The sequence below is a fragment of the Onychomys torridus genome, chromosome 15 (genome assembly GCF_903995425.1).
Source record: "Onychomys torridus chromosome 15, mOncTor1.1, whole genome shotgun sequence".
Lineage (NCBI taxonomy): Eukaryota > Metazoa > Chordata > Mammalia > Rodentia > Cricetidae > Onychomys > Onychomys torridus.
This window is the reverse complement of record NC_050457.1, coordinates 57,754,461-58,042,818: the sequence shown is the minus strand read 5'-3', so window position 1 is coordinate 58,042,818 and position 288,358 is coordinate 57,754,461. Positions and strand designations below refer to the sequence as shown.

General features: G+C 36.2%; 1 protein-coding gene, 1 non-coding gene and 1 pseudogene across 3 annotated transcripts; 1 reads left to right on the top strand and 2 right to left on the bottom strand.

The window, feature by feature from the left end:
- Positions 1–74,663: 74,663 nt before the first annotated feature.
- LOC118596234 (cadherin-10) lies at positions 74,664–265,891 on the bottom strand. Of its 2 annotated transcripts, none has more exons than XM_036207007.1 (12): positions 265,495–265,891; positions 191,746–192,100; positions 125,069–125,363; positions 123,246–123,365; positions 122,375–122,542; positions 105,194–105,381; positions 103,525–103,778; positions 97,988–98,124; positions 89,256–89,377; positions 82,963–83,071; positions 79,409–79,660; positions 74,664–77,683 (listed from the first exon to the last, which is right to left on the bottom strand). In XM_036207007.1, exons 2-12 carry the CDS (start codon positions 191,974–191,976, stop codon positions 77,193–77,195), a joined length of 2,367 nt encoding a protein of 788 aa, XP_036062900.1. In that variant the 5' UTR covers positions 191,977–192,100; positions 265,495–265,891; the 3' UTR covers positions 74,664–77,192. The 2 variants fall into 2 exon arrangements, with proteins under 2 accessions (XP_036062900.1, XP_036062901.1); XM_036207008.1 differs by having other exon boundaries at positions 74,664–77,677.
- On the top strand, positions 140,719–141,173 carry LOC118596236 (annotated as a pseudogene).
- Positions 250,654–250,726, bottom strand: Trnav-aac. Its single transcript has one exon. It is a non-coding gene; the product is annotated as a tRNA-Val (tRNA).
- Positions 265,892–288,358: the final 22,467 nt, after the last annotated feature.

The following is a 288,358-nucleotide window of genomic DNA, read 5'->3' as shown; positions in this document are numbered from 1 at the left end:
CTGGAATGGCAGAATCCTAACAATAGTGTTTTATCTTAACCATACTTTCCCTATCCTTTCTAACTCTGTAACATGTGGTGGACTCAGCAGGACAGTAATGGAGAAAGAGGACATGAACTACAATAAGAAACAGGAAGAGACACCAAAGGAGTTGGAGAGGGAAAAGAAGGAAGGATATGAGAAACTTTACATTAGAAAGTGAATCAAATACTTACCAAACAGAAGAAAAATGACCAGAGCATATGCCAAATCTTATATTTGAACCCAGTACCTAATGCAAGTCTCCTTTATCTTACAAATCCAATAAAACACATTTTATATTATTTTATCAACTTATATCTTCCCACTAGCCATCAAGATGAGGAATGTTAAGTCAAATCTACACAGAAAATGACATGGTATGAATGTTTTGTATTTCAAATTACATGCTTAAACTGGGCAGTGGTAGTATACACCTTTAATCCCTGCAGTAGGGAGTCAAAGGAAGGCAGATCTCTGTGAATTCAAGGTCATTCTGCTCTACAGAGTGAGTTTCAGGACAGAGAGAAACTCTGTCTCAAAAAAAGTTACACTCTAAATAGTTTTATTAGTAGTATCAGAGTACATAGAGTAAATTTTAAAAATACTGTTAAATTTTGATGCTTTCCTTTGTCAATGGCATTTCAGGGCGAGCAAGCACAAATCTATTTTACATCTAGATAGACAAAACAAAACTTTTGCTTAAATCAATAACTCATAGTGGAGAGACACATGATGGTAGAAATGTTTGGAGGTCCGTTTCTGTGTCACTATTGCCTGTGGTCATGCTATATTAATCAAACATAGTGTGCTCAACCCTAAGCAGGATGTAAAATTACTGAGCATATATATAATGCAGGTAAGTGAAGGCACCTATTTAATGAGTACTTATTTTTCTGATATGTATCTTTTTAATACTTGTACAGAAATTATCTTTATACATCTGAAAACTGTGCAGATCATTTGATAGAGATATATAGGTTGGGTGTGGGGCTGGGGCAAAGTAGCTTGACCACACAGCTGCCATGACAGGCCCAGACACAGCTTTTGTGACAGGCTTACTGGCAGGCAACACCCAGATCCAGAAAAAGCCATAAGCTGACACAACCCAGGGATCCACCCAGGGAAGGAGAAGTTCCTGAAATTCCAAACATTCCCTACATCCCTAGACAAATGTCAGCCAACCAGGGTCCTGAACCCTGGAAATACCCTCACCCCAACCTCTGCTCTGATAAAAACCCCACCCCACATGAACTTAGGGATCTCTGCTCTCACTGTTGCTTGGGACAGATAGAGGAACCAAGCTCAGAGCTTGAAATAAAGGCTCTTTGTTTTTACATACAGGATTTGGTCTCCATGGTGGTCTTTTGGGGTTCCTGTGATCTGAGCATAACAATCCAGATCACCACAAGGAATTTTTCCAGTATGCACTCTGTGGAGCCGTGAACCATTTTCTTTTCATATCATGTACCTGAGCTTAAAGAGCTTTCCAAGGGCCTATGTGTGTGCTTCAACTGATTGTGTTTATACTCTGTTCAGACTGTTTTGATTTTGTGATAGCCACATGGAACATTAAAATATTAAGGCTGGTGTGGTTCTCCAAAGGAAATGTATCTCTGTGGCATCCATTCAAATGCATTGTTTCACTTGGGATGTATTTTAAGAAAGGGCAGATGGTAACATTTCCCAGAACATCTGTTACCCATCATTCTTTCACAGAGCAACCCAGATGCTGTTGACAACTCCTATGTAAATCATGCTGACAATTTGTTCAATGTCTTTCCTGCTGAGACTGAGGTTGTCCTGGTCAGGCTGTTTATCAGATATAGAAGACACTGGGTCCCACAAGAACAGCTCTGACTGTGTTTTGACCAGGGAACAATAGCAGATATTAAATCAAAGGAACAATTTATCTACCTTGAAATTACCTCCATTTTACCTCAAGGATTTCCTTCCTTTTGTTTCTTATTCTTATCCTAAGGAATCCATTAGATAATAAATGGTCCCAGAAAAAAAAAAAAGATAGAAAAAAATGCAAAATTGCTTCCTGATACCTGTCTTTAGCTTCTTTTAGTATTATTTGTTAGGGGATAATCATTTTTTTTTGACCTTGCATTTTAAAATTACTTTCATCTCAGTGAAATGACATTTAAGAGGGAAATTATGCATGCATTGCTGTATAAATGTCAAATTTTTAAGTTAGAAAATGCCTGCTATAAAATATTCACAATACTGAAAGAAAGTTGATTTACAATGCATTTCAGCCTGTTATATATCTCATTCTAATTTGTACCTTGTATCAAAGTACATTTTATACAATTGTAATAACACAACAAAAAGAATAATATAATCATTTCTTTAATTAACCTACCTATGAGAGTGATAAGCCTAAACCATTGGCATTTATTAGATGATTATAGCTTTTCCAAACAAATTTAATTAGACTATAATACCAGTTATGACAAAGCAAAAGTGTATAATTAAACTTGAAAATATCTAAGCTTATGAAGGCACTATAGACATTAATCTTCCTGTTAAAAATAATGAAAATTAAAACTAAAAGATGTATTATGTAAAATAAATGTGTATTTTGCATATCAAATAACCATTTAATTTGCAAAGTAAATAAACTTCTCTTTGGGATATTAATTAATTTGCATTTGAAAGTAATTTATCTGACAAGTACAATGTTATGCAATTACAGATTAATTGAATCTTCCAGAAAAGTTTAAGAGATTTTCTGTTTATGTTGTTTTTATATAACTTTGTGGATTATAACATTTACATAAAATATGATACATATATAAATGTAAAGTTGCAAATTAAGTACAAAATGCATTCTAGTCCCTCAATTTAGTGTAGTGAGTTCTGAATATGAATAACATGTTTTATAATAAAAACAGTTTAATATAAGATTACTGTAAATTTTATAATATGTGATAGTTTGTTTTTCTTGTGGTTATTTTACTGGTTATAAAACTTAAGACCATATGCAAAATTAGGAAAACATTTAGACGCCTCATTTGAAAGAACATTTTAGCCTTTTTATAAACTGAAGTTTTAAAAAATAAAACCACTGCAATTTTAAAACACTGTTTTGAAAACTTGAAAATGCAGGAGTATATTGTTTCCTTTGTCTACAAAACGGTGGGATTCCAATTTCAAACTGGTAAGGTCAACACAGACTGAATCAAGCATATGTGCACATAACTGCTCTAGTGGTTATAACATGTCATAGAAACTTGCACTTATAACATGAGAGGAAATAGGTACCATCACAGTAGGGGCTCAGTTTTAATCTCAATGTGTGGAGATTTTGAAAGGTAATTTAAACAAGGAGAGTTCAGAACAAACTCAACCAGAAAGGGATGATTCACAAAACCATAAGAATTCAGATTTCCAGCATTTCGCAGAAGTGTGTGACCTTAGTTGGCTCTGACTTTGTTATTTCTGTTTTTATTGAACAACACACAGTTTCAAAATTTAAACAATAGTTTTTGAACAGGATGCAATTGACATATGAAGCCTTAACTTAAATTATGGGTAAAGAAAAAAAATTCACAATGTACTGCAACTCGATTTTATTGTGGAAGAGCTGAAATCCTAGTTCTCTTAAAAAGAAGTTGATTTTAGAAGTTATAAAACCAATAAATAATCAGAGGCTAAACTGCTGTATTAAAACAGATTCTCTAGCAAATTAAAAGCTTAGAGTTTAAAGATCCACTTGCATCCACTTCAGATACAAGAGGACACTCAGTCTTTACATTGGCTCTACCTTAGACATATGTGGTTTTTTGACTGTTTTAGAATTCTTCTTAACAATCTACCTTTTTCTTTTTAAAACAGTTTCCGGGTGCCACATGCTAACAACAAAAATCTCCTGCTTAGAATACTCCATATTGGTGGCATGCCTGCTGCCTACTGTGAGTTCTTTTTTAAAGGATACAAGTCTATTAATAACAAGTCTTTTGACTCATAGTGTTAAATCTCAATTGTATCTAAGACTAAACTTCCTGGTCCAAAATTCAGGAACATTTTCCCATATGAAATGTCTCAGTTCAGACAAAATCTTATTTGGAAGATACTTTTTAAAAGATTTTGGTGATATATCACAGTTGTACAGCATGAATTCATCTTTAATTTATATCTAGCATTCTTTTATGTCCACATGTGCAGCATCTGGAAAGAATATCCATCACACATTATCTGCCCCTGAAGCATAATTACAGTTATGATCAGTCAAATTAAGTTTAACAAGTATATATATATACACACACACATATACATATATATATATATATATATATATATATACATACATATGTATATATATACATTCCTACCTTTGTTATATAATTAATTTATAGCAGTTTTTATCTTTTTTGACAAAACTCTCAAATAAGCTGTAAAAAAGTATGTATTGGGCAACTTTTGCTATGTATTTACCTTGTAAGTCTGTTCACTAAACTAATGGATTTTAAAGACAGGCAGCCTAGTCTGTTGCTTTATATTATTAAAGTGGATTTCAAACAGTAAAATCAGTGTAAACCATCCCATGCATATAAACATATGCATTCCTACTATTCATATGTTTTAAGTTTCACAACATTGAAGGAAATGGAATGCACAGAATTAAAATTTAAGACAGCATTCAGCACGCATGATTTTGCAGTCCAGGTTTGGTCAAATCAGTCTGTTTTATATAGTTCACACAAATGTGTGTGCAGAAGTACAGACTTCATAAGATAACTGACTTGAACCTTTTTCCCTCAAGAGTACTTAAAAATTTTTTTTGACTCAATTTGTTAAAAAAAAAATCGTGATAGCCCCTTACTTTTGGTAGAATTTATTATGTTGCTTCTTGGGAAAAATCACTCTATCTAGGCCAACACATTTATCATTGACTATTTTCCTGCACAATTAACATGCATCCATATCACAATTCTAAGCTATGAAGCTTTGTATGATAAATTATATGGCCAAATTGAGTAACCACCCTCGTGCTGAAACACATCTGAGCATCAACTCCTATCTGGATTCCTTTGAAGCATCTCAACTTTTCTTCTATGAATTATAGATCTCAAATGCTTGGGTCTATTTCCCAATACAGATTTTAGTGGCTTCTTTGTAAACGTCTTTGAAAGGGGATTGCACAGTTCAGTTCAGTTACTATTATTAACGTTCATACAGTGATGCTAACAGGAAACCGTAGGTGCCTCCCCACACGAGGCATGCTATGTTAGGATCATGGAAAGTGGTGTACAGAGGAGGTCTGCCTGCAGTTGTGCCTGACAGCTTTACTAGGCTCACACACTGGGAATGATATTGATGGGGAGACGTATTTAAATTTTAGCTCCTCCTTGTTTCCCAATTCACCAGCAGCTTTCACTAGTAAAAATTAGAAGATTCCAGGGGGTTGAAGGGAAAAGTTTTGGACCAAATTTAATCTAAATACGTGTTCTGATATGACGGCCCTATCATGCCCTGAGAATTTGTTCAGCTGCAAATCATTTGCTTTGGGTGTGTGTCATGTTTCTCTAAATACCAGAGTGGTTTGGTTTTGTTGATTCAAAATTTTTGAAGACATTTATTTCTCATAGTTCATAGAAAGTTAAGATCATTTGCAAAAGCATGCATATCAGTAATTAAGTTAGCTATAAAGCATGCAAGCAACCAATCCCCCACCCACACAAACACACCACAAAAAAAAAAAAAAAAAAAATCTCAATCATTAACTTTTCTTTTTGGTCCCCAGGTTGAATGCATGGGAATTATATTCTATGTGAAATTCAAATATATCACTTTGTATTTCAAACATAACTTCTTTACAATACATAAAAATAAAACACATGTAGTTTAAGTCTGGGTAAATCTAAAGTAATATTTTCCTGTCTAGTATTTTTTGTAGGTTGAGTTTTAATACTTCAGTCTTTAATCTATTTTTGATTTGATTTTTGGATATAATGACATTTTGTTATTAAGTCAATTCTTAATTGAACTATTTTTCTCATGTTTTAAGGTTAGCAAGAAAGTAAAAGCAAAATGGGCATGTTTTTAACGTTTTGCTTAGAAGCTTTCTCAGGTAAAAAGTAGCTTACTGGTTTTATTTTTCTATCAGTGGCAGAAGATATCTCAGCTATTATCTTTGCTCCATTTAGACAAATAACCTTTCCTACAGTTTCCAATAATATACTTTTCATTCCACTTGAAACTTCAATCAAAGTACCTTTTACATATTTTTACAATATCCTGATCAGGAATAATATTGATATTAGTATAAGCAAAAAAACAAACAAATAGGATTGATTCTATGTTATATGATTGGATTTTTGTCATAAGCTGTGATTTTAATAATGTGTTTGCTCAGATTTTATGTGTAGGCCTTATCTATGCCAAAATAATCCTGGAAAATTGTGCAGCCTTTCTCAAAAGGTATGAGTATTCCTCAAATGATAGCAAGTATAGATTTTCTTTCTAAACTTCAAAATACAATATTTAATCTACTCCTCAAGTTACTCAGAGGCTTCTATCACATAAACCTGAAGTGACTTTATTCAACATACAGAAGTAAAATTCCTCTACATGGTAAGGAAAACTGGAATGTTTGTTGATCACAAAAAATAACCTGCTCAAGATCCAAATGCCTAAATTCTTGCACTAGTAAGATATGGAAAACACTTCTTGGGTTTCAGCACAATAAAAATGGAAACATCACACTCTGTCATGTCTAGTCTAATTCATTAATGATATTTAATTCAAAAGATACTTAAAATACTCAAAAGTTGTTTAAGCAGAGGTACTAACTAAAAGAGATACTACTACAGTACTCCCTCTACCAATGCACATCAGATACAAGTGTCTATACTTTGGAGGCTGTCATTTCTATAACTTGGTAAGAAATGGATCTATAAGGTGGATTTCCAGGATAGATCAATCTACTTAACATTATTCTGAATAAGATACATTGATGGTACTAGAAATTCCTTTTGAAATAGTCTGTATTTATATTAGTCTTAGTTAATTTTCTTTTGCTGTGGAGAAGCACCACAGCCAAGGAAGCTTATAGGAGAGTTTATTGGGGGCTTGCTTACAGTTTGGGAAGGATTGAATCCATGACCATCATGGTGGGGAGCGTGACAGCAGGCAGGCCATGATGTTACTGGACCAGTAGCTGAGAGCTATCTAACCCCCAGGAAGCAGGCAGAAAGATTTAAAACTGGAAATTGTGTAGGCTTTTGAAATCTCAAAGCTCACCATCAGTGACACACACACCTCTTCCAACAAGACCACACCATATAATCTTTCCCAAAGAGTTTCTCCTCCCAGGAACCATGCAGCATTCAAACATATCACCCTATGGGACCATTCTCATTCAAGCTGCAATAATACTGAATGATTTTAATTTGTTTTTATAATACGTTAAAACAGAAATGTTAAGACACATATGCAATAACAAAACCATATGACTATTATTCTCTCAGACTTTTCCAATATAATGATATTAAAGATGCAGCTCCAAATATCCTTTAATATATGCTATGACATTTCCATTGAATTTATTTTATGTATGGAAATTAAAAGGACACATTCTCACATCCTTGATGAAGTAGCTTAATGCAAGTTTCCAAAGCATTTTTTGTTTACTACTGCAGTTGGAGTATAAAATGTCACCTATAGGCTCATATTTTAAAATGTTGGTCCCCACCAGTGGTAATTTTCTGAGAATTTGTCTCTTAGTTGAAGGAAATAGTTCACAGAGTATGTGAACTATAAAGTTGTCTCATGTCTTATTTCTCACCTTCTCTTCTCTTTCCTTCTCCTTTTCTCTTCCTTTCCTCTCCCCTCCCCCACCTTCCTCTCCCTTTTCCCTCACCTCCTCTTCTTCCTTCTGTCCCCTTCCTTGTCTTCCCTCCTCAGCTCTCCTCTTTTTTTCTTTCTTCTATTATCTTTCTGTCTCCCTCCTCCCTTAATGGCTGCAGTGAACTAACGTAAGGAAGCTAACCTTCCCACCCACACAATCTGCCATGATGATTTCTGCCTCATCACAGCCTAGAACAACCTACCTTGATACTCATGGAATGAAACCAAACAATAATCTTTTCTCTCTTGTTTCCCTTAGGTATCCATCAAAATACTTTTTTAAAAAGGGGAAACAAATATATTCTAAATACACCAAATACATTAAAGAAAAGATGCAGAGTAAGAATCCTTAATTAAATTTAGAAAATCTCTATTCTCTTTCCTGAATTTATCTTAATTTGAGCAAGAATTAAAAAAACAGTCATTATTTATTTCACAACAAATTTAATGGGTTTCTTTGATATAAAATCAAATGTTTTTCTTACATATAAAAGCATTTATTTAATTTATATAATATATATCAACTTATAACATCTTTAGTGATATATTACACTTATTATCTTTGAGTGTTTCTATCAAGAATCTATGAAACTATTTTGTTATGATTGTTGAAGGAAAAGATATAATGGATCAGTTAGCATCTAAATTCTTATTTACAAGGCAGAAAAAAATTAATCTATTTTTAAAATTTGAATACAAATTACTGTCAGGCTGAAGTGTTTGTATTCTATTCTAGTGCAATTTGGAGCAATTATAAATTTTTAAATTGTTCAGAGAAGAGTTAGTTCTGAAAATTTAGAGATGATTATTCTCTGTAACTATTTTTTTGCAACATCTAAGAAATAAAAGAGAGTAGTGCAAATATTTGCAGAGAAAGTATTCAATAATCTTAGTGGAAATGTGTTTCTTCATTTATTCCCATCATTGTTTGTGAGTCAGCACTTCTCATCTCTGAGGAAAGACATGCCTCCAGAAATGGATTTAAAGGTAATACAGAATGTTTTTACTATAGAAATTTTAAAATGTTTTCTGAAATATGTTGACATGTCTGAAATCTTATGGCTACTATAAATTCATTGCTCCAAAGATTACATGGCATTATTTTTTATGATTTATATTACTGGGGAAACCCTAAATAAAACCATGAGCTTTGTTGTGGATTATATATCCAACAAACTGCTCAATAGGTTAAGGGCTGATGTCCACACATCATGGTTTTGGAGAAAGTGGCATTTCTCTATCTTGCTTTGTTATTTGGGGTTAAAAATGCATCATGATAATTTACTGAAGAATTCTCTATTTTCTTGAGAAAAACAAACTAACAAAAAGTCATGAAACGCATCAATAACTGTCTTCATTTTATAGAACCCAGAGCATCCTAGAGCACACAGCTAACATCAGCATATGTATCAGAAAGCAGTTACACAGAATCTTTAGAGGCAGGAGCAGTCTCATGCACCTCCTTAAGAAGTCCTTGTATGCATTTCTATGCCACCAACAATCTAGAAGATGGACTAAGACAACAGCTTCCATTCTATTTATAAATTTTCTGCCTTTCCAGAAAAATCATTTTCTTACTCCAAGAATTTGTTCTTGAGTCATTGATGTATTCAACTCCTGAGCAATGAATATAGGTTCAGATTCAAACATATATATAATTTAAGTTGTCTCTCTCTGAAAAAAACAAAAAACAAAAAACAAAAACAAAAACAACAACAACAAATTTAAAGACCATGACAGGAAAATATTTTGTTTTCAAGTGATAATTTTATGTAGTTCAGCATGTTGTGTAAATGCGTTAAGATCATTCCTGCCTGTTCACACAAAGGAGTCCTCCCTGGGAACTCCAATGTCACAAAATGCTCTGACTGACATCTCAGAAAAAATCCCCTTTGTGTCTCTGCCACCTGCCTTTGTGTCTTGTTAGCCACTTTACCCTTCTGCCATCTGGCTCACTACCTAAGTGACCTGCAAATAAGAACGTCAGAGAAAATACACTCTCAGCTATGATTGGACTTCTTGGCATTCAAAATAAACATTCTGCCCCTTCTTGTTATTAGTCAATAATTCCCCTTGCACAGAAATGTGAAGAAAATTGTTATGTGTACAGAAGAGCTTTACCTACCTAGAGTCAGCTAATTTCCAATTTATTTTTCAGAAGTCACAGATGGATGACAGCCATACAGCTGCTTCACTATGAAAGAAGAAAGCAGGTTCTATCAAGTGATTAATCGGGATACGATACTTTGCTTATTAAATTTGCCTGCTGGGAATGTGATATAATTTTGAGTTTACTCTACGTGATTCCCTGTGCTTTCAAACCACTTTTAATTTTCAGAAAAAAAAATGTACAACAATCTCTTCTTAGTATACTTTTAATACATTGTGAATGCTCAGGTCATAAAATTGTATTTTTAAAGAAAACTAAGGCTGGTTAATTTGAAAAACTTGCTCAAAAGATCAATTATACATTGTGAACAATATTGTAAAATTACATGAACTTTATTTTAATATTATATTCCAAGTGCCAGATGTTCCATGAAGATAAATCCTGTGAGAGGAAGGACTTTTCTCACTTTATTTTTAATGATTTCAAAATTTATTCAACTCACAGATTTGTTAAAAACACTGCAGATATCTCCCTGCATTTCTATATTTTCTGCTTCTTGAGACAACACGTTGCCATTTGGAACGTATTTAAGGCAAATTATGCTATATCATTTGGAAGTATAAAGTCAAAGCTCACTAAAAAGGAAGTTGGGGAAAAATCTCTAAATTATTCAAATATTTTTAATGAACTTTTGCTTTCATAAAGCATTATTGAATGCTAGATATCTGGTTAGATATCATCAGACTGGCAGAACATTGGGATTGGATTCCTCCCTTATAATCAACAACTTATAAACCAAAGTTCTGAATTGTTAGGACTCTAATCACTAATCAGATAAAAAGACTTGAATCATTTCTCTGTCCCATAGAAAAGACAATTGACATCCTAAATACCTATAAAGGCCAGGAGTAGATAACTACTTCAACCTAGCTCCAGTAGTCTTAAACTTATAACATTGTTACCTAGCAGGAGATTTTATGATAAAGAACAAAGCCATAAAATTTGTCTTCTCCTAGAAGAGTCATTTTAAGTGGTCCTGTCAATCACCTGAACAAGGTCCTTGAGAAAGCAGATTCCTCTAGAGACTTTAGAAATAATATAAAGCCAAACTATTCTCTGAATTCTTTTGATGAAGATCATAAGAACCAGAGAGCAGAGGGGAGTCCAGAGTTAGCCTCACGACACAAAGATGCCATTTTCTAAAGCAGAGGGTGTACTATTTTTACTAGACTACCATCTGAAGGATGGCAAATACTTCCACCTACATAAATGTTGCTTAGAGCCTCCTTACTTCCCCAATCCTGTCCTTGAGTACTTGCATTGAGAGGAAATTGCCTACTTCTCAAGTGTCCTAATCCACTCTTGGATAGTTATCTTTGTGAGAATAATCTTACCGGGCAGTGAGTCAAAATTCTTTGTAGCTTCTATTACAAGGCAAAGGATTTAAGAACTTTGTAGCAAGACCACTCAAAGTCAGCCTTCTTCTCTATCAGTTTCCAACCTAATGTGAAGAACAATGCTACTGTCCATGATAGCCTTTTCTAACTCTTCCCACAATTCCTGAAATGACAAGCTTTTAATCAATCCATCTAATATCCTGGTGTTACTCTCGGGCATTTCTTATAACACATTGATTATTAATGAAATGAATAGATATTTACTAGTATAAACCATTATTGCTGATTATTTAAGTGAAGGTAAAAAAATTCTCTGGTGAATAAGACATTTGTTTTCGATAGATTGTAAGAGCAGTTGTGTGTAATTTTTTAGAGCATATATATATATATATATATATATATATATATTATAATTAACTTAATTTCACATATTAGCTACAGATTCCCCCATCCTCCCACCCCCAGTCCTTCTCCCCAGTCTACCCCCCATTTCCACCTCCTCCAAGGAAAGGTCTTCCCTGGAAAGTCAACCCAGCCTGGTAGACTCAGCCTAGACAGGTCCAGTTCCCTCCTCCCTACACTAAGGATGAGTATAGTGTCCAAGCATAGACCATGACTGGAAAAAGCACAGGAACAAATAGCCAAACTAGTGGAAATGCATGGACTTTGAACCAATGGCTGAGGAGCCCCCATGGAACTGGACCAGGACCTCTGGATAAGTGGGACAGGTGATTAGCTTGAACTGTTTGGGAGGCCCCTGAGCAGTGGAGCCAGGACCTGTCCTTAGTGCATGGGCTGGCTTTTTGAAGCTTCTGTTTTTCTTAATGCTTTACTAGGGTGATAATCATATTGACCAGCAGATCTCACTTGTCCATATGGATAATGTACATAATGTTGATATATGTTCAAGAGGAACAATACATTATGTACTTCATTCATTCAATTGTGAATTAAATTTCCAAGAAAAAGTTTTACCTTATCTGGAAGCTTCTGCAATGCTGATTAACTGATGAGACTTTCAGTGACTATGGCAAGGTTGGAATATTGCAGATCTAGAGCCTAATTCTTTAGCCCCTAATGATAGCCATTGCTTTCCCACCTACATGGTTGACATAGTATCCTTGTGACTAAGAATTAAAACAATTTGGAATTTATTAACCCAAGAGACCTCTAGGTTCCACCAAGAAAAAGGCTAAGGACATCATCTGAGGCCTGCAATAGAGAACTCCCACTTAGCTTTAACACTTTGGTGTCAACACTAGCTACTTGTAAACTGTAGCTTCTTATAATATGTGTGTATAACTATACATTAATGCTTATGATTCTATACATTATATTATATTATATTATATTATATTATATTATATTATATTATATTATATATATGATATACACAAAGAGAGATACATAAAGTGTACCATGCACAAATAAATTCTGCTTTGTAAGAAAGTGTCTGAGGTCTGCACACGACAAAGACATAGTAACACATAAACTTATCCTGGGATGGCAAAAATGAATAGTGTAAGGACAATTTATAAAGACACCTCTTTTCCTTATTAATTTCTTTCTTTCTCACGCATGTTGAATAATTCACTGATCAGAAAGGAAGAGGGCAAGTGAGACTTTTAAAGGCCACCTGGTGCTGCTGCCATGGACTTGAAGCTAATGGCCAATCTTCAAGGACAGCCCAAATTTTGCTTATCCAAAATCATGGAATGTTCTTTGAATGTCCAAATCTCTTATGTCAGAGAAATGTAAAATAAATAAGAAGAGTGTATGATAGAAAGAAAATGTCATTTTTCCTGTCAGTTTTGAATGATATTTAGCTGTTATTTCATGCTATTATCTTAAAAGAATGGACAAATAATCAAGCATGGTATATGTTTGACTAGATATTTTTATTCAGGTACCATAAGTAATGAAATTGAATATATTATATCATCACTGTAAAACGTTATAGATACATTATAGGTTACTGGTAAATCCAGGCATTGTGACATTTTGCTTTTTATTATCCGCTATTGTTCATCAACTGCCCAAATTCTGCAAAGCAAAGCTTCATCATAGGACAGTGAAATAACACATTTTGCCAATTTTAAACATATATTCAATTTTAATTATAATGGTAGACATTAGTTTCTAATTCTTCTGACTTTTAGAAGCATACATTTATAAGTGTTCAAATGAAGCAAACAAATTGAACCTTTTAGTGACAATTTAATGAAAGAAATTGCTCAAATTGATGGCATTTGGAACTAAAAAGCATCCAATCTAGTGAATTATGTAAGACTGTTGCACAGTCCACTTGCTATTTTGCTTTTCTTGAGGACTGATATGAGTTGCCAAACAGATGGGTAAGCCTGGGTTACATCTCATTACCAGTGTCTGTATGAGTGTACATAGTAAGTATTGTATATCCATGTTCATATCTACATATTTAAGTATATTTCAATGTTGATCCCAGTACATGTATGCATTTCTATATATTTTTTTAGATTTAAGAAGACTGGAGATGGAAGATATAATGCATATGCAATTTCTATATATTCAGAATGTATAAATTGACCATACCAAAATTCTATGGTCATTTTTATCATCTCAACATATCCCATAAAAATCTTAAGAACTCTCATTCCTCATATGTAATATATTATGAATTAAATAAATAAAAATAAATCTGAATAATTTTTCCCTTTCGAAATGATTTAGAACTTAGTAAAATAGGTTAAACAAATATAAATAGTAGATGTCACAAAATTTAAAGTCAAAGTATGTGTTTTAGGAGAAGAAATTATATATAGTTCAAATTCCCTATGTAAAAATGCTTGGGGGAAAAAGTGGTTCAGAGCTGGAATATTTTCACAAGTGAACAATGAAAGCCTTTGTTGAGCTATAAACTCGGACAAAGTTGTGATCTTCTCCCAGGAGATCACCCTTCCCCTGAAATGCACAAACTTTCTCTTGTTTCAGTTTCATATTGTGGCTCAAAAGTTCCAGATCTTGAAGAATTTTGTATTTTGTAGTATTTGGCATGCTCAACCTGTAATTATGGTGCCAAAGATGATGTATCAGCACAGTCAGTCCATAAAACATATACAATTATAATTGAAAAGGGAGTAAAGATATACTCCTTTCACTGGTTTTAATTTGTTAGCTTTAAAGAGTGTAAAAGTAATTCAAGAACATACTCAGAAACTTTAGGAGATCCCCTTCTTCTGCTCTTCCAACTCTGCCTCCACTGTCAACCTTTTCACTTTTTTTCTGGGATGCATCAGCCTTGGTCTATCCAGGTTAAGCCACTCATAGCTGCTCTTGGTCTCCTACCCTCTCTTATCTTTAAGCTCAGAGTCAGACCATTGCATTGGCTACTGTCTGATTTATGACATCATTCTCCCTCCAAACCTATCAGCACCTGGTGGAACCTTGGAGTTTCCATGGAGCTGCCTTCAAACAAATCTGAATCATCAGCAGTCCCTTGTGACCAGTGACTAATGACTAGAGAGTGTTGTCTGATACTGAACATACCCTGGTTAGGTCAGAAGATCAGACCATGACTGTTACTCCTCCCCTGACCATGTCCGGTAAGGAAAGGAACTTTAAAAAGTTTGTTTACCAAATAAATATTTGTGGATTACACATCACCAGCCACACTTGGGAACCTGGGCATGCTTGTCGTTTACCAGATAGGAAACTCTGGGCTTGAATAGGACTCTTTTCAAATTTGTAGGAAGGCTATATTGTAAACTCATTCAAGGCATAGTCTACTTAGTACACTATAACTAAAAAGTGTTGCTTAATAACAAATACTATTTAGTGAAAAGACAAGTCAAATGTACTTGTTCTGTCAGAACAGCACAGGCACGTTAATGTGTACATTAAATATAGTTCATGGATGATACAGCCTTGTCATTCAGTCACTATAGGAAGGTGGAACAGGTCATTGCCCATGTCTAGGATAGTATGAATACATAATTTCTTTCATGTTGCAATATTGTTTTGTTTGATCTTTTTTATATGTTCTTTCTGATATATATTTTCTTCATTTTGGCATTTGAATTTTGGAAACCCTCAGGTTTCAAATGTAATCAGTTTTCTCTATGTAGGGTATTTGTGGGTGAGGCTAACACTCCTTTCAACACAGAGAGTGGCTGCCCCTCCTGAAGTAGTGTGCTGGTAAAGGCCAGAGATGATGAGGCAACCTTTCCCTAGGTTGTTAGCAGGAGCCTCTCCTGCCAGAAAGCTGTCCAGCTGTGGCTCTATGTGGACCAAGACTTTAGCAAAATACACATGACCAATAGCAACCAAATCAACATTTTGAGTATCTAATATAATATAATTATATTATATATATTATATATATATATATATATATATATATATATATATATATATATATATAAAATTATCAGCACAAACTATAAACAATGCCCCTTAGCAGGGATAAACAAGAAAATTGAAGCAAGTAAAACTTTTCAAAATTCGATGTCAACCTTGAAAGTAAATTTTTTGAAGATGAAGCCACCTGCTACTGTGCCTTCTGGGAAAAGCACAACATTATAGCTTCCAGAACAGCCAATATAAGAACCATTCTCAATCTTGGCCAATCCACATCCTTCTCAGCAAGCACAGCCACTTGTGGCTCCACTGAGGGTCCACCTGAGCCTGCCTTCTACACAGAAATTTTGGAGCTCAAAAGCCCAACACCTACCATCAGATGCTGAGCCAGTATTGGCAGACTGGACTAAGTGGTCACTTTGGATGCTGGATAAAATTGCTCCAGTATTTCTGAACATGGGTACATTAGCAATGTTAGTAAGACTTAGCTGATTAGAGGAACACTGTGTCCTGAACAGACTTGCTTGGATATCCTCATCCTCCTTTAATTCCATCAGCTCCCCTGTCCAAGTTGGTTTCTTTCTGTTGCTGGGATATGTAATGGCCATTCTGACTCTAGGTAGATACAGAAGCCTATGTTGAGAACTATGAACACAGAACAACTAAAGTGAAGGAACAACTTTTCAATTGAAACTTTGGACAGGAACAAGGGATTAGAAAGTTAAGAATATTTAGCCAAAAAAAAAAAAAAAATTAAGTAGAGTGGGAAGAAACAGACCACTTGGGTGCAGTTTCCAAGGAAACAGAAGAAGCAGAAAACAGAAATGCAAATGTCTGCCTCCCCATCATTTTTATCCTTGGGGAGATAAATCCTCAGGTTCTTGATGTGGATAGAAAGGTGAGAGGAGACATGGGTATCCATATCTCATTCTCATACCACTCTTCACACCTCAGTCAAACATCCTGGCCAGTAGGAAATGGGGAACAGACATCAATATATATACTGCACTAAAAACACACAGCTGGCTTTATTTCTCTCCATATATATATCAACATATATAATTATTGAACTATTTTATTTTATATAACATAAATGAATTTAGTGTCAAACTTCCACTGCCAAAAAGAATGAGAAAAATTACTAAGGTAGAGGTTGGTATACTGAACTAAGTATAATCCTTATCTCAAAGCAAGAACACAATTCACAAAAGATATTACATTAACTCAAATGAGATATGAGTTCTATTAATACACATAACAACTTAGAACATCAATATGTAAGCGTTGCATATAAAGTTGTTATTTATGGAAATAACTAACAATGTAAAAACTCATCATATACTATCCCCAACAAAAAATGTTATGCAATAGCTATTGAAAATTACATTTTCATGAAGTGGCACCTACGTTCTAAAACTTATCACTTTAGAAAAATTGAAAAATGTTGAATGTTTAGTAATTAAAGAGAAAGTAACTAAAGCAATTTAAAAAAAAAAAATCTGACAGGAATCCAAAGGCTGTTTCTTAGTGCAAAGACGACATAATGAAACAGCCTGAAGAGAAACTGGATATTAACACTCATAGCATCCATCCTCACAGTTATTGTTCATTTGTGTACATTCTAATTTAGAAATGCTGTTCTATATCTTTGTTCAAAACATTTCATCAATGTTAAATAAAATAAATTAACATTTAATTTCCACTTGTTTACTTTGTCCTTAATGCCCACTGGTATGCCCTACTACAGCCACAGCTGGATCATTTGGAAGTTCCATTTTACTTAATTTCAAAATCTCCCTAGTGATTTCCATAGTGACTTTACTGGTTTGCACTAGCAGAGAAAATATTTTCTTCTTTCTAATACTTTGGCCTTTTGTCTTCTTTTTATTTTAACTCAATTGATTTTTTTTTTTTAATGGGCAGATTCTTGTTTTGATACTGGCCAATTGGTGTTTTGTGTGTTTCATGCATCTTGATAGGTGTCTCTTTCTTTAGATTAGGTAAATTTTTCTTCTATGATTTTGCTTAAAAAATATTTTCTGTGATTTTGACTGTGTTTCTTCTCCTTTATCTGTATCTAGTAATTGTAGGTTTGGTCTTTTCATTATGTCCCAGATGTTTCCAGGATTATTTGTTTGTTATTTTTGTTTGATTGATTAATGTTTTATATTTAACATTTTCTTTGACTGAGCTACCAATTTTTCCCCCATTTTATCTTCAAAACCTGAAATTCTCTCTTCCATGTCTGTAGTCAGAAAGTTTCTCTGGTCCCACTTGGCCCTACAATCCTGCAGTTGCTTATAAAATAATCACTCAGAAGCTTAATATTATTTACAAACTGTATGGCTTATGGCAGGCTTCTTGCTAGCTAGCTCTTATAATTTAACCCATTTCTATTTATCTGTAAATTGACACAGGGCCATGGCTCACCGGTACTTTCACATCTTGCTTCTCCTGGCATCTCCCTAGACTCTGTCTTTCTCCTTTCTTTCTCTCTTCTTAGATTTCACATCTGCCTCTAAATTGCCTTGCCATAGGCCAAAGCAGCTTATTTATTAACCAGTGGGAACAACTTACAGCCACAGTGTACAGAAAGACATCCCCAGCAATGTCTTTTTCTCTATTGGTTGAAGCATACCTCTGATGTTTATGTTTCTATTTCCGAGTTTTTTTTTTATTTTGAGTTTTATTTTATTTGGTTTTTCTTTACTGACTAAATTTCTTTGTTAAACACTGCTTTCACATCTTGAGTCATTTCATGTATATCAGCCAACTGTTCATTTTATTCCCCACAATCTTCATTGAGGTATTTTTTCCTATCATCTTTAAGGTCTTTGGATATATGCATAATTATTATCTAGTTGTCATTGTCTTGAGCTTCAGTAAATTATTTTTTATTCATAATAGTTATTTATTATTCCTTGTATTGTGCTTCAGGGAAGTGGCTGAATTACAATAGGGTAGCTGGCTTCCAGAAGAGGCACCATGTCTTGGTTGTTCGTGTTTGCGATTTTGCACTGGAATCTACACATCTTGGTATCGGGAGTTGTAAAATATTTGTAGTTTCAATACTTGCCTTTGTTGGATGGAAGTTTTGTTCTTTCTTGATATAGCCCCAGTCTCATTGATTATGGATCAGAAATCCTTCTAATACTTGCCTTTTATTCTTTACATTACTCTGGTTTTAGGACTCGGACTCTGATGAGTCCCAGGTCTAAAGTTCTGTTTGGAGGTCTGGGTTCATATTCCAAGTAGTCTCATATTTTTGTAGTAGGTAGAGTAGATGTTGAGGTAAAAGCACTGACTCTGAAGTTCTCTTAAGTGGGACTAGCAAGCTGCTGTTTAAAGAGTGGCAGATGCAGTAATCTGGCTCCCCAGGATGGTGGGGGTCTGAAAAGGATGGGGGAGGTCTACAAGGAGGCCTGAGAGGGTCAGGCAGTAGCAGGTCTAAGATTACTATGGAGAAAGTAGAGTGGAAAGGAGGGAAGATGTGGCCTATGGAGGTCCCAGCCAACCGTGGTAGCTATACACTCCCTGATAGAGAGAGGTGGTGTATGTCTCCTGAGATGCACAAAAGGTAGAGTTCAATGGAAAGATTGACTTACAGGAGCAATGAACAAGAAATTGACTTTTTGATGATGATAAGTTTGACTCAGGTAACATGGAGTCTCCAATTCTTATTCACATTTTTCCAATGGCTAGTAATATTGAAAACCTAAAAATATTTAAAAAATTAAATTATCACTTGTGATGTTTCTGTTTTGAGTAGCTTGTTTACTTTATTAGTCATTTATTATTGGGAGAGTTTTGGTGTTTAATAGTTGAAGTTCTTTATATAGTCTAGATACCAACCTGCAAATGAAATGTAGCTGGAAAGATTAACTCTCATTTTCCAGACTGTCTGTTTACATTACTGATAAGTTTCCTTTGTAGGCTGAAGCCTCTTAAGTTCAGATAATCTTTTGACAATTTTCAGAACAGTTTTCCATTTTATTATAACATTGTTCACAACATCTTTGCCTTTGCTGCTATTCAAAAGTGTATTAAAACTGCTATTTTAGTTTTTTGGGATTTAAATTAAGATTTTGAATCCATTTTGAATTTATTATTATTACAGATTTTTCAAAATATGAACTTAATTTCCCTTATCTACAGCTTATATCCCATTTTCTCAGGATGATTTATTTCAAATAACCCATATTTATTACAGTTTATGTCTTTTAGGCAATTGTCAAATATAACTATTTAGGCTTACTTTAGTGTCCACTATCCTATTCAATTGGTCTACATTTCTTTTTTGAGGGCCACTATCATGCTGTGTTATTATTAAATCTCTATAGCATTAGTTTAGGTCACTAATCCTGCAGTATTATTCTTCCTGGAAAATCTTTCCTGGGAAATTTTTTCCTGTATTTCTTTAAAAAATATATTTGTTTAATATCTATGATATCTATATCTATCTATCTATCTATCTATCTATCTATCTATCTATCTATCTATCTATCTATCTATATATAGATAGATATTAGTTGATTCACCAACTATTACTGCTGTGGAATATCTTTCTTTAGACTGTGAATATGTGTTTCACTGATTGGTGGATAAATAAAGCTATATTGGCCTATGGCAAGGCAGCTTAGAGGCAGGCAGGAAATACAAGCAGATAGACAGGACAAGAAAGGAGAAGGGAAGAGATACCATCCCACCATTCAGGAAGAAGCATGTAATGGCACACAGGTAAAGCCATGGAACACGTGGAAACTTACAGATTAAAAATTAGTTTAGTTATGTGAGCTAGCTAGCAAAAAACTTGAGCCATAGGCCATGGCCATACAGTTCATAACTAATATAACCCTCTGTCCATTTATTTGTGTCTTAGTGGCTGCAGGACCAGGTGGAACACAGGAAAACTTTCAGCTACATATTACCTTCCCCCACCTTCTTCTATGTTGCTTTTAATCACTTTCCCTCTCAACTTCATTGATTCTCTCTTCTTAAAAATATCTACTGAGTTGACTTACATGTATGCATGTAGATCCGCCTGCCATTTCTGCAGAAGATTGACCCTCCTTTTCCAGAGCCATTAACTTCCATTGGCTCTTTAGATAGCTTGGTATTATGAAAGCCTTATGCACGCAGCCCTAGAAGTTATAGATTCATGTGTGCAACTGTGATGTCTTCCTAGCAAATATTCTTATGCCTCAGAATTCTACATCTGGCCCTTGACATATTTCTGTCCCTTCTTTTGTGATGACTCTTGATCCTTATGTGGACACTGTGAGCTCGGGATGTCCCATGTAGAGCTAAGCACCCCAAAGCTTCTTTTTCTACATATGCTGAGCTGTGGTGGGTTTTTGTAGTAATCATTGCCAGCTGCAAAAGAGGAAGTGCTTTAATGAGGATGAAGACATGTACTACTCTATGGATACAAATATAAGGTCTTTGAATGGATCAGTTTATTATCATGACCATTTATCCAAGTAATAGGAGTAGGTTCTCCCCTAGGGCCTATGATCAAGGCAGTCACACATTTTTGGCCCAGTTAATGCTGCCAGGCATGGGTTCCATCTTATGGATCTGGCTTTAAATAAAGTTAAAAAGGGGTTACTTATTCCCATAATATCAATACCAGTTTTGCCTGGTAGTAAGTACATGTAGAACTTTCTAGCATTATGAAAGCTAGGCAGTGAGGGTGCTTCTGTAAGTTAACCAAGTTCATTAACAATATCCTATAATGTCTGTGGAATCTGTAGTTCTCCAACCACCATAAACGAAAAATAGGTAACCTATTCTTGGATGTTGGCTTTTTATTTGATAGTGTATGATATTTGGGGAGGTATCGCCCCCCCCCATGAGTAATGCCAGTTAAACTCCATATATATATATATATATATATATATATATATATATATATATATATATATATATATATATATATATATATATATATATAATCAGTAAACTTCTTTAGTGGTAGGTATTGACATGGCATTTTGAAAGGCTTTTATACGAGTTACTGTTCTCATATTCCCAGCTCCAGCACACACCCTGCTTCCTCATCACCCACAACATTTAACTTTTCCTGTTCCATTTTCCCTTCTTTTCCCTTCATATTGCCAGTGTCAAGGCTTCCTTTCCTTGAAATCCCTCCATGTCCCCTTTATTAGTTTCCTGAAATTGGGGATGGTAATCAAATTTCAACATAAATACCTAAAGGTCTAATGTGAGCATCCACATCTGAGAAAAAAAAAATTCAGCATTTATCTTTCATTTTCCTGATCTGTTACAACATTCAAATGACTGTTTTTAGGTCCAGTCAATTACCTTCCAGTTTAGTAACTTTGAATTCCTTCATAGCTGACTAATATTTCATTTGATGATTAACCATATTTTCTTTTTTATTATTATTATATTTGTGTTTTAATTTTACATATCAGCCAGGGGTTTCCCTGTCCTCCCCCCTCCCGCCCCCACCCCCACCTTCCCCCCAGCCCCTCCCCTCCACTCCTGTCTCCTGCAGGGCCAAGACTCCCCTGGGGATTCATTTAAACCTGGTGGATTCAGTACAGGCAGGTCCAGTCCCCTCCTTCCAGGCTGAGCAAAGTGTCCCTGTGTAAGCCTAAGGTTCCAAACCCCACTCCTTCCAGGCTGAGCAAAGTGTCCCTGTGTAAGCCCAAGGTTCCAAACCCCGCTCCTTCCAGGCTGAGCAAAGTGTCCCTTTGTAAGCCCAGGGTTCCAAACTGCCAGCTCATGCACTAAGAACAGGTCCTGGTCCCACAGCCTGGATGCCTCCCAAACAGTTCAAGCTATTCAATTGTCTCACTTATCCAGAGGGCCTGATCCAGCTGGGGGCTCCACAGCCATTGGTTCATAATTCATGTGCTTCCATTCATTTGGCTATTTGTCCCTGTGCTTTTTGCAATCTTGGTCTCAACAATTCACACTCTTACAGTCCCTCCTCTTTCTTGACAATTGGACACCTGGAGCTCCACCTGGGGCCTGGCTGAGGATCTCTGCATCCACTTCCATCAGTTATTGGATGAGAGTTCCAGCACAACTGGATTATCAATATTTTCATTACCCATTCTTCTGTTTATAGAAAACCTACATTCCTTCCTTTTTCAGTATATTGTGGATAAAGTAGTGATAAACACAGATGAGCAAGTATTTCTTCAGTAGGATATAGGATCCTAGGTACAATGATCAGGATTGCTATATGGACCATATGGTACATATATTTCTAGCTTTTTGAAGAAATCTTGAATTGATTTTCATAGTCATGCAATAGCTTGTTTACAAATTCACCAATAGTGAATTAGCCTTACACTTACCCCACATTCATTACCCACATGCAAGCAAACATTTTCTTTTTCCTTTTCCTTTTCTTTTTCTTTTTTAATCCTACTTCACGTTCTTCCCATGGTAAGATTAAATATCAAAGTAGTACAAATTTGCATTTTCCTGATTGTTAAGGACATTGAATGTGAAAATAAAAATTGTGGCCATTTGTATTTTTTCTTTTGAGAACTTTATCTAATTTTCATATTCTGATTTTTAACTGGGCTGTTTTCTTGGTATTCAGTTTTCTGCATTTTTCATATAATCTAGACACAACCCTCCATCAGCAGTATAATTGTTAATGAATTCTTCCCATTATGTAGAATTCTACTTCACTTAAATGACAGCATCATTGCTGTAGAGAAGCTTTTAAGTTTCATGAGTTCCTATTTGCCAAGCATTGATCTTAATGCCTATAATACTGGGATATGGTTAAGAATGCCCTTCCCTGAGTTTATAATTTGAAGTGTATTCCCTACTTTCCCCTATGTTTTCCATCTAGTTTACTAGGCTAAAGAATGAGTTTGAGTTTGAGAAAATGAAGGAACAGGACTGGCAAACCACAACTTCTTTGAGCCATCCCCTGCTGGTAACTCATGATTTATTTGTGTGCTTTCCTATTGTGAAAGATACTGGGATACTAGACACTGCTTAGGAAATTTCACTAAACAATGATGAGATAGTAATAAGACTCTTTGATACTGAGATACAGGCCACTCAACTGCAGGCTTTGTAAGGATGCAGGTTAAAGTCAGGCTAAAAGAGGTTTCCAGATTTATCAGGATCCTGATGTTGGTCCCAACTGGTACCTTGATATTGAGCCTGATTTAATGGACTCTTCATGATTATTGGAAGTGCTCTCTCTTCCAATTACCCTCCTTTGTTTACTTACTGTTGACATCAGCCATGAACAGGATCTGTGACAAAGCACAAAGTATTTAAGTACAAGAGACCGTGGAACTAATCTCATGAGCTGGTTTGAAACTGGACCAGTAATGTTCTGTAAGTTATTATGTTAGGCACCTAGTTATTAGGTAGGCTGGTACCATGATCATACTCAGCTCTGCATTACTTTTCTCACATGGCCCACCCCTAAGTTACCTGGCTCTCCAGCAGAGTCATATCAGGCTGGTGGGAAGAATATTCCAATGCAGTTCAGAGAAGGTATAAGCAGCCCCCTTCATTAGTCATCAGTCCAGAGCTACTCATGTATTTGGGCTTAATTCACCTGTTCTTAAAAGTTACAAAGCACAGCCTCATTTATCCACCCAAAACCTGTAACTTCACAGGAAATCACAAGGATTTTGCATGCTCCTGTTATCCGAGACTGACTTGTAGAGTGTGACCTCTGCTACAAATAAATGGGCAATTAACTAGAGGAGACTTCTTTGGTTGAGCTATACCATCAACTGAACTGAAACTCAGCAAGCCATAATGCATCTTCCATTACATTTTTTATTGTTAAAAATAATGGCCATCATTGTTCTATTCTATACATTTTCAAGATTTCAGCTAGTTATTTTAGCTATAAAAGTTTGTTTTTAAATATGATTCTAACCATAGATTCATATTAAAATCTTATCAACCCTCATATCAAAATGATAGGCCTGATGTAAAACTGCGGCTGTACAAGGATGCTAAACCAGATGGTGGTAGAGAAATCTCGAACAACTCTAATATGGTATACTGATATAAAACAATGAACTTAAGTCTACTATTGCTCAATGTCCCCCCACCCCCAGCCAGAAAAAAAAATAAATTCAGGAGAGGGAAAGAGAGAGAAAACAGAATAGGGAGGAGGAGAAGTAGAAAGGGAGGGAGGAGGGAGGATCAAAGAGAATGAAAACAAACCAGAGAGAAAATTCAAGACAGATATTTAGAATTATCACCCTCCCTTAATTTTAGGAAAACCTGCGATCACATTAAGTTTCATTTGACTTTCTGCTGCCTATTTTCATAGACACTCTAATAGTGCCAACTGATTTCCCTTAATTTGTAACAAAAACTCCTCTCAAGCCTTTCTACATGTCTTCCTTACAAGGAAAGTAAAAAGTCAAAGAATTATCCTTAATCTTAATATGGTTGTTCTCAGAGTATATTAACATCATAATGGACACAGTCTGCCAACTTTAAAAGATAACCAATAACTTCTATATTAAAAAAAAACCCAAAAAACAAAACAAAAACTATTGTGTTCCTATATACCAGCAATGTTCATTTGAAATGTATACTAAAAATATCTTTAAAATAATACATATTCATCTATACCACACATTTGTTGATGAGATAACAAAGGAAGAAGGGTGTTTACAAGTAGCTAAAGGCTTCTAAAAGGATAAGTTATTTAAATACGCAGAAGAAACAAGATGAACCCAAAGCTAATTCACAGTGACTTAATCCAAAATTGTCACACTGTAGGGACAGAAAATAAAAATTCAATTTGGAGTGAGATGGTAAATGACTTACAAAGCATCTTACAAAAATAGAATTCATTCTCTCCTGTCCATACTGAATTAACAAAATAAAACATTCAAATTTAAATTTGATGAAGAAACAATCCCTAGTTAATGGCAAAGACTAGGTCTTCAGCAAGATCATAGTAGAAAATTTCCCCAAACTACAGAAAGACATACCCAGACAGACAGAAGACCAAAGATCACCAAGTAGACAAGACCAGGAAAAAAAGACATCCTAAGTCATATAGTAGTAAAAAAAAAAAAAAAAAAAAAAAAAAAAACCACTAGATTCATAGAACAAAGATTATTGAAAGCTGAAAGAGAAAAAAAAAACAACAACACAAGTTGCATATAAAGGAAACCTCAACAGAATAATAGGTGATTTCTCAATGAAAACTTTGAAAACAAGAAGAGCCTGGAGCTGTGCCCTCTAAGTTCTAAATTTGAAAGCAAAGAGAGCCTGGAGCAATGCCCTCCAAGTTCTAAAAGATCAAGCCAACCTAGCCTAGTGTACATAGAAGAAAAACTATCTTACATAGTTGAATGAGAAAGAAATATTGCTATTATTTTAACACTCTTAAAAGAATATATATATACATACATATATATACATATATAATACATATATATCTAATAGACCAAACCCAAAGGAAATATAGGAAGTATGTTTGTTGAAGAGAGAAATGAGCACAGCCAAAACACTATAAAAATTAAAAAGAAGCTATAATTATTAAAATACAAAGTACTACAGAGAACATAACAGCAACATTCAACAACACAATTACTGCAATAAAGATATGTCTTTCAATAATAACTTTAAATACTAATGGCCTCAGATATCCAATGAAAAGACAGAGGCTAGCTGAATGGATCAGGAAACAAAACCTGTCTTTTGTCTACAAGAAACACATCTTAGTTTTAAACATAGGCTCCACCTTAGAGTAAAAGGTTAACAATTAAACTAGTACCAGGAGTGTTTTCCTCCCACTGGTTGAAAATAAGTCCACTACCACAATTTAAAGTCAAAAATGAAGTGAGTTTTAATTAAATCCTGGCTAGATGGATGGGCTCTGGCCAGGTCCACACCTGTGTTCCTAGGAAATGGCCTCAACTCATGGTTTGCAGGGGCTTAAAGTATTTCCCATCATGTCAAAACAGAGGTAAGCACACATCCTGACATATTTCCTGCCTGTGAACCTCCCTCCTCCATGTGAGTAAGACAGTATAGATGGGTCAACCAAACTTTAGGAGAGTGAAAACGTGGCTTGTTATCTTCCATAAACAATAGCCTCCAACATTTCAGGAACTCACTCTTCTTGGACAAGGAGCTTGCAGATCAGAAGCATTTTTGTTCCATGGATCTCTTAGGCACAGTAATTAAGACTAAGAATGTTACTTTGAGCTTCACAGAAGCAAGCTGACATTGCTATTATAATACCTGGCAAAATAAGCACCAAACTAAAATTATCAGAAGACAAAAGTGAACAGATCAACTGATCAAGAAAACATTATAATTCTAAACATATATGAATAATACTCAAGTGAAACCAATTTCATTAAAAATGAACTTTTGAAATTAAAAGCATAGATTAATATCAACCTTGTAATAGTAGGTGATTAAAGACCTCACTTCTAATAGACACAATTATCCTGACCAAAACCTGGAAAACTTAAAAAAAAAAAAAAAAAAAAAAACCAACCTCTCCTTCTAGCAAGTGCTTCTCTCAGGGCTCCTTTTAAAAGGTAGACTAAAATTAGCAGAATCTCTCTGGGTATATAAGCCACACTTATGGGCAAGTCCCAAGCCCAGAAGTAGATGGTCAAAACAAAATGAAATCACTAGCATTTTCTCAAGTTGTATGTTCCACGATGCTTTGTCTTTCCTTTCTCTCCTTCTTTCCTTCCTTCCTTCTTTCTTCCTTCCTTTCTTTTTTTCTTTCCTTCTTTTTTCTTTTAATTTTACAGAATCTCAGAATCTTTTGTTTCTGTATTATGATTTCTAACTATTTTTATTAATTGCCTGTATGTGCAAATATGTGAGTCTCAGCATCTTGGATGTTGTGTTTCTAGTATTTTTTCTTTGACTCCCCACCCCTCATTTGTTTTGTCCTAGTCTGATTTGTTTGCTTTTATTTTAACTTAGTTTTTTATTCAGATGCTTATTTGCATTCTAATGAGAGAGAAAGAGTGTGGATTTATGTGCATAGGAATGTGGGGAGGTCATTGGTGAAGTTTGAGGGAGAAAAAATTGTAATCAGGATATATTGTATGATAAAAATATTTTCTTTTCAATAAAAAAAGCCATGCTAAAACAAACAGCATGCTCAGTTATTCACTAAGAACAAGGGCAGGAAATGTGTTCCCTGAGGTGGTGTCCAGCTGCCTTTAAGTGACTTGGAGTCCCCACCCAAGGGAGTATCTATCTAGGTATTAAACCACATGAATAAAGATTGAGAGGAGACAGGCCAGGAAATCTGGGTACAATTCTTACCAGCCCAGGGGAATCTCAGATTGATATGAGTTTCTGGGGTTTTGCTTGGTTTTTTTTTTTTTTTTTTTTTGTTGGTGGGCATATCGCCCCATGCTCTTAAGACAGCTGTAATAATTATTTGGTAGACCTGCAAAAAACAGTTTAATTGGCTGACTGCCTCCTCTTAGTCCAAAGGATCATTTCCAGGATTCAATTTTACAGAGCCTGCCCTTTCTGGAGGGTCTAAGGAATCATGGCACAATTGGCATATGTATGAGCCCCTTGATCATGAAGTAATTCTTCAATCCTTAAGCAGCTACACTTATTTCCCTTCTTCTGGAAACCAAGGATATATCTATCTCCTGATCATAATCTAAGAACCAGTGTAGCTGTTAGTATTCAGGCATCTGTACTGGCCTGTCCTTAAGGTACTTCCCCTTATAAAAGGTAAGCCTTGCCCTCCTCCTGTCTCTTTCTCTTTAGCTAGTCTTGTCCCCAGGGTCCCCAGTGACCAGTCTGTGCTCCTTTCTCTGCCCCTTCTCTTCTACCTGTTCTTCTCTCCTCAGCTCTCATCTCCATGTAGCTTTCTGGGGCCTCTTAGCTCTAACCCACTAAGGTCACCTTCTACCAGTTTTAAATAAATTATAACAGTAGCTGTTCACTTCATTGGTTCTTCAAAATCTCCTTCAAAGTGTAAAGCACTGGCATATAACTACCTATCCTAGACTCTACTTGTCATGGTTTGCATGAGACATTTCTCATAAGTGTTAGGCATTTGAGCACTTGCCCCCTATGTTAGGTTGCAGCTCCAGCTTGCTCTGCTAGGTCCTAGGAACCACATTCTCTCCCTCTCAAAACTCTGACCACTCAGAAAGTCTCCAAACAATGGAAAATGGACAAAAAGCTCAATTCTGCATTCTTGGCAACTACTGCAACTTCTTTCTCTGATGCTGCCAGCCACCCAAGTCCCTAGTCCCACACCCACTTCCCAAAAGCTCAGCTTTTGACCACACTTGGGCACAAACTCAGCTTGTGGCAGACACACCATCATCCCCTTGCCTAAAATCTATAAAATTTTCCTGCTCTGGACTGGGTGCCCAGCTTCTTTGACCTCGATTTCTGGGACTGATGAACTGGCCCAGGAGTTGCTTTGCTCAATAAACCTACAGTTATATGTTTCCAATTTTGCTTGATTGGCTTACTTAGTAGGTAGAGAAACAGAGCACAGAAAATGTATTGCCCCAGATGGCAGCTATTTGGGGGATTAAGAGGTGTGGGTTTACTGGAGGATTTATGTCACTGGGGGGCAGTGCTTTGAGATTTCAAAAAGACTCATACCATTTCATGTTACTTCTGCCTACTGCTTGTAGTTAAAGAATCAAGCTGTTCCTGTCATCATGCCTTTGCTTTACCATCATGGACTCTAACCTTTCAAATCTGTAATCCCAATTAAACACTTTTTTTGTTTTTGCCTTGGTCATCGTATTTTGTCATAGTAATAAAAAAGTAAGTAAGACATTGCTTGCCCCATAGGTTACACCTGACACTTAGAATCGTACCCCCCACATTTCTTTCTTTTATCTTTCTATTTACCTTTAACAAGAGTACTTTAAGGGGCCAATCTCTGTTCAGATGGTGTCTGTTATTTATTGAGAGGTGCAATGTTATTCATTAAGCAGCACTGTTTACTATGCAGAAAAGCCATGCAGTGTGACAAGCCCACTATAGGAGTTTATTAGGGGAAGGGAACAGAAGGGGGTGCTTAGGCCTATGGAAAGATTGTGCAGGAAAAGAGGGGAGGAATAGATGGAACCCACTTTTTATAGGTTCTCCCTGCCATGTGCATGTGGGCTTACATAGCTACCTCACACATGTGCATAGATTGCGTGATTACGCTGCATGCAAATTACCCAATCATGCAGCACATGGATCAAGTAGGATGTAAGGCCCTGGGATAACTAAGCCTCTTGCTTGGCTACTGGACAGCATGTGTTCAGTCATGTAGCTGGGGCAGTGGCTCAGAATTCTGACAGTGTCACTAAAAGATAAGGAACTTGAGAAGCACCAACACCTCCTGAGGCTGTTAGAGCAGGCCTGAGTCTCTGGGACACTGGATAAGTCTTAATGGAGGCCCAACTAACTGGAAACCCTCTAGTTTGGTGCCAAAGCCCATAGCATTGACAGCTTCCTGCCCTTTATCTACAGAGACATTGCCTAGACATACCATTCCCTCCTGTACACCTCACATACCTCGCATTGTGTGCCATTTGGACTCATTGGACAGTAACTTCATATGACCTTAGCTGACTGGGTAATGTTTGCACATATGCCATTGAATATTCACCATTAAACCAGATCTGCACCTTGATGCTGGTATCCAGAGTCTGCTTCCAGGGAAACACGTCTAATTCTGTCTCCCTCACCCCTCTTCCACTGAGCCCCGATGAGCATGATAAAACACCACAGTTCTTCTCTCTGGAAGTTTCCATTGTCTGACAAATGTGAGTTCCTCATAGTCCAGGTGCTAGTACATTCGGCACCACTCACTACAATCTGCACAGCTTGTCCTGGAGACCTGACTGGGGCAGTGAGGGAAAGGAAATGGAAAAATAGCAAACAAAGAGACACATGTACAGAAAAGCAAAGAATAGTTGGGGCTGTGCTGAGTCTAACGGAGCAGTACTATCTCAACTAACAACTAGGAACCTCAGTGCATTTATTATGTACAGCCCAATAAGACTTAGCTAGTCTCTGTAGGAGGTCTCTGTAGGCTATCAGTCAAAGGTTACAGTCATCTGGAAAGAGGAAACTAAAGTTGCTATTTGCTTGCTAAGACTGGTCAATCATTCATATATATATTACACCAGAGGAAGACTTTTATATCCCTCAGAACCTCTCTGGAATAAGGCTTTGCCGTTCTTATGGGTTTGAGGAATTGAGTTATTGATGCAACCATGTCCATGTAAACAAAACACATTTACTCAAGAACCAATTAAAAGAAAGTGTTTTAGGTGTATAAGCTGAGTTCTCAGTGGAAGAAATATAAAAGGGCTAAAAAATACCTCAAAAGTTGTTCATCATTAGAAGTAGAATACAAGTTAAAACAAAACAGTTTTCATCCTGCCCCCCTCTGAATTTCTTGAATCAACAATCAATTGGCAACAAATAATAGAGAGGATGTGGAAAAAAGAGAACCAGCATTCACTATTAGTAGCACCGCAAACTGGTCCAGCCACTCTGCAAATCAGTGTGGAGAACCCTCAAAAAGCTAAAAATAAAACTGCCATATGACCCAGCTATTCCACTCATTAGATTATATCCTAATGACATGACATCCTACTCCATGGATACTTACTCAATTGTATTCATTACCACTCTATGTATAATAGTTAGGAAATAAAAAGAACTCAGATTTCCTTTATCTGAGAAATACTGTCCTGTGGTACATATATACTATGAAATATTATTCTGCATTAAAGATGACCCAGACTAAAAATCAAACATTGTGTGTTCCCTCATTTCTGTAGTTCCTAGCTCAAAGTCTTCAAATGTGAGTAGCCAAGTAGGAGCAACTTCAGCAACAAGAAAATTAAAGGGGATGCCAGTGAAGGGACAATTGAGAGGACATTAGTGTAAGTGATTTGCAGGGGTTTGGGGTGGGGATGTGGAAAACAACATGACCTTAATGAAACACGGTAAGGAAGATAAATACAGAAGAAGGAGGGAGGGGGGGTAAAATAAGAGAAAGGTGGTTGAAAAAGTCATAAACAATTGTATATTATATGTAAATCTCTGTATACATTGACATGTGTTGTTGATGAAACTTTCGCATCTGCTGGGCTCTGTCTGACCTGTCAAACAGTCCTGAATACGGAAGTGAGGAATGAGAGATAAGAATTGAGAAATAATAGATAAGAAAAAGAGATGTAGAAGTGAAAGAAAAAGAGACACAGGATAGTTTTGGGAGGGCTCTGAGTCGATACCATAGCAGCTCTGAGTATATTTCTCACTGTCTTTTTATAGCCAAAGGAAAAGACCTCCCCATCTCAAGGACACCATGGTTCAAGGCAGAAACAAATGTAAGCACCTCCTTAATTCTCAAGACACCTGGTAACCATGAATTTGGCTAAACATCCCGTTATATACAGTCTTGTAGAACAAAACAAACTAGGACTCTCTGATCTTCAGACAAGCTGGAAACAAGCCAAAAGCTGGAGTCATTGTGGGCTCCCATACCCATCTGAGCTGAGGATGCTTCCTCCCAGGAAGCTAGGAAAAAAAAAAAAAAAAAAAACCAACAGAAGGCATGAGAAACCCAGTTTTGACTTGTTGGTCAGGATTGTTGAAAAGACTCTAAACACATAATAGGCTCTTGCCATTGTCTTTATTTGCTTACCAGGCATGAGAAGTAAGACCCTATTGGTGAAAACAGCATTCATTTTGGACACAGGAACCAGAGGACCTGAACTGATCTGACCTGAAAGCCTCCTCCCTGAAGATTGCCTTTCCCAGAACCAGAAGGTGCCATGCAAGTTCCCAAGGGACAAAAGCAACTAATAGTTCTACCCAGATAAGACACCAATGAATCACAACAATAGCCAGTACAATACGATAACCCTAATGATGCAGTTGTAGCATACATACCTTGTCAGAAACCAACAGCTCTCTAATAATACATAAGCCTCTCTCAACAAGAGAGTAATTGTCTCTGGTACTGGAAACCTAGCCAAATACCAAGAGCTAGAGAAATCATGAACCTTGAAGAGGAATATACAGCTGCCACTCTACTAAGCCAGCATAACCCCTAACTGCATTGTAATTATTAATCCTTACACCCTGTACTGGTTGTTTTGTGTGTCAACTTGACACAAGCTAGAGTCATTAGAGAAGTAGCGTCAGTTGAAGAAATGGCTCCATGGGATCCAGCTGAAAGGGATTTTCTCAATTAGTGGTCAGTGAGGGAGGGGCCAGCCCATTTGCAGGTGGTGCCATCTCTGGGCTCCTGGTCTTGGGTTGTATAAGAAAGCAGGCTGAATAAGCCAGGGGAATCAAGACAGTAAGCAGCACCCCTCCATGGCCTCTACCTCAACTTGAGATCCTGCCCTGTTTGAGTTCCTATCCTGACTTCCTTCAGTGATAACAATAATATTGAAGTGCAAGTCAAATGAACCATTTCTTCCCAACTTGCATTTTGTTTATGATGTGTTGTTGCAGCATTAGGAATCACAGCTAAGAAATACCCATAGATAAGCATAGCTCTCACCCCTCATCAAAGAAATGGCACTTCACAGGAAAAGGAGAACATTATAGGAAATCATACTTAATCAACCAGCAGAGAACAAGAGATTGTGTGGTGCCCAGTCTCAGTTGATAGATCTACAACACTTAAGGCTCAGAGATACTTGTAGAAGAGCTGGTGGAAAGATTGTAAGAGTTAGAAGAACAAGAAGTTAGCTGTGATATTGTGTCTCCTGAAAATTTCAGAGCAGTTACACCATGAAGTCTCATCAACATAGTAGTCTAAACCAGTCCTGGATAATGACAGTGATATAAATGCTAATGTAGAAGAGAGAAGTCTGAGGAGATCTCAACCCTAGACATAGAAATATAGGTAACCAAAAAATCCTGAGTAGAAGAATTAAATAGTCTAACCCAGGGAAACGCCTCTGCAGTACTCTGCATGGCTTCAGGGATTGGCCTAAATGGACTTAGAGAGGGATGGAGAAAGGACACACACACAGGAAAGCTGGGTGTGTGGTCCATGTGCACTTTTATGGAGATGGACCAGTTATGTCAGCAATAACTCAGGAAATTGAGAAGATGGGATTATTGTATATTAAATTAGACTGAGAAGATGGGCTTATTGTATACTAAAAAATGAGGCTGGGAGTTCCTGGTATACAGCCAAACAAGGAGGCGAGTTTAGAATATCTAGGCAGGAGGTCTCTGTAAGGGAGCAGTCTCAGGTTGCAGTCATCCTGGACAAAGAAGCTGTGGTTGATAGTTTCTTCATACATAGTCATTCATAAACACTTATACTAGGAGCCAGAGGAAGGCTTTGCCATGGCTCAGAGCTCCACTAAGGGCAGTTTTTGCCACTTCTTTTGGTCTGAGATACCGAGGTCCTTGACATGCCTGTACTCATATCTACAATATATCTTCACATTGGACTTCACTCACTCTTTACACATTAACTTAAGGCTTCTTCTGCTCCCCATAAACCTCCAAATTGGTTATTCAGTCTTGAAATCATAAATATGTATGGAGTGTTATGTGGTGGAATGAGCAGATTTTGCATGTATGTGTGCTTGTGTGTGTGTGTGTGTGTGTGTGTGTGTGTGTGTGTGTGTGTGTGTGTGTGTGTGTGTGATAGCAATTAAAATGAAACCATGAAATTCAGAGAGCTCAAGGTGGGAATACATAGAAGAGGTTAGGAGGAGGAAAGAAATGGAGAGGATAATGTAATTATATCATAATTTAAAAAGAATATTTTAAATAAATTTCTGAAGAAGCATATTCTCATGAACAGACTCAGCCAGGGTGAGCCCAGAAAGAGAAAGATCATCCAAGCACTTCTTCACTCTATCCTTTTAACTTCAAATTAATAAGCATTAAAACTTTTTCTAAAATTACTTTGTAGTCCATAACCATTTAAGCAATGTTGCTCTTAGAATATGCATCATGACAGTATTTTGCTTTAGCATATTTATTATTATTGTAGGCTATAAACTTCCACATACATCTTCTTAACATGGCAATCACCACTACAGAAATCCTCTGCATATCTTATTAATATTGCAATAACCATTAAGGAAATGCAGCATATATCTGAGTAATATGGCAATAACCATTAGCTTCTTTTAATGCTAATAAAAATATATAAACATGTCAGGATAATATATATGGCTAAGTTCATGTGCATTCATTGGTTGATGACTTTAATACTGTAATGGAGAAGGAGATAAGTTGTAGAGCAAAAAGCTATGGCCTTTGAAGTCAAATGGGCCTGAGCTTAATTCCTCACTCTTGAGTTTTCTAACTGGAAAACTTAATGATTTTTTTTTTTTTTGCTTTATTTGTTTTGGATTAAGTTTTCATCTGTTTGCAAATATTGATAGCAGGGCCAAGCAACACAATGTGTTTGGGTGGTTGAAATGGGTGGTTTCTAGAAGAGTCTTAGCTCATTCCTAACATGCCCACTGATCCTAAATTGTGCATCTCCCATTTCATTCCTCCTACTGCCAGAAAACGGAGTGAAAGGGAGAAAATGTATGTCAAAATTCACTTTCTTCTGTGTATGGGCTGAAGGGTAAGTTGCAGTCTGAGTAATGAAAAATATTAAAATGTGAACTGAAAAAATTAATTATTTATGCCCAATATATTCAAATAATTGAAAGAGCATCAATGATGTACTACAGATTTTAGCAGTTATTATAAATCACCAGTAATATCATGTGAAATCGCTAAACATGAAGCCCAAATGAAATCTCTAAAAATATAATAAAATAAAATGGTATATTGAGATATTAAAATATTGTGTGCAAATATTATGTGATAATATGTAATTCACAAAGTATAATTTCATATAATATTTTTATGGCAAATGCAATATTTGTACTTGGGATTGTAATTATTTACATCTCACAGATGTTGTACAGGCATATGAGTCTGTAACATTCAAAAGTATGTATTTTGAGTCAGAAAGTTAATAAATTTCTTTCCATGATGCATAAAAAGATTGTCCAAGGTGTGTGTGTGTGTGTGTGTGTGTGTGTGTGTGTACATATGTGTATTACATTTCAGAAAGTGAAGAGAATGAAGAATGTAGTTGGAAGCTAAAACTACTGCAACTGTTTTGTGGGATCATCTTTTTGTATTGTAAAGAGGTATCTCTGCCTCAGGCACCTTCTAATTGGTATAATAAAGCACTGAATAGCCAATAGCTAGGCAGAAGAGAATCAGGATTTCTGGAGAAAGAGTAGAACTCTAGAAAGAAGCAAGGCAGAGAGATGCCAGAGAGATGCAGAACAAGTCACACACACAGAATGGAAGACAGGAAAAAGCTAAGTGGCAGAACATGAACTAATAGAAACAAGTTAATTTGAGTTACAAGAGCCAGGCGGGAAAAAGACTAAGCTAAAGACCAAAGTTTAATAATAAGTCTCCATGTCATTATTGTGGGCTGGCAGTCCCACACAGAAAAGCCTGACTACACAATTGACAAGTTATGACAGTAGCATAGAGCAGACACAGTGACAATAATGGCAACCAATTTAAAGTGATTGTGATCTAGCAAAGGACTGTTCGGCAGAGACCCACAGACAGCTGAAATCCAGCGCCCTGTATTCACCAAGCTAATGCCAGATTACAACATCTGTGGCTTCACAGAACAGTGTCATTTTCCTTCAGACAGATGCTTGCCTGCTGCATCATGCTAGGCATAGTTGTAAGAGACTCCACAGTTTCACAAGATGGATGCCAGTCAGGATGTATTAGCATTCCTGAGGAGAAGCCCACAAAGGGATGTTACATGATAATTATTTTGGGGTAGACAGATAAATCAACAACAAAGACATCAGAGAAGGTGTAGCATTTCTGTCGTTTGTTATATTGGTCTGTTGTTTTCCGCCCTTAGATGCCTACTTCCAGCCATGACAGAATCCTCATGGCCTAACCACTGAAGTCTCTCTCTTGCTTTGCCATAGAGCATTTGCCTCAGAAAATGCAATAAGTAATTGTCATTTCTTCCTCTGTCCCTTTGAAATCCAAACCTTCTAATTAGATTTTTAACAACGATGCAATCATAGGCCTTCTGAAGGGATCTGACCCTATCCCCTTAAAATGTAATTATGAAAGTAGACAGCATCCCTACCCACTTGTCTCTATGGCACAGTAGGAAGTCTGGGGGTCAAGATAGTCCAAATGGTGATGACTATATTCTGCCATAGGCATATGAGGAATTTTACTTTTCTATTACTTCATACCGATTTCTAAACATAGATAGCCTAAGTTCCTCTGCAAGAGGTGTTTATAGGACAAATTCTCTTAAGGGGCACACCTTAGCACTCTTGCATTTCTCAGTCACAGGCAGGATAGAGGCATGTGGCCATGACTTAAACAGCTGTGCAGTGGGCAGTGGTAATCAGGAATTCTGGATTGCAACATTTAAGCAGAAGACGTTCTCGGTTTCCTGAGACCATCCTACTTATTTCTCTATGCAGGTTCCCAGAGCCACTGCTTTCTGATGCTTGTGACTTTTATTTTTGGGAGAGGAAATCTGTATTCAGGCCCTGCTATAGAACCTTTGTTCTCTCCCAGCCTCTGGTCTCACCTTTAGCCATCCCTACTCATTTGAGTTATCCCAACCTGCTGCCTTTGTCTCCTGCTCTTGGAAATTTACCTGAATGGTTTACTTCTGAGTGATCTGATCCTGAGCTTTCACACACCCCTGAGATCAGTCTAGATGAACACATCTGTTAACTATTACAAGGGGACGCAGAAGTTCTTATTAAATGGGACAAGAAACCATTATGTGCTCCTGGTACTTACATATCTCATGATAATTCATTTCTCATTATCCTCTGATATCTCATCTTTCACTTCTCACTGGTAACTCCCTTCTTCCCAAAGAGTCCCTGTTCTACTTTCATGGCATCTCTATAAGAGTAGAAAACATGATATTTGCTTCCATATGTTGGACTTTTCTTTAACCAGACAATCTATTCTATCAATTTATCTACAAATGATATAATCTTCTTATGAATGAATGAAATTAACAAATATATATGTATATGCACACACATACACACACACACACACCATCCCCATATATATGTGTGTATATTTCTTAGAATTATCTACTCTTACCATAATGGTGACTAGATTTATCACCTGTGTTGCTCATAATCAATAGCCCACTTTCAGTGTATTAGTTTTACTTTGTCATAGTTTTAGAGGCTTCAGTTTATATTTGGCTAGCTCCACTGCTTCTGGGCTTTGATAGGGCAGAGAGCATTATGGTAGAAGCATGTATGTGAGGTTGGTCACATCATGGAAGCCAGGAATTTAAAAAAAGAGAGAGAAAGCATTAAAGAAGGTTACCAATGAGAAATATCCTGGGAAGATTTTCCCTTTGTGATCTATGTCTTCTAATGATGCCACACTGCATGATTCCAATTGTCTCCCCAGGATGCTATCAGTTGATTAACCCACTGATCAACGCAGAGGCTTTAGATCATCTTGTGTATAGTCATCTTTCTCAAAAGGGGGAAAACTTGAATGGCAGGCCTCGAACACAGTCCTTTTGGGAAACAACATATAACCAAACTATATAAAGCTATATCCCCTGTTTACAGAGCACCGGAGCTCTTTCTCTGTCCTTTGCTAAGATTAGGTTACCTCAAGAGAATTTCTAGTCTTGAAGATGCCACAACTGCATATGTATAAAATTCAAAAAGAATAATTCAGATTAATGACAAAGACCTACATGATGTTCTCTATGGATTTACCCTCTTCTTTCATCAGACTCCATACATTAAAATCTTTGATTCGATGACTTTACTAATCCATGAGGATGATGCTGTGTCTTCCCATTGTGTGGCACTTCAAATGAGCTTTAGACGGTGATTTAACCAGCTATGAGACAGGCTTCTCTTAGTGCAATGACGACTGAACCTAGCCAAAGCAAGCGCATGGCTCAACAAAGTCCGAAGTAGGATAATGTAATCAACTTTTTAGCTTGTGACTCAGGGGCTAAACAGTCCTACAACAAGGGGTCCCTGTGAGTTTTGTTTGCTTTACATAGAGATCATAGTTTTATTTGTAGAATTCATTCATTTTTTACTGCTGACAGGACAATATGTCCTAAAATGACCATTTCACTGGCTTAATATATTTGTACGTTAATTTCAAAACTGCTACAAAACATAGTAAAATGTTGAGGCAGGCCCTCAAATCAACAGTGCCAGATGAGTAAAATCCACAAAGTAAAAATGTTGCCTCCTTAACAGTTTCTGTAGTTATCTTTTCCTCTTTCCCACTCAGTTTGGTCTCATGCAAACCACCTACTACACCCATTTAATTCCAAAGAGACTTCCTAAAGTCTGTCTAATGAAGAACTGTACTCTATACATGGAGTCATGGCTGTATTTCTGCAATTATATTGGTTAAATATCCTGCATTATTTTATTCTAAAGCCAACTTATGTAATTCAATAATACAGGCATATTTAGACATTGTAACATTATGAATTTCAACAGCCCATTAATGTTATATGATTCACAGTGGGATACATGCAGAAACGTGATTAAGTGAAGAAAACCATAGTGCATGTGACAACATGTTTCCTAGCTAATGAACATATTAATAAAATATTTACAGAATAATGTTCTTGTCATATTATTATAGTTTTTGAAATAAAATAGGCCACTTTAACCAGCATTCAGACCTGACTACAATGTCATGAGTCTTTCAACAGTAACATGAGTTTTTCTTACAGTCACATTTTTACCATGAAAAGATCAAAGGTTACCACTATTCTGCTTCTTGTAAGATAAATTAGTTCTGAGTGATATATGTACTTCAGAAAACAGTATATTTTTGTGGGTGTGGCTTATTTGCTCAAAATTCACCCAAAACATTGATATAAGTTCTTTTTATACTTGTGTGTTATTCATTTTCCAAAATATTTTCAATGACATAAATGTGGAATTGATTTATTCTATAGTCAATGGGCAATTATTAATCATTGGAGTAGTGTGATTAAGAACCTGCTGAGAAGATTTTCATCAAAGCTTACAGGTGAAAATATGTTTGGGAAGACATACATGAATTTATAAGTGAAATTGTTGAATTGTCATGTTCATCAATAAAATACATTTAACAAATCTATATTTTGGATATTTCCAGCTTAGAAATGTTTTCAAAATAATATTTTTTGGTTTTGATGTCTATATTATATATCTGTTTTTTATTATTAGGTAATAATATTTAACCTTTAATTAAGTATTCTTATAGCTTTGAGGTTATATTTTATTTTCATATTTTTGTGGAAAATATTAATTCACTGATTTTAAGTATTTTTCTTTGTAAAATATATTCATTAATAGTTTTTAATCTTGTAGCTAGAGGGATAAATCAGGACTTAAGAGCCATTATTGTTCTTGTAGAGGATCAGGATTCCATTCCTAGACCTATACAGTGGTTCACAACATCCTGTAACTCTAGTAGGAAATTTCATGCCAGACCACCTTGGGCACCAGGTACACACTCATAAACATAAAGCAAAATTTAAAAATGTAAAAAAAAAACATAAAAAAATAACTCATAATTTTGCAGATAAACAATATTTTGTCTGTTTCCTCTTATACTGTCATGCATATATTTATAATGATGCAATCAGATTTAATTTCCAGTTTCTTGATATTTAATTTTAGCTAACAATAGTTTAGAATTGGATCTATTTATTTTCCAACTCAAGTAATCATTAAACAAAATGATTAGAAATCTAAGTGGTTTATTTTGTGGTCTAAGAATTAATCCTTTATTGAAATATTTTTTGGTCAAATACAATTTTTCTTTGTTTTTCTTTTGCCCCCTTTTATTAAACAAAGATTCTCTTCTCATACAATATAACCTGAACACAGTTTCTCCTCTTTTTATTCCTCCCAGTTCCTTCCTACCACCTCTCCCATTTAGTTCTACTCTATGTCTCTCATTACAGAATAGGCTTTTAGGAGGTAATGAAACATAACCAAATAAAATGCAATAAGTCAAATTGAATCTGTTACGCCTGCATCATGAGTGCCACCCTCACCACCCCATCACCCACCCTGGTCCCAAAACCACCAGTTCATATGCAAAAGCAAAGAGCCTTTATTGCAAATTCAAGCTTGGGCTTCCTGTCTGTTCTGACCCAGTGGTTGGACCAGGAAGTGCACTGAGCTCAGTCATGGCAGGGTTTTTAGGGAGTAAAGGATGGGGGTGTAGGGGAATTACAGATTCAGAGGGAGTTGAACTACTGATTGGGCAGCAGTGAGGAAACAGAAGTCTTGTCAATCAGTGATTGGTATCAGTGTTGCTGCAAGGAAACTGGCAACTTATATACAGATTATGTAAACTATCCTTTATGCTCTAGAGCATTTAGTACTTGTCTCTATTCTGAATGGTTCCCTGCAGGGTACAGTTTGTGTCTTTTCCAGGTTATTGTAATGGTGAACAAGACAAGCCAACAGAAAAATAGAAGAACCTCAAGAGCAGGCAGAAGAATCAGAGATTCACTTCATTACACATTCAGGCATCCCATAAAAGTACTAAACTGAAAGCTATAGATACAACAGAGGATTCGGTGCAGATTCGTGAAGGCCCTGGGCATGCTGTTCAGTCTTTGTGAATTCATATGAGCTTTGTTTTAGAGGTCTTTATTCTGCTGGTGTCCTCTGTTCCTTTGGGGAGGGGGCTCTTCTTCTGCCCCCTTTTCTGTGGGGTTCCCTGAGCTCTAATGGGATAGAATTGATGGAGACATCTCATTCAGATCTGCATGTTCCAAGGTCTCTGTCTCTCTGTCTCTCTCCCTACTGTCTTGCTGTGGGTTTCTGTATTTGTTCCTATCTGCTGCAGGAAGAAGCTTCTTGAATTGATTTTCTGGCAGGGTTGGCCTTTGAGAAATTTTTGTGTTACCACTCTACAGCAGATAGTAATGTAACAAATGATCAATTCTAGATAATCTTTCATCTTCATAAGAAGTTAATGCATAATATGTCGGTTTTTCATACAGAATTGTAGATGTAATGATAGATGAGGACATCATGGGAATAGGAAGACACAGGGTGCTGAGGAGGCTCTCAGGAATCCACAAGGTTGACCTCACCTTTGTCTGCTGGCAGTGGTCTAGAGGGTGCCTGGACTGGTCTACTCTGGTGACAAGCCTAGCAAAATAACCTAGCTGTCATCATAGAGCCTTTCTCCAGTGACATATGGAGGCAGATACAGAGATCCACAGCCAGGCACCAAGCTGAGCTTCAGGAATCCAATTGATGAGAGAGAGGAGAGATACTGCAGGCAAGGGACATAGAGTTCATGATGGGAGGACGTGCAGAGATGTCCGTCATACTAGTGGAAGCCCATGAACTGTGGACTGGTGGCTGTGGAGCCCCCATGGGACTGGACTAGGCCTTCTGGATAGGGAAGACAGTTGTTTGGCTCAGACTGTTTGGGGGTGCCCAGACAGGGGGGTCGTAATCTGTCCCTGGTCTATGGGCAGGTTTCTGGAATCCAGTGCCTGTGATGTGACACCTTGCACAGCCTTAGTGCAGTGGGAAGGGGCTTGGACCTGCCTAGGCTCAGTGTGCTGGGCTCTGCTGAGTCCCCATGGGAGACCTTGATTTGGAGGATGTGGGGATGCCGGGTGGCTTAGGAAAGAGGGCTGGGGGTGGGAGGAGGGGGTGTCTGTGGATAGCATTGGAGTGAGTAGAAAATTTCTTAATAAAGAAAAATTTTAAAAATGACCAGTACTTTAAAAAAATTGTACATGTGAAATGTAGCTCAAATTTGCTAAGTTTTATTGTAGGAATAACGCATATGGAATTTATTTTCTCTGTTTATGATATTGATGATCAATATCTTTCCTTGTCACTGTAGAATAAGTTCTTACTGTTAAGTTATGCATGCAATAATTTATATACTTCAAAGTTCTGTTAGCATGTGACATCAAATTTAGATGTAATATGTAATTTTGTTTGACCTACTTAGCATTGTTCTGAAATAATGAGGCCTTATTGTCATCAGACATAAGGAAAATGTTAATAATAAATGTAAAATGTTAATAATACATTCTCTTTTCTTTTTTTGTTTTTGATGTCTGTTTAGCTTTGTGTAGCCATGGATGTCCTGGAACTTACTCTATAGACCAGGCTGGCCTTGAACTCAGAGATACACCTGCCTTGGCCTCTTGAGTGCTGGGTAGGATTAAAGGCATGTGCCATAAATGCTCAGCTGTGATTTTTTCTCAAATAAGATGATAGTTCTTTATTTTTTTAACTCTTTAAAAGTTATATATGTAATGAAGTCTGATTCAGTATATTACTAAGGATTTTTACATCATGGAAATCTCTGGGAATAATTTGTCAAAATGTATGAAGTACTCCTGGAATCACATAGAGGAAAGAGAGAGAGAAAGAGACAGAGAGAGACAGAAAGAGACAGAGAGAGACAGAGACAGAGACAGAGAGAGAAGAGAGGAAGAAGAAGAAGAAGAAGAAGAAGAAGAAGAAGAAGAAGAAGAAGAAGAAGAAGAAGAAGAAAGAAAAAAAATCACTCAATATAACATATTTAAGGTTTTTAAATGAAAATAAATTAGTAAAACAAATATACTGGGATGATATTATCAGTAAACAGCTAAACAAAACAATAATTGCCATTCCCTTGAGATACTGATATGTATTCCAAGTATAATTGGTAATTTATTTTAATAACTATTTACTTGGGTTTATATAAATTCTTACAGAGTTCTAGGTACATGTCTATTGAATTGTTGTATATCATACAAGTTTAATTATGTCTTACAACAATTAAAATATTACTTAAAATATTGGTGTATTTAAGCAATACATAATTGCAGCATATAGCCTGGAAATAGTTGGTAATTACTCATGTTTTACAACAGTTCAGCATGTAACACTGCAGCAAATGACACTGCTTTGGATAGATTTACAGAAAGATACAGTGTTGTGTATTTGTAGTGAATTCAATGCTGGGAAATTAATTTAAGGAAGGGATTTATGAGAGTAAACTTGGTAAAGGTAAAATGCATTAATATTTGGCAACATTAATACATGAGATGATAGTAACATTTTATAGGCATAAGTACATTTTGTGTAATTTTTGAGCTAGCATTTCATGCACAGAACTTAATTTTAAGATGAACAGGCAAGTAAATTTAAACATTATCTCTTCCTTTTATTGCTATTATGAATAGGGACTCTAGTTCTTTTGCACACAAATTAAAGTTTCTGATTTAATGTTCCTATAGAGAGAGAACTTTAAAGTTTATTTAGGTAAGATTATCTTAATCAAAAACACTTCTAGAAGGCTGGGAAATATTAATTCCTAGAATAGTTAAGGTGAACTTTCTTATATTCATAGCAATACTTCACATATTAAAATGTTAGTTTATGATAATTTTGATTACTGTGCACTTGTTTTGCTATATCTTATGTCATAATATGAAAATTTAAATACAGAGACAGTATTAGGTCTTCTGTGAAGAATAGTAAAGATAAGGAATAGATAAAAGAAAATATTTTAACACTAACTAAAGGAAACTCTTCTAATAACTTCTCTTCTTGAGTGAGCATCAGTTTTTATTCAAATAACACAAACCCATTATCTCCTTATTCCAGCTCAAGTCTTAAATTTTTGACCATGGGCTATAATTTTCCCATCCAGTCTTGAATGGCAAAGACTGCAAGGTTAGGTTAATAAATTGATCAAGACTAATGCCAAGTACATGTCTTGCGAGACTCATATTTTACATTGAGTACATTTAAAGCATGCAGAATGGTGATATACACAACTCTGGCACTGAGGACCTGCAGATGAATGTAGATATATTGAGCTAGGCACTTAAAGCTATTGCCTCCAGTCATCTCTGAGGCAAGAGATAGATATGTGCACTTTAGATGAAAGAACTTTCTGTAAATTTAAATCAAATCCAACATGTGACATTTAACTCATTCTGGTAGGAAAAAAAGGATATATTAGGGTTGAGAAACAAATTTAAATATTCATGATGAGCATTCAAAGATTTAGAAATTCTGAAGCTTTGAAGACAATGTAGTGGTGATTATAAGAGAAGTTAGAGGGGTGAGATTCAGGGTGGGTATATTCAAAATATGTTATTTGTATGCATAAAATTCACATAAGTAATTTCTGGGAGATTTAGAAATTATGTAACAGAATCCCACTTTAGTTCACTGTAGAAAAATGAGTCAATAATTTTACATATTAGTCTTTATCTATTTACTTAGTTCAGCCTAGCCTTGAACTCATGATCTCCCTGGCACCACTTCTGCATATCCTACTAGCATGAGACACCACAACCAGTAGTACTTAAAATAATAGAAAGAATCTTTAGCATAAATTATACTACAGATAAATTAAAGGTCAATCAGTTGGTTCTTTAATTATAAAATGAGTTGAAAGTTGCCCATGAACACAAAGAATGCACTTTTCATATCCATTATTTATCATAATACAGAGCAAATACACAGGACAGACAGAAAAGAGGACCATCCTTCGGTCCCAGTAAGCAAAGTGTACAAGCTGCAAACTGCTGCTCTCTCCCTCATTGAACTTTGAAACCAGACTTTGCCAGGAGATCTATTGTCTTTAAGTTGCTAACTGCACTCAATATCTTGGACAGGGAAATCAGAATGGAGATGGGAAATGAGACTGAGAGAATAGAAATCATGCTGAGATATTGTTGTACATGCTGAGTATTTTTGTACATGAAGATTTCTTTAATACTGAAAATATATCATTGGAAAAGATATTTCAGTTACACATCCTGAAAAACTACAGGGAAGCAGGATTTTTACTGTGTGCCGTACCTGCAACAGGAATTACAATTACTATCCAGAAAATGGACCCCCTTTCCTGAAGAAAGACCCAAGTCTGCCCTTTCACCATGACTGTAGCAGGCACAGAGAAGGCACCATTGTGACCAATATTCAAGAGCAGTCTGTGAATTGACACTTGATAATTCTGTCAACAGTGTGTCATTTTCAGTGTTGGTTGATAGAAATCAGTCCTGGAATATAATTTTAAGTAGTACTTTGGAAGCAAAAGTGATTCACACCATTCTGTTAAATTTGACCATAGTTAAATCTTTTTTAAAAAGGTTTGTCTTTTAGTGCTGGACATGCATCATCTCAGCAAAGATAAAATAGGAACTTATCCAGTTGTAGTCATTATAAATTGCTGACTGCTATGTGATGACAGAAAAATGGAATGCCAGCATCCAGGGAGATGATGCAAGATTCTGAGTTCAAAGCCATTGTGAGCTACTGAGTGAGACACTTTCCAAAACGGAGCATGAGGAATGATGCTCAATGTCAGAATTTGTAGCTTGCATGTAAGCTAGTAGGGGCTTACTTCTGATGATGTATATCAGAAGTATATATGTGACAAAATTTCTTATTCCAAAGGGACATTTTGAAACTGAGATAATTTATTTTTTCAAGGGCAATTATTTCTGCTATCAGTGAATTTGAATGTTATAAATATAATCCCTATATACTTTCCTCTCGGGACGAGTAATCAGAAAGGTCACCATTACAAAGGGGAAGCCTATAAAGCTAGTCTTCCATAGTTTCAGAAACTTTGCCAGATATCAGAGTTTATAGGGTAGAGATTAAAGAGTTTATTGTGCACAGAGCAACAGGCAGCCTGTTTTCAGAATTATGCCGGGTACCGCTTACTTTTGTTGTCCTTGGGTGCAATGCATAAATCATCTTTGAACTTATACATGGGGTATCTCTACATATGAGGAGCCCCAAACCTTGGAAAAACACCATCAGGAGGGCTGCATGAAACTTGTCTATGCTTTGGGCCAGACTTTAAGACACTACTATCTTCTAAAGTTCTTTACTTTACAAAGATATCACAATAAAATAAAAAAATATATCTTGCAGTTAAAAACTGAAATATAGTGCCATTAGCAAGTCAAACTCAGAGAGAAAAATGTTACCTCTTTCTGACTTGTACAATAAATATAGGTGTGTGTGTGTGTGTGTGTGTGTGTGTGTGTGTGTGTGTGTGTGTGATGAAAGCAGAAAGAGATATATTTAGGAAGGGGATGAGGAAAGAAGAGGGACATGAAAAACAGAATGTAATAGATAGGTATATATGGTGAAAACATATAACACATGTATGAAACACATAATTTTGTATAATAAATATGTACTAATAAAGGGGAAAATAAGGTAGAATCATGCAGAAGCACTTTCTGATGACAAACCTAATAGAATATGTTTGAAAATCAACACAAAGGATGCTGAAGTAAAGGACATATCCTGAGTGCACAAGTGACATCAAATAGAGTAGGAAAGGAGTCCCAATTTTCACTAATGATTCAATGAACACTGTGGTGATTAACACCTTCTGCATAGCATGGCTCTTCCTCATGTGCCCTTTCCTCAAATGTGGTCTTGCCCTCTGCTTTGGTAGGGCATCTTCAGAGATTTACTTGCACTGTGAACTTTTATTCAACTCATTAATCACAGTTTCTACAAACAGCTGTTATCGTCACTGAAATATTTTGTCACTGCTGCATGCAGATTAGTGGCACTCATGTGATCTTAGGAAATTGTATCATTTGCTCCCCTAAGGGGTTTTCTTTTCTTTAAAGAAGCAGAAGGCAGTTTACAGGTAGATAAACACAAACAGTGAAGACTAGGCACAGAATAAAATGGGTGACAGGTACACTAAACGCTGCAGAATGGAAGTTCTCATTCATCCCTGGTTTCATCACTGTGCAAAATCACTTTACCCTTGCCAGCTCCAAACAAGCTTTTGTTTGTTTTACAATAGCAGACATTACCTACTTTTACCAGTTGCAGCTACTATAGATTTGTAGCTTTGCCCAAAATATATATGTTATTTAACCTTCATCAGTCTTATTGTAACTTTCCCCCATGGTGTCTCAAAATAGATTTCCTGCAATTTACAGCTGCTGTGCTCTTGGTATATTGGAAGCAGCACAGTGTACAATATCTCAAGCAGTAATTCCTATCGCCTAACAGTACAGACCTAAAGTAAAGAAAATCCATTGTCCTAATCAGGCAAGAGGTCTCAGGCAGCTCATGAAAAACTGAATGTTCCTTTTGTTTAATGCTTCCACCATCCATTGATAACATTTTATAAAGAAAAAAAATAGTTTGTTTACTTTTTAAACTGATGGTAAAATAAGGAAAAAATAAAATATCTCTTTGTATGAGTTATTTGATTTTAATGGAAGAGAGGTGGCATTTCATTTGTTTTAACGTTTAGCCCAAATATTTTTTGACCTTTGATAAAAAATTCATCATGTTAATAAATTCTACTGCCTTTTTGTGCTTGTTTGTTTATTTCTATGACTGCTAAATTGATCCTTACTTTGCCTTATTATTATGCTCTGTTGACGCATCAGGAGAGTTGAAGACAAATACTTTGTTTTCCAGTTTCTCAAAATAAATAATGACATAATTAGTTTTAGGTTGCTTGACTTATTTATTAGTAAAATAACTAATTATGGCATCTACATGGTATGTGTTTATGTGATATAGTTGTTCAAGGTTATTCTGCATCAAGTTGATTTTAAGTCTGTTTATTAAACATATTGGAGAGGCTTTGAGATGCCTCTACATACCCATGGCTATATAGAGATTATAACCAAAGAACTTTAATAATGCAAAGGCAAAACAAAAAATGTAATAGCCCTACTCATTAATTTAGAAATCATGTTAAAAATAATGTCACAAATATTGATTTTTTTCTTTTTCTTTCCCCTCTGACATCTTTTACTTCCTCAATAAATAATTAAATAAAAATATCCCTTGACTACTTCAAAATGTCAGACATTGTGCAACATAATGAGTATATGTTCTTCGCTACAGACACAAGATTCTTATAAGTAACCCAGAGTTAGTCCATACAGTACATTGAAAACTGCTTTTGTATTTCTACAGAGCATGCAGTTGGAAAGCTCATGGAGAAAACATTCTGAAGGCTGAAGCATTACACTCTGGTCTCATCATGTCATTCTCCTTAATCATCATGCACAACTCTTACTTTACTGATGATTATATTTTTATTTTAATGAAGACTTACTGTCAACAGAATATGTGCACATGAATGGTTGTGCTTCAACCAAAACTTTATCATGACATTTGATTGTAGCTGAACATATATATAGGTATATTTTCAACTTGAATAATGCAGCCTTGAAACACTCAACAGAAGATTTTGATTGGTTTAAAAATAATAGTAGAAGTAATTTAAGTTTTTAATCTAAGGGTATTTTATTTTTGAAATCAAGTGAATGACATATAGGTTTGTTTCATATATTCTGACTACACACAGTTACATCTGAAAGTAAGGTATGATTGTCCCACATACACCCACACAGACATGCACATAATTAAAACCAAGCCACATTTTGAAAACTGTAAAATTTTACATGTTAATATTCCAACATTTTACACGTTGATATTGCCAAGGATTTTATGCCTTATTTTATGACTACTATGACACTATTTTTTCACAAATCAGAATTTCATATGTTTAGATATAATTGAGTCATAGTAATTAGTTGGTTATTTATTTTTCTCTGGAGTTAGAAAATTTGGTTTTTCTTTATCTTTATGCCTCTTGGTCAAAGATTAAAGCAAAGTAGAAGTTTGTATAATTATGCACTGAATTTCAAAGTTTCTAAATTATCCATTGAATTTATTAAATGAAATAGGCTTATTCTTTCTTAAGAAAATGTAAAGCCCTTTGTGGCTATAATTAATATAATACACTATAATTAATATAATACAGATATTATGTTAAATGTCATTTTTCTTAACCTGGTTCTTATTATATACTCTTAACTTATACCATAAAATTAATAAATTAAAATTCTATTTTAATCACAAATTTGCCATTCATAAGAACACCATTTTTACCCTTTGCTACCTATTATTTATTCATGTGTTCACTAAAAAAAACCCCTCACTTTATGTGTAATACATCCAGTTAAGTACTTGAATAAAAGACAAATAGGATGTGTCCTTGCTTTCATTTTGCTTCATTTTGACTCTAAAGTAATGGACAAAAGTAGCCAGCACAGAATATGATTCATATTGTAGTGTATATAGGCGTGTGCAATGTCAGTAGCACAGAGATGAAACACTCTTCAGATGGACTAGCTGCTGAGGAAATCTTACCATTCAAGTTTGCTTTTCAGCAGAATGTTTCAATGTTTAAAACATTTCACATATAGTTCAGACAGAAATGTGAATGCAAATGAGAAAACCCAGAGGTATGAAATGGTGTGGATTATTCAAGTAACTACTGAGCTACCATTAATTTAATAGTGGTAAAAGGGAAGAATGTGTTGAAAAATGAACAGACCAAAACTAAATATCAAAATTTATTAAAGTATAGGGGAAGGAAATGAGGTAAATTTTGTTTAATGTTATTTTTTCTGTAATAACTATATATGGAATAATTATTTGACAGATACTGGCTTTATTATTTCATATAGTCAGATGCATAGAACTTTAAAACTCCATATATCCATCTGTAGTTTATATGAATATTACATATTTGTTTATTTTTTTAATTATGTGCTGAAGGACTGCTCCAATTTACTTAAATTTCTTAATTTTTGCTTTATTCATAGTATTATTTGAGCTTTCTACAAGGATCATTCTTGCAGGTGCATAGAGAATCAATCTAGGAAGAAGGCACCTTATAATGGAACATTACATCATGAAGTCCACACAACAAACATAGAATTATATTAGTGAAAACAGAAACTTTAGCTCATCCAATATATTTAGTGTCTTGCACCACAGTAAGAGCTCTGTGTGATTTTCTTTTCATAAATCAACTGTTCTGTATAATAGTTCTGCTTCTGCCTCTCCTGTTCATCTTTATTTTTTCCTTCCAAGAAAGACATCCAGACAACAGCTTTAAGGCTCTAAGGTTGAACCAAACAATTTAAGCATGGTAAAGCTTTCAAGCTGACATATAAAGTTAACTGTCACAGTAGGGTAATTGGGAGCAAGATATTTTATGATTAGGTCAAAATATGTGCAGTGGTCCTGACTCAGGAGAAAGATCAGTAACTATTCAAACATGTGAGTACATACTAAGGATTGGGTACCACCTCTGCTTCTATCATCTTGTAGAAGATAAGGAGAAGAGAGACCTTCAGATAGAGACATGCATGCATAAAAAAAGGCTGAAAACAGAAGGAAATACATATTTTTGTGCTACAGTTAATTTTAAAACAAATTATCTGATTGAAGCATTCTGAAGAGTGGTGGTGGAGAATAAAAAAAGTATATTTTTGAATCAATGTAGCTTTAATCCTACAGGACTTTAGACAAAGATCAACATGCTCATTCTTTAAGTAAAAGGCTTTGATGGAAAAGAAATCGATTTCTAGCTTCCTTCCTTTTCAAGTGTCATCTCTGTTGCTTAAAATATCTTTCCACATTTATCTATTCATAACATCCAACTTCTCTTTCAAGTTTTAGATAGACTCTATGTTCTTTGTGAAGCCAGTTCTGTGGTTTCCACAGAATATTACCGTGATTGTAGAGAATGCACTGTGTTAATGTTGTCACACTTGACAGTGAGCCACACCTGTCTCAGGGTTGTCTACTAAATTCCAGGTTCCTAATATTAAGCAGAAATTTATTGTTGTAAATGAAGCACAGTAATTTTATTAGTGTATATACTATGCATACAGTTGGTCAGCACTGTAAAATATTATCACAAGTGCATTGATCTCTTTAAATATTATACTAATGATGAAACAAAACAATAGATTTTTTTTTCAGGGATTACCACATTTAATATTGTCATTAGACTCATTCATTTCTCTTTCTGTTCAATGTGTCTCAATATCAACTTTAAAATGTCTATAACTCTTGTGTCATTAAGTGATTAGATAGGTATTTTGAAAGTTATCAATACATGTCAATATTGATTATGGGGTAATTGAAAGCAAGTCTAAAATAAATAGCTGAAGAAAAAGAATAGAACATTTATTTGTTACAGTAATAAAAATAATATTTTATTTTAAAACCTTATTTGCTCATTTTACAAAAGATAAACATTATAATTTTCTTTTTCTTGGCATCTCATCCATGTGTTTCTTCCATCTGTTCCTTTTATACAAGAAAACTAAGCGGCTATCTAATTTTATTTTGATATGGTGATCTGACATTTTGAGAAATTTAAACATTATAACTGTCAAGTTGATACAAATTCTAATCATTAAAATTTAATGATGGCAAATTTGGAAGCTTATACTTTCATCAAACTATAAAGAACAAGAATTTGTGTTTTAGTGTGAAGGGAGATCAATTCCCAATAAAATCTGATTTGTATGTTTGTTTCTGAAACACTAGATTTTCACGTGACTGTATGACATAGAATCACATATCAGGAAGTTCATCATTTTTCAAAAGCACACAAGTATCCAGCATACACTCCCCTCACTGTTAGAGCCCTCTTATTAACTGTATTTGCATCCATGCATGTTTTCAGGCCTATGAAGAATGGATACCCAGAGAATAGAAGAATAAAACACCTGAACAATAAAGATATACCTAGTTATATTTATTGAAACATCTTCTACTGAATACTGTTATTTGAATAATGTTGATACTGAAAATTTAAAAAAAAAAAAAAAAAAACACTTGATAACTTTCTTTTAAAATTTGGCCTGTGCTTGTCCCCAAAAGGGACATCATAAACACATACCACAAAAGTTAGGTGAACATGGTTAGGAAGAAGGAAAAAGATTAAGGGTCAGAGGTTCATGGAGAGCACTGCAATACTGCATTCATGAATGTCACTTGGCTGCTTCACCCATGTACTAACGCCACTTTGTTGCTTGCATAAGGCATTCACAAGAATCAGCCACACATACAGGGTGGGAGGATGGATGGAAGGGCTCAGGAGTCCCCATTCAAAGGTGTGGAGTTTCTGGCCGTCGGTGCCTGCTGGGGGAAAGAGAATCAGTTTTCTTCAGTGGTATCGCCTGATGGCTTGCCCATGCTCCAGTCAAAGACTTTGTACTCCTACATATACAGGCAACACTAATTGGACTCGATGGGTAAATAAAGAAAGAGAGAGAGAGAAAGAGAGAAGGGGGGACAGAGGAGAGAGGACAGAGGCAGAGAGAATGCATAGATAGGAGGGAAGACATGGTGGGGGAGTTCAGAGACAATCGGAGGAGGAGTAAAGGTAGACATGTTGATAATACAATATGTACATGTATAGAATTCTCAAAGACAAAAATAAACAATATTGCATTAAAAACAGGACACTATACAAAACCCTGAGAAGGAGAGGACTGGCCCAGTGATATTCTTGGACTTAATGTTAAATTTCATAATCAGACCCCAATTCTTGTGAGATCATTACTTGTAAGTTTCCTCCAGCTTGACAGCAGAGACTGTTTGGAAAAAAACGAGGGGGGATGGGCCGTGTTTTGTGAAAAACAAAAACAGTTAAATTCATTTACAAAGGTAGCATTTTAATAGGTTTCAAATGGAAATGCACTTCAATTATAATTGTAAAAGTGATTTTCATTTAAAGTAATGTTCAGCATATTCTAACAATAAAATTTGTATTGATCTTGTTACACGTACTCTAAACTATTACAGGTGAATCATAATTATTTACATAATTATCCTTAGAAACTATCTATGCATGGTGAATTCTCTTTGGTTTTGTACCTTAATAAAGTAAGAATTGTTTATAATATTTTAGATATAAAAATATTTTCCATTCACATAAAAACCTTCCATTTCTGATTAATACCATCACTATGTTATATGCACTTATTAAGGTTATAATTTTGTCATTTATTAAATCATAACTACAGGTATCATTTATGAAACAACCTTTTTCTTAAAATATCTGTGCATGTTTGTAATAAATGTTTCTGTCTGAACCCTCTTCTGTATTAGCCTCTACAGACATATTTTCTGTGTTTTCCCTGGAAATGACTGTTATCAGCCTCTTCCTCCTACCCGAGAGACAATTTAAGCTTCAGTAAATACTTATGGAGGCTGCTCTCTTCTTCCTATTCCCTATCATTTTATAACTTAGCAAGCATTTGGTGAGTGCCCACTAGATGTCAGGCAATCTCTTAATAATTTTAGAAGAGCAATCTCCCGAAATCTCTGCATACGTTGAGAAGAATCTGACAAGAATGACTACAGGATGTGAAGGACATAATTCTCTACTCTGCAATTTAAACACATTGAACTCGCCAACTTCCATATACTCGCTAGTTGGAAATAGTTTATGATTGCTTTGACTGTAACTGTTCAGGTTTTCTTAATGTTTCCACACAGTAGATTAGTTTGGGGAGGTGATTTTTGTTTCATTATGCATTGCTGAATCCACAGCTTCCTGAGGGCTAGATAAGTACTCTTCCACTGAGTTACCTTCCAGGCTCTAGTACTTGTGGTTTTAAAGTTCCATTTCTAAAAGATATTGCATTATTCAAATAAAACAGCATATTTTAAACAAGTAAGCCATCTTGTAAGCAGTCATTCTTACATTCATTCTGAAACAACTGAATGTCTGTCAAATCCCCAGTCCTGTCTCCTATTTTGTGGCTACAATGGTGCCCATTGCAAGGATGTTACACTTGGCAGGGGAGACTTTAGTATCTGAGGTGAGTACTGAAATTTAAAGGCTACAGTTACAACCAGAATAGGGAAAAGTTAAGCTTCAATATGAAAGTTAAAGTTGCCTTGTGCATTTACAGAGTTTCATATAAAAAAATGAAATCAAAGATTTTGCTTTAAAAAAACTGTATACTAACAAAGAGAAGTAGTTTAAGTAATTTTGGAGAGTGTCCTGATAAGACATTTTTAAAAGGTATTTCTTACATTGTTAACACTGTTTGGAAAATAGGTAGGTGCATTTTTTTAACTTAAATAAATGCTAACTTAGAAGCCATTGGGGGCTCTACAGTTTTCTCAGTTGTTTAAAACATTCACTGCTCTTCCAGAGGACACAAGTTGAGATCCCAGCACCTATAGCTCACAGCCCTGTAAACACAACTTCAGGGGATCCAGAAAGATATCCAAAAGATGCAGCCAGTGGAAGCATGAAGAGTGTGTGCATAGATGGGGTGCTTAGATCTTAAGGAAAGAAGAGATGATGAAAAAAAGATGATGACCAAGAGGGAAGGAGAGAGAGAAGGAAGAGCACAAGGAGGATGAAGAAGAGATTAAAGACAGTCACTAAATGAAGGGACTACCAAGTTTTCTACCCAAAAGAGACAAGTGTTTTAAAGCTATAGAATATAAAAATGTAATACAATCTATATTTTTTGAAAATAATTTATTTGTGAAAATACAACTCTAGTCTCTAAGTTCACTACTGAATATTTTATTATTTATTTATTTGTTTGTTTTTTATTTTTGGTTTTTCAAGACAGAGTTTCTCTGTGTAGCTTTGTGCCTTTCCTGGAACTCACTTAATAGCCCAGGATGGCCTCGAACTCACAGAGATCTGCCTGCCTCTGCCTCCCGAGTACTGGGATTAAATGCATGCACCATCACCGCCCGGCTGAATATTGTATTTTCAATACCAGAAGATTATTTTGGACAATTTTATTACATTTATTGAAATCCCAGTCTATACTGCCTACATTCTGTTTAATTTTGTTTCTTTTGTTAGCATTGATTTCATTTAGAAAGTTTCATTTTATTTTTTATTCAATAGTCATATCCCAGTCAATATCCACATTGGTGTAATAGCTCCTTGACCATGTATGAAAAAGACAATCTGTGTTCCTGGGATTTATGTGCCGGGGCCTTCTGTCTGGGTGTGAGATGTTCCTACCTCCTGAAAATAATTACTTCCCAAGAACCATCTCTGTGTCTTTGTTTCCAGCTCTGACACTCACTTCTTCAGCTAAGATCAAGTGCCACTATTTGTGGTACTGAGAAGAAAGAGGGAAGCGCTAATGGCCTTGCTGTTCCAATTTATTTCCCCCATTAGTCACCTTGACAACAAATATTTCCAAGCTTATTGCTGTGTCTTGCATCCCTTGATTCTCTCAGCATGGTATGCTTGGAGAGCTTCGTGTTTTCTAATAAAGATCATTTCCACATGCTCTCTGAAGTTTCCTTGACTAGTTTTTTGAGCACCTCTGTTTCTGAACTCCGAGGATGCCCTTGGTATTTCTGAATATGTCAGTCCAGGCATCAGCTTTTATTCACTCATCAAGATATCCATACATTTTTTCTCATCTTTCCAATATGCTTGCTACAGTCACAGACTGCTGTGAGAAGTAGAGTGTATGTACTCAATTTATTATGTTATTCTAACAGTTTCATTATCACTACCATCCAAAGGCTTAATATATACTCGCACTAATATGAACACTCTGTATATTGCATTTTTATTTTATTTAGCTTAACTTAATAATGATATCTTTTCCTAGTTTAGATGTGTGTTTCTTTTCTTGAAACCAATTCCCTTCCTCAAATAGTACTATCAACATTCCCTTGGTGTCTCTATGCAAAACCTTAATGCTCTTTTTCTCTTTCCCTTTATTGTCTTACATTTTAACTGCTATTTTAAAAATCCTGCTTAACAATTTGGGGTGTTTTGTCTACACATTTTACTAATATCTCTGCAATAAGTATTTCATACCCATCATGTTGCGACTTTTCTTTGAATTCCATTTCAGTGACCATTTCCTCCTTTAAAATGTCCACCTAATAAGAATATTACACAGGAGACAAAATTACTTGTAAAGTATATATTAGGCCTCATTTTCTATGAACATTTAATGACTATTGAAAATAGCATTTCTCTAGACAATGTCCAAGTCTTTTTATATTTTCAGCTCTTCTGTTTCTGATTCTTGGAATTTACCAAACTCACAATTCTTTTATCTCATTTCCCATGCTCTTTTTTACTATTCCAGGCCATGTGTGCACAGGTTTCAGCTGGCACATCCAATCCCCTCAATGTAAGAATTAATATTGCTCTGAAAGAGCATTATTCCAATACTTCTTGAATGTATACACAAAGACAGAACCCATTCTGAGAATGAGAACTCCCAGTTCCATATTTTAATCTCTACTTTCTTTTTGTTTTCCAAGTGTTACTTCTGGGTATTAGTTGATTTTTTTTTATTTCTTCATAATAAACTATCCACTCGTTTCATCCTCATTTGAATCATTTTATTAACCAACACTCAGTGGAAATTGCATTTATTCTGAGTGATGGGAGGAAAAGTCTCTCTCTCTCTCTCTCTCTCTCTCTCTCTCTCTCTCTCTCTCTCTCTCTCTCTCTCCTCTCTCTCTCTCTCTCTCTGTGCATATCCAGGTTCCCCCAAATTGTTTCCATAGTCCCTCCTGTCTGAGGCATAAGAAGTGGACACATCCTCTCAATTTGATCTTGTCTTTGAGAACCAAGACTCCTGAAAAAAGTGTCTACAGCAATGAAGACTTGTAACAAATTAGTTGACTTACACAGAATCTTTAAGGGTCAAGGCCTGTTACAAATTTCCAAGCCTGGGAATCAGGAGAAGACAAAACATCCCAGAGGACCAGAATGCATGAGTCATTGAAAAGAAGCAAGAAAGTCTGTGACAGAATTTGTCAGTCATAAAAATCTACCTTAGTTAATTCACCTATATGTTTTTCTGTTGCTATGAATATGGTGTTGTGCATGCTAGGAAAATACCACTGAAGTTAAAATCCATATCCAATCTTGAAGATCAGTCAAAATATGTCATTGAATTTTGAAATATTGTATTTAAAAAATAATGTTTTATCACTGAAATCAATGTAATCTAACTATATTTTAAAAATCCATGTGACTACATTTTATTTCAGTTTATTTACTGGGCTAAGTAACAATCATACAGCAAAAAGCTTTATTGATAATTTTTATTTAGTATGCAAATTTAAATATGATTACTCCGTTCAATTTAATTTTTCTGTAATAATATTCTGTTATTTTTGCCATTGTTACCATAAGAGAAAATTCGTGTTCATAGATTTCTGTTGACCACTGGCCTAAAGAAAGGAAGAATTCAATAAAAATTAAGAACAACACTGGGCTGTTAATTTTTCTAATTTTGCACTTTAGAAAAAAATACCACCAATCTTAAAAATAGTCATATGTTTAAACTTTTGACAAATCGACAGTAAGATTTTAAACATTATGGTGTTTTTCTTCTAATACATTAATGAAATTGGCAGAAAAGAGATTGTGTGCCAAGAGGAAGCATCTTGTATCTTTTCTTCCTGTTTTAGATGATGATGGAATAATCACACGCTGGGAATGAAAGTCAAAGGAGAGTTTGACAGTTTGCCTTTATTGTTTTATTTTATAGCTTTAATGTTTTAATTTTCTTTTTTTCCTTGAGACAAGGTTTCTCTGTGTAACTGGGGTGGCTGTCCTGGAACTAGCTCTGCAGACAAGGATGGTCTTGACTGAAGTCACAGAGAGACACTTGACTCTGCTTCCTAAGTGCTGGGATTAAAGGTGTGCACCACTACCACCCGATTTGAAATATTTTTTTTTTACTAATTATTTTTTTAACCAGCCTGATCATAGTTTTCCTCCCTCTCCTCTACTTCCAGTCCCTTTCCCCCAAATTCTCCTTTTCCTGCTTCCCCATACCCTCAATCCACTCCTTTTTCTTCAGAGAAGGACAGGCCTTCCGTGTATAACTGCCAGCCAGAGCATATCAAGTTTCAGTAAGACTAGGCACTTCTTCTCCTATTAAGGCTGAACAAGGCAACCTAGAAGGAGAAAAGGGTCCCCAAAAGAGGCAACAGAGTCAGAGAGAGCCGCTGCTTCCACTGTTAGGAGACCCTTAAGAAGACTAAGCTACACAACTGTGACTTATTTGCAGAGGGCCTAGGTGAGCCCCTTGCAAGTTCTCTGGTTGGCGGTTCAGTCTCTGTGAGACTCTATGAGCCCAGGTTAGGTGTTTCTGTGGGTTTTGTAAGTGGTGTCCTTGACCCCTCTGTCTCTCATAATTCTTCTCCCTCTTCCTCTAGTTTGATTTCCTCTGGTCGGATTCCCTAAGTTCAGCCCAATGTTTGGCTGTTGGCCTCTGTATCTGTTTTCATCAGTTTCTGGGTGAAGCCTCTCTAATGATAATTGGGCTATGCAATGATCTACGGGTACAGCAGAATATCATTAGGAATAATTTCATTGACTTTTTTTTTCCTTTTTTGTCTGGTGGGCATGTGTTGTAGAATATTATTTTAAGGTGTGTTACTTTTGTTTATACTGCATTGGTTTAACTTTGTGAAGCTGTGTTGCTGTGCCTGTGTAAAACACCCAATGGTCCAATACAGAACTGAATGGCCAATAGCAAGGCAGGGGAAAGGATAAGTGGGGCTGGCAGTCAGAGAGAATATATAGAAGGAGAAATCTGGGAGGAGAGAAGATCTAGGAGTCCGAGAATGAGGAGGACATTAGGGGCAGCCACCCGGCTACACAGCAAGCCACAGAGAAAGAGTAAGATTGACAGAAGTAAGAGAATGGGAAAAGTCCAGAGGCAAAAGGTAGGTGGGATAATTTAAGTTAAGGAAAGACCAGCCATTCATAATTAAGAATAAGCCTCCATGTGGGATTTATTTGGGAGCTGGATGGCTGGTCCCTCAAAGAGCAAAAAGAGCCAAATAACAAATTACAACAGGCCTGGGAACAGGAGGGTTCAGGTCGGGGGAGAATGGAGGGAGAGAGTACAGGGGACGACAACTGGAATCAGGGAATCTCTAGGATGAGCTAGAAACCTATTACAATGGAAACTCCCAGGAATGAATGAGGGTGACTCTAGCTAATACTCATAGCAATGGGGATACAGATCCTGAACTGGTCATCTCCTGTAACCAGACAAGACTTCCAGTGGAGGGATTGGGACTCCAACCATAACCTCTGACTACAATTTGTCCTGCCTACAAGATGTGCTGAGACAAAGTCAGCATAGAAACTATGGGAGTGGCCAACCAATGACTGGTCCAGCTTTAGAACCATACTATGAGAGGGTGCCCATCCCTGACACAGCCTGGAGGCCAGAGACCTAGAGAATGAACAGGCCAGAGACCTAGGAGTTTCAAAATCTTTATATAACTTTATGTATAAGATAGGTTATTTTGTATTTATTTTCCCTCATTTTGATAATTATATCTATGTTACTATTATCCAAAAACTATTATTAAATATAGTATCTATACTTTGCCACATGGCTCGTGGCTTACCAGTGTCTTTACATGTTGCTTCTCATGGCGGTGGCTGGCGGTGTCTCTCTCCAACCTTCTACTTCCCAGAATTCTCTTTCTCTTGTCCCGCCTATACTTCCTGCCTGGCCACTGGCCAATCAGAACTTTATTTACACAGAGTGATATCCACAGCACTTCCCCTTTTCTTTTTTTTAAAGGAAGGTTTTAACTTTTACATAGTACAATTACATATAACAAAACAATTATCTAGCAAGAATTACAGTTACAATATTAAAGAAGATATCCTATCTATCTTATATTTGTGAGTCTAAGGTTTTATATCTAACTTATCTTGTATCATAACTGAGAAAATTATAACTATCTAGTCTTCAACCACATCAAAGACCTCAGAAGGATATAATATTACCTGAGAACCAGGAGAAGGATGCAAGCAACTTTCGGGAGTTTTGCAGGGTAGACAGAGACAGCTGGCAGTCTGGACAGTCACCTAATGTTCCTTTGTAAAGTTGGGGCATTTGTCTTCAGCCCACAGAGTCTCTCAGTCACTTCTCTCAGTGTCCTGTAGAGTGTCTGGCAGTTTTCTCTGCAAAGCAGGAACCTGAAGGACCATTTTGTCAAGCAAAGTTCAGTGGTCACCTTTCTATGGGTCCTGCATGTCCAGTCGATCAAGCAGTCCAGACAAGAACAGTTTCTTGTCCAAATGGCTATTTTTGCCAAGGTGAAGATAAACTCCATATGAAGTATCTTTAATGCCCATCCTCCTCTCTGAAGTAAATCAGTGCTGCCAGGAGCAGACATGTCTCACTGTCCAGAAAGTCTAAATTTTAAAAATATTTTAAATGCCATATTCTGAAGGTCTTTGAAGTATTTGAAGATTACCTATCTATCTGAAATATCTCTATATATATGTAGAAGACTTAACTAACATGGCTACAAGTATGATTATCATAGATGACTAATTATTAATCTATTTTTAATTATCCATTACAATTTTAAATGAGCTGTACAAACATAATACTTTAAACAAGAGTAGAAATATACACACAGTATAACAAAATTAACTAAGTTTGTATCAATAGACTAAAATCTAAACCAATGTAAAACATTTTAAACAAGTTGTTGCTCTTTAGAAGTAAGTTCCCTAATCTACCCTTTCATCCTATTATATCTATATCATATCCCCCTTTCTTCTTTAGAAAGAGATCTCATTTATAATCAACCTGCTTTAAAGAAAAATAGTGTTTTTTCTCTGTCCCACACCAGAGGGCTCTTCTGATTTGGGACACAAGAATCTCTTAACCTTTTCTTTTAGCAATATGTCTGGGTTTAGAGAAGGAGTGAGCCAATTCCATCTCCAAAGCCAGCTTGATAATTTTGGGAATGTGGGCGTAGTTTCTCTTACTACTTCCTGCTGGAGGGGGGCGCTGTATCTTATGGGGATACAAAGAAAATTTTAGGATTATAGAGTAGTCCATTAGGGTGAACCTCTGAGCCAGTTGCCTTGAAACCGTTCTGGATGTCAGATCATCTGGGCCATGGTGTCATCGGAGACCTTTCAGGTGGTCTTGGCTGATCAAACCTGATATATCTTAATCTGGAACAAATCCACAGCCTCTGGCTTTCTGTGGAAACAAAAGCAGAGACTCTTTTCCAAAGCAACATATCCTTATATCCAAATTTTGAAGTCAAGGTACCTTTAAAATTTACATATTTGTTTAACTCAACAGTTTTTACGATGAAATCTTTTTCTGTAGTTAAAAATCCCAAAGACAAGACAAACCAGATTCTTTGTGTAATATCCATCTTTATAAGACTGAAGCGTGGCTGTGGCTGCTGGCTCCGCCCACCTCAGCTTCCCAACATGGCGGTGGTACAGTTTACCGCCAGCTCTGGGTCTGGAGCCGTGTGTACCATCAACTATCAGAAGCAGTTCTATCAAAGCAGCGCATAGCCTAGAAATCTTTTTTTTTTTAAACTGGCAAAGGCTAAATCCACCATGCAGCAGAGTAAAGTGCTGCTTGTAGATTCCTCATTCCCACCACACTGCAGGTCAGACGCACACGCCAGGAACCCGCCATAGTAGCTCAAACCGGCAGGCTGCTGCTAACTTGAGAGAAACAATTAGGAAGCTGTTTTTAGCTCTGTTTTAGAATCTTTTTTCTCAGGTTTTAGGTGGAAACTCTTGCAAACACGTTGGGCGCCATTTGTAGTTAGAGTTTTCCTGCCTGGCCCAGTCAGGACAAATCTCTCTCACCCACCAGTCCCACAGTCTCTCAGACCCAACCAAGAAAGCACACAGAAACTTACATTGTTTACAAACTGTATGGCCGTGGCAGGCTGCTTGTTATCTACTTCTTCTATCTTAAATTAACCCATTTCTGTTAGTCTATACTTTGCCACATGGCTCGTGGCTTACCAGTGTCTTTACATGTTGCTTCTCATGGCGGTGGCTGGCGGTGTCTCTCTCCAACCTTCTACTTCCCAGAATTCTCTGCAGACACATAGATTTAAGTGTCAATTTTTATTTTGACAAATTAATACCTACATGACTTTTGGTAAATTCATTCCATCTCTTTCTTTGAAATGATATGAGAATTTAGTGAGTTCACATCAGTAAATTACTTAGAATAGACCAACTTTCAAAAGTCAATCAGTATAAATCACTACTTTACCTTCATATACTACTAAAATCTGATTTAGTTCATATGATAATGTTAATGAATATGGATATAACATTCTTATTTAATTCAAAACCCCAGTTAGATATTAGGTACAGAAAGTAATATTACCAATATTATGAAGGGTATTCATAAAAAATCTATATTTAATATTGGGGTTAGTAGATTATGCATCATCCTTAGGAGATAATTATTGTCAAATATACTACATTTTATTCTTAGAAAGCAGCATGTCTCTGTATATGAGAAAAGCAAATAAATAAGCAGATGGAATTCAGTTTGCAAATCAGCTGATTTTAGCATAAAGATACAATGCTGGTGTATTCAGGGAAATAATTAGGGTGGGGTGGAAGTGGGTGGGTGGGGAGGAACAAGTGCTAGACCAGGTTAATCAAACTAAAAGGCATGGGGAAGGTGGGGGCGGGGGCAGGGGGGGGAAGACAGGGGAACCCATGGCTGATGTGTAAAATTAAAACACAAATATAATAAATAAAAAGGAGAAAAATTTTAAAAATCTTATTATATTGTCAAATAAATAAAAAATAAATGTTAAAGGGATAACTCCTAGAAGTTATGGGTTATTAAATTATAATGATAGAGCTAGTTGCAGAATGACACCATATAATTTTGTGGTCAGGGTGACCTTAAAGGCACCCAAAACAATACAGGCTATTTACCACCATCCTTGGCTTTCCAGTAGATTCAGACAGTAAGACCTTATTGCTGAGGATATCATGCTTTTATTGCAGGAAATGGAAAAATCAAGCTAAAAGCTAAGTGGAAACTTCTCTGCCTGCTAACTTTCATAGTTGCAGAAAGTGCTACACCAGCAGATTGGGCAGAAAAGTTGCCCATGGTCTAACCCAGGTATTGCTGTTGCGAGTGGTGGGTATTGAGTTCCTTGAAATATTGTGTGTTCCCCGAAATAAACATATCTGGGGTCAGAGAACAGACAGCCACTAGAACAAAGCCAAAAATGGTGGCTAGAAAATGGGAAGAGTAAGCCATAACAGAAGTTGGGTGGTCGTGGTGCACGCCTTTAATCCCAGCACTTGGGAGGCAGAGCTAGGAGGATCTCTGAGTTCAAGGCCACTTTAGAAACAGCTCAGCATGGTGACCCATGCCTTTAATCCCAGAAACCCAACCTTTAATGTTAGGGAGTGGGGGCAGAAAGAGAAAGGTACATAAGGTGTGAGGACCAGGAACAGGAGGAGAAAAGCATGTAGTTAGTTTGGTTGGAGAAGCATTCAGGCTTCGGAGCAACACAGTTCAGCTGAGATTCATATGGAGGAGGACACAGAAGCTTGCAATCTGAGGAAACAAGACCAGCTGAGGAACTGGCAAAGTGAGGAAGCCGTCGCTTGTTCTGCTTCTCTGATGTTCCAGCGTTCACCACAATAACTGGTCCCCGGTTTGGTTTATTAATAAGACCTTTTAAGATTCCTACTACAGTTGCGAGCTACAAACACCAACCTGCCAAGCAAAAAGTACTCACTACTGTGCTAATGGCATGAGAATTTTGGGTAACCAGCTGCTCTAAGACTACCTTTGAGGACTTCTTCACAGCGGGAAGTTCATAGACTATATTGTAAACTTGATCAAGGGTCCATACCCTGGGAGGTCAAAAGCCCTAGGAAGCGACCTGCTACTCTTCTTTTGCTAAATACTTGTGTTTTCAAAATGGCTTCTTAACATTTATGTTTATGCCAATACATAATTGCTGCTTACCATATACAGTAATTAATGCAGTATCTTATAACTGATCCAAGTGCTAAGAATAACTTTAGCAAGCACAAGACCCTGGGTTCGATCCTCAGCTCAAAAAAAAAAAAAAAAAAAAAAAAACTTAATGTGGAATGCTCAGCTCTAAACAGGACATCTATATCGCTTCCCTCCAAGGTTCAGAGTACATTGTATAGGAGGAGGCAGAGTACATACTGAGGAGTGCATTGAGTTTCTGCTCCTGAATATGACATGGCTATTACATCCATAAAGGGATGGTGGTTATCTCCATAGGACCTACATAAGACAGCTTACCAACTCTGAATCATGGATTGGTAGATAAGGCCTTCCATAAGTAGTTTGAAATTGCCAGAGGAGAAGTACAGTCAGTACTTCAAGATCAAAAGTTCCATAATTTTCAAGTATATTGTATACTTTTTCAAATAAAAATTCAATATTTACAGACAAATTTCATTTTGTTATCATATATATATATATATATATATGTGTGTGTGTGTGTGTATGTGTGTGTGTGTGTATTTTAAAATATTTGATGCAGTAGGATGTCATCAAAACCTATATTTAAGAATGGGAAGCAAATTTGCAATTAATTTAAAAACTATACTACTGAGAAAAAATTTTAATTTTTGTAGATATGATAATATATATGTAACTAATTTTAAATAATTTTGTACATTTTCTCGAATCCAGGCATATTTGCTGAAAAAATCTTTGGATGCCTTTATATTCATTTTTCAATTTGTTGTTCTTAGGTTCAGTAAGCTAGCAGGCAATACTCTTCCCTCATCTTAAAGAAGCTATCTGCCTCAATGTTTTGCATCTACAAAACCCAAAGAATAGGAAGTTACAAGTGTGCAGTTAATATACCTTCATAAAATTATTCTATTTCCTATATGTATCTAAATTTCTTGAAAAAAATTTCAATTACAAATTCATTTCACTGTATAAAATAAAAGTTCAAAAACCAAAAAGCAACTGTATTTCTTCTAACCAATCCATCAGGAGTATAGAATTAAGAAGAAATGAAACCTATATACTGATAAAGTCCACATAAAGTATATTTTTAAGTGGCAAAATTAACCATGCTTCTATCTAAGTCTAATTGGAATGACTCCTCAAGCCTCTCATAGTCACTCTTTCAATAAATGGTTCTCTTGAGGCCTTGGAAACCATCATCCCATTGATACCATTTTTTTGATTCATTTTTTTTTTAAATTTAGGAGTGAATGAGGCTGAGACTGAGGTATGAGGCTGTCATATTTCCACTTCTGAACAGATTTCATATTTAAATAAGTTTCATACTTTCAGCAATCTCTTTACTTCTTGGTCATGATCCTTCAAACTGGCATTGAAGCATGGTCTCCTCATCAATAATCATCTCCCCTAAGGAATTAATTTAATTTTAGATTTAATTTTCACAGATAAGATAGGATTAAAAGCCTAGTGTGTAGAGACAGATGGCAGCCTAATGCTTAAATCCAACTCACTTTTATGATAATTGTGATGTGGAGAAAAACTATTTTAAACTTTTAATATTTCCATTTCCTCATATAAATACCAAATAATTATTTCCTCATTGTCTTATTGTCCTTTATTTCTCATACCTGACACTGGTATTCCATGATATGAGAAAGAGATCATGTGTGTGTGTGTGTGTGTGTGTGTGTGTGTGTGTGTGTGTGTGCGCAGAGAGAGAGAGAGAGAGAAAAGGAGAGGAGAGAGAGAAAAGGAGAGGAGAGGAGAGAGAGGAGGGCAGGGGACTGCAGGGGAGGGGAAGAGGGGAAGGGAGGGGAGGGGAGAGATAGGAGAGAGAAATTCTGGCCTAGAGGAATCAGCTACATTTCATTTAAATTTTTGGGCATGTATAAACTCAAAAAGTGAACTTTTTGTTTATATTTTTTAGAAAGCCTTAATGAGCAGTGTCCTCACCTAGCAATGGAAGAGAACAAATCCAAGACATAATTAGTATTGGGAGTCATTGATTTACATAAAATTGCATCTTTTAAAGTGAACTCAAGAGCAGACAAGTTGTGTTTGGGAAAACAGTATGAGAGCACACTAACATGAATTTATGTGTATGTATTATTCCCACTGGGCAACTGAAAAGTTTCAAATCCTTGAGTAAGTTCTGAAGGCTTATTTTAATTGACAATGTTAATTGACATTTCCCTTTTTTTTGTTGGTTTGTTTTTGTTTTTGTTTTTTCGAGACAAGGTTACTCTGTGTAGCTTTGCTCCTTTCCTAGAACTCTCTTTGTAGACCAGGCTAGCCTTGAACTCATAGAGATCCTCCTGCCTCTGCCTGCCAAGTGGTGGGATTAAAGGCATGCATCACCACCACCCAATGACATTTCCCATTTTTAATGTGCATGGGAAAATGCATGTTAAAGACCATGTTATTCCTTCCTACAGTTTTCAAATGCAATAACCAAATGCACATGGAAAAAACCCATATATTTATATAGCTGTAATTTCTGTTCATAAGAAAGATTCTGCTCCGTGAAGGTGATTTATATGTAGCATCATGATAGAAAACAACTAAAACCCCTTTAGGCTGGACATACTGTAAGAGATAGCAAGAACAACTCAGTATAGAGATAAAAATCACTGACAGAGAAAAACATAATCTTAGAATAGTTAGACTATTGCTTAAGTAATCAAAACAAATGAGAAAACTGTTCATCACTTGCTATAATCTAAAATTAAATTTAGTATATTGACCTAATGATATTATTTTTGTAATGATATGTTAAAAACTAATTTTATAATATTATGTTTATAACTTATTCTTCTTTCTTGAACCTGATCTTCTGTTCCATATCTTCATCATAGAACTGTACCATATTTCTTCTGATTTTCATACAAAATAATAAGTTAGGAGTTGTGAAAGAGGATTCATCTTTATATGTGCCTTTAATTCCTTGCTCCCCATAACCACAAACACACATGAGTGCTATTTTGAGTTGTTGACTATATAAGGTGCACACTAGCAAATTATATTTAGTTGAGTTTGGCGTTAATTGTTTAAATGACATAAATAAAATAAAAATCATTCTTATTTAGTGTGTATTTTTGGTTTATTTGTATGGATACAAATATATGGGAAGAGCTGCACACATGTTGGTGAGCAAGTAAAATCAGGAGGACAAAAGGTGAATGTATTCCTAAATCTCACTTCACCACTTTTTTTTCTTGAGATAAAACCCATCTCTGTCATCTAGGGTGTTCATGTAGATCTCATCCATTTCTCTGTCATTGGGTGATCTCTGTGTCTTTCTTAGGGTCCTGTTTTTTAGATAGCCTTCCAGGAGTTGTGTAGCAGTCTAGTCATCTTTGTTTTACATCTAGTATCCTACTACGAGTGAGTACGTACCATGTTTGTCTTTCTGAGTCTGGGTCATCTCACTCAGGATGAACTGTTTGGGAGGCACCTAGGCAGTGGGATCCGGACCTGTCCTTAGTGCATGAGCTGGCTGTTTGGAACCTTGGGCTTTCACAGGGACACTTTGCTCTGCCTGGAAGGAGGGTACTGGACCTGCCTGTACTGAATCCACCAGGTTTAAATGAATCCCCAGGGGAGTCTTGGCCCTGGAGGAGATGGGAGGGGTGGGGGGAAGGTGGGAATAGGGGTGGGAGGGGGGAGGACAGGGGAACCAATGGCTGATATGTAAAATTAAAACACAAATATAATAATAATAAAAAAAGATCCATCACTGAAGCTAGAACTCACCAACTCAATATACTGTTTGGCTAGTAAGGACCCAGAATCCTTTTGCCTTTGCCATTAAAAACATTTTGTATTGTCCATAATTTTCCTCATTAATGCAATACTTCTAAATCATTAGCTAAATCAAAGATTTGTATGAATGTATCCAGTATGATGTTTTACAATTCCAAATGTGAGATAAGCTAAATTATAATAGAAAAAGACCCTACTATTCTAAATGTATTCATAAATGTATATTTATTAATAGCAATTCTGATGAAAATTGACCTGTGATAACCAAAATTCTTACAAATTCACATATCATTAATAAACTTGACAGTGGCAATGTACAAGGGTAATATGCTACCATTTTAAATAAAAAATCATTCAAATTAGCACTGTAGAGAATAATCTATTCATTATTATTAATATCTTTTTTCTCCTTTTTTAAATTTATTATATTTGTGTTTTAATTTTACACATCAGCTATGGGTTCCCATGTCCTCCCAGCTCCTGCCTCCGCCCTCACCTCCCCCCAGCCCCTCCCCTCCATTCCCATCTCCTCCAGGGCCAAGACTCAGATGAAGTTTGACATTTAAAAATTCTCCCCAGAATTAATTATTTGTGTAAGAGTTCTAGTTCTAGAACTAAGTTCGGTTGACTTTCAACTCATTTAGCAGTAGTTGGACATTAAGCAATTCCAATTATCTTTCTGTCATTAAATTTTCCTCATCTAAAAAGTGATGATAATAATATTATTTACCATATTGAGTCCTCGTGACAATTGCTTATGTATTTTATAAAAGACAATGCAAATTCTGGAACAGAGAATGCAAACCAGTTCCAGCTATCATAAACATCACCACCACCACCACCACTAGTAGGCCTATACATCCTCAATTAACTCCAGTATAATAAATGAGTCAAAATTCAATGTGCAAGTTTTTTTAAGCACACGTGTGAGTGATACTATTATTGAAGTTTATCCTAGCACTAAGATGATAAATTATTTGGAGGGTACACTTTTCTTTTGTGTTTGTCTTCATCTTTTTATTCCAATTGAATATGACGAGATATAAAATTGGAACCAATATTATATATTATAATTATAAAAACTTTCAAGTAGAAAAGTTATTTTAAAAATTTTACCTTTAAATATTTGAGGCCATTCAGTTTTCTATTTTAAACAACTTAAAATTGAATTCCACTTTCTCTACTTCTATATTAAAAATAAAATTTTAAAGAGTACATTAATTTTTTGCTTCCTTCCAACCAATCCTTACATGCTGCCTTCTCAAGCTATCACTTTTGGTAAAATGATGTAAGAAAATTTCGATATATAGCTGGCATAATTGTGCATAGTTGCTGTCAAGAATTCCTAGGCAGAGACTGTCATCTTTAAAGGTTGCTGTGACATTTCTAGAATATGCTTTTTCTGATATGAATGAAACATGTTGCCTTTTTGGTTGAGGGTGGGGAAGGTATGGAACCTGACATTTTCCATGCTGCCAAAATTAGAAAACAAAGTATTGGAATGCCAAGAATAATCAGTCACTCACCGAGTATTTATGTAATAGCTGTTTAGATGCCCAGTGTGCAATGGGGACTAATGTTTTATCAGGTTTAAGTGTTTTAAGCAAATGGAAGGATAAATTCAGAGTTTCTTTTATCTAAATTATATAGACATGTCAGTATATTGTAATGATCATGTGCAGGAATCACAAATGCACCTACTTTTGGGGCTGCTCACACAATCACAAATGCAGCCAACTTTCAATATTTTAACCCCTTTAAAGGAAAGAAATTTGAAATTTAATCATGTATTCAGATGAAAATTTCACACAAGGATTTCATAAAGCTAAAGCCTATTCTGCAAAAGAAAGAAAAGAAAGAAAAAAAAAACTTTAAAACACCAGCAGAAATAATCACTGGATTTGTCTAGATTTTTATATAACACAGATCTAGTCATGTTGACACAGTGTTTTAGAAGAGATCACTTTTGGGAAAATAATGTAAGAAAATTTCAGTATATTAGTAGTTAAAGCAAAGAAAATAAAATGAAGCTGTAACAGTTAGGCTTGGTACATGCTGAGTAGAAAACTCAGCTTCAATCTTTTTGATTGTAAAAAGAGGCAAAAAACATACTAAGAATCTCAGGCCTGCTTCTAAATATTTCACAGTGTGTAGGAGGTTTGTTCGGATAAATTTGGGGCTGAAGTTGCTGTGTTTCCTTCCTGTGGAGTTGTAAATGTCACGTTCCCAACTCAGGATAATTCCACAACTGGAAAGAAAATTCACACATAGTCTACCAGGTTTCCATTATGTGCTTCCTAATCTTTTTAATCCTTTCCTATTAAAATAATAAGAATGTCCATTTTGCTAGTTTGCATATGTTCTGAATCAAAACTCAAATCTGGAAAAAAAATTATTTTTGCTTCTTTACTTTGTAATTTCAGTAATCATTTTCTCCTCTTCTTTTCTATTAATAGCTGACTCAGCATGGAGGTAAGCATTATATACATACTTGTAAGTAATTAACGAGATTTGCAACAGAATCTCATGCAAATTAAAATCATACAATGAATGAATTCAGTGAAACAAATACAAAGTTGTTGATACTTAAATTTTTCAATATGGTTTTAATGACTTAAAAAGGACAGATGTTTAAAATATATTATTGATTCTCTAAATTCATTTGATTTTTTAAAAATTCAACAGTGTCTCTATGGCTCCAAGCACATGTACTCATCAATAGCTATTTTTTCATTTCTGTGTCAGTTTTGTTTTAGATTTATAAATCAAGCTAGTTTCTAAAGTCCATGCTTATGTAGCTTCGAAGGTTCTCCTCGAACATCAAATGGATCTTGGTGATATTGCAAGTGAAACTTGTACAGAGTAGTCCTTACGGTCCAAATGTATGCAGCTATTATGGTTTGAATGAAATAAATGAAAATGTGTATGTGGAGTTTACTTCAAAACTATTGAAGGGGAGGGTTCATTGACGTCTGTGGCGCTTGGGTTCATTTCAATATTCTCTTTCTTCGTGATCTTCCCTCATACTTTCATGAACTACTTATCTCACTATGTAGTCTTTCCATGGTTTTAGACTAAGCTCCCCAATTACGACACAGACTCCAAGCCACCAGAACTCTATGTGAAGTGATAACCATTCTACGATGCTAGCATTTATTTTAGTGGAGTTCTCATTAATATGATCTTTGGATGTTAAAAACTTCTGCAATATTATTTCATAGAAAACAATTAGACATGTGTGCCCTCTGAAATAATTGTACGTTGTTTTATTTCACACAAAACTGTTCAGAGGTTTGTATGCCTGTTAAAATTACTGTAGGTGGTTCTTTTTCCTTTTTTCACTTTTGAAAACTGAACCTACGGCTTTGTACATGTTAGGCAAGGACACTACCACTGTGCTACATTTTTAGTTATTATGTGTTTTTAATTTTATTCTTTTTCCCCTTTTTGAGACAAGGTTGCCAGACTGACTTTGAACTCACACTGAACACCAAGACAGCTTGATCTTGTGATCTTCTTGTCTCAGTAGCTAGGATTGCAGGCATGCAGAACTGTATAATATTAAAATAATATCCAAAATGGTTGCCAGAAAGTGAAGAGATCATTAAGGCACATCCTATCAGTCTGAGAAGGTCACTGTGGAAACAGAAAGGAGTCCTATGAACCTTTAATATGTTATGAGCATTCTAAAGAATTAGCGCTTAAGTAAAATAATAAAATACTTTTTAAAAATTCTTCCAACAAATGTTTATTGAGCATCTGCAAACTAAACAGTTCTATATATTGAGAAAAGCTGACAAAATTCATATTCTTGTAAAAATATTGTGATTGAATGAGAGAGAAATTAGCCATAGGGGAAAAAGTCATTAAAATGTAAAAGATTATGTAGATATATAAAAACGCAAGCAAAGACATTCAACTTCAGTACTGCTGGCCACAGCATTAGAAATCCCATAATCTAAAAATAATAGAGCAGACCTTGATTTAACTAATTGATCAAAATGTAATAGAGAAAGAAAGAATGGGTGGCCAGTGTGAACGCAAGATGTAGGAAAGGCATGAAAAAGTGAGTGGCAAGGAGGGACTGTAAATGAAGAGTAGATGAAGGGCTCAAGATGAAGGGAGAGACCCATAAATTTCTGGAGAATCTTCTCATCTCTTTGAGCAAAGCCAGAAATCATTACTGAGTTTAGGAGAAGGAAACAATCACATAGGAAACATTCTCCTGACCTTGATAATTGGAGAATTAGATAAAAGGAAAGGGCAAAGTTAGGAAGATAATTAACTACTTCCATCAATTGTGGAAAGAGTTCTCTTGTACAAAAGAATGGAAATATTGAGATGTACAATTTTGTTTATTAGACAAGGTCAAAGGATCAAAGCTGCTATTCTCAGTAACATGAAAGATCACACTAGACAGGATACATTTTTGAATGTGTTTTTTTTTTCTTCAATTTTTGGTTGCTTTGAAAGAGATAAAGAGGAAAAACCCAAAATTGTGTGGACAAGGAGTTGGGAAGGATATGGAAAGAATTGGGTGAGAAAAAGAAAACATAAATCAAAATACATTATATGAAAATTTTTCATTAAAAAATAAAATAAATACAAGACCATAAAGGATTCCAAGGACTTGGAGTGAACATCTCATTAGAGGACAATGCTGCCCCAGCAGTAGGGTAGATATAAAATGTAATAGGCTCTTATGTTTGGTCCAGAAATGCATGGCTATTTTATTGACATGTCATATGTAAGTTATTCCTAATAAAGAGTAGCCATTGGTAAGATTCCTAGAGAACCTCAGGCATAAATTTTGGAATAGCAGGCATTCAAGTAACAATAAAAATTCTCATAGTAATGAGGGGAAGAAACATAAGCTCAACTAATAGTATTTAATTTCTGCTGGTTGGGGAATTTATTAATTCTTAGTAGTAATTTAGAATTAATCTTAAGAGAAGGAGGTTCTAGGGAAGATTTTAAAAACAGAGCAGCATAACATTTTAAATTCACTTCTAACTTTAGAAAGATCAATGATGTATTAGAATAGATGAGTGGGTAGTGAATAGCATATTTGAAGAGGCAGAGAGCTTTTGAGACAATTATCTTAGTAGCTGTCATACAGGAAATTATGAGGTCAGCTACAAGGAGGGTACATCCACATGAGGAAGAATATAGTTATTCGGCTCATAATGCATTAGGTGGGGATATTAAAGTGCTGGACAATTTAATGCGATTAAAGATAAAATGATTTGCATGTGTGACAAAACAGTGATCAAGTGGTGCTTCATACTAGTGAGTAGGCCAGTTGGAAGGATGGTGGCAGACACTGGTAAGAATGATGACAAAATTAAACAAGTCCCCATTCTGTTTTGGACAAATGTACTTTACAGTAAGGTAATTTTGTAACAATGAAAGTTAAATATGTGAATGGCTACCACAAACTAGGTCAGTACTATGTACTGAAGACTATTAGACAGAAAGCCAGCACCAGTCTTTCCATATTTTTGTTAGTGGTATTCCTCTGTATTAATCTGATATACTGTTGTATCATACTTATCACACACATGTAACATTTGTTGTACATGATTTTCCAGGAGAAAGGCCTATACTTATTCCACCTTTTCAGGATCCTTTGAAAATTTATGAACTTTAATTCATTTGATACTTAAAACAAACAAGAGGTAACTATTGATTCACAACTAGTGAATGAGTTGTACGTCATTGTGGAGATTCCCTATTGTTGCTTTTGTTATGAAGATATTAGGACTCATAGTGTAAAAAGGACTAGAGGAAGTGACTCAGCTCCCTGTGTGTGTTTAGATGACATTACTTAATGGATAAATTGTACATAAAAACATACATACACATAAGTTTTTGTATCTACTCATAAACTCTAAAACATACGATATCCTTGAATGTTTTATGCAATCAGTTCATCATAGTCATAGTTACATGTACACATATTATAGAAATAAATTATACCTAGAAAATTATGTAGATATATTGATATATTAAGACATATGAATTATAATATTAGCCTCTTCTATTTTGAAATGCCCTAGATATTGAATCAGTTGTAGTCTATGTCGATTAACCTACTAGTATATGCCCAGTATTTTTGAAGTTATGTAACACTGTATATGTATGTTTGTGCCTCAATGTGTGTGTGTGTGTGTGTGTGTGTGTGTGTGTGTGTGTGAGAGTGAGAGAGAGAGAGAGAGAGAGAGAGAGAGAGAGAGAGAGAAATTTCCATTTAAGACCATGAATTTGTAATTTCATAACCTTTGATACTTTGCTACAAGTAGAAACAACACTTGGTTAGCATTTTTAATGGTCTAAAGTTCAAAAGTCATTTTCAAATTTCTAAATATATAAGTCATGGAAAAGAGAGAACATAATGATTCTGTTCCTAGAAAAGCTAATAATAAGAGCTAGATAGTTTCTTATAAACTCAGTGGTTTTCATTACAATATAGTTTTCCCCATCTTTTAACTTTACAAGTGAAATAAATACACAGTTATAAATAGAAGAATAATATATAATTTATTACATCTCTGGGTGTTAGAACATTCCTTGGTTTTTATAATAGATGCTCAATAAACAATTTATATTGAAGATATATATGGATGAAGAAATGAGAAACCTACATTGTTTTAATTACATCAATAATACTTTGAGAGACAGTAGCCCCATTGACACTGAAAACTAATGTTGGAATAAACTACATTCTGGCCATTCCATTGTGCAAGCACAATACCAGTAGGTGAGAGACTAGATATAGATTTTTATAACATATGTTCTGAATTTCCTGGCTACCAAGAAATAACATTTACACACCATCTTCATTAATAACAATACTGGTGGTCTGCTACTGACCAATTTCCCCACAACTGGCAAATAAGCCTGCCCATTGATCCTACTAAAGACCATATCTGAAGTTAATTTTGGATATGCTAGAGATTACTGTCACAATTCTTGGTTTTTAAAATAATGGATGACTAAGTAAATGCCAGAACAATTTAGCATCACTTGACATTTCTGAATGAAGATAATTAAAAGTCTTCACATAAGAATTGCATTATAGACATAAGAATTACATTATTGATATCTAAGATTGACACAAGGGACTGTTTGTGTGGAAAAGGTAGAAATAATCCCAACAAAATTTTATTTTTAATTATGACCAATTTGAGACATTCGGAGGCCTTTGTTTTTCTTTTCTTTTGTCAACTTATTCTTCTTTAAATGACTGATCTCTCCAGGAAACAGCAGTTTATTCCTTTCAAATCAGCACAAAAAAGGGAAAAGTTCTCTTTCTTAAACCTAGTCTCTTTTGGAAGCCAATGTATGATATACATTAGTGTGTTCTGTCAAATGAAATGTTAATATCCAGCCTGATGTGTCCTTAGCACTACTTGGCTGTGCTTTTAATTGAGCCTCATGGGTTGTCTCTCTTTTATAATCAGACTATTAGACAAACTGCAGCATCAGTGGGTAGAGTGGTGTGGGTCCTTTCAGCCTGGAAGCTAGAAAAAAGTCACCATCCAAAAAGATTGAAATAATTAGATCTGCATTAAGGATATATCAACCTGTCATACAGACCTACTCAACTCATATAGCATTTTCACTAATTAGCACATGAATCTTTGGTATTGTGTACAATATACTCAGCAGGGATTGTGAATTCCATATCTACTAATAAAATATTCCATTTACAAATAAATTGTGGCGTAGGACTTGAACAACAAGTAATAATATTGCTCTCACCTCCAGAATTCTCAGTAACATTTGATGATCTACCACCAGCACTTTAAAGTTTGTTTTCCAACTTGTTCTTTTGCTCTCTATTAAGTCATTCTTACACAAAAAGGCTTTGTTACAATAATGTGTGATGCATCTCGGAAAGCTGACATAATTGTGAAACTGCATCTTAATGGAATATTCAGTGTTATTACTGTCATTACTAGGCATTTTCAAAGTCACCATGGGAGGTAAATATAATTCCATTCGATGATTATTCCAGCCTGAGAACTGTCTGAACTCCTATTGTCTATAAACCTCAATAGCACAAATGTCATTCAAAAATGAGAAAATGTTTTATTCTTCCAGATACTATTTTAGCAAATATGGGTGAGAGGAAAATGCTGGACCACCAGTGTATTTAGCACAAGAGCCAAGACTGGCAATGATTTAAATCTAAGTGTGATTGACTCTGTGACTCAGGGGTTAGAGCACCTTGTAAATTTTTCAAATGATAAATTATAAGTGGTTTATAATTGATGGATGCTTTTAGTACGAAAGTTTTGCACATATCACAGTGTAATGATTTATTGCAGAAGAGCAGTGCTTACCTGTGATATCTGTTTGGTCAAGGCTTTCAACATTGCTTATAAAGCGTTTTTCTTGATTTGGTAACAAGATATTTAATTTGTGGAGAAAGAAAAGAAATTTATGGAAAAGAAAAGCTAGAGACAAAGTAGTTGTAAAAACTGGTTTATTTTTTAAAAATAAATACAAAAATATAAATATAAAACATTAGCAGATAGAATTTGATGAAATGAAATTGCACAAAGGCTTATATACCAGGCTGCATATCACACCTACAACACCACATGTACATTATTTTTTTTTTTTACTTAATGTACAGAACAGGATATATCTTAAATGTTTTCTTTGCCTTTTCAAAGCTTCATTTGCAAGGGCAAGACGTGTATCTAACAGAAGCGGCTTGTTCATGAGGTTGCTTAAGGGAGAACTATCCTGATCAGGTTTTTTTTTTTTTTTTTTTTTAATTTTTTTTTATTTACTATGATGGACAACATTGAATTTCCATAGCTTTGGCTCTTGGAAGTGATTAAATAAAATGTCGTATATATTGCATGAGACATCCTACAGGAAAGAATTAATATAATTAATGAACAAATTAAGAAATAAGTGGAAAACTTGTGCTGAGTGGCAGGAAAAAATTCTCCTGAATATCAAATATTGTGAAGTGGAGACAAGATCCGCAAAGTTACTTTTTCTCCTGGAGCAGAACTCTGGTGCCAGGCTAAGTGTCTTTGTCGCTCTCGCCACCGCCATACATTTCTGCTAGTTTATTAAACCGAGGTCCCCATTCTTGGAGGTAATCGTAGTTTTGGTCTCCTTCAGTGGTACCCGATTCTAATGAGCTCAGAGATTCGGCGATGGAGTCGTTTCCTTCATAGGCATAGGTAGCCAGTGAGTCGTAGGGAGGTGCGGTGGGGTCCAGGTCGTGCTCTTTGAGACGCTCGTTAATGAAATCCCGGACATCAGTGTTATCTGGGGCTGTAGGAGTCCTCCGTGGTATAAATAACGTTTCCGGCATTATATCTCGCCGGAGCTTTTTCTCCTCAATAGCTGCAGGATTCCTCAGGGTACCGATATCAAAGGCCTGGGTGTCCTCCTCTCCGCCACCTTCATCATTATAGCTCACGATGTTGTCTCTGATATCTTCCTTGGATAAGATCAGAGGCTCGGTCTTGCGTTGCCTTTTCAGAGCCGCAAAGAGGACTACTATAACTTGAACAAAGACAAAAAGATGCGTTAGAACTTCATCCCAAACTGCCAGTCCAGAACTCAAGCACTACACGAGTGGGAAGGTGTTCATATCTTGCATGGGAAGCCAGAATTTGGGGTGATGTTTGGACGTTTTTGTTCAGAGGCAGAGAAGGGTTTAGCTGGGATGGTTAGTATGGTGTTTCTGATTCATTTTTCAAACAATGGAGATTATTCCTTAACTACAGTGACTACTTGTTATTTATTTTTCAGAGAACTAAAGTATGTTCCTGATAGTATAGAAAATATTAATATTTTGCATTAAATACTAAACTTATATAAATAATTATCTTTCAGTTAGGTCAGTGGTAGAGACTGCTCAAGGCTCTAGGGTCAAAACCCCTGCCCCAAAGAACTGACATAAAAATTAGTCAAATTGAATTCCACTTTACTAAAAGGATGTGATAGGCCCACACATTCTATCACTTCCTTACACAATTAGAGGAAGTGATGTTTATCACAAAATTGGAACTAATAATTTCAGTTCCAACGCTTTGCTGATGGATTCACACAGCGTTTTGCTAACTTTACCAAAAGGCCTTCATGACTGGGGAACAGGTGACTCAATTGTTTAGAAAACAAATATGATATTTTCCTTGGAAATTTATCCATGCCCTGTAAGAAACCTCCCTACAAAGTTGTTAAATCAGATGAATTCAGATCAAAGAGTAAACTCATGTCTGAATTAACTCCAAAACACAATTGTGATCATCACAGAAACTCATATCAAACAAGCAAATATGTACAAAAAAAAGACACATCACAAAAATGCTAGTCACATACCTGGAGGAGAAAATTAATGCAAATGTCATTGGTGGAGTTGAGGTTTTATATTTACCCTCCTTAGACATTTTGTTATTGATCATTTAAGATATTTGGAGAAAAATGTGAACTCATTCAAGTGGCAAATATAAGGAAAAACTTAGTTCCTTAAATATCTCTATTTAGAAAATGTGTTTAAAGCAAGTAGGAATAATTATTACTCAAACTGTACTTTGTTTTCTATTATTTATATTTATTAACTTTAAATGCTCTGGTTGTTTTTCTTATGTTTATAATTTGGGCTTTTGAGAAGAACTCATTTTACTTTTCCTTAGTTTACAAAGACACACAAATTTGCGCACATAGGGATCCCATCAAAAATCAGTAACTATAATATAATAAGTAAAAGTCCTGTAAGGGAAAAAGAAAAGAGCACTCTGACTAAACACTGAGACAAAGAAATCCCCACAAACTTTTAATATCCCACTGAGTTCTTTTTGTATTGGCCATCTATTCATAGGCTGGGGCCCTGTTCTTACGTGTGATGGTTTGTATCCCCAGGGAGACTCTGTTGGAGAAAATAATTTTTTTCCTATGTCAGCAATTATCAATCAGAGAGCGCCACCAGGTTAGGGATGGGGGCTTGTGTTACCATTATTGCTTTTTATTTCCTTTAGTATGCTGTCACGAAAGACATTTTTTGATGTGTATTTTTATGAATATTTGAATCTAATTCCCACAGATAGAGTCCTGCTACTCCGATTACGGTAAAGACTCCTTTAGACATGACGAATTCTGATTAGCTACACTGTTTCTTGGCTAGCGGATTTTCCCAGTTAATTTGCAGGGATCTTTAAACGTGAGGGGTGGTATGTTTTGATGCTAACCTTGCCCATTCAATAACGCTGTTCTCCTAACACTTCTTACCCAGCAGGATGATGATGCAGAGGAGAATGGCTATCAAAGCACCAGTGCTGAGGCCGGCAGGGAGGAGCAGGGCTTCGGCGCTGCAGGACTGCATGTTGCCCTGGCTGTCGCAGGCACACACCCGGATGGTCAGGGTGCCTGTGCTGCTCTGAATTGGGTAGTCATTATCAGATATCACCACAGGCAACAGATAGGTGCTTATTTCATGTCGGTTGAAGCCGTTCTTTCTGGTTAAAATTCTGGCAGTGTTATCTAAAATAAATGACAAAACATTACATACAAGTTGGAGCAGTCGACGGGTTTTGATGTGAACTGTGCTTTTAAATAAAAATCATCAGTTTATTTAAATTGTGAAGTTTTTGTATTCAATATGCACAACGCAATTCAAACTAGGCAAGGTATATTAGATAATACAGAGAATATAGTGCTATCTATTAATTTTTATTTTTTCAATTATTTTGAGAACGGATCTTCCTTTGTAGCCCTGGCTGGACTTGACTAAGATATAGCTCACACTCTTAAGTATTGAGATTACAGATTACAGCTCAATGCCCAGACTGCATTGATGATTTGGTTTCAAATGATTGTCCTGTAATGATAAACATATGAATTCATTTTTGAAGTCTGTACAGATGATAAATATTCTTGAGCCTAAAAAAAATAAGTTTTTATCGAGGAAAATGATCCTTTTAATTGTTTAAATTGACACATGTACTTTCACATGACAAAAATATGCTTCAATAATTACAAAGAAAATATGATATAACTCAGTGTAAGCACATAAAATTGTCAAGATGCTTTAAATTCAGATTTATGTTCATGTGTAGAAATACCATGTAAAGCAGTGTCTAGGCTAAAATGTATGGAGAGCTCTGTATAGAATATTCCTGCTTTACATAGTACAGTGGCACTTGGACTATATTTGGTGACTTAGATTTGTGCTTGATGTGGAGCAGATGGCTGGCTATACTTACTAAAACTTCATTGGATAATGATTTTATTTTTTAAATAATATTTCAAATAAAAAAGATTCAGATTTGTAATCAAAGGTTAGCAAATATTTAATATTTCTGAACACTGCTTCCACCCATTAAAACAAAACTATAAGAAATTATATTATATACATGTGAATCTATATATACACAAATATATCACATATATGATTAATGAGCAACTTGCCGTCACTGTTGTGGAGTGCCAAATACCATTTCAAAAAAATGTAGAATTTTAACGAAGTTCACCACGCATTGACCTCCTACTCTGCTAGTGAAGCTTTCCCCAACCTGATAAGTAACCCAGTTCTCCTCAATGTGAGTTGTGGGGTAAGGTACATGTCATTTCTTCTGGTCTCAAATAACCAGCTTTTAAAAAACACTGAGAATGTTACTTTTTTCTTTCTTTCTTCTTCTTTTTTTTTTTCCTGTCAGATGGATGTAGTCTTGATTCTCAAAGGGCTATCTGCAAGGCCCTCAGTTGTAAGCGAAACAAACCACAGAAAGAAAGTGGTGCTTGCTTCCTGGTTCAGGGGCTGATTCTAAAACAAGTGCTTTCTGCATTATCGGGGAAATGTTAACTACGTCAGGAAAGCAGAAGTTTAAAATAATAGGAACATAGGAGCCAATCCGAAAAGGTACCTCTCAAGCTTTAATATCTAAGGTAAAAATGCGCATACAAGTGGTCATTTTGAGAATCTTCTCGTCTAGGTGTCTTTTTGTGCACTTTAAAGGTTATTTTTGTAATACTTTTGCCACATTTAAGAACTAAGTTGAATTTTTATTTTAACATACCTCTTACACTTTAAATTTTATGGAAGAATTAGATTTTTTTTTTTAAAAAATCATGATATATTTAACTTACCACAGCAATAAATTAACATTAAAAGGATTGGTATCGTTAAATATATTTAAGATGAACATATGAATAAACATGAGGAAACATTCACAAAAATGTATCCTTTGGTTAATTTCTGTATAACTACAGTTCCTTTAAACCTTTACCAATAACAGAAAACAACGGCATATATAAACGAGACCAAATATTCCACCAAATTAAATGGAATGCAACTCGGTGAGCTCTTCAGGTTGGTATTCGTATACATTTGTTCCTTGCTTTGAGTAATTTATATGGGTTCAAGAATTATTTCTAGTAAAACAAAATTATAACCTATGTCAAACATTAACTAAGGTGAGTCTTAAGTGGCTTCTCCGGGACCTTTGAAAGCAGTGCTGTGATAGTAACAATCCTAATCTACTTCACTTTAACATCTAGTGCTCAGCTTCACAGGAAAATAATCAAAATTAAAACCTGGAACAGGTATTGTCAATTTAGTACTGAGGATTCAATTCAGACAGCTGCAATCTGAAGTCTATGTTCAGGTTGCAAGGTTCAGCATATTGAAATTATACTGGATGTTGTTCATCTGAAATTCAGACTCAGTTCAACATTCTGTATATCGACTGCCAAGTCAACATTACTCTTTTCTAATCCAATTACTCTATGTGTCTAGAGTGACAGAAAACAAGGACAATTCAAATCTTAAGATTTAATGAATGCACATCTCAAATGGATAACTTTTCTTTGTCTCATTTATGTGAACATTCTCCTGGATGCAATCTCTTGGTGAGTAGCTAATGTGATGTGAAATGATCCCATGTCTTAAGCTTTTTTATGATGCATGAAAACCACCTTGAGGAAATACAACCACTTGGCCTTGCTAACACTCCTAAGACACTATGTAGAAAGTAGTGTATATTTGCCAGTGTGGTTATGAGATTTATTGAAATACATCTGCAGACACAGCAAGGCAAATATATTTTCTACCAACATGAGCTAAGGTCATATTGGTTATGAAATATATAAAATATAGACGAGTTCTAATAACACACATACACACACCCTCATGTGTCTGTGTGGGCATGTGTGTACTCTACAGTAGTACAGTTCTCATGATACATGTTTATCAACATTTTAAAAATGATAGTCATTTTCACAAGGTTTATGTAAAATACTTTCTGCCTTTTATGGGAACAAAAATGATTTCAGAGAGATCATATTTGTATTTTACAAAGGATAGTAGCATACTTGTCACTACAACAAGGAATATGCAAATGCTTTTGGAAGATTCTGTGGCTTTCTCTCCTTCCTCACTATTTTCCTTTATGCCTAACTGGCTCTAGTACATCTGCGACCATTATGTCCCAACAAAGTTTGAGTAATAAATCCACAGAATCTTTCTTTCCTACAGCCATTCATGTTCTATCATGTTTATAATATTAACTAATTGTTTGTAGCCCTTCTAATCACTTCAATGCTTAATCTTTCTCAGAACACCCATTGTTTTATAATTTTTACAATTTTAAATTTAAGAGAGTATATAATCTCAAACAAGCTATTATAGTAATACATTACTACAAATGGAGATGAACAGGTTTTTATGCTTACATCATTAAGTTGATATGAAACATAAATAAATGAATTGTTATATTGCTATAATTACTTTGGGGGTAAATACCCATTTATGTCATATTAGATGTTAAAAAGAGTTCAAAAATGACCTTCGTTATCCTGTACTGTGAAGTTAGAATTAACAGCAGCCAAACTGAAGAAAAACTTCTGTCCACCTAAGGGATCATCTTTGTCAACTGCACTTATGGTCTGTATCAGCTGCAGGAAAGAGAACATTACAGCCATCACATGTCTGCTGGTAGAACAGGGATTACATATGTCATTTTGAAGCATACTATAAATAGCATTACACAGACTGAGTAGGTTATACCTAAGCGCGCGTGCGCACGCACACACACACACAGACAGAGAGAGAGAGAGAGAGAGAGAGAGAGAGAGAGAGAGAGAGAGAGAGAGAGAGAGAGAGAGAGAGAGAGAGAGAGAGAGAGAGAGAGAGAGAGAGAGAGAGAGAGAGATTCAAGTAGTGACAATTAATGTAAAAAGATTCCATGAACATTTTGTTTTTGTTTTTTTCTAGACAAGGTTTCTCTTTGTAGTTTTGGTGCCTGTCCTGGATCTTGCTCTGTAGACCAGGCTGGCCTTGAACTCATAAACATCCAATGCCTCTGCCTCCCGAGTGCTGGGATTAAAGGTGTGTGCCACCACCGCTTGCTTCCATGAACTTTTGAAAGAACAGGTAGCGGTATGTGTAAGAGTTCAGAAGGAAGAAAGGGATGGGGAAAAGACATGATTAGAATTATAATCTCAAAAACAAAAGGGACAACAAACTTTTAGAAGTAAATTGATTTTGATCCTCATGCACATATATTTCAGTAAACTCAATTTTTAATGATTACTTTGTTTTTGTGAACTCTTCACTAATGTCTTTCAAAATGCCATGTGACATTATTAGAGGTTTTCAAACAAATGTAGGGAAGTACTTGCTTTCACTGGGTTATTTAATGTAAGTTAAAGCAATGATCTAGAAGAGTTCAACCAATTCAAATCCTTATTCTGTGGTAGGTTTTACCATGCCAAAAGAACTGTGAAAATACTAAAATGAAATAGAAAATTTACAGCTGTATGTGGTCGTGCACACCTTTAATCCCAGCACTCAGGAGGCAGAGGCAGGTGGATCTCCATGTGTTCAAGGCCATCCTGGTCAATAAAGAGAGTTTCAGAGCAACTAAGAGTGTAAAAAACAAACAAACAAACAAACAAAAAACAAAAACAAAAATAAAAATGAAAAAATGAGAGAAAGAAGTAGAAACTTAGGTGGTAATACATGATTTTTCCAAAGAAAGTATTTTAATTAAAAAGAAAAAGATTATTCACTCTATTTACAAATATACTTTAAGACTGAATATATCCATACCATAGAGGAATGGCTATTTTAAGGATCAACTTTGATTTTAAAAGAACAGACATTTTAAGCAACTCTTTAGGGGGCTAGAGAGATGGGTCAGTGATTAAGAGCGCTTGCTGCTCATCCAGAATTCCTGCAGGTCACAAACATCTGTAATTTCAGCTCAAGGGATATGACACACTTAATTCTGTGGGCACCAAAACACGTATGGCATGCAGACACACACATACACTTAAAATAAACAAAATACATTAAATGAAAAAAAAAAAAACTTTCTGCTTTTGAAGTTGAAAACATAGTACCATATCTTGCTTTAGACATATGTCACTTTCATTATATGTTTTAAATACACATGGATAGTGCATCAGGGACAAATATGTATGTATTCTAGATGGATGTTCACTTGATTATTTTCCATTTATATGCATAATGTTTTCAGAAATTAACTTAGGAAAATATCAAAAGCTTACATTCATTAATGCTTGTATAAACCTTTAAACTTATGCCTAGTTAGAAGAATATACTTTTAAAACATTAGTTTATCATTGTATATATATCTGGTAAAAAAAATTCTTGAGTTTCTATTGATTTAGCAAGGGTTTTTAAGCTTAAAACATTATGTAAAATGATTAGCAACATGAGCAAATTATTATCACATTATATTAAATTACTTTCCTTTCAAAGTATGTTATAACAATAACAGTAAAAGTAGCCCACTTATTATAATTCTAATTATTTATTTCAAAACAATTCAAGAAATTTAATTAAACCACACAAAGTAATATATTATTTCCTAGAAATAATGAGCAAGAATAATCATTTAAGTGTTGAAATTATTTTAAAACTGTATTAAATCATGGATGACTAAATATTTGTTATAATAAGAATAAAGAGAAACAAATTATAATAGAATAAGATATAGAACAGATACTTGAATACATTCAAGACAAAAATGTACAAATAATGGTAAAAGGTAAATTTCATCTGTTTCTTATTGCCTAACTTTCATTTTTCAATCATGTTTTGAAATTTCTCATTTTAAAATTTTGATTCATTAGTGAATTGAAGAAGAAATAAATGCCATATATGAAATAATAGAAGAAGAAAGACAAATGGAACTCCTTAGTCACTAAGATTAAAGTTGATACAAAGAGATGCATATATATATATGTGTGTGTGTGTGTGTGTGTATGTGTGTGTGTGTGTGTATTATATTAGCAATATAAAAGTAGAACTAATGGTCCTTTAAAGAAAAATTATAAGATCTCAAAATAATGTTTGTAACTGTGATTTCAAATGAAAGTTTCATTCCATTTTTATAGAACAAAATAATATATTTTTGAGGACCAATATCTACTTTTTTATGTGTACATAAGGCATTATGAAATTTACATGACATCTTCAAATGAAATGTGTATATTGATTAAAGATTGTAGCACAAATAAATTAATGGTTAGTGGTTAACTGAATCATTGTGTTATAGAAAGCAATATGCTAGTATTAAAGCGACAATAAATGAGATTTGCACAGTTGAATCTCTATCAGTCTAGAATACAAGTTCATGGCCAAAATAAAAATTAGATTTCCTCTGTCTCACCAATGACTCACTATTTTATTTCATCTTAATGCTACAAAAAGAAAACTGGATTCTTAGATGCACAAAGAAAAGCAGTGATTACATTAGAAAATATTTAACTTTTTCTGTGAGAAGACAAGTACTTTTTGGTGAAAAATGTTCCTTGGTTCTGTTCAAACACACCATTCCTGGTTGTGAGAGATGTATCTGAACACTGCTCTTTGGGTAACATATGTTGCATACTTTGGGTCTGACAAAGCCTCTTGACTTGACATATGATGTCAGTTTGAATAATTTTGTTTGATAACATCCATGGATTTACTGAAGAGTAAATATAAACATCACTTTCCCTGGGTGGGAGACTCCTTCATATAGATTCATTGAGATGCAAATGCCCATTTGCTTCCTTGGACATGAAAATATACTCCCCAGCTGAAGGAGAGCACATGAAATGGGAAATGGATAGAAAAAAGCCAACACTCCTCCCTTCGAAAGACTTTTTTTTTTTTAAGGGTGTGTGAGTTTAGTAGCCTAATTAAATGCACAAGAAGGCTATTAGCTTCATATCAGTGGCTAGCTGCATCTTTCCTAAAGGAAATGCCACTTTCTTAAAGCAAGGAACTGACAGGACCAAGGAAAGGCATGTAAAGGAAAATGTGGTGGCTTGCAGTTTTATTTCTGACTCACTCGTTTGTCCACAAGCCAAATGACTGGGATTTTACCCCATTCTGTAGATCTAAGTATTACTTAAAGAACACTTAAATTATAGGGCTACTGTTGAGATTAAAGTACTCAATAAATAGCTCAAGTATATCCAGAAGACCTAGCACTCTATTTTTCTAGGAGCTGGGAACACCTAGTTTGCAAGCTGATTTCACCCAGGGATTGGTGAGGAGGTTTAGTGACTAACAAATTTGTCTTACTTGAATGCCATGACTTTTGATTCTGAATCTAATACCCTCCCACAAATCCTACATGATTTTGGTTTTTGAGAAACAATATGTAGCCCAGGCTGTCCTTGAACACACTATCTATGTTCAAGTAGGTGGGGGAGCTTTGAACACCCTGATGCCACTGTCTCAGTCTCCCAAGTGCTGGGAATACTGACACATACTAGCAGATTCTGCTAATGATTTCACATATAAAAGCTTCGTTTAAGCAAAAACATTTCTCATGCAGTCAGACTAAAACAAGCTAGTCTGAATAAAAAGAGTTAACTTGGACATATGTACACAAGTGGCCAGTTAGAGAGGAATTAGTCCTAGCCTTTATATTAAGGTTGTCAAGACATGGTTAATGCTTTTTAAAGCAATTATTTTATTATTTTCCTACATTAACTATTTTTTAAATATCCAGAAAGTATTGAGACATTTGTGGGTTAGCTACAGTGAACAAGAGAAGAAGCAGAAGAAAATATGCATCATTATTTTGAATATTTTGAATACATCAGTATATCAGTATTGATGCCTCAACTGGTCTGAAAGATATCTCTTTAAAAATCAAATTGAATATCATGGAAGGGGCAATGCATACAGTAGTGGCAAAGTGGATAATTTACTATGTGCAAAAAAGATTTCAACAAATCATTCTGAGCCTATAGGCCAAGGACTGGATGGAATGGTATTTTTAGGATAGGTGTTGCTTCATTAGAAAAGTTAGAAGCACTGAAGTTATTTAAATATTCAGAAATAAACATTTCCATAACATTTCAAGTAAAAAAAAAAATTCAATTGCAGTAATTTTATCCTCTCAAACAATAGACAAGCTATTGAATTCTCATTAGAATATTCACAAGAAGAACTTGAGTTATTGGACAATGCAATTTGCATAAAAATATAGCCATGGCATTGATGTTTATAAAAGCATTAAATGATGTCAAAACACAACACGCTTTCTCAATGGCTTCTCTATCTCTAATAAAATAGTTTTGATTCCCAATTATTATTTATATTATGCAGCTTCCTTCTGTGAAGATAGCACTCAAGCCAATTAAGAGCATTTCTCTCAGCCATGTATGCTGGAGCTTTTCAAACAACAAAATGAGTCCACTGAGGAAATGATTTAAAAAATTCCAAACAAAGCTGATGTAGGAAGAATGCTTCAAAGGACAAAAATGAAGTCATTAAGTGTGTTATGTGTTGCTACACCAAGGAAAAACACAGGGAATCCAAAACAACGGATGAGGCTGCCTTACTTCAAAACATGTTCATGTACAACCCAACACTCACTGAGTGTTTCAGTGAGCCTGTACACTTGTCTCTGCATTTCCACAATCTCACAGTCACCACCCTGCAGCAATGGAGATATTCTAAGGAGATATCTGGGTCGTACACTTACGCTATTAGACTACTGAACAAGAAATTGGAAATTTCCCAGGCATCTCATGCTGGAGAAGAAAAGGCTGAAACCAGGTGCTAGCCACAGGAGAAACATGTCTCCCCAAATGAGTTCACAAAATTTGGACAACCACACAGACCAAATCACAGGAGAAACTGGAACTGAGACAAGCTAATGTCAATGATGGGGAGGGCCACACTTGACTGGTACTTCTTTGCTATACATATTCAGTGAAATTTGTTTAACCAAAACTTCATGTTAGGACCTCAAAGATGGACCAGTTGGGCATCACTGGCCCTTTTGTATTTGCTTTTCCTTCTAACCTGGCCTGAATAAACCCTGTATTGTTGTTGGTTGGTTGGTTGGTTTTTTCTGCTTTTTGCCTTGTGCTCTTATATGCCTATTTAATTGCTTTTTTGAGAATGGGTAGCAGAGACCATCTGACTAGAACTGTCAGGGAGCAAGCTCTGACCATAAAAACTGTATTATGCTGGGCATGGTGGTTCATGCATCAAAGCTCTCAGAAGGCAGAGGCAGACGGATGTCTGTGAGTTTGAGGCCAGCCTCATCTACAAAGTGAGTTCCAAGAGAGCCAGGCCTGTTGAAAAACCAAAATAACTAACTAACTAGATAGATAGATAGATAGATAGATAGATAGAAAGATAGATAGATAGATAAAGTAAAAATAAATAAATAAACAAATAAAGAGATTAAAAACTGTACTAATACCACCCTCTATTTCTCTAAAGGGTTGCTAATATAGAGCCAATGTCATGGAGCAGATTCTGCTTTTTTTTTTTTTTTCTCTTGATTCATAGTTTTAAAATTTAAAGCTATTTCCCACATCTCAATTTTATGGGCAGACTATATCTTATTATTTTAATTATATTATTGTAGAGTAAGATGTCATTATTTTCTTGCATTACAACGTTGGAAAGGAATTGAGAAATCTGACCTATTAAAATACTTTCCACTTTATAAACAACAACCACTTTCTAATATTTTAATGAGAATATAAAGAAGTGTTCCAAACTCTGGTTGTCTCATCTTTTCCAAGATTTTGACAAAAACACATTTTGCACAAATGCAAAAGCATCCTGAACTGGGGTTGCACAGCTGCTCACCTGTCCGGGTCTAGCATTTTCGCATACAAATGTGTCATAAAACACAGCAAATTGTGGAGCATTGTCATTAACGTCCAAAATCCTCACAAAAACAGATACTCGAGTGGTCTCTTTAGGATTGTCTGGAAAGAGGAAAGGAAAACAATGTTTAGGAAAACAGAGTTGTGTGCAGTATTCAATTTAGATAGGCATCTTGTGGACATTAAGTGCTCACATACAAATAAACATCATATCCACTTTCCTGATATAATGAACAAAGGCAATAAAGAAAATTACAGCAGAGCCTAGTTGGCAAGTCATGAATTCTGTTATTATTGGGCACAAGAGTACTACTATTATTTTGAGAATTCCTTTTAAAAGTACAATGCAGTGTAATTGAGTTCATATTCTATGCGTGTCCCTAATGTCCAAAGATGAGATTGTATTATATAATTATTTATTACATCCTTGCTATATATGGCCATGTTACTTAATTTTTAACTACCTTTTTTATTTTTTATTTTTTATTCTTCTCATTAAATACATCCCAACCACAGTTTTTCTTCCCTCTAATGAAGGAGAAACACTTTGAAATAGATTAAATACTTGGCCAAGATCACCAACTCCTAAAACCCATCACTTTGACACTTCTATAATGACAACATTTTCTAATATCTATTTTAAAATCCTCATTTGGAAACTGGACTATATAACTACTGATTTAACACATTTATTAGAAAAAAATATGGTGAAATATCATCCTTCAAATATTTCATTGACATTTTCTCTTGTGAAACTGTTAAACATGACTATTATTTTAATTAATTTTATTCATTTACTTTATGTACATTTGTATCTATATTTATGTTCATAAGAATACAACAAGGTATGTAGTAAACAGAAGATAATGGTGGTATCCAGTTCTTCCTTTCCACTCTGTGGGACCCAGAGATTGAACTATGGTCATCAGGCACTGTATCAAGTGTCTTTTTCTACTGAGGCATCACACTGGCTCCAAGATGACTTTGGTTATCAATTTATTCCATCTAAACCAGTTCTTAAAAAAACAAACAAACAAAAAAAACAAAACAAAACAAAAAACCCAGCGTATTCATCATGTCTGTTTTGTTAAACACGGTGAAATTAAGAGTATCATATTTGTTAGAAAGAAAGGTAAATTTTATTTATTAGTTTTATTGAGATATGAAATGTTAAAACATGTCTATTTAACTTGGCTCTAGTACAATCCTTGTATTTTTCATAATGCCATGATGTCTGCCACGTGTATTCTAGGCAGTCCTGATAGCTGAATGGTTTATATTATGGATTCAAGTTAAAGTCATTCAGAATTCTTAATGCTGATTATATGAACACAGTTAAACTTGCATGCAAATGTGGCCAGCCACAAGCTGAAAAGCCATGTTCAAAGATGTCTGTACTTCATGTTCAAGGCAGTATTATTCACAAGAATCAAGAAATGTAATATGCCCATCAAATTATGCATGGGGGAGAGAAATGAAGTATAAAAACACAACAGAATAATAGAATTATAAGCAGAATGAAATTAGTCACTAAGAGAATATGGATGAAACTGGAAATTGTTGAAAAGCAAGTATACACAGGTACTACATGATTGAAGTCATATGTTGAGTCAAAACACTAAAGAATCATGGTGGTTTTCAGAGATATTGGAGAGTAGGGTTTGGAGGAAGGATAAGCAAGATTAATTAATACATCTTAAGAGAGTGGTATATTCTAGTGTGCTATTCCACAGTAGTGATATTACAGAAATAAGAAAAGTGTACTTTAAAAATCAAGAATGTTAAAAGTTCATAATACTGAATCCACCAGGTTTAAATGAATCCCCAGGGGAGTCTTGGCCCTGGAGGAGATGGGAATGGAGGGGAGGGCCTGGGGGGGAAGGTGGGGGTGGGATGGGAGGGGGGAGGACAGGGGAACCCATGGCTGATGTGTAAAATTATAACACAAATATAATAATAATAATAGTAATAATAAGAATAAGAAGAAGAAGTAAAAAGTTTAAAAAAAGTTCATAATAAAGATAATTATCAAATATACTACATACACATATAAAAGAGTGCACAGTGATATTAATATGTGAAATTCATGTTTTTGTGTATTAATAAAATAATGAAATTTTAAGAGATTAGACAGTCTAAAAATGAATGAAGAAGTAAGGTTTAACACTATTGTTAAATACCTGGTTAAAATGATTATGAATACCATTACCTATTCTAGAGCTACTTATCATTTTTCTGAATATTTTTCTTTGTGTTTTACAAATACTAAAATAAAAAAAAACATTATTCAATGCAAATGTAATATATATATATATATATATATATATATATATATATATATATATAACAATTTGAAAGAGTTTACCACCCTTTCTATATAACTGTATTTTTAATAAATTAATGAACCTACACAACTAAGAGCTGGTTTCTGATCAGGTGGATTCACAAGGCTAATAGACTATAAAGGAAAGGCTATAGGGTTCTATATAATTTGAAGTAGAATTACCTTTTCTTCTTTCCACAAAAAGAAAAGATCAACTGAAATTCAACATCGTTTTAGTCTTGCCCACATCTTCTTAACTCATATGCATGCCATTGGCAAAATTTATTTTAGGAGTTTTCAAACTCTTAATGCATACAATACACCTGTAAGTACATTGTACAGTCGAACATTTTAGCCTCGGAGTCACCTGAGCTCTGTATTGACTCTCAAGTTCAACGCTCACATATTTCGACCTTGGTCAGTATATGCACTCCAGCTCTCTTCCTCAGTTTATGAAAAAAATATCAAATAGAACTTCCCATCTCACAGAAGTTCTTTTAAAAATTAGATAAGAAACTTTTAAACAAAGCATCAATTTTGAGATTAGGCCTCAAGATATGTTAAATATCTCCATGAAGTCATCGTTATGATCATTGACATACCTTCATTTCCATTTGTTACTTTGGAGCTTGTGCTAATTTTCCTCTTGATAAAATATACATAATAAAAAGGTATGAATAGTGCTAACCATTTCCCTCCATTTACATGGATTGATGAGTACATAGGCAAGAAGCAGATAAAAGAAATGAAACAGAACAGAACAAACAAACAAAAAATAGGGAAAAAATGCTATTTCTCACTGTTTCTAATAGTTGGCTAATACTTAGAGGTAGGTATACCCAGCTATGAATGGACCCTTACCTCCCTAGTTACTGGTTCATAGGGAGAAGAATGAAAGCAACGTTTCTAGATAATGCTCTTCTACCTACCGTAGAGTGAGACATATGCAAAATATTTTTTTCCATTATTCTTGAAACGGACTAAACTCATATTGGAAGTTCCATTTCCTAATTATGAAAATGGAGTCAAAAGAGCCAAAAAAAGTTTCATAGGTAAGAAATTGCTTCGTGAGAACCTTCTCCAGCACAAAAGGAAGACTCTTCAGCCTCTTTCCAAATAACTCAAGGTTCTTTGAATCAAAAGCTAAATCCAAAGGGATGAATGTGCTTTATAAAGCATGAGGCCTGGAGTCATCTATTCAGAAAACAGTGCTTACACTAATCTTTTTTGCTGGCAGATGCTACAGCTTATGTATAAATAAAAGTATAAAGCATTCCAAGGAAGAATTATACTGAATAACAGCTGGCTTATATTTACCTCCTGAATCTCCCTCAGAATCCTTCAGGGAAACTGGAGTATTACAAGGAGGCATGAGCAATAAAGGCTTTCAGGATGTATGTCCTCAAGTAGGGCCATTCCCATGCATGCATAAGCTTTTCCAATCATCCAAAATGAGGCGAGCTTGAATTATTCTTTTGAAACTTGGGGCTTTCAAAAGATGTAACTTCCCTGCACGCATTGAACAATGTTTTCTCAATATGTATGACATATGACATATGCATATATATATAATGCATATATATATATGCAATATGATCAATTTTTAGATGTAATTATAGGAATTCTTTGGCTTCCTGTGTATTCTAAGATCTAAAGTTTATTATGAAGTCATTGATTGTGACATTAATTTTAGAATTTTGCATTTTCCACCTGGCATTTTAAAAAGGGGAAAGAATTATGCCATGCTATAATGCACTGAATAATTACCTGAGGCAGACTGCACTTGTCACATGATGTGACTTTTGCTGTGCAATGTGGAATTAAACTGTTAGGGGCGGGCCTGGAAACACATTGGGAAGAGGTTCATTTACACATGCCTCCGTCCTGCTCAGGGAGGGCTTCGTGAGGTACACACTTACCATCAAACCAGTGTTTAAAGTCTAGTGAAATAATTCCCTATATGTACTTTTCTCCCACTCTCCTTTCACTGAATGCCCAGAACAGCATAATGGGACCTTGGTTACATGTGGTTGGCAGGTGGGCATTTCTAGCACTTATTCCGCAGATTGGTTTCACTTAAGGGCAAGAATAGGCTTAACTCTTAAGAAGTAATTGGCTAAGCTTTTTACAGAATCATAATTACTTCAACTAGCTTTAGAAGTTAAATTTCTCAAAGTCTCTGAAATAGAAAATGCAATTCGGAGCTCAGTGAGCTCAAATAAGAATCTTGAGCTGAGCAGACAGCACAAACAATCAGATTCCAGAAGCTCCAAATTGGATCTCATTAGATACAGGGGAAGACAGAGAAATGGAAGTTTTCCTTATAGGAGAAAATATGTTTTTAAATTGATAGCCTCAAGAGACACCACCATTTATAACTCCCTAAACAAAGCATGATCTTTGGGGAAGGCAGAAGTGAATCTCTATTTAGACCCCAGCTAGAATGATGAAGCTTCATCCATTATTTTAGTTGGAAGCTTTGAATGGGAATCTGACTAGATGACTCTGGGTGACTGGGATCTGGTTTTCATCTGCAATAGTTGCTTCCCATAGCTCTGTCATGATGGCTGTGTGTAGACTCAGTATTACATGTATGGAATTTGTAGGCAGATTCTGACCATGGCTCAGTTGAAATTTAAAGCTTCTTGTTAAAAGTTTACATGGCTGTTCTGCCTTATAATCAGTTCAGCAAGGGGTTGGGCATTGTGAGGTTTTCATGAGCTTGGGTATGTGACTGTTCCAGTTTCTTTATGAGGTAACGACTGCACATTTTGATGTAATTTTGATGTAAGGCTCTGTTGCCACCATCTCAAATTTCTCAAGGGATTTTGTATTTTTTCCCTTATTTTTTTTTTTCTGTAGGATTTGCTCGTGATCTTATTCTTTGAGGCAGGATTTCTCTGATATCACTCTGATTCATCCTTCTTGCCTTCTGAGTGCTGGGATTATAGGCATGTGTTGTCACATCTGGACCCATAATGATTTTCAACACTCCACTAAAGAATGACAGTGGCATCCACAATGATGCAGTCCTCTCTGGGAGCAATCTCTGCTGCAGTTTTACAAATATATTGTTCGCAGACTTTAAATTCTCATTTTCTAATTGGATGAACTATTGATTTTTTTTTTAAAGCATGCATAGAATGAAGTGTTAGATCTAGAAATCAAATAATGAATTTGATGCCTAGTTTACTGCTTCTGGCATTGTGATTTTTTTTTTGAATTACAAAAATCTCCAAGGACCAGGATCTTTAATAAGATAAGGTTAATAAAAAATTAGCAAGAGAAATTCTTATTTAATGTCCTTAAGAACAATTCATGTCCCCACACTGCCTTGCTGTGGGCATGTGAGCCTGCAGCTTTCTTCTTACTAATTTTAACTCTGCTATATCAGGTTGCATGAGGGAAATAAACATATTGTAAGATTATGCTTGGACTTTATAACATGAATGAGAAACGTCCAGCACTAGATTTTGCTGGCCAGGGAAATGCAGTGCTCAACTTCTTCATATCACCAAGCTGCTTTTTCCTCTACCTAGACATATCTTCCCACAGAGCTGTGAATCCAACCCAGTATTGATTCCACCAAAGACAAATTATTAGAGGAAGTTAGAAGGCCATCACTGCTGAGTAGTACTCCATTGTTTATATATACCACATTTTCTTAATCCATTTTTCAGTTGAGGGGCATCTAGTTTGTTTCCAGGTTCTGGCTATTATGAATAATGCTGCTATGAACACAACTGAGCAGGTGTCCTTGTGGTATGATTGAGTATTCCTTGGGTATATGCCCAATAGTGATATAGCTGGGTCTTGAGGTAGATTGATTTCCAATTTTCTGAGAAACCGCCATACTGATTTCCAAAGTGGCTGTACCAGTTTGCATTCCTACCAGCAGTGGAGGAGTGTTCCTCTTACTCCACAGCAATTCTGACATCATGAAATTTGCAGGCAAATGGATGGAACTAGAAAAAATCATCCTAAGTGAGGTAACCCAGACTCAGAAGGACAAACATGGTATGTACTCACTAATAAATCGATACTAGATACAAAGCAAAGGGTAATCAGGCAACAACCCACAACTCCAGAGAAGCTAACTAACAGGGAAGACCCAAAGAGGGATGCATGGACCACCCTGGGAAGGCAAAAATGATGAGATCTCCATGAGTAAACTGGGGGTGAGGGGTGGGCAATGGAAGGTAGGGGATGAGAGCATAAGGGAATGGGATGGTTGAACTGGAACAGGGAGGGAGGGGAAATGCAATGAAAGAGATACCATGATAGAGAGAGACATCATGGGGTAGAGAGAAACCTGGTGCTAGGGAAGTTGCTAGGAATCCCCAAGGATGGTCCCAGCTTGGACTACTAGAAATGGTGGAGAGGATGCCTGAACTGAACTGGCTTGCCCCAAAGATCAGACCAGTGAATACTTTGTCATTACAGAACTTTTCTCCAATGACCGATGGAAGCAGATGTAGAGATCCAGAGCCAATCATTAGACAGAGCTCCAGGAGTCCAGCCAAAGAAAGGGAAGAGAGGGATTCTATGAGCATCAGGATCAAGATGGGGAAAGATGTAGGGACAAGCAAACCAAACTAGAGAGAATTCATGAAAGTTGGATCAATGGCTGTGCAGCCTACATGGTACTGGACTAGGCCCTTTGCTTGGTAAGACAGTTATGTAGCTTGACCTGCTTGGGAGGCCCTCTGGCAGTAGGATCAGAATCCATCTCTGGTGCATGAACAGGCTTTGTGGAGCCCACTACCTATGAGGGGACACATCATGCAGCCTTGAAGCAGAGGAAGGGCTTGGTCTTGCCTCTATTGAATGTGCCTCCACATGGGAGGCCTTGCCTTCTTGTGGGAGGGGGTGGGAGATGGGTTGGGAGGGGAGGCTGGGGGACCAGGAGGAGGGAAGAGAGAGATCTTTGAATGGTGTGTAAAATAAATGAAAAAAAATTTCTTAATTAAAAAAAGAAGGCCATAACATAGCAGGAAAAAAATGATGACCACCTCAATAGAGGAAAAATTCTCAACAGAAATACAAGAAAAATGAATAAAAACCCACATTAAGTAAATTAATGAACACAACATATTTGAAAGCTTGCTGGACAGAAATCACAGAGGAAATAAGTAATTCTAAAGCTCAGGAAGAAAGTCAATTGGCACTCTCAAAAGGAGATTAGATTAAGCAGAAGAAAAAGATAACAGAGCTTGAAGACACATCATTTGAACTGTCAACATCAGAAACAAAAGAAAAGTAAAAAGCATTAAGATAAGACAAAAGAGCTGTGGAGTTCCCTTAAATAAACAAATATTCTACTTCCTGACATACCTGAGGTGAAGGACCACAAAGTGTGGGGGCACAGAAAACCTTTTAAGTGAAACCAAAGAAAAAATTTCCAAAGCTTGGGAAAGACATGGCCATCCAAGTACAAGAAGCATTTAGACCCTCTAGCATATATGACAATAAATGCACTTCATTACAACATATTAGTTAAATTATTAAAAGTACAAAGCAAAGAAATAATATTACAGTCTTAAATAGAGAACAATGTCAAATAAATTCAAAGGCAAATGCTCTAAAGAAACTCTAAATGCCAGGAGGACATGGAAATGGTGTGTTTCTTATCCTGATAGAAAATAACTGACAACCAAGATTATTATACCCAGCAAGGTGTCCTTCACCATCAAAGAAGAAGTAAAGACCTTCCATAAAAAGAGAAAATTAAGAGAATTCCAGACAACTATACCAGAATTACAAGATGCTTACAGTAATACTATACTTGAAAGAGAAAGAAATTGGTAAATACCATTATTAAGAACATGAATGGATCTCAATAGAAAAAGAGACATGCCAATACAAAATTAGAAACAAATATTACCAATACAACAAACACTGAAATTTACAAGAGGAAAAAATAACTTAAATACATTCAAAGTTATTTGAAATAAATCAGAATAATATAATAAAGGTATATGCCCTAAAAGTTGCAGAGCACATAATTTTGTAAATACACACACACACACACACACACACACACACACACACACACACACACATATATATACACACATGTAAACCAAATCTCTACTAGACATAAAAAGGAGATAGGAGATTTAGGCAATTCAACACTCAAACTATGACAATATTCTTGAGAGGGCAGAGCAAACATTTTACTATAGCTGCAATATGTATAGCTATTCCTCACTTTACAAATAAAAGAATTAATGAAAAAATTGACACTTGAAAAATTATTTGAAAAAGCATAATAAAATTTAGTTTGAATAGACATAATTATTTTAATATAAAACAAACACACAAATATGTTGAAATTCAGGAAGCAAGAATTCACAAAATAAAAATGTTCATTAAATATAACTCCTTACTGATCTCAGCAGCTATAACAGTAAGATTATGCCATTGAGATAGTTCACGATCCAGTGGCTTTGACGTATAAAGTGATCCATTTCCAGAATGAATGTTAAAGATCCTGTCAAGGTCAGTATGGCGATCCAAAGTGAATCTAGAAATAGATGATAAAGAAAGTATAGGGCAATAATGATCATTTTCATGAGCAAATCCTAGATATATACTTTACTCTGAATTATTGGAAACCACAGAGCTGATGTAGAATATAAACTGTTTCACTAGCTATAAATGATAAACATTGATCACTCAAGGCATGAACTGGTACTTTATTTTGCATAGACATGTAAGTTCTACAAATGTCCAGGATTTAAACTATTAGTGGTTGCCATAAAAATTAAATAATTTGCATGTATTTGGGGACACAGAATAGTGTGTATCACATGTAGTTTCATGATCAACTGACTGTATTCAGTAACCAAGTCTTCTGATGATGAATCAGTACAATTGTACATCATAAAAGTCAATGTCAGAAACTTAGGTTTTTTTTTTTTTTTTAATGAGAAAATTGAAGAAAAGATTACTTTCATCAAAGCAGCACATTATCAATTTGTGATGATTTTTAACTTTATATGTCATATCCACCCTTGTTCAGGTTCTTTAATCACATGTATCATTATAAAATAAATGTCTTAAGGTCTTCTAAAATTGCTACCATTCAGTATAAGAAATGCTTATGCATCTATAAAGAATAAAGTTTTATAAATAAATGAAAACAGCTCTTTTAGAAACTGATAGCAGTTTACATGACATTTGAAAGAATAATACCAGCATTTGTCACTCAGGGTGACATAATCAAGGCAAATATCAATATATTTATCAAATCAGATGCCTTGCCATTATATCTCTGTAACTGGGATAATTTACTAGTAAAAAAAGAAAAATTAACTCACTAGCCAGGTGGTGATGGTAAACACCTTTAATCCCAGCCAGCACTTGGGAGGCAGAGGCAGGTGCATCTCTGTGAGTTTGAGGACATTTGAGGATAACCAAGGCTACACAAGGAAACCCTATCTCAAAAAGAAAAGTGCAGAAATGCACACATACAAAAAATTAACTAATTTTCAAAAAATCCTAAAGTAAATTTTATCCCATTCTAACAGTCTTCCATGATTATCCATGGTAGAAGCAGTTTGCAACCTTCTAATTTAAATCTCCCTATATTAACTCTCTCCACTTATGACACTGCATTTTAAGTTGTTTCATCACAAATCAAAAATAAGAAATAAGACATGAATTTATGAAGCCTACTGCTCATCTTTCTCCACCCAGCACCAGGATGTAGTTGACACTCACTGAATATTACTTGACTCTCAGAAGCAAGCTTTTCTGAGTGGAGAATACATTCAAACATGAGAACAATCTGCAAATAGTCATCAAATTAAAGAAAAAATACTGAAATACTTGGCACATTAGAAAACTGTGAAGTCCCTTACTTGAGAAGAAAAAAGACATGAAGTGGAATTGTCTTGATTACTACACAAAAACTCACTAAGAATGGTGCATCACTGACTAATCTCAGTCCTTTTTATGTGTTTTCTCTCTTGTGTACTGGATTTAGTTTGTAAAGTAAATATTTTCTGAATATTATCGATTTTTGCCAAGAGAAAGATGAACCCCTGGATATAGAAAGCATAATCTATAATCTACACAAATATATTTGTATTCATATAAGATATACATCTCTAGGTTCTATCTAAACCATAACATCTAAAAAATCTGCATTTTCTACATCTCAGGTAGAAGACAGTCAAAATACACAACAATCAGCATCAATAAACTCATTGTCACATAGACTATCATTCCTGGTGTGATTGAAAGAAAATGGCCCCTAAAGGGTGTGTCACTATTAGGAGGTATGGACTTGTAGGAGTAGGTGTAGCTTTGTTGGAGAAATTGTGTTACTGTGGAGGTGGGCTGTGAATTTTATATATATGCTCAAGCCATGCCCAGTGAGACAGTAAACTTTCTGTTGCTTAAATATCCAGATGTAGAACTCTCAGCTACCTCTAAAGCACCATGTCTGCCTGCATACTGCCATGTCCCCCACCATGATGAACTATATGATAAATGAACTATAAGCAAGCTACCACAATTAAATGTTTTCCTTTATAAACATTTTCATGTTCATAGTGTCTATTCACAGCAATAGAAACTCTAACTAAGAGAAGTTGGTACCAGGAGTGAGGTATTGCTGTGATAGGCCTGACCATGCTTTTTGTTGTTGTTCTTCAAAGGAATATGGACCTTGGGACTGTGGATTAGAAAACTAGTTGAACACTTTAAGTGCTGCTTAATGGGCCATCCTAGTAGAAACATGGAAAACAATGGTGTTGTTTGTGATTTGAACTGTGAGTGCCTGGATCAAGAGGTTTCATTGGAGACCTATATTAGTATGTGGCCAAGAGACTGTTCTTGTGATATTTTGGTGAAGAATGTGGCTGCTTTTTACCCATGTCTGAAGAGTCAGACTGAGTCTAAAGTGAAGAGTTTCAAATTCATTCCATTGGTAGAGGAAATCTCAAAGCAGCCCAGTATAGACTATTAAATGATTATTAGTGTTAACTTTGATGAAGATTTTTAATGGAAAGGATAGTGCTGAGCAAATAAAAATACAAAATATACAGGAAAGCTAGGAAGTGGAATAGACCTAAAGTCTGTGTTCAAGGAGATAAATGATTAAACATTGAAATAAAAGGAGCAGTGACCTCAGGGCAAGCTCCTAACAGCTGAATTTCCAACTTAGCTAAAAGTTTAGAGCTGGGTGGAGGGGAGCATGCCTTTAATCTCAGAATTCAGAAGGTGGAGGCAAGTAGATCTCTGAGTTTGGGGCAATCATGGTCTACAAAGCATGTTTCAGAACAGCCAAGCTTAGGCAGTGAAGGAAACCATTGACAACAGAAAGTTAGTAAAAATATATTTAAATGAGGGGGCCAAGTAGTAGCCCCAGTAAGCAGCAAACCTTGGCAGCTTTGGCTACATGGTTCTAAAGTTAAAGCTAGAAGAAAGGGACTATGGTAATTGCTTCCATGATTAAGGAAAGTTGCTGAGGCCAGGCAAGTTTGGGATGCCTTGGGACCCCAAAATGTTGGAGATGACAGAGTTCTGGGATATCTGTTGAGGAGACTGCTCAAAGGGAGTGGAACTAGCCCAAGAGAAAGAAGTAGGTTGCAGTCAACAAAGCTGAAAGGAGTTGGAGATCTGAGAAGCATTTTGACATCAGACATGGAGATGCAGAGTCTGGAGTTTGCCCAGCTGGTTTTTGGTCTAGCTGTGGTCCAGTATTTCCTCGCTATGCTCCCTTCCCTATATTTTGGTGTGGTAATGTATAATGTGTGCTATTTTATGTTGGAGGTATGTGATTTGGCTTTTGATTTTGATTTTGCAGGGGATTGCACTTAAGAGTTTGCATGAATCTCAGAGAAGATTTTGAACTTTAGACTTCTAAATAATTTTGAGACTGTTAAGACTATGGGGATGTTTACAGTTGGACTGAATGCCTTATTGCATTATGATATGGCTACAAGCTTTTGGGGGCCAGGGAGTGGAATGTGGTGGTTTGAAAGAAAATGGCCACAAAGGGAGTGGCACTATTAAGAGGTATGGTATGGCCTTGTTGGAGTAGGTGTGACCTTGTTGGAGAAAGTATGTCACTGTGGCAGGGAAAGGGGGGCTTTGAGTTTCATGTATGCTTAAGCCATGCCCAGTGAGACAGTTCACTTTTGGTTGTCTGCATATGAAGATGTAGAACCCTAAGTTACCTCTCCAGTACCATGTCTCCTTGTTCCATGCCATGTCCTAATGTGACAATGATGGACTAAATCTCTGAGCTGTAAGTGACACCACAATGAAATGTTCTCCTTTATAATAGTTGTGCAGTCATGGTGTCTCTTCACAGCAATGGAAACCCTAGCTAAAACAGTTGGCATATGAAAATATACTTTACCTCTCGTTACTTAGAAAATCATCATCATTAAACATTTTTGTTTATTTGTAAATGTCAAGAGATAGCTTTGATATGATAATGACCAGTCTATATAAAGACACCAATCAATTTTACATTCTTGAGAAATATTTTCTTATTACAATAATACTACTGATTGAAATTTATCCCCCATAAACAGTATATAAGTTTTGGGCTTGTAGCATATTTGGCAAGGTTCTTGCATTGCATACATGAAGCTCTGGGCTTGACTCCAGAACTGCATAGCCTGAGCTTAGTGGCATAGGCCTGAGATCCTAGAACTTGGGAAATAAAGGCAGGAAGATAAGAACTTCAAGTTCATCTTTGGCTACATTGTGTACTTGTGATAAATATGAGTTACAAGATCCTATTTTAAAACAGAAAAAAAGTAGCACATTGTATTTTAAAATCTGCTTTGAGAACTGGAACCAAGGACATAGCCTACTTCAGTTGATTCTCTGGCAAGAAAGTGTTAGGTATTTAATGGGGAAAATTAAAAATACCTATATTAGTTACTTTAATAAAATTCAAAGGAAGAGAACACCCATAAAATGTAGCAATTTTGATAAAGCATCTAGAAAAGAGGCATTTATAACAAAGTTCATCTGGCATATGGGAGCACTGTCTGATTATCATGTACATTATCTTGTTCTTCTGCCAGTATATAACTTGTGGAGGAATGCATGACTATAAGACAATGTATTTGCATAAAATACATGAATAATTGATATAGAAAGATATATTATTTTTGAGTATTACGATTTTGTTTTGGGACTGGCAGAATCAGCAGAATTGTTCACTTGAATCCACTCAGAGTTCCATGGAACATGCAACTGATGGTTCTATACTCAAAAGAGTTCACTCAGAAACAAACATTGCAACTCATATATGATGCAAATTGAGCTTCCTGAATTTTGGTAAAGGAATGAAATCCACAACCCACAATAGACTAACAAATTAAATGAAATGTTCATTTGGATACTGAACAATGAACACAGATATGTATAGTTCTTTAACACACCAGTTCAAATGCTAACAAAAACTTTGAATATTGCTCATTTTAATGTATCTATCACATCTCATATGCCTTTATTACATAGGAAGAAAAGAAAAAAATGAAAATGAAAAGACAGAAATTATTCTCATGTTTCTGGAATACTCAAATGTTTTTTGAAACAGCTGTATAAAAGAAAACAAAACACACACAATCATGACATGAAACTGAAACAAAAATCTTCTCATCCATCATAGATGAATAATGCCTAGCATAGTATACATCCAACTATGTATTTTTGTCTTACATCAGTGGTCAGAATAGTCAATATTTTAATGAATCAAACTCATTATAAAGGGAATTATCCTAATGGAAAAGACAAGAAATAGAAAACCATAAAGCTGGTGTGTGCTTTGCCCATGACATTCAGCAAATTTATGTAAAATTTACAGAGGAACTCTTATAATCAAGCAGAATTTCATGGTCCCCATATGCCTTTCAATTCTGTTCTTTTTATTCTTTAACACTAACATAAATACCTGATGGGACTAGAAGTAGAATCTGGGTCTCTTGCCATTACAGTGCCAATGATTGTGCCCACTTCAATATCCTCATGAACCTCAAACAGGTAGGAGGATCTGCTGAAAACAGGGGGCTCATCCACGTCTTCTATGGAAATTTTCACAATTGTAGTATCTTTGAATGGCCCTAGGTAATAGAAACGTGGATCCACATGGGTGTTTTCAGCCTCAACCTTCAGAGTATAAAGCCTTCGACTCTCATAGTCAAGTGGCTGCATAAAGACACAAATTATAAAATTAGACTCTGGGTAATTGGATGTCTGCTCTCTCTAAGTACAGTAGTACTTTGAAATCCTGAAAGTTGTTTATTAGTAAAAAGAAATCACAATTAAACACTATTTCCCAAATTTTCTATTTACTACACTAGTATTTATAATTGTAGGTGTCCATGCATAATGCTTTTGGACATAAGAAAATATTTTAATTATTGTACAAATTTCGATGAATATTTAATTTTATCTCATAAGTGTAGTAATACCATATAAAACATGGGTTGATGAGTTATGCACTCCTGTGTGTACATATACTTGATGATAAAAAGTTATGACTCAACAATTTAAACCAAAAATTCTGATTTTAAACATTTGGGGGCATTTACACATCTGTATCAATGTATTTTCATCAGTGTAATGAGCTCATGGAACTATAATGTCTTTATAGAATTTCAAACATCAGCAGTTATAAGAAATATTCAAGATAAACAATATATTAGGTCATGTGAAAACAAAAATTTATAGCAATTTCATGAGTAGATATCACAGTTTTTAAATATAATCCTTCAACCCATAGTATTGAATAAAAATCATTGCTTGTTCAAGTTTTGTTCATTTTTTTCATTCAGAAAAGCAAAAGATTTGTTTCCTTTATTGCTATTTTCTGGTTAGTAATTCCTACTTCCTGATTTTGAGAAGTGGCTTTTTAGCATTGCTAGTCACTGGAAGTAACAGTTGTTTGAGTCTCCTGTGCCTTCAATAGCATCTCAAGAAAATTGTATTAGTTACCAGTATCTCAATGGTTACATTTTTTTTTTTTTTTTTGCAGCATTTCAATTTGACCTAAATAGAAATGTGCCTTACGTTTCTTCTAATGATGAAGCCAACTACAGTAAAACCTGGCTACCTTTAAATTCTATCACTGAGCATATGTTAGCAGAAAAATTTAATTTATGTAGCAGAAGGGAAAATGTGAACAATTAAATTATATTCCAATCCATTCTGTCTCTTTTTATTAGCAACTCTAATTATTGGCTCATACATCTGGATAGCATGCTATTTTCATGCCTCCAACTGTGATGATATATTGCCATTATTAGTTATTAACTGCTCTTTAAGAAAACATTGCATTTACAGTGGTCTTTTAATAACATGGCTAAGAAATATAATTACACATATATTAACTTGCCTGTTTAAACTTTTGTTCAAATCTCAGGTTTCATGTTACTGATAAGAAGAGCATATTGTCAGAATGTCTAAGGGCTCTCTTGCATCAGAACCGCCTTATTTACATGTAATACAAACAAACACAGCAGCACTGTTTCTATTGGTAGCTAATGCAAGAGCAAAACAGTATACAATGAAATCTCTACTCTCTAAACACAGAGATGCTTGTTTATGCTGAAGCTGAACACCTTTTTCACAGTAATGATGCCTTCCTGCGTGTCCTTCTCAGTTATAATGTCAAACATATCAGTCCCATCCCCATCAATAATGCGGTAATCTACTTCAGCGTTTTTCCCCATGTCAGCATCGGTTGCTTTTACACTTCCAACAGCTGTGCCAACTGGAGAGGATTCAAGAACTCGAAGATGGATGGTATCTGGACATAAAAAAGAAATATCTCAATGTTATTATGCATATACACACACACACACACACACATATATATATATAATTTCTTTCTCATATATATGTACATGCATATATATATGTATATATATGTGTGTTTATATATATATATATATATATATATATATATATATATATATGAGAAAGAAGTGAACAAGGAAATTTATGTAAAGAATATTCAAAAGTAAAGTCTCTGGAAAAGAATATGGTAATCTTTTCATTTAAGAATTTTTTTATCCATTTTACATATCAACCACAGATCCCCCTCTCGTCCCTCCTCCGGCTCACCCCAAGCCTTCCCCACCTCCACACTACCCCCATCACCTCCTTGGAAAGGGTAAGGCCTCCCATGGGGCGTCAACAAGCCTGGTACATTCAGTCAAGGCAGGACCAAGCCCCCCACACATGCATCAAGGCTGAGCATGGCATCCCACCATAGGTAATGGGCTTCAAAAAGCTCAGGCACCAGGGATAGATCCCACTGCCAGGGGCCCAAAGCTACACAACTGTCTTCCATATGTAGAGGGCCTAGTCTGGTCTCATGCAGGCTCTGGTAATCAGAATAGTGAATACCCTAATTGTCATCATAGAACCTTCATCCAGTAACTGATGGAAGCAGATGCAGAGATCCACAGCCAAGCACACAGCTGAGCTCCGGAAGTCCAGTTGAACAGAGGGAAGAGTGATTATATGAGCAAGGTGGGGTGTGGGGGGTGGAGGGGTGGGAGTGAGGTGGGGGGGTGAGGGTGGGTCACCATCATGATGGAAAAATCTACAGAGACAACTGAACCAAGCTTATGGGAATTCACAAACTATAGACCTATAACTGCAAAAGAATATGGTACAACTTACACTCTGTATTAGGTGTTGATGAATTAATATTTTAAGAATATGGCCCTGGACTGAATCTACCAGGTTGAGCTAAATCCCCAGGAGAATCTTTGCCCTGGAGGAGATGGGAATGGGGGGTGGGCTGGGGGGAAGGCAGTGGGGAGAGCAGACAGGGGAATCCATGGCTGATATGTAAAATTAAATTAAATTATAAAATAAAAAAGCATATTTATTAAAGGTTACCAGAAAAGGTGGGATGCCAAGGGTCTAGTACTGTGGATAGCAGTCTGAATAGTGTCAACTGGCAATTCTGATTTATAAAATAAGCTTATTTTATTTGAATAGATGGTATCTGAGTACAGAAAGGCACCTGAATGTGTTTACATAATCACAACAAATCACCTGATACACAGTGAATATTTGGACTCAATATTTTCCAGGCTCTGTGTAGTTATTTACATCTCTTACTTTAGTTACAGATCAAAACAGCTCAGAAAACCACAGAATCAGTCACAAAGTATAAGAATCTCATTTCTATTTGTGAAAACAAAAACAAAGAACAGTCTGTGTTAGAAATAGAAAGATGTCCTTCACAGTGTCAGCGTATGAACAGTCAATTCTGACAAAGCCTCCTTCATTCAGGAGCAAAGCAGGAATACATGGAAGCCCTTGGTGTACCTGCATGTGATTCCAGCATGAACCTCCCCTACTGCTAACGAGATTTAAATTTTAACACCTGGTCATAAACTACAATTTCTGATGGGTTAATTGACTACAAGCACACTTCTGATTATAGTCTCATGTGTCATAAAGCTTAATTCTCTTTAGTATACATCAGAAGATCCCGACCTGCTATTACATTCATGTTTCTTTCTTAATATCTTTTACAACTAGTCACATCTATGAAAGATTTGCATTAAATCAGACCTTTGGTATTTTCCTGGCTAAAGAATTTTCTATTTCATTCTCTGTACTTTTGTCACATGAACTCTTATATCATAAATCATTTCCTCATTATCCCCATATATTTTCATAGAGTTCTCCAAATACAAGATGTCCTTGATATGTGTTCATTCTAGGGCCATGCAATGGCAAAAGAGGACTTCTCAGTACTAGTGTCTTTCTTACAACATGATGTTGGAATTCAGAACGGTCTCATCCTATGGTTTTCTACATATCCTTATCTGTACTTGAGGTATTACAATGTTGACAGCAAGACTCCACTCCTGACATAGCTACTATCCTACTGATGTTCTTTGCTCCCAGTCTTTCTTTTCCCTAAAACCTCTGAACCCTGAGTAGCCCAATGGCTCAGCTGATCACATCCTTCAGGTGCCTGTTCAAATGTGAGCATGTTAAAAAGTCACTATAAACTAGAGGAAAACAACATGACCAAAAACAGAGCTCTCTGGCACTCTTCCTAATTCCATTCCACTGCTAAGTTTTTATTTTGTTTGTGTTAGCACAAAAGTATAAAATGAAATAGGGTTTTGGTCTGTTTTCAATATTGTTTTCCCAGTGGGTTCTTTTCTTCTACTGTTATATATATATATATATAAATATATATATGTATACACATTTCATTGTAGAAGGGGCTATATAGTAGTTGCATATGTGATAGAAGCTTCATAATTAGTTTGCCAAGTCCTATGCCTTCCTAAATCCAATGAATGTTTAAAAAAATCTCTGTCCACAACGCAGTACACATTAAACAACTTGATGACAGTTTTGAAAAGACTCACTGGTTAAAGCACGTATAGTATAGCATATAGATCAAGGTAGGAAGAGACAGGATCCTAATATTGAGGACATACTCCCATGTGCTAGTGTCTCCTCTTTGTAAGTACATGTACATGCACATCACACACATAAACAAGAAGAAAAGATAACTGCCAACACATTCTTGAGAGTTTAAAACAAAAGGAAATTAAGTTCTTTATTGCTTAAATAAGGCAACAAATTCGAGGACCGAAACCCCAAAGCAAAGAACCAAAACAACCATCAGCAGAAAGCTCCAAAAGGTTTCCAAAGGATGCAATAAAGGAAGCTAAGCATACTGTGTAGAGAGAAAATAGGACTACAGAGGAGGGAAATGTATTACTTTATGCATTTAGGAACAGGGAAAGAATGAAATGAGTGACTTGAGTATTAAATGCAAAATGATGCAATAACAAAATAACTCAGTACCCAAAGAGATGACTTAAAACAAAAACAAGGAATAGTGAAGATCTAAATAAATACACAAGAAAAACCACAATTCCAAACTCATTTTTAAAGACTTCTCCAAATAAACAGCCATTGTGATTTGATCTGCCTTTGCTTTCCTTTTCTGTTACATTAAAAGTAGCATTTTATACCTCTCTCTTTTCATGAAAATATGCTTGTTAAATATAAATAACTTCAGTGTTTTCCCTCTACATAGTATTTAGCTGTATTGCATGATATCAGGTTGTCTTGTGACTGAGAAGTGAATGCTGATTACTTGGTTATTGTGTCCGGCCATTTTTCACTAAAGATAACTGAGTATGTGTTTATTTATAATTGATATAAGTGATGGCTCTTTTGTGGAAAATGCCTTGAGTTTGTATCATGACTCATCAAAAATATTCACCCTAATTTTTACATCAATCAGTAATATAGCCAGCATACTGCATGCTGGGAATTAATGATAGTGATCCTCTTGATTTTCTGTAGGGTCATAATTATTGTTTAAAATTCTGTAAAGGAGAGCTTTCTTTTACCTCATTCAATTTTGTTCATTTTATTATTACAAAGATGATTAGTGACCAGTGCAGCTTCAAAAACATTTTTTTTTAAACTCTGTTTCCCTCAATAGGATAATTTGATTTTCCCCAGCAATTCTTTGAGATTTGATACTGGTCATCTGCCCATTGGCTTCAGTGCCTATGAGTTTTCCTTCCTCATATTTTCCCCATAATTACTGAAATCTTAGGAACAAGATATTGTAGATTCTTCTTATAAGTTTTCAGCCCAAACAATAAAACATCAGCTAGGTGTTCATATAGTTTTAGTTACCAAAATATATATCTGAATATTTTGATGAAGTGTGGTGCTCTAGAATCACAGAATCATAATATACAAATATGTTAAAGACACAAAGAAGATAACTATACTTGAAATAAGTATCTTATACATTTAAATAAGAATCTAATCCATCTTTAACAGGATAATGTCAATAGAAGTAAGTTAATATGTTTCAGCACATGATCTGATATTTCAAATTTATATTACCCAAATATATGGGTAATATTATTCTGTATGCTGTGAATATGTGTTGCTCCAATTGGTTGACAAATAAAACTTTTTGGCCAATGGTGAGGCAGAATATAGTTAGATGGGGCATTCTAACCAGAGAGAGAGGAAACAGAAAGACAGAGCAGAGGAGATACTGCAAGCTGTCTCCATGAGAAATAAGTTGTAAAAGTACTGGTAAACTACAAGCCACGTGGCAAAGTATAGATTTATAGAAAAGAGTTAATTTAAGATATAAGAGTTAGGTAGCAAGAACCCTGCCATGGTCATTGTTTAAAATAATATTAGCCTGTGTGTGTTTATTTGGGTCCGAGCTGCTGTGGACCAGGTAGGACACAGAAAAACTTTCAGCTACAATATATCCTCGAGAAAGGATTTTCAGTGTTATGGTTAACAATGTAATATTTAAGAATGTAAATCTAAAAGGTCATACCATACAATGACAGACTAGACAGACTACAAGGAAACACTTCAGTCAGTGCATTGCTACACTAACACTGATGTCATGCCTTGACTTTTAAGCCTCTGTGTAACTATATAATAATTTTATTTGGTTTGATATTTATCATCTATATTTCACTGTGGTCTATACTAGATATAGACCCAAAAGACAGCCAAATTTCTAAGCGCTCTTATTAAATAAAGAACACAGAGCCAGATATAGGAGTGAAACCCTTAGAGATCAGGGAAATAGTGAGAGCCACCAACCATCTTACATCACCAGCTCTGTAGTTTCCAAAATGCCATGACTTCCTGTCTACTGAGGCTTTTATCACCTTGTTGTTCTGCCCTCTCATTGGCTCTTAGCCCAACTACCTCACTTCCTTGTTACTGCCTGTCTGTACAGACCTCCAGGTCTCTGTGGCTGGTACTGGGATTAAAGATGTGTGTCACCATGCTTTGATTTGTTCCCTAGAGTGACCTTGAATATACAGAGCCCCTGCCTGCCAAATGATTGGATTAAGGGTGTATGCTATCACTGCCTGACTTTTATGTTTACTTAAAACGGCTTGCTATTTCTTCTGATCTCTTGTCAAACTTCATTTATCAACATACAAATAAAATATCACCACATTTCAGCACAAATAAAGTATTACCACACCAAATGTTATCTTAGAAACAATGATCACACCAAAGAAGACCAGGAAGCCTTAGCTCTACATGAAGAACTATAGGCAACTGAGGAAATTTTGGAGCAGAAGAAATGGCTATCTCTGAGAAAAGTACAGCATTGGGGTCCAGTGCCAAATAGTCAACTCTGAATATATACATCCAGGTAGAATTATTTGGACCAAAGCATTCATAGTTAGGAATAATATGCCTATACAAACACATATATGCATGCAATAACAATTAGTGGTGGGAAAAGGAGGCCATGGAGTTGAAGGAGAGGCAGACGGGGTATATGGGACAGTTTGGAGGGAGGAAATGGGAGGGAGAAATGTAATCAAATTATAATCTCAAAAAAATTCACTGAAGCTGAAAATAGCAGATGGATCAACATAATATTAATAGCAGCCGGCAAGAGAGTAAGTGAGCTAGAGGATAAATAAAATTAATATACTACTTAGAGGTTCACAAAAGGGAATGGATTCGATTGTCAGTGGGAATTTTTAAAAGCAAGTCAGAAAATTAGCAATGTCATGAAAATTTGATGATAAAATTATTTTGGCCCTTGAATGTTTACTCTAACCAACATATTAATTAAATTCATATTCCCAAGAACGATAGCTTCATATTCAGCCAATTACTTTTGGTTGTTTATAAGTAACCCAGCGAAGAATGTTTTGCATGAAAACAAAGGACTAAATCAAGATCCTTGGGTCCAAGGAATGCATAAACACCCTATCTCCAAAGAAAGGAGAAACTGCCTGAGATGGGAGGTTTCACCAACTATAGACATTCACAGAAATTATCCAGCCTATGTTAGAAAAGCCATACCAAGGTCCTATGACTGTTACTGTGGACTTGACCTGCTAAGTGAAGAAAATAGCAGTACTCAAGTTGGAGCAGAGGTACCCATGAGGTGAAAATACCAGAACGTAACAAGAACACATGCATTAGAGACCTGTAGCTTGACTACACGTTCTTAAATGAGGGACAGATTAAAAATATTATCTATAAGGATCCAAACTATGGAAGATGAAACCTGGAGAGGGCATGAATTCATTTAACTAAGATGAATTTAAGGGTTTTTTTTTTGGTTTGTTTGTTTTGGTTTGGTTTTTTTTTTTTTTTGGTTTTGTTTTGTTTTGTTTTGTTTTGTTTTGTTTTCCCCTCCAGGAGTTTGGAAAGATGGCTCCAAGGGTAAGACCATTTAATGAGAAAGCCTGAGAACTTGGATATGAGAGTTAGAGGCATAAGGTTCACTGGGACATTTTGGCTGCCATGCTAGCTACAAGCTCAGAGAGAATCCCTGTCATAAAATAAAAATAAATAAATAAATAACAGCAGGGCACCTCCAACCGATGTTGACCTCCTTGCTAGCAGAGTTCCATCTGTACACAGAAATGTACATGTACCCTTAACTCTTACAGGCATTCTCGAGCACACACACACACAAACCTTTCTTATAATATTAGGTTGTAGGAACCCAAATGGGATGAGGAAAGAATGCAAGAGAGAGAAAGACAGAGAAGAGGGAAGAGGAGAAATGAGGCTGTATGTTCCTTGTTTCAGTAATTTTAATTTCATGTAGGTTTCACTGGGGGTATGTCTCTGAGACTTTGTCCTACATTTTTATTTTCAGCTTGAATTTCTTTGATTGCTTAACGGCATATGCTTAGACCCAAAAGTCTGTTCATGTTTAACTTGCTGTTATATGTCTGTTCAAGCACTGAAAATTACCAATACATTTCTTTGTTAGTATAGAGACAATTTTCATTACACGGTTTGATATTGTTGGGGTAGTGTTCATCATGCTAATTTTTTTCCTTTGTTTTTTTTTATTTTATAATTTAATTTAATTTTACATATCAGCCATGGATTCCCCTGTCCTTCCCCTTTTAGTAGCTTTGACAACTTAAGCAGGAAATGGCATATGTTTAATTGGTTTACAATGAGCTGGGTTATTCTGAATTTGTAGATATATTGATTATCCGTTCTCTGAGTGATTTCTTAGAAATTATTTATGTAAATAAATATGCAGATACATTAATTTTCTTGCAACACTTAAATGAAATTGTTTTCAAAGTGTTCCAGAGTTTTCTGAAAAACCATGACCAAGTTCATTCATCAAAATAGTATAGATTTAGTTCTGACAAATAAACCAAAGAGTTTCATAAGAAGATACATATGTTTTCAAACAATCCACATCCTTGCCTTTTGGAACGTCATTAGTCGTTTACTCATTGGGAGCATTTTTATTCAGTGATCTCCATACATAATTTTAGAACGCTTTCTTAGGAATTACACTTTGCTCAGACCCAATTTTAAGTCAAACTTTATTGGCCTGTTTCAAATTTTCAAGTTCATCTTTATGTTCTAAACATATGAAAGGGTGATTCATTAACACTCTACTATTTATTGCCTAGTTGTTTATGCTGAACACAAATATCCCACTTTGTCATGCAAACTGATACTGCTTTAATCGAGAGCTAGTCTGTTCTCCTTTCTGGGGTAATTTCCACTTAAGTCATGAGGCAGAGAACTGGAGAGAAGCACAGATTCTTATGTACACACTGACAAAGGCAAAGGCATACAGCCCTGGCACCCATCTCTTTTCATTTATTTTTAAAGTCATCTATTTGCATGCTACTTATTTTTTATCTTACAGTTGATGGAGCTTTAATTATGCGGTGAGCTTTCCTATCAATTCCAATTTATAGTTGTTTGAAATTCATTCCCAGGTGTCAGATTGAATCATCTGCTTCTCTTTTAATGATTAGAGCACGTAAATATTTCTTCCTGGTAAATATGTTCCTCCCTTGGTTGTCTGCTTAAGCACCTGGGCCTGGATGTGAGAAGGCTTGTGCAAGTCAAAGTCTAGAGTTTATGTTGCAAAGAGGCATTCCAAAGAATGGAGCAACCCATGTGATAGTTTACATAAGAGGACTTCCAAAGTGATACTGAAAACCCCACATGACACGTGATTTGTCGTTATCAAAGATTTTAGTCAGCTTTGATGCATTTCTTGGTCTTTCATCTTTGGGATTCATGTCTCTACATGGAGCACATGTCCAGTTCATGTGCTCTACCCTGCAGTCAAGTAACAAGGTTTCTACGTTGCAGCATTGAAAATTTTGCTACTAAATTTGTTACTAGATTTTTGTAGTAAAATTAGAAATAATTGGCAGTTCAATTTAAGTAAGGGACTTTGGGGATAGCATAGTCAAACTAAGAGATGTGACAGGTGACATCCTTTAGAACAACAAAAGAAATGCCAGAAATCAACCTGAAGAGGAACAAGGGCAAATTGCTTTTCTCCAGGTTTTGAGCTTAAGGACAAATAGCTGCTATTTTGTTTTGTTGCTAACAAAAAAATGAGGTTGAAACAGATAATTTTTCTTTATCCTTTGTTCTCTGTCCTTGTTGCTATCACATTTACATAAGAACTTTCTGCTTTCCAAGGTGGAGATTTTCAAAATGCTCCACATATACAAATCAACAAAATAATTTAACATTAGTTTAATTTTTTATTTGCTTTGTATGTAATCTTATTGCAACATCTCAGTGCTGTATAATAATCTCAAACAATACTTGCTTTAAGAAAAATGACACAATTATGCACGTTTATAAAGCATTCTATTGTATAATGCTCAAAAGATGTTTTTTAATGAGCTTAACAGGAAGAAATTAAAAACAAGATAAAGCTCCTTGGAGGCAATGCGGAGTAGTTAAGGAAATTATGCAGTGCTAAATGGGCGTTTAGGAGAAAGCAGAGGAGACTTCAAAGTCACACTGGAGACTGACAAACTGCTAAGGCTTCTGAATTGAATACTTTCACCAGAGGAGACAGAAAACTAAATCTGTGAGCAGCAGAGACAAGATCACCGCCTTAGTTTGGGGGCATTTAAGTAAAATTAGAGTAAAAAACTTCAGGTTTTTTTTGTGGTTTTTTTTTTTTTTTTTGTGTGTGTGTGTGTGTGTGTGTGTGTGTGTGTGTGTGTGTGTGTGTGTGTGTGTGTTTCCCCCATTACGTCCTTGGGGAAGGCATCGTGACAAAGCAAATGATGTCTGAGTCTATAGAATCTATCTTGGCATTTGTTTGAAATTGTCTGCCAGCATATTGTATCAATACACAGAACTGCAACACACGGAAACACAAAAGTATGTAAGATTGCGGTAGGTAGGATAAACCTTGAGTTAATTAGCCATAAATGGAGGACTGCATTGTACTTACTGTGCAGTCCCTTTATGTTTCACCTGAAATTTAACTGTATTAAAAACTCCCTAAGAATGGTCTAAACATATTTGTACAGCAAATACTTATCCATATTCTAGTACTGGGGGTATTGTCAAAGTTAATTCTGTAAGACAGCTGAAAAGAGGGATGCTGATTCCGATTATGACATATGATAAACGCTAAATAGGTTACTATGAGGCAAATTCCACAGGAATAACTAGGGTAGTCCAGAGACACATGGCTTTCCACTCGATCCCCCTTAAAGGACTGCATTATTTCATCACACATGAAAATGGAATCATTCCCCAGGTTCTGCCAACCTAAACATGCGATTTCACTGACATTTTACATGGTCATCCAATCAAATGACACATCTTCGACTCATGTATTTCTCCAGCCTTTATATATCCACAGTTGGCAATTTCTGCAACACAAAAATTCTAAGTGAAATCCATATCTGTCCCTCCCTCCATCTGTCCCTGCTTGGATCCCTCCCTCCTTTTCCCCTCTCTCCCCAAACAAGCTTTTTTCTAGAAAGCTTCAAAAGCTTCAAAGTACCTTTTTTATCGGTACCTTTGCCTTTTATCCCTCAAATCTTTTCTTGACCTGGTTACTCACTCCTGTGAATCACACACTCAGAGACGCTGTGATCTCACTTCCCTCCTCCCTACAGCATTACTTCAGACACAACTCCAGTCCTGTGGAACCCTGGGGGCCAGCCAAGTCAAACTGCACACCTTACATTGAATGCCACCTTTGTTTAGTTGGTCTTCCCTGATAATGACAACAACAATGACAATCCTTAATGTCTTTTGCTTTTCTGCTTGGAAATTTTTTGGTATATGGTAGAAGTTCATCTCTTGCCTGAATGTCCCATACTTAAAGTATCATCTTGTGCTTTTAGCATTGTTCAAAATATAGCACTCACATTTTATTAATCTCCATTTGTGTACACTCCATGTATGCACTTATATGTGTGGACATTCATACCATAAATGTATTTTAAATTTATGTGCATGTGTCTGAACCTTCTTGTAGGAGCCTGTGGAGGCCCTTCCTCTTGAGCTGGATTACAACCCTTTGAACTAGAGTCACAGGAGTTTTTGAGATACCACGCGGATACTAGGAAGTGAAACCTGGGTCCTCTGAAAGGAGAGCAAGCCACCTTAATCCCTGTGCTGTCTCTCTAGCAAGGAAAATTCTAAGAGGAATCATGCTAAGAAAACTGCACTATAGTAAAGTAAGGAGACATGAGAGATGAGAGAGATATTGTACTGTAAACTGGCCAAAATGCAAATAATTTAAAGATCCATGCTGTGTCACATTTCAGAATTTAAGATTATTATAATTATTAACACTGTATTTATCTTGGTAGACCACCAGGGGCTACACATAGTAGGACCTTAAGTCACTTTTACTAAATAAAAGGCTTTCCCAGAATTATTTCTTTCTAATTCTTGAACAATTAGTGCTTAGACAACGAGGCAGGGGGAAGCAAACAAATATTTGAAATTATTTTAGTGTGTATAGTTAAAAATCACATTCAATGTAAGGAATACAACTATAGTACTTTTATTATAGGTATATTTCACAGATAATGAGAGAGAGAAAAGAGATCTTTTAAGCTTCATTTTCTTCTTTCTTAAGTTGAACATCTTCCTGAGGACACACCTGACAGTTGCTCTTGTTGAAAACTACTTGATAACTTTAAATATGCAGATCCGCCTGGGGCTGACATTACCTTGGGATCCCTACTAGAGGAGAGGTTGACTCTATTTACAAAGTGAAAATCAGCAGCGCTTATTAAATCAAATCTCTCTTGTACCAGGCAGGGATTGTGTCAGTCCCACAGCTCAGTGATGTACGTGCCTTAAATCCTTATGTACATTATAGAAAAGTTCCTTGAAAGACCTTGTCTCGTACATATTTGTTGTTCTATCAGCCCAAGGAATATGGCAAGCCCAGGAATGGTTTCATCATTTTGTGTCTATTGCATCACAGAATCACCACCAACAAAAGCATCAATTTCCTTTTTCTGTCCAAAGGAGTTCACACAATTCTCAGTGCCATGCATGAAACTGACTACATAATCCATATATAAAACATGGAGTCAGGGATTTAATTAAAGGTAAAATGAGCAAAAGAAGTTAAAGAATGTTTCTATTATACCAATGGTGAAATGTCATTAGAAGTATCAAATTTAATTACAAATTAAGTGCCTTTTAAATATTTTTTTTATATCCCAAAAGTAGTAACATTGGTCAAGTAACATTAGTTTAACAATCGAGTAACATTAGCTTACAAATTTCATTTTTTCAAATCATAAAATGGGTACATAATTACAATATTCACCTCATGTAGATGTTGTAAAGATTTAATGACTTTGCATTTATAAGATTCAGTATAAGCTATAATTATGCGCTTTACAATTATTTTATACTGCCACTCTTTTAGTTTGAACAAAACATTTAACATACATTTAAATTACTAGGCTAACATCATTAGTCAATAAAGAGAGTTCATATAAAACACATAAGCATAAGCATGCTTTCTATGAAACCGTTTTTAGGCTCTGAGTGGCTCTGTTACCAATTGTTATTGCTTTTCAACTTTCTATTGTTATATATAGTCTTTAGAAATAGCTAGAGCAGAATTATAAATAATGGTATTGAAATCCTAACAATTATTAGCTGTGTTAAATTCTGTTGCACTTTGGAAAATATCTTCTATTAATAGCTTATCTAAATAAAAAACATCCCTCTGATATACTCTGCATTATATTTCTGAACTAACATTAATCAAATAAGGGAGAAAAGGTGCTTTGCTACCTATTCCCAGTAACTTGTAGTGAAAAGTGGGGCAGAGTATAATTAATTTAATCATGTGAGTGTATTTATCATAGACCTGGAAATTCATGTAATAAAAACATCACTTCTCATTAACCTGAGGTTGTTTATCTGTATCTATAGGCATCTATTCCACAAACAAAGGGGTCTTACAATTATGTCTTCAGTGATCTTTGGAGTTCACGGTTTTCCATTCTTAAAAGCCTTAGCTAAACTTATATGACATAAATTTATATGGTAGTAGTCCTTGATTTATCAGTGTAAAATGTGTGCTTAAATACCCATGGTTCAGTTCTATGTGAATGTTAAAGACAGCATGGTTTTGCGAAGTCTGGGTTCCTAAGGATACTTGAGTATCTTTGTATTTCAGTTGCAATGCTATAAGGAATAAGTAATGCACATGGTCCAAATGGGGTCTCAAGAAACCAAATAGTTAAATTTGTGCATTTTCACTTTCTGAAGTTATGTGGTGATCAATAAAAAAATACTTTTAGATAAAAGAATTTGTGAACTTGTTTAAAAAAATTGTGATACATGTGTTAAATATTGATTTTGTTTCATAAAACTTGAAAGAGGATTTAAGTGTGATATGACTTCTATTTTTAATGCTAGCAAAGTATCACTTACACAAACATTAGTGAACACAGGGGTATACCAACTATTAATGAATCAATACTGCATAGACACTGAATTACTTAGTCTTACTTCATCACTCTATGAAGAATACACTATGACCCAGCATTACTGACAGTAATGAAAAAATATAGAGCTCATTTTAATTCACCACAGTGGAGAGCTACTAAGTGAATTATACCACTGAGACTTATGCAGGGTGTGTTTTTGAACTGTCCAGGAAGCAAGCCACCGCACAAGTGAGGAACCCTCACAAAGTCATGGACTCCTAATGTAGCTAACCTAAATTGATTAAATGTAAGTGGATCATGGTTCATATAAGACTTAGAGGGAAACAATTTTACATCTCTGAGTAAATGTTATATTGGTTCCATTCTTTAAAGATAATATTAAAGAAAATAATGTAGTTAAAACAAATTTCTCATCACTTTAAACATGACAAATAGAATTTTCTGAAGAGGAAATGGAGGGTTAGTGGATCTCTGGGAAGGAGAAGGCAGGGCTGAGCTAGGAGAGGAAGGAGGGGAAACAGTTTGGGATGAATTATATGAAGGAATAATCTGTTTTTGATTAAAAAGAAAACTAACGTGGTAAATATATTGGTTTGTATTTTAGTTTCTACTATGCAATATGTTTGTGTTTTTTTTTCTTGTTTTATACATTGGGTAAATAATAAGGCAGTAAAATGTATATATAACATATTTCAGTCTTGAGGCTTCAGTGATGTGTTTCCTGTGGACGTGTTCATAGACAGTACAGTATTGCAAAATGATGTATATCTAATCAAATGGTATTAGACATAAAAATCAGTTTTCACATCCTAGATGTCCTATACTCCTATGCTTCCAAATAATATCCTTTTTGCTGTAAGTGTCCTTAATAAATACATTGTAAGGATTCACAACATAAAATAATCAATTAATTATATGTTCCCGTATAATTTAAAATAACAATGTAGGTTACAGGTGTATTGAAAAATTTCAAAATCTTTTATGCAATACATCTGAAGTTGGACATTGAGATCAACACATATTTGCTGCAATTACCAGTATGGTATTAATATGTATTTAATTTTGAATAAATTGCTGAATGATATTGTACTACTGTGTTATCATGATTCAGTAAAGTACACCAATAAATAATATGGTGTCTAGTAAAATTTTTCTTTAGAATATTAAGTGTATGCTACCTTTTTCTTGCTTCTATTAACTAATATTATAGCAATTATTGTTGCCATATTACTGTGTTATATTTTCTGTAATAAGCCTAAATTATGGCAATCATGAATTTTTATTGGATAAGGCAAATAAATGCTTATTAAATGAAGGACTTAAAAGGGAAAACACACTGAAATAAAGGTTCACTGATCATTTTCAGCTTTAAAATGTTTTATTTTCCATTCAAATGGAATCTATCAATTACTTTATTGAATGTTCCACTCAGAAACAAATTTAATTTACAATTCCTGAGAACTTTAAATATGATACTACTCCAGATTGACATATATTCTTGGAAAATATCTTTTCAGTATTCATTTTGTTCTTTTCAGGTTATAGAATTAATTAGACATGGTTCATTTCCCTCAATTTACATGATCATTCTCTTAGATTTACTTATTTTATTTAGTGTGTGAGGTTTACTCTGCATGTATGTAAGTACAACACATACCTGCCTGGTGCTTTCGGAGGCTGGAAGAAGGCAACAGATCCCCTGAGGCTGAAATCATGGATTATTGTGAGCAACCATGGAGGTGCTGGCACCCAAGCCCAGATGCTCTGTAAGAACAATAAGTGCTCTTACGGGCTGAGCCATCTCTCCAGTTCTACCTATTTGTCCTCTTGATAAGAGACTCAAGATGAAAGGTCAAGAATATATGTAAAATTAAAATTTTACATTGTATTAAATTGTGTGCCTATTATTAAAATGTTTATAGAGATATTAAGGATTACATTAGGTTTCTTCTTCCTTGATAAACAATACATATAACATTGAGTTGAAATATAACTTTTTGAAAAGTGTGTGCATGGATGTCTTTCTTCTCCAGACGTTTAGGGATTAAAAACAGAAACAAAACCATCACTCCAAAAAACTCACACTGTTTGGCATGTAAATTAAGTGCCTAAAAGTAATCCATATATATGATACAAACATCCAAGTGTGCATGCATGTGTGCATGCACACACACACACACACACTACATACAGACATATGGCAAGCAAATTCAAATAATTCTGATTTCATAATTCTTCCACACACACAAAATTTTTAAAAAATTAATCCTCTTATATTCCAAGATTGCAAAAAGTACAGGGACAAATAGCCAAACGAATGGAAGCACATGAATTATGAACCAAAGGCTGTGGAGCCCCCAGCTGGATCAGGCCCTCTGGATAAGTGAGACAATGGAATAGCTTGATCTGTTTGGGAGGCATCCAGGCTGTGGGACTGGGACCTGACCTTAGTGCATGAGCTGGATGTTTGAAACCTTGGATTTACACAGGGACACTCAGTCTGGAAGGAGGTGACAGGACCTGCCTGTACTGAATCAACCAGGTTTAAATGAATCCCCAGGGGTGCCTTGATCCTGGAGGAGATGGGAATGGAGGGGACAGGATGGGGGAAGGTGGGGGTGGGGGCGGGAGGGGGGAGTACAGGGAAACCCATGGCTGATGTATAAAATTTAAAACACATAATAATAAAGAAAAAAATTAATCCTAATCATGAAATTCTGACAAGAAAATATAAGTTAACAGTACAGAAAGAATTAGAATCCTTCTTATAAAGAGTAAAATTACAGTACAATATAATAATTTTTTCCATGTCATAATTTTGTATAAAGTTACAAATAACATAAAAACATTTTATATTTCAAAATTTATTTTATCACAAAGAGACTAAAGCTGAAGTAAAAAGTAAAATGTAATCAACCTTGAAGCTGATGTCCAGAAACTGATGAAAATTAAGAAAAGAGATCATGATTAGCCCTAAAAACATATACATGCAAGCTACAGTTGAATACATTATATATATTTGAGTGTGTGTGTGTGTGTGTGTGTGTGTGTGTGTGTGTGAAAACAACGGTTACAGAAGTAGATACATTGAATTGTTGGACAGGACAGAGTAGGACAAAGGTGTGGAAGAGGGAGAAATGATGTGATTAAGTTTGCAAATTTTTTAAAATTAAAAATGATAGAATAGAGGTTACACTATGGTGCGCTTTTTACGGTTGAGTCATTACAACTCTAAATTCTATTGGAAATGGAGAACTTACTGAAGGAACAGAGGGAAACCAGCAGAATGCTGAGTGTCTAGCAGTGTCAATGTCATCAGATCTATGTTGCATACATATAATCTATCACGTTTTTATAAGAAGAGAGAATAAATAGGTGCATTATGCATGCACTATATTGTCAGAAGTTTATGTTTCTTAACTGATTCTTAATTGATTCAGGAAATTTGGAGAAATAGTTAACATTGGATTTATCTATATGTGGATGAGGAAAACCCTCCCCACACATAGTGATAGCAAATGTAGTTCAACTTCTGGCTTCAGTGGCATTTATAGAGGAGCCTTTATAACTAACTATTTTATTAAAATTTTATCTTCAAGCTAGGACCTTACTTATTGCTACTTAAGAATAGAAAAAATATTCATTGTAAATTATTAGCTTTTTAAAATGAGCATATTCCTTTTTCTGTATTAAGCAATTATTAGGTAATTGTTACACACTCTCTCGGTGTGTGTATGTATATGTGTATGTTTGTTCATGTGTGTGAGAAAGAGATAGAGATAGAGACAGAGAGAGAGAGAGAGAGAGAGAGAGAGAGAGAGAGAGAGAGAGAGAGAGAGAGAGAGGTAGTGGAGATTCAGAGTCTCTATTTCTGTAAGAGATACTGCTAAAATAATAATTTGCCTTTTGCTGGAAATTTTGTAGTAAATCACCACTATCTGTTTAGTAGCTAATTGGTAACTTCTTAAACCATCCTTTGCACTCCAGATCTTGTGCTCTACAGAATGATCATGAAAGGGTACTTACTCTGAGGGAAGCGAGGTGGGTTGTCATTGACATCTGTCAGTGTGATGTTCACTGTGGTGGTTCCGGATAAACCCCCCATCTGGCCACCCATGTCCTTGGCCTGGATGACTACCTGGTACTGTTCCCTGTTCTCTCTGTTCATGTTTGGTAGAGCCGTCCGGATGATACCTTTGAGAAAATACAAATGCTGTGTTACTCTATTATGTGGCAGCTGCCAATTTAATCAAGTATCACACTTATTATATATATATATATATATATATATATATATATATATATATAGTTAATTCCATACAAATCTTTAAAGTTCATTTCATTTACTATCTTCTAGTAATATCATATGCACTATAGTGATCTAAACTTACAAATAAAGCGAGTTACATTTCTATTAGTTTGATCAATTATTTTTTTGAGTTTCACAAGAATCAGACTGAGGATATGTCAAAGTGAAGGGTTTTGTATGCAAACCCAAAGGCCTGGTTTTAATGTGCAAACTCCAAATAATGACAGCAGCAAGGTCCCACCAATTCAACCCTTGCAGGGTAAAACATCAGGGGTTCTGGGATTTACTGGCCAGGCTGTCTAGACAAATTGTTGGGGTTCAGATGTAGTGGAAGACCTTGTCTTACAAATCAACATGTATATCTATTGAAAAGTACACTTGATGGCCCAGCTGGCCTCCAAATACATCTGCACAAATGTGCATGCATGTCCTTACACACATGAACAACAGAGGGGAAAAAAAATCCAGCATGGCACTGTTACTGTTCTCCATGTGCTAATGCTTAGATTTTATCTTTGTTCTCCCATTTATACTTGCAAAGATCACAAACATGATAACATCAACGAACACCAATACATTGTTTCTGACCTGTTTCTGGCTCCACAGAGAAATAAGGCTGCCCTTGAAGTATGCTGTAAATGACTCTGGCACTGTTCCCGTATGAAGGGTCGTCAGCATCTGTAGCTGTGACTTGCACCACAGAAGTACCTGAAGTATCCAAACTCAGCTTAGTTCTGCACATACCAGAAGGAGGAGCAAAAGTGCTGGTTTTCATTGAAGACTTGAGTGATTTTTGGCTTTAAAAATGATCGCTTTAAGAAACTAAACAGTTGGGTGATAGATACAGAAAAGGGAAATAGTGTTGCAAATGTACCTTGAGTTAAAATTAACAATATGTATTTAGCCAAAAGGTGTGTGTTTATGCACAAAATTGATAATGCTTCAGTATTTCAGAATATAACAAGCATGGTCCCTTTACAAATGTTGAGGTCTGATATTAAAATGAAGTTTTGTATAATAGGCTTGTTTTGTGTAAAGGGCACATCTAAATCTCAAAGGAGTAAGTATATTCTTTCTCCCTCTGTACTAATTAACTCCAAAAATAATCAGCATCTGCTCTAGAATACAATTTTATGAATAGATTGAATTCCAAATTTAGAAACAATCCAAGATGACCCCATGTTCCCAGAACTCCTAAGATCCTAATAGAGTTCATGTTATCTACAAGGGCTTTATGCTTGGTGATTGCCCAGGGTCCTTGGGGTTTAGCGAAGTGTAATAACACTCCCAGAACAAATGTTTTGAGAAATGTATGAGTTTGATAGTTACTATTAAAATACCAATAGTTGCTATTTTAAAAAATGCTTTTTTTAATTTACACAAGTTCATACACATTCGGAAAGTTTGGTTTTCTATGAAACCAAATGTATCTCATAGTAAAAATATTATCATGCAGTCTTGTGATTTGAATATATTAACTATTTAGTAAAAAATAAAGAATTTTCAATTTTCTCATCAATATATCACATTTGATAACATTAACATTAAAATACATTCTATTATCTTACCCATTATAGTTTTTCCTTTTATTTTATAAATTTCACAATTCAATGTTGTTTTTCTGTACAAAATTATTATATGACATTTCAGTATGTATATTTAAATATGAGACTATGACAGTATAATTTTAATATGTAAGTGTTAAAATACAAAGGAATTTCAGTATTTAAGAAAACAGAAGATAATCAAGGCTTTTATTTGAATATGTAAGTAATCTAAACAAAGGCTTTTGATAAACTGTGATGAGTATTTATAAGTGAAACCATATCTTACCACTGGTACTCTTGCTGGACCAGTTTATAGTCTATAGTTCTAAGTCTCTGATGGTCTATAGTTGCAGGTTTGCTTCTTATAAACAATACAGTACGCAACTATTGAGATAATGGTAGGTTTCATGAGAAGATGCAGGAGGGCATGCATCAGCATACACCCATATTATGTCATTCAAGGGACTGAATATTCAGTATCTGGAAGGGGTCCAGAATTTGGACCCTTGTGGACTGCAAGAAACAATTTTAATACTAAAACATTTGTCTTCATGATATGCCTGGCTTGCCATGAAAATTCATATTACAATGTCATTTTAGTTTGTTTTTTTTTACTAAAATTTAGTGGTATTTTCTTAATTTTTGAGGAGGTCTACCAGAAAGTGGTGAAGATTTACAAATTTACATGACATGTAAAATTATTAATAACTCTACTCTGACTCATTGCTTCTGTATTCAAATGTATATGTATTTTAGCTAGGAAGTAAAAAATTGATTTAAATAAATTAAATACAATATTACAAGAATTATTTGAAATTACTTCCATACTTTCCATACCATTATAAATATTGTAACTGCACTTACCTACAACGGACATTTCAGGAACACTAGCTGTATAAATTTCTTCTGGAAATGTTGGCTCATTATCATTGATATCATGGATTTTGATCACAAATTCAGACTCTGGTTCTACTGGCCTCAGAGTTCTTCTGTTAATAGCTTGTGCACGTAGAGTATAAAAGGCCTTTTCCTCCCTATCAATTCGTCTTGTGGCATGAATATCACCTGTTTTTTCATCAATAATAAAAAGAGTACCAGCTCCATCTCCAGATAAAATATATTTGAGTGATCCATCTCCTTTATCTTGGTCTGAATGAAGCTGGAGGAAATAAAAAGGAGCATATCCATGATGATGTTTAAAGGTGTACAGGGTAAAAGAATTCAAAGATGGTCCTTTAAATCCCATCACAAATAATGGCCTCAGTAATCTCTGTTCTATGAATCAGAATTGAGTAACTATCAATTCTATCACATTCAAGCACCAAAAAGATCTGTTCATTTAGCATGGTGATTTTTTATTCTAAACAGAAAAAAAAATCTTCCAAGTTAAAATAAGCTCCCTCTTCCCACCTGGTATATAACCTCTTTTATGAGCAAATAACACCTGATAAAGACATCAGCCATGAGGTTATAAACAATGTACTTTCAACTCTTTCTAGAAATGGAAGGTTATTTTACTCTCACCTTGTACAGGCAATTCAGCTTTTACCAACTTATTATCTGCTGTATTTCTGCTTGGTAAGTATTAATGTCTTAGGATTTCTAACTCTTTCAAGCATACAAGAGACAGACTCCAAATGTGGGAATAATAAACATAATAATTGGTTTCATATAAAAGGTACCAATTACCATGCAAATATTTGTATATATAACGTTGTATATATTTATATATATATATTTGTATATATATTTGTATATATTTATATATATATATATGTATATATAACGTTGACACATGCACTAAAGAATAAATAAATAGATAAATAAATAAATAAATGAATGAATGAATAAATAAATAAATAAATAAACCATAACATAAAATATGCCCTAACCTTGTACCTTGTCAAAATACCTTCTTGAAATCTGCAAAGGACAAAAGAATTCAAGACAAGACTGTGACTGCTTTTCCTGTGTCTATAGCAAAACCACATCCAAACTTTGAGAATTACTTCATCTTATGAAGAGTTATAGTTTGGTTCATGTGCAATATCCTAGTGTGCACATTGCTGAAGCTAAACTGTGGGCCCAGCAACTTACGTGTATTGGGAAAATTCTACCTGTACTGTTTTTCAAAGATATCCTTAAAGGAAGCTAGCCAGGCTTGCAGATGCATGGATTAGTAACTTCAGACTGTGGGAGAATGAACTGAAATTCATTCCAGGACTAATAAGTAAACTCTAGGCTTTTGAGTAGTGGGGATTAATGTATCCTAAGCATCTTCCAGATAATGTGGCAGTGTATCAAGATAACATTGTCCTGGGATTCTTAGCTTGTGGAAGAAGCTTGTCCAAAGAGAAATCAGAAATTATTGTGAAATATATGGTTATAACTATGACTTTAGTTGTACCATTAGAAACCACAGATATTGAATATGCCATGATTATAGCTTTAATATTTGTAATAAAATGCACCTTTTTACTTAATAATGCATCTGCTTTTGATTCTTTCTTCATTTCTATAGAGAATGACCTTCAAATTTCATGAGAAGGGTAAAAGTGAATAATGAGAAAGGGAAGGAACTTTAGCTGGGGAAAAAGATGTGAATGTAGGGTAGAGAAGGGATTGGGGAAGAACAGCTAACTCTAAGGATGTTTCAAAAGCTTTATACATGTGGAGATTCATATAAAAGCATTTAATTGAAGTTACACTACACAGGGGATTATATTCATTTTAGAAGTCACAGGCTGCCAAATAAAAAGCCCAGTGTTAGGTGTGGATATCTCTCTTCGAGATCTTTGTCAAGGTGTCCTAAAGACTCCCGAAGCAAGAAAGGATATTCATGTTGCTCTTCGTTTCCCATAAGAACTTGATATTAAGATCTCCTGCTGAAGACACCACACACATTGATCATAGGACATCGAGAAATCAAGCTGATACTGACTGGAAAGTTTCCTCCCTGCTGGCTAGCTCCCATACTACTGGAAGGTGCTGTGCAGGCGTCTGAAGAGGAGGAGAGCCAACTTTCTTATCTGTAGTGGGTAGCCATTCCAGCATTGGCCTGGAAGTTCCAACCCTCATTGAGGCTTCGGTAATGGTCACACCTACAAGGCGGGGCCGAGAGAGGATGCTGAAGACCCAGGATCCAAATGAGAAGGATCTCTTGGTGCCCGGACCCTGGACGCTGGAGGTAGACCAAGCAGAGTACTCCAGAGAACACTGCAGGACTGCGCCATACCTTTGCCAGACCCTACTATCTACCTGTCCCTTCATTTGTAAGTTATGCCACAAAATAAACCTCCCTTTTAACTACGTGGAGTCGCCTTAATAATTTCACCAATACTTATCAAGCTGTGAACTTTGTCAAGTGATATAATGACGAGTATGCAAGATCATGCCCATGGATGCAGTAGTGGCATGAATCATCTAAGGGTAAACAACCATTTTTATGATTGTACTTAAGACATTTAAGACATGTTAGACATGCCCAGTCAAGCAAATGTAGTGAAGAACCTGTGGTTGGTGTGCTCATAGGGCCAGGACTGAACCTACCACTGTTAATTTGCTAAATGGGCGCAGTATTAAACTGCCCTCAAAATTCGCATCTCTCTATTCACAAATTGGTGCAGGTCTCAGGCTTCATCTGAAAGACTATCTGCAGTGGATGGTAGTTAATGTAGAAACTCCTAACTCATCAAACAGCAGAGAATAAGTGATGGTTCAAGGCTGAGCTACCCATGAGACATTGTATCACAACATCTCCCCAAAGATGAGGTGTCATCAAGGAAGAAGGGCCAGGTTTTAAGTGGTTAGTGAGGAGCAGAGGGAAATAGTCTCTTCTGGACAGATCAGAATGACTGTAATAATGCATTCACAGCAGCTGTGGTTGTCTCTGCAAAACCTGCACAAATTAAGCCAGTCAATATTTTGAAGTGGAGTTGAAAGTGGTTTATGAGCCCCCACCATTAACTAAGGAGCTATGAACAGTTAAGGTCCATAGGAGAGGGAGTTTAAGTTTACTTTTAGGGTGGTGATCCTGTTAGATCAACCATGGCCCAGTTGATAGCCCCAGTGCAGAAGGGCATAAATGGCACAAATTGGCTACTAGTACAAATTAAAATTAAAAGAAGAAAGGACATAAAGATGCGGGGAGTTGAGGATGAATCTGGAAGGAGATAAAGGGAGCCGCTAGGGAGAATATGATCAAAATACATTGTATCAATTCTTAAAATTTTTAAATATTTATTAAAAATAATATATAATTACAAATGTTATGCTTTTAGTAATTATGCAAAATATAGGCCTAAATCAAAAGAGCTCTGCCAATCTCTACTGTGGAAAATTAAAATATAGATACAATATTTTCTAGTTATAGAGATATTGAATAGGAGTTATACATTTATTTAAATAAATTAGATTTGTTCTTCAAGTAATTTATAATCAAAACTCAAAGATAGGAGCTTTAAAATGGATATTTCCCATTTAATGCAAAAATTTGTTCTTCACATGAGATTTTTTTCCTTAATGAGAATTTGTTTGTTTAATCTGATCTTAATGAATATGAATGTTAAAATGTTTGTGAGTGTTTATAATTATGGATATTTGAGTGAGTGAGCCTATGTGAAGGACAGAGGACAACATTGTGTGTTTATCCTTCCTGCTCTCTATTTCAGTTTTTGAAACCTAGAGCTGATTGCTCCAGATAAATGCCTAATCTGGCCAGTTCTCAAGATCTCAGAATTAGAAGCTATTCTCCATGCTAGTATGTTTGTAGCATGAATCTTAAAATGGCTTATTAATAAAATCAAACCTGAAAACAGGTATTGGGGTGAATGCTGGAAGATCAGAGAAGCAGAACAAGCCACAGCCACTTCACCTCTCCAATTCCTCAGCTGATCCTGTTTCCACAAATCCTCAGACTGAGTCCTCATCCTAATGGATCTCGGCTGAAATGCTGCTCAAAAGCCTGAAAGCTTAACCAGGTCCAGTTCCTGGTTTTCACACCTTATAGACCTTTCTGCTTTCTGCCATCACTTCCTGAGATTAAAGACATGAGTCACCATGCCTGGCTGTTTCCAGTGTAGCTTTGAACTCACCAGATGGATCTCTGCCTACAGAATGTTAGGATTAAAGGTGTGAGTGTCAACATTTTCTGGCCTCTGTATCTAGTGGCTGTTCAGTTCTATGACTAAATTTACAAAGGTGGTTTACTTTGTTGAAATGCTTATGTTCATTAGATTTAGCAATCTACTCTGTAAACAACTCCATTTTTCTTTTCACTTAACAAACAATTCATCATTAGTGACATAATGGATATACATATCTGAAGTGTGTAGGTATTTTAGAGATAAAGAAGTTGCAGAACAAAGAGAATTTTACTGCGTATGTAGCTATTTGGAAACAACAATATGAGTAAACTCATGAAGTATCTGTTATTAATCAAGAAACTCTCAGAAGTCACATGCGAGTGTGTAGTCCAGGAATCACTCTCAAGAAGTCAAGAGATTGATGGTTATTAGTATCCAAAAATGTACTTGGCTGCTTGGAAACTCTCCAATTACATGCATTTGCAACACCGTGGGTACCTTCCCAGTGTCATTCTAAGCATTACAGATTCCTTATTCAGTCTGAGAAACAACACCCAGGCGCTATTGGCATTATCAATCACTTGGCTAGACAGCACTGTGGCTCAGAGAAGACACTTCTCTATTTCATTGGCTATTCATTCAATTTCTTTAATTTGAATTTTCCATATAATCAGGTACTTTTAAAAGCAAATGAAATATTCCATCTATGTTCTATGGAAGGCCCAAACGTGACATGCAAATCAGATACTCAGAGAAAACCCTGAAGAGCATGCAGGAGTGAATGCGAATCTATTAAGCATGTAATATCTAAGCTACCAGATACAGACTGAATATAGTTTTAAAGCTAAAGAAATTCTAACCTTCACAAATTTTGTATCTCAGAACAACAGGTGAATACAGAGCATAGGCCTGAGGTATAGAAATATATAAAGGAAAGAAGGTAACAATTCAAAGCATTCTGCCAGATTATCCATACAGGGGGATTTGAATTTCTATGAAGCTGTGTTTAGGATAAATACCACAGCTGGATTTTTGCCTTCACTTGGACTATAGAGAGTGAAAATCAACTCTTGTAAGTGGACCACATGCCGTGGGAGGTTCTGTTGGATTAGACAATTGAGCACGGTGGCAGAGATGCTGAAGGAGGAGGGCTGGAAGTTAGACTGTGGTTCTAAGAATCTGAGAATGAAAAGAGGTCTACTTTGTCCAACAGGAATATAATTAAGAGAGGCAAATGACAGCTACAAATGCAGAACTTTACATGTTAAGGAGCTACACACAGAATAAGTGTTTCTTCAACCATTTGGTTTAACATTAGTAATGGATTACTTTTTTTTAAAGCCCTGTCTTTTCTTACAGTGAGGAAGGATTGAACACAACTGACCACTAACACTGGAATTAAAAAAAAAAAAAAGAAGAGGGTAATTAGGGCCTTAATACTAATGTATGGTAATAAAACATTATTCAAAACTACTTGAATAAAACAGACAAGAACAGCAACTGTTATTTTGGTTGTGCTGAACTTTTACATCTCCTGAGATGTGAGTAGTTAACCTATTTCATAGATAAAGCTAATGGGTTAAAAAGGCCTCTTCTAATTGTTATATTGGTGGCAATTGTTTCATTAGATTCAGAAAGAAACAAATCAACAATTTTTTTTCAATTTGTTCTTATAAAATCTTCCTATGTTCAAGTATCTTTGTCATTAGTTTTTCACAACAGTTTTATTGTTTGTTTCCTTTGACATAGTGTTTTTCTATCAATTATAATTTTCTGTTGAACTATTTTACATAAGTACATAAGACATACCTACCCATCTCACTCCCCAATCACCTATAACTTGGTGTCCACTTCTTCACCACAAACTTGTATCTCTCATTTTCAAGACTGCTGATTTTGTTTTATGTCCTATAGGCTTTATCCAGGGCTCTATGTTTGACCACAGATTTGGGGATATCCTATGGAACCCAGCAGGCTCTGCAGTGAGTGCACAACTCCTCATCACAGACTCTGTCACTAGCCTATAGTTGTTCGGTAAAGATGAGACCCTATGAGTCCACCCTTCTCCCATGATGGATTGTTGACAGGGCCAGGCTTGTGTGGGACTGGTGTGAATAACTGATGTGAATAACTGGTGTGAATAACTGGTGTGCTATGAGCTAAAGACTACAACAGTGGTACTGAGTCTAGAGGGCAGCAATAGGTCGCTTTCTTTGTTAGTTTACTTCACTTCCTGTGCATCATCGCTCCAAATTCTCCCTGCTACTTCCCCTTAATCTTATACATGAGATAAAATACTACTTTTCATACCAACTTATTTACTGAGATTGGACATGGGTTTATTTCTCTAGAACTATTGCTTTCTCAATATTCTTTTTTTCATATTAGACATCAATATTTGAATGAATTGTTGTGTCATGAATTGTGTTGATGGTGCAAAGAGATGGGGTCAATTGATCATATGCTCAAAAGCTCATAGCATCAACTATTAAAGACAAAATATTTTGTAAGGGCTTGTATTTTGCTATTTTATTATGTGAGACATAAAGTTTTCTTTGAACAGAAAAGAGAAAAGAAAATAGAAAGAAAAAGAAAGGAAGGAAGGAAGGAAAGAAGGAAGGAAGGAAGGAAAGAAGGAAGGAAGGAAGGAAGGAAAAGAAAATAGATTATTGTGGCTTTACTTCTGCAGTAACACCTGTTTTCCGGTGTGAAACATTTGGCCACAAATCTTTAAGAAGAATTTTATGTTAATACTGACCTTTCCTTTCCTTGAGGAAAGCCTATTAAAAATTCACAACCTGCTGTGTTCCTTGTAAATTCACCAGCAGATAAAGGACATGGCAGCATCCATGACAACTAATGAAAATAGGACAACTGCTTCTGTGTTGCACATTTCAAAGTCATCCCCCAGTTCCCTAACTTTTTAACTCTGATAAGCTTAATTAAAACCTAATACTGTACTTGTTTATGCTGAACAGTTTTAATATTTTACATGCAAGCAATCTATAGAGGTTAGGGAAAATTCCCAAACAAAAATTAAAGCATGCTTGGCACTTTGAAATGTAGTATATTTCTGACATAGTCATACACTCATCATCAGTTTCTGCGAAATAAAGTCTCTAAGATAAAAGGGACAGGGCAGCAGATCTTGTTTCAAAACACCTTCATGTAAGAGCCTGGGCGATGAATGTTCATTATACGAGAATTAAATTAAGGTACACCGCAGGATAGGTGGTATGCTGCTGCAACTTTTTTCCATTTGTTCGGTCTGTTATACTCAAATTCTATGGACTGGGTGGTTTCCAAAGAAAAGAAAGTTATGTCTTCTAATTCTAGAATTGCTGTAGTGGCTTGCCCACTTATGTCCTCCGCAGGCTCACACCTTTAAATGTTTGGTCTTCAGCTGGTGATTGTGGAACCTTTAGAAGCAGTCCCTCCACTGGAGTAAGTACATCACTAGAGGCACAATCTGAGGGTTGATAACCTTGTTCCTGTTTCCATTTGGCTGTCTTCTCTGCTTCCTGCTCCAGCTTCGAAGCCTTATCCCTGCCATGCCTTGCCCACCTTTGTGACTATTTCTCTGGAACCCTAAGACAAAATCATCTCTTTTTCTATAAGGTAATTTGGGTCACTATCTTACAATAATGAAAAAGTAGCTGATAGGCTTGGGAAGTTGAGGATCACGGTGCCAGATTCCTCACTGGGGGTGGGAGTTTGCTTTCTCGAGCATATTTGTGTCTCCTAGGTGCTTTTCCACACTATGATGAAAAGGGAGAGGGTTTCCTTTGGGGACTTGGAAGGAACACTGATTTAATGCATGAGAATGTGTGCTGTTGCAACTTTTTAATCACTGTGTCAAAGTGCTTAAGAGTCTTGACACTTCCAGCATTGTTAAGAAGTCTTGGGGCAGGAAAGTAGCTGTAAGCCTCTGTAAAATCATTAAAAATTCAGTTACATACCACCAAGGTACAAATAGTGGAATAGAGAACACAAGAGAATAATAGCAAGGAAGTATTAACATAGAGTAAAACTGCAATCGAGCACAAACAATTAAACCCTGTGGCTGGGGTGGCATTTCCAGCATCAGCCCAGGGTGACCTGAGGTAGATTTATTCAACCTTGGCACTATGCAGTTACTACAGCAGTCCACTTTGCCTCTATCTTGGCTCTGTTTACTCATTCCACTTTCTGTGGCTGACATTTTTTGTTCCAGATATTTTTAAAGTGCCACGGTTTCCGTTCAGCCTCTCCATTCCTCTCGGTTTCACAGTTCCAGGCATTACTTTCTCCAGGATTCTGAACCTGACATCCAGTCTCTGACCTTCTTAGCGTTCCTCTAAAGTTTGAGTCTAAGGTGCCACGAAGACACACTTCTTACATTCTGTGTTTTTCCAGGGTGAACAGGACATGCATACTACCAGGTCTGGGGCTGTCAGGCCAGTGCTAGCTATATTGCCTTAGGGTATGTTTCAATCCATTTCTGAGTGCTTGGGGAGAAGACACAGTGAGTAGGATTGTTGTATACAGCTGTGGAGCTCTGTATAAAAGAATATCTTTTAAGTGAGTGTAAATCTTCATACCCTCGAGCCTGCAATGGATAAGGCTTCCCACCTTCCAGAGATGTGCTTTTTCCATTGGGGTGTTATAAACTACTTAGTTTTTTATTAATCATGGGCTTCTTTCATGAAAAAAAAAAACATTTTAAAACATTTATACTCTGCCTTTCATTCACACACTTATTATAAATTTTAATAAATTCAGATAACTATAACCATTACATAGTCTCAATGATGGTTTATAATAAAATTAACTCCACCTTCAAAATCAGCCTCCCACGAAGCCTCAGGACATGGATCCAGTGTGTAGAAGTTCATTAGCGCAGTGAAACATAAATAGCCAGGTCTATTTCCCTGAAGAATATTTGTTCCCATTTGAAATTCCATGAGCAATGTTTATTATCTACATTCTATTGGATTTTTCTTTTCTAAATTCCCACTGAAATCACTTATTAGACATTCTTTATAATTTTCTTAAAAACAACACATAAAATTTTTTCTTCTTCACTCATCCATTGCATCCTGACTGTATTTCCCCTTCCTCCACTCCTCCCAATCCCTTCCCCACAGATACACTCTATCATGATTCCCATAAAAAAAAAAAAAAAAGAGCAGGCTTAACTGTACAATAATAAGACTGGGCACAAACCCTCATATCAAGACTGGACCAGGCAACCCATTAAGAAGAGGGTCTCAACAGTAAGCAACAGAGTCAGATACCCTGACGCCCATTGTTGGGAATCCCATAAGAACCCAAGCTAAACAACCATGAAGTATATTCAGAGGACCTAGCTCAGACCCATACAGGGTCCATGTTGTTATTTCAGTCTCTATAAGTCCCTGTGAGGCCTGCTTACTTGACTCTGTGTCTAGTGCTCTCATGGTGTCCCCTCTGATGACAATCAGGCTAGGCACTGATCTATAAGTATAGCAGAATGTCATTAGGAATCCTTTTCTTTCTTTCTTTCTTTCTTTATTTTTTCCACCAATCATGTTTGGTTCTTGTACTCACTTGCATCTCAAAGCTATCCAAATTCTTCCCTGTTTTCAAAGGCATTTGAACAACACAGCCAGATAGTCACAGGAAAACATTCACTTCAATACCAAGTCCCCAAATTAGTCAGACCTTTGAAAAGTCATGAAAAAGGAATTCTGGCTGACAACAACTTCAATGAAGGAAATAGTTCTTTGTTCTGTGTTTTAGAGTTTTCAGTAAATTCAGTTGGCAAAAGTGTAGTGGAGTTGAGCTAATCAACTCAGGGGACCCAAGTTACTTATGCCTTTCATAGACTGTAATAGTTAACTACCCTCTAATCCAGTGGTTTGTAACCTGTGGGTCAAAACCTCTTTGCGGATTGGATGACCCTTTTATAGGGGTCACCTAAGACTATTGGAAAACATAATTATTTACATTATGATTCACAACACTAGCAAAATTACAGTTATGGAGCAGCAAGAACAATAATTTTATGGTTGGGGGTCACCACTACATGAAGAACTGTGTTAAAGGGTTGTAGCATTAAAAAGGTTAAGAACCACTGTGCAAACCAGTCCTCACCTTCTGCTTTTCACCTTTTCTGTATAAGTTGTCCTATGTCCATCAATGGAAGAAACAATTCATTCCTTACATCCAAGCTCTCATGATCTAATTGTCACAGCAAATACCGCCCCCCCCCACATACACACACACTGATAAACCTGGTATGTAATTGACTAAACTTCTAGACACTTCTCCAGTCACTGAAGTTGAAAATAATCAGTACACATCACAAGACTCTTTTATCCATATGACCAAGTCAACTCTCAAAATCCTTTCCCTTAACATTGTTACAGTAATAGTCAGAAATCTAAAATGTGGGTTTTAAAGGAAATAAATCTTTAGAGCATAGCAAGTCTTTACCTTTCAATTTTGGGGCACTTTTTATTTCCATGTCACTCAACATGAATTCAAGTGAATTTTATATGAAATAAAAATACTTCTCTATACCTAACTCATTATAAGAGATAGGAAATAAAATAAAAGTTTATCAAAGAGTTATAAAAAGTGAGAAGATGTATTTAGTGATATTTAGTAAAAGACAAGAAATTCAGGAAAATCAAAGTACTTCTTTTATGGAGATATTTAATATTCAGAATATTTGACAATATTTTAGATATTGATAATTGTTTGAATTTGGCTCCAGTACAGAGACTGAGGAAGGGGAGTATAGGTTGGAATTAAATCTGTAAACAGGTTGAATTTCTTTAAGAATTTGGATTAATGAATCAATAAAAGTATAGTAAATACTATTTCAATTTAACAATTTCTGTCACTTCTCTCTCTCTCTCTCTCTCTCTCTCTCTCTCTCTCTCTCTCTCTCTCTCCCTGGTATGTGACAGAATGCATTAATCTAAAATATCAGAAACTGTTGAGTAGATTCTCCAACATACACACACTTCTAATTTTATGCTCCATTTCCTTTCAAACAACTGAGATACCTTACATTTGTCTTTAAAAAACTCAGGAATGTGCCAAAGTGCCCTGCTGTCCAGGGGGCAACAACATTGGCAGGATGCTCTAAGTGCTCCAGAAAGTAACATTGTAACAAATAGAACTTGAAGCACCCATTCAAGGGGGCAATTGCATCCAATAAACAAATAAAGAGGATGTAGCCTCAGAACACAGCTGAAAGCATGGGAAAGCCAGCAAACATCTGCTCAGAATATGTAAGCAGTTCTCCATTTGATTGGGGCTGGGAGTAAAAGGAAGAAGGGCGAAGACCTGATACAATGTTACAACATTGATTAGTAAAATAAGCCAGAAAATGATCCATGTTGGTATCTGTAGCTTTCGGGAATGCTGTGTAAATATTGATTCGGCAGAAATGCACAGGCCAGTTTTATAAATCTCAATGATACAATTCTCCATTCAAAAATAGAAATGGAAAGGAGATAAAAAGAGCAATAAAAAAGATCATAAAACCACTACAGTGTTTTTTAAAAGCGCCCTATATATGTTATTGAGCTCGATAAGTATATTTCAAAACAATTCTTGGGGCCAGGGACAGAGATGAATATAAAAGATTTAGGTATTAGACAATGGAGTATTTATAATCAGTGCTTGGAGAGTATGAGCAACCATGAAAAAGCACCAAAAATATGGTTTGTTTATATTATAAAATCATGCCCCAGAGATCTCATAAAAAAAAAAAAAAAAACAACCAACCAACCAAACACTCCCTACCCCCAGAAAAACTATTAGATATAGATTAACTAGGAAATTATCTCACACTTGATTTTCTACAAATTGAGGCAATTACAGTTGTGACTATGGATCAATCTGAGATGATACAGGAATTTTTAGGGTTCTTTTTGAAATCATTAAGAATTATTTAAAGTCTACTGATAAGATTTAGAAATAGTAGATGGGGTGGGATGGATTGCAGAGTGATGGACAGAGCTCCATAAAAGGAGGCTCTGGGAGAAACAGTCCTCTTTTACTGTGAGGTATTTCTCTCTAAGACAGAAAAAAAGTAGATTTTTTTCCCATTAAACAATTGAGCAAACTTTGCTGAAGTTATCAACTTGACATTGACCAGCATAACCAAAGAATAGAATCTCAATAGTGAGGTTGCCTATATCAGATCAGTCTGTAGGCATATGTATGGAAGATTATCTTCAATATTAACTGAAGGCAAGAGGGCCAAGCCCACTGTGGGCGGCACCATTCTTAGACAGATGTTTATACCTTGTTTAAGAAAGCTAGCTAAGTGTAAGCTTGTGAGTGAACCAGTAAGCAGCATTTGTCCATAGTTTCTGATGTAAGCGACTGCTTGAGTTCCTTCCCTGACATCCCTCAGTGATGGACTGTCACCAAAAAGTGTAAGCCAAAGAAACCCTTTTCTCCTCTAAAAATGGATGAATGAATGAACCAGAACAACAACTACAAAAAAACAAAATAAATACCAGACTGGATTTTATAGCAGGCAGTTTTAAAGGTTCTGGAAGGAACATTCTTTCATGTACCTTGAGGAGGCTCACACTGATTCCAGGCTATATCAAAGATCTTGTTTTATTTATTCCTTTTTTTACATGTAGCTAAACAGGGACTGCAACTATGCTGAAGAAAAAAAACATGAAAGGACACTAAAGGAGCTAGACTAAGGATCATGGTATCCATTCACAGAGTTTATATAAATATTTCTTTAATTTGATTTCTCTATATTGAACTTAAGAGAGTGCAGTGCTTTGGGGCTCAAGAGGTTTTGGAAAGTGATGTTACAGAATTTTTATTAGAAGCTCTTTGGTTTCTACAGCTTAAAGAGACACTTTGCTACTGGAAGCCATAGGGTATCAACTATATAACCTGACACCCCAGGGACCAAGCTGGAGCCTACCCCACCCTGGGTACCATAAAGGAGAAAAAAATGGGAATGGTATTTAGATGTACACAGTCACTGCTTTTGCTTTTGTTATGAGATCCTGAAAAAAAAAAAAAAAACTGAAAAAGAGGATTATCAAGGCTATCCTTGGAATGGCTAACATACGCATGAGGTATGCACATAGAAATGATGTAAAGTGCTTTATGCTGGAGTACAAAGAGCCCCTGAAATATAGTCTTAATCTATTTCATTGAGAATTTATTTTTCATCAATTTTCTATGTTTTCAACAAAGAAAAAGATCAGGAAACGGGCCGGCGGGCGGTGGTGGTGCACGCCTTTAATCCCAGCCCTTGGGAGGCAGAGGCAGGCAGATCTTTGAGTTCGAGGCCAGCCTGGACTACAGAGGAAGTTCTAGGAAAGGCGCAAAACTACACAGAGAAACCTTGTCTCAAAAACAAAAAAACAAAACAAAACAAAACAAATCAGGAAACGCTTTAGGAAAGGTGGTTGTTCAACTCTCTAAGGGATTTCTATAATTTCATCAACAGTCCATAGATAATCTCCACACTTATCTCTAACTGCTTCCCTTGATTGATCATGTTTGAATTCTTACTCATCTGTAAAAATTCTCATGTATGCCTTATTAAAAAAAGAAGTGCCGTTTTCTGCCCCCATTGTGTAGCTGTGCTATTTCCTGTCCTCCATTTCCAGACTATGGTTTTTAATGTGTGTATACATGTATGCCTATAAATGTCTATGCATTATATGTAACTGCATAAACTTTAGTGCCACATGCGTATATAATTTGAAAACCTTAAATGGTTTTGCACTCTTTTTCCAGAGCAACACCTGTTTGTTCTGGGTCTAACAACAGCATTTTTATTCTTTTCTACTCTTGCTGTACCTAGTACACATTTATTAATAAAAATCAATTGACATCAAAGTCAAATTCTGCACGTTTTATAAGAGGAAGACAAATTTGATGCACTTTATGATATTTATTTGAAAAAGCACAAAGACTGAGTTAAATGAAATTATAAAAATTACATGGTGAAAAACAGGAACAGTTATTACTATAATTTTTGCATTAAGAATACATTGTTCTCTACTGGCAAAGAGGTGCGTGGCAAGATCATGAGTATGAGGCTAATCTGGGACACATCTCTCGATGCTGTCAGAAAAGAGAGAGAAGTAATGTAGAGAGAGGGAGGGAGGGAGAAGAATGCTATTCTTCATATCTAAGTACACATTAAGTATATATTTGGAATAATTGGAATATGATGTATACATGGCTTAGTGGGTGAAAGTGTAAATAAAACTTTTAGAAATAGAAATTTAAATATAGTTTTCTCTGCAACAGGAAGCTGGATCACATTAAACATCTGCAAATTATGTTCAGCTGTAGCATTAGTTAAGTCAGTAAATGCATGCCACCATTCCCAGTGGCAACTTGTAGAACATCCAAATAGTGTCAAAAAAAATAAAGTTTAAAAAGAAAAATAAATAAATAAAATGTGAGGACATTATTACTAAATTATTGTAAAAGTAATAAGAATTGAAGTAGAAGGAAGGGGATTTTAGAAACTTACTGAAATGGATACTTATACATGTATAAGAAGAGATTAAGTTGGGCAATGCTTTAACCAGGGGACAATAATCCATTCGGACACCACATGTTAGCAAATAAAAACACAACTACCAGGAATGGGTTATGTTATTTTGAGCGGTTGGCCTGTAGAATACCAAAGGATTACCCAGCATTACAGGCTATTGCCAAAGCTATTGGTTAATGTCCATACATTGACAGTAAGACCCTATTGTTGAAGACACAACACATATCAATCATAGAACATATAGAAGTCTCAACATGGTAGTCATTGGAACCTTTGTCCCTACTGGCTCACTCTTGTAGTGCTAGATGGTGCTGTGCACATTACCAGAGGAGAATAAGCTAATCATTAGTTTGTCAAGCTGCAAAATCTATGATCAATAACAAGCATTGTCTTGACAAGATACGTTTACTGCTGTAATAATGTCACATGTGTTTTGAGAATAACTATGCAACTGATTTATTGATTGCCAACTGTATCAATCCAGAAACAGCTGGGAAGAGAGGAACTCAACTAACAATGCTTCTATCACATTGTCCTGGTAAGTCTCTATGGTATTTTTTTTAAATTAATGATTAATGTAGCATGGCCTAGCATATTGTGGGTAGAATCATTCATGGGAAGGTGGTCTTGGAGAGCAAGCAAGTAAGCAGCATTCTCTCATGATCTCTGTTTCAGTTTCTACCTTCAGGTACTTGATTTCTTGTCGCCGCTTTCCACAATGGTAGACTGTGTTTGAGACATGTACAACAAAATAATAATAATAATAATAAAATAAAGAAAAAAGAAAACACCTTTCCTTTCCTTTTGGCCATGGTGTTAATCATAGCAATTGAAATCTAAGTAAGTCAATAACCACATACTAGACCTTTTCCCCTGGCTGGCAGTGTGGAGGCCTTAGGATGCCTAGAGTTACTGTAAAAGACGTTAACCAGCAGCTCTGGAGAGATCTGGCAGCCTTCCTCAAAAAGTCCAGGAAGCTGAAAGTCCCTGAATGGGTGGACACAGTCAGGCGGGCCAAACATAAAGAGCTTGTCCCCTATGATGAGAACTGGTTCTACACACGAGCTGCTTCTTGTCAACAGTACCTTCGAGGTGGTGCTGGGTTGGCTCCATGACCAAGACCTACGGAGGACGGCAGAAAGACGGTGTCAGGCCCAGCCACTTCAGCAGAGGCTCCAAGAGTGTGGCCTGCTGAGCCCTCAAAGCCCTAGAGGGCCTGTAAGTGGTAGAAAGGACAAGATAGGGGCCACAAGCTAACACCTCAGGGAAAGAGAGATCTGGACAGAATTGCCTGACAGGTGGCAGCTGCCAACAAGAAGCATTAGAACAAAGAATGCTGGGTTAATAAATTGCCCCATTCATTAAAAAAAAAAAAAACAAAAAACCACATACTAATCTCTAAATTTAAGGCCCACTCTAAGAGATGAAACTGCCTGGCTAGGTAGGTCATGGGCCCTGGGCAAGGTCTACTACTATTATTCCACTAAATCGGAAAGAGTATAAAAATGATTCCTAATGACTTAGTGCTGCAACATAGATTAGAGTATTTCTCAACTGTCATCATAGAAACTTCTTGCAATAATTGGCAATTAACACAGAGGCCCATAACTGGTCAAGATGTAGAGAATATAGGACTATGGAGTGTTCAACCCTAAATGGGATGTCTACATATGGGACATGTCTCATTAATGATGTCTCAGTAATACTCAAGGATGCTGGGCCAGAAGGATTGTTAAGAGCCGGAGGGAGGTGGTAGATGGCTACAAGTGAACAGTGTTTTCTGGACACAGCAGGGCAGTTTATGCACAGACAGGTATTGAGAAAATATGCATAGTATTTGCACAATCTCAATACAAGTAAAATCTCCGCATGGAAAATAGATGTAAGCATGACAGCCCATCCCAATCTGAGGAGCTGTAGATGTCTGAGAGCTGATGGGAGAGGACAGGGAGATGATTTAAGCATATAACCTCTATATGTGTGACCACATTCTGTATCAAGTCCCAAACTATTTGGGTAAAACAAATAGGACTAGATGGGCTTAAAGAACAATAGAAACAAAGAAAGAAAGAACAAGACATTGGGTGGGTAGGCAAATGAGGGTGTATCTGGGTAAAGTTGGGTTAGGGAAGTGAATATGATCAAAATACATTTTATGAGATTCTCAAAAAATAAAGAAAATATTATTTTAAAAAGATAGAGAATGGTCAGGCAGTGGTGGCACATGCCTTTAATCCCAGCACACAGGAGGTAGAGGCAGGTAGATCTCTGTGAGTTTGGGGCCAGCCTAGTCTACAGGGCTAGTTTCAGGACAGGGCTATACAGAGAAACCCTGTCTTAAAACAAAAACTAAAATAAAATAAAAACATAAATAAATGAAAATAAAATGTAGAGAATGACATTTATGTAAGTGGTGACTAGCTGTTTTAGAAATAAGTCATTTAGAGTCTGTCCTGTTTAGTTTTCTGTCAGTTTGATCTAAGCTAAAACCATTTTGGAAGAGGGAAGCTCAGTTGAGAAGATGTTCCACCACATTTGATTGTAATCAAACCCGTGGGCATCTTTTCTATTTCTGATTGATGAGGGCAGGCCCAAACCCATTATGTGGGGCCACCCCTGGGCAGGTGGTCTTGGGGTGTAAAGGATCGTGGAAGGCATGGCAGGAAGCTGTAATCGTCCTTTGCATCACTTCCTGTCTCTGGGTTCCTACTGTGGGTTCTTGCCTTGGATTCCCTCAGTGATGGTGCTGATGGACCGTGAAGCGGAAGTGAAATATGAAAATACACCCTTTCCTCCCCAGTTGGCTGTTGGTCATGGTGTCTGATTTTTTTTTTCCATAGTAACAGAAATGCTAAGACTGACATAGTGTTAAAAGTGAAAGTCTGTTGTTTAAGAAGACAGTATTTCTGAAGAAATAATAGTTCAAGTCCAGAGTTCCCAAAGTGGGGAAAACAAAAGACAAACAAACAAAACAAAACAAAAAAATCAGCTACAGTTGAGGAATTCAAATATCTCATAACGTTTAAGAGTGTGGTAAATTCCAAATCAGTAGGGGTGCCAATTGCCAGTCTGGCATTTTCTACAGCATCATTGTAATTGTTGAATTTGCCGCTTAATGGATCATAAGTTCAAAACATAACACAACAAAAATAAGGCAAGAAAGACAATAGGTGACTTTTGCAAGTTCCTTTAAAAATGCCAGCTTGAACTGGAATATATATATACATTTTAAACATGGACATTCCACAGCAGTCTAAGCTTCTCTAGTCTAAAATGACAGGCTTGGTCTCTTGACAAATGTCCACTGCCAGGAAGAAAGAAGAGGATTATTTTTTCAAAGATATGTCATAGAAACATACAGTACGCTTCTGACTGGAGAATGGTTTCAACTGTTGGAGTAAAAGAAGGGGGAATAGGGGGTTAGGGATTTAGCTCAGTGGTAGAGCAGTTGCCTAGCAAGCGCAAGACCCTGGGTTTGATCTTCAGCTCTGGAAAAAGAAAAGAAAAAAAAAATCTCCAAAATATATTTAAGCTACAGAGAAACCCTGTCTCGAAAAACCAAAAAAAAGGGGGGGGTATAGATGGGAGGATAATTGATGGGGGGAATATTAAGTATTTGATGCCTTCAGTTGTTGGGACTGGAAAGTTGGAGATTTATAAATAATGAGGAATATCTTTAAAGTCCATGAAAAGACTTGAGTTCTTTATATATTCTGGATATCAGCCCTCTGACAGATGTGGGGTTGGTGAACCGTTTCCCATTCTGTAGACTGTCGTTTTGTCTTGTTGACCATGTCCTTTACTCTACAAAAGCTTCTCAGTTTCAACAGGTCCCATTGATTGATTGTTTCTCTCAGTGTCTGTGCTACTGGTGTTATATTTAGAAAGTGATCTCCAGTGCCAATGAGTTCAAGAGTACTTCCTACTTTCTCTTCTATCAGGTTCAGAGTAACTGGATTTATGTTGAGGTCTTTGATCCACTTGGACTTAAGTTTTGTGCATGGTGACAGATATGGATCTATTTGCAGCCTTCTACACATTGACATCCAGTTATGCCAGCACCATTTGTTGAAGATGCTTTCTTTTTTCCATTGTACAGTTTTGGTTTCTTGTCAAAAATTATATGTTCATAGGTGTGCTGGTTAATGTCAGGGTCTTCAATTCGATTCCATTGGTCCACATGTCTGTTTTTATGCCAGTACCAAGGTGTTTTTATTATGGTAGTCTATAGTAGAGCTTGAGGTCAGGGATTGTGATGCCTCCAGAGGTTGTTTTATTGTACAGGATTCTTTTGGCTATCCTGGTTTTTTTGTTTTCCATATGAAGTTAAGTATTTTTTCCAGATCTTTGAAGAATTGTGTTGGTAATTTGATGGGGATTGTGTAGAATCTGTACATTGCTTTTGGTAAGATCGCCATTTTTACTATGCTAATCCTGCCATCAAAATGCCCAACAGTCCAATTAAGAAATGGGCTATAGAACTAAACAGAGAATTCTCCACAGAGGAAGTTCAAATGGCTTAAAGACATTTAAGAAATTGCTCAACATCCCTAATGCAAATAAAAACGACTCTGAGATACTACTTTACACCTGTCTGAATGGCTAAGATCAATAACACAGAAGACAGCTTATGCTGGAGAGGATGTGGAGCAAGGGGAACTCTCCTCCACTGCTGGTGGGAATGCAAGCTTGTATAGCCACTTTGGAAGTCAATATGGCGCTTCCTTAGAAAATTGGGAATCCATCTCCCCAAGACCCAGCTATAGTACTCTTGGGCATATACCCAAGGAATGCTCAATCATACCACAAGGGCATTTGCACAGCTATATTCATATCAGCATTGTTTGTAATAGCCAGAACCTGGAAACAACCTCGATGCCCTTCAACTGAAGAATGGATAAAGAAATTATGATACATATACACAGTGGAGTACTACTCAGCAGAGAAAAACAATGACATCATGAGGTTTGCTGACAAATGGATGGATCTAGAAAAAAATCCTGAGTGAGGTGACCCAGACTCAGAAGGACAAACATGATATGTACTCACTCACAGGAGGATACTAGATGTAAAACAAAGATGACCAGACTGCTACACAACTCCAGGGAGGCTACCTAGAAAACAGGACCCTAGGAAAGACACAGGGATCACCCAATGACAGAGAAATGGATGAGATCTCCATGAACAGCCTGGACGACAGTGGGAGTAATGAAGGGCAAGGTTTGAGGGAAAGAAAGCTTAGGGGAGCAGGAGATTCCAGCTGAATCAAGAACAGAAAGGGAGAATGAGGAATAACAGACCATGATAAATGAAGACCACATGAGAACAGTTATAGGCAGAGTGCAGGAGAGGTCCCCAGACATCCACAATGATACATCCTCTGTAGACTGCTGGCAATGGTCGAGAGAAAGTCTGATCTGACCTAGTCTGGTGATCAGATGGCTAAACACCCTAACAGTCATGCTGGAACTCTCATCCAATGACTGATGGAAGTGGATACAGAGATCCTCAGCCAGGCCCAAGGTGGAGCTCCAGGTGTCCAATTGTTGAGAAAGAGGAGGGACTGTAAGAGTGTGAATTGTTGAGACCAATATTGCAAAAAGCACAGGGACAAATAGCCAAACGAATGGAAGCACATGAATTATGAACCAAAAGCTGTGGAGCCCCCAGCTGGATCAGGCCCTCTGGATAAGTGAGACAATTGAATAGCTTAAACTGTTTGGGAGGCATCCAGACTGTGGGACCAGGACCTATCCTTAGTGCATGTGCTGGCTGTTTGGAACCTTGGGCTTACACAGGTACACTTTGCTCAGCTAGGAAGGAGGGGACTGGACCTGCCTGTATTGAATCCACCAGGTTGAATTGAATCCCCAGGGGAGTCTTGGCCCTGAAGGAGATGTGAATGGAGGGGAGGGGCTAGGAGGAAGGTGGGGGTGGAGGCGTGAGCGGGGAGGACAGGGGAACCCATGGCTGATTTGTAAAGTTAAAACACAAATATAATTTTTAAAAAAAATTAAAAAAAAATCCATGACAAGAAAAACAGGAACTTGGGGCTGAGATGAGGGGGCTTCCTACATGGGTAGGGGAAGATGGTGGAGAAAAATCCACTAAAACTCATTTTGTTCAAAATACCTTGATGATATATAGTACCTTATCTACTAAATTAAAAATAAACTTTTAAAATTGATGCTGCAACCTACATTCAAGAAATCTCTTCATGGCTTACTCATGATTTTTTTTACTGACTTATTCTATAATCAAATCATTTTTTACTTTGAAATAAATTCCCAATAGTTTTTCAGAATCTTCACTGCTTCCAGTCTATCAACTATACTCATTATTTATCTCTTAGCTTCTATTTATATCCTTTTATTGTTAGTTTACCTATTAAGCAGAGAGATGATTCTTAAATGCAAAATGTAGATATTAGTACTGTGCTCCAAGCACTGAACTTTGTGTCCCTTGAAAGGATATACTACATGTGCAATTCCTCAGAAATACTCACTTCACTTGCTTTTTAAAATCTGTCAGGCTTCCTGTGTGTGTTCAAATCTGTCTTTCCCTATGGTCCTCTTGATCTGTTGTCATATTGTTCTCTGTTTTAAAGTAGTTTTATATATTCTGCCTTACCAAAGTGTAATTATGTCATTAATAGTAATGTAAGTTTGAGATAGTTCTTGGGTCCTAAAGAAATGTTTCATTTTAATAGTCAAGTTCATCTGTCAGTTACTCCACAATTCTGCACGTCATTACAGAAATAATCTACTAGCCAACTGCCATGTATGTATATATGGCTTCAAACAGTCTCAATTTAAGAGTTTTATAGTTTTAGTTTGAAATTTAAGGATATTTACTATCTTCATCTGTGTTCGACTACATGTATAGAGCATAACAGGCATCATACATGAGCTGCTTTTCTTATCAGGATTTGCATAGAATAGACATTCTGGAAGTCATTGATTTTAGCTGGGATTGAGTCATCTGAATACTTCTGAAGTAGCCGGAGATGTGTTTTAGATCTTTGATTCCATCCCATTTGTCTAATAGCATATTAGCACCATTCTTGTTTGAGTATCTCTAGCAAAAAGCATGTGCTGGGAATTGAATCCCCACTGCAAGTGTGTTGGGAGGTGAAGCCCTGGGAGAAGTGATTAGGCTGCAAGAGTTGAGAGTTCAAGAGTGCTGCCCTCATAAAGAGACAGTGCTGACATCACAGAAGCATGGGGACGGCCTGTGAATAAAAGGGCATGTTTGCTTCTCTCTTGATCTCCATTCCTCTGCAGCCTCTACCAAAGGACCAGGCATCAAAATGGCACTTGTCACTTGACAACATGTTAGCATTGGACTTCCCGCTTTTCAGAAATGGGAGATTTTTTTTTACTCTTAAATTGCTGTGTTACATCAGCCAAAACAAAGAAGGGTACCACTGTCACATTACAGCACTCCAGTTTCTAAAAGTATTAAAAATATATTCAAACAAGTACCCTTCCTCATCTGTATTCTAAAACCTGACTTTCTGGTTACAACATGGATTTTTAAATAAGTATGTAACCTTCTATATAATAAGAAGAATCCTTGGTAAATTTTTAATGAAAATTGCAATCACTTTACAAATTAGATTTAAGGCATATGATTGTGACTATATACTTTTCCTCTTTAAATATTATTCATAGCTCCTTTCATGAGTATATCCCATTGGCTTTTGATATATATATATATATATATATATATATATATATATATATATATTTTGTGAAACTCTATTCTCTGGGTGTGACACTACCATTCCTATTTTGAAATCTAACTGATTATGTTTAAAACTAAGAGAACATCCCCAAATGGACTCAATTATCATTCCTCTTGAAAGAGCCTGGGCACTCAAAAGTCTCTTGAGCAACCTTCCTGCAACTCTAGACATAAGTTGTTGACAATGGTTTGGGGGAGAGAGGTCATTGCTCAGAGATTAAGATTTACCTAGGTCCCTGTAATGAGCCCCAATTAAACTAACCAGCTCACCAAACTAGTTTGAGGTGGGATCATTTATACGGTTTACTACTGCACTCTCTTCCAGGGTAAATTAGAAATAGATACCTCAGGATATATACCATAATCTAATTTTACTACCCCCGTAGTTTGCCCAGGTTCACTGTTAGATTTTCTGAAGACCTTTTGTTGTCTCTAGAAACTTTATGAAGTTGCCAATGGCTTTTCAGTTTATTTCAGTAAAACTTTATAAAACATAATTTTCTTGTAAATTTGCTTATGATCTCAAAAAGAAAACCTGATATCCCTTTGGGAATTACGTTGCATCCTTTCATTCTGTTAAATTTGATTAGTATACCATTCTTCACAAATCAGTCAATCTTGGTCAACATAATTACAGTTGACTACAACACAGATTTTGGTTCTGTTCCTCTATATAATCAAGGATTAATTTCTTTCATCACACAACATTTGTCACTAATATTACAGTCTCCTTTTTATCATGACTAAGCTAAAAAAATTCTTACAGGCAAGACAAGTTGGTAGTCTAGGGTTTTGTGGCTGGTTTGGTATCCAGGTTTCTCTTTCTGTAGTCTTCCGAGTACCTTCTTGCTCCAAACAGACTAGAACTTAGAGGTGTAGGCCCCATGTAGGCACCAGCTTGATCTCTCTGCATTCAATGAACTTTGTGGATACTATTCTCAGCAATGGGGACCCGACTGTCAGTTTTGAGAGAGCAACCTTCTGTCTTAGCATCAGCCTGGGCTGATTAGGGATTTCATACATCTCTCCTCAGCCAATGCCTCAACTGAATGTAACCCAGTTCAGGTGGCCAGGTCAGACTCCATGTCCTCCATCACTCCGAGACTTCACTGGGGTCACCCTCATAGGCTCCGGAAAGTTTCCAGTCCACTAGGTTTGCACACCACCCACCAGAGTTCCCTGATTCTAGCTGTCTCCACTAGCACTCTCGCCTTCCAGCACTTGGAGGAGTGGCCAACCAATATTTAACTTGAAGTCCATATTGCAAGATGGAATCCATGCAGTGTATTTCCTGTATGGCTAGGAAGCAGAAGCTGGATAACCCAGAGACCTAGGGTAGAACCAAACACTACTGGCAAAAAAAAGAAAAGAAAAAGAAAAAGTAAAGGAGAGAGGGAGAGGGAGAGAGAGAAGGAGAGAGAGAGAGAGAGAGAGAGAGAGAGAGAGAGAGAGAGAGAGAGAGAGATGATTCCTAATGATATTTTGCTATATTCATATATTATAGATCAGAGCCTTGTCCAGTCATCCTCTTGCAGTAGATGAGAGCAGGTACAGAGATTTACATCAAGATCTTATGTGGAGAATGAGTCTAAATTGGAGGTCTCCTTAGGGTCCCTAGCCTAAAAGATCAGAGATCCCTGAGGAAGAGGAAAGACTGGAGGAGTCAGAAGGGATGGAGGGCACAAGGAGAACATGACTCACCAAATCAACCAAGCAGGGCACACATAGCCTCACAAAGACTTAAACTGTAAGCACAGGTCCTGTGTGGGTCTGCACTAGGTCTTCTGCATACATGTTATGGCTCTTAGCATGGTGGGGTTTTGTGTGTGGAATTCCAAATAGCGGCATTGGATATATCTGACTCTTTTGCCTGCCCTTGGGACTCTTTTCCTCCTATTGGGTTGCCTTGTTTAGCCTAGATTTGAGGAGTTTTGCCTTGTCTTATTGTATCTTATTTTCCTGTTTTTTCTATCATCCTCTAAAGGCCTGCTCTTTTTTTTTTTTTTTTTTTTTTTTTTGGTTTTTTGAGACAGTGTTTCTCTGTGTAGCTTTGCGCCTTTCCTGGAACTCACTTGGTAGCCCAGGCTGGCCTGGAACTCACAGAGATCGCCTGCCTCTGCCTCCAGAGTGCTGGGATTAAAGGCATGCGCCACCACCACCCGGCTATGGACTGCTCTTTCTGAAGAGAAAACAGAGAAAGAATGGATCTGGGGGAGAGTGGAGGCATGGAAAGCTATGGTCTAGATGTATTGTAAGAGAGAGAAATCTATTTTAAATTTAAAAAAAAAGAAAAAGAAACATTCTTGGATATATATGCTTTTTAAAATTTATTTAATATATTTATTTTATAACTAACTTAATTTCACATATGAGCCACAGATTCCCCTGTCCTGTCCTCCCTCCTCCCAGCCCCCAGTTCCCACCATCCCCAATCCACCATGGGCTGGCTGTTAGGAGCCTGGGGCCTATGCTGGGACACTTTGCTCAACGTTGGTGTCAGGGAGGAGGAGACTGGATATATATGCTTTTTTGCCTGCATTCTTCCCAAGCTTTAGGATCAAGAGTCTCCAGTATTTTAAGACTAATCTCCCTAAGCCTGTGAGGTTTTTAAAGCCATATTTGAGAACCAAACTGTTAAGAGCTATCATCCTGTGGTGTTCTTTATGAGTCTTCCAACCATTAAACACAACTGTGTGAGTGTGTGACTGTGCCTCTGTGTGTGTGTGTGTGTGTGTGTGTGTGTAAATATAATTGCATACACATACACAGCATGCATGTGGTTACAGAGCACAAACTCTGTCAGTTTTTTGGATCAAACACAGTTCCTCAGGCTCAGCAGAAAGTACTTACAGGCTGAGCTACTTCAGTGCTCCACGTTATATCCTTTTTTTAATCCCTCTGTTTGCTTCTCTTTGATTTTGATGTGTTATCCAAATAGAAGTGTAAGTACTTCTGTGCTTTTTTTTTTTTTGTTAAGAGAAATCAAGGCTGAGTATTATTTTTCTTGATAGTGTGGAATATAACATTCATTATCTTCTTTTTATATCCCCACAAATAAACCTGAGGTCATTCTAAGGTCTGATTCTTGTGTATGAGTTTATGCATTTCTCTCTGAATGCTTATAGAATCATTCATATTCATATTAATTTAAGGAGTAGTTCTTTGTTGTGTATACCTTGTCTATCAAAACTGCCATTTGCTCACGAGGCCCTTTGACTTTGCAGTCTCAGTGTTTCTGCCCATGGTAACAACAGTAAACTTTTCACTGATGCCCCTCAGTTTCATTGCCCACATTCTGTCCTTCTGGAACTCCTATTTATTCAAATAATAATCCCAAGGGAATTTCCTTTTAATCTCTTTGTGTGTTGGATCAGGTTTTGTACCTTATCTTCTGCCTTATTTCCTTTTGTTTCCTGTTGTAAATATGTCTCAGGTTTTAAATTCTCAATGATAACCTTTTGAGTTTGTGTATGTGTGTGCTTATTCTACAGTCATCTTTCAGTGGGTGGCATTCTCTGATCAAGAGGAAGAGTTGAGTAATCTTTGTATATTATCCCTATAAAGAGCTAGTGCTCATCCTGTCCTGCTAGGAACTCTCGAAGTTGTTAGACTATTACCATGATGACACTGTGTGACTTTCCAGGCTGGGTAAGAAGAGATGATAGCGCTTCTGGATTGTAAACTAAATTTGTATACTTCTCCAAGTCACTATTATAACAGTTAGTTGTGTTACTCTGGTGCCACAAGGCTGTTACACAAACTACGACATACAGAATCAACATGGAAAAACAGACCACATAAGAACAGATGGCCAGAGCAAAAGTGAATGGAAAACAGAGACAGAGATATAGCAGGAATCTTAAAAGTTCTAATTAATAAAATCAAACCTGAAGCCAGGTATTGGCGTGAATGCTGGAAGATCAGAGAAGCAGAACAAGCCACAACTTCCTCACCTTGCCAGTTCCTCAGGTGATCCTGTTTCCTGAGACTGGATGCCTCTGAGTCCTCATCCAGAATGAAGCTCAGCTGAGCTGTGCTGCTCAAAACCTAAAAGCTTATCCAGTTAAAAGCTTCTAGTTTCTGGTCTTCAAGCCTTATATACCTTTCTGCTTTCGGTCATCAATGCCTGTGATAAAAGTTGTGAGTCACCATGCCTGGCTATTTCCAGTGTGGCCTTGAACTCACAGAGATCCATGCCTCCAGAAGGCTAAGATTAAAGGTGTGAGTGCCACCATTTTCTAGCCTTTGTATCTAGAGGCTGTTCTGTTCTCTGACCCCAGATAAGTTTATTAGGATGCACAATATTTTGGGGAATACAATACCACCACTCAGAGACAGTGAAATGCAGCCAGCCCTCAGATGTCCAATCTCCTCATGTCCAGTGTAACTGAAACTTCTCAAGAATTCTTCATCTAGACCCAGACAGGTAAGCCTTTCCCAGTGTCTTAATCTAAATAGATACTCAAATATGTACAAAAGCAATGGATAGAGTTGGGTAGGCATGGCTGGATAAAAGAGCATCACTAAGTAATATCAACCCTATATACCTATAATTTCAGTTGTTACAATATTTTTATCTGTTCCAAATCATTTTTTTCTTCATATGAATTTTCACTTATTTCATAATTAGTAAGAGCTTACCTCAAAATATCTTGAATAGTAACTTAACTAGTTACATTAAAATTTTTTATTACAAAAATTAAATTGTGCTACTTTCTTTTAAATATCCACTTTTACTTTGTAAAAATGTAGTCAAACTTTGTATTTCATTATAAGTCGATTTTGAAAATCTTATCATTTATTTTAAAATCTGATAATAAATGCACAAATGGAACGCTTTAATTTTGTTAAGGCCTCTCACTTGCAACATGGTGATTTTTCCTAAGCTTTGGAAAATTTATCATTAATTGATTATCTCTGGCATTAATAGTCATTCTTTTACCCTCTTTTAATTGATCTCCCCCATTCCCTCTCTTAGCAACACCATCTATAAAGATTTACTGGATATCAAGTTTCCTTGGCTTCATTCACACCCTCTTTTAATAATTCTTTATATTTTCCCTCTCTCTTAGAATGATGTGATTTAGTCATCCTACATTCTTTCCTCTCTGTTTTGTGTTTTCCTCAGACTGATGTTCAGTTTAGAATGAAACAAAACTCCCAAGCTTCATTGTTTGCACTGGAGGGGCAGGGTCTGCAGTATGATCCAGAATCAGACATCCAGTAAGCATGCAGTAGGCCAGTGTCACAATTTACAAACATTGGACTCAGGAACTGCCCAAAGAAACTTCTGACATTCCAAGTTTTCCTAAAATATAAGCAGATTCTCTCTGGGAATGAAGAAAGAGATTTTGTGTTTTTGTTTCTCAGATAACACTGGGGAGTATGTTATTTCATCTTTATATTACTCTGGGTGTAAATTAATCTAAGTGAATTGGTTGTTAATACCCAGAAATGAAGAAATGTGAGAGATTTATGAAAAACTGTCTTCTAGCACAGCTAGCATATGTCTGTTGGGAATGGAGAACTTCAACATAAACAGTACAAATGGGGAATATGAAAATGAAATTTCATACCCAACACCCGGCACAAATATTGGGCTCAGCACTAGGCACTCCTATCCAACGGGGGAAGCCAAAATCACTTCTAGGAAGATACATTGTTGTTTTTTTTTTTTTTTTTCCCTTATGTTAATAGTAGAGTTGGGAGTTGACTAGAGACAAGTGGGAACCTAAATGACACAGCTGTCACTGCAGGAAACCTAAACTGAATAAAAATCTGAGTTCAACTAAAGGTGGAAATACCCACTTCTCCATCAGCTTTGTTCAGCATTAGTCTTATCAGGATGTAGTACTACCATGACTGATGTAAATTAGCATGCTGACTCCATCCACATTTACTTCTAAATAAGCTGATCATACTTCCCCCTCTGCATTGCATATGTCATCAATATGTCTTTCTGGTTCTAATCCATACCTATTTTGTACTCATTTCTCTTAGAGGAAAGGAAATAATCAAGGGTAATTAGGCAAGCACAGTGAATGAAAGCTTCCCTTTCAAGCCCAGAGTACAGATGTATTATAGCAAATTGAACTTTATGTCTAATTGCACAAAAGACAATCACAGCTTGTTATTAAATGAAATGTAACAGTGAAGGTTGTGTTAATTTATATATATATAAATATATATATGTATATATATATATATTTACTGAAGAAATCCTACATTTTGAGGTTTTTGATAAGACATAAGCTGTAATTATTTTATTATACATATTACCTCAGGAAAAGTTTTCTTTATAAGTTTTAATTATAATTAGAGTTATAGTCCATATATCCTTCTTTATGGAAAAATACTTTAAATACTTTTCACTAATTACTAAACATACTTTTTGATTAAGTAGATGTTTACTAAACTAAGGAATAGGAAATCTTACAAATAATTTAGTGGATAGAAACTATTAGTAATAGATTAAAATATTAATAAAAATTCATAAAACACTTAAAATACCCATTAAGACTAAACCACCCATTTCTTATGGTTGCCTTTATAACACAGAAGAAATTAGTTAAATATAATTTGTTTTTCTAATATTATGGCTGATATAGTGTTATGTATTTACTTGATTCCTGAAGTTATTCACGAAAACATTTCATGTACATCAGTAATTAAAATTTAAACCAAGTGGATACATATTAATGTGAAACTTACTTTAACATTTTAAAATTTTTAACAAGAACATGTAAATGATGGTATTCTCTCCTTTAAGAGTTTCAAGACCATCTCATTGTGTCTGTCAAAATTCTATGAAAAATGTTATGTATGTGGAGACAGTATAGCCGAGTCTCCATTAGTATTATAGTCTGCAATTTTAAACAAAAGCTAAAATAGGACTATAAATATCCATTTCATGGGCTCTGGATGTAACTCAATTGGTAGAATGTTTGCTTAGCATTCATGAAAGCCCTGGTTCCAATGAAGCATGGCTCAGAACCAGTCTGGGTGACATACCCAATAATCTCAGCACCCTGGGTGTAATCCTCACCTACATAATAAATTCTTGGCTAGCCTATGTCATATATGAAAAGTCTCAAAAAATAAATCCACTTCTTTTGAATTTTGTTCTTATTTCCTATACTTCAATTTATATGTTTTCTCATTGCCTCGGATATTTCCTAAATTGATTCGTTTTTGTTGTTTTTGAGTGTTTGGATGATTTCTGTGGAGAATTTTGTTCATTTTGCTTTTGATACAGGGTTTCATTCTAATTGCTGAGGCTGACCTTAAACTCAGTGTGTAGCTCAACTTGACCCCAAAGTCATTGATTCTCAGCAGCCCTCACTAAATATTAAGACTATAGACATGCACAGTCATCCTGGGCTCTTTAAGCTGCTCTATACATTTGGAATTTCTGCTTTTTTGGTATCATTTTAAGTTTAACTTTATTGGCAATAGAATTATATTTTTTTCCTGTATCTGGTTTTAATATCCTTTGTTTAATCTGTGTTCTTTCATAGTATCTGATTTTCCATTGTCATTTGATGTTTTTAGTCAAACACCACCAATTGCCGGTTGAAAAATAAGTCCTTAAAATAATCCCATATAATTTCATGCTTAATTTCATGTGTGATCCCCAACCCTTTCACACACAAATAAAGACAACACACCATTAAAACTCCATCGCTTAATTTTATGTTTTCATTTAAATTGTTTGCCTGCCTCCTTTAGTCATTAGTCAACCGAAAAGCAAATGAGATGATGTACTAATTTCTAGTCAGAAAAAAAAAAAAGAAGAAGAAAAAGACGAAGGAGCCTGTGGTTACCAATAAACATCTCTGAGAACAAAGAACTACTTCAGCATCTGCAACTGATTTTGTTCCAATAAATTCCTCCCTGCTGAATTTAACAATTACTTAAAAATTGGCATACTCACTAAACAAAATCAGATGAATAGAAAGGATTAAATATTCAAGAAATAATGCTTATCAACCTCTCAGGCAAGAACAAAGTTTAATTGTTTTAACCCCCAGAGATCTTTACTGAAATTTCTGCTCTGTATAAAACTTTGAACATAGTTTACAATTCAAGTTATAATCATTTTAATGAGACAAAACATGAGAATAAAATGTTTCCTATATTATGTCTTTATGCAATGTTAAACAAATCAAGCTTTGTAAGCAAAAAGAGAGGAAAGAAACAATTGATAGTTTTTACACCAAGAGTGGCAAGTACATTGTGTGCCAGAGACCACACACTGCTGAAAGAAAATTTATAGGACTTTGAGTAGGCAGTCTTGACAATTACTTAAATTTCAGAGTAAACTCCAAGGTTAACTGTGTTTAAGATGATGCTTACATGTTTATTACTATTTACATAGTAATAAAGAAGATTTCTACATGCAGATGCATGCATATATATACAGTGACTACAAACATATCATATCACTTAAGCAGCAATGATTTTTTTCATGGAGCAAAATGGTGGTGAGCGTTTATATAGTTTAAAATTTTACTTTGAAAGTATTGCAGTCAATGATTTTTTTTCCTCATATAGTCATGCACTCAGAATTAATTCACCAATTGGGAAGCTCTTTCTTGGAGACCATTTTTTTTTTCTTACTCTCAGTATTCCATAGCAGCCCTTAGTTCTTAGTTTAGGGTTGATGCCAAAAGCATCCCCCTTTCCATGTCCAAAATTCCACTGGTGTCCTCATTGATCAGCCATGGGATGGACAGAAGAAAAGGAAGGGAGAGTTTTGTAACCATGATTTCAAAAAAAATATTTTAAAAAATCACGCTATTGTTTCTATAGTTAACTTTATCAGTGCTCACAAATAAAAATGCTTTAAAAAGGTACCACAGGAACTATTTTTACACTGTTTCAAATAAATAAATAGGTAAATAAAGTAGTCTGTTACTATTTTACACCTCAAGCAAATCATCCCATATTTTTATATTTACTAAAAAATTCTCAGCACAGACTTAGGATTGGCTAGATGTCTTCTGAAAGTCACCGAGGAATCCAACATAAGTTTGAGTAATCAATGTATGCTCTGGTATATAAAATAAGCATCCTAAATGAGTTATCTTGATTTTTCTTATCAAGTAAATGCATACCTACAAGATCCATACATTGATCTTTGATCAATATCTAATCAACTGCACTTCCTTCAGAAATTTTTGCCTTTTCCTTGAAAAATCTGTGTATTGATAATAAAATTCACAGCATTTCTAGTTACTGCAAACACTTCATAGGGCAGAAAGAAAAGAGCCATTTTGCATGAATATGAAGTAGATGAAAACTGGGGGATTTTTAAAGAAAAGAGATCCTTACTAAAGGACACCGTGAAAACAAAGCTCAAAGGTTTGTAAGAAAGAAGTGTCACATGAGAGTTTAAAAGTAATACTAAAAATGAGAAATGGATAGTTCTGATTTTGAATTATTTAACCGACTAAAATGCTTTTTCAAAACAAGTTCTTCTCTTTTACAGGCCATTTGTATTTGTATATTTCTCCTTGCTAGAAAATGAATTAAATGAATGTTTTGACATGTGACTTTTTATCTGTTTGGTCCCCTTTTTTTTCACCGCTCTGAAATGGATTTTCAGCTCTGAATATTTTATCTATTAATCTACAAACATGCACTATTCATTTCTTATTTTTAATTTACAATGCCAGGGTAATTTTTCCAGTAATATTTGATCTCACTTGTTCAAATAACTGTGGGATTCATTTGCTTTATGTTGATTAATAAAAATAGCATACTGATGCTTCATTTGAAATTATTTCTATTCTGCGTGTTTCATATTTTCTTTACACAGTTAATGAATATTAAAGAGGTGGCAAATACACACCACGAAAGAAACTAACCAGGAACACAGTACCTGCTGACATTTTAATTATTACTAACATTGCAACTTTTATTTTTTGGATTTGATTTCTTATTTATATAATTCAAACAGCATCAAGTACTACATATTCTTTGACAAAAATGGCATTTATTTTCATTGATGTATGACAAAAGTTTTAATAATTGGGAGCCTCTGGATGAGGTTTGACAAGCATTAGAGTATTTTTTTTTACATTCATCATCAAATTTTGATTTCCAAAAGTATACTTTGATGGAATAGATGTGATAGTTTCATTTAAAAATCTTTGGAAAATTGAAACTCAAAGATTAGGTATTTGAAGTCATGCAGCCTAGTCTTGGATCAGCAATGGGTTCCCTGGGGGCAAGGCACCTGTGGAAACAGACTCACTTGGCAGGGCTCAGTAGTCCATTGGATAGTCTAGTAATTTGTAAAATCCATACAGCTTGCAGCCTTTTTTCTCTCTCATTATATTGGTTATTCTTTGGGTGGTCTTTAGTTTTATTTTACTTTATCAGTCACACATGCAACAGCTCTAATTATCCCTGGGAATTCTGTTGATTCTTGAATATTTTCCCTTAAGATTCAGCAGGGGTCTAATGCTTCTCACATGTCTTATTTGGATTGCTAACTACAACTCCTAATCCTGGGAACTCTTCTGCCTCAATAGAGACAGTTAGGTACATATGAGAAAACAGCACTTGGAACATTAACCATGTCTCATAGTTCTGGGAAGGAGGGTAAGGCATGTATACACGGAATAGGGAAAATGCCTCAGGAATACACATAGTGCCAGTTGTTGAGAGTACGTTCACTGGATACCAAACATAGAATCAATTATAGGATCTACTATGATCCAATGGGGAAAATGTAAATGTAAAATATGGTGTGTATAGAACCATCTTAGCATACACAGGAGCTTATATTAATGGAAAAAGCATGGTGTAGTGAGGTGAGGAAAGAGTGCCTTATCAAAGTCTGCATTTTACAGAGAGATTGAGACATGGGCCCTCTTAAAAAAATAAAAAAAAAAAACCTGTTTAAAAGCATATCTTACAGATATGAAAGAATTCTGCCCATGTCTATCACTTTTTAACTTTGTAACCATAGGTAGCTCCCAGCTGATGTAAGTGCTGCGAGAGTCTGGCTCAATATTTAGTTAAGCCTGCAAAAATGCTGAACTCTATGTGTAGTGGATAGCCATCCCAGCCTTGGCCTGGCAGTTCCAGGCCCCATTGAGGCTTCGATAATGGTCACGCCCACAAGGCGGGGCGGAGGAGGAAGGGGAAGACCCAGGAGAGAGGAGGGCTCTCTCTCTTGGTTCGGGGACCCTGGACGCTGGAGGTAGACCGAGCAGAGTTCTCTAGAGAACACCCCGGACTGCTCTATACCTTTGCCAGACCCTGCAACCTACCCCTTCATTTGTAAGTTACCCCACAAAATAAACCTCCCTTTTAACTACGTGGAGTGGCCTTAATAATTTCACCAATATCTATGTCTCGAATAAGTTTATGTAGGGTGTGGGAAAATGTATTTAGGGAATCAAAAAGGGAACAATGGGGGCCTTTTTAATGATTATGATGTTTCCTAAAATATGATGTATTCCTTAAAGTCAAAAAGGAACCAATAATAAAGCTATTCATGAAAGTCTGGCATAAAACAAACAAACAGACAAAACAAAACAAAAACCAAAAAAGAGAAAAAAAAAAAGAAAGAAAGAAAAACACCTCAGTTTAAGTATAAAAGCTGGCTCAAGCTATTCAGGGCCAGTTGAGTGCAATCCACTTGGTAATCACAACGTTTCTTTGCACAGACACCCCTCCTCCACCTCGTTTCTTTGCACAGACACCCCTCCTCCACCTCAGGACCTGACCTGAGCCAAGGCTAGATCCCAGCAATTAGGCAATGCAAGTTCCACTGTGGCTAAAAATGCAAGTTTCCATCTTCTGTAAAGGCTCTCTGTACGCTGCTAGGGTAAACAAACTTCAGGATGAAAAGTTACAGTTGATAGATTTGAATATTCAGTCAGAACCTTGCAACCAAACAAATAAACAGAAAGTTGTAGTTTCCTGGGAGGTTTTACATATATTTACTAATAATCTAGTAAATCGTGCTAGGTCTGAATATTTTGTGAATTTTAATTTCTTCTTCATAGAGTAGGTATGATAATCCCTTTTCTTTCAAAAGTTTAGTCAAATTAACAGGAACTTTTTCAAAATACTAAGTAATTATTGATACAACTGTGTTTCAATAGGCAACTTGTTTAGATTTAATATTGTTTTATAATAGTACATATTTTATTTGTAAAGATAATGCTAATATATTACAATGTATTTCATAGGGTGAAAATATAAATAGAAGATAATATACATAATTTTAAAGCACAAATCTTGGGAAAATTACAATAAAGTTCATGTTTTATATTAGAAGCTTTAAAAATAAGTGTCGGAAGCCGGCGGTGGTGGCGCACACCTTTAATCCCAGCTCTTGGGAGGCAGAGCCAAGCAGATCTCTGTGAGTTCAAGGCCAGCCTAGTCTACAGAGTGAGATCCAGGACAGGTTCCAACTACAGGGAAATCCTGTTTCAAAAAAAAAAAAAAAAGACAAAAATAAGTGTCTAGTATGAAATTATTTTTTAATCATGAAGAATTATTTTTTCCATAATTCTATTCAGGAACTGTGAAAATGAGCCACTTCTAAATAGTATCACATTTCTGTACAAATGCCAAACAGTGTTATAAATTCACTTGGATTGATTTAAACCTAATTTCCCTGGGGTTGAGCTCAAAATGAACCTTTTGTATTCATCTGCAGTCTGCTCTTCCCTATAGTAAATTCTACAATAACCATTCTTTCCCCTAGCCAACCTGTCTTCAGTGCATAAGACTGTACACCGGTCTGTAAGAACGAAGTCTCAATAGCATATGTGAGCAGAAGTTATAGAGTATTGGGAGATCCTCATATTTTAGGAGTAACTGCAGACTGAAAAGTATGATATTATATTAAAGCAAAATAAAAACCCAACAGAAAACCACAGCCAATACTATCAGTTCATCCACAGGTCATTCTGAAGAAGCTGAGGCACCGAGCTTCAGAAAACGTAATATGAGAAAGAAGCCATGAGGCAGTAATCATAGAATATTATAGAATACATGATTCATATTGGGGGAGCATCAGATTCAGGTATGTTTTCTTTTTTATGGGTTTTGCACAGAAACTGAAAATAAAAAAACTGTTTCAGGATGATCAGATTCAACAAGATAGAATAGGAAGCATTATAAATCTATACGTAGTACAAAGGAAAAAAATTATATTATTAGAAAAAATTAAGCACAATACCAATTACTGACCCATTTTAAAACCATTGCCTGAGTTCAATGACAATGAGGATTACCTTTTCAGAGGGTAAAATGACAGGAGCAGGGGCAGAAACTTGATAGTAAGCTTAGGACTGGGACTTCAAAATCAACAGTTCCCCAAATGCCCTGGTTTTCAGTCCAGGAATGCCAGCACATTGTTGTGGTTTCTTAGCCTCCAAAAAAGTGGGTACTCCCAGCTAGAGGGTATTCATTAGTGTGGGGACTGAACTTCTATGCCACACATTAATATTCCCTTCAATGTGAACAATTTTGAAGCTGGATCTCTTCATTTTCATTGTATAACTGGGTTGTTTCTATTCCCCCACATTAGTCGACCTCCTAAATGGCTTTTGTGACACCCCTTCAGAGGAGGAATTGTTAGCCGAGGGTTAAGGCTTACCTTAATCCTTGTTGGAGAGAGAGAGGTAGGATAATTATCCCTTCAATGAGCTACTGTACTCCACCCCCCAGAACTCTGGGCACCTAGCACAATCCAAGCAACCCCAAATGAGGTTGCCCTGAGATTTACTGGGTCTGCCCACTGTTGTAGAATGTTCTTTTAAAGTGTGTTATTTTTGTTTATGTTACATTTGTTTAACTGTGAAGCTGTAACATTTTGCCTGTCTAAACACTTACGGTTTAATAAAGAGCTGAAAGGCCCATAGCGAGGGAGGAGGGTGAAATAGGCATGGAGAATAAATAGAAGTAGAAATCTGGGACAGGAAAGATTAAGTAATGAGAGAGGAAGGAAGAGGACTTCAGGGTCCAGTCACTCAGCTACACAGACAAACTTGGAGTCAGAAAGAAAGACATGATAAATAGGAATAGAGAAAGATAAAAGCCCCGAGGCTAAAGGTAGAAGGGATAATTTAAGTTAAGAAAAGCTGGCAAGAAATAGGCCAAGCAAAGGCCGGGCATTTATAATTAAGAATAAGCCTCTGCCTGTGATTTATTTGGGAGCAGAATAATAAAGAGCAAAACAACCAACAATGTTTTGTTACTCAAAGTGGGACTGTAGAAAGCTGACCAACAACCCATCTTTGAGAGGTGCAATTTTTCTGTTCTCACCCCTTTTCTTTCTGGCAGTAGCCAGAACTTACGTGTGCCTCCTTGTTTTACTCTACACACTGAGCTTTCTTACTCCTTCTCTGAATGTCCACTCCCCTCCATGTGGCTGTCTGCTGACATGTGTAGAAATCCTTTTTCATCTCTCCTCTGTCTTCCTGCTCAGGGCAGGGGCTGAAATTCTGTTTGCCTGCCTTGGAGGGTTTTTTTTTTTTTTTTCTTTTAGACACTAATACATTTTTCCTCTGGCATAGAAGAAAGAAATTGTTTGAGGGAACTGGAGAAATATCTCAGTCAGTAGAACTGCTTATTGTGAAAGCATTAGGACTTGAGTTCAAATCTCCAGCACCCTCAGAAACAGCGTGAGCATGGCCACACAAGCTTATATCCTTAACTGTGAGGAGTTGCAAGAGCTCAGTGACCAATCATCTTAGCCATTATGGTGATATTTTAGAGTCAGTGACTGTACTGACCAGCTTTATGTTGATTTGACACAAGTTGGAATTATTTGGAAAGATGAACCTACAGAGAGAAAAACGTTCCCACCAAATGTGCATATGGGCAGGCCCATGGTGTAGTTCTTTAGACTGGTGTTTGATGTGGCAGGGCCCAGATTACTGTGGGCTGTGCCACTCCTGGGCTGGTATTCTTGGGCAAAAGAGCGAGACAATAAGCACTATTCTTCCATGGTCTCTGAATCAGCGCCTGCCTTCAGGTTCCTGCCCTGTTTGAATCACTGCCCTGATTTTCCTTAGTGATGGACTATACTGTGGTACTGCAACCTGAAATGAACCCTTTCCTCCCATGTTGCTTTTGGTCAAAGTGTTTTATCATAGCAATGGAAACTATCACCAAGACAGCAATAGACCTTATCTATCTTAAGAGAATTAGGAAGATAGCAATAATGAAAAACATTCGATACCCTCATTTGTTCTCCGCCCAGTGGAAGACACACTTGCACATGCACACATGCACACATACACATAATGCATGCACTTCCTTTCTCCCCCAGCTCTTTCCCTTTCTCCCTTTCTAGCTTCCTCATGCCAACTTACTCCCTTTCCTCACCTCCCCCACACCAATTTTCCTTCACCATTTGGCAAGTAGCTTTAACCTTAAGGCATAGCTATCCCTAAATAACTTCAATATTTCCCACAAATAAAGGATTATCTTACACAATCTCAACACATACATCATGAATCACTAATGTAATATAGTTTTTTTGTATTCTTACCCTCAGATTGCTTGTAAATCCCTAGACTTTCCCAGTAACCTTTGTCATAAAATTAACGACCTCAAATCATGAAGTGTGCTTAGTGTTCTTTGCTTTTAAGCATCCTTGAAGCTGCAACAGTGTTTCTTGGACTTGTAAATTCATACAATTTTCAAACATGATAAGCGTTTCCTAACTGTATGATAGCATCTGCCTCAGTTTGGATGTGATGTTTCCTCATATTGAGATGTTTCTGTAGACACATAGGATTATCACAGAAACTCATAGAGTTCTCCTTATGTTCTGTCAACAGGCAAAATGTTCCAATTTCTATCACTCCCAATATAATTTCTTTGCTTTCTAAGTTACAACTTTTATCCTGCTAGGATCATAGTTTACATGTGTATTAAAACATATATTCAGGGTTGGGGATTTAGCTCAGTGGTAGAGCGATTGCCAAGCAAGCACAAGGCCCTGGGTTTGATCCTCAGCTCAAAACAAACAAACAAACAAAAAAAAAAACCAAAAAAAAAAACAAACACATATTCAAGTGAGCTTGAAAGTATATAAGTATTTATTCATCCTAAAAATTCTTAGTCTATTAGTCAGTTAATGAATTACAGTTTCACAAAGAAAGGTCTGCCTGCCTTTTGCAATGGGCTATAATTATTCATCATCAGGATTATTTATTTTGATGTTCAAATTCTATGGATCTGCTAAAAGTACTTAAGTTACCTTTGTCTTATGAGTGCCTTCTTCTCTGGCACATGGTGAGTCTAATTTGTATTTTAGATACCTTGCTTCTTTTTGGCATATTATCCTTTCAAAACATCTCTGAATCTCCTTAGTCAAAAATGGTCGTTAAAAGAAAAGTTTGAAGAAATTGAGTCCATTGATTACTACTAGGACTTCACATGTCCCAACAATCAATAAAGATTTGCATATACATATAATATACATTTTAATACTTAACACAGGTATAATTAACTGTAAGTACTCACACTAATATCTCCTGTTGTTATGCAAGATCACAAAAATGATGGTTGTCTCCTCCTTTCCTTATTTATTTACTAGAAAAAAATAAGTTTGACAAAATGTTTAACATATGTCCTTACTTAATCTTCCTGTATGTAAAAAAAAAAAAAAAAAAAAAAAAAAAAAAAATCCCATATCTACCATCATCTCTGCTCTCAAGTGATGCCATTTTTATGTCTGTGTCTCCGTCTCTCTCACTGAGCCCTGCTGTAGATCATCTGCTCTTAGCTCCCCATGGACTCTCACACTGAGACACTCTACAGTGTAGTGCATATGTGCATTTCTTCTGTTTACAGCGCATCTCTTTACACCTTGAATCCCTTGCTCAAGTTCTGAAATGCTGCATTCCTTTACATCTGCTAAAGATGCTTCTTTCCCCAAATTTGGGCCCAAAATGTCATTTTTTTTTAATCCTCAAAGTGAGAAGTCTAATTTAATCTCTCTTTAACAAGTTAAGAACTGAAGTGTTCGCAAAAATGAACAGACAAGTGAAGAGTTACCTGGCAGTAAGCAAGGAAGAAAGAATACTATTCCCACAGTCTTACCAAATACATCTTCATGTGGTATTCAGAGTGGGAAAAAAAAGAAAGAAAAAGAAGAAGAAAGAAAAACACAAGTTTCTGTTATTTAGACAAACTGATCTATTTTCTTAGGCAAAGTTAACAAAATAAATAGAGGGTGTTAATTCATTCTATTTTCATTTTTATATTTATTAAAGTCTAATAACATTCCAGTATATTTTTGAGATACATTTTGGTGAAGCCACATTCACATGAAGATGGAAAAGATGTAGAATTAGTTACAAGACAGGAGAAGAAGGGAGAGAAGGAGGAGGAGGAGCAGGAGGAGCAGGAGGAGGAGGAGCACGAAGAGGAGGAGAAGGGAGCAATCGGCAGCAACACCATCCTTTGGAAAATCAGTTTGTGCACTTACTTAAACTCAGTTTGACCTCAAATATATGGACAATCAACTTTTGACTAGGATGTGACTATTTGGATATTTCCCAAAGCAGCAGGACAACTTTTTATACATTTGTAAAAACACTGTAAGAACTATTTGTGTTCTTAAAATATTTTACTGAAAATTAATCAATGAAAAATATTACACCATACACAAAAATTATGCAGAGTATATGTGGAGAAGTTGTAATTGTAATTTATAGCAGCCAAGTCAGGAGAAATTAGAAACAGTTCACAAAGAATAATCTACTGGTACTGAAGTAAATGAAGATTTGTAGAACATGCCGAAAGACACCAACATGAAAGGATTGTATATATGCGTACATATGTATGTGTATGTAAGGATTATGTATGTATATGACCCTCAAAATTAAAACTTTCTCCTACAAAAAAATAAAGTGACTAAGGGAAAAGACCTTTATAATAATCACATATATAATTGCTATGTTAATGCCACCTGAACTCTCCTGACTCATTTAAAACTTCGCAACCCAGCAAAGGTTGTGAAGAAGTCTTAGAAATATGATACATAAGGAGATACACTCATTAGACAGCAGTATTGAGCTACTATGTTAAACAAGCTGAGCATTCTTAGTCACCAGCTAAAAGCAAACACAGAACATTTTGAAACTCCACTATATTCCTTTTAGGTGAATTCAAAGTCACACAACACAATCATTGAACATTTGATGCCCTAATATGCTAAGGGTGATAGTGTTAATTTTGCATACGCTTATTTCAGAAAGTTAAAAAAATATATTAAGTTAAGAAAAATACCTATATAGTCCATGACCCCAAATTGAACATTTATGTATTTGTTAAATATGGCACACATATAAACCCCAAATGCACATTAATAGGAGCAGAAAATTAACGAAATGTGATAAAGCAACAGAACTGAAGAGATTTCATCAGCAAACAGGGAGGAACCACTGACACCTAGGAGGGCATACATTTCCCTAAACTCCAATGCTGAGATAATAAGCCTCATACAAAGAACAGGTGCTCTATGAGTCCATTTCTATGATGGAATATTGATTTTTGTTGAGAGAAATCAGAAAGATTTTGCCTGTAGGGAGGCAGATTGCCTGGATAGCATGACAGGTAAATTTCTAGGTAGTAAGGTTGTGCTATGCATGAACATGAGAGGACAATGCCTCTGTCAAAATCCAGCCAAGCATTTGCAAGATTATAGTTGACTGTGTTCAGCACAAGGATTCTTGGGAAATGTTTCTAATAAGATTTCTATCAGACTTTCAAGTCAACTAACAAACACAGCCTTTTTTCTGTAACTGCCTTTTTTCCCTTTCACTTTCTCATCTGTTGTTATAGAATGACAGAATGTGATGGTGTTTCCAATGTAACTGCATCCAAATACCTAGCTAGAAATTACATGACTTCCCCATAAGTACTTAGAGTTAGCTACAGTGCAAACCGTTCAATGGGTCTCCTGGTCTTCTACTTAGAAAGATATCTGAAAAATTGTTTGCCGTAATGTGCATTTTTACATTTAGTTTCTTACTATGAAAATCACGGAAATGGTTTTTAAGGTAAAGTTATTATAAAATAATAAAAAATAAACTAGAAACCAGAGGGAAAATGTTAATATAGCAAGAATATTACCTCTGTAAAGAAATATTGAGCCCAGAGAGCACAAAGTCTCAACTCATAAAAAATAAAAGCATTCACAATGAAAGAAATTTAAACAAGCAGCCTAATTAAAAACCAAGCAAACAACTCTAGTAGGCATTTCTTCAAGGAAGAGAAACAAGTAACCAGTAACCACAATAAACACATAAAACATTACTAAGCATTTGGAAATTATAAATTAAGCCGCAGAGAAGTCTCCTTTCAACCCCTTCCTATTGAGCAAGGAGATAAGCCAGTAGAGAAAGTCCTTGCCAGGTGAGAAGTAACACTGAGTCTGATTCTTCACCACCAACACAAACTCAAGAGCAGCACTTGATGCTGTGATCCTAGTACAGAGACAAGGCCATTCATAGTGCTTTCTGGACAGACAGTTCAGCCAAATTGGCCAGTGCAGATTCAGCAAGAGACTTTGTCTAAAAAATAAGATGGACAGCAAATGAGGGAGACACCTGAGAGCAACCTTCACTTGTGCACAACACACACACACACACACACACACACACACACACACACACACACATGAGCAGATAAGAACACACAAACAGTGCCAATGGGTAGAGATACACAACACACATACATATACACACACACACACACACACACACACACACACAGGTGAGCAGATAAGAACACACAAACAGTGCCAATGGGTAGAGATACACAACACAAACACACACACACACACACACACACACACACACACACACACGTAAGCAGATAAGAACACTAAACAGTGCCAGTGGGTAGAGATGCATAACACAGACACACACATACACACACACCACTAAACACTAAAACCAGTGTTCTCAAAATAGGAGAAAAAATAATGAACCTGTGTGTTGGTGACAGTGTGGTGAAATTTAACTCCTTGTAACTTGTTCACAGATGCTAGGAACCCAGAGTGGTGCAAACACAGAGGAAAAGTATGCAATGGATATATAAAAAGATGAATATAGAAGTCCCATATACTACACTAATTCCACTTACATGCATGGAAAACTGGAATCACAGACATGAATAAGTCTTCATCAAGGTCTTAACTTCACACTTGCTGTTAGTAAAAACCAGAAATTTCTGTGCATTTTTAATAAAGTGTGCAGACCTCACCATTTCACTTCCACAGATGGCCATCCTGATGGGATGTTTAAGCTGCTGAAAGAGCAGGAGGTGGCTGATGCTATGCATGCTATATGGCATCCTAACACCTTCCACTTCAAACACATATACCTCTTCTTCCACATCTATGTGCAAATCCCAAAAATACACTTAAAAGATGCGTTATGTAAAACAAACACAACTGCATGTTACTTGACAACTGCAAGAAGATCAGAGTTGTGAAATTTTCACTAATCCATTGCCCAAATTTAAATAAACCTCTAGACAAATGTGGTGGTTCACACCGGCCATGCCAGGACTTAGAAAGCTGCAATATAAGGATAGCCATGAGTTTAAGTTTAGACTGGGCTGTATAATAAGTTTCAGCACAGTGTAGCATGACATCTTGCCTTAAACAAACCTCTAAGGATTATGTGGAGAAAGTGTGTGATAGTTCAAATTTTCACATTTTAATGGAATACTTTGGTACAACATGAGTAGTGGTACTCAAAATTAAGTTGTTTTAGTCAATAATTTACAATTGAAATCATTTTATATTTTCTAAATGGATTTAGGAAATGGCTCACCTCATGGTGTCATAAAATGTGAGGGGATTATAGGCTCCTGTGAGGAAGACTCACAGACTTATGACCTAACATACTGAGATTTGTTTCTGATGTCTTGTTTTCAAATTTAACCTGAATGTAAAAGAGTGTGCCTACTAATGGATTCTTTCTTTTAGAGGTTGTACATTATTAAAAATGGGATTCATTATGACTAGAATTCCAATTGAAATATTTGAGAGAGGAAAGAACACCACCCCCACTTTATTATGAAATTCTTAATAATATGAAAGCCAGTAGTAAGCTGTCTGGCATACAGAAGGTAAAATATTCACTGCTTGAATGCTTCAGTGAATCTTCAGTCAGTCTGATGATGAGGACTGAGGACTGTACAGATAAGGGAAAGAGTTTTTAAGGAGTTGAGGGGGAAAATGAACTGCAGGATGTCAGAAATAATAGGAACAGCTTCAATTAAGCCAGGAAGAGACTGATTAATGCTAAAAGCCACAGGGGTCAACAATAAGAAAATGTCCCTGAGTAAGGAATAACTGAGGAATTATGTGACAAGAAAATAAATTAATTTAACTCAGAAGCCAGGGAAGCATCATTATCAAGAAGTGAGTCAAGGTCAGTATTAGAACAATGAAATGACTCAGAAGAAATTCCAAGTTGGCCTGAAGATCTGCAGTGAATAAAACGATTAGAAGAAGATCAGAAGCCAGGGGCGAGGTGGGAGAGATGCTCTCTGCGTCTCTGTAACGTGCCACCACACAGTCCCCAAACCAACATGCTTAATTCTAACTTTAATTCTATGCAATGACAAAGTACACGTTGTTCTACAAACCCAAGACACTCTTTTGTAGCAGATTAGAGTTGTAGTGCTCTCCAACTTTTGTGGTATCAATGCTAGGCCATACTCAACTTGAAACTACCCCAAGGCATCTGCTGGCATAGAAAAGGTAATAATAGTCTCTTTATAAATAGGCATGAGTTGGCACCAGTACAGCACTATTTATATTTCACAAAAGGAGGCACTAAATCCACAAAGGCATATTCAAATTTATGGAAAAAATTTCTGGCTGAAAAATCCATATCTGAACAGGGTGTGATGTTATAGGCCTGGAATCTTAGCATTAGAGAAGCTCTCGCAAGAGTTCAAGGCCAGCTGGGCTACTTAGGGAAACAGTGTACCAGTGGAGGGATGGCAAGCAAGGACGCTTTTAAAATGGAAATTAAAAATCCATATCTTTTTAAAAACCAGTCTACAAAAGCCAGACAACCACAATAGCAGCAAAACATGGCCAACAGTAAGGAAAAGCCAAGATTATCCTGGATCTCATAACTAGACAAGAAATTGGAGTTAAAAGGGAGTTTAAAAAGAACTGGAAATCTAATAGGGTAGAAGGAGAAAAGTGGACTCAGCCATTCCCTAGATAACTAGAGTAATGCTTTGGGATAGTAAGGAATAATAGTCAAAAGAATGAGAGGGTCTTTTTTTTCTTAACAACCAAAGATAGAGTTACCCCCAAATCTAAGCCTTCTCTTGCTGTGACAATAAGCAAAGAGATAGTCAGAAATAATGAGGCTTTTGCAAACTCAAAATAGTGGGGTTATTCTTGAGAATAACCTGAATATCCACAGTTGAAGAATTAAAGGGAAAGTGGTAAACACATACACTGTTACTAATTAGCTATGAAAAACAAAATCTTGGTATTTACAATGAATTGGATGGAACTAAAGAACGTTGTTCTAAGTGAATTAAACCAAATAAAGACAAACATTTAATATTCTCTCCCATATGTGGAAGTGAACAAAACTGGTCTGAGTAAAGAACACTGAGTAAGAGAGGTTGCAGGGACTAGGGAAATACATGGAACAAGGCTACACGTGATTGTCACAGCCTATGTGCCTTATGAAATTATGCACTGAAGCATGTTCATATGTATAGCTAAAATATATTAACCCAAATGGAATTAGTATGTAGCAGTGAAAAGATGATAAATAAAAGCAGTTCTACTTCACATCTTTTAAACATCGGAAAGGGATTTTAAAAAAATAGCAACATTTCAGAGCTGCACTCATTGTTGTCAATATTTAATGACAAGGGAGGAAAGAAAATAAGATAATAGGTACAGAATTGAGACTTTTAGAAATGGCTGAGAGAGTTCAATTTGACAAAATAAATTTGACCTTTGAACAGTATTGCTTTGAACTATGTGGGCTCACCTAAATGTGTATTTATTTTCTTTTGGAAAGGTGTAGCCATTGAGAGAGAGAGAGAGAGAGAGAGAGAGAGAGAGAGAGAGAGAGAGAGAGAGAGAGAACAAGTGAGCCATCATTTAGGCTAAAAAAGATAAGAAAAAATAAGTACTTCATGTGTCTATTATCTGTGAAATATAGATAGGACACAGTCTGTTCTATAATTTTCTACACTAATGGTTATGCATGCTACAAAAAATTAAATTTCTAGGTTGAAGAAATGACTGAGTTATTAAAAATGCATACTGTTTTTTTTCAGAGGACCAAGTATGGTTCCCAGAACCCAAGCTAGGTGGCTTAAAATCACATATAATTCCAACTCCAGAGTAATCTGATCTGGAATTACACTCTGTCCTTTGTGGGTACCTTTACTGATATGCACATAGCCCCACATAACCAAAATTACACTGATAATTTTCAGAAACATTAAAATTTGCCGAAACAATTTATATCAACAAAACCCTTACAGGGGACCATTAGTAACCAAGGACCTACAGGAGTATAAAGACACTGTGTTAAGTCATTACTGCTGAAAAGTAACTGCAGTTCCAGGGACGTTGCTGACATTACAATGGAGCTATCTTCTGGGCTACAGTAGGATGTTCCTGCTGCAGGCGTGAATTCAATGCCTGAGATACTAAGAGAGGCATAAACAGTTCAGGTTATGCCTCCTGCACCTTATATCACGGGAAAAGTGATTTCTTTTGCTTCCTGCATCTTGCATAGAGTTTAATGTATATGAAGCTCATAAATTGGACTAGACTATCAGTGAGATTTTTCCAACAATTGCAAGATAAATTAGGAAGAATCCAAACTTATATTTGAATGTCTGACTGCATAGACTGTTGCCTTTAATTCCTACATTGTGTGTCTACCATCATCATTATTTTGTGGCAAGAAACACAAATATAAACCAAAATGAACAGTTTCATTGCTCAATATAACAGCAGAGGTTTTTTTTTTTCTGTTTTTTATCAACAATTTTTTTATTTATTTTGCATACCAATCACAGATTACCCTCTTCGGTCCTCGTGCCCCTGCCCATCCTCCATTCCCTCCTACAAGAAGGTAAGGCCTCCCAGGAATAGTCAGCAGAGCCTAGTCCATTCAGTAGAGACAGGTCCAAGCCCTTCCCCCTGTGACTAAGAGATGCTGTCTAAAAAAATTAAAACAAATTAAAAAAGAAGAAAGCTGGAAGGGGGTGAATTTCCCCAATATCTCCAGTATCAACCTTAGGCTTGCACATGCCCATGCTAACATGTGCATGCCCCCGCACCCCCCACACACATACAAACCAGCACACAATCACATGAAAAAAATAAAAGAAAGCAAAACAATGAAAAAAAAATCACCCGTTTAGTGATGCTTGAGAAATAAAAAAGAAATAGCTGTGTTTAATAAATACTATAAGATCAAACAGCTGTTGTGAAGATCTATGACTGCAGTTTGGCTGTCTTCAGTTTTGAGCAAATTTAAATGTGTGAGCAAACCCAGAGACCAGAGGACCGTGATCTAAAATCATAAAAAGCAATCAAACAACTGTAACAGAAAAGATAAAGTATCTTCAATAGGAGGACAAATAATTAGGTAATTTTTAAAAATTAATAATGCATTGATAGTATAGAAAAACAGAAGCAAATGATTCCTAATTGACAGCGAAGTGTAAAAGGCCTGAATACAGAAGATGTAAATACATGTGGGTACCAGCAATCAGTGTGCACACAGGGTGTCTGGAACTTTATTCAGATGGAGGAAGAAAAACACTTATACTCTCTCTTGCCTCCACTAGATAACATTACACATGACAACTTCATTTTGATAAATGGTGTGGTTGATAATGTGATATTTAGGATAAACCATAAAAAATAAGCAAGTAGCATTCAACACCATAATAGCTAAATTGAATTCATAAACTTTTAGAGCAGAAAAGTAAATGATAAAAACTTCAATTTGAGAGAGAATTAAAGCATTTTCACTGTGTTTCATTTTGCATAATTTCTGCCACCTTCTAAAGCTGTTTCTTTCTAGAATATCCAATCAATCAATGATTATGTCTTCTCTACCTTTCTTTATACACATTATAGCTTCCAAATGTGGAAAGTGGTGCATACCATCAAGTGCTCAGTGATCACACTTAATTTTTTTCTGTTATGTTGACGACCCTCCTCATCTTCCACATCCTATGCTAATTGCCACATGTTTAAATTCTGAATGGATTTCCACAGATTGATACATATTTTTATTATGGGTTCCTGTTGCTGCTTGGCATGACTTAAATTTTTTGGTATTATTAGATAAACATGCTGCATTTGGTATCTGGGTATTTTTAAATCATTATTGATAACATTAGGCTTTATTCTGGTACTATCACACTTTGCATATTTTCAAAGATTAATTGTTCATGGAAAATCGGCATAGTAGCTCTTGGGTTAACTTCTCTCTGCCATGGAGTCATGGTACTCATGTAAAATGAATGACCTGTATGTCTGATATTTATTTTTCTGGCAGATATGACCACCACTGTTCCTTTGAGACCTGGAAGAAGCTTACTAAAAAGACTTCTATGCCTTTTACATAGGTTGAATCACTGAGGCCAGATTGGGAAAATGTATATGATTTTTCTGTGTATAGTTTTCTCATTTTTGGTACTTGACATTTGTTATTGACAAGTAAGAACAAAGATTATCTCATGTTTAGGAATTTTAACAATTTAACCTTAGCACCACTGTTTCAAGGCAGAACATGGACAAAACAATGTTTTAATGGCAGTTGATTATTGTTTCTTGGGAACACTGTCATTATTGCCGAAATGGAAGAAAGGGAAAATATTAGGCTTTTACTTGCTGCTAGAAATTATAACAGAAGGCAGGGGAAATGTTGGTAAGTTAAATATATGCATATGAAGTCCATATTTTGTGCATCTTTTCATGAATAGATTTTGGTTGTCATAAATAACACTAGTTATTCAAACACATTTAAAAATGTAATTATCATAGCATATCAGCTAGAGAAACTATATAAAACATAAGCTGTGTTGTTATCAATACAATACACAAACTCTCCATAAATAAAAATATTTTTTCTTAGTAGCAAATTATTTCACTTTTCTAAAAAATCTGCTCATGACTACACCATACAATTTATCTAATGCACAGAGATTAAAGTGTATGATATTTTTTACATTTCTTTCATAAATACTTCACATACTTTAGGACAAATGAGTTTGGAAGAGAGAGTCAGACAGTAATGGTGAAAATGTACCAAACAAAAACAAAGACCATGAAATTTTTCAAAGTAAACTATGCATCCAACGAAAATGTATCTCTATGAGGAATCAGTAACCAGGGGAAGATTTGTAGCCCTTACACCACAGAAGAAACAGTGAAAGAAACTTACTGTCTCAGTGAGAAAGATGGCTGGGAAGAAAAGAATGAAATGTCACTGAGGATATGGCAGCACTACAACACATCCTATTAAGGGAGAACTTGGAGATATTTCACAGAAATGCACTCAGCTAGGAGTGTGACATTTACCTGCCATGACAAAGATGCTTATTCTATGTCATGGTCTAGGAGGAAAATTTATCTATTTAAACTGCTCTTGTTTATTAATTAATTAATTAATTTATTTATTTATTATTTGGTAAGAACAATTTTCTTGCTGTTTTTCTATGACTGTATACTTCATGATATTAATTTACCAATTGTTTCATATTTTTCTTTCATATTTTTTTCTTTCTACTAGAGAGCAATGTTAAATCTTTGGCAATAGCATCTTAATGTAGAGGACATATTGATCACTGCAGGATTTCATTTTGGTACAGATATTTTTGGTGGTCTCACAAAATCCTAGCCAACTCTCAAAGTCATCTTCACTAACAAGTAATGGACCTACAGGTGCAAGTCATGGTATGAGGTTCAGAGAAGGAGACTTCACCTCTTGTTCTCTTTCGTCTCAGACCCAGAACCAAACTCTCTACCCATCAGAAAAATTTCACAAACACTTACACACACACACACACACACACACACACACAAATACTCCCACATATACACACACTCACACTCACATATACACACATCCCACCACCACTTCAACCACCACTATCACCAGCAGCAATAATATATAATCCAGAATACCTGATGGCATTGGTAAACCTGGCAATATCTAAGTAATTAAAATCAGAAATTACCATATCCCAAAGGAAACCAAGGTACAGGTCAGCTAAATACACTGTGTTCTCCCTATGGAGATCAGATAAATGAGAAGGATGGAAAAAAATGCAAGTACAACAATTAACAAGATTTAGTTGATACCTACATACCTGTTAGTATATGACTAGTGAAAAATGCATATGTAATTGAAAGTTAAGAGGGGAAAAATGGAATGTAGAGAATCTTTAGATACTATGATTACAACTTTTACACACACACACACAAAATTAGTCCAGTAAAATGCTCTGTTTAAATGTCTCTTTGAGATTCTGTCCTATGTTGTTTTGTTAAAAACTGAAATTACCTGGCCATTGGTGGCACACGCCTTTAATACCAGCACTCGGGAGGCAGAGGCAGGCAGATCTCTGTGAGTTCGAGGCCAGCCTGGGCTACAGAGTGAATTCCAGGAAAGGCACAAAGCTACACAGAGAAAATCCTGCCTCGAAACACAAAACAAAACATAACTGATATGTAATAATTGCCAAAAATGTAGTTTAGTAAATCCACAAGTCAAGAGGGAATTTGAGGACCCTCGTATCTGTAAAAGGATCTGAAATTTCCATACTACAACACCCCACTGCCATGGGGTGTCTTTGTGAATTCTGCCCAACACTCATCACATTCATAATTATTTGTCACACACAATATTTCTGTGTATATGGATGAAAAGTTGGCAACTAGTGTAAATTACTATCTAAATCTAATAAGAACAGTAAAGAAAATACATCATGGTGAGTGATATCTTGTGCAAAATGAATGACTACAAATTCACAATTAAAAAGTTAAAGAATACAAAATTAAAGAAAGATATGATAGCATTCCCAATGTCAACATTTTAAGAACTTAATTTTTTTTCAAATAAGAAATGCTATTCAATGAAATTTCAGTCTGAATTGAAACAAGAAATTGAAACCCCTCAATAGATGCATGACATATATCAGGAAATATGCCACCTTTGTTCATGAACAAAACAGCACAACACACTAGAACTGAAAGGTAATTCTTTATTCTGATAAATCATAGAGTAATGTTTAAAATGTTACTATTATCAGGTCTGGTAGTGCATGCCTTTATTCCCAGAACTTGGGAACAGTACAGGAGAGTCTTTATAGAGTGAGTTCCAGGACAGCCAGGGTTATCAAGGGAGATCCTGTCTCAATAAGAAGGAAGGAAGGGAGGGAGGGAAGGAACTTCATAATGTAATGGTCGGACAGTAAACGTTTTCACTGAAATGAGGAAAAATGAGAATTATACATATCATTTATTCTATTCTTTACTGCACTGAAGTGTCCTCAAGGGAAAGGACAGAAACATGGTGTGTCCTTTGATGGTCCCAGCAAGCCAACTTGCAGAGATGTTCATCTGCCTGTGTTTGCCCATCACCAGAAATCAAAACAAACAAAAACCTCTTCAGGTTATCCATCTGTTTTCCCTTCTCTGCATTCTCTTTTTAGTTTACTACATTCAGAATTACCTCATCATATCACTGACATCAGAGTCATCGAGGCCACATTGGTTGTACTTGACTTAGCATCAGTGTTTGACAAAGCTAACTCTCTACACTCTACACAGTATCTATACTTGTTTTCTGAACTACCCTAGAAATTGTAAAGTAGCACATACCTGTAATGCCAGTACTCAGGAGGCAGGAGGAGCTGGAGTTCATGGCCTTCTTTGGCAACATGCCTAGTTCAATATCAGCATCACAAAGCAAACAAAACAAAATAGTTGGCTTTTGATTTTTCAGTAGCTAACAAATATCTGTTCTAATTTTCATCTGATCCCTACCCTCTTCAGGCCATCTTCTAATACTTGCTAGAGTATTCTCCATCTCTCCACCCTCTATTGCATGTACCTGGCCTTGGAAACAGACATACTTCTTTTCTGATTACATTGACTTCATTGTTATCTTGTACTAAGCTTTGGTTATTGTAGTATCAATGGACTCCTGAGTTCCCAGCAGATCTCATAGAATAAATCTTCAAATAGGTACTGATTAATGTAATGGGACAAAATAAAAACGATGCTCTGGCATTGTCCATAATAATTCTTCCTAATGCAAACCAGATTAATATCTTTGTATTCACCTGAAAATCACAAGCCAGGGTGAAAGTTTAAAACATAATGGGAGAAGAATTAACAAAAAATGAAATAATAAAGTCAGCTTTAGCCATATTGAAAAGTAAAATAAAGAAGCAAACACTAAAATGTATACTATAAGTTAAAAATCATAATTAATATTTTTCCTGTAATTCTAATTTTACCAATTCACAAAGGAAAAAATTAATCAGAATTAATAGAAAAACACATATTAATAACTTTCTCTTATAAGACATTATTACAATCTGTGATATTAAATAATAACACGTTAGATTTATTTCTGCAAATTAGATTTTTAAAGTTAAACAATGGCAGGAAGTGAGATATGAAAGCGTTTCCTGGATTTTATAGTGGTGCGCACTCCTTGACTTGTGGCTGCTTTGTCTCATTTTAGAGTGAATCATTCCAACCTCTGAGTCCATAATCATGTCTCTTTTTCTGAGGTGGCCCCCCTTGAGTCCCTCTCTTAAGGATCCATGTAATTATACTAGAATTTACTATGTAATCCAGGATAATCACTTCACATCAAGAGTTTTAGTGTAATCACATTTCTATAATCTCTTTAAGACATTTAAGCAGTGTACTTAAAATCTGGAATATAGGACATGGTATCTTTGGGAACATTTGCTCTGGCATTGGCTGGTGATACCACCTGTCCTGTAGGACCTTGTCTCCATCTTCCATTACATTTTTGTTTGATTTCTGCCTTCTGCACTGCTGCCTTCCAAGTCTTTGATCTGGTTCTGCCCACAGGCTCACCTTCCTCCACTGCCTGCCAGACACTCTCTATTTTAATCTTCTTCAGTACCTGTTCCTTCTTCAGGCAGAGAATATCACATTGGTAGCGGCATAGTAACTGCACTTCTTCCTCCAGGTCCTTTGCTCAAATGTCATCTGTACTAACCACCACCAATGTTCTATCCTCATGTATTCCCAATATTTATTACCTTAATATGTCTATTATTTTCTAATTTCATTTATCAACTAACTTATAATAATAATATTGTGTATATTTTACATTCATTACTTTTCATACTAAAAGGTGAGTTTCAGGATAGGGTATGTATGGTCTTCTATCTAATGATGAACTTGAGAGAGGTTTTGAAAATAATGATCTCTTCATACCTCCTACGGTTCGGAGAATTAAAAAAGGGGGTGGGGGGCTGGGGATTTAGCTCAGTGGTAGAGCGCTTGCCTAGCAAGCACAAGACCCTGGGTTCCATCCTCAGCTCAAAAAAAAAAAAAAAAGGACGAGATGTTTTAAAGCAGCTGTTGGTAAAAATGATAAGCAAACTTCTTCAGAAAGATGAATATTATTACTAGTGAAACACCAATATAATCTGTTGGATAGAAACCATCTAAAAACAAACAAACAAAAAAGATTGTAGATTTGGAATAAGAAAGGCAATATACTCACAATAGGATAACATACTAGTTAAAGATCTAGGAAAGAGACTGACAGCGTACATAGCTTACTAGTGATGAGTTGAATTAAGTTATATGAGCTATCTAGCAAGAAGCATAGGACGTACAATTTGTAATTAATATTAAGTCGATGAGTATTTTTTAAAAATATTTATTATGTATACAGCATGTATGACGGCAGGCCAGAAGAGGGCGCCAGATCTCATTACAGATGGTTGTGAACCACCATGTGGTTGCTGGGAATTGAACTCAGGACCTCTGGAAGAGCAGTCATTGCTCTTAACCTCTGAGCCATCTGGCTAATTATTTAATAAGCAGCTGCGAGACCACAGGTGGGAGAGATTCATCCAATTGCGGCCAGGTGGAACCAGAGAAATTTCCCACTACAGGATGCTGCTACCATCAACTAATCTGGGTAAGCTCACCCAAACTCTGATACTCCAGGTACCCACACAGACAAATTAAAAATTTACAGTAGAAAATGTTTAACAGCCAAACAGCATGACAAGGTCATGAAGAAGACAGGCTTTAAAACACCAGAAGCAAATTCTGGAGATGAACCCATGAATGTTCATTTTTTAAGAAGGACAAATGTACTTAGCAGAGGAAATGATAAGATCCAGATGATCTTTAAGACTAACTTTTCAGCCAATGAGGAAAAGAAGGAAGACCTTCCCTATAGTGAGGATTATACAAACTGTTTTCTGCACTCAAAGAGAATGCTACCATTCTGGGCTCCTGATGGGATTTGCAAAATCTAAAAAATTAGCAGTCTTTTTTCATTACTCTGATCCTCCAGTGTTCTTATTATGGAGTGGGAGTCTTCCATTCTCACAGAATACATAAAATACAACATAAAATACAACATCATTTTTGTTGATAATTTTATTAAACTTGAACTTATGTCTGCATAATTCTAGGACAGCACACATAGATTTTACAGTTGTAAAGAACTAGGTAGCCTCAATATCATAGTGTAAATCTTACTTTCAACTGTATACACTAAATGACCTATAAAATACTTCTAACGTCAATGCTTCTTAATTCAAAATATAAATTAAATAGTCAGTATGTAACTTATAAAAAGTAGTTGGGCTCTTTTATTAAGGTACCCACACTTTCTAGGCAATCTTAGATGATATATTTAAATTAATGTCACATCAACAACTTACTAATTTTGGTCCATAAGAAAATGTGCTTAAATAATGAAATTAATTGCATGATCAATATTTAAATAATAAGTAAAATTATAAATAGGACAAAATTCAAAGGTATTGTTTTGGGGATAATTAAAATATTAAATCTTAGTCTTTTTCTTAAAATATTTAAGTAATAATATTTATATCATTTTTGAGGAAAAAATCATGTTTAAAAGATTATTATATATTAGGCTTTAATACAAAGTCATTTACTTCAATCATTCCACATGATTCTGCATGTCCACTAAATGCAGGGGTTTTTAATGTTTTATGAGAGGGGCCCACTTGCTCTTCAGTCACCGGAATGTACTTCATCATGTTGACATTCCAACTTCCTACACTTATTTACTTTCTCAAAAACCTGCCTGTGAAAAAAGCTAAATGATGATTTTAGACTAAGTCAGAGCCCCACCCCTTCTGTGTAATCTCTTTTCACAGATACTGGCTTGGATCTCTGAATCTACATTTATATGTCTTCCACAATTTCATCAATGACATATATTTAGATTATAGTTCTTTCTTGGCTGTGGTAAATGTTATCTCTAAGTAGTTTATTCTGCTCGTTTCTATGAATGAAATATATTTTGGTTGTTTTCTCTAATTTTTTAAACTTATCTTGGTGTGTGTGTGTGTGTGTGTGTGTGTGTGTGTGTGTGTGTGTGTGTATTGTGTGTGTTATGTGTGGGATGAGGTATGGACATGTGCACCTAGGTGACTGGGATTGCCAGAAGTAGGTAACTGATGCATTAGAACTGTGGTTACAGATGGTGTTTTGCAAGCAGACTTGGGTGTTGCAGATCAAACTCCAGTCCTCTGCAAGAACAGCACTCCTTAAATTCGTTTTCAGATATGATACAGCTAACATAAAGGATAGTGACTAGTTACTGTCTGGGATTTTGCATGCTACAAGTTTACTGAAATGGTCAATTTTAGAAGTTTTGTTATTTCTGAGTAGTTTTCTGCAGTTTTTCTTCCTAACAGGTGCTATCACCAGTATAGAGAGAACAATATCAGTTCTGTATTTCCTATGTGCCCGTCTGTCTCTCTACCTATCATTTATCATTTATTTATTGATCTACCTATCTATCTATCTATCTATCTATCTATCTATCTATCTAGTATATTTATCTCATTCATCTATTTACCTATCAATCTATCATCTATTTCTCTATCATCTATCATCTATAGTTTATCATCTACTTATCTATCATCCATTTATTTATCTATCAATCTATCATCTATAGTCTATCATCTATCTATATTATCTATTTATCTAATCTATATTTGTATTAAACCATATAGAACTTACCACAATATTAAAAACATTTTTACAATACTCTTGGTCCTTTCACAGTCTCATATCATTTTTATAGTAACTTCTCTTTACTCACAATTCTGGATTTCACTTTTTCTTTATATCAAGTGTATGATGTCAATCAAATAATTATTTATAAATCATCTTTTCAAAAATTAATAATTTCAACAAACCAGATATCCTATGTGGTTCATGGGTTCATGGACTAGGGATATTGAAGGTAAGAAATATAACAGACAAAATTCTGGGATCAAGGACTTCAGTAAGAGATTATATGTCATAGGTGTATATTTTATACAAGCATATATGATGTACATATGTATATATCTGTATGTGTATGTATATTTTATGTACATATATATATATATATATATATATATGAAATTAAAGAATGATTTAAAAACTTCTTCCATGTTGTAATAACATGTGTCTTAATGCTGCTGTGATGTTATTTACAGTTCTTTTAAATCAGGGAAATGGTACTATGACTATTTAAAACTTCCCCTTACCTGTAGGATCTTCCTCCAGATAGATACATTTCAGTATGTCAGCCACAACTGTCTTTACTGGCAAAACTCACTTTATCAGGCTCTTGAGCCTTATGAATCCTTGCCCTTGGAACCTGATGCTTTTTCCTCAAATACCTCCTGAAAATTCTCAATGAGAATTTGAACAATAGAAATCTATAAGACCACAAGGCAAAAACAGGATGCTCTGTCACTTAATCTATATATTTATATATCAATCTGTGTATTTATCTACCAACATATCTTTCATCTATCTCTCTGTTTCTCTATTATCGAGCTATCATCTATAGTATTTCATCTGTCTGTCATCTACCTGTTGATAAATTCATATATTATCTTTCCATCTGTCTGTTTATACTATATCACCTTCCTTCCTTCCTTCCTTCCTTCCTTCCTTCCTTCCTTCCTTCCTTCCTTCCTTCCTTTCTTTCTTTCTGTCTGTCTTTCTTTCTTTCTCTTTCTATCTTGTTTCCTTCCTTCCTTCCTCCCTCGTTTCCTTCCTGAAATTGTTTTAATGAGAACTTCTAGTACTGTTTTAAGCAGAAGTTGTCAATTAGTATCCTTGTCTTGTTTGTAATTGTGTAAAAATTTTCAATTATTTTTTACCATTTATTATAATATAAATTATGGATTTTTTATAAATAATCTTTAGTTTATTGGAATACTCTGCTCCTTTGTCTTTGACCACAAAAGATACTGAATTTTGTCAAATACAACTATTTTTGTGCTTACATGACTTTTATCTTCTTAATTAATATGCTACATCACATTCAATTTTTGTATATGTTGAGCTATTCTTAAATATCTGGTATAATCCTCATTTCTCCATGGAGAATAAACATATTTTATAATACATATTTAGTATTATATTAATGATTTTTACATGTGCATCCACTGGAATAATAGTCTTCAAGTTTGTTTTAGCATCTGTCTGTCTTTGCTATCAAAATAATGCTGAAATTTTAAAGTGATTTTAGAAGTTTTCAGCTTAACATTTTAGAAGACTTTAAAAAATGACTATTAGCCTTTCTGTAAGTGCTTTTTGAAATCCAGTGCAGCATGAATGCAGCTCTGTACTTTTGGGGATTTTTAACACAGTCTCTTTGCTTGTTATTGGTCTGATCAGATTTATTCATGATTCAGGGTAGCAGAATATACATTTCTGGAAAAGTGTACATTTTTTCTATCTCATGCACATCAATTTGATAAAGATCTACATGTAATTTACCTTGCTTTTTCTATTTTTGTGTCATATGTTATAATATCAATTTTTAAATTTCTCATTGTATTCATTTAAGCAATTCCATCGTCTTTTCTGTTTTCAGATCAAAGTTATGTTCATTTTCTCCAAAGAGGCAACTCACACTTTCATTCCTGCATTTCACTTCCTTCCACACGTGCTTTCTTCCATCGTTATTATTTTCTTTATTCTGCTAGGCTGAGTTTATTGTATTTTTTCTTTTTAGTTTCTTGACTTGCACATCCTTTGAGGCTGTTCTTTTTTGATGTGCAAATTCCTATTCTGAGCTTAATCTTTTAACCTGCACTTTCTTTCCCTGAGCTTTGCTATGCTGGGATTACATTTTCATTACATTTACATTATAACTTCTTTTAAAATTATTTGGTGGTTCATAAACTGTGGAATTCCCAAGTATTTTTTGTGTTTTCTGAAATTTTTCTTTGTATTTCCAGTTGTATTCCCTTATAGTAAGAATATATATTGAATGTAAACTATGGACCCTTACATTTTCTGAGACTTATTCTCTACCATATCTCTATGCTTCATGGATGTAGTCTATACAGGAATAGCTGCTCTGCTCCTATTGGACAGAATGTTTTATATGTACAGTTGGATACATTTCATCCAAAGTGTTGTTTTAAACCCTCTATTACATAATGATGTCATGTTTAGATAGTATTTTATTTTTTGGTATCTTTTCTGTTAATTGAAAATAGTGACAGATTACAATCACTTGGATCTTTTTAACATCTTCCCCAAAGTACTCTGTTACAATGTGACAGAAATAGTTGAAACAGAAACACATTTTCTATGTGTAACTCTTGGATCACATAGTTTCTTCTGGAGAACTATATGAATTGTGTGTAATTAGGGCACTTTATTCCACTGTGTGATTTACTTACAAATGACCATCAAGCTTTGGTAGCACATGCTTCCATTTCATTTTATTTTATCATGAATGATGTTTGTGTATACACCTTGTTAGATATATTAATTTTAGATTGACATTTTTCCTGTAAAATTGTTTAATTGTTTCCATTTTTTGAGATACTAATATAACTACATTATTTCTCTGTTCACCTTCCTCTTTCCAAACCCTCCTATATACCTACCCCTCCTTTGCTCTGTTTCAAATTCACAGCCTTGTGTTCATTACTTATTGTTACATATGTGTGTGTGTGTGTGTGTGTGTGTGTGTGTGTGTGTGTACTTTTCAGAGTATTTTAATGTGAACTTCAAGTGAGCACCACGTCAGCATCTCTTTCCCCACTCCTCTCCACATCTCCATCCTTCTCTACCAAATACATCATCTCTTACTTAATTATTACTGTTACATCATCATGCATATATATCATGTCCAATGCCTCCAATTTTAAAGGGCCTTTAATCCCAGCACTCAGAGGCAGAGTCAGGCAGATCTCTGTGTGTACAAGGCCACCCTGCTCTACAGAGTGAAATACAGGACAGGCACCAAAACTACACAGAGAAACCATGTCTCGAAAAAAAAAGGGGGGGGGTTATTATCACTTTTTTATTTATCTAACAGTTAGAAGTCCCTGCAGATGCTATGGAATTTCACTTTTTATATGTGATAATGATATATCAGGAACAGGATATCTCTTTTAATACAAATCCCCACTCATCTGGGAGATATCTGGGATCAGTTAACATAAAAGAGTTTCTTCCAATACCTGTCAGATTGTCCTGATTTATTTCTGCCTGGGGATTTTTTCCTTTGAATTAAAATTACCTATGGCATTTGGGATATTTTTTCGTTCCCTCTACTGCTTGGCTACAACATAGGTTTAAATAGAGTGACTACATTCCAATGCACCCCACCTTTTCCATTCTTATCTTTATGGTAAGGTCCATATTTAGCACACAGCACCTTAGATTTTAAAATAGATCTCTCTAGTTATGCATAATCAAATTATCTGGGATTTTCGTTAAGAAAATGTTTCATTTCTGCAATTAAGTATTGTCTACTCTCTGAGCCCCTGTGTAACCTAAAGGATTTTACACTGCCATTTTAAGATCTGCTTTCCAGGAAAAAAAAATGCAGTTTCTTGTTTCCATCTCAGTTCTAACCACTCATTTCAGAGCAGTCACCGTCTGACTGAATCCACATAATTAAGGTTACAAAGGACTCAGTCAAAAGTAATGGGAAGAGCTGGAGCTGATATTCTGACGCTTTATTATATTTACTGTATCAGATCAACTTCAAGAATTCTGGAAAGACCCTTCCTCTTGAAATTCTCATGCTCCTTTGTTATGACGTATTTTCCATCAAAAAAAAAAAATATCCAAAACTAGAAAAGAATACAAAATCAATGAATTTGCTTTGCATCATCTTAATATCGAGTGGCATTTGTTTACAGATTTCAAGAGTGCTTTACATTTTCAAGTACTGAAAATGATGACCATAAGAGATATGTGGTTCCTATTGTTCTGTATTTAACCATTGTGTTGTTTCTGAAGCAAAATGTCTTCCTAATTTATTAACCTTAAATATATCACTGGCTTCCTGTCCTGAAGATAGATGCTTATGAACAGGAAAGTTATATTTTTACCACTGTACATTGAATATCAAAGCAGCAGCCAGAAGTTTTTCCAGGTATTTATTTGAAAAAGATTCATATTTGTTTCATTAGCCCTGGTGTGTAGAGCATACTACAAATCCAAAGAGCAGAACAAGTACATGCTTAAGATGAGACAAACCAGGTCTTGATAGCACAGAAATTGAATGAAACCAACACTAATGGCCAATCCCACATAAAGTAGGAGTGTTTTTAGATGTAAGAGCCCATAAAAATATAGATTGTGTTGTTTAGAATTCTACAAACAATTTTGGGAAACTAAGGTCTAGTAAAGGTATCTCAATATTCACCCAACTGAAGCTGGAAACCAAGAAATTTAAAAGGTATCTGTCCCATGCATTGAAGAATGCTTAGCTGGATCATTATCCAGTAATGCTGAGGAACAGAACACAGCAGATTTATTAAAATGCCTCTAAGCAGTGAATTTCCTGAGCATGGAAAGTGACTTTTCAGGAGAATCACCGACACAGAGTATTTTGAGCTCATCTGATTCATTCTGGGAATATTGGTAAGTAAGACAGCAGTCTGAACTACAGGGATGACTGAAAAATGAATGACTTCTTCCAACCTCTTCAATCATGAGACAATTCAGAATCCTTCATTGTTAGTTAAAATATTGTAGTATTGAATGCTTAACAAGGTATTTACATGAGCCGTGTTGCTGTTTCTAAACAAAAAAAAAAAATATTGGGAGGCAGGGTTTTCACTGACTATTCTGGTACAGGATGAATGTTCATCATAGATTATTTACTATACACTGAAGGAAAAACAAGGGCAAGCTAAGAGTATCAGCATCCCACAGAGTCAAGAAGAATTGCTACAATAACTAGATGACTAGTTCACTAAAATAGAACACAATTATTGCAGTGATTCTCAAAAGGCATGATTGTTTCAGGGAAACAAAAAATAAAGACTTAGTAAATAGATGAAGGTGTTTTATTTTTCTCAAGAATCCTAAACAATTGAGACTTCCATGACAAATACAAAAATATTAATAGCATTCAAAAAACGTTAGAAAGATCAGTGAAGGGACTCTAGTGGGCCCATGCATGGCAAACATGGCTCTGGCAAGCCTTGCCCTTTTCCCTCTTCACTCCTCCTTACTACAAAACATTACTTTACAGTTCCAAAGCTAGCCACCAAGGTCAGTTCCCTTATTTGGCCACTTCCTCCTTCTGAGACTGATCACTAAGTTCCTATTACCGAAGTATTGATAATCAGAAATCAAAAGCCCCCATTTTGGCTATCCTAATTAACCTGTCCTGACAAAAGTAAATACCTCATCCTATGTTACCAGGGTTTCTCCTTTATAGATTGCCAATCACCTATGGGCCACACTGGCTCCCGCTCTATCCAGAGGCAGTCCATTGACTCTCCGGAGCAAATATGCCTTCCTCCTCTCTCTTGTTCCTTTCCCCTTCTCTTTCCTCCTCTGCCTCCTGTCTGTGTCTCTTCTCCCAGGCTCTTTGCTCTTCCGAGGCAAATACACCTCCTCTGTGCTGACAACTTGTTCTTGAGGTGCCTCGTGCCTATACCTGTCCTTTCAGACAGGGTGGCCTGGATATCATCCCTACCTAGTGGATACTAGTGAATGTTTTTGTTACATCAAGGAAATACACAAAGCTTCTCTGGCTTTCTATATACTTCTGTAATTTTTTTTCTTTCTTGGCATAAATTGCTTAACCATATAAACTTGGGATCTAATATGTGGTATTTAAAGTTCTTGATATGATTGAGAGGGGTTATTGCAGAAATGTATAGCTTGTGTAGTAAGTACCATCAGTTACTTTCTTAGGAACTGTACTAACGGTTAGAGCTCAAAGTAGGTTGGTGCGCAGTTGGCTTACATAAAGTGGTACAGGCCAAGAATCCCCCATTCTAGGAAATGAGGTAGATTATATTCTACAACAGTTTTCCCAGAGATTGAAACAAACACTATATCCTGCAGGGAAGCTCCTTAAGCAGGGAGATAAACAACTCCAAATAGTTTCAGGAAGTTCCTGAAACTGACCAGATTCTCCAGCCCTCTCCTTTTCAGCTTAAGCCAGGACAGCAGAGAGTAGTGCTCAGACAAGAAAGCTCCAAAGAGCAAAAGCAAATCTTCAAACAAATGAACAAAAACTGTGCTGCGAAGAAGACACCAGACAAGCCAAGCTGCCAAGGTTCTTGAGAGCTGCCAGGTTGAAACAAAAAAACTTGCCAAGCTGCCTGGAAGAGTTTTAGACCAAAGGAGACACCTGAAAATGACATTCTCCAAACCTGTAGAGCTGTCGTCTGCAGGCTGTTCAGTGTGCTCAGGTTCCCAGCTTTGTGAACTGTCACCAGTGGGGAGGGCTTTGATGATGCAGCTGTTTTTGAGTAATTTCTGCTCCTGTAAGTATCCACTCCACCATACTACTGTAAGCTACTCCCTAAAAGTCATTGGTTCACCACCTTTGACTTTGGTGATATTCATACTTTATTTGTCATAGGATCCCGATCTGGGGAGAGTAGATATGTCTGATGTGTCTCCAAGAAGCTTTTGTCACACGATAAGAAGATCATGAGTCTGAGGCCAGGACTACACTGTGAGATGCTTTCTCAGAAATATATATATATACACACACAACTATAAGTGTGTATATGTGTGTGTGTCTATGTGTGTCTGTGTGTCTCCGTGTGTGTGTATATGTTAGTACCATTTCTGATTTAGTTTTCAAAGATATGGAAGCTTAGAAATATAAAAGTATCTATTAATGGACAGAGTTTTGGTAGTAGGTTATAGTGATTAGATTTTGTAAACAGATATTGAATAAGTAAATCATAAGAGTTGATAACTATTGTTTTTCTGAAACTTAAACATATTGAAAAATGGGGAAAAAAAGTGTTAAAATGAAAATGGTTCCTTTATTTAACAATTTCCATGAAAAGGTCACGACAGGGCGGCTGCTCTATAGACAAACCAACATGCACTGCTATAAAATACTGAAGGTAAGAAATGTTTGAAATTTCAGTGTTAGCATTAACTCATGGGAAAGGGAAAACAAAAAGACCTTATGTTGAGTATATTTTAACTGTGAACCACTTAATTGTGTGACTTAGAGCAAAATCCTTGACTCCTGGGACATGAGGAATGAAATGCTTTGACTTCACTGTTTGACTTTTACAAAGTCATGGGAGTGACAGTTGAGCCTCTAGCCTGTCTCTCCTGTTTCTCCTTCCTTTCTAAAGAGGTTTGAAATACCCTTTACATTAATAATAGATCAGTATTTGTAAAAGTGCATTTGTGATCTGTTCACTGGTATAAACATCCTCTTTGTTTACACAGACAGAAAAATGAAGCCTTAATAAACGCAGCTACCCACTGAAAGAGAAATAGTTGAAAGTAAGATGTGACTTCGAGGTCTTTTTTGCTAACTGCATGCTTTCCTAAATTGCCTTCAACTTCAAAGCTCTACAGAATAAAGAGTTCTTACTTGGGAAAATGTAACTGTCTATTAAAAAATTCTTTCAGTCTCTCTATATGTGCTTCACACTTGTGTCCTCATCCCACCAGAGTCTTTCTCTTTATTGCTTCCTGTTCTCAGCCCCAAGACAGTCCTCCTACAGTGGGATGTCTGCCACCATCTCCCATACGCTTACAATTAGAGCGCATATTAAATCTACAGCCAAATCATCCTGGAGACATTGAAACCACTGCCATCTCTAGCACTTGTCTGTCTTAAAGGAAGCAAAAATTGAAACATAAATTTCCTGAAGAAAAATGACTATGCAATAGCCTTTCATAATTATTACTAGAAATAATATGTAAGGAATTTGAGGGATTTTGTGTTTTATGAAGAAAATGTGTATTACAAACAAATCGCATTAACATGCAGATATAAAGTTAAATATTATAGTAACATTAAATATATATAACAAATTACTATATATAATATTTTAACAGTCTTTTTGCATATATACCTAAAATAAGATATTTAATCCATAAGTAACTGATACAATATAACCTATGAACAATAGCAAAAAACCCATATGTTTGATATGCAATGACATAGATAACCAACAGAGAATATAAAAGAGAATCGAAACGTGGTAGTTTGAATGAGAATGAGCTCTATAGTCTCATATGTTTGAGTAGTTCACCCTCAGTTCATGGAACTGTGTGTCAAAAATTATGGGGTTTGGTCTAGTTGGAGGAGATGTGTCACTGTCATGGCGTCTGGTATTTCAGGATGCGAGTCATACCCAGTGTGTCTCTCTTTGCCTCTGCTTGGCTATCAACATGTGAGCTCTCAGCTGTCTGTTGCCACACCTGTGTTCCTCTATCATGTACTATAATGCTCTGAAACTGTCAGCCCAATTAAATATTTTCTTCTAGAAATTGCCTTGGCTAATATGTTTTGTTAAAGCAACATACAAGGAACTAAGACAAAACAGGGGCTAGAAATCAACACTGTAGACATCAGACAGTCTTGAGAGTTGAAACATATGCTAAACTTCTATGGAATAGTACGTCATCACATATTCTTAAGATAGGAATTGTGCACATTTTATAGATTCCATGAAATCTTAGGTTTTTATATAGCAAAGTAGGACTATCATATTTGTTATAGTTGGGTTCTCTATCATTATGCATATCTTGTAAGTAGATGATTCTAACTTTAATTGGCCCAACTAATATTAAATTCCAGACTAGTTTTCTCTGCCAAATGGCTGAGTGGCACCAGATGGCAGAGGATTGTTATTCAATATGATTAGCAATAATTAAATTAGGTAAGGAGTTATTAAGCACTAGACAAAGACATGAAGTATAGTACTTGAATTCAAGGTATTGATATTCTGTTGGTGGGGGTAGGAAAAGTATCATGAAAAAACATGGACTATAATAATAACCCAATGTAGCAACATTTATTAAATCCCCATTAACGATGAGATGAAGAGAAACAAATGGAAATCAAGTAACTGCTATGTCCACAAAAAGGCAATCAAATCAACTTACGGTTTCTATAGCTTGAATTTCTGTGACATTATTTTTATGTGATTATATTTACAACCTAAAAGTTTCCTAGTTCAACGTATATAAAATTTACCTTTACATTGTTGCCAAGCATTCAATCTCAGCTGGAAAGTCTGCTACGTCCTGCCTTCTTCTGAGTTTGCTAAGATTGTTGTTTATTTTCCTGTTCCTTTTAGTTAATACATACTTCACTTTTTATGCCATTTTCTCCTTTTTATCCCAAATTTAACAGGTGTAAAGTTATTCAGTATTTCAAAATGCACCAATGTTCTAATACCAATGGAAATTTCTTTACTCAAAATAATTTTTCCTTGGATGAAAAATTAACATAGTTTCAACAAGCATCTGTCTTTGTCCATTTTATACTGTAATACATAGCTAATTTATATCTGCTTGCCTTACTTATTTTTAAAACATACGCCCACATGTGACTTAAGAAAAATATAAGACTAAATTTATTTTAAAAAAATGTTCTATTTTAAATATGCAATATATTTTTCATTGGGACAAATTTTTAATAATGTGTTTATCATTTTGTAAAAGATCAAACATGCTTTTTATGTGTCTTTGCTACAATAAACATTAATGTTAACTTACATACAATTTGTCATTTAAAGGACTGCATTAACAAATAGTTCACATGAAAATTCACTTTCAGTAGCTTGTTAATTTGTGAGATGGGAAACTTGATGCTTCTAAAGAGTTCTGATAATATTATTATTATAAATATTATTAAATTTATTCATTTATTTTACATCCAGAACAGAGTTTCCCCTCCCTGTTCTCCTTCCATTCCCTGTCCACATGACTCCACTTACTCCTGTTTCTGTTCATAAAGGGACAGGACTCCAAAATATGTCATATGTAGTTAAGGCAGGACTAAGCTCCTCTCTTTTATTAAGGCTGGGCAAGGCAACCCAGGAGGAGGAATGCCTTCCTGAAAGCCAGCCAAATCATTAGGGACAGTCCCTGCTCCCTGTACTAGGAGTCCCACAACTAAATAAAGCCACACAACTGTCACACATGTAGAGGGCCTAGGTAGGTCCCGTGCAGACCCTCTAGTTGTTGGTTCAGAGTCTATGTGCTCCTATGAGCCCAGGTTGATTGTTTCTGTGGGTTCCCTTGTGATGACCTTGACCCCATTGGCTCATACAATCCTTCCCCCCTCTCTTCAACAGAATTGAATGAGTTCAGCCAGTGCTTGGCTATGGATTCTCCATCTGTTTCCATCAGTCACTGGATAAAAGCTCTATAATGACAATTGGGGCAATAACCAATCTGCCTACAGGAGGTCACCAGTTCAAGCTACTTATCCACTTTGCAATATGTTACATTCATATCAGAGTTTCACGAAGTCCAATTTGTATTACAGAAATAAAAAGGCATTGGTGATGTTTAGAAATCAAATTTACTATCACCAGAATCTTGATGATCTTCAATAAATCCTTGGTTAGACATATAAATTAAAAGCATAACTATTAACTTTTCAACTCAGACTTACCTTGCCTACGTATTGATAGTCAGATCCTGTATATTCCTCCAGTAAGAAAAACTGGTTCCACATCCAGCCACGTTTTTGGCGGTGAAGAATTTTACCATCACTTCTTGGGACACGGGCTTCTGCAATCATTTGGTGAGGCCCAGGAGTCCTTCTGAACATTAACTCTGGAGAGCAGAAGTGAGGCAGACATGCCCAAAGAATGAAAAGTCTCAAGAACTGATAGATGATCATAGTTCACTTTTGAAAAATTTCAGTGTAGATGATGAAAAAAGTAGTCCTGTTTATGGTATCAGATCTCACTGTGTCTCAGCTGACTTCCAACATTTCATTAATGCTGCATACATATTTCCAAGAGCTTTGAACAAACAAACATTAAAAATAGTTAGAGGAAAATATTAAGACCTTTTTTAATATGACTTCAAAATGAAAATGGCTTAGCAAAATTGAAAAATAGAATACTCTCTTTTTCTTTTATTTAAAATAATGTCTAGTTTTAGGAAGCAATCTTTGATAGAATATCTAAAATTTAAGAAAAGACAGCAATAACTAATTTCTTTCAAGTATATTGTTAAAACATCATCATGCTCTTTCTCTTATAATAGTTTTAATGACTTATAATTTCTAAGTGTAGTAGAAAGATGCCATTTTACATGTCAAGTTTTCCATAATTTAGCATAAAATTAAACTTTGAAAATAAATTTTATTCAAATAAACCACAAGAATTATGAGGAATGTGAAAAGCAACACTATTTAAGTAGTTTCAGAATGATAACCTTAGTTGTTAAAATTTAAACACAGATTACAGAAAAGTTTAAAAAATAAAAACAGAAAGAGCCAAACACATGGAAAATCCTTCTGTTGAAGTTTACTCTTTCCTACTGAGTTAGTCAATTGATCCCTAGTGTTTTCTTAGGTATAAAAGGCACTACTCTAGTGATCAATAAGTAATAAACTTAGCACTAGTGAGTAGCAGGATCGACTTGTGCCAACTATATGTGTAATGCAATGCAAAATCTGAGTAATTCTTAACATACTTCTGTCTTCATTTTGGTCTGGAAGCCCACATCTACTCTGATAATAGCCTATTCACTGCTTTCCAACTCCATACCTGTCACTCTTTTCTATATAGCATCTCCAAGTAATCCCGGTTTAATGTCAATTGGGTGATGTCTTATTTCTACATGGAATAGTCATTGCACTTTGAGCAGAAAACAAGGTCTACCCAAATATATGGTACCGAGTTTTACAATGACCTGCTACTTCATGCGACTATTTCCCTTCAGCCCTTTACTTCACCCCACTAAAATGAGTCCTGTAAGGGTTTTGTACTATTACCATTACCGAGTGGCCCAACCTCCCTTCTGCTTGGGCTCTCTTTCTGTCATGTTTTGCCTTCAGGTCTCAGCTTAGAATAGAACCCATCACTCTTCAGCTCTTGCTTTGATATCCACTCTGTCATTTCATGTATGACAAGCACTACCTGTTTTACTTTTTACCAATATACATTCTATTAACCCATAAAAAAAATCTCTCAGGGGAATGAGATGTATGTATTTTTTCCTTACTGTTACATCAGTGTCTAGAACAGTGCCTTGCACATTAGAGAAATTCAGTAGCCACTTTCAATAAAGAAATAATATAGAAGTGTAATGGTGCAAACATCCATCATTTTCTGTTCTATGATCCATGTCATGTATGTATGTATGAAAACTCTTTACAATAACAATTATTTGTATTATGTTATTATTGTGGGTCATTTTTTTATTTTGTAAATTTGTGCAGATTGTTAAAGCTTTCTAGTAAATATATTTTATTTCTGGAGATCATAATTCTTCTAAGTTACTTAGAGGCCAACAGGATTGGATCCTCTGTGTATTCTATGAGAAGCACTATAAGTACTCTGATTCACATTTATGCTTTCGCTCACAGATATTTGGTAGCAATCTGTTTGGTTTTCTTTTCCTTTATTGTTAAAATGATTGAAAGGTTAATGCAGATGTGCTTTAGAAATAAGATTAATGATGTACCAATGTCTCCCTTGAGTGTATTAAATGATAGTGAGCATATGAAGTCATACAACATGATCGATATGAACTCTATTATAATATGCCATGTAATACTCCACTGGAGTTTAGCAATGATCTGATGCATAATGCAGTTTTACATCCCAGAGCCATGACTTTCAGACACATATATTGATTCCATTCTAGGTAGTAGGAACATTTACCACCCTGTTGTTTGTATTTCTATGATTCAGGATATGTTACAAGCCATTGGCCAGAATCCAACACTGTTTCTATGAATTGGCCTTTCTGCTGAGTTCTACTAGAATATTAACATTTATTGAGGTAACAGTATACTTAACTCATCTCTTTAGATCATTAACAAACATGACAGCAACTATATTCAATATTCCCACTCCCTGTATACAAAACGATAAACTACCAATAATTATAGCAGAGGACTGACATTTTAGAAATTAGTGAGTGGTGGCAACTATATATTTAAGCACTGTTAATGAATATTCAAAGCTCTAAATAATGAATGGAATCATATTTTCACTATTTTCTATATTCAATTGTTTAATTATTAAATACCTTAGGAATCCTCAATAAGATGCATGACTTAATAATTATAATGTAAGTAAAAGTATATTTTAATATAGATTACATCCAAATTATTTGACATAATCAATTCAAACAATGAAATGTTTACATCAAAATAGAAAAATATATCCACTCATTATTACATTCTCCCAAAGTTAATTCCTTCTGTACATTTTCTATGAAGTGAGGGGCCAATATCTAGACATTTGAGAACAATGCTTATTTATTATAAATACCACTAATAATTACTCTTCTGGTAATATGATACCAATTATGAAAAGTCTTTTTATTTTCTACCAATGTAATATTTGACATGATCAGCCAATATATTCTTTTGTTTCAGGAGGTACATTTCTTCATGAGGCATAGCTCTTAGCTACATGCCTTTTTCTTCTCTACTCAATATGCCATCACAGTGTGTGTGTGTGTGTGTGTGTGTGTGTGTGTGTGTGTGTGTGTCTTTGAGAATTTATAAAAGCCAAGCTAGAGGTTAACTTTGCATATCTCCCCTGATTCCTCCTGACTTTATTTCTTGAGACAGAGTCTGTTACTGAATCTGGAGCTTGCAGATTAAGCCAGGATGATTGATCAGGGAGTCCCAGGTATCTCTCTCCACCTTCCCTGATGCTGGAGTTACTGGTGCATACCACTATTCCTGGCCATTGGTAAGTGTACTAGAGATCTAAACTCTAGTTTCCATGTTCACACAAAAATCAATTTATTCGCTGAGGCAAGTTTGTAGCCCATCACACTATTTTAAGTAATCATTTCTCATGACAAAAGAACTTATAATATCTTCTAACAGGTTTTCTTAACCTCAGTATTTCTTACTTAAAAGAAGTCCTGGAGGGCATTATCTAAATTGATTTTTCTTAACCCATTTTATCAAGAATAAAGTCAATTAAAATATTTTAACATGTCTGCAACTAAAGAAATAATACTTCAACCTTATTTCAACATTTTGGATGAGCTCATATTTAAAAACTTTTTTCACAAATTTCCAGTAATTTTTAAACTGTTACATAAATCTTTTAATTTGTATATTTCCCCACTAATGTGTAATTCAAAATATTGTTTAGGGGTTTAAAACATATTGAATTGTCTTCACTAAAGAAAACCATAATATTATAATAAGTGATTGGTATCTCCTTTGAAATTCCTAATGAATAAGTTATAATCTATTATTTAAATTTGAAGCTAAATATTATAATATAAAATTGTATTAAAAGGAGGTATTGTAGTAGGTAAAATTATAGTATTACAATTAAACAAAAAGTGGTGGATATTAAAGTAATGTAGTAAAATTAATGAAATTCTGTAATGTAATGTCTAGGTAATAAATTAACTTTTGAGAAAAAACACTAAAAACCATGCTTCCTTTTCCTAGTCTTAAAAATAATTTAATATAATTCAATCTGTAGTTAGAAACCACCACTCATTCTGAAACCATCTTTCATCACGATGTATTCCCACATTCTGCTCATACCAGAGTGTTTTAAAATTTTAATGTAAATTCAGATTCTTGGGTAGATGCTTATCTGTCTATGCACTTTAGAGTAGAAATGAGGTAGGGAGAGTGCAATATTGTTTCTCTCTGTGTGTCTCTGTCTCTCCATTTCTCTGACATATTTGTTTATGTATTTACTTGAGAGAAGATCTGGCCTTATATGTCAGTCTAATCTGGCTTCATTATTTACATGAGACTGGCCTGAGGATCAGAGTAATCATCTGGCTACAGTCTCCTCGAGTCCTGAGTTCACAGGGGTGTGTGTATGTGTGTGTGTGTGTGTGTGTGTGTGTGTGTGTGTGTGTGTGTGTGTCTGCAAATATTGTCTTGTCTTTCTAATCCTATGTAGCTAGACACATGCAGGGAGTATAAAAAACGTGGGCTTTCTTTCCTTGCATCTGAAATCATCTTCAAAATCTTTATGACATTTTGAGTATAGTGATTCAGAGCCCAAATGCACCTTTTTACAGTATTTATTGGATGATAAACAAGACTGCAATGGGAAATACCAGAAAATATTACTAAATGGCATCATTGTCTTTGTTTATTATTATTATTATTATTATTTTAACTGAGACTGTTTGTTTCACAGTATAATACACAACAGCATCTCTTTTCCTAGGCAAGCTACAGAATTAACCCCTTGGCAAGTACACATGAATGAAACTGACATATTCATCTCATTTCACTTTTCTGATAAAAGAACATTCATTCTTCTTGTGAAATGCTTATCAAAATGTAGCTTCATCCAAGGCTAGTTAATTTTAGTATGTAAGTAGGCAAGATTAGAAATTATAATGTAGTAGGCACATTAGTGAATGTCAATTACTCATTGTCTCTATACATCACTGCTGATCACTACCATCCATCATTAGCTAATAAAAAGAATTAGTCATTCCTCAGTCAATTGGTTATAGTCATTAGGATATCAATGTAATAGACTTTAATCTTTTACCATCTATAAGAATAATATAAATTGCTAATGACTATTGAGAACAAATTTAAGCCAATTTGGGTGGACATTTTAAATACTTTTAGATTTTCATTCAATAAATACAGTCTAATGTGATTTCAATATTGAAAAACAAAGAGACATTTTCCAGGTGTAATTTTTTACAATTCAAATGAATCAAAGCATATTAAATGCTTCCTTTTTATTTAACTAATGCCAATTTATGCATCTAGAATAAGGAATTGTGAGAAAATTGAATCAAGGCATTACACTAAGGACTCAAATAAAATGAGGCCATATGCTTGATCATATTTTCCAAGATTTCATTACGTGTTACCTACTGTGCTCTAATGTCAGAAAATGTGTAATTCTACATTGAATATTTATTAATCACTTCAGTCTATTTTAAGTATTCTGCACATGCATTTTGGTTTAGGTATAACTTAAAGCAGGTCCTATATGGTCTATAAATTTTTAATAATGCAGGGATTCACACAGGGTTCAATATTTTTTAATTAGACAGAATATTACTATCACTTATAAAATATTTCAGAATGAACAAATATTGGCTCTTTGACCTAAAGAAAAAACTAAATTATAATACTATCTTTACAAAACCTTATTTGTATACTTATTATTGACAGAGCTTATACAAGATGGCCAAACATGCAAATGGTACCTTTTTAATTGAGCAATGAGAACTAGACTAAGAACACTAGTCTCAAATAAGCAATTACTCACTGCAAGGAATTCTAAAAAAATTGCAGAAGAATATACAAAAAGTTCAAATCTTTGCTGTTCCTCTTCAAGAAAAAAAAAGTGGTTGTAATCATTTGTATTTTCAGGTAAAGAATGTTACCTACACATAAACACTTCATACACATCTCCAGCTATAAACATCTTCACATAAAAATTTTCAAAGTCAGACACAAGTTACATAAATCTGAAAAGGTAGGCAGATAAAGCATAAAGTAGTAGTGGAGAACAGTACCATGCTCTCTAAGATTCTGCTGACAGGTAAAAGAATAGCATCCAAGAGCTGTTTCCTAAACTCTTTTTGACTCAGAAACAAATGAGAGAGGCCCAGATATAACTAAATCCATGAACAAGCTGGCAGTACCAGTGCAGCTGTGACATAACACCTGCTGCTCCCTGGAAATCTCATGTTACTGCAGCTGGAGTTTATTACATTATATGGAATGAGTAACAAGAATGCTCTCTCAGATCTTCAGATAAAGCCATCTGCTACTCAATTTTCTTGGACCAGGATTTAAATGGGTTCTGTAAAACAATTTCATATGTATGTGTGTGTGTGTGTGTGTGTGTGTGTGTGTGTATGTGTGTGTGTGTGTGTGTGTGTGTGTGTGTGTGTGTGTGTGTGTGTGTGTGTGTGTGTGTGTACATTCTGGTCTAATGTAAGATATTCCTCATAATTTTTTGAACAAGTAAAGAAAAGGATGTTAGCAATCATTAACTGTTAAATCACTTCCAAGAAGACATTTTATACATGTACTAAAAAATGGTGCATAAACTTAGTTGATACCTAAGTTTATGGATCCTACTGTGTAGATTGTAATTTGTGTGCAAATTAAGCTGGAATCTACTATGTTTTTAGCTTGTTGTATCTGAACCTGGAAATTTTCAAAATAGAATTCATGAAAGTTAGTCAAAGGAACAATTATATGAACACAACATTGTGGCCATTTGTTCTCTACTTGGTTTTTAAGGCATATAGACAATTATTACCATGAGCAAAAACACATATAATAAAACAGATCTTTATGTGATGCAATCAGTGTCAATGAAAAGAAACAGGAAAAATGTTAAGAGTAATTAGCTGTCACTTATGTTCAGTACCTCACATTTCTGTGGAAAACCACTCTATAAAGTTAAAGACTTAAAAATACTCCATAAAAACAAAAATAAAAACAAAAAAAAATTATATGGAGACCAGATAAGGCAACTCAATAGAGGAAAAGGATCTCAAGGGCAGACAAAAGAGTCAGAGATACACCTGCTTCCATTGTTAGGAATACAACAAAAAAACCAAGCTGACAGCAACAATAACAAGCAAAGGATTTGGAGCAGACCATGTAGTAGTCCCTATGTGTGATGCTTCAGTCTCTGTGAGCCCATGCGAGCCCTGCTTAGTTGATTGGGTAACCCATGTTCTCCTGGTTTGGCTGTCTGTTATTCCTTGTTCTCCCTTTCTGTTCTTGATCCAGCTGGGATCTCTCAAAGCAATACCATTAAAATCAGGAACAAGGCAAGGCTGTCCCCTCTCCCCATAGTTATTCAATATAGTACTTGAAGTTCTAGCTAGAGCTATAAGACAACATAAGGAGATTAAGGGGATACAAATTGGAAAGGAAGAAGTCAAGCTTTCCCTATTTGCAGATGACATGATAGTATACATGAGTGACCCCAAAAATTCAACCAAGGAACTGATACAGCTAATAAAAACCTTCAGCAACATATCAGGATACAAGATCAACTAAAAAAAAAAAAAAAATCAGTAGCCCTCCTATATACAATAGACAAGCAGGCTGAGAAGGAAATCAGAGATACATCACCCTTTACAATAGCCACAAATGATATAAAATACCTTGGTGTTACTCTAACTAAGCATGTGAAGGACCTATATGACAAGAACTTTAAGTCCCTGAAAAAAGAAATTGAAGATGTCAGAAAATGGAAAGACCTCCCATGTTCATGTATAGGCAGGATTAACAGTAAAAATGGCGATCTTACCAAAAGCAATCTACAGATTCAATGCAATCCCCATCAAATTACCAACACAATTTTTCATAGATCTGGAAAGAATAATGCTCAACTTCATATGGAAAAAAAAACCCAGGATAGCCAAAAGAATTCTGTACAATAAAACAAATCTCTGGAGGCATCACGATCCCCGACCTCAAGCTCTACTATAGAGCTACCATAATAAAAACAGCTTGGTACTGGCATAAAAACCAACATGTGGACCAATGGAATCGAATTGAAGGCCCTGACATTAACCCACACACCTATGACCATATAGTTTTTGACAAAGAAGCCAAAACTGTACAATGGAAAAAAGAAAGCATCTTCAACAAATGGTGCTGGCATAACTGGATGTCAATGTGTAGAAGGCTGCAAATAGATCCATATCTGTCACCATGCACAAAACTTAAGTCCAAGTGGATCAAAGACCTCAACATAAATCCAGTTACTCTGAACCTGATAGTAGAGAAAGTAGGAAGTAGTCTTGAACGCATTGGCACTGGAGATCCCTTTCTAAATATAACACCAGTAGTACAGACACTGAGAGAAACAATCAATCAATGGGACCTGTTGAAACTGAGAAGCTTTTGTAGAGCAAAGGACATGGTCAACAAGACAAAGCGACAGCCTACAGAATGGGAAAAGGTTTTCACCAACCCCACATCTGACAGAGGGCTGATATCCAGAATATATAAAGAACTCAAGAAAATATTTTAATTCTTAAAAGCATCAAGCACTTGGTATAGATAGTAGAGTCTGGACTTTAGTTTGTTTTATAAATTTGAAATATTAATCTACAATCTCATAATCATCTCAATGAATCCATTATTGAACAAAACCTTAAGGTTGTTTTAGTTATTCTGTTTCCAAGTTAAATATTAAAACTAAATTGTGGCAATAAAATAAAGTGAATGACATTGCATGCCTTGGAAATATGGGTCTTCTACATAGTATAAGAGAAAGAATGTGTCAATGAATCAAATGGATGCTTTAAAGAAACAAAAATATTTCATTTTTCTAAGAGGAAAGCTTAAATGTAAATTCAGGTTCAGGTGTGTTTTAATGTGGTGGCCCATTCACATCATGTTTCAGTCACAATTTTCTCAATGTTACCCATGATAATGTTATAGCTTTCTTAGAACCTATCCATTTATCTTACTGAGATTTTTTTTTTTAATTTTAAAAAATGGGACATATTTTTTCACCACTAAATTCATAGAGCTAATTATACCAATAATACATATGAAGGACTTGATTTCATTTATTTATGTATTATTCTTAATTTAATTGAATATTCATATTTTCTCTCACTTCAAAATAAATTTAATCGATTCCATGGGCTGCTAGGTGAGCCCTCCGCTCTATGCTTATCATAACTAATGGTGAGGTTTTCCCTCATTTTAGTGCCAAATATATCAGCCAGGATTAGCCTCGAAGGCAGACAGGAGAGTTTTCATCTACAAGTTAATCTGTCACCTCTGAGAAAGTATGACAGTAAAGCTATGAAATGCAATCATAGTGTTGACTGAAATCTAAGGCCACCAAGTGTCTCTTCTACTGTTCTAAAATGTACTGAATAATTTAGAAATGAACAGTTTGTGTTAGTATTAAACTTACACTTTTGGTAGTGGTTATCACACAGCAAACTCATTGATACTGTATCTATAACTTCAACTCTGTCATGGTGAAGAAAAGAGGATTCAAAGGACTTGATAGTTTGTTTAGCCAATAGGTGAGCATAAAATTTATTGAGGAGCTATGTCTCAAAAATCGTGAGGCATAAAGTGATTGAGGAAGACACCAAAGATCAGCCTCTGTACTCCAAGTGTATGTACACACACATAAATGTACCATGCAAACATGTATTTAAATAAAAGTATGTAAAATTTAAAATGTGATAATTAAAAGATAAAATGTAAAATTTAATACTAATAAAATAAGTTTTGGTCTGAGCACAAATATGGTGGACTGTGAGCAGGAGACTATGAAGGAAGTAATTTCAAACAAGGCTAGGTTAGGTCACAAAGTGAATTTCTGGGTCTCCTCAAAACATCAAAATGCCTTTTTTTTTTTTTTTTGGTTTTTCAAGACAGGGTTTGTCTATATAGTTTTGGTGCCTGTCCTGGATCTCGCTCTGTAGACCAGGCTGGCCTCGTACTCACAGAGATCCACCTGGCTCTGCCTCCCAAGTGCTGGGATTTAAGGCATGCGCCACCACCGCCTGGCCACACATTGGTATTTTTTCTTAAGGATACCACTGACATGACAGATTTTCAGTAAGGAAAATGCTATTCCAAAACAAAAATTCAACTATTTTAAAATTATGTTTGTACAGAGTTTTATCAGTTGAAAGAAAGATTGAATGAGTTAAAACTATAATGTACCTAATCAAGACAGATTTTGATGAGTATGTATATGTTTTCCTTTTTTATCTTTGTCCTCATTAACTACAAAGTCTAATCCCCACTCTACAATTATCAATTTGTGGCACACACTCTTTGAATTCTAAATGAAATGCAGCAGGCAGTCTTTCATTTGATAAGCTTTATGAGTACCCAATTCAACAATCTTTGATTTATGTATATGTATGCTTACATATTTTCCCCCAATAGCCAAAACACCAACTGAGGAGATCATTCATATAAAGCGTTGGAGTTCATAATTCTGATTCATGTATTATTTAATGTTGGATTACAGTGTAGTATTTACCATTAAAACAAATACCTACTAGTGTAAAAGGAATTAATAATGTCTATGCTCTCTCAGACTCCAAGAGAGGTTGGGATTGGTTCTTGTATCAATTATATTTGTGACCTATCTCCAGCCACATTTATTGTGGAAACTAAAAGGACACATCATTTCAGTAAGAATTTAGTAGGCAAAAATAAGTACCAAAAACAAAACAATCCATCTATAGTCTGGATCGTCAAGGCCTAATCTACAAAGTGTCATTCATTAACTTACTTGAAAATTACTCTTGTAAGCAGAATTCCACTCAACATTTCTTTTCATGTATAGTTGTTACACCCTGTGTATACTCTGTGTTAAATTTAATCTTTCCAGTTTTTGCACATGATAGTATTCCTTGCTACTTTTCCTATGTGTTAGATGTCTGCATAACCATATCTTCAGGAAAAGGAGGCATAATCTTCCTCTACTTTTTTTTTTTTTGTGTGTGTGTGTGCACATACATATATTCAAGACCCTTAAATGTACTAAGTTAATCAAAGGAAACATTCCCTTTTGAGGAAATTATAATTTATTTTATAGACTTTTAACATAAATGGATGGATGTACTAAGAAATACATGGAGGCAACGAGGTGGAAGAAGATGCATAAAAATCTCCAGTGTTTGTGTGGACCATGTTTTCTTACTTTATTTACCCCATAAAATATCAAGGAATTAAATAGCCAAAACCAAAGAATGCATCACAAGGCATAATTTTCTATACTTCAGGTCTTTTACAGCAATTTAGTTCTTTTAGTATCTTTTATTATTATTTTCCATTTCTTTACTTATTCCATAATTTAATCCTCTGTCATGTGTATAGTTAGCAAAGATTTACCCTGATTCTGCAAACCGTCTCTCCACTTAGTTACTTCCCTTGCAATGAGGAACTTTAGAATTTCCTCCAATTCCACCCCTTAGTTGTTGGTGTTGTTTCTTAAGCTATTGGATTTCTATTTGGGAACTTCTCTGCCTAGGTTGTGATGTGTTTTCTCAAACAACTAGTGAAAAGTATCACATGAACCTCAGGCAAACTGCTACTGGGATATAGCCAAAGCAACCAAAGTCAACATAACGAAATATATACACAGCAATGGTTGTCTCAAGGCATCAAGTGTTAGAATCAGCATAAGGGGTTGAATATAAATGGGTAAATAGAGAACATGTGGCATATTTTGTGCATATATAAATATATATGTATAATATAAATAAAATATATATGTATATAAATTCAAAATGGAGTGTCTTTCAACTATAAAGAAATTATGTCATTTGCTAGAAAATGGATACAATGTGAGATCATCTTAGTGAACAAATACTACATGTTTTCTCTCAGTTGTAGATCCTACATTTTATAGAGATATATACATAAATATGGAAAAGAAGTAATGTAGTAGAAAGAACGGGGAAAGAAGGAGGAGAAGAAAGTGGAAGGAGATGGTATTATATGTTATTATGTTCCAATGACAGGATATACATTTAAGAAACTATCTTTGTGAAATTCACCAATATTGAATGAACATATTAATATATTTTAATTCTCATGTTATGTAAACATTCGTATTCACTTTTAAAGTATTTTCTATGAAAAGTTTTCAGAATTTATCCTGAGTTAACAGTTTTCTTTGATAATAGAATACTGAACTAAGTATTTCCATTTTGAATCTTCAAAATATTTAGGTAACAGAAATTTAATTAAATTATCCCCCTCTCTCCTCCTTCTCATGTTCCTCTCTCTCTTTTAAATTCATTACCTCTTACTCTTTAATTAATATTGTTAAATGTTTATGAAAATAAATATCAAAATACAATCTATTGAGTCCCTTCAGTGTTGTTTGTAGGGGTATTTTTAGGGCTGTTTGTGATTGGATAGTCATGATAGAATACTCATGTCTGGGGAAGGTAAATTCAACCTCTCACAGAAGGTTTAAAGTACTTGTAGCTCTTCTTCTAGGACTGGGGCCCTGTGTTCTTTCCCTCACCCACATTGGCATGTCAAATGGTATTTTAATTGTTCAAGTCTTGTATAAACAGCCATACTGTTGTGATTCCATAGGTGTAGCTTCCCCTAGTATATATTTAGAAGACACAATCTTGCAGTGGATTTCCTGGTAGAAGTGGAGGTTTTGAGAGAGAAAGAAGAGAGGTCAGGCACTCAAGAGTAAAGAAATTCTTGATCCAGCTGGGATCTCCTCCTCCCCTAAGCTTTCTTTCCCTCAACCCTTGCCCTTCATTACTCCCACTGTCGTCCAGGTTGTTCATGTAGATCTCATCCATTTCTCTGTCATTGGGCAGAAAGGGAGAACAAGGAATAACACACCATCATAAATGATAACCATATGAGAACAGGAATAGGCAGAGGGCTGGAGAGGTCCCCAGAAATCCATAATGATACATCCTCTGTAGACTGCTGGTAATGGTCAAGAGAAAGCCTGATCTGACCTAGTCTGGTGATCAGATGGCTAAACACCCTAACAGTCCTGCTGGAACTCTCATCCAATAACTGATGGAAGTGGATGCAGAAATCCTCGGCCAGGCCCCAGGTGGAGCTCCAGGAGTCCAATTGTCCAGAAACGGGAGGGACTGTAAGGGCTTGGATTGTTGAGCCCAAGATTGGGAAAAGCACAGGGACAAATACCCAAATGAATAGAAGGACATGAATTATGAACCAAGGGCTGTGGAGCCCCCAGCTGGATCAGGCCCTCTGGGTAAGTGAGACAATTGAATAGCTTGAACTGTTTGGGAGGCACCCAGGCTGTGGAACTGGGACCTGTCCTTAGTGCATGAGCTGGCTGTTTGGAACCTTGGGCTTACACAGGGACACATGCTCAGCCTGGAAGGAGGGGACTGGAGCTGCCAGTACTGAATCCACCAGGTTTCAATGAATCCCCCAGGGGAGTCTTGGCCCTGGAGGAGATGGGAATGGAGGGGAGGGGCTGAGGGGAAGATGGGGGCAGGGGTGGGAGGGGGGAGGACAGGGGATCCCATGGCTGATGTGTAAAATTAAAACACAAATATAATAAATAACAAAAAAAAAGAGTAAAGAAATTAAACACGCATGCTTCCAGAGAAGGAGAGTAACCACAAGAACAAATCACTGATAGTAGGGTGCAGCAGGTCCACCATAAAAAGCTAAACCCTAGAACTTCTAGAAAGAAATTTCTCAGTAATAATATTTTGTGATTTTAATTGGAAAAAACATTTTAGAGATGAGAGTAAATCAGGACCCATGAAAGAAGAAAGGATGACAAATGTATTTTTGTCAAAATTGATATAGTGCCTCTTCCTCACAAATGAGTAAAATGGAAAAAAAAAGTCTATAAAATAAGAGCCAAGTTGCAAAACTCTAATCTGATAAAGTATCTCTACGTGCAATTGTAAGAATATTAGACCTCATAGCTGCAAACAAAAAATTTAAAGGCATATGAAGACTATCCTGAGTTCAAGCCCTGCTTAGGTTAGCTTTTGAGTTCCAGATAACTTGGGCAATCTGGAATGAGACCCTGTGTCAAAAAACAACAACAAAATACAATTAAATATCTGAACAGGGGTCTAGGATATGGCTCATCAGGTGAAAAAATGCTGGCTATATTAGCCTGATGGCCTAAATTCAATCACCAGGACTCATGAAAAATATTAGATGCTGTGGTACACATCTGTAACACCAGCATTTTATGTGTGAGGAGCTGAGCCAGGAGAACTGTCCATAGGGTCATGTGACCACTAGCACTGAATATGCTGCCCATCTGCAGAAACATATCCTGTCTCACCAAGACAAAGGGTGGGAACTCACTCCTAAAAGTTATCCTCTAGTCTCCACAGGCATGCATGGCATGATCACGCCTACTCTTATGCATACATATATACACATACTCACACAACACAAAACAACAAAATCTTCCAAAAAAAAAATCTGAAGAAATTTTAACAAAACAAAACAACAACAACAAACAACATGACTAGATTGACAGCAGCATCTAAAAAGTTGTTCAGTGTCATTCACCATCTTTGTGGACCAAACACGAAAAATTAAAGCAACAATGCATATCACGTCTCAAAATTAAAAACCCTGCTATTTTAAAATGCATCATCAGAAGTTTACAAGAACAGACAGCTGAAACTAGTATACCTTGCTTATGAGGATGGAAAGTATCAGCTATTCCATTAAACATATTTTCTATTTCTTCAAAGCTTTCATATGGACTCCTTTGATTAATTTGATTCAGCAGTTTCATGCTAGACATCATATTTTTTAGTTTTAAAAATTCTTCAGAAATATCTCTATAAACTGGAATATTTGCTTTATCAAGTATCACCAAAAAATGGAAAAACAAAACAAAACAAAACTAAAAACATCTCAAATAGATGAATGGACTAACAAATTGTGGTATCCACAACACAAACAATGGAATTAACTGTTGATAATGATGTAGTCACAAAAGTCACTGCATATTGAATATACAGAGTTAAGAGAAGCAAACTAGGCAAAACTTATTACAAAATGTCTGATTCCACTTAATATGGCTTTTGTAAAACAGCAATGATGTACGTACATGAGACAGATTACAAATTATAGTCACACCAAAATGACATGAGAAAACTTTATAGGGACTTGCCTTGGCTATCATAGTAATCACTGGAAAGATTTGTTAATACTCACAGAACTGTCTCCCATATGCAGAGGCCCATGGCAGTGAGATCAGCATCTATCCTGGGGCCGATTAACCTATGGTCAGATACCTTGCTCATCCTTGATGCAGGAGGAAGGAGCTTGGTCCTGCCTCAACTGAATGTACCAGGCTTTTCTAACTCCCCATGGGAGGCCTTACCCTATCTGAGGATGGGATGGGCTGGAGTCCGGGGGAAGGTGGGAGATTGGCGGGAGTTGGAAGAGGGATGAGAGGGGGACCTGTGGTTGGTATGTAAAATAAAAAAAAATTAAATAAAAAACAGAAATTAAAAAAGAAAACCCTCACAGAACTTTACCCGGAAAGAACACATTTTACTCTTTGTTAATTTAGACCCTTACGAATGTCCAACAACTACACAAAATGTACTCACTGTCCAAGTGAGGTAAACCTAAACAAAAGCTACAATGTAATAGCACCTCCTGTTTGCAATTCTATAAAAGGTGAATGTAAATTTTAAAAAATTGAAAAAATTCCTTGAATTTCATTCATCACATATTAAATTGTATTAAAATCCCTGGTGGCTGGAATTGACCGCTATTCCCGAAAAGTGACAGCTGCCATGGGCAAGAAGAAAATCGCCAAGAGGTCAAAGACCACTTTGTGAAAGTTTATAACTGCAGTCATCTCATGCCCACAAGGTACTCTGTGGACACCCCCTTGGACAAACCAGTTGTCAACAAGGATGTCTTTAGAGACCCAGCCCTGAAAGGCTAGGCTAGGCGGGAGGCCAAGGTCAAGTTTGAGGAACGATACAAGACAGGGAAGAACAAATGGTTTTTCCAGAAGCTTGGCTTTTAGGTGTATTTTTGTTCCCATCACTAAAAAATAAAATAATAAAATAAAATAATTAAAATTATTAAATATCAATTTATAACTATAGATAATCCAGGAAATACTCGTTTTAAATGTTTATTTCAATCGCTTGTTCGTTATTCTACTCTGAGACATTAAAGCGCCCCTCCATAACCCCCTCCCCCCAAAAAATAAGCATTCTTTTGGACACGATACATTCCTGTCTTGTTATTACTTTGTTTTAGTCTGTTTATCTCTTGTCCAAATGACAGCCTGAATTTAAGACTTAACAGCCTGAGAAATACCTTGTTTTATCAAAAAAAAAAAAAAAAAAAAAAAAAATCCATAACCTCATGAGAACTTTATATTCGCAGTTTGGCCTGGAACACCTTCAGCTTCAGCAAACAGGGGGTGAGTGCAATAGTGCATAAAATATGAGGGCTGTGAGAGCTCACTCCTGCTTATGGAAGTGTGTAATTTAATAAAGCGTTCATTGATGTCAGCACATTGGCTTCTCAGACCTGTGTGGACGTCGATGCCGGCAGCAGAGAGACTTTGGCTCCTAATTAGATGACTGAAGGCAGATTACATTTTCCCTTGGAGACAGACACAAAGGTGGGAGAGTTATTCTCAGCGGGATTTAGATTCACAAATATCTGATGGAACAGAATCCAAATAGGGAAAGGCACACATTAGGCACAGCCAGCTAGGAAAATGAACTTGACAGGACTGCATTATTTATGAGGAATTTATGAAAGCTAACACAAGGCTTCTATTGTTCTTCCCTTATTCACATACAAATTTCTGGCATACATTTTTAATAAGGAACAATATTTTGTGTGACTTGCTGGCTAAGTTTTCTAACAATTCTGTAACTTTCAAAGAAATTTATGTGTTATGACTTAGAATTCCTTATAACACACTTGACGTTATGGGCTAAGGGGGCCTACTCCATAGTACCTTGTGGAACTGCAAATAAAAAGGTCAAATTAATTACAGATTTATCCAAAGAAATTGAATTGTACATCCTTTAGAGAACTAGGAATTCTAATTTCAGATATTACTCATAAAAATGTTATTCCCATAAATGAAAAATACATGGTTTGCATAATTATACTAATCCTTATTTTCCCTAACAAATTAGTGTATGTATTAAGGATTATCTAATGAACAAATACTCAGCATTGTTACTAATATAATTTCATATTTGGAGTATACCTTCTATTTTTCAACTAATGCAGTCAGCATTTACACTTTCAAATGTCTGAAAATGTGAATCGTCAAAGTTTGAAACTAAAATATCTTTTACAAAGAGTGTTCAATTGAGAAGAAAGGTCAGTAAAATATATATAATATTTGGACACATGCATAAGGAAGACTACAGATGGCTGACCAACTTATCAAATTTTTATCCAGTGGTAATGAAGGTATACAGGTGGCCGAGGAGGATGGCGTAGGCTGTAGTTTCTAACCTTCCTAATGCTGCAAACATTTATGACAGTTCATCATGTTGTCCGGCACCTAGAGGTAGCCTACGTCTAAGCAATTGTGACTGCTATAATAATCATCAGGCAAGCAATAGTTTTAGTTATCTGCCGAATTCATTGTTCTCAGATGTATAATCATGAAGGGATAACTGAGTCATACAGTATTTGCATTTTCACCTTGGGGGGGGGTATTTCCATAGTATTATCTGTAGTTTTCATATTAACTTATGTTCATAGTATTATTGTTATAAAGTGTCCTTTTTTTCTGAGTGCTATCTATTCTTTTTCATTAAAAAATAACAGCCATTCTAAACAGGGTGAAATAGTGTCATTTTAGCTCACATTTACATTTCTCAGATGGTTAAAGATAGTGAACAAATTTTAATCTATTTATTGACCATTTAGGTTTTTCTTTCTGGAGTATCTATTCAAATATCTGCTCATTTTTAGTTAGAACAGATTTTTATTATAGTTTTTTTTTAAGTTCTTTATATATTTTGGTTACTGTCAGAATAGCTGGTAAATATTTCCTCCCTTCCCTGGCTGATTGCTTCCATTCTTATAAAGCTTCTGAATTTGAAATGCTATCATTTGCCAAATGGTCTGAGGCCTATTCAGGAAATCATTGGCTGAACCAAGATCTTCAAGTGTTTACCTATGTTTGCCTGCAGTAGGGTATGTGTAGCATCAAAAACCATTATCTATTTGAATTGGTTTTCTACAAGGTGAGAAACAGTGAACAAATTTCAATCTGTAAAATGTAGATATCAAGTTTCTTAGGAACCTTTTTTTATATAAATCATTCTTATTTTAGTGTATGCTTTTAGCTCATTTGCCAAGAATCAATCACCTACAGACACACAGCTTTGCTTACTTAAATGTTCTCTATTTTGTTCAATTTGTCTTCTTTCTGTTTTTATTGGAGCACTGCAATGCCCTCTTCTTGACATGTTGCTGGAGAAGGGTTCTTATTCTGTAGCCCTAGATGACTTGTAGTGTTCTATGTAGACCAGGCAAGGCTGGAACTCACAAAGATATGCCATTTTCTGCACCCTTCCATTTCTGATACTAGAATTAAAAGTGTGTCTTTGTAGAACTCATATTGAATCTGTATGTCACTTGGGTTAGTGATGGGTATTTTAATTGTATTAATACTTGCAGTTCGTCAATATAGGCTGTCTTTCCACCTCTTTGTGTTACCTTCTTTGATTTGTTTTTTAATTGTTTCATAATTTTCTTTGTAGAAGTCTTTTACTTCCTTAGTTCATACATTTGGTTTCTTTGTCCTTTTGTTTGTTGGTTTGTTTGTTTAGTGTTGTAGCTACAGTGAGTTGGCTGGCTTTTATTTTTCATTCTGAACAATTATGATATTAGCATATAGGAAATACATTCTCTTATGGTGATTTTGCATCCTGCTACTGTACTGAATTCATTTACCAGTTGTAGTAGTCTTTAACTAGAATCTCTACATTTTCCTAAAGATAGAATCGTATATGACCCTGTCTTATGATAGTTTGACTTCCTCCTTTCTTATTTGAATTCCTTTTCTCTCTTGTCTAATTACTCTTTCTAAAGATTTCAGCAGGATTGAACAGAGGCAGTGGGAGAAAGCACTCTCATCTTGTTACTGGTCACAGAGAAGGAGCTATTGGGCTTTCACTAATTAGGATGATGTTGGTTGTGGCTTAGTCATTCAGTATTATTACCTTGAGCTATGATTGCTCTGTGTCTGTTTTTTTTTTTTTTTAGCTTTAAAATTAAAAGAATTTTTAATATATACGCATACTTTTACTGCACCTATTCAGATGGTCAATGAATGTGTGTTCCTCCTTCTCTTTTCACAATGGGTTAATATTACCTGATTTTCATATGTTAAGCCATCATTACATTCCTGGTGTCTTAGGGTTTCTGTTTCTGTGATGAAACACTGTAACCAAAAGCAACTTGGAGAGGAAAAGTTTTATTTCACTCACAGTTCCATATAACAGTTCAGCATCAGAAGCAGTAAGGGCAGGAACTCAAGTAGGGTAGGATCCTAGAGGCAGTAGCTGATGCAGAAGCCTTCCAGGGGTGCTGCTTATTGGCTTACTCCCCTTGGTTTGCTCAGCCTGCTCTCTTGTAGAAACCAGGACCACCTGCTGCAGAGGAATGATCCACTCACACATCCAGAATGGCCTGAGCCCTTCCCCCTGAATCACTAATTAAGAAAATGCTCTACAGGCTTGCCTACAGCTAGATCTTCTGGAGCCATATACTTTTTTTTTTTTTTTTTTTTTTTTGCCAGAGCTGAGGACCTAACCCGGGGCCTTGCACTTTCTAGGTAAGCACTTTACCACTGAGCTAAATCCCCAAGCCCACCATATTCTTAATAGAGGATCCCTTCTCTGATTCTCTGATAACTCTAGCTGTGTCAGTTTGTCATAAAAATAGCCAGTACATCTGGTATGAAACAAACTTAACAGGTAAGTAATGATTTCACTGTGCAAAATATTAGAGATTTTTAAAAATTTGTCTTTTGATTTCTCTAACACACATTGTGCCTGGCTACATCTCAATTAGCCTAACACTACTCTTTGGGTGTGGATCTTTCAGTATGAAACTCCAAGTGTTGTTGACAGAGTGTTTAATGTAGCCCTAAGTTTCAAAATGTCCTTTCATCAGTGTGTCTCAAGAACAAAGGATGTGGTTCTTAGTAACTGTTGAGTGCTTAACAGGTTCCTCAGTGCTTCATGGTGAACAGAATGTACAATATCAGGCAAGGAGTATCCCCTCTCCACTGTGAAGGAAAACCATCTTAGCTGCTGAGCACTGACTAAAGAAAGAGAAAACACAAAAGCCCACTAGAACATGGATCTTTACAACTCATCTATCATTAAGTCAGCAGCTCTGAGACTTAGAAGAGGACAGTGAAGGATGTTAGAACTTTTGACTCCATGGTAGATAAAAAACAGTTGATGGAAGTGTATAGGTGGGAGGGCAGTTTCAGGAGCCCCATCCAACCCAGAATGTAATAGGTAGAAATTTAGCAGACAGAAGAAATGAGAAGAGAACCAAAGAGAATAAAGCCAGGACTAATATAGACCCAAGAGGAGGAGTAAGATAGGAAATATCATGGCAATCACAGGACATCACAGTCCACTACAACCCATACAACAAACAACAAGTAATGTATCTGATGAAATGATCACTCATGAAATTAATGCAGGTGTGAAAAGGGAATAGTTTCTGTGCAATAGGAAATAGCAGGCACTTAAGAGACCACTGCTGCCAATAGAAAGCAATGTCAGTTTTCTACCAGCCCTTTGATTTCACCTCTTTTCTATGAACTCTCCCATGACTTTCAAGCCTGAGTATGTCTTCCTCCAGGTAGCTGGCACTCTCCTAATTCCCCTGGCAGCTGACTTTGTCATTTGGCAAACCCTCATTGTCTCAGTCAGACCTTCACCAGAAATGCTGATCATCCTAGTCATTACTTGTGCAGTATCCATGCATTCCTTCTCCTATGATTCCCAGAATTCAGGCTACAACATCTAAGGCAGGACACCGAGGAAAAATAAAAAGGAGGAAAAGCAAGTGAAAAGGAGACCCTTTAATATCACTCAGCAGCATGTAGTAAGGAGGCCCCAGGTACAGAATTGCCCCCATGTTATTATTCAGAGTCTGGGGACTTCACTAACTGATCCTTGTTTAAAGAACTTAATTTTATATTGAAACAATTCTGAAATATAAACGTTCACATTTGGGCAGTTATTACATGTCAGTCAATGAGGGAGCACATTTACAAATGCTGAATCAGTTTATAAAGTAGTGTGAAGTAGATTTCCACATATATAGGTACAGAAAGAAATGCTAAAATTCCCAAAGATACATGTGTTGAACTATATATTATGAAGATCATCATAGTAAGTAGCTTTTTAAATACAAATTGAACTTAATTCCAATAAACAGTAGTTTGTAAGTCCATTTAAGTAAGTATTGATTAGGATCATACATTTTTGGTTCCATTATGTTAATTTTATTTGATTAAATTTAGAGATAGATATTTAAATATTAATGTGGAACTTTTTCCATATTATAAATATGAATGTTTGGCCTCTATTTAAAAAAAAACACATGAATAAAACATTAGGTTTTCTCTGAATGGCAAAGTTAAACAGCTCTACAAAATGGAATTACAATCCCTGAATATAGCGATTATATATTGATTTATTCTAGTGAAATCTTTTTAATAACATCAATAAATATTTCTAGACAATATTCCCATGCTACATTTTATTTTTCCTCTGTCAAACTGTCAAAAGATTTTAAGTATTGGCATTTAGGAACACTTGAGAGGCCTGGGAAATATGTCGACATGTGAAGGCAGCAGAGAAAGACCTTAACAGGTTCTAGTGTGGGGCAAAGAAGATAGAGTGTGATTCAGCTGCTGCGCTCTGAGGACCTGCACTCAGCTGCTGTGCTCTGAGGACTAGTGCTTGCTAGTCACTGATGGTCCACAATACAAGGGATGCTGATGGCTAGAGAATACTACTTAGAAAATATCACCGGAAATATAGATAGAAAAAGAAAACCTTCTTCATCAAGAACCACACATTTTCCTACATCATTGAACCAATTTCTCTTCTTGGTTAATTAGGGATTTGGGACAGGACAGCTCCTTTTTAGTCCTAGTATTGAACATCGATTCTTTAGATTGATAGTTGTTTGCCCAGTAAACTCCAGGAAAGTGATATATCTTACTATTTCCCCTTAAAGGAAGTCCAGGACTTGGTTATATTAAGTTAAAATATCATTTAACCAATAAATCCGTGAATGCTATGGGACTAAGGAACACAGTTAATGTAATACAGCTGGTAAGTGGCTACCCAGGGATTTAAGGTGGATTCTTTCTTCTTTATTATTCTGTCTTCCAACAATAGAGAATTCATAATTTAAAATGCCAAGAACATGGATTCAAAAGAAAATTAAACAGCATCACCAAAAAAGTCTCCTATGTTTCAAAGTAGAATTTTAAAGATGTATTTTTATTGTTTTTCATTATACATAGGTTGAGTGTCCATATGGGTATGTGCACATGGGTACAGGTACTTTTAGAAGCCAAAGGCATCACATCCTCTGGATCTGAAGTTATAAAAGACTGTTAGCTCCTTGACATAGGCGCTGAGAACTTAACATAGGTCCTCAGAGAGCAGCAAGTGCCCTTAAAAATTGCACTGTTTTCCCAATCTCCAAGAAGGTTTTATTATTGTTATTATTATTATTATTATTATTATTATTATTATTATTAAAACTGGCTTTCCAGTAAGTCTACAGTGACCTTTGGCCTTGGTCAGTGTGCTTGATTTACTCTCTTTGTCCTATTGCTTCTAACATTTAAAGCATAACATCAGTGATAGGATAGCAGCCTCTTGATTAAAGTTACATCTGTTTCTGGCTAAAGGCAACCTCTATCACATTCTTGGTTTACAGGACTGAGTGAGTAAGCTGACATACTGTAGGAGGTGTCAGGCAACTGGTACATGACAGTGGCCATAGGCCAATAGCCAGTGGGGAACTAAGGATCCCACTCGAGCAGTCAGTAAGGAACTAGAACCCACTAGTACCTAGTGCTCAGCACCAATCATATTACACACCTTGATTGTGACCTGTGAAAACTTACAGCAGAGATCCCCTAAGCTATCTCTACATAGAAACCTCCCCCAGAGGAACTGAAGTTGTCCATTTTTTTTGAGCATTCAGTTTTGAAACACTGTGTTAGAAATTAGTGAATATCTACTTCAATAATAACCAAATTGCATTTAAATCATTGTAAGTCATGTTTTCTATAAAGAATGTCAGATGTTAACAATTCTGTGTACAAAACATATACAATGCTCTGGTGGTCTTCAATAGGAACAACTTCTTAAATTATACTAGTGACATGATGTGATAGTAATTGGAAGAAATATCTGAACAAAGGAAATTTGAAAGAGGTTTTAAAATTTTCTTTATTATGATCTTATCTCACCACTTAGAACTTCATAATATACTAATTTTCCATATTTTAGCACCTGTGAATAGATAAAACTTCTCAAATGACTTTCTCTTCACCCCTATGAAAAGTACCTGATTCTAAAACTGAAAATAGGTAAGTACAAATCAACATTTAAGACTGTCTTTAGAGTAGCTTAGGAATCGGGGCTTGATGCCGATATTCTTATGTTTCTGTGAAGACAGCTACAGTTAAGTGGAGAAAGAAAATCAGAAGAAAAACAGTTCACTTGTGCTCCATGTTGCTAACATACATGTCAGTAAATGCAAATAACTTAGTTGGGTACCATGCATCTTTATGGCAGGGTGACTCATCTTTAAAGACTTATTAACAAAAATATTAAAACTTATTTTCTGTGCTTTCCTTCATCTCTGCATGAATGTTCCAAAATGTGTTTATTGTAGTCTTCACAGTACTGCCAGGCTTGCAGTTATAATCTTCATAAAGAAAAGGGAGAAGGGGTAATAAGTGTCATTTTTTCATTTACTGTAAGCATAAAAGAATAGCCTAAAGTGAGTTGGGCAGCTGTTGACATTCTTGATCCCTATAATGAGGTGCAGAGTTACAACTCAGGATATGGTGGAAACTATTCCAAGATTTAATAAACAAATTTGTAGGGCCATTATTCATTATTTAATTCGGAAGCAATCTGCAATGACCATGTATCACAAGGGATAGACTAACCAATATACTGTTGAGTAGAAGATTCTAGCAGAACTTGCCTATAGAGAACTCTCCGTTGTCTGTACCCAGATCAACTAAAACCATCTTGGGTGACATTTTCCCCAAGAAAATGTTCATTGAATCAACATGCTGAAGAGTAGAAAAATAACAGATAAGTGATAAGACCAAAATGCATGGAGACATCTGCTACCATTCCCAATGCCCTGTTCCAGTCTCTGTGCCCTGGTTCAGTCCCTGGACCCACATGATTGCAACAGAGAGTTAACTCTTGTAAGTTGTCCTCTGACCTCCACAGAAGCACTGTGACAAATGCACACCCACACATACACATTCACATGCACATTTTTAAAACAAAATTTAAAAATGGAAAAAAATAGCCTCAGAACTGGAAGGATTATTATTCCCAGAGAAAACCAAACCTTTAAACAAGGTTCTGTAAGTAAACTCCTGCAAGAGTATGGCTTAATTGTATCAGAAAGCTCTGACTATACTTTGATAACCACACTCCATGGTGTATATTCTAGACACATAGTGTGACCAGTGTTGTTAGACAGCTACAATATAAAGTTCTTTGATTCAGATTACTCAATGTTTTTCTATAATCACTACCAAAATTTGGAAAATCTTTTCAAGAAAGGCTCTATCCTGACAAAACACTGCAAGTGATATATACACTTTAATACTTTAAGGATGAATGAAGGATAAATAGAAAAAAAACATCTCATTACTATGGTTGACTCCAGTGCTTGCAAACTTTCATTAGTAGTCAAACTTCCACATGAGTCATAATACTGATTTAGATGACAGTATGATTTTTATAAAAGCAGGAATCAAGAATGACTAGCTTATCTGACATAGCTGTGAATGTATAAATGTATAAACAATAATGATGATACATTAATAAATCACAGGTTTGAAAAAATGACTGGCATGACTTTGAAGAAGCAAAGGAAATTATCAAGGTTTAATCATAGCATGATTCCCTGTAGCTGACTTGTACAGCCTGTTTATATTGTTAAACTCAGTTTAGGTGTTCAGACCACATTGGGAACTTCTGGGTACCAGAGGGTGATACACAATCTTCCAAGAAGGGAGGAAACTGATAGTGATACCCAGCTATGATGCCTTTGGCAACAACGTGGACCTGCGTGGCATGATAACACAATAAATGCAGTAGTATCTTGGTGTACCATATATATCTTGGTGGTAACCAATATCCCATTTATTGGACTTAAGACCCACTCAACAATAGGAATATTGTTCCTGGTACTGGAAACCTAGCCCTATACTCAGGGCTAATGAAGTCATGAATCTTGAAGAAGAGCCTACAACTGACACGTTAATAATATCAAACAACACTCTAAATGATTATCCATAGTCTCATAAATAAGTACAGCCCTCATCTGTCATCAATGAAACTTCTCTTTGCAAAAGATGGAAACCACAACCAATCATGATGTTGATTGTAGAGCCCAGTCCCAACTCATACATCTACAACACAATTCCTATACCTTAGGTCCAGAGATCACTGCCAAAATGTTGGTGAAAAGATTGCAAGATCCAGAGGAAGAGGGAATTTGCTGTGAGATTACATTTTATAGGAATGTCAGAAACTACCCATAAGGTCTCACCAACATGTTTGCAAATCATGATCTGAACAAGAACGACAACAATTAAACACATTAAACATGGAAGGGAGTGGGGAGAAAGCTCAAAAATCTACCATAAGAAATAGTCTCTTCCAGGTAAGAGCTCAAAATTGGTTATCCATTACCAAATGGTCAAGCCTGAAGATATATACACATTCAAGTAACAAGGAACAGATTGAGCAGGTTGTATTTATATATTTGGGAATACGTACACACAACAACAAGGCAAAAAAGAGGACATACTTTGAAAAAGAGCAAGGAGGAAAGTGTGGGAGGGTTTGGAGAAAAACAAAGGGGGGAATTAGGTAGTTATATTATAATCTCAAATTTAAAAAATGTGATTTGGGGGGTGTTAATCTTGAAGAATTATAGGGATACACAAATTATAAATTCATTTGAACTGGACAATGCTGAACTTGGCTTTTGTTCTTCATTTTCTCACCTTGTGAGAAAAACAAGGAGGAGAGCACTCAATTTTTCTGCATACCTATTCCCTAGGAAAGTATGTGGTCATAACCTGTAGGCTCCAACCATAGCCAGTATACAATCTATATCCACTGAGACAAGAACCTGGATCTCTCCCATTGATGAGTGTGGGTTCTGCTCTCACACTTATGCTGAAATACACTTCTGATATGCTTTCTAGTTGATTAACTGACTCAGGATACATGTTAGCACAGACATGGCATTTCCCTTGAGTGACACTCTGGTACAATCACCTCTGTTGATTTCTACTACTGCACCAAGTCATTTCTGCACCAGAACTTTTGCAATTGCTGATCTGCCTCTATGAAATCTCTGCTCCTCAAGTATCAGATATTTCACTTAGTTCATATTTCAGCAATATGAATCCAGACATCTTGGCAGCTTATCACTACCTAATTTATAATTGTCCCCAAAATACATTCTCATTCTTTTCACTTTACTTTTTTTATTTCTTTATAGGTCTTATCATCATTTTAATTTCTCAAAGACACAGTTTAATGATTTATTTTTTGTCATTAAGAAACAATATGTATAGATGAAAGATGTTCTGTGGTGTGTGTGTGTGTGTGTGTGTGTGTTGCATTCACATAACCATACAGGTACATATGTTGCCACATGCATATTCAGAAGCCAGTTTGTGATGACATCGACTGCTGTCCACCTTACTTACTTGAGAAAGAGCCTTTCACTGAACTGTAACCTCATTATTGCTGCTATGTTAGCTGACCATAGAGATCCTATTATCTGTCTATCTCTGTGCCACAATGCTAGGGTGAATATTCTCCATAGATATGCTTGGCTTTTCATTTGAATGCACAGAACTTAATCTCAGGACCTCTTACATGCACAGCAAGCATTCTTGTCCATTAAGCCTTGTCCCCATCAGGAAATACATTATCATTGTTCTTGTATGAAGTTATCCTGCTACAGTGCAAATGTACTCCTTAGAACAGTATAGTTAGGCAACATATGGGAGACAACATTAGATAAAATAATAGAATGTCTTTAAAACTGGGAAATATTTTAAGTCCTTCTATACCTCTGAAGAGGGGAGAACTATCAATTCAAGTTCAATTTTTGGTGAATATAATGTATTTTTGGTGTTAAATTAAAAAGAGAGTGAAAGAGAGCGAGGGCTTCCTACTTTTCAGTGGGTTGCCAGGTCCCTAAGCATCCACACTGTCATGATCACCCATTAGATTTCCCTAATATATAAATGGTATCAAAAACAGATAATTCACACAAGTAGTCCATGTTGAGTATGCCATGTATTTTCAAAACTGTATCTTGATGCATTATACTGTCTTTTTTATTTTCAACTATAATGGGTGTGTGCTGTTCAAATCTCTCAGCAATTAGAGGCTAAGAGTTTGACTATGACTTTATTTTTCCATATTTTTCATGTTGTTGAAGTAATGATATGCATCATATGTAATTATTGCAAATTAAGTCATGTTTCTTATGCACCATTAGAAATAATTACTTCCTTGTTCATGTACTTTTCAAAGTATGTGTATATGTGTGTGTGTGTATATGTGTGTGTGTGTAGAGATAGAGAGACAGAGAGAGACAAAGAGAGACAGAGTAAGAGAGAGAGAGGAGTATTAGTTATATGACATGGATTTAGGTTTTTCTTTAATCAAAAATATTTTCTTAAAAGAAGAGAACAAGAAGGACCATCATTTATGCTCATCCATGTCTGGCAAACAAAATAGACTTCAGTTATGTCATTTTTCTCATGCAAAGACCAGGTAATATCTAAATTTTTCACTATTTAAGTCATTCAATGAAGAATAAGTTTGTGTTTCCCAAGGCTGATGAGAACCAATAATTTCTTTATTTAATTAAGCAATACATGAAGACTTGGTTGAATTGTGACATTTTTAGACTTATTTGTATTTTAGGTTAATACTAAGCATATTTTCTGTACTTGAAGTTATTTGTAAAGTTCAAAGGCAAACAGGGGAGTAGACATAGAAATCCAATGGCTTGGCTGGGAGATATTAAGGGGATCCATACATGATATGGACTAATATTGGTTGTAGTCATGTAGTGCTTGTGAAGCAGGTGCAGTATCACCAAAAATAATATTTAGCATGAGGCTAAAGGAGATCCAACAATCATTTTTGTCTACTTAAGAGGGCTAAGATGTAGAGAAAATGAACTTTAATTCCAGAATGCCTAGGTAAGCACTCCTATGCTTTCACACTTCCAGATGAAAAGGAGGACAAATACATATTTCTACTAAACCTCAGGACTGAGGCCAAACTATGAGTTTATCAAGCTGTATGAAAGCTTACTTCCTTGTGTGGTATGGCTGCAAATGACACCGGTCCTCACAGCACCTCTGCGATTGTTCTTCTTACAGCAGCAATCTCACAAGTATACTTCATTTTAAATCGTGAATTGAGAAAAAGCACATTGTCTCATTATTTTTATTTCAATAAGTGCAACATTTCACCTATCTGAAAGACATAGCCCTTTAATCAAAACTCAGCATCAGTTATTGCTGAAACAGGGTGATCAGCCCAATTCAGTTCATCAAGTTGAATTCAATGGATTTGTGTTAGTTTTTCAACTGCTGCACTCCTGATATGCTGGACAAGATAATTGGTGTTCTTTTGCTGCAGATGGCTGGGCATGCTGTGCAACATAGGAAGTTCATCAGTGTTCCTGTCTTCTGCTCCCTAATTTCCAGGCTCACTGTCTTCCATAGATCATAATGAACAAAAATGTCTCTAGGCATTGTCAAATATTACCTGGGAGGAGGATAAAATTACCTTTGAGTGCAACACAATTTAGATATCACACAGAATATCTCAACACATGCAGATAATTGAACAGAACATTGAAAGAAAACTCTGAACAAAACGCACAAATTTTAAGCAGGAAATTCAGATCAAAATTAAGACCAGGCGTAAATCTGGGAGAAGAAAGGGGCACTGAGTATGTATTTGATAATTAACTTGCCAAACTCAACATGTGAGCCAAGTTCTTAACAGAATGCTATTCTGTTTCCTCATGTCTATGCTTTCTCATTAAAAAAACAAACAAAAAAACCTAAAAGTTCAAAATGACCTTACAATCAATCTTGCCCAATAATTATAACTTCACACACACACACACACACACACACACACACACACACACACACACCAATAAAGATAGTGGTAAATTATTTTCCCGTGGATTTCTACTAATATAACTTATCTGAAAACTCCAAACTACAGATCACAATCTCACATTAAGTTCCCTAAACCCCTGCGTGTTCTCAAGCATAAGTATAGTATCCACACTGCAGGGAACTAGAACACAGAAAAGGGGGGAAAGAACACACACTAAAAGATATTGTGGATCCAGAAAGCCTAGCCAATTTTAATCAGGAATAATTAGCAAAGAGTGTAGCTGTAATTAACCAGTGGTTGAGACAGGCAGGGGAGGTAGATACAAAATTCATCAGTTCAGAGGAACTGGAAGACATGCTTTCCAGAAGAGCAATGGTATCTAATAGGTACAATAATGGCTGCTAGAAATTTTATAAGGCAGACTGTCCATCTATTGCCTTCTTCACTTTAGTTTTCTCAAGAATAGAAATAATAAAATATCACATATGGTATTTTTAACAACTCAACAATCTTTTGTTGCACAATGCTTTTTAATATTCCCAATATTTATTGAAAAGGGGATACCAATTTGCAATGTAGAAATTCAATACCTAACTTTTATTTTATTAATTAAATATATTCATTTATTTTACACCCTGACTATAGTTTCCCCACCCTCTTCTCCTCCCATTCTGGCTCCTCACCTCATCCCCCTATCCACTGCTCCTCTGTTTCTGCTCAGAAAGGGCCAGGACTCCCATGGGTATCAACAAAGAAATCTGAAATACTCAGACATTCGCAACCTAGGCATTATAATGCAATTTTAAAATTACCAATATATAAACATGAAAGCAAATATCATCTTTAAATGTTGTTTAATGTTTTTCATAATTTATTGTGAAAGTTAACAAAAGAATACAGAAATCTCTAACTACGAACAAATAAAAGTTTAAACAAGTTAATGATTTAAGAATTGTTTCTAACTCTCCATTTACTACTTTTGTTAGGATATTTGACATGAGTTTCCCAAGCCTTCTTATATAAAACATTCACACCCCACCTCAAGCCACAGTTCTCATTTTGGGAGCTGATGGAGAGGTTTAAGAATAAGATAATATCACAATTTTATTCTGACTGTTTTAGAACTATTTCTGTGTGTGTGTGTGTGTGTGTGTGTGTGTGTGTGTGTGTGTGTGTGTGTTTATGCCATGTATGTGCGGATACTTGTGGAGCTCACAAGAGCATGTTGGATCCCCTGGAGCTGGACTTGAAGAAAGTTGTAAGCTTTCTGACATTTGTGCTGGGAATTGGATTCAGGTCCTTTGAAACAGCAGCATGAACTCTTACCAACTGAGCCCTCTCTCCACCATCCTATTATTTTATCCTTATGCACATCAATGATGACTTATTTCTGAATAGAAATTCTTTCAAAACAGGGAAGAAACATAACTATATGGTGATATGGGAAAGATACTTGCAGAGAAATAAAATGGAACTTAAAGATCCATGGGATTCTAAAGGAAAAGTAGCAGAGAGCAATTTGAAATATATTATCTGCAACAAAAACAGGATAATTTTAAAAGCTCATGGATTTTTAAGGCATGTTACTAAGAAGGTAAATACAAGGAAACTGTACATTTTAAAAATATTAATGCTTTGAGAAGTTTAGCATATGGTATATTTGATAAAAGATTTAATATTTCTAAGGAAGAAAGTTGCTTGAAATTTTAAGAAAATAATAGGAAACCACAATGAAACAAAGTTAGGTAGCATGTAAACAGAAATTAAAATATTTTGTATCTTATATTTTGCACCAATTTATTCTAGCATCTATTGAATATGTGTGTTTCAATATTTAAAAAGCTAAGTGGATAGTGCCTATTCCTAATGCTAAGGAATAGTACCAAGAATAGCTTGCATGGCTGTATTTAAATAATAAAATTCACATATAAATTTGGCCCATAGAATTGACATACTAAAATTGTGAGTCAGAAGATGGAGAGAAGACTTGGTGATTAGCTGTTCTTGTTGTTCAGTCATAGAGACCAGACTTTAATCATGAGAACTGAGGTTCAAAATCCCACTACCCATGTATAAAGAGTGTGTCCTTCTCTTCAAATATCTATAATTTCAACTCCAATGGATCCAGCCCCCTCTTCTGACCTCCATGTGCAAAGATGCACATACTCTCACAACTGTGCCTGTATATGCATGCATATACACAAGGCACACACACACACACACACACACACACACACACACACACACACACACACACTTCTTTAATGGTCACAACTTGGTAGAAGATAATGCTGCTCACATCACTTTCACAGAAAATAAATGTTGATTTATTAACATGCTGGGATACATTTTTTGCTATGCCTTTCTCTCCAAAATTTCAGTAAAAATTTTAAAATGAAATCATTCTCTGGCAAACATTAAAATAGCTAATTGTGTTATGAGCTATAGTATCTGAGAACCAATGCTCACTGAACCCAAGGGTGTGAGGAACAGGTGCTGCTCCAAGACAATAAACTTTGAAGAAAATTGAAGGGTTTGAAAGAGAGAAGGGAAAGGGGAAATGACATAATCATGCTATAATCTCACAAAGAAAGGAAATGAATATTAGAAATAAATTTATACAAGACTTGACGAAAGCACAGGTAGGAACCATGGGAATTTTACAACTAGGGTTCCATAATCTTGTATCATTTGCCATTGTAGATGGAAAGCAAAGTATTAAACTTCACAATACAGCCATGCTGGTTACAAAATGTCAAAATAATTTGCATATAAAACCTCACCACAGGGATTGAAGAAGCATAAGTGCTGTGGGATGTTCTGTATGCCAAATGTGTTCCTCTGATTGGTTAGTAAATAAAACACTGATTGGCCAGTAGCCAGGCAGGAAGTATAGGCAGGACAAGCAGAGAAGGGAATTCTGGGAGGTAGAAGGCTAAGGGGAGGAGACACTGCCAGTGGCCATCAGGACAATGAAGATGTAAGGTACCAGATGTAAGGTACCACATGGCAAAGTATAGATGAATAGAAATGGGCTGAATATAAGAGTAAGAGCTAGACAATGGTAGGTCTGAGCTAATGGCCAAGCAGTTGAAGTAATATAAGCATCTGAGAGATTATTTTATACGTAGGGTGTGGGACCATGGGGGCTTGGTGGCACCTGGAGAGAAGCTCTCCAGCTACACATAAGAGTTCTAATATTGTTATGTATAACTGAGAATTCAATGAGAAAAGTGTAATAATACAGATGGTTTAATGCACCCTAATCTCCAGGTGTCCGATTCTTCATGGCCAGCAAAGAACAGCGTCCTTCTGTACATTTTTCCATCCCTCTTTTAACCCACTAACAACTTTTCTAGCAGATTCACCTTACAAGGGGAAGAAAATTCCATTATCTCTAATTATCTGTAAATCTAAATTAGAAATGAAATTCAATATGCCCTAAGGAGACAAGTGCAAACTCACACTTCAGAAGCCACAAAGCATGAAAATATTGCTAAAATTTTAAGGGTTGTATCAGGGAAGATCTAGAAACCGTGCAGAGGGACAAAAGTGGACTGTACTAAACAGGGTTTGCAGAGCACAATCTTTCAATAGTGTTTTTGTCTCTCCCAGAATCTGTCATTATTGTGCTAGCCTGAGAACAGAAGAGGGAGGCTTCCTCTATTGCTTAGAAGGCTGAAATATCTGGGATGTTTTTGTGCATTAGTTAAAGAAAGATTCATTTAATTAAATAAAGGAGAATGGTAGGATTGCTCGATCTTGATTAGTTAACATACTTTATAAACATTTTAAGGGAGCGTCAAATAAGATTTCATGTTTTGAGGACTACACAGATGGTGGTGTATCCAAACATTGAAACGTGCTACACAGCCTGTTCTCCTCTAGCTAGGATATATGGTGGCCGAAATAAGCATCACTCAGTGCTGAGAACAAACAATACTAATGAGATGTAATTTCTGTAATTAATAATGGTGACTCAGGGCATATTTCCCATTGGCTAATTAATTGTATAGCATTCCATGTTCTACAGGAATGATATAAGTATATAACCTCTCTATTTGTCACACAAAAAGGTGTAGAGCTCCTCAGGCAGTTCTCTGTACTAGATAACAGTTCTAGACTGGAGTACACAGAACAATGAAATGACTGAGGATATCTGACAAATGGCCCTAATACCAATACAAATGTACTTCCCCTAAAAAAAAAAAAAAAAAAAAAAAAAAAACTATGAACTTTGGAGAATGGAGTTAAGCAGATTAAACTAGAAATAAAGAAATAGCTAGATATCTTCAAAGCTGCTTTAAAAAAATTGAAGATTGCAAAATTACATAGGGATTCTGTTAGTTTCTTGTTGTTATATTGCCCAAAAGCAAATTGTGGAGGAATTGGCTTATATCAGCTAGAGCTTACAGTCAGTCATGATTGGAAGTCAGGCCTGGAACCTGGAGGTAGAAACTATTGCAGAGGCCATGAAGAAGCTTAGCTTACTGGCTTTCAATCCATGGTTTGCTCAGCCTGGTTTCTTGTACCATTTGGGTCCACCTGCCCAGGTTTGGTAATTCTCACAGTGAACTAGGCCCACTGGAATCAATCATTAGTTAAGGAAATTGCCCCAGGCCAGTCTGATGGAGGAGAGGTTCCTTTTTCCCACATTATTCTAGATTGTTCAAGTAGACAGATCACAAACAAACATACATGCAAACAAAATTAACCAATACAGAGACTAAATATCATGATCTACTACCCATGATAAGGGAAAATTTGTGTTACAGCAGAATCCTATCTAATTTACATCATGATTAAGTTAGTGAACTACAGACGTTTCTGACACTAATTTAGGTTTTAAGTGTATTAGTGGGGTAAGCGGATTTGGAAACGGGATGAACAGTCCCTATTAGCTAGCTAGGATACATTATTTCCCATATCTCTCTTTATTTCCTCATTCCTAAATAATCTCATATTTATATTTTCACACTATACTCTCAATATATAAGACTAAAAAAAACACTAAACTCTATCTCCATACTCCAGTAATTTTGTTATCTTTTACCTTTTTGATTCAGAATGGCATTGCTCTCAGTTCTCAGTAATACCCAGGATTAGTTCATTAGTTCTCTCTCTCTCTCTCTCTCTCTCTCTCTCTCTCTCTCTCTCTCTCTCTCCCTCCCTCCCTCCCGACTTCCCTCCCTCCATCTCCTTGTTGTTAGTCATCAACATGAAAGGATGTTTTGACAACAGTGATAGGTTATAACTGTAAAAGAAAGAATTTTGAATCAGAGAGAAGAAAACCTGACTTGGGGCATTTGGCAATTGCAAGGGACATTTGACCATCTGCTTAACAGATGAATGAATTTTCCTCGTGTCTTACTAATTTCATTGGCCAAGCTACTGTTATGCAACTGCAAATAGAATTCTGCTTGCTGAAGAGCTCCAAGTATACAATGGTGTGTTCTTTTGCCTGTGATTTTTTTCTTACCATAATTTAATATTTTATTAGACATCTTTGAAGACAGATGATGGACCTGTTAGTGAGACTTGTACTCTCTGAGAATGTATAATTTGAATCTAACACATAGGTTTAAAGTGGTTACTGTCTTTTTCATTAGAAACACTAGTATGAAGATTTAGTTTAGGATGTTTGTGAGAAATTTTCAACTTACCGGTGTGAACATTTAGTAACACCATGTCATAGCTTGTGTTTAACTTTGTCTCCATGAGCAATTCTGACAAAAGATAAATGGCATCCTAAGGTAATTATCATACAATATTCAAATTTAAAATCAGAAAACTGTCTTTTGGTATAAAAATTTTTATTTATATATCTCAATATTCATTCTACATTACAGAATTTTATCATGCAAAGTGTTTAGTAGTCTTATAAGCATGATAAAACCAGCATTATTTTATTTCCAAAGAAGACTTTTATATACTTAAACATATTAAATCATTCTAGTAAATGTTTGGGGAGAGCAGAGCTAACAGAAAAAGGTGATACCCTTTAAAAAAGCTACACTTACTTGCAGCTTATTATCTCCAGCCTTATTTTCTTTGTCCATGGAAGGAAGTTTTCAAAGCTGCTGTGAGCATCTCTGAGAACTGCTTGGAGCTTCTATGCTATGGAGCTCCTGCATACTACAGATGAAAACTATAATGTTCAGTGAGAAGAAGTAGTGGATCCATAATTACTTATTAAGCTTATAATCCATTCCAGGTGAGTGGAGAGTGTGAACATAGATAAAAAGATAAGTAAAAAATGTTAAAGAGGCTACAATGGAGACAGAGATTTTACAAAATGCATGCAGACCTGTACATAACTTGCTTCGAGTGCATGAGTCCATGTTCTGATATCCAGCCCAGTTAAACATACAGGTATATTAAAACTACATAGTTCAAGGTTGGCAGTTGAAAGACTGCTTGCCTTAGAATACCTCAAGTTTTAATTCTTTCCCTAGGACCATGGAAAACTGGGTGTGATGGTTCAGATCTGTAATCCTAGCTCCTTAGTGGTAGAAGCAAAAAGGCAAGATTTTCAAGGTGATCCTCAACGACACAGTAGGTTTCTGGCAGTGTGGATTAAAGGAGATGTTATCAAAAGAACAGGAATGGTGAATGGAAGAAAAATGTTCATGAGTGCTGAGTGAAGTACTGAACGACTCGCCCAGGTCACAGAAAATTTAAAAATACTTTTGAATGCTAAATGCCGTTTATTGAAGGAGAGAGGAGGTCTTAAACACAGGCTTACAGCACAATGGGAGAACCCTGGAGGGCAGAAGTTCCCTTCTGATGTTTTACAATCTTGCATCTAAGCTGTTGATGTCCAATATGCAGGATACACAGACAAGGAACTTCCTTTAAGCATTCAGGAGGGTGGAACATCGCAGGGAATTAGCATAGGGTCAAGGTCAGCAAGCAAGGCAACAGTTACCCAAAATGGAGGCCAGGCACCCCCCTTTTACTAAAAAATGAGCTTCTGATTTAGGTTGCATGGGACATCAGCAGGTCACCTTACCCATCATGGAGACACCTGTCCAGGCCACACAGGTGCTCTTTCTTAGGCTGGTGAGAGCCCCCCAGGCATTACTCATCTCTGAATACTCATTATCATACAGGTTCAATCATGTGAGAGCTGCAGAGTTAACTGTTGCCAAAGATCTCTAAGTGGTGCTGGGCTTGCAATCTGTGTGTTCAACACAGAAAAGACCAACAGAAGTCTTAACCCACCTATAGCCAGTAGGCTAAAGGCAACTGAGCCATTCCCTTCCTTAATGAGCCTTACTGCAAATTGGAGTCCTTGTAAGATAGTATCCCAAAAGCAAATTGAACTTGAGTTTGTAAATTTATAACTTTCAAAGCCAAACAAAATGTATATAACTATTGATTTAAATTTGTCATGCCCAATAGAATGAAAGATTAACTAAAAGTGGTAGCTACTTTTGCTGCCAGGGTTTCCACTGTGCTAGCTGTAGTAACCAATTATGAAATGGCAATCCCAGAAATAGTAGTAGCAGTGGTCATCACTGTTATAACAGCAACAACGGCAGCAGCAATGTCAAATTCTCTTCTGGAGGGTGTGGCATCCACTGGCATGGACACAACTCCATGAACTCAAACTGCCAAGGCCCACTTTTCTTGATCCCAGCACAACTTAAGTTGGCAGCTCTCTGGTCCAGATGGGAGTTCCAGGGTGGATGGGAGCTGGGGGCTGGTCTCTGAGTCTCAGGAAGTGGCTGGGGTCTCGGGTAAATAGGTGTCTTTTTTTTTTTAAGATTTATTTATTTATTATGTATACAGTGTTCTGCCTACATGTATGCCTGCACTGAACTGGCTTGCCCAAGTAATCAGAGAGGTGAGTACCCTAACTGTTATCATAGAGCTTTTTTTCAATGCAGATACAGAGATCCAGAGCCAAACAACAGGCTGAACTCCAGGAATTCAGTCAGGGAGAGAGAGAGAGAACGGATTCCATGAACAATTACATCAGGAGCATGATGGGGAAACCTGCAGAGATGACCAAACCAAACTAGTGAGAACTCATGCAAGTTAAATCAATGGCTGTGGAGCCTAAATGGACTGGACTAGGCTCTCTGTATGAGGAGACAATTGTGTAGCTTGGTCTGTCTGCTTGGGTAGGTGGAGGGGTGCTGGCAGTAGAATCAGAATACATCCTTGGTGCACGAGGGGGCTTTTTGGAGCCCACTACCTATGATGGGAACCTGTGCAGCCTTGAGGCAGGGGAAAGGGCTTGGACTTGCCTCTACTGGATGTGCCTCCCCGTGTGAGGCCTTGCCTTCTTGTGGGTGGGGGGTTGGGATGAGGCTGTTGGGGGGTGGGGCGCGAAGAGGGAAGAGGGGATCTTTGGTGTGTAAACTGAATAAAAAAAGTCTATCTCAGAGAAATGGATGCAATTATAGCAATGTTACAGATAAAACTGGATATAAATAACCTATCATGGATATGAAGGCATACTTTCTGCATCTCAAAAAACATAGTGAATGTGAACAAAGGCTGATATGTTTTGAATGTAGAGTTGAAACAGGTTTCCCAGACAGCTGATCTTGGACAGCAAATGACGTAGAAGTGGTTAGTATGTGCTTAACTGCCACATTTTAAAAAATGTTTTCAAGTAACAGGGTATTGATTAATGATTTTATATCACTTGAGATAATCATTTATATGAATACTATATTATTTCATATTCCTTAGGATGTCTTTGATCTTTTGTCAGAATTTCTCACAGAGAAACATTTTACATCTACTGTTTCATATCCCTATATACACAGACAAACAGAAAGTCCTTTCTATATATTTTGTTATTTTTCTAAATTTGTATTGATTGTTTAATTTTAAATCTAACTTCCTTAATTTTAATATAATAAAATATGATTTTATTATATTTTCATGGTGATTTCAAACAATTACTGGTTTCATTCAACTTATAATTATCTTCCTGAGTCAATAAGTGTTCTATTAACTAGATTTGGCCACTTTATAGTCACAAGAGGAAGGAAGAAGTTTTATTTTACAATTACCTAAATAATTCTTGAGCTCTCTAAGCAACTGTTTATTCATGATTATGAAATTCAATATATACATGAACATTTTCCTAGCTTTGATTTCATTTTCTTTTGTACAGAAATTTTATTCTGGAAATGACATACAAAAATGCAGCAAGAGATATTACATTTTATCAGAAATAATTTTTACATTTTTAGTTCATGTTTGACAAAAATATTTTGATTTTCAAGTTGTGTATTAGTTACAGACTACAAGTTCCTTTTCTACAATGTTTAATGCTTAAGGTTGTTATTTTAAAAAATATATTCTAGTATGTCCCTTGGGGTATTAAACAGCCTGCTGAGACAGCCCAATGCAATAGCCTAAAACGTGGCATTTGATTTTTCAAGATCAGGTATGTACAGTAAGAATGAAAATATTCTAACCCAGAACTAATTGTTGTGAGCTGACCTTGATCATAAGGACCAAGATCACAAACTCCTGTAGTATCTACAGGGCAATCACTGTCTAAAAGAGCCAAAGGTGACTAACCTTGACTCAGCCTGCCTCTGCAGATATACCTACAAAAAAACTACCCTACAGCAGGGCTGCGCAAAGCCATTGGTGTAAAACCGCCACCCCAGCCCATTATTGCTAGAGGATGGGCTCTGTCCCACTGACCTTGAAGGACATGGTGTAAAAATCTACAGAGTATATTAGAAGAGTTGCAAAGTTTGTACTTTCTCGGGACCTACCTCTCCTCTGTTCATTCCTGTCTCTTCAAGTATTGAGTATCCTTTTGAAGGCTGCTCTGTCTTTATACTTCAAAAATATACAACATGTTCCTTTTGCAGAAGCCCACAGCTGAGGAGCATGTTAATGGGAAGAAATATAACTTGAGTCTCTATAGATGGTTAGGTATTAGATAGATGGAGATATGCACTTATATTTTGAAGATAATTCTTGAATAAGTTAGGATATGGGGGAGCTATTAGGGTGCATTAATTTTTGCATGAAAGAATGTAATTTATTTTGGATGTCCAGAAATAGAATGTAATAATTTCTCTATAAATATTTATTTGTCTATAAACGCTTATTTTTCTATAAACATCCTATGTTGGAAACTCAGGAGACTGGGATTTGAGAAAATCAAAAGATGCTGGGCCTATGGAATGAGTTCAAGGTCAGCCTGGCCAGCTTTATGAGATCCTGCCTCATAACAAAAATTAAATATTGGGCTGGGCATGTAGCTCAATGGCAGAGACTTCTCTAACATCTGCAAAGACCATGGACAATTCCTAGTGCCACAATTAAGAATTATACAAAATTAGTTAATGATAGCATAGTTTTCACTTATAATAATATTTATTTTTATGTACATTGGTGTTTGCCTACATGTATGTCTCTGTGAGAATGTTGAGTCCCCTGAACCTGAAGTTACAAACAATTTTAAGCTGCCATGTGGGTGATGGGAATTGAACCTGGATCCTCTAGAAGAACAGTCAGTGCTCATAACCACTGAGTAATCTCTCCAGTTCTTCAGAGTTGCTCATTTTGAAACAATTATTATAATTCTTTCTTTCTTTTTTTTTTGAGCTTAGGATCGAACCCAGGGCCTTGCACTTGCTAGGCAAGCACTCTACCACTGAGCTAAATCCCCAACCCTTATAATTATTTCTAAGTAACAATTTAAAAATTAAGTTTTTTGTTCTTTCTCTTTCAAATCTAGAATTTAAACAAAAGAAAACTTGATAAAAATTACGGTGTGCAAGCCAGGCAGTGGTGGCGCACGTCTTTAATCCCAGCACTGGGGAGGCAGAGCCAGGAGGATCTCTGTGAGTTCGAAGCCAGCCTGGGCCACCAAGTGAGTTCCCGGGAAAGGTGCAAAGCTATACAGAGAAACCCTGTCTCAAAAAAAAAAAAAAAAAAAAAAATGCATCATTTGATTGAAAATCATGTAAATATAATTACTGCCCCAGACACACAGGAACAACAGGGCATACACTTGGTATACATCCACTTTCTGGCCTTTAGGCTTTGTTTAGAATGATGCTGGGAAATTTCATCTGAAGATGTCAGTTACATATTACCAGTTATGGACACTGTAAGTTTTTTCCCCCCACTTTTTTCATTGCCAACGTTTGTAAGCAATGCCTGCAACAGTTGTTATTCATATTAGCCATAAAAATGTTGACAGAAAAGGCAAAGGCAAAATATACAAATCCTATAAAGGAGCAATCAATCCCTATGAGTGACTGCCTCTGGACAGTTTGTTTCAACTTTTGAAGGTTTATGGAAAACTCTTTTTACTTCCATCTTATCATCAAGGTCTCCCTGCCAGCATAATATACAAGACACTTGAATCTATCGGCATTGGACTTAATACTCTGAAATTGAAACGAGGATATATCTGCCAGCACACAGGAAATATCAGTAAGGCTTATTCAGTTTAATTCAAGAGCCTCTATTAGCTGTCTCAAGGACAGCAAGACCTGCCATTCATGTGAGCCTTTGCAGAAACTACACATGCTCTTGCCCTCACAGCCACCCACAACACTGAGGTGTCAGGAGCAGCAGGAGAGGGAAGATTAAAAATAGAAATCTAATCTCCCTGAAATTTCTGCAATCTGATGCCATCTAGAGACTCAGAAGATGCTCATGCTCCTTGATTTACAGATGCATTTAATAAATACATACCTACTGAAATCTTTAAAGATGGCAAGAAGTGAATGAAACATGCCAACTCCTTAGCCAGCATCAAATTATTATAATTATAGAATATATTTAAATAATGAATATAATAAATAAATAACCCAGCAGTAACAAACTAACCAGAACAACTGTCCCATTAGGTGCTTTAATTTAGGAAGGATATCAAAAACAAAGGGTAAATAAATAAGCCATAAAATTGATGTTCTATATGTGTTATGTGTTTAGAAAATGGCATAGGACATGTAGATACATTTTAATTTTAAATGGAAAGCCAATGAAAATCTTAATGAAAGTGTTAATCTGTTTAAATACCTGAAAGAAAATAGTGTAAGCATGTTATGTTTCAAGTGTGTATACATACAGATATATAAATGTTTGCACATATGAGACACAGAGAAAAGGAACCGGCTTAACCACAACTATAACGTGATACAATGGTATGTAATCAGATAAACCCAGGATAGTTGACAGCTGTGAGACCCATGGCAACAGATGGAGCTGAGGTGAGAGAGAAAATGTAGACCCCACAGTTCAGGCATCATGCCAGTTCCTGGCTTTTATATAGAGAAAGATGTCTGCACAGAGGTTAACACTATTTGACTAACTAGGGTTGAGTCAGATTTGATTGATGCAAGTACACAAAGAGACCCATTTGGAAACTACCCCCTTCAGGATGAAGACAACAGAAAATGTCAGCTCAAACTCAAACTCGCTAGTTATAGCTGGATTTTTGAAGTATATTAGCTTGATGTGATGACTGATTATTGACTTAAGTTTTATGTGGAGAAGTTATGGAAAATTGGGCACAGGATGTGCTCTTAACAAAGGAGAAAGCAAATCAAACAATAAAGAGACAAATGTTCTAAACATACACTTAAAAATTCCAATGGTTAGTAAATATAGGGAAGATATTTCTCAAATTTAATCAAGAAAATACAAATCTGTCTCACACCTGTTAGAACTGTGACTTTCTGAAAGCTCTCCAGCAGGAAGGAAGCTTCCAACCCACGCCTACATTACTTTCTCTATGCTTTGCAATTAAGATAGGCAGTATCTTCAGCAATGTTGTCTTATCAACTAAATCTGTCAAGAAACCAAGAGCAATGGCAATAATGTTACAGGTATCTCTGGGGTCTCCTTGTCCATTACTTTATAAGTTTCTCCATACCTTAATGTAAATTAGTACAGCCACTCTAGAAATCAATACATAGAATCCTCAAAAACCTCAAAATTAATCCACCATATGACCCAGGTAAACCACCCCTTAACATGTGCCCAACATACTCAACATCCTACTCCATAGATACTTGATTAGCAATGTTCAGAGCTGCCCTGGTCACAATAGCCAAGAAATAGAAACAACCTAAATATTCCCCAAGAGATGAATAGATAAGGAAAGTGTGGTAGACTTCCACAATAAAATACTATTCATCTGTAAAGAAAAGTGAAATCATGAGATTTTCAGGTAAATGAATGGACCTAGGATATATAACATTGAGCGAGATGATCTAGATCCAGAAAGACAAACGGCACTTTTTCTGTCTCATCTGCACTTCCTACCTGCAAATCCTCAGATGTGAGTATACAAAACAGAGTAACTACAGCAACCAGAACAAAGGGAACATACATGTTGATGGGAGGTAGGCTTTGGATGGGAATAGGATACACGGGATAGCAAGTAGAAAATAGAATGACACGGAGAGGTTCTAACTGAGTGGAGAGGGAGAGATCAATACACAGGATAAAAGAGGAAGAGGAACAACAAACATCATGATTGTTTGATAAAAACTGAAGAACCCTTTCCCTTGCTCCCACCACCACACTGTAGAAGAGGAAGGCAGTACCAGCTATGCCCCTCTCTTGCCATCAGGACTGGGTCAACTGCTTTCCTGTCCATGGGGTCAACTCTACTATGCTGTCTCCATGGGAGAGCTGTCCCCACTGCTCTTCTGTCATGCAGTTCTGAGTGTGGGAGAGAGATGCCCCTTTTGCCCCTTATACCTGTGACAGACAAGCAGTCTGATCCTCCCCTTTACTAGCTGCAGCACTCAGGAAAGGGGGCTCTGCTCCTCCCCTAGACAGCACTGTAGAGCTGACCTGTTGGCAGTGGTGCAGGTAAGAGAGCCCTGAGTGTGAGAGAATAGGATACCTGGCCACACTCCCATTATCTGTTCTGTGTGGTAAGGGCAAGGGAAAGATGCCCTCACCCCTCACCCCACCTTAACTCTGCTACCTGTGGTGGGCAAGAGAGCTTACCCTTCCCCTTACCAACTGCAGCACTTGGGAAAGTGGAGCCTGTGCCTTGCCTGGGCAGCACCGTAGAGATGATACTGTTGGTGGAGGTGTGCATGAGCCAACCTCGATTTTGTGAGCATGGAAAAGCTGTCCCTACTACTCATCTTTCATGTGGAAGCATGGGCTTGGGAGAGATGACCCCCTCCACAAGGCCCATTGTAGCATGAATCTTAAAAGTCTTATTAATGAAATCAAACCTGAGGCCAGTTATTGGGGTGAAGTTGGAAGATCAGAGACACAGAACAAGCCACAGCTTCCTCACCATGCCAGTTTCTCAGGTGGTCTTGTTTCCTCAGATAGCAAGCTTCTGAGGCCTCATCCAGAATGAATCTCAGCTGAACTGTGCTGCTCAAAGCCTAAAAGCTTAACCAGTCAAATGCTTAACTAACTCTGGTGCCTGGTTTCATGCCTTATATATCTTTCTGTTCTCTGCCATCACTCCCTGGTATTAAAGGTTCTCTTCCTGGGATTAAAGGTGTGAGTCACCATGCCTGGCTGTTTCCAATGTGGTCTTGAACTCACAGAGATCCACCTGGCTCTGCCTCCCAAGTGCTGGAATTAAAGGTGTGTGCTACCACTGCCTATCCTCATGTGTAATATTGTGGCCACCCTGTTCTCTGACCCCAGATAAGTTTATTTTGGGGAACACACAATATTTTGGGGAACACAATACCACCACAACCCATCAACGTGTGAGGCAGGTAGAAGAGCTGTCCCTGAGGTCATAAGAACAGGAGAGCTGGCCCTGCCCCTCATGAGCTGTAGTACTAGGGACAGTGGCCCATATACCTTGCCTAGGCAGAACAGTAGAACTGGCCTTAAAGTTATGGGTATGGGACAACTAACCCTGATGGCCTGACCCCTTAATTCATCACCGCAAGGGTCAACCAGCTAGAGCAATGCTGGAGAGCTCATCCTGATGGGGATGACAGGGGAGAGATGGCAGGCTGACCAACCCAGGCCAAGAAGCAGGTATATGTTGGCCCACCTCATACGTGGATCAATCCCATCCATCCCATCTATGATCTGCTGGAGCACATGAAGAGGCTGGTCCTGCAGATCCAAAGCTGCAGAATCTCCATGACACAGGGCAATGACAGGATATCCCAGAGGAGTCACAGTGAGGGCTCAGCATCGATAGTGTCGCAGAAACCAGAGGCCTCCAACCAGACCAATGACTCTGCAATGAACACTTGCAAGTAAAGACATATGGATAAAAGGGTTCATTACATGATTCACTGTGTCACACTACAGCTTCCTTGATGAGATTTCCCCCCCTTCTTCCTTTTTCTCTCTTAAATGTCATCTTATTTTATTGGTGGGGGAGATGGGTGGGATTTGGAGGCAAGATTTGAAAGACTAAGAAATGTATCATTTTATATTCACCTAAAAGTATAATATATATATATATATATATATATATATATATATATATATATATATATATATACATACATATACATATATTTATCTATCATAAAAGAAGATACACCACTTGGCTTACAATGATCCCCACAAGAATCATATACTAATAAAACCTCAGTACCAGATCTCCTTTCAAAGGTTTGGCCAAGGTAGGTAGTTCAAGTGACTTCCAAAGCAATGTAGATTATCATTGCTTCCTTTGGTTGTCTGTCAGGAATTGAGAGTGAGCCCCATTGCTCAAACCACTACACACTTAAGAGAATGGACGTTGAAGACCTCAGCTGGATCTGACATGGAAACCCCTCTTTCATGTGGTCTAGCTTTCATGGTTCCAGCAATTACTAAGCAAATTGCCTGGGGAGAAAAGAAATTAAACAGTACTACCCAGGTGCAGCATCTATGGACCACAACAATTGACAACATGGCAAGATATGCCCAAAGTTTCAAGAAGTGGCATTCACGTGTTAGTGGCAACCAACAGCTGTCTAATTAAACTTCAGGCCCATTCAACAGGAGAGAAAGCATACGTGGCACTGGAAATCTAGATGGTTTCCCAGAGCTCATGAGGACCATAGAAAATAATCTACATTCAGTTAGAAACAGGACCAAATCCCTCTGACTCCCCATGGGAGGCCTTACACTCTTGAAGGAGGAGATGGGGGGTGTGGGTCAGTAGGAGGAAGGCTGAGGGGGAGCGGGAGGAGCAATGAGAGAGTGATCTGTGGTTGATATGTAAAATGAATAAAAAAAGTTTCTCAAATAAAAAAAGAAAAGAATTCACTACCACCACTGTGCTAGACCAAGATAATTATTTTATTTATTTGTGTGTTTGTTTGTTTGTTTGTTTATTTATTTATTTATTTATCTATCTATTCATTATACATGTAAACCACAGTTTCCCTCTCCTCCCATTCTCCCCCCCCCCCCCTCCTTTCTACCCTCACATCCACTCCTCAGAAAGGGTAAGGCCTTCCATGCGAGTCAACAAAGCATGGCATATCAAGTTGAGGCAGGACCAAGCTCTTTCCCTGCCCACACTTCGTCAAGGCTAAGCAAGGCATTCCACCATAGGGAAGAGGTTCTAAGAAGCCAGCTCATGTGCCAGGAAAAGATCTTGGTCCTACTGCTAGAGACCCCATAAACAGATCAAGATACACAACTGTCACCCACATTCAGAGGGCCTAGGTAGGTCTCATGCAGGCTTTCTAGCTGCCAGTCTAGAGTCCACAAGCTGGGGTCAACTGTCTTTGTGTGTTTCTCCCTCATGATCTTGACCCCTCTTTCTTATATAATCCCTCCTCCCTCTCATCAGCTAGACCTCCTGAGCTCAGCCCACTGCTTGGCTGTGGATCTTTGCATCTGCTTCCATCAGTTACTGGATGGAGGTTCTATGATGACAATTAGGGTAGTCACTAATCTGATTAATGGAGAAGGACAGTTCAGGCCCCCTCTCCACTATTACTAGGAGTCTTATCTGGGGTCATCCTTGTGGATTCCTGGGAATGTCTCTGGCACCAAGTTTCTTTACTGCATTCTAAATCTTTGCCGTGGACTCAGATAAGAGTAGCCACCACCCTTCATCAGAGAATCCTCTGTTTACAGCAAATGGAGACCATCCCAGAAAACCAAAACTGGACAGAACGTAGAGATCAAGGATAGTGGGGAGCAGAGCCCCAACAGATGCGTCTATATTATTGCTTCTGAATCTGTGGCTCAAGGAACATTTCAGAAAAGAGGAGTGAAAGATGCTAATAGCCAAAATATCAGGACGTCTTCTGTGAAGCCGTCTTTCCTAGAAATTGCTTCATAAACAAAACTGGAACAATAGCAGTAACAATGGATGGTTTGTACACTGGTTTCATAAAATGCTGATTGACTAGCAGCCAGGCAGGAAGTATAGGCGGGATAAGCAGACAAGGAGAATTCTGGAAAGAGGAAGGCTATCGGCCCATCATCCAGGGAGCAGCATGTAATGGCACACAGGCAAAGCCATGGAACATGTGGCAACATATAGATTAACAAAAATGGGCTGAGTTTAAATTTAAGAGCTTGTCAGTGGTAGGCCTGAGCTAATGGCTGAGAAGTTTTAATTAATATAAGCCTCTGTGTGTTTATGTGGAGGATGCGAGTGGGAGAGATTTGTCTTGACTGTCAGCAGGCCGGGACACAGGAAAACTTCCAGCTACAAATGGACATATTGATGTTGATGGGATAAATTTCACCTTTGTCCTTAGACAAAGAACTACAGGTAGCCATGGTAGGATAATTAGCATCTCCCAGGGACAAGCCCACATATTGGCTGTCCAATGCATAGTAGTCATCCTTTAACCATAAATACACAGACAACAAAAATGGAATCAGCAAGTTATATCATCATATATTGATGTATAGATGTGTATGTGCATGTGTTTGATAGATACAGTCAAAGACAAAGAGGCTGTGGTAGGGGTCCTATGAAGAGTAGTTAGGAAATGCTGGAGGGATGACAGGGAGGGAGAAGTGATGTAACTATTTCAACGGGAACCATCTAAAAATTAAAAGCTATCCCACTGTTGAAAAATATATAATGAAAAGATTAAAAAAATATGGAAGTGTTTCTGGAGATGGTTGATTGAGGAGGCTGCAGGGACGGAAGGAAGGTGAGTGATGCAATTCTCTTTTCAGTTAAAATCATTTGAAAATTTAAAAAAAATTAATACATTAACCCACATCTGGCACTGGACTTTTAATTAATAACATTTCAGTAGCAGCATTATCACCCCATATGGTGTACCTTCCCTCAAATTACTTTTCTTTAAATTAGACTACAGGTAGCAAGTTTCAACTAACCCTGCTCCTTTATCATCCCTGTTACCTCCCTCCAGGCCCATTGAAGTCTTCACATTTCCAGTCTCCCTCTCTACTTCTCTGTTCACATCTCATGGGCTTTATTAACTGAGAACGTCATGCAGGCTAGAGCAGAAATTTCTCCTCTTGCTTTAGTTAATAGACAGGGCTGCACAATATTTGTAAATACTGGTGTGTACACTAAAATTGTGCCATTCTCAGCCTCAGCAAAAGAAACCTCGGGTCCTCAGGTCACCATGGGCAGTGTCATAACTCATCAAAGGACTGAGAATAAGTGAGAGTTGGGTGTTTGGCCCTAAAAGGGACATCTGCATGACCCTTTTCCAAGGCTAATGAAACGTTGCTGAAGAAGAGCAGAAAGAAGGTGTGAGCCATAGGAACACAGAGAGGAACGCTGTGAAATGCTGTCCTCTGAGACACTGCATGAGTATGGCACGCACAAACTCATGGCAATAGCGGTTACTTGGACAAGATGTGCACAGAACACAGCCCAGAAGCATTCGAAAGGTTCAAAAGGCTCCACTCCTTCCTAAGTAGTAATAAGCAGTCAATGGTTGTTGGGGCTGAGAGGGTAATATTTATTCATTCATAATAGGTGCTCAACTCATAGCTGTCCATGCTCAAGTCAACAAAGCTCAGTTCCTGCTTTTGAAAGTATCCCCAATCTCAAATTAAATTCAGACACACACACACACACACACACACACACACCGCACAAAGAGTGGGATTTCTGAAGAAAAGATCCAGTAGAAGGAGGAAGTGGATGAGAGAAGAAATTTAAGGATAATTCCATGGAAATTAACCAGCTCTATAGAAGTTAATTTCATGTGTCCTCTAAAGAAGATAAGATTAGGCTAGGGCATGAGCAGGGGGTGAGGAGTGAGGGAAGGAGAGAAGCGCAACAGCATACAATACAAAAGGTGAATAAGGGTAAAGTATAATATCTGCAAGTATGGAAATGCCACTGCAAAACAGATTCATTTTTATAATTAATACGATTTGTGAATCATTACAATTTGTAAAATAGTATATTTAGTCATGAGAATTCTCAAGGGTGGAGGAGGGTTCTAAGAAAAAAAATTGCTAGTCTGTTAGCTTATTTCGGCTTACTTTGCTGATAAATTATGAACTGCAGAATTAGTAATGTGTTAAGTACATGTGAGAACTTCCAGAGACACCAATGTGTTTCAGCGAAGTAATTCTAGTTGCTAGTTTGAGAAAGGATTGCCATTCAGCCCTGTCCATTTTGACAGTGATAATCATAATGCACTTCAAATGTAAATAAAAACCTTTTTTAAATTAGAATATGTTAAAGTCATCCCCTGCTCCCCAGGACAAGTTTGAAGATAGAGGAAATATTGAGTGGTGTTAGCAGTGGGTGCTTCTCAATGTTCATGAAACAAAACAATTATTTCGTGTGTTTTAACTGCAGACAAGATAAAATGGAAGTAATTGAGATGTGAGGGGGGGAACCCTCTAATATCAAGTGTGTATTTAAGCTACCTATTTTTAAAAGAAATTACTTACTTAGAAGCCATCCAGTTTTTGCAGGATTTGCAAATGTGGTGTGTGTGTGTGTGTGTGTGTGTGTGTGTGTGTGTGTGTGCCAGTACAACCCTTCGCTTTCCAAAACATACTGAGAAAATATATATGTGGTTGTAATATAACATTAGTTTGGCATGGCCTAAGACATATAAAAAGAAATATTAAGTTGTTTCCAATAGCTCTGTGTCTTTAACCTGAAGTGTATGGAAATGGGAGAGCTGTAATACCTGAGCCAAAAATTGGTATTCTCTCTTTCAATTCCCCTTTCTGCTTCAGAGAAAAATAAGAAAATAGGGAGGCATAACTACTGTATCTGGGCATTCCCCATTGTTCATTCTGGTGCCAGTTCCAAGCCAGTAGCCCTGCAGAGACAGGAAGGCACTCTGACACATTCCTTGTAGGGATACTGGTTTTATTTAACAGTCTTGAACAGCTGGAGAGCACACAGCTAACGACCACTTGAGCATGAAAGTGTCTGATGACTGCAAATAAAATATTGCATGCGACGAGGCACAGCGGTAATAACAATATACAATAGGAGAAGGTGCAGAGACAGGCTGGAACCTGTGAACTGGAACAAATGCCAAAGGAGCCCTGCCACCTCCCGGTCAGGAACCATGTAAATCATCAGAGAAGTCTGTTCACAGTCACCTCAGTGTATGTGACTGGAAAATGACAGAAGCTCACGTGTTGAAAATGAAGAAAACTCCAAACAGAGAGAGTGTCAGCTTTCACAACAGGTTTCAACAGCATTTAAGTATTGTGTCAGTAAAAATGTGAACCGAAATCATCTTCTGGTCAGAATATTTCTTAACTTGCAGAGGAGGATGAGCCTAGAATCAAAGCCAGTAGAAAGCAACACTGAATTCTAAATGTAACTGCAGGCTGAGCTGGGATTTTAAATAACTGTGTGTGTTTTAAGGGATCACTTGCTCTGCTCCCTCTTGACGTTTTTGTTCTTTCTTTTCCCCCCTTACAGGTGACTGTCAAATGTATTCTGTGATGAAAATAAAAACTGCATCACTAAAAGGCATTTCTGCATCTTCTAAATGGCATCTCATCATCTAGTGAGAAATGAAAGATTTTCTGTTTTTTATTTTATGTAAGAAACATATGTCTAGACCGTTGCAGCACAATCAAAGCATAACACACAGTTAAAGGAGAAAACAGACCAAAGCAGAATACACACATGCGGTTTTTTTTTTTCTTTAATTTCACTAGATGTTCTGAAGACCTTGTCATCAGCACACTGTATTGTGGTTAGGAAGGAGCAACCTACAATTCATATTACCCTGCATCTTGGCTTTGTTTGATTTATCAGAATCAGGGCACAGAAAGCCTTTTGGTTACTTAAAGTTTTATTTTTTTCTGATCTTCAATAGAACAGCAATCTGAATGAGATAGTAGACTTTTGTCTACTCTATATTTAGATTTCTCTCATGCCTTAAAACTGATATTTACATTGGTTATAAAATTAGCAAGTTTTGATAGAAATCCTACTATCAATTCAAGAGTAAATGGCATACACTATGAAAAAACAAAATGGACTTCAGAGATGAAGATACAGCCCAGCTTGGCAGAGTGATTACCAGGATAGAGCCACAAGGTCTCCATGCAGGGCACAGGATTGTACTGCTGTCTGTTCCTGTGAGTCACACTCAACAGAAGGGAAGCCTAAGTCATTTTTATTTCTTATTTAAACTTTTTTTTTGAATTTTTTAACATATATATATATATATATATATATATATATATATATATATATGCGCAACAAAATCACAATACTAAAACAAGAAATTTATCACATTGTTTCAGGCTAAGTTATACATAAAAGGACCTCGGTCCCAACACAACTACTGCACCTAAGATCCTGGATTACTCTGGATGAGGAGACAGAAAGGTTCTAAGAGCCAGAGAACAGAGCGTTTGCTTGTGAGATCATGTCTCAGAAAAGTCAGAAGCTTTGCTCGTGAAGTCTAATCAACACAACTGGCTAACAGTGAGTGAACAAGAACGACAACAATAGACATGGGAGTGTGAATAGAGGAAAGCTCCCAGGACCTCAACTCTGTGTGAAGATCTGCAGGCAGCTAAGGAATGCTGAGAGCTGGAGAAGTAGTCTTCCCCAGGGACGAGCACACCGATTGGTTAGACAAGACTAAATAGCCAGGCACGAAAACACATAAGTAATATGTACACATACACGTAACAATAATTAAAGATAAAGAGGCCATTGAATTTGAAAAAGTAAAACAGTTCGATACATTGAAAGGTTTATTTGGCAGACAGGGACAAAGCAATAGATCTAATTATATTATAATTTCACTTTTTTAGCCACTCTTAAAGGACTATCTTCTGTTTCGAAAACAACAACTTCGCCATTTCAATTTTTATATTCCAGCTTTAGAATGCAGTATAGGTGTAATTTTCCAAACGTCCCTCTTTCTGAGCACAAACTAAAAATCCGACCCTATTAAGGCACCTGATAAAGGTCCTTGCAGTGGTCTACAGTCAGAACTGAGACCTAAATGCTGAAAGTGCACATTTTCTGTTAATAACCTCTACAAACCATGTGCCTCAGTGCTCTCAAACAGTGGAAAACATTACTTCAGAGAAACATGCATCCCACATCCAGAAAATGCAGAAGACAATCTATCCTTGAAAAAGTTGGGTAGTTTTGTGTAGGAAGACATAGAGATTAGAATCTTCAATCTAGAGGCTCTGACATCTATTAAATCATGAAGACGGTAGAAAGTGTGAAAGCCAAGCTATATACAAATTCAATTATACAGGGCCTAAGGGTGCCCTTTGAAGTTTAAGAGAGATAAATTTAGGAAAAATAATGGGATGTGCCATGCTATGTTATTTATTAGATGGAGTGTTCATGGAAGTAGCAGGCTAAAAATATAATAGGTTCATAAAAGGTTTAGATAAAAACATACAATAAATCAATTCTAGTCTATTAAAGGGACTTAGTACCATATAACATTAACACTGCTTTTATCTTTGTCCAAGTACACAGTACTTCTTGCTCTTTAGTTATAATCTGAGACCAAACTTGAACATTATTGCACTCAGATCACACAACTAAGGAACAAATTTCTGAGAATGAGGCAAAATAGCAGTAGTTGATGTGAGGAGGAGCTCAACAGATTAGCTGTTGAATGAATCCATTACCTATAGGCAAGATTCAAATGACCATTACTGGACTAGGATTAGATATATGTGATGCTCTCTAAAGGTTCATTATGTTGGATATCAATTGAATCCCTGTATATAGACGTATGATCTATCTGATTAGGATAAGTACATAAATAACTAAATTTACAAAAATAAAAATGAGATAAAGTCTATTTCCTTATTATGTGCACTTTAGACAATGGTGCACAGAGAACTTTATTTTGAAGCATCTTATAAAACTTCACTTTAACCATGAGATTTATCACATTTTGAAATGTTATTCTTTGCAGCAGAATAAAATATTTTATTTCATTATTTTCATTAATCTCTGCTAGAGATAATTTTAGGTTTATCTGGGGGCTTTTCTGTTGAATTATTACTTTTGAATTGTAGTTTCTTATGTCAATATTGATATTGAAGAATATATTTTTAAAAAGTCTAAAAGTTGTAGGTAATTTTTTAGTAAAATAACATTTATCCCTTGAAACATAGAAGGCCAAGACATAAAAGGTAAAAGTTGAAGAAGAAATTAACTGGACAAATAATGCTCCAAGTTAAAATAAATGCATAAATATTATGGAGTCAATATTCTTCTTGTTCAGAAAAAAAATGAAGTGGTTGATGACTCTCTATGGATGTAGACAAGGAGATTCTTTAGTGATCAATATGAATGGAAATATTAAAGACTTGACTGACTTTTCTTTGTATAAAGACATGCTCATGTAACTCAATAGTTCATCATAATGTCAGTTGATTCTTATTTGGAAAAAAAAAAATCCTAAGATATCCACCTTCTTACCTAGGAACTTACTGGAGATATAAAAGAGACAATGGTCCAACTGGAAAGTAGGTCCTTAAATGACATGAGAGGATTTTTTGACAGCATAGTCATGACTCTTAAGCACAAAATTATATTAATATATTCATATTATCACAAGAAAGACAGCGCTTTTCATTTTTTAATCTAAATCAGGTTTTCAAAGCACTGATATACACTGTAATTTTAATATGGTTTTATAAAAATGAACCATTATAAAAATACTTTAAAAAAGTAATCCTTTTATACTTGCAGTCATGTGAGAAATAACTGTTACTAAACCTTCTCTACCATAATCACCAAGTTTTCTAAAACTAAGTGCAGTGAGTGCACACGAATGTGACACACATGCATCTTGATACAAGTTCAATGGGTGGGCCAATTTTTGTTGTAAAGATTAACATAGACTTTGAGATCTTTGTTTTCATTTTCCATGTCCATGGGTCATAATGATGACTAAAAAGTCTTTTAAATTTGTTTTATATGCACTTAATCAATATTCACAAAAAGTTCTCAAAAGTAAGTGTTCAGATGGGAAATAGTCCTCAAACTGTAAACACATGCATTCTTTTACCTTTCTACTCTGAAGTGATCACTGTGACTATTTTTAATCTATAAAAGTAAAGAGGTATTCTGTGAACATTCCAATATATGCATTATTTCTCAATTGAGAGCATTGAAAACTAGTGCCCAATGTCAAAAGGACAACACAGTGTTGTTTTGAGATGGTAGTTTTATCATAATTATTTCACTTAGATTTGTTTTCTTGTGCTTTACTCTTTATGGATTTTGACAATACTAATGCTACATCCTGGCAAAATCATATAATGTTTAAACTTTTCTATTTCTAATGGTACACAGGTAAAACCATGGCAATATATAGATTAAAATGAATGGTCTAAGTTTAGTTATAAGAGCTAGCGAGCAAGAAAATTGAGCCATAGGCCATGGCCATGCAATTTATAATTGACATAAGTCTCTGTGTGTTTACTTGGGTCTGAGTGGCTGCAGGACTGGGCGGGATACAGGAAAACTTCCAGCTACACATTTCTTGCACTTTTAAGTGTTTCTATGCATTTTAATTCTGTACCAATTTCCCTCATTGCAAAACAGGTGATCCACAGCAGGTTCTGGGTGAAGAAAATTTTATAAAAAGGAAAATGTGGCACACAGTTGACCTCATATTTTCTCCTTTTTATATTTCAGACTTTCAGATATGGGAGAGAAATTATGATTGGAGGAACAAGGATGTATTAACAGATTCATCCCAGGTCTCTCACATAACAGCTTTGTGATTTGTGAACACTGAGTAATGTGTCTGATGCTCAGTTTCCTAATACCATTGACTTCCTGAACCATGACAGCAAAAAGCAACACCACACACAGATCACTGTGCACAGTGTATAGAAAGCAGAAAGTGCTAAATAATTAATAGCTATTGTTATTTCACTGTTATTGTCTAATCACTTGCATTAAACCTTTTCTGTTAAAAAAAAAAAAAAAACAAAAAAAACAAAAAAAACCTACTAATATTGATAGAGCATCTACCTAAATGAACGCGTAATAGCATTAATTATTACCAATGGGTATGTATCTGGTAGGAAATTTTCCTGTGTATATATTTATGTAGGTATACAATCTCATTTGTAAAAAATAAACTTGAAAAGTTGGCATTTATTTATACTAATCCATTAGACTTGGGGGACATTGGGAAAGAGGAAGGGGAGCATAAAGAATATGAGTTGGAGACTGGGAAAACAGCTTTGAGATACTACACTTGAACCATGGCATTGGCACACACCATGGACTCACAGCGGCTGTGTACATCTACACTGGGTCCATTGAACAATCAGCTACAGAGGTAAAAGAGAATCTCTGTCACATATGGCTTATCTATTTCCAAATGACAGATTCTGGGAGAGGGGTATCCTGGTATCCAGTTGTATACCTACCCCTGAGCTTACCAGGCTCTAACCATTAGTTCTAAATGCAGAATCATGCAGATGACCCTGATGAAATGCCACGGGACACCAAAAGAATTAATAATGAATACAGATTTATAGTAGAGGTAGCTGATTAGCTGATTGGAATTGGTGAAAAATGGGGGCTAAAAGAATTAAAAATACAAAAGGTACATTATGGAATTATAAAATAACAAAAGTTACTAATACATTTTGATATTGTCAATGTTTTCACTTCATAAAGAGTTAAGTTTTAACTGCTATTATAGCAAAGCAGTAATAAAGGAAAGGAAGAATTGTGCCTAACTGCTAATTCACACGTTGCTGGTGATTGTAACTATCACTATAAGAGAGTATCATAAAGAAATATCAATGACAGAAATAAGTAAGTCATTGTGTGATCACACATGTGTCTGAGGTGAAGAAGGATTTAAACAAATAACATGGCACACTCATCATACAAACTCAGCAGAATGACCTTATGTATCTTACACATGTAGAAAGTCAGAGCACCATCAGAAAGCATAGACTGAAGAAAAGCCTGCCTCCATCAGTAGGTGCTAAACAGGGTGCAAATGTTGAGAAACTGGATCCCAGAGAGAAAAACTGAAAACATCCAAGCGGTAAATCAGAGTGCATATGTATTTAAGGCTCCACAAGAAAGGACTGCTGGGGTAGAAAATGAAACACAAAGAAATACACACAGAGATCGCTGGAATAACTTTTCTGTCACCCCATTTGGCTAACTTCAAAGAAATACCAGCTTTTAGCTGAATGACAAAAATTTTATATGAGTATTAACAATTGCTAGTTTATACACATAAAATGCCAAATAAAATTTTTATTATCATGTTCTTCAGATTGAGCTTTGTTGTTGCTGCTGTTGCTGCTGCTTTTACATTTTAAAGAGGGCTGGATAGGTAGAGTTCATTTGTTTTATTTTGATACAGGAGTTTCCTTTTGTTGCCTAAACTGGTCTGCAACCCCTGGATTGAAGGCATTCTTTGGCTTCAATCTCTGTAGTGCTGGGATCACAAATATGGGCCCCTGGAGCCAGCTTTATTTGACATATTTTTAACTTAAGGGCTTTTAAAATAATAGCATATTTTTGAGCTTGTTAATCTTGTCTGTTGTGTAGCTGATTCCTCAGAATGAAGACATTCTTTTCCTGAAAGAAGATGGAGCTTCACAAAATACAGGATACTAAGGAATCTGGCAGGACCCAGTCTTCCTCAGGGGAGAGCACATACCCTGGCAAGTACCAAGTGGTAAGCTCTGCAAACATACATGAAAATAACAGTATATAAGCTAAGCAGTCTGTATTTAGGAACACACCACACACACACACACACACACACACACACACATACACACACACACGCACACGCACACGCACACGCACATGCAAACGCACACGCACACGCACATGCAAACGCACACGCACATGCACACACATTAACAATAATGAAACAAGAAGCCGTCAATATGGAAGAGAGCAAGGAGAGGTGTGTAAGGGGGTTTGGAGGGAGGAAAGGGAAGGAGGAGATGCTAGAGAGTTATATTAAAACCTCAGAAAAGAAGAGAAAAAATAAGTTACAAGTTTTGAAAGGCCCCTCACCAAAACTATAAAAGAAATAAACAATGCCTAGGAAGACAAGGCTCAATTAGGAGTGACCTACAAGTTGGACATAGAGCTTCACGTATTCAGCTTTCAAGAGCTGTCACCACACCGGGGAGGCCTGTCAGTCATGGGGCTGCTTTGAGAGGACTATGCCCTGTAATTAGCCCTTCACACACAGTCCTAGGGGGCATCCTAATAAATTCAGTGTGTCCACAAGCTGGTCTTGTGGGGAATCATTGTTCTGGTATGCCGGGTGCATTATGGGGTGACCTAGTATTTATTCACATCTCCCTAGGAAAATAAAAGTAACTTCCCAATCTTTGACTGAGCATTAAATCATTTTCACAAATGTATGTTTCTTAATGTGAATCCACATAGTTTCTGTTGAAAATGACCATATCGCACCAGGCGGTGGTGGCGCACACCTTTAATCCTAGCACTGGGGAGGCAGAGGCAGAAGGGAGGATCTTTGTGAGTTCCAGGAAAGGTGCAAAGCTACGCAGAGAAACCCTGTCTCGAAAACAAAAACAAAACAAAACAAAACAAAAAAAAAACAAAAACAAAACAAAACAAAAAAACAAAAACAAAACAAAACAAAAAAACAAAGAAAAAAAAAGAAAAAAGAAAATTACCATATCTCTCTGTTCTTCCTTGGTTGCTGACACAGATGCAAATTTTTTATTCATCCTCTACCCAAATCCAATTAAAAGTACTTTCTTTTTTATTACATCAGTTGTTGGCTTTTGCTGTTGTTTGTTTGTTTGTTTTGAATCATACTGATTTAGTTCATACTGTGTAGCAAGTCTTTAGAAATGGCTTTTGCTAAAAAGTACTGATTCCTTGCTTGGAGTCAATAAGATAAAAAAAAAAAAAAAGTAATAAACGCCTGGCATACCTGTCTTCCTTTTTGGACTCATTTTTCTTGAAACTGATTCAGAATCCTGATCAAGTCTGTACATTGGCATAGACTGTTGGTCGGAAGGCACGATTCAAACTTAAAGTCTGTGTTAGGGGCTGGAAGATAGGCAAAGATATTTAATGTGATTTGTCTTTCCAAAATAGCTATTGTTTAAAATCCCTTTCTGACTTTTCTTCATTACTTCAACTCACTTACTTAGAGACATGAGGGCAGACCTGACATGGGGTTAAGTGACTAAAATAAGATAAAGAAAGAGATTAAAATAGTTAGAATGATAAAGAAAGCAAGGCCTGTTCTCCAAGAATTGCAAAGTAATATATCTGCTTATATTCTAAGGCAAGTTAATTACAAGAGATCTAAAGAACCTGTAATGACTTAAAAGGAAGAAAGAATTTCAATTCCCCAAGCAAGCACCAATAATGCCAGTCACATGCAGTAGACTCCTACAATCATAAAAACTCCTTCCAGCAACTTTTAATAGAGCATCATGTAATCCCTGCAGCATTCTTAGGATATGACTATATCATTAGCCCATGCTGCAGATGATAAAACTGAGGTCTACCTAAGCTTCACACCTTTCTCAAGATTTCCCAGTTCCCCCCTTAGTGATAATGGAAGTGCATATGCCCCTAGAGCAGATATAGTTAAGTGATCTGAGAAGGCATTTGAGATGTAGGGGGGAAGAGATGGAGACCTAGTCACTAACAGTAGAATTCATATAACTTTGAGAGCTGGTTTTGCCCCATCCCTGAATGATGAGGCCCTCCCTGAGTCTCTTACACTGGTACAGTCATGAATTCTATCTGTAGCATGGACCAGAAATCAAAGAGAAAGCAACATTCCTTCTAACAGAGATGGAACTAACATGATGTGGCCAACAATTGTATGTGAAAAGGAAAGGAGTTATGGGTCTTCTCATCCGTAGCTACAGGTCTCTGAAATGGTAGGTAACAAAGAGTGCTCTAAGTAACAGCTAACGGGGAAAATTGCCTTATTCTTGAGGACAATTATCTTTAACAAATTATATTTTTATGGGGAAAATTTGGAACAGAAATTTCTGTTTTCTCTTTTATTTATTTATTTTATTTTTTTGAGCTGAGAATCGAACCCAGGGCCTTGTGCTTGTTAGGCAAGCGCTCTACCACTGAGCTAAATCCCAAACCCAGTCTGTTTTATGTTTTGAGTGATTGTTGTCCTCACTCATGGTGGTGTTACTTTCATATTTTTCTTTCTACGGTTGTGATTATAAATTGTCTATTTACTAAAAAAAAAAAACTCTATATCACCTTAATCAATAACATTAAATGGGACTATGACATCACCAAATGTTTCTACTTAATTTGAACATTTCTCAAGTTTCTAAACAGAGTACTTTGTCTCTATTTTGCTTTGGGAGTTTAAGTAAATGTATACTTGTTAGAAATAATAGGATGTTTGAACCATTACATAGAAAAGAAAATAGCAGACTTTTGAAATAAAAGCAAATCAATAGTAATATCTTTAGAATAGAAGTGGTTTTGTTGATAGAAAATGTGTGGTTTAACGAGAATGAAGTAATCAGTGTTTTCAGTCTGTCATTTGGGCGGAGCATTAGAAATCATATGTTCTGACCACTTGTTTATGTCACATGGCTGTCTCAAAGGCCCGAGCAGAAAGGGAAAATGACTTTCTGACAGCAACGGGAAATGCATGGATAAACACATGCCAGGGGATGATGGTCATAAGCTGTCTTGAGACTTTTAGACGGACATGTGCCTTCCTATCTAGCTCTGTTCCATTAATGAAGACAAAGGACCCTCATGCCTCAGAGGGACCGCCTCCACTGGTTCCTTCAGACCCTGTAAGCTTGACTAAGTTGTTCAGTGTCCAGTCTTGAAACAGAAGTTTTATGACAGTGAAGATAACTAATAATCAGAACATCAGGTGAATGTACAGAGAGTGATAAAATTCTAGGGGTAGCTCCAACAGTGAACACATGGAAAAATAGGGGTGATTTGATACCCATCTCTTGCTGAGATATGAGCAAAAATGGAATCTGAAAAGAATTCATATTTATATTCAGATAACAAAGTAAATAATGAAAAGTTCATAGAAACAACCAATCTTGCAAATTTCAACTGTTCATCAGCACAGATATCCAGTTCCTAGAAGGGAACTGTACTATTTTTAGAAAGCACTTTCTCTTATCAAAATTAGCAGACCTACCAAGAGTTACATCCAGTGAAAACAGAAGTAAAAGAACATTGATATTTAGTACATATGAACATTACTCTAAGTCAACAAAAATTGTTACAGTATTTGATGACAAAATGAACCACACAGACTTTCCTCTATAAAATGACAGACCCCAATGAAAACTGCCTTAAATCCCACAATTAACAATTGTTTTCTGGTCTGATGTTTAAGATACTAGATGACTATTTGTCTTGAATTTTTTTTTAATGCTTAAGGAATCTTTTTTGGCATAATTGTAGCTGTGAAATTAGTTATTTTTTAATTTAAAATTTGTCTGCATCAAAAAATGTTATAATCATGGATGATCCTTATCTAACCCCTATTTATAGCCCTTAACATGAATCCAGATGTATTTCAGAACTTTGTAGAACAGGGTTAACTAGAAAAAAATCTTAAGTAAGGGAACATTCTCTAATTAGGGCCACTAGGTGGCCCCAAACACCACTATGTGCCACTCAGAATATGAATGAAAATTTGCCAAAATATAAGCCACAATTTACCTTAAATGGGTCAATATTTCAAACATGAGCTCAACTCAATCCTATCATCATTTTCATATTTAACTCATGTGTTTTTAAACTGAACACATTCAAAATAACCAATCAAATATCTGAAAACCTTTACAAAGTCTGGAGGATTTTGCAAAGAATTCTTTAAGTTGTCTGCATAATTAACAATTCAATTATGGTTGTTTTCTTAAAGTTTTAAAATTAATTTCTCCACTAATATTTACCCATTTTCTTCTCTTTTTTTTCAATTAAATGAAAGGAAAAATATATGCAAGCTAATGAACTTTACCGCTTGTATGATTAAAGAATTCTATAACTAATGAGACAGCATGTCTAATTCTCTAGCCTTGAGAGGCCTATTAATCAAGTATACTTAGGTAGTCAAGCACACTAGCATTACAAAGTATATGGTATTTTGAATTTGCCTTCTTAATCAGTTGGCTATAAAGCAGGATCAGTTTCCCAAATATGAAAATGAAGTAGTAGGTGGAAATGCTACTGACTAGACACCGGTTGAACAATGACAAAAGACTGCCCTTGACTGCATAAATAGCACAAGATCAGATGCCACCTGTCAATACAGAATCATGACGAAAACTGAAGACTGACTTTACGTGTTCTCTGAATTACATCTGTCATTTATGTTGGTAGTGTTTGTTGTTGCTGTGCTTATTTTTACAAACTGGAAAGGGAAGAATGCCCTTCATCAATTCAATGACTTCAGTAGAAGTTGTGGTTTGCTTTCTGTTTGTTTTTGTTTGTTTGTTTGTTTGTTTGTTTTGTTTTGTGTTTGTTTGTTTGCGCTAAGGTATTTTCCAAAACCTAAGGTTCTTAGGACCTTATTGGGTTGTCCTAACTGGAGTTGATATAACCCTGGTTTGGTCACTCTGGGATTACTGATGTGAGGTACCATACTCAATCCAAGAGTGAGTGTATAAAACAAATGTAAGAACATTTCTTAATTAATTTATGAACATTGATGCCTGGTGGTGGTGGTGCATGTCTTTAATACCAGCACACAGGAGGCAGAGGCAGGCAGATCTCTGTGAGTTCGAGACCAGCCTGGTCTACAGAGGGAGATCCAGGACAGGCACCAAAGCCACACACAGAAACCCTGTCTCCAAAAATTAAAAAAAAAAAAAAAAAAAAAAAAAAAAAGATTTAGGAAAATCGAAAGACAAAACTGATTTTGAAAATCAAATATCAAAAGCAATGCCATTGGTGCATTTTGAGTTATCTTTCAAAAAAGGAAGAAAAAGCTAGAAACAGTGGTTTGTTGGGCTGATCTTTGTATCACCGTGAACGTGCAGAGTGAATAGAATAGATTAAACTAATAAAACCTGTTAAAATTTTCACATTTTTCAGAAGATTAGATGGTTTCATTAGATAATTTCCTAAACCTAATCTGAGAAATCAGTAGCCCACTGACTTTCAGCTTGTAAGACTGTCTCAAAGTTACTCTTGTGATTTATAGGGATGAAAACTTTAGCGGAGTCATTCCCTGAAGTCACAACCTGTGTTCAGAACTCCAGCTGGATCAAGAACAGAAAGGGAGAACAAGGAATAACAGACCATGATAAATGAAGACCACATGAGAACAGGAACAGGCAGAGTGCTGGAGAGGTCCCCAGAAATCCACAGTGATACATCCTCTGTAGACTGCTGGCAATAGTCAAGAGAAAGAAGCCTGATCTGACCTAGTCTGGTGATCAGATGGCCAAACACCCTACCAGTCGAGCTGGAACTCTCATCCAATAACTGATGGAAGTGGATGCAGAGATCCTCAGCCAGGCCCCAGGTGGAGCTCCAGGTGTCCAATTGTCGAGAAAGAAGAGGGACTGTAAGAGTGTGTATTGTTGAGACCAAGATTGGAAATAGCACAGGGACAAATAGCCAAACGAATGGAAGCACGTGAATTATAAACCAAAGCCTGTAGAGCCCCCAGCTGGATCAGGCCATTGGATAAGTGAGACAATTGAATAGCTTGAACTGTTTGGGAGTCATCCAGGCTGTGGGACCAGGACCTGTCCTTAGTGCATGAGCTGGCTGTTTGTAACCTTGAACTTACACAGGGACACTTTGCTCAGCCTGGAAGGAGGGGACTGTACCTGCATGTACTGAATCCACCAGGTTTAAATGAATCCCCAGGAGAGTCTTGGCCCTGGAGGAGATGGGAATAGAGCAGAGGGGATGGGTGAAAGGTGGGGGCGTGGGCGGGATGGGGGAGGACAGGGTAACTCCTGGCTGATGTGTAAAATTAAAACACAAATATAATAATAATAAAATAGCTTTACAGAAAAAAAAAAAGGAGAATCTGTGTTTGGGGATTTAGCTCAGTGGTAGAGCGCTTGCTTAGCAAGCGCAAGGCCCTGGGTTCGATCCTCAGCTCAAAAAAAAGGAGAATCTGTGAAAAGAATCATTTTTACAGAACAAAAATGGCTCATGTTTCACCTGAGTGAGTTCACGTGGTTTATAGAACTCACAACTGTGCATGGCCTTCTTTCTAATGCCCCCCCCCCCCCCCGCCCCTCTGTGCCTGTTTTAGGATCTTCACATCCTTTTCAACATTCATGTCCATTAACCGGCTGGTTGTTGCAGTGGCCATTGGAGAACGCAATTTAAGTTTCTAGCTTTCATTCAACTCTTTATGTGCTGACATTTCCCCAATGACTGGGGAATGGATGTGTTTATAACTCTTAGGTATAGAGCTCTTTCCAATTACAATAATAGATTGAAAGAGCCCATCCCTATTAAAATTGGCGAATGCACTGTGTCCCTGGAAATTTTGTGTTTCAAACTCCCATTTTAAAGAAAACTTTTTCAATCAATAATGCTGCAATTGATAAAATGCCATTCCTAAAATCAAAACAGTAAGGCTCTCTCAATTTAACTTAACTACAAAATGGATATTTCACGATATTGGTTAAAATATTTTTAAATTTTAAATTTAAAAATGAAAATGATCTGCTAAGGTAAAAATAAAACACAATTCTAATGATGAAAACATATGTTATATGAACTTACATCAAGTAATTGTACCAATAACAATAATATTTAGCAATAATGATTAAAGTTACTACTAGAACGTGGATTGTGTGTTAGCTAATATTTGGTACATTTTTAGGCTTATGGTAATTGCTTCTATTAATCATGAAAATTGTCATATTACAAAAGTATACATATTAACCCCATTTAACTGATGAAAAACCTTCCAATGATATTAAATATTAAACATATGATAAGTGGTACAGTTACAATTTTAATTGAGACAGACTGGTGCCATGCTCCATGTTTTTTCCATTAAAGGTCAGTGGGAAAATTCTTAGGTTAAGGTCATTACATTTTCTAACAAAGAGACTCTCAATGTTTCTGATTTGCAGCTTTCTCGCTGTGTGGCCTCTTTATTAAAAAAAAACCCTCTGCAGTCTTTGTGAGGGAGATCTTTTTCAAAGTGACTAAGTGTGCAGCTTTTCAGTATCTGAGAGTATGAGAACCCCTATTAACAATTTTTAGTGATGGCACTTTGGAGTGCAGTTTGCCCTCATGTGCATCCATTTTCTGTACACTTCTCTGGTATGGGCTATTAGTCTCAGCATTGTGCCTTCATTTTATTCCACAGAGTGTCCTGCATCTGCAAGGTGAAAATTAGCTGCTGCAAATCTAAGTGCAGCATAGCTCATCCACTGAGGGGCTGCTGCAGAAACACAAGTTCACAGTCCACTTCTGAGACTCCGTCAAAAGAAACTGAGGTGAAACCAAAATGTAATTTGAACCAAAGAGATCACTCACCCTGATAGTCTCTGAAAACATGTGATGCAGTGTTCAAATACAAAAATAAAGTTTAATGGAGGTAAAATTAGAGTCATGTCTTATGCAGTTTAAAAGTACCTATTGTTTATCAGTTATCATAACTGGAATAGGATAGTAAGCCATGTGATAACTAATCTCACATCCATTCCTCTGTAGCATATATCAATGTAACATATGTCCACCATCAATCCCCCAACCCAGTCCTCTCTCTTTCTGATATTTATCCTAGTATTTAAATAGGGCTGACCTGACATTTATTAGGAGGCTAAGGAATACTTGAACTTGAGAATGCATGAGTGGATGAAATTAATAGCGAAATGGTTCCTTTAATATATATATATTTGACCATAAAGATGAAAGACTAGTTAGGTATGGTGATACATGCTTATAATCTCAGTCTTAAAAAAGGTTGAGACAGAAGGACCATAAGTTTCTGTCCAGCACAAGATACATAGATATTTTTGGGTGTGGGAGGCATTGACTTCTAAAGGGACAACCGCACTAGACAAAGAAATAAGTGACTATTGTTGATTTCATGCAAATTTTACAAGTAGCTCCTAAGAATGGTAAATTTCAAAGAATACTACTAATATTTCTATTTTAGACCACATAATTGTTAATATTTCACCTTTTTTTAAAGAGCCTATACCTCTGGCTATGACAACAAAGCGGTGGCTCATTGTCCTTCCCCCAAAAAGCATAAAATGCTGCTCAAGGAAGCAAGAAAGAACAGTCATTACACGGACTCTAAGAAAGCATTTAAATATAGAACAGAAAACAACAACAAGAGCAGAAAACCAACTTAAACACGTACAGTACATGAGAGCCTAAAATCAAAAAGCAGCTCTATTGACATCATAGTGTTACGCCACTTGGCCCTGTTCAAAGTTGAAAACATGAAGGATAATGGGACAGAGGTTTACATGTAAACTTGTAATTTCTTTACTTAACGTGGAAGGCTTTTGTCATTCATACCTTTTTTGCCCTTGGTCTACTAGAAACAAGCTGGATCTAACCTCTAAGTCTAAAATTAGGTGAAGTCTTGTCTTTGTTTTAAATCATTATAATTCCCATTTACGAAACTTCACACCTCCTGTGGGCTGGATTTCAGATTTCAACACCATGATAGTGGATAACTCTAAGAAAAAAGATAAATATAATTTTAAATTTACAATATATAGATATTAAATAATCTATGCATACAGTAAGTGATTATATATATTTTTTTTTCTGTAAAGAGAAGTTTCTTTGATAATGCATGAGATTGATACCCATTAAATTAGACTGGAAACCACATGTAATGTATGTTGAATATAAGTATATATATATATATATATATATATATATATATATATATATATATATATACACACACACACATATATATATGTATATACATATATATACACACATATATTTGTATACACACACACACACACACACACACACGTACATATGTGTGCTTCCTAGCATTCTTGAGCACCATTTCATGTCTTTGTGGTTTATATGTATGTGTTCTCAGTATTATGTGTATAAATCTGTGTGTGTGTATGTTCTGTCTGTTCCAGAATATTTGTGCTAATTCCCAAGTTGGTTAAACTTTACAAATGATTAAGTATTATGTAGTACTATTTATTTATAGTTAAATATCAAAATGTGTTTTATAGAACACAGTAGCTAAAGAGAAAAGTTTCTGGGAGGGTATGGAGATTTTTTTTTTTTTTTCTGACTATACACCAAAAAGTTGAGGTCAAAACCATGTATTTAGTGTAAGACTGTTACAGAAACTCAACACTCTTCCTATAAGAGTTAAAAGAAAAATAAAAAATATGCATGGAGATGTATGCATATAAACTCAACATTCAGTAGGAAAGAAGAGTTCAGAAGAGCTGCACAAGTCAAAGCCAAATTTATCTACATAGTGAATCCCAGGAAATGGACAGTACATAGTGATACCTGCCCAACATCAAAAGTTCAACAACAACCACAGAAAGAAAGAAAAATAGAGAAATGGGAACGAGAGCTTGAATTTAAGTTTCAATGTGCAAATTATTTTCCTTAAAATCACAACCAAAAATAAATAGTGGAGGTAAAGAAATAAAATTTTCAGCATACAAACCATGTTTTTTTTTTTAATATATTCCCTGTGAATTCACAACATTTTGGCAGCATGCCCAAAATCTGTGGAGTCTCAAGCTATACAAAATCACAGTAGCTAGTTGGTCACAAAGTTCTATCACCAGCTGAAGACCTATTTGCCACTGAGAGATGCTTGGAAAAAAAACTGGTCAGTTTTCTTTAAGGGTGCATCCCCAGGAGTTCCACCATTCTCTAGCATATAGCTCCAAAAACTAATTCTAAAAGAATTAGTGAAAAATAAAATTATTTTTTTCCAAAGAAAGGCATCTTTTCAGTTGTGGCACAGAAATTTCCTGAGTGAGGAACAGTGGTGGTATCCTCTATAGTTACCTGGTATTATTCAAAACTACAGAACAGGAATAAACTCCAACTTACACTTTAGAAATAAATTAAAAAAGGGAAAATTATACTTGACTATATTAATGGTGACAAGGCAGAACTGAGAAGAGGTACCAAGCCATGTGGCTGAACATAGATAAGAATTATGGGTTAATTTAAGTGTAAGAGGTACCTGGTAATAAGCCTGAGCTAATGGGCAAACAGTTATAAATAACTGATTATTTTATAAAAGGCTGCTGGACTATAAGTGGGAGATTTGTCCTGACCATGAACCAGGAGGGGCACAGGAAAACATCAAGCTTCATAATGGTTAAACGATGTGCCCTAATTTTTTTAATTGATCAAAAGATTGTAAATTCACCTTTGCTAAGCAAACAAATGCCACTCTTAGGAGCTTTTAAGTTCACTTTTTTAATTATTTAAGAATTATTTTAAATCAGTTGAGTTAAACATAGTAAAATTTCAATGTTTATATATGTTGAAGAAAATAGCTTAGTAAAATAATTGATGACTGTAACAGATAGGTTCAAATGGAAACATAAAAAACATGGAAATAAATTCTTAAAATTCAGCACAGTTCAAATTTTTCAAATTTTCCAATGTGTGAGACTTGTAAAGATTATCTTTAGAAGGCAATTATTTGAAATTTGAAAGTTGAGTTAAGAATTTTAGAAGCATTTATTACTTTCTTTTTTTTTTTTTTTTTTGGTTTTTCAAGACAAGGTTTCTCTGTGTAGTGTAACATGAATATCAAAGAGTCTTATTAATAAGATCAAACCTGAGGCCAGTTATTGGGGTGAACGCTAGAAGATCAGAGAAGCAGAACAAGCCACAGCTACCTCACCTTGCCAGTTCCTCAGCTGGTCTTGTTTCCTTAGACTGGATGCCCCTGAGTCCTTTTCCAGAATGGATATCAGCTGAACTGTGCTGCTCCAAAGCCTAAAAGCTTAACCAGCCAAATGCTTAACCAGGCAAATGCTTCTAGTTTCTGGTCTTCACTCCTTATATAATCTTTCTCTTTCTGCCCCCACTCTCTGGGATTAAAGACGTGTGTCACCATGCCTGGCTGTTTGCAATGTGGCCTTGAACTCACAGAGATCTGCCTGGCTCTGCCTCCCAAATATTGGGATTAAAGGTGTGCACCACTACTGCCTATCCTCATGTGTAATATTGTGGCTGTCCTGTTCTCTGACCCCAGATAAGTTTATTTTGGGGAACACACAATATTTGGGGAACACAATACCACAGTTTAGCTTTGTTACCTATCCTGGATCTCGCTCTGTAGACCAGGATGGCCTCGACCTCACAGGGATCAGCCTGGTTCTGTCTCCCAAGAGCTGGGATTAAAGGCGTACACAACCACCACCAGCATCATTTATTACTTTTAAAAATCCCATATTCTATATTGTTAACGGTGAAAGATTACTCCCTTCTGTTTTACTGGTTATGGAACAACAGGAAAAATTGTTTGATTTTTTTTTTTATGTTTCTATCTGTACATCCATTATTATATATGTATGGATATTTGCCATACATGTCTGTCTATGTACCAATTGAGCATCTGGCACCTTCTGAGGATGGTAGAAGGCAATTGAATCTCCTGGAACTCCTGGAATTGGAATTACTAATGGTTGTGAGCCACCATGCTATGTAGGTGCTGGGAATGGAGTCTGCCTCCTCTGGAAGAGCATGCAGTGCACCTAGTCATTGACTCATCTTTCCTGCTTATGTTATAGCTGTGTGTGGTAACTCATACCTGTAACTCCAGCAACTGGGAGAGGAGTAACATGAGATCGCCTCAAGACACCAGACATTAATTAATTGATTAATTAAATATAGTAATGCTTTCACAGAGCTTCTGTTTTGATTACACACAAAAATATGCTATGAACATTGAATGACCTAAGTAGATATGCTGACTGTCTTTGATCTATTCAGACAGCTCTATCAAATTTCCTGTATTTATACCTACTGGGTTAACACTTTAGAGAGTTACCAAAATAGCTCAAGTTAAAATATTTACTTGTTCATTATTTCAGTTTGTCACACATTCTGCTTAACCTGGTTGTTGCTCCACTTTCTTACCTATGCTTCCACCCGGAGTTCTGAGGAGCAACAGCAGTCCTTTATCTGACAACATGGGGACAGAGATTCCTCCCTACCCATCAGTTTCCTTTCTTAGGTTAGCAACTGGTATATTTGTTTCTCACAGCAGAGAAGAATCAACACGTTTAATGGAATACTGCTTTCTGGAAGCATGCAATTTATGTTTGATTTATTTTTAAAATCAGAGCTCTGTCAAGCCACTTCAATATTCTCTTCTTACACTAAATCAACACAGCCTCATAATCAATACCTGATGGGCTGAGAATCATAATTCATGACTATGCAGTCTCCTTGCTGATTATTTGCAGAAGTCATTCTGTTAATGAAAGCTGAATGCTCAGGAAACCAAGCTGGCGCTAGTTTCAACTCCTCAGAAGGCTCCGAGTCAACAGGATTGCTTTCAGTTTACAGGACATGCTCTGGGCAACAGAAGTGTCATGCATGTTACAGTGCACGTGATGAGGCAGAAACTCCAACACATGGTGCAGTGGAGGTGGGGATGCTGGCCACGAAACTCATACACGTGATAGAAACCCCAGTGGGTATAACATCAAATACAAATGGACATTTGTAATTATCAGAAATGAGAGAAGAGGGGAGATAGAGGGAGGGAGAGCAGAGAGGTGCTAAGGCGAGAGGGAGGAAAAAAATGAGAGAGTGGTGAAAATGTTCAGTTAAATTTATGAGGATCAGCCATGCTCTAAGTGTTTAGACATGTCATTTAATGCTAGAATCCCTGATGAGAGACCATGTTGTATTACATCTTTCAGCCTACTGCTGCATCCTGTCCTGAAGCCTGAAATGTCATTTAACATTAATTTATAAAGCTGCAGCACAGAGAGGCTGCTGTCTGAAAAAAAAAATAAATAAAGACTGAACACTGAAATCACATGATTTGGTAAAGTGCTTTATAGAGTTACTGACAAACTCCTTAAGAATATGAATCTCTTAGCTGCATGAGATTGCTACAGGAAGGCATTTCAACCTCCCACAAGCATGGATTATTTCTAAGGAATGTTGTCTCTGAAATGATGTAGGCTATGATTTGATTTTACTCACTCATATTCAATGCTCAGTTTTCTCTTTTTAAAAGTCTACTTCCAGAATAGTTAAAGCTTAAGAAAAATGTATTCAGTAATAGAGAGGCTAGTACATCACACATTCAGGAACAAAGAGATGGAACAAAACTATAAAAGAATCAGTAATTTTCTTTAAAAAAAAAAAAAAAAAAACTCCACAAAAATCCACCTTTCTCTGCGAAGCTGCATTGATAATAAAGTCAAGCAAAAGTTGTGTTAAAAAGCCATGTTTAAGACCTACTAGGTTATTTCTGATAGACTGATGCTAATATTTCACTGTTCTACTTCAAGAGACATCTATCATGGTAAAGTGATAGACCTGGTTTTCCAGCCCTGTGTGTGGGTGAGGGCGAGTTGGACTGAATGTTGGCATGAGAGGGTTGGCAAAAGCAGCTTGGCCTTCTGCTTTAGGCAGTCACCCGGAGAGGAAAGACAGGAACTGATTTGGAATGGCTCAAGGGCTCAGAGCAAAATATCAAGTAAGGAGTAATTCTATCACTGAGTCAGAATGCCTACCAAGGTGACCTTACACTAGCATTGCCACCAGGGAAACAGGCATTGCTTGTTGGCTGAAAAGCAAACAAACAAACAACTGAACTTGTTCATTTAAAAGCAATAGAATGTTAGAAGTACGTTCTGTGAACATGATCCCACTGCTTTAAAGACACACAAAGAAAGCCATTTTTGTTCTATACATTACAGGTTATCGTCTAGACAAACTCACTGACTGGACTGTCGTGTAAATCAATATAGTTTCCCATGTCAACTTTCTTTTTCCAACTATGCATTGAATAGTTTTCTTTTTATTCCGATCCTCGCCATAGTTACCTCTAGATGGTAGCTGGAGCAATGTTTGACCAGCTTCAACACCAGTGAGAACAGATAAGAGGTGATCTTTCTCTGGACTTGCTTTTTATCCTCCATCCACTTCATTACAATCAAATACATAGCAAGTGGGCTCTTATGTGAGTACCGTATTCTTCAAAATATTTCAGATGAATCGAAAACAGTTATCAAAAAAATAGGTCTGACATTTAGAAATTAAATAACTGAACTAAATGACCTATAATTGGCACAAATAATATTTCTATTTATTTGTACTTGCCACTAGTTTGGAACCACTTATAATGTAACATCAGCAGGATGTGATTTACAGAGTAGAAATAAGAATGCATGATGGCTGATGCTCTTGAAACCTAAGGTCTAGACTAACTACGGTAGTTGAGTTCACATCCTTGGTCTCTATTAATTGCTTCCTGTGCCTTAGGAAGACTCCTAAGAACACTTAACAATATGTGCTTCACAGCTGCTGAATCAGCATCCTCTGTCCAAAGCTGTGCCTGTGCTGCCGCCTAGTGGTGGTATGTGGTATAAAAATGACATCCTCCGAGAGAATGTGGTGCTGTATCTCTTACTGCAAAGTAGGTTAAGAAGCACAGGAAACAGCGATGTGACAAGAAATCTCCCAGATCTATACACTTTGCCTTCACTGTTTGATTATATGGAAAACCAAGTAAACGTCAACTACTTCACCCTTTAGTCCGATGATAATTCACATCTTTCCCAATTAATCATTCCAATTTTACCCGTTACAATTACAGACATATATAGATATACCTTTTTCATATTCACGAAGTTCCTTAATGGTGTATCAGAACTGTATATCTCTCTACACACAAAAAAAAAATCTTTTTTTTTTTTCATCAGTGATATCCCAGTGTAGGGTTAAAAAAAAAAAAAAATTAAAGATCTGACAGTGGAGCACTGCCTTCCAAGTCTGCATAGTGCTGAGCTTCTTAGTGAACACTGGTTTTTATAAAGATGAGGTAGTCTCACCTGGAGAATTAATCAGGCATCTGGTAATTTAACCATCATTTGCACATATGTATAGCTAGATGGGTTCACTCAGTTGCCATTTGGTTTTCCCAGTTTGTCCTCGCCTCCCCCCATCAAAATGTATGTCATTCCATTCTTTGGAGGCAGAGAAAGAATGTGTTCACCACTGAAGTCAATTTGTTAACAGCAAGTCTTTGAAACCAAAGAAGTGTCTGCTTTAAGGCAAGCAGACAGTGAGTCAGACTTTAAAAACAGTCAAGAAAAAAAAAAAATTAAGAGCAAAAGGAAGCAATCATCTATCTTTTTACCCTTGGGATGGTTTTGCAATTGATGTGCCCCTTGGCCACATACACAGGCTGTTTACATTTGTTCACTTTTCAATCCATTCACCTCTCTCTGCCCAAATAAACCAGCATTCCCTCCCGCTCTGCACACTGAATACATATGTGCCCCATTTACCTCCCCGGGGTGCAGATTACCCATGCAACTTATCATTTACCCATTTCTCTAGGGCACACTCTCTTCCTTTTCCTTCCTCACTGTAACTAAAAATGAACATGCAGCTCTGTCAATGACATAATGTTTTCATGAAAGTTCCACTAATTAAAAATCCTCACCATACCAGACCTAAAAAAAAAAAAAAAAAAATGAGCACACTCTTGCCAAGTGTTATTCACCACAGTGAAGCTCTTGTAAGTACGTTTTAGAGAAAGACAGAGGGGGATGGTGTGAAGGGAGAAAGTCTCCTAACATATGCATTGAAGTATAACAGTTGTCAGCATCACAGGGACAGATTATTTTTAAAATAGATCTTTCAAGAGAAAAAAAAATGAGATGGGAAAAAAATAATGCATCTCCAAAGAGCTGAGAAGTAATACATGCACAGCTTTGGGTAATAGAAGCTTTTACTGGAATGAAGGACCACAATTGTAGGAAATAGATCTGCTTTTTGAGAGCAAGTGATGATAGGTCAGTTTTAAAATGATGTTTGTCTGTACCTATAGACTCTCCCCTTTTAATGGTAAAGAGGTAGTTGTTTTTCATTGTGGTCGCCTGAAAACACTTGCAGACTACTGCTTTGGCCCCCGCTTTCTATGCTATCATAGTTACTTGTTGAGGACATTCATTTAGACTTGCAACATGCTGCATTAATTTAACACCACATAAAATATGGATTTTATTGCAGCACAGACAATAAATGCTGCAACTGCTGACTGCGTGTGTTTAATCCCCCCTTTTATTGTACCCCCTCATATTTCTGACTCATATAAAATGTGAACATAGGAATTGGACCCATCCTGTTTCTGATGGATGTCAATCTACTGTCTTTATGTAGATGCTTTGGTGACCACTAACAGCTCCTAGGCATCATCTGTCCTCCGTCTGTCATTTTACTGAAGGTACAATGAACTATGACTAAGTGAGGAGTGAATCCGTTCATATGGAATGCAAAGTAATGCTATCTGATGTTGGAGTTCATGGCAAACAGTGCTACCTGCGAAACTGATATTTTAAACAGAGGTAAACAGGAATGAGCATGACTAATTACACCCCGTAAATATTTTCTGCAATTGCTCAGAATGAATGAATTCGAAAACTCCAGTATCCAGACCCACACTGTTGAACATAATATATTATTCATCAAGCTTCACATTACCTACATTCAAAGCAGTTGTTCCAGGAAACTCGAAAAAAGAGTTGCATGCTCATTTGCTTAGTAAAAGGTCATGATTTTGAAATAATTGCGCATATACCTTAAGAAAAAACATAAAAGCAAAAACATATCTCCCCCCCCCCCCCACACACACACCCCAAGCAGGGGAAGAAAAGGCGAGACCTTAAAGGAGTTAAAAGACAAGAGGTGAATTCTTCCTACCTGGTTTCATCAGCTTCTGGAAAACGGAAGTTGGTTCCAGCCAAAATAACCCTGAAGAGATTGTCACCCTGTCCCCTTTCTGTTTGTTTTCTGCTGTTATTTTCTATCGCTGATTCTACTTCGGTCTAACTCAAGCTTTCTCTCAGCTTCACTTTTAACTCTGGACGGCAGGGAACCGAAGAAAACGGGGCGAACTCTCTCTCTGATTGGCTTTCATTCAGTGATTCTGATTAAGGAAAGGGTGGGGGGAGAAAGAGGGAGGGGGTGGGAAAGCCCTTCCTCACACGGAGAGAAAGGTTCTGCTGATGGAGCTGCAGCACTCGCCATGGGAAGGTTAGAGACTGGAAGTGCCGGCTCCTGCCAGCACACAGCGATTTGCAAGTGAATGCGAGGGAGGGAGCATCCGAGCAGAGGGCTGCGCATGAAAGGCGTCCCCTCCCCCGCAGGGCAGAAAGACTCTCTGTTTCCAGCCTAAGGTAATCAGCCCCATCTCATCCGCCTGCGTCCCTAACATAATCCCAGAAACGCGGATTCTGCAATTGCTTCTTGCAATTTAAAAAAAAAAAAAAAAAAAAAAAAAAAAATTACTTCTTTGCTTTTCTCTGGCATGGATGTGCCTGCACCACCCGTACTCTAGATCGTCCAAGCACAAAGTATTAGCGGAGCGCCAAGCTAACGGCAATCAGATCAGGTATATTAACATCAGAGGATATTGGGGAGGCGGGTGTGTGGTTTTAAATTTTTATTTTCAGGGCAGGTGAACTTTCTTGATTCTCCAAACACCTTTATTCCTTGTTTCTTGTCCTAAGGAGAACACACCTTACTCCTCATTTGGGCATGCCTCTGAGCAGTTTTGTCTGTTTAATCATACGAGCTTTGCATCTTAATGTTTCATTAACAATTTACATATGCAATTAATGACATTAAAATATTTTGATTGTGGGAGTTGACATAATCTCTCTCTCTCTTTTTTTGCCTTGGTAAACTTTTTTGCTCATAAATATATTTATGTCCAAAACAGCATACAGTCTGATACTAACGCATCTGGATGATTCTATCTACATCCCAACCCTTTAACTGTCCATCTTCCTATTTATCTATCTCTACATTAGAATTTTGATCAAACAAAACCTAACCAAAGATGTCAGTATAGCTCCACAAAATAGTTAACACCTTTACTTTCCCCAGCTACATGTATCTAGATTCCTTTTAAAAATGTCACCTATAAATAAATTTTATATATGTAAACTGCAAAAATGTAAACTAGAGGAGAAGTTATAAAGATCATCTCAGGCAACTATGATTGAAAGGCAAAAAAGCATTAGTCAGCTGTTAAATATCTTTCCAGTCACTAAGCTAACAAGTAGCAACAATAGTCTAAAGGAATCACATTCCTCTTCCCAAGCGACTGCTATCTAAGATGTCACAAGATGCCAAGAACCCATGGAGTACAGGTTTGATATTGTATCCTCCAGGAGACCCTGTACACACACAAAACAACAACAACAAAAGAAGGTTCTGATGGTGAGGGCAGGAGATGCTCTTGAATTTCAAGGAAGTTCAGTGCATCACAGGATGTTATGTCACTGAAGTTTACCCTTCAGCTCACAGTAAAAAACACTAAATACTTTCACTCATTAAATGGTATGTGTAGTAGGAAAGAGCTAATTTTCCTTAAATGTTACAGGTGAGGGGTACTAAAATGGGAATAAATGTAATGACTATGGAATTCTGACAAGAGTACAATATTTGCCTACAACATTTTCCAAAGTCCCTTACCTTTGTCATCCATTAAAAATTAGTATTGCATATTTCCGAGGGACAGATGTATTTATGTCACTCCAGTTTCTTTGATTACTCCATATAATGCTACCATTGAAACATTAAATTGGCTTTCAAGAGAAATTTCAAAGTCACATGTTCTACAGGTCAATTATACAGTGTTCAATAGATTTTTATGTCTGGTGTCTATTCACCCAAGATGAAAGATCCTCTTACTGGTTTTGTGTATTTATTTTTCTTTAATATCAAAATAAATGGCTGTATGCTGCGAAGAACATTTAGACAACTTTTGAATATGTCTAATTAAGAACTTAATCAAAAGCTCCAATCTAAAAGTAAAATCTCACTTGAATATTTATAGTGCATGCTGCAGTGACATACGATCAAGTGGATTTCCTGACAAAGCCTTTGCCTCCTCTTCCATAAAGCTGTGAGTTGATAAGATTGCCTTGACTCATGTAAGCATCAGAAACTGTAGTTCTATCCTGTCAACATTTTGAAGGAGCTGAACTCATTTATGTGAAAGATGACTCCACACTTACCTTAGGAAGGAGGAATAAAGGCAGAGAAAAAGGTGACAGGTCCTTGGAAAATGAGACCCAGGTGTTCATGTCTATAACATCATTGGCTGGAAAGGAGGCACTGAGTCACAGGTTGTTACTGGAGAGGCTTGGAGAAATAGTCATTACTCTGAAAAAAAAAAACAAAACAAAAAACTGTATTCAACCACTGAGCTCACTGATATTGCCAGAGATGTTCATGACAGACTTGAATTGGATACAACAGTTACAGTACTTGCTACACCCTGTGTCTCAGGATAGTGTACGTAATTTTTAGAACACAAATAATTGTATTATATTTCAAATTTAGAATTCAGAATGTCCTTCCAATGATACTATTTTATGGCATGATATAATATTTAGTAAATGACAACTAAAATATTAATGAATTTGTAAGTTCAAGTAAGAAATGGAGCAGGAAGGGAGAGATGGAGAGAGAAAGGAAGGAAGGCAGCATATGTATAAGAACTCAGCACATGCCGAGTGGTGGTGGCACACCTTTAATCCCACCACTGGGGAGGCAGAGCCAGGCATATCTCTGTGAGTTCCAGACCAGCCTGGTCTATAGAACAAGATCCAAGACAGGCACCAAAACTACACAGAGAAACTTTGTCTCACAAAACAAAAACAAAAACAAACAAACAAACAAAAAGAATTCACCACATTTTATAATAATAGCTACCAGTAAAAGTCCTAAGTCTTTTATTCTTTGTATCTGAAATCATAGTCCAAACTGCTGAGCACTTTAGTAATCAAAATTAAAGAATAATGTATCTGCTGGCTAAAAAGTACATCCTTTGACAATAGGATTTATTTTATTAAATGACACTGTTCTCCAGTTCTTTATTTTATGCTACCTATGATGTCACCTAGAATGCTGTAAGCTGCTCGGTTCATTTTGAGTTTTCGTAGTGAATGATAATGCAATCAGTTCCAGATATGTGAAATAAATGACTGTAGCCAGCTCTCTTAGGAGGAAAGGAATGAGCAACACTAAATGGACTCAGTAAGTTGGGAGTAGAGAGACAAGAAAGGTGTTGCACGGGTGAAGGAAGGGTGGTAATATAAACAGTACTCTTGCATCAAATTCTAAAAAAGTAAATTAATGTGAAATACCCATGTTTTAAAATGTGAAATTATTTTGTAGAAAATATCGTATTTAATTAGAAACATGAGATTATTAATTTATTTCCCCCAGGTTCCTGTACCAGTAGCATGGTGGTAACCTGCCATGTTCTGTGTGGATCAGATAGAAGGGGACTCCTTGACTTCCTAACTTTCTTACAGCAGACCTGAATTCCATACACAACTTTGTTGCCAATTTTTCTCTTTCCCACCAGCTTCCAAATCACAACATGGAGACTTATTTTTAATTATGAAACCTTGGCCGATAGCTTAGGCTTGTTTCTAACTGGTTCTTACAACTTAAATTAACCTGTATCTTTTAGTCTATGTTCTTTCACATGTCATTCTGCTTGATCTGCTTCCTTGCCGTCTCTTCCTTTCTTCTCCCCAGCATTATCTGTGCCTGGAAATCCCATCTAGTTATGGGCCATTCAGATTTTTATTAAACCAATTGGAGTGACATCACTTCACAATGTAATCAAATATCTTGCAACACAGGTTGGTATTTTTGTTACTGTTTTTAAGGTGAAAAAGTGTTGGTTGCATATAAAGAGATTTGCAATTAAGTGAATACCATCTTCACAGAAAAATGTGAGGAAAAAATAGCTTGAATAACTTTCCTGATTGTTGAAAACTGAATTCTCAGTCACACAAATTGCTGGCTCACAAAACCATCAAAGGTTTGTGGTCTGTCTAAAATCATCAAAGAGTGATAAACTTTCCACTTTCTAGTTGTGATTCAAGTTTCACTGAGGAAATAATTCAAGAGAATTTTTTTAGATGAAAAAGAGCAGAAAATAACACGTTATAATTTTAATTTGTTTCCATTTTAATTTACAAAAAATAAACATAATCTTTATTGTTGTGTTTTACCTTGTTATAGTTTTAATGTAGAGACTGTCTGATTGTTGAAAACTACAGTTTAATTAATACTGTCATTCTGGAAATCAACTCTAAGAATTCTTAGAAGTTCTTTAAAAATGCATTTTCAAATGAATTGAATATTTAATATACAGCATTAGACAAACCATAGCTATTATTCTCATTTCTTTTCCCCTAAAATATCATTTCTTTCATCCCTCCCCATTTCCTTTCACTTGTTGCTTATCAATAACTGTCAGTTATGAGATGTTCTTTCCTAAGTCTAAGCTAACAATTTAGCTTGGCAGCTCATGAATTTTTTCTGAAGCCTTGAGGCTTCCAAGTCATAGGTATAGAGTACATAACACAAGACCATAATATTTATGTTGGTTTTCTTTGTTCTCCTGCACCCCAGGAGGTAAGACCTGAAATCAGTTAAGCAGATATTACATAGACTTCAAGTTTGCCCTTAGCTAAAGACCACAGCTTAGGATGACTACTATTTCATTCAGATTGTCTGTATGGAAAATAGCCAAAATTTTGGTTCAGATGGAGATATTTTATAATCTTTTTTATAATCTCTTTCTCTACTCTGGTGGGAATTATATCAAGACTGATCCTCTACAAATGTCCCTTAAGCAGTAGCCAGAAAGAAAATGATACCACTTTGAGACATATCCAGAATATTGTTTTTTAAATTTATTATTGAGAGATTCAATGGCTAGTATGTTAAATAAATTCCAAATATAACAGTGCTTACTTATTTGATGATTTGTACCATCTACCTTAGTCATCTACAAGTGAAGATGATTTTTTAAGGAAATAAACTGTGAATTTTATTATTCAGTGGAAAATGACCTCAGTCTGCAGCCCCCTATTTTAGAAAACACCTCACCCTCATTAAGTACACTTCCCTCTCTTTTGATGACTATACTTTATATCTAATTTACCTAGACCATAGACATTGTGTATGTGCCTTTCACTTGCTGAATGTTGACTACCATGTTAGCTAAACATTACAAAACACACCACAATGCGTAACTAATTTCTATTAGCATAATGCATTCTGCCATCCCTTTGCCCTTCCAGATACACAGTTTCTTTGATTTAAACGGCTGAATGATGTTCTTTTTCTCATTTTATTTAGCTTTTCATCCATTAATGAAAACATAAATTGCCATCAACTCTTGGCTACCCTAAACAATGCTGAATTGACTGTGGGAGTACACATCTCTCTCCAACACATTGATTTCAACCCTTTAGTGTGCATATGCAGTAATAGGATTGATAGATTCCATAGTAATTATTGTGTTAGGTTTTGAGTAATATCAGTATTACTGACATGACTACACATATCATCTATGATTTCATTTATATGGAAATCCAAACAGTCAACTTCAAGAAACAGAGTAGAACAACATGAGAGCCTAGACAAGCATGGGTGACAAGGGCAGTTAATAGACAGGGAAAGGGATGATATTGATCAAAAGTTACAAGTGTTAAGAGAAATCAGCTTTAAGTATCTACAGTATAAAATAGACCACAGCTCCTAATGATGTGTCTATAGTTTATAGTTTCATCCCAAAAAGTAAATGATAAGTAGATGTTTTTTAGATCTATTAGTATGCTTAAATCTTTCAAAAATTGTACACTTAGAGCAAAGTAGAGCACATACTGAGTAAATGTTAAAGAAAAGGCTTATGTGTCAATTAAATGAAAGCCGTTGTTTTCAATTGATACTTGTGTGATAGACTTTCCTGTGGAGTCATGAACAAATATCTATGACTCCAAATAGGGAACAGATGACAGGCCAAAGTACAGATACTGATAAAGTTTAACTTGGTGAACCAATGAGTTTTATTGGAGTTGCTTACTGGAATAGGGATAAGGGGTTACTAACAGTAGAGATGACTTGAAGACAGATTCATCACCAAAGCCCACCCCAACATATGTGACAGCTCAACAAAGCTGGAAACCTAAAGCACACTGCACAGCCTGCAGGTAGCCCTTCTCGGTGGCTTAATCAGCTTCATTCTCTTTTATGCCCAACAGCAAGTCTGTTTCTTCTATATACTTCAGATGGTCTTTGCTCATTTCTGATGCCTAGATTTGTCTGAGTCTTTTATGCAGCTTGCCTTTTCTGAGAATGATTCTCAGCGATTTTTACTATTTATATACAATTGGGGAAGGAGGGACCTGGTGAATCTGTTCATTTTCAGGGACTTCCTGGAGCTAGTTTGAGTGGTTTTCTTTCTGACTTCATTAACTTCCCTGCAGCAGTTCACTTCCTCTTAAAACAGACTGTTGTTTCACTCTTCTGTAGATATCTAGTCTCAAGAAGTTTCCCTCCAATAGGAGAGGTTTTAATCTGGGAGAAAACTGCTTCCCAACAATACTACAATCACACCAACCCCTGCAGTAAGGCATAACTAGAGAAACTGCAGGTTACATGGAGCAACAGGAGGCCAAAGGTGAAAATACTTGACAAGGGCAGGTTTTCAGAATGCTGTGCTCACTCGGCCCATCACGGCAAATGGTTCATGCAACAGAAACACTGGTGCACAACCGTGACCTTATTTCCTTAATTTATTTCAATTTCTCAGAAACAAGACAAATTGGTTTACTTCTTTCCATCATTTTATGTCAGCAAAGTACTCTCAAGCATCATAAGGTATTATTTCCTAGATAATGTTCTTTGCTTCTTACAAATGAAATGATGAGAATGAGGTAGAACATTTTCCCAGAAGTCTGTCCTCTAATCTCTGAGATCTCTATACCTAAGCCACAAACAGCATCACCCACTATCTGCAACAGCTTTACCTCAGGCAGAAATGGGTTTGTGTGCTAGTCAGAGTTCTCTAGAAGAACAGAACCTATTGAATGAGTGTGTGTGTGTGTGTGTTTGTGTGTGTGTGTGTGTGTGTGTGTGTGTTTATATAGGGGCTATTTAATAGACTGTACATAGTTGAGAGGCTGAGAAGCCAGTAGTTATTCACTCTATAAAGCAGTGTGCCTTAGTAATGCCAATCTAGGACTGAAGGCTTGGAGGATACCTGGAGAGGCATTGATTTTCATTCTACACTGGAAGGTCAAAGAAACTGGGTTGCAATTTCACTGAAAGATGGCAACAGCAACAAGTGACAGGATTGGTATCACCAGCAAGGTGTGAAAGTAGTTAGGCAAATCACAATGCTTTTCCCTCAGGTTGTGTCTGGTCACTGTCAGAAGGTTCTGTCATCTTTGGGGGAGAATATTCCCCCTTTGTTCGAACCAGTAAATACTCCAACTGACCAGTCAAGACACATGTCTTAATTGGCTCCAGGTCCAATCAAATTAACAACAATGATTAGTCATTGTGACCATCAATGCTCTCTAGTCCCAGTTTATGAATATACAACATTCTTAATGTGTATATTGAGAACTCGGCTATACCAAACAATGGTCACTCCGTGGCTAGGAAAACACTGAAGAGGGCCAGACATTTTACCTCTAACCGATTTTAAAATATAGACAATAACTCTCCAAATGTGTTTCAGAGGCCAATAACATTAGCTTACACATGAAAGTGATCAGGACTTCTCTCAAGCCTACTGATTCAGAAACTGTGGGAGGGTCACTGCTCTGTTTTAAAGCACATTAAGGTAGTTCTGAGAGATTACATTTGAAAGCCATACCCCCTAACCCCCCCCCCCCCCCCCACACACACAAATTGCTTTAATGCAATCTAGAAAAGAAAAACTGAATTAAAGCTCAGGGTTTATAAACAAGAGATGTGTTTATGCGTCACTTATTATTTTAACACCTATGCATAATATTCAGAATAATTTCAAAACACCATGCTATTTATAAGATTGTGGGGGAGAGCTGTAATCACAGCACTGGCTAAATAAGGGTTTAACCATCTAATGAGGGAAACAGAAATTAAGGCAAGTGATACCCAAAGTAAATGAAGGGGAAGAGAGGAAGGAATTTTGCCAAGTGTGTGATGAATGTAGGAGTTGCTCTTGAGGTTTCAAAATATAGTATTACAATTCTGATGAATGTCACTGTTGGTTTGCATTTCAGCATCTGTGAGCAGGAGGGGCAACTGCAATGAAAATGCCACAGTGGGTACATTCCATCCTCATAGAAAGTTGGTGTTACAATGTCCTTCCAGAGTTGCCAAGAGAACTGACCTGGGGGTGGGACTCTTAACCCCTTTCCCATAGACTGCATTGACTAGGGAAGTCTGTTCTGCATGCAAATGTCTTTCCTCTGGTTCCTCTTGTGATAATACTTTCCTTGTCTAAATATTGGTGTGTGACCTAATGGAAGAGAAGAGGAAGGAATGAAACCCATGAGAGAGAACAGGGAAAGAGGAAGGATTTTTATAAAAATCAGATCCAGAAACAAATAAACAATAACAAAACCTAACCAACAAACCAGCCAAAACAAAACAAACAAAAACAAAACAAAACAAAAAAAACAAAAACAAAAACAAAAAACAAAAACCAACAATAACAAAGCAAGACAGACAAATATAAAACATGTAAGCCTTTTGCTGACTGAAAGAGCTGGCTATATCTGTGTCTATCTCATGTGGATTCACCAAACAGACTTGTGGTTTAATGGATGTCTGTCATGTCTGAAATTTCTTAATGCTTCTGAACCAGGCACTTGACATTTTCTTTTTGTTTTGCAACCCATGGTTTTGATGCCCATCACTTTATTGACTGCTTCCCAGGGCTGCTTCAGTAAAGAAGGTACCCATGGATTGAAAGGGTCCCTTCACAGGTGAAAGTTTGAATGGTAATCAATGTTGACATTTAACAGACAAACACATTGATAAACCTGTTAGTCATCAGTAAACAAACAGGACAATAAAGTGTACTTGACTCGTATTACGTGAGACCTGAACCTCAGCAGCACATTTTAGTGTCAAGAGGCTGCATAAGGCCGATGTGAAATGTGTAGGTAAAATTTCATTTTTCAGTATATTGGTTTTCCTTTCTCTCACTACACATTGAACAGTTACAATGTGACAAAGGGACTACCTAGCATTGAATAAAGTAGTGATAAACCATAGATCAGCTTATTCCCAATTTCGTGTAACTCAGGCTCTAGTGAGGTACAGCACATTCTATTATGTAAATTATGATAATGTAACCTACTGTGAACAACGATGAAGGGAAAGGATGTGGAGAGCAGGAGAGGTTTTCCCTGGAAGAAGTGAACCATGTGGAGAAATCAGAATCGAATTGGAATGACATTTGTGCAGTGGGATGTTGTTCTCTATGCTATGAATGTGTGTTGCTCTGATTGGTTGATAAATAAAATGCTGATTAGCCACTATCCAGGTAGGAAGTATAGGTGGGATAAGCAGACAAGGAGAATTCTGGGAAGAGGAAGGCTGAGTCAGGAGCCACCAGCCAAGACACAGAGGAAGCAAGATGTCAAGGCAGAACTGAGAAACGCTACAAAGCAACATGGCTAAACATAGATAAGAATTATGTCTTAATTTAAATGTGAGAGCTAGTTAGTAATACGCCTGAGCTAATGGCAAAACAGTTATAATTAATATTAAGCCTCTGTGTGATTATTTTATAAGCGGCTGCAGGACTGTGGTTGAGAGATTTGTCTCTACCATGAGACAGACAGGACACTGGAAAACTTTCAGCAACACATTTACTTCAGGGATTTATTTAAAAAAAATATTTGCTGCCTGGCAACACCTACTTACCTCCTAATGCATAACTGGCTAAGACAGTACATCACAGAAGTCATCCTAAACACTGCTAGGCAGAAAAGCAGCTAATCAGACATACTTGACCTATATATACTCTTTTTATTGCCTTAAGAATATCTTATTCATATTGTATGTCACTGGAATAAAGGAAAAACAGACTCCACTATTACAAGGAGCTAAATGTTTCAGCCTTGCTGTTCTTACAAAAGTATATCATGGATGCCAGATTCTCCATTACTATTCAGCACCAGCAAAAGGAATAAAAACAAAAGATAAACAACCATTTAACCATTCATTACTTCCTTGATTTCAGATCATATTTTTGGAGACCCATAAACAAAATATTGTTGAATAAATTCACTTATATCAATACTACATAAATGCATTTTACTTAGTATTAAAGTAGAGATTTATTTTTAACCATTTTACTGAAGAACTGAAAAAATTAAACAAATACTTTAATGGAGAAAATTAACATCATCTGAATTAACATACTATTAACACCACAAATAATTGATCTCCAATTTAGGAAAGCCCTATTTTTAGATTTAAATTTGTATTTTATAAATTTCTTCAGTGACCTCTCTAGCACTTTGCTTCTTCCTGTTTGCATGTGGCCTTCATTTATCATGGTCTGTTATTCCTTGTTCTCTCTTTCTGTTCTTAATCCAGCCGGGATCACCTGCTCCCCTAAGCTCTCTTTCCCTCAAATCTTGCCCTTCACTACTCCCACTGTCATTCAGGTTGTTCATGTAGGTACCATCCATTTCTCTGTCATTGGGCAATTCCTGTGTCTTTCCTAGGGTCCCGTTTTCTAGGTAGCCTCCCTGGAGTTCTGTAGCAGTCTAGTCATCTTTGTTTTACATCTAGTATCCTCCTACAAGTGAGTACATTCCATGTTTGTCCTTCGGAGTCTGGGTTACCTCACTCACGATGATTTTTTCTAGATCCATCCATTTGCCTGCAAACCTCATGATGTCATTGTTTTTCTCTGCTGAGTAGTACTCCATTGTATAAATGTACCATATTTTCTTTATCCATTGTTCAGTTGAAGGGCGTCTAGGTTGTTTCCAGGTTCTGGCTATTACAAACAATGCTGATATGAACATAGCTGAGCAAATGCCCTTGTGGTATGATTGAGCATTCCTTGGGTATATGCCCAAGAGTGCTACAGCTGGGTCTTGGGGGAGATGGATTCCCAATTTTCTAAGGAAACGCTATATTGATTTCCAAAGTGTCTGTTCAAGCTTGCATTCCCACCAGCAGTGGAGGAGAATTCCACAACAATACATCCACTGTAGACTACTGGCAATGGTCAAGAGAAAGCCTGATCTGACCTAGTCTGGTGATCAGATGGCCAAACACCCTAACTGTTGTGCTGGAACCCTCATCCAATAACTGATGGAAATGGATACAGAGATCCTAGCCAGGCCCCAGGTGGAGCTCCAGGAGTCTAATTGTCGAGAAAGAGGAGGGACTGTAAGAGTGTGAATTGTTGAGACCAAGATTGGAAAAGCACAGTGACAAATAGCCAAATGAATGGAAAAACATGAATTATGAACCAAAAGCTGTGGAGACCCCAGCTGGATCAGGCCCTCTGGATAAGTGAGACAGTTGAATAGCTTGAACTGTTTGGGAGGCACCCAGGCTGTGGGACCCGGACCTATCCTTAGTGCATGAGCTGGCTGTTTGGAACCTTGGGCTTACACAGGGACATTTTGCTCAGCCTGGAAGGAGGGGACTGGACCTGCATGTACTGAATCCACCAGGTTGAATTGAATCTCCAGGGGAGTCCTGGCCCTGGAGGAGATGGGAATAGAGGGGAGGGGATGGGGGAAGGTGGAGATGGGGGTGTAAGTGGGGAGGACAGGGGTCCCCATGGATGATGTGTAAAATTAAAACACAAATATAATAAATAACAAAAGGAGAGGAAAAAAGAAAAGAAAAGGAAAAATATATATGTTGGAAAAAATTATCAATAAAGAAATAAATAGATAGATAAATAAATAAATAAATAAATAAATAAATAAATTTTCTTCAGTGAATTGGTAGAAGAACTATTTGCTATATTCCATATCTCCAGTTAAATATAGATGCTTAATATTTACCATTTTTCATCCTGGCTTAATTAAAGTGTTATGGATTACAAGACTTTGGAAAAATAAAGAGAAAAGAAATGCACAATTAAAGGTAAAATGTGAGTGATTTGTGGAAATCAGTATCAGTTTTATTACTGCCTAATTAAAATTAATAAATTAAAATTAAATCAAAATAAGTCAAACTACAAGGAGTGATTGTTTCTCAGAACACTGTGACTTTGTAGATCCTCCTTACATGGTAGGATATTGTTCACTCTGCTTGTTCATCACTGTCACTTTTGTAATTTGTCATCATCCCCAGAAAGCAAATTCTTTTCATCCTCCAGAGCAAAAAGAACATTACCAGGCTGGAGCGGTCAGTTGGCAGTAAGAACTCTTGCTGCTCTTATGGAGGACTCAGTTTGATTTCCCAGTATCTATGGGAGGCAACTTGTAACTACCTGCAACTTGGGCTCCAGAGGATTCGTCACTCTCTTCTGGCCTCTCTCCAAACCTGCACTCATTTCACATGCATGGATCTGCACATGGATACACAGGCTTACACACACACACACACACACACACACACACACACACACACATTACTGATACACTAATTCTCAATTAAGTAAATATAATATAACCAGTGCTTAAGAAAAAATAAGAGAATGAGCAGGGGCAAACAGAATTCCAGACAGACAGAATAATTTAACATTTCAAATGACACACTGTTAGCATTAAGTTAGGTGTATAGATGTGATATTCAGGTAACTTTATACACTAAAGTCTACACAAACAGTGCTATTCTGACTTCCTCTCTCAGTCTGCATTCAGAGCTGTGTTTTCTTATTCTCCTCTCTTCGTCATTATCTAGCATCTCTTTGTCATTTCTGAGAAAAGTCATTCTCACTTTATTAGTTCATTTAAATATTTTTATTAATAATTATTTATATCTTTCTCTGGGTTTGAGAGGAGAGGGTGAACGAAGAGATAATTTGGATTTTGCAGGAGGAACAGGGAGTCTTGAAGACAGTAGAAAAGACTTCAACTTGAATAGAGCTCCCCGATATCAAGCCTTCAAATTTCTTCTCATTAGTAGAAGTTTCGGATGCCGATTTGGTACAGCCTATCAAAACTCCAATGATGACCGCCTCCTTTCAGAAGAGATTGTGACTGTACTAAAATATGATTTTATGACTCACCTTCACACCATTTGGCCATAAGTCCAACACACTTCTTTTTTTTTTTTTTTTTTTTCTTTTTGGAGCTGAGGATTGAACCCCAGGCCTTGTGCTTGCTAGGCAAGTGCTCTACCACTGAGCTAAATCCCAAACCCCCAATGCACCTTCTTAAGAGCCAGTTCTTCCTTCTACCAGTGTGCTAGTCTATCATTCAAAAATGTTTCCTTTTTTCTTATTTTTGTTAAAATAAAAATACTAATAAGTAGAAGTCACTGTGCACAAAATCCAGTATGTAATTATGTTCATATTAGACAATTTAAATATTGTTTTAGAAGTAGCAAATCAAATATTTAAATCATGATTAATTGGTGGATTTATGAAACTGAGCACAGTATGTAGCCATAACTAAATAGTTCTTTCATATTAGAAAGGGATACTAATCACATATGTCATATACAGCAACTTGAAGAAAATTATTTCCATGGTGATTGATACCCTTTATCCTTTATGCTCATCCTGATGCTTCAGATCTGTGGTTCAGGCAGTTCAGCAGGAGCCCATTTGTTTGTCTTTAGAAAGAGTGAAATATTCTATACCAAATCCCTCTAAAATACAATCACATTGATACAAAAGTCAAATTATAACAACTATGATAGATTTAGATTATACAGGGGGATGCATTCCAATAACGATAATTGTGTGCTACTTGACAGTAATTTGGGTTGTTATTAGTATGAAAGGCAAGAAGTACAGTTTCTTCCCTTTTTTCAATCTCTCCTCTCTATCAGAATTTGGGGTAAATAAGTCAGTTTAATCTTCACATGATATTGTGGTGGTATTGCTATTTAAAAAATAAATATCTAGTTACAAATTTTCATTCAAGATTTGCACTTTTTTAAGATTTCTGTGGTAGATGTAGAAGACTTGGTAGTTTTCCCACAATCTTCTATGAGGATAACTATAGGGTATACATCATCATACTGTACTCATATGTTCAGGTGAAATAAAAAAATATATAGACTGCAAAACAGGTAAGTATGCTTCAGATCTATACCTCTCTCTCCCTCTCTACTCCTCCAGATCCAAGCCTCAGTCTCATCCACAGCTAACAGCCAAGCACTGTTAGTCCGACAACCCACTTATACAATAAACACACAGATGCTTATATTTTTTAAATGGCTTGGCCATTAGCTCAGGCCTACCATTGTCTAGCTCTTACTCTTATATTCAGCCCATTTCTATTAATCTATACTTTGCCACGTGGCTCGTGGCTTACCAGTACCTTACATCTTTCTTGTCATGGTGGTACCTGAAAGGTCTGTCAGCCTCAGCCTTCTACTTCCCAGAATTATCTTCTTTACATGTCCCATCTATACTTCCTACCTGGCTACTTGCTGATCAATATTTTATTTATACAGTGATATCCACAGCACTCCATTCATTCCCACAAGTTCAATGCTCTAATCTCATCCCCTCTTCTGCAGCAGACCACCTGCTTCAGCCACTTCTTTCTCTTGACTCCCATCACACTGACCTCCTCCAAGTGTCCTCTCTACTCATCCTGTTATCCTAGGCCCTAGCTCCAGCTGGCAGGCTCTGGGAATGCACTAACCAAACCTTCCAGAGAAGTAAGTAGACCAGCTAAGCAAGTAGGCAATGTTTAGATCTTCACTCTCTCTCTTCACTTTCTGCTCCAGAGGTCCACATGAAACTCTCTACCTTCCTCAATTGTTTGGACACTCTGGCCCCCATTCTTAAGTTTCAGCTTCCAAAATCTATAATCATATTTCCCAGGAACCTCCAGTGGCCACACCTATCAGGATACTAGAAGAATGTCCAATCCAGAAACATATAGCCACTACACTCTCCTAAGAACCAGAGAGCGCACAGAAAACAAGGAACAAAACATTAACCCAACAAGACAGGACCAGAAATCAGCTTCTAGAATTATAATCTTCCTAAACCCAGATGGCTAGATTCCAGCACAAAAACACAATCAATAACAAGCAGAACAATATGTCTCCATTAGAGCCCAACAACTCTACCATAGTAGGCCCCGAAACATAGCTAAATAACTCACAAGAAAAAGACCCTGAAATAACTTAATGGGTATGATATTGTTACTTAAGAAGAAATGAACAAACCCCTTGAAGAAATTTATGAAAAGACAAACAGTAGAAGGAAATGATTATTCAGTTAAAGACCTGAAAGTGGACAAGAATTAATAAAGAAAAACCAAAATGACAGGAATTTGGAAATGACAACTTTAAGAATTTGAACACAACCTCAGAGGTGAGTCTCAGTAGCAGAATATAAGAGACAGAAGAGAGAATCTCAGGCACTGAAGACACAATAGAAGAAATAGGAACCTTGATCAAAGAAAATGTTAAACCAAAGTGAAAAAAAAAATCCCATGACAAAATATCCAGAAAATCTGGGACCCTGTAAAAAAAATCATATCTGAGAATAATACCAATAAAGTAAAGAGAAGAAATCTGTATGAAAGGTTGAGGAAATATTTCTAACAAAACACAGAAGTAAACTTCTCTGACCTAAGGAAGGAGATGCCTATTAAAGTACAAGAATCACACAGATCCCTAAATAGACTGAATGAGAAAAGATTCCTCTTTCACATAATAATCAAAACACAAAATGTATAAACATAGAAAGAATATTAAAAGCTGCAAGAGAAAAATGACCAAATAACATGTAAAGACAGACCTGTTAGAATGACCTGACTTTTCAGTGGAGACTGTAAAGTCAGAAGGACCTGATCAGAATTCTACAGACTCTAACCACAGATGCCAGCCAAGATTAAAATACTCAGCAAAAATTTCAATCACCATAGATGGAGAAAGTAAGACATTCCCTGATAAAATCAAATTTAAACGATGTCTATGAAAAAAATCTAGCCCTATAGAAGGCACTAGAAGGAAAACTCCAACCAAGATAGGAAAACCACACCTCCTAAAATATAAGGCATACATAATTTCAGATCAGCAAATCAAAAGAGGGAAAGCGCACACACACACACACACACACACACACACACACACACACACACACATACTACAACAAAATAAATGACATGAATTAATAAGCAGTGCTCCTTACTATCTCTGAACATCAGTGTTCTCAGTTGCCCAATCAAAAGACACAGACTAACAGAACAGATGAAAAAACAGGCTGTATCATTCTGCTGTATCTAAGAGGCACACTATAACAGCAATGATGAACATCGCATAAGAGTAAAAAAAAAATGGACAAAAGATATTTGAAGCATATGGACCTAAGGAACAAGCTGGAGTAGCCTTTTTCATATCTAGCAAAATAGACTTCAAATCAAAAATAATTAGAAGAGACAGAGAAGGACACTATGTACTGATCAAAGGGAAAAAAAAAATTCCACCAAAAGGACCTCATAGTTCTTAACATCTGTGCACGAAACAGAAGGCCACCAAATCTTGAAAAAAGAAACACCATCACACACTTTAAACCACATATTGACCCTTACACACTTATAGTGGGAGATTTTAATACTCAGCTCTTGCCAATGGATAGGTAATCCAGACAAAAAATAAACAGAGAAATGCTGAATCTAACTGATGTTATAAACCAAATGAACCTAGATTCATTTACAGAACATTTCACCCAAATATAAGAAAACAGCCATTATTCTCAGCACTCTATGGAACTGTCTCCCAAAGTGAGAACACAGTTTGACACAAGTCTCAACAGATACAAGCGTATTGCAATAACATCTTGCATCCTAAGTGACCATTTGGGATTAAAGCAACAACAACAACAACAACAACAACAACAAAATATGATGCTTACAAGCTCATGGGAAATGAACAGTTCATTACTGGATGAAATATCATCAGGATAGAAATTAAGAAAGAAATATAGACTCTCTAGAATTGAATCAAAAAGAAGAAATCATATCCAAAAGGAGTGAGTATGGAGTAAGAAATGATCAAACTTAGTGCTGAAATCAATTAAATAAAAACAACCAAAAAACCCACAAAAATAAAAAGATGACGAATCAATGAAATTCCACAAACTCCTATGCAAATTGAGTAAAATGCATGTGAAGAAAGCATATCAAAATTAACAAAATCTGAGATGAAAAGGGAAGTGTAAGGACCCTGAGGAAATCCAGAGAAACACAAGGATGTAATTTAAGGAATCTAAAAGAATTGGATCATTTTCATAATATATACAGTTTGCCAAATTTAAATCCAGATCAAATAAGCACTTTTAAAAAGACCTATAACATCTACCAACCCTAAGGAACTCAGCAGCATATACTGAATCTAATAAACTCTAATAATAACACTCTGTTTTACTTGCTACATATCTAACATATATTTACTGAATATATATTTCTTCTCAGTTTAAATTTATGTAGTGGATATATAAAATCATAAGAGTGCCAACTCATGACTTACCTATATTTTTATATTATATGTACATAACCTATATGCATATAGGTCTTACATGGGAGTTTGTGTAATGTGTCTATAAGGTTAAATATGTATACTTTTGTTGTAGAATATTATTTTAAGATGAGTTACATTTGTTTGGGCTGAGGAACATTTGCTAAATGATGCAAAGATTTGTTGCATTCATTTATGTTGCATTTGTTTAACTCTGTGAAGCTGTGTTATTGTTCCAGTCTAAGACACCTGATGGCCTAATAAAGAGCTGAACATCCAATAGTGAGGCAGGAGATAGGATATTCAGTGCCAGCAGGCAGAGAATAAATAGAAGAAGAAATAAGAGGGAAGATGTAATATGAATTGCTAAATGGTCTTATTAACAAAAAAATCCCAGAGCCAGAGATTGAGGTGGAAGATAAAAGGTCAGAGGAATAGAACAAGCCAGCCACAAGTTCTTACCACTAGTAAATCTTGAGCCCAAGGGAGATACTCATGCCTTATATACCTTTCCGTGCCCTGCCTTCTTACTTTCTTTTCTATCTCTGCCCAGCTACATCACTTCCTGTTTCTGCCAAGCTCTATCACTTCCTGTCTATCTGCACAGTCGGCTAGACTTCTATGGTTAACTAGTGCTGGGGTTAAAGACATGTGCCCCCACTTCTGGCTCTGTTCCCAGTGTGGCCTTGAATTCACAGAGATCAGGATGAATCTCTGCCTCCGGAATGCTAGGAATAAAGGTGTGTGCTACCACTGCCTGAACTCTACGTTTAATATAGTGGCTGGCTTTGTTCTCTGATCCCTAGGCAAGCTTTGTCAGAGCACAAATAAAATATCACCACAGGAAGAAGGAGCAAGAACAAGGAGAGGAGGATGCTCGGGCCCAGCCACCCAGGTACACAGTCAGCCATGGAGTAAGGGTGAATGTAAGATATGCAGAAGGAAGAAAAGGAAAAAGCCCAGAGGCAAAAGGCTAAATGTGATAATCCAAAGTTCAAGAAAAGCTGGCAAGAAACAAACCAAGCTAAGTCCAGACTTTTATAAGTTAGAATAACCCTCTGCGTGTGATTTACTTGGGAGTTGGTTGGCAGACACCCAAAAGAGTCCTCAAAGAGGAAAAAATAACCAATAACATACTTTCTCAAATATTAAACATTTCTTTGCAAAAAAATGTTTTCAAATTCATTTGTCAGCCTTTAGAAATACAGAGGACACTTCTTTAGCTAGGAAAAAATTTCTTCTATGATTTTGTTGAAAGCATTTTCTGGGCCTTTGAGCTGGATTTTTTTTTCCTCTGTCTTTTATTTTTATTATTCTTAGATTTGGTCTTTTCATAGTATCCTAGACTTCTTGTATGTTTTGTTTCAGGATTTTTTTGGATTTAACATTTTTTTTTAATTGTTGTTGTTGTTGACTGATACCTCTTCAATGCTTGAAATTCTCTTTTCTGTTTCTTACTTTCTGTTGGTAAAGCTTGCTTCTGTATTTCTTGTTTGAATTCCTAAATTTTCCTTTCCAGAATTTCCTCAGTTGGGGTTTCCTGTACTGACTCTATTTCTATTTCCAGGTCTTGAACAGTTTTATTCCTTTACTTGTACTGTTTGTGTTTTCCAGGACTTTAAAAAGGGGCTTTATTCATTCCCTCTTTAAGGACCTCTGTCATCTTCATACAAGTGATTTTAAGGTCTTTATTTTGTGCTTTAAGTGTGCTGGAATATTCTGGTACTTCTGTGGTAGGAGAGCTGGCCTCTAGTGGGCACATATTGTGCTGGCTGTTATTGGTTGTCTTTTAAAGCTGGCATCTAGACATTGGAGTTGGGTCGATTATACGACTAGGTTCTGTTTTCTTGATTGGTCTTCATTGAGTGAGTGTTTTGTTCTTTTGTTTGTGTTTCCTCTCTGGATTTTGGAAGAGTGATGCCTGCCCGTATGTTGCATGGTAGGTAAATTGTCTTTGGAACTGATAGTTGTGGTTTCACTGTAAAATGTGTTTCTGGCTATGAGGTACAGATGTGGGATAGGTTAGAGGTTTGATGTGGTCTACAGGAGAGGGGAGAGCAGAGTGTTCATCAAGCATATGCTTATCTGTATGTTTCTCCTTGGAATGCGGAGAAACAGACACTGAAGTGAAGTCACCACAGAGGGTCGTCTACAATGCTGGGGATGCAACTGGGGGCTGGGTCTAGAGGAAAAAAGAAGAAGGGAAGATCTACAGTGAGCTCACTTGCTTTCTTAGAAGGAGTGATCTGTGGGTTAGCGGTGAGTGCCTGCTGGAATTGGGGGCTGGGATGAAGTAACAAGTAGGGGGAGGAAGGTTAGAAGCGGAATATCTGTGAGATCCACAGGAAATGGAAGCAGGGAGGTGGGCAGGGAAGGCTGTCTCTGATGTTCTGCTGCAGAGTTGGGGGTGAGATTAGGAGATTGGGTTTGGGAGGAAATCAATGAATGTCTTCAGATGGTCTACATTTTTCTCTGGCCTGCTCAGCTGGTGTGTTCCCAGTGAATGTCTGTTGGAGCTGGAGGCTGGGACACTGGGATGAGTTGTTGGAAGGAAGGTTACAGAAGACCTTTGTGATCTGCTTTGGATGGGGTCAGAGTAGAAAGGAGATCACAGAAGGTTTTCTGCTAGAGACATAGACATGGTACTGCGGGGATTGTATCTGGGGTAACAGAGCAGCCCTTCACTGTGTCCTTTGCATCGGTTCCTGCCTTCAGACTCCTGCCCTGCTTGAATTCCTATTCTGACTTTCTTTGGTGATTAACAGTGATGTGGAAGCATAAGCCAAACAAACCCCTTCCTCCCAAGTTGCTTTTGGTCACGTGCTTTACCACAGAAATAGAAGCCCTAAGATGCTTACTAAAATGATCCCCAGTTCCATATGGATTGTTACAAAGAGCAAAATTTAAACTTTTCCAGGTTGGAGTGTACACCCCTTTTCTTTTTGTTCATGAGCTAATGAACATCCATTTCCACATTGTGTAGTCTATTGCAAAGAATACTGAAATAAGATGAGAATTCAAGTGTCTCATTGACAGCATAGTTTTGGGTCTTTTGGACATACCTTTGGAGTAGAATTCTCAAATTAAACAGAAGTTCGACATTAAAAATTTGGGAGAAATCACTTACAACATTCTCCCCACAGCCAGAGCAACCTATACTTCTGGCAAAAGCATTCTAGGACCCTTTTCCCACCTCACTTTCACTTGCTAATGTCACCTCTTTCTGATAAACATAGTCACAGTGACGAGCAAACATCTCTTCATTTTAAGTTGCTTTCCTTAATAACTAATGTTGAGTGTTCTTGCTCCTGTAAATCTGATAATTGTCTATTCAAGTCACTTCCTGCTTTATTCTTTTATTTTTATATCTGTTTTGTGGTACACAAATACATTTGTTCATGTGTACATGTTTGTGTGGGTGCCAGAGACTGACATCATGTGATGTTTTCTATCATCCTCCACCAAATGTTATTGGGATAGGGAATTCTCATTGAATATGGAGCAGTCATGATCTTGTAATTTGCTTCACCTTCCCAGCTGTTGGAGTACAGATGTTCCTGCTGCACCTAGCTTTTATTTTAATGCTGGGCATATTAACTCAGGTTCTAGTACTTATACAGCCAGTACTTGACTAAGTAAGCTGTAGTTAGAGTTTTCCTGCCTGGCCCACAGTCAGGACAAATCTCTCTTACCCGCCAGTCCCACAGTCTCTCAGACCCAACCAAGAAAGCACACAAGAGACTTACATTGTTTAGAAACTGTATGGCTGTGGCAGGCTTCTTGTTATCTACTTCTCCTATCTTAAATTAACCCATTTCTGTTAGTCTATACTTTGCCACATGGCTTGTGGCTTACCAGTGTCTTTACATGTTGCTTTTCATGGCAGCGGCTGGCGGTGTCTCTCTCCAGCCTTCTCCTTCCCAGAATTCTCTTCTCTCTTGTCCCACCTATACTTCCTGCCTGGCCACTGGCCAATCAGAACTTTATTTACACAGAGCGATATCCACAGCACTTCCCCTTTTCTTTTTTTTTAAAGGAAGGTTTTAACTTTTACATAGTATAATTACATATAACAAAACAATTATCAAGTAAGAATTACAGTTACAATATTAAAGAAGATATCCTATCTATCTTATATTTGTGAGTCTAAGCTTTCATATCTAACTTATCTTTTATCATAACTGAGGAAATTATGACTATCTAGCCTTCAACCACATCAAAGACCTCAGAAGGATATAATATTACCTGAGAACCAGGAGAAGGATGTGAGCATTTTTCAGGAGTCTTGCAGGGTAGACAGAGACAGCTGGCAGCCTGGACAGTCACCTAATGTTCCTTTGTAAAGTTGGGGCATTTGTCTTCAGCCCACAGGGCTAGAGTCTCTTGGTCACTTCTTGCAGTGTCCTGTAGAATGTCTGGCAGTTTCCTCTGTGAAGCAGGAACCTGAAGGACCATTTTGTCAAGCAAAGTTTAGTGATCACCTTTCTATGGGTCCTGCATGTCCAGTCGATCAAGCAGTCCAGGCAAGAACAGTTTCTTGCCCAAATGGCTATTTTTGCCAAGGTGAAGATAAGATATGAAGTGTCTTCAATGCCCATCCTCCTGTCTGAAGTAAATTGGTGCTGCCAGGAGCAGACATGTCTCACTGTCCAGAAAGTCTAAATTTTAAAAGTATTTTAAATGCCATATTTTGTAAGTCTTTGAAGTATTTGAAGATTACCTATCTATCTGAAATATGTCTATGTATACCTAGAAGACTTAACTAACATGGCTACGGTATGATTATCATAGATGACTAATTATTAATCTATTTTTAATTATCCATTACACTTTAAAATGAGCTATATAAACATAATACATTAAACACAAGTAGAAATATATACACAATATAATAAAATTAACTTTAAGTTTGTATCAATAGACTAAAATCTATACCAATGTAAAACATTTTAAATGAGTTGTTGCTCTTTAGAAGTAAGTTCATTAATCTACCCTTTCATCCTATCATATCTATATCAGTAAGCCTCTTCTCTGACCCATATTTGTAGCTGGAAATTTTCCTGTGTTCTGCTCAGAACCTGTGGTTGGGAGGAATCTCTCGTACCTGCATCCC

What these genes read in the sequence shown, in the direction of transcription:
- LOC118596234 (XM_036207007.1), bottom strand. Translation starts at nt 191,976, where the DNA reads ATGATCATCTATCAGTTCTTGAGACTTTTCATTCTTTGGGCATGTCTG. An exon ending in CTCTGTGGAGCCAGAAACAG is followed by an intron (nt 122,543 to 123,245) that starts GTCAGAAACAAT and finishes ATTTTCTCAAAG; the next exon opens with GTATCATCCGGACGGCTCTA. An exon ending in TCTACTTCTAGTCCCATCAG is followed by an intron (nt 98,125 to 103,524) that starts GTATTTATGTTA and finishes ATCTATTTCTAG; the next exon opens with ATTCACTTTGGATCGCCATA.